Genomic DNA, 245176 nt, shown 5'->3' on the forward strand with positions numbered 1-245176 from the left:
AAAGTATAAGAAATACAAAAAATAGAATTAGTTTTAATAATAATAATAGTAATAAAACAAACATATTTACACAATAAACACCCTTATATAATATACACAGATATACAGATGAGTAAGGCTTTTTTTAACATACTACACTATGACTTATGTCGACATACTATACTATGACTTTTTTATCACTTTTTTGACATACTATACTATGACTTTTTCATAATTTTTTTGACATACTATACTATGACTTTTTCATCATTTTTTTTGACATACTATACTATGACTTTTTTATCACTTTTTTTGACATACTATAGTATGACTTATTTCAACATAATATACTGTGACTGTTTTATCGCTTTTTTCGACCTACTACGACTTTTAGACATACTATACAATGACTTCATCATCACTGTTTTCAACATACTATACTATTAACTTTTTATCACTGTTTTTGTCATACTATGACTTTTTTTCGAAATACTATACTATACTTTACTGTGGCTATACTGTGGCTTTTTATAACGTTTTTTCGACATACTATACTATTACTTTTTTTTATCACTTTTTCAGATGAGACAAGATAAGACAGACTTTGTTAATCCCACACTGGGGAAATTCCTTTGCTACAGCAGCTCAAAAGAAAAAATTACACACATCAGAGTAACACAAATACACATTAAGTAGACATAGGGGAAAACATATGCATAAAGTATAAGAAATACAAAAAATAGAATTAGTTCTAATAATAATAATAGTAATAAAACAAACATATTTACACAATAAACACCCTTATATAATATACACAGATATACAGATGAATAAGGCTTTTTTCAACATACTACACTATGACTTATGTCGACATACCATACTATGACTTTTTTATCACTTTTTTGACATACTATACTATGACTTTTATATCACTTTTTTTTGACATACTATAGTATGACTTATTTCAACATAATATACTGTGACTGTTTTATCACTTTTTCTGACTTACTATGACTTTTAGACATACTATACAATGACTTCATCATCACTGTTTTCAACATACTATACTATTAACTTTTTATCACTGTTTTCGTCATACTATGACTTTTTTTCGAAATACTATACTATACTATACTATACTGTGGCTATACTGTGGCATTTTATAACGTTTTTCGACATACTATACTATGACTTTTTTATTACTTTTTTTCTATCACTTTTCAGATGAGAGGGGAGGAGGTGTTGCCCATGATTGATGCCAGCCTGGCTAACATCCTCCTCTCCCCCACCTCCACTATGGTGTCCAGAGGGCAGACCAGAACAGAGCTAACCCTCTTCACCAGTTTGTTGAGTCTTTTCCTGTCCCTCTCTGTGCTCCCAGCTCCCCAGCAGTCTACTGCATAAAAGACTGCAGACACAACCAGAGTCCTAAAATGTTTTTAAAAGAGTCCTGCACACACCAAAGGACCTCAGCCTCCTCAGCAGGTGGAGACGGCTTTGGCCCTTTTTGTACAGGACGTCTGTGTTTTTGCACCAGTCCAGTTTATTTTAGAGGTGAACACCCATATATTTGTATATCTTCCACCATCTCAATGTTGACACCGTGGAGATTTTTTTATCACTTTTTTTGACATACTATACTATGACTTTTTTCGACATACTATACTATGACCTGTTTATCACTTTTTTCAAAAAAATATATTTTACTATGATGTTTTTATGATTTTTTGACATACTATACTATGGCTTTTCTATGATTTTTCGACATACTACACTGGGACCTTTTTATGATTTTTACTATGACTTTATATTGACGTTTTTGACATTCTATACCATGACTTTTTTCGACAAACAATACTATGACTTATTTATTACTTTTTTCGACTTATTATACTATGACTTTTTTTTATTATACTATTTTATTATACTATGACTTTTTTATTATACTATGACTTTTTTTTGTTATACTATGACTTTTTTCAACATACTATACCATGACTTTTTTTTTCGAAATACTTTACTATGACGTTTCTATGATTTTTCGACATACAATACTGTGACTTTTTTCGACTCTTTTTGAAATAATATACTATGATGTTTTCGTGACTTTTTCAAAAACTATATACTATGACGTTTTCATGATTTTTTTGACATTATATGTCATTTAACCAAAGCGACTTACAATTCCTATATATGTCAGAGGTTGCACGCCTCTATCCTCATGAGACCGTCCTGATCTCGAGCTCCAGTTTTCCTCTCGCAGATCAGTCTGGCATCTTGAGGCAGAGAAAATTTGGAGCCGTTAGCCAAACGACCGGGCCAATCAGCGTTGGTTTTGAGGTGGGTTAGGTGGTGATAGACCGATGGTTTATCCAATCAGCTAACCAGTATTTTCAGACAGCGGTAGCCCTAATTCTGTTAGCCGCTTGCTAATGCTTTTTTTCTCTTGGATCCTTCTTTTGGAATATGGTCCGGGAACCTGAAAGGGTGTCTTTTATTCCTAAATTCTCGTTACACAAACGGCAAATCTCCTTTACCGAAATGTTGCTTGCATGCTGAGCTAACGAGCTATGCTTTGCCTGCAGCAGCAGGGGCGGGCTTGTGGTTGTATTTTCATACGCTTCGCGGATCTGATTGGTTGATTTGGCCCGTCTATCACCAACATAGGTGATAGACAGATGGTTCATCCAATCAGCTAACCAGTATTTCCGCCCCTTCCCAAAAGTTCTCCAACGGAAAGTTCCCAGATGGATATGCCGAGCAAATGTGAAGCAATCCATCTGGCGGAGTCAGGTTAGCACGCCTCTGGAACAACTAGGGATTAAGTGTCTTGCTCAAGGACACATTGGTTGATGTATCACAGTGGGAATTGAACCCAGGTCTCCGGCATCAAAGACATGTGTCATATCCACTGCGCTTTCACCGCCATCCCCACCCCACATACAGGGCTGGACTGGCCATCTGGCATACCGGGCATTTTCCCGGTGGGCCGACGCACTTTTGGGCCGAATCGCCAATATAAATAGGCCTTTTTTTATTTTTTGGGCCGGGCCGGCCCCTAAAGAATTCACAGCGGCCCATTGGTTAATTTTCTTTATTGGCACTGGCCTGACCCAATCAAATCCAGGGACCCCCTTTCCGCACTCCGGGCTGCAAATTTACGAATCCCACTATGGCCACGCATCCCGGCCCTGACACACAAGCTGTAACAGTTATGCTGGAAATTTAGCATTCACGTTAAAATGGACAAACAACCACTAAAGTGCAAGGGAGGTGCAGAGAAATTACAGGAGAAAAAGATTAAGAATCTACAGGCGGATTCCTCAAAAATTTCGGACATGTTTGGGGCTGTAGTAGCTGCTTCAACATCAGCATTACCTGAAGCCGAGGAGAGAGAAGAGAGAGAAACAGCATCATGACAGGGAAGAAGCCGCGAGGAGGAGGCGACAGGGCCATGGGAGCGAGTGAGGAAAAGATAGGCTAGAGGACGATGTGGTAAGGAGTAGGCAAATTAACAGGGACTCTCAGGAAGGGAGGGAGGCTGTGTATGTGTGTGTGTATGTGTGTGTGTATGTGTGTGTGTGTGTGTGTGTGTGTGACGACAACAAGCAGTTTGTCTGTAACATTAAAGTTAGTGGCTGTCAGGTAATCTAACTGTTTAAGCTTACATTGAAAATGCTAGCGGTTAGCCTGTTGGGTAGCTGAAAAGTCTGTGTGATCTATAAAATCAGTGTTGATACAAGCATCAGTGTTCCTTGAATGGCTTAATTAGATTATCTTGTATTGGTGCTCCTTTCCAGGGCATATACTACTCTCAGATTTTTTCTAGCTTTTGGGAAGGGTTATGGTATTTAGCAGACACTTTTGTCCAAAGCGACAAAATATGAATCTTACAATAGTTAAAATTAAATTTAAAGTTGCTAAGCCAATATTAAGCAAAATAGTAATAATAACAATAATGACAATACAATATCAAATATCAATAATAAAAATATATATAAAAATACCATAAATATACAAATCATAACTCTAAGAATGAATGAATTATTTAAGTGTAAGATCAACAGATAAATCTTGACACCCCTCTTGAAGGATCCAAAACTATCACATGAACGCTGAACACTAGGCAACTCATATCATAGAATGCAGGCATACTTTAAGAGGACTGTCTGCAGGGAATGTGTCTGACCAATCACGGTGGGTGTTGGCCGCCTGGGCCAAAAATGCCAGGGCCAATTTTTTGTCCTAGTCCAGCCCTGCCCACTACTATATATAGCTTGAGACCCCCTAAAAATCGCCTATCTACCATACTATGACTTTTTTTGACATACTATACTAAGACTTTTTTCGAAATAAAATTCTATGACGTGTTTACTTACTATACTAAGATGTTTTTGTGACGTTTTTTGAAATGCTATACCATGCCTTTTTTATTTAAATAATTTTTTGGGCAAGCAGTAGACAGAAAGAGGGGGAAGACATGCAGCAAATGGCTGCAGGTCAGACTTGAACTCCAAGCCACTGTGTCAAGGACTGAGCCTCTGCATATGACCGCCTGCTCTACCAGGTGAGCTACCCTGGCACCCATACTATGCCTTTTCAATTACTTTTTGTGACATACTATACCATGATTTTTTTTTTCCGACACACTATGACTGTTTTATGACTTTTACGACATTTTGACTTATTTGGACATACTATGCTATGACTTTTTTATGTTTTTTTTCGACATTCTATACTATGACTTTTTTATGATTGTTTTTGACCTACTATACTATGACTTTACTTTTTTGACGTACTATACTATGATTTTTTTTGACATACTATATTATGAATTCTTTTACTTTTTTGACATAATATACTAAGGGCCCTGTCTTGCACCCAGCTCAACGCAGCGCAAAGCCCGACGCAAATGTCAATTTTCCGTCCAGCGCCTGCGTCGTTTAAATAGCAAATGCACCTGTGCCCATCTTTGCACCCATGGGAGTGCTGGTCTTACAGGGTGGTGTGTTAAGGCGTATTGCTATCTTGAGGCAGCGGGAAGTGATTGCGCCATTGATCAACAAAAACCTGGTCTAAAGTCAATAGTGCAGCATTTCATTGTTATTTTAACAGCAAATTAGTAAAATGTGCCTAGGCTTATGCACAGCGTGCATACACTATGTATGCTTGTTAAACACACACACACACACACAGGGAAGCGCAGCTGCACACAAACATGAAAAAGATTACAAATAAAAATATTACGGTGCAAATCTGCCATCATAATAGCAATGCGCCAAGATACAAACACACCTGGCTTTTAAAAGGAATGGGAGATGACACTCTGATTGGTTTATTGCATGTTACACCCAAACACACCTATGAATTAATGAAGACACTAAGTACAACCCTTTTGAACCATGCGCCCAGCGCACGGATGCTTTGTTCCGCCATCAAAGTAGCAAAAGTGGATTTTGACGCGCCATAAACGCACCTGCGCCATGCGCTTCACACCGTGCGTTTAAATTGTTAAAATAGGGCCCTAAGACTTTTTTTTAGACATTTTGTACTATGAGTTTTTCAACTTACTTTACTGACTTTTTTGAAATAATATACTATGATGTTTTTCTGACTTTTTCCGACATACTATAGTATTACATTTTATGACTTTTTTCGACATACTATACTGTGACTTTTTTTTGACATAATATACTATGGCGTTTTCGTGACTTTTCTCGAAAATTATATACTATGACGTTTTCATGATTTTTTGACATACTATACTGTGTGTTTATACCGGGGGTATAAGGGTCTAAAATTGCCAATGTACTATACTATGACTTTTTTCGACATACTACATTATGACTTTTTTGACTTTTTTCGACATACTATACTAAGATGTTTTTTGACATGCTATAACTATGACTTTTTTCGACACACTATATGACTTTGACTATGACTTTACTTTTTTCAACATACTTTACTATAATTTTTTTTCCGACATACTCTGTTTTTTTTATTTTTTTTTCGACATACTATACTATGACTTTTGTATCATTCTGCCAAATATTATACCATGACTTTTTGACTTTTTCCGACATACTATACTATCACTTTTTTCGAAATATTATACTATGACGTATTTGTGACTTTTTCGACACACTATACTAAGATGTTTTTGTGACTTTTTTTGACATACTATACAATGACTTTTTTTCAAGATAATATACTATGCTTTTTTATGACTTTTTGACATACTACACTATACTAAGACGATATATCAGGCTTGGGCTTTGAATTAAGAACACACTCTGCACCTCTGGTTGCTGCTCTCAGCTCACGAGCTAACATAAGCTAACTGAACTCTACCTGCATCAAACAGCAGACACGTAGAGACATGTATAATATAAAGAGCCAGATATCAGTGCACCCTTGAGCTGCAGTGTTTTTGACCACCAAAAACACATTCACATTACACAGAATCATTTGATCCAATGCTGATTAAAAAAAAGAAAGAGCATCCGGGTTAAGTAAACGGACATATTTTATTTCTTATTTGGATACAGATGAACTGAGAAAAAGAAAAGAGAAAAAAAGCGTGTTTGAATGGTTCTACTGGTCCAGGTCCAGAATCTTTGGAGGTTCTTCAGGTTCTGCTGTCTCAAACCCCTGACTGGCATCCTGTAGGAAAGAGAGAAAATGGTCGAACCAGAAACCAACAAGATGTGAAGGGATACTTTTGCTCGTAAAGTGAACATTAATGGCCGTTCCCAGATTCATCCCCTCAGGGTGTTTAAAGATTGTAAATTAAAAAGGAGGTCAGGAGAACAGATAATGGTCTGTTCGTTGTGATGCTTTTTACCTTTGACGTTTATAGTTTCATAGAGAGTTTATGGCCTTTGTAACATGAAAAAGTATATCTATGGTTTACCTCAAAATCATTGTGACAAAAGATAAAATATTTTCTGCTGTAATAACTTCCCAGAGTTGTAAAATCCTGTCTCATAGTATCAACAGTTTGTGTGAAGAATCATTATGACATATTATTATCGCTAGCCCTATGGAAAAAAGTCACACTAAAAGATATCTGTTTCTTATTGTTGTATATTAAGTATAGCGCACTTTGTAACAAATAACAGTGTACAATAAATAGCAGTGTACTTCAGTACCTACAGAACTGAGTATAATGTATTGGGTTTACTTTCATCGGACAGAAGTTTGGTAAAGTGTAAACACTGATGGAAAGTGTCTGTAACTCTAAACCTGCTTGTTGTCACATTAAACTGCAGTTCATTGTTTATTGCTTCATGTTCCTCTGAACAGAAACTCAGTACTGCAGTCACAGCAGTGCTGTGAGTTTAGCTGTGTTAGCTGTTAGCTCTATTAGTACGCCTCCAAAACGCAAATATTTCTCTGGTGCTGCAAAAAGAAAAAGGAAGTAAAACGAAGACAGACGGCAGAAGTCTGAGTTTAAGTATTTATCATGATGCCATTGCAAATGAAGAAACTGATTGGAATTTAGATATTTTTTTTTTTTAGCAATTCACAGGTAAATATTTGCAAGATCTGTTTAGAAGCACTTAAAGGCATACGTATACACATAAGAGACTGGATTCTCAGTGGTTCAGTTTATGAAACAGTGAGCAGCTCAGACTCTCCTACTGATGTATCTGTTTCAGGGATGCACCGAATCCAGGATTCGGCTTCAGATTCAGCCGAATATATTATTTTTGATGGAATTATGTTTCTGCCGAATTTCTTTCCACCGAACGCCACTGTTGATTATGGAAAGGTGTTTACGTAGGTGGACCGTTCAATGCAGAAGGCTGTGAGAAAGTGAAAATGGAACTCGTGAGCAGAAAAAGTGTTGGCAGTACTTTCAGTTAAAAGAAGGCGATTCCAGTCAAGCTACATGTTCAATTTGCAATGCAGATTTGTCTCTTGGTGGCAAGGAATGAATCTACAGACAGCAGCCAAAATGCAGCAACTTCAGGTACGGCAAAGGAAGGACAGCCACAGCTAAAGATTTAAAAAAAAAAATTCTGTAATAAATTCGGTATTCGGTTTCGGCAGAATCTTAACCAGTGGATTCAGTATTTGGCCGAACCCAATAATTCGGTGCATCCCTAATCTGTTTGGTCAGCCTCTGATTGGTCAACTCACCCCAAATGGCTCGCTGAAGGCTCTGGAGCCGCTGTACAGAGGGTTGGGGATGGAGACCAGCGTGGGCTTCGTTCTGCCGCCCGCCGCACTGTCCTCATCCTCATTCTGTCATAAAGGAAACACATAATTACCATTGTTTTTTGGCTGGTGAGTGAAGCAGGGATTAGAGAAACCTGATTTCCGCTACTGGTTTTCTACTGGAGAACACAGATTTTTTGGTCATGTACATGTAACCAGCTTCTTAGTCTGCCCTATAATAAAGCTAGTAATCTTCCTCTTTATTACTATTTGAATTTCATTCATTATCATGAATATTTAATGCTCAAATTCAGCCTATTATGAATATCTACGTTCTGTCCATTAGAGGGATTTCATACATTAGCCTCGAAGGGGCAACTATGTCATGGTGCATTGCATTTCTGGTACGCGCATTTGTTTACATTCATTTTCAACAGCTAGCATTTTATATATATATATATATATATATATATATATATATATATATATATATATATATATATATATATATATGTATATATATGTTTTATTGATTTTGAACAAGGTTAATACCAAATTCCCACCCACCCACCCTCTCCCCTACAGGGTTACAAAACGTACAATACCACCTTTCCATAGACAACATCTTTGTATCAATTATTATAAACAATCAATAAGTAAAATAAATGAACACAATATATGTATATAACAGAAAAACAACAAAGAAAGAAAGGGAGAAAAAAAAGGTAAATAATCTGTTAAAACTACTCCAAGATCGGAGTCCCAGGCTTCTTTTAAGTGTTCAGTGGGGTACGGGCTGATAATGTCGATGAGATCATCAATCCAAGAGATAAATCCTTTACTGATTAGTTTCAACACAAGGATATTATAAATATGTGATTGGATGGGTTTATCTGGGAATGAACCAAATGTCTTTTTTTGTAAAGCTCCTGACCTGCAAATAACGGGAAAAAAATGGTTCTTAGGCAAGTCATAAAGTTCAGATAACTGGGACAAACTTGCAAATGTACCTTCTATGTATAAATTCTGAATTTCTCTAATCCCTTTGTTGAACCATAGCAAGAATGCAGGGTCCATGCAGGAGGGGGGGAAACATGATTAGACCTCATAGGGGATAGGATAGAGGTTCCTTGCAGTCCAAAGTGTTTCCTAAATTGAGCCCATATGCGTATTGAGTGGTTAACTATGATGTTTGAACTCAAGTTTTTGCTAAGAAGGGGCAGAGTTGCACAGACCACAGAGCCCAGATCGTGTCGGCATGCACCCAGTCAGCCTTTTCAGCGATTGGTTTGTCTTCAAACCAGTGGAGTAGTTTCTGAATATTGCATGACCAGTAGTAAAAAAGGACGTTAGGCAAAGCCAGGCCTCCTGAGTGTTTCAACCTTTGAAACTGAGTCTTGTAAATTCGACTAGGTTTGTTCCCCCATATGAAAGGTATGATAATTCCATCAAGGGTTTTAAAAAAAGATTTTTTAATGAGGATTGGGATGTTTTAAAAAAGATGTTTTAATGAGGATTGGGATGTTTTAAAAAAAGATATAGAAACTTTGGCAATATAACCATTTTAATCAAATTAACACGCCCCACCAAGGACAATGGTAAAGAAGCCCAGTGATTCATATCCTGTTTACACAGATGCAGGAGGGAAGGGCTATTGCTTCATGGTTCAGAGGAAAAAGCTTGCTCTTTTGCAAATTTAGCTTAAACCCCGAAATGAGCCAAATTGGCTTAAAATATTCAAAATGCAGGGGAGTGATTGAGCTGGCTCAGAAACCTATAATAAGAAATCGTCCGCATAAAGAGAGACCTTGAAATCTTGTCCAGAGCGACGAATGCCTCTAAAATCCCCACAGAGGCACGGTGCCCACACAAGGGGTTCAATCACTAGGGCAAACAGGAGGGGGGAAGCCTAGGGGGAGGTAGTCAGGTCGGGTACCATTAGAGATCACAGCTGCAAGGAGGGAGGAGTAGGTCCTTATCGTTTTTTGCCAGCAAAGAGATTGACGCCTGTCTTAGGGTCACAGGGAGGATGCCTGTGGTGAGGGCTTCTTTATACGTTGCTTGAAGGGTGGGTGCCAGATGAGAGGAAAACCTTTTATAAAAAGTTATTGTAAAACCATCTGGGCCTGGTTATTTGTTATTCTGCATGGATTTAATAGCTGCAACCATTTCGGGAACTGTGATATCTGCGGCCAGCATAGAGTTTTGTTTCTTGGGGACAGTGTGCATTTTTAAACCATCAAAAAAAGCATGTCAGGGGTCGAGGTCTTCGTTACACTCTGATGTGTACGAACGGTTTGAGTAAAATTGAAAAAAAGCCTTATTTATGTCATCATGGTCTGTCAATATTTCACCTGAGTGTGATTGAATCTTGATAATTGAGTGGTTGGCAGCAGTATGGTGTGCCTGCAGAGCCAGTAGCTTATCTGCTTCATCTCCGAACTCATAGACATTATGCCTGGTTTTCAAGATAAGACATGTTGCATTGTCTGTGGACAAGAGATTGAATTTGGTTTGTAGCCGCTCCTTGTAGAGATCTGGAATCGGTGACTGAGCATGTTTCATATCAATAGCTAAGATCTGTCTAGAGATACTATCTAATTTTGAATGTTTTTCTTTTTTAATAGTGGAAGAGTAAGCTATTATGTGACCTCAAAGGTATGCTTTAAGTGTCTTCCACAATGTAACATATGAAATCTCTGGGGAAGTATTTGTCTCTAAAAAAAGTTGTATTTGGGCTGAAATGAACTCTATGAATTTATCATCTGACAGCAGAAGAGGGTTAATGCCGCGTTCTATTTACCTCGGAACTCAGATGCTGCAACTGGGAATGACGTCATACCCGAGTTGAATGCGTTGTATTTAAAAGTCGGATTTTCATTGTTTTCATTAGCTCTAGCCCGGTTAGCTATTGTCAGCAACCAGTTGATAACAAAGAATTACACAATTTTTTGTGCATGCAAAGAGCGTAACAACATGTCCAAAGATAGAAGTTGGACATGCCTGTGTGAACGACTGATTTAGTGACACAAATGAGACAGAAGTGCTTATAAGTTTATGTTACTGCAGCTTTCACAACTGTTGATACAGGGGGCAGCCATGTTGGATTTTGAACTCGGGCTACTGTAAGGTTGTACGAGTTCCGAGCTCGTAAATACGAGGTCAGGGGGCGTGTTTCCGACATTGACCTCGTAAAAAATGAGTTCCGAGGTAAATAGAACGCAGCATAAGTCTCCATGTTCTATTTAATGGGGGGCGATTTGGAACGTCTACCTCAAATAGAAAAGCACTGTGGTCAGATATAACAATGCTGTCATAACACCAGGATCTCACCTTAGGCAACAGTCTATGATCCAGTAGAAAATAACCAAACTGGGTATACATATGATGTACATGGGAGAAACAGGAGTAACCTCTAGTGTGAGGGAACTTAAATCTCCAAACATCTGAAAGGCCATACTGAATCATGAAGTCATGCACAGTCCCAGCCGCTCTAGTAAGATTCTGGGGGGTGGTTGATAACCTATCCTACCCATCCTATCCACCTAGTACTAGGTTGAAGTCACCTCCCAATTTGGCCACTGCCAAAAATAATTTTTTTAAAACATGACTGTCATTGCAGTTAAGGGCATACAAATTCACCAAAATTACAGGGTTGTCGAAGAGCTCTCCAACAACAATAATATATCACCCATTAGGGTCACTAATCACCTCTTGGGATTGATCATATTTCCACCTTGCCTTGTGTGTCTAAGATTCTGGAAAAACTTCTCAACAAACAACTAACCAAACATCTTAATCTGAATGGTATCATCTCCGGGGCACAGACTGGCTTTCGATCTGGGTATGGTTGTGTTACAACTACCACAAAGGTACTCAATGACATTACATCTGCATTAGATACCAAACAACACTGCACTGCTATATTCATTGACCTTGCCAAAGCTTTCGACTCCGTGGACCATAATACACTCATTCACAAACTTAGCAGCATTGGTGTCACTTCATTGGTTTTGTTTTCCAATTATCTCTCTGACTGGGTGCAACGTGTAAGATTTGAAAACCTTTTCTCCCATTCTCTCTCAGTTACCAGGGGTGTCCCCAAGGCTCAATACTTGGCCCTACACTTTTCTCAATATACATTAACAACATTCCTCAGGAAGCTGGCAATTCACTCATTCACTTATATGCTGATGATACAATTCTTTATGCCTCTGGTCCTTCCCTTGATACTGTTCAAACTACTACAGCAGTCTTTTTCCTAACTCAAACTCACTCTCAATACCTCCAAAACTAAAGTCATGTGGTTTTACCATAAGGGTACTACGCCTTCTTCCGCCCTTAACATTACCACCTGCAAGGGGGCTATTCTAGAACAAGTCATACACAACTTGCATATAAATACTTGGGCATCTGTTTGGAAACTTCACTTTCTTTCTCCATCCACATATCAAAATTGCAATCTTTGAAAAAGGCCAAACTCGGTTTCCTTTACAAAAATCTCTCAACTTCTGCCAAACTCACTCTCATTCAAATGACAATTCTACCCATGTTAGATTGTGGTGAAACAATACATACAGGATACAGGGTTGCTTGCAAGATACAGGGTTGCTTGCAAGACCACTCTATCAAAACTCGACACTCTTTACCACTCCACTATCAGGTTTGCCACAAATGCCCCCTTCAATGCACACCACTACACCTTATATTCATATGTCAACTGGCACTCCCTTCACATTCGCTGTAAGATTCACTGGTTCACTTTCATTTACAAGACCCTTCTCGGCTGATCACTTCCTTACTTAGGTCACCTGCTAAAGCCAAAGTCTGTCACATACAATACCCGGTCCTCACTTCATCTTCGTCTCGCATCTTTTCAATATGCTGATGCTCGCGACTGGAATGCTCTGCAAAAAATTCTCAAACTTGACAAACTAATTTCCATTTCATCCTTCAAAACCATCATATGATCCTTGTTCACGGACATATGCAGTTGCTTCTCTAAATAATTATTTTTCCAGCTAAAAATTTGAATGGTTTCTCCCGCTCTTACTTATGTACCCATGTACCTGTGCACTTATCTCGTTATAAAAGAGTTTACTGTTGTCTGTGTAGTATTTCAAATTGTATTTTATGTAATTTCTAATTTATTTTCTAGCCCTCCTTCCCTTTCCCTAAGTGGCTTTGCCACTTGTCAGGCCACCATAGTAAATAAGAACCTGTTCTTAATGACTTGCCTGTAAAAATAAAGGTGGGAAAAAAACAACAAATTGAAAGGGGATTGCTTTGCTTATTAATATGGCTGTCCCTCTAGCTTTGTTATTAAATTTGGAATGATAGACCTGTCCAAGCCAGTTTTTGCCTGAGGCTGGTGATGTTATCAGTACAAAGGTGGGTTTCTTGTAGGAACACCACGTCCACCTTAAGTTGTTGCAAATGAGATAAAACCCATTGTCTTTTGACTTTGTTAACCCCTTTGACATTCCACGATACAAATTTAGCAGGATTATCAATCACCATGAGCTGCCATAATAGTCTAGGAAAAGAGTGTAAGGAAGATTTTTTAGTAGCCTGCTGTGGTCCATTTACACGGTAGAGAACGGGCGTGTTGAGTGAATGAAACAATAAAACACACACACACACACACACACACAAAATAATAATAATAATAATTGGCAAGTTAGCAGAACATACACATTGTAAACAGTAAACCCTATCCGTTGTTTCTTTACCATACACTTTGTGCCTAACCTTACTCAGCACTTTGAACTCCGTCTTACAAGAAGGACAAAAAAGTAAAGTAGTATATATATATATATATATATATATATATATATATATATGTATGTATATATATATGCTGAGGTCCTCTGACTTCAGCTTTAGTTGTTCGTTTTCTTTGACAAGGCTGCTGATTCCAGCGTAGTTATTCTCCCCTTGAAGTCGTTTCAATGGCTTAAATTGTCTGGTCAGGTCTGGCAATGGCTGCATGGTTGGAAGCAATTTGTGTTGTTAAATTAGTGATAATCCGCTCTTCCATGCCGGTTGCTATATCGCAATCTTGCCCGTCTTCACGATGGTCCTTGCTCCCATGCTGGAGTTTTTTACCTCTGTTTCCAAACAATGTCGAGCTGGATGTTACATGATTCTGGTTAGAAAGTGATTGGTGACAGAGCTCTCCCGGTTTGCTGCCTACACCATTGTTCGCCTAACCGGAACTCCCTACAACTAGCATTTTTAATTATTTTAAATTAAAAATACTATTGAAAAAATGCGTAATAAATAAATAAATAAATAACAGTTTCACATTCAAACCCTATTTAGTCTGAGTCTGAGTTTTAACCTGCTGTGTGTGTGTGTGTGTGTGTGTCTCACCCTGAAGTAGTGGAAGCGGAAGGCGTCGTTCTTGTGTGTAAAGACATAGTAGCCAAGTGCAGCCAACACACACGCCAGCAACACTGACACCAAGATGGCCGACACTGTACCGCTTGCGTGGGCGTGGCCTCGGGAAGCATGATGGGAGATCTGGAGATGACAGATTATGACAAACACACACAAGAATTACTACATATATGATGGCATCACATTAAACCTTTAATCCTCAACATTGGATGTCTGCTCGCACACACACACACACACACACACACACACACACACACACACACACACACACACACACACACACACACACACACACTGTCCAGCTCTAATTACAATGGCAAAATCAACACTTTGCTGCGCTGTCGCCATGGAGACATGACTCTCTGTTCCAGGTTTTTATGACTTTCTTAATGATGTTCTACACTATAATATTTTTATGGCATACTATACTGTATGACTCTTTTTCTGTCGCCATGAAGACATGACTCAGTTTTATTTCCCCAGCCAAGAGGAAGATGAAAAGTCAACCAATTAAAATTAATAATTAAAGGGATACTTCACCGATTAGCATTAAGCTTTGTATCAGTAGAAACCCGGTACTATTTTCGAATGACTGTGCTTCCCTCTCTCATGTCCCCCTCAGATGAGAGATCTCTGTATTGTGTGTCATCTGAGGCATTTTTACCCAGAGGCTATGGACTACAGCCAGTAGTAAGAGCTAGTTCCGCACATTTTCAACCCGCCCATAGGGGGTGGAACCTCACTCCCAGAATTTCCAAAAAGTCTCAGCCATCTTGAAGCTTAGCTAACAGGCTATTGCTCTGTGGAGAAAGCTGAGTAATTAATTCATAGTAGTAGGCTAACAACGATGGCGGGAGGTAGTTTTGAATATGATATGGCAGAAGGGGATTTTGAAGATCTGGTGCGCAAATCCGATGCTCCTGGCTACCTGTCGCAATACTGAAAACAATGCTGATCTTTGATATCAGTGTACTTTTATGTTTTGATGTATTCACAATCTACGCTGCAGCTGAGTTGGACAGGAAAATTGCAACCCAATCAATATCCTTCTATTTCATACTGATTCCACTTGAGCAGTAAAAAAAAAAAAAATAGCTTTTGCTCTCCTAAGCTCTACTCTTTCCAACCTTCTTTTGTCACACGGCAGGAAGAAATCTTTTGTCTATCCATCTTGGAGCCAAACACTGCTGGCGTGCAGACAAGATTAGAACGAAAGAATGTGTATTCCTGTAGCTTGAAAATAATTGACACCCACATGGTAGGATCTTGTTTGTGACCGGAAGTAACCTCAAAACACATGGATTTGGAAATAACGCCTTCTTTTGGGGGACGACAGACCAATGGAGAGAGTTTTCATCCAAGGAACCGCCTCTATGGAGCTAAATCGGGGCCAAATGTTTTGTTCATTCGAAAAAAATATATATAGTTGAAAAAATAAAGCTTGAAATTGAAAATTTAAGTTTTGGTCAAAACATGGAAAAAATAAAACCATGTATTTGAACTAAAAAATAAGTGTACCAATTTTTCTTTCAGTTTGAATAAAATATAGATTCAATTCTGGAATTATTTTGAATAAATTATAAATTTTCATTTTTCACTTTTATATTTGTTTTCAGTTCCACATTTCATGTTTTCAGATTCAAAAGTTATTTTTTTTACGGCTTCAAATCTTTTTTTACGGCTTCAAATCTTTTTTTTTTTTTTTGTTTCAGATCTGTTTTTCACTTTCAGATATTTTTTTTTCGGTTTGAGACTTTTGGCCCTGATTTGGCGTGGGGGCGTGGCTTCAACTCAGAGGGGCGTGGCATTATGAGTGACAGCCTATCAAAGAAGGCAGAAGACTCCTCTGTCATGTTGCCTTCAGGAAATGGTGTTACTGTGAGAACTATGACTGAATGCTTTCTATCCACTATATACATGTGATTTTTACTTAAACTGATGCCAGTGACAAAGTTCCATTTAAAAAAATGTTTTGGACAACAAATGGTACCAATTACATTATAAGAGCAATAAACTGTGCCAGATTGTGCAGTTCAGCAGGAACAATGACTTCTCCCACTTCCATGTATGACTTAGAGCACCACAGTATTCACTGGCACCAGCCCACAGGTAGGACATGTGAAAGATATTAGCCTTTGTGAATAGATACTTTGGGACATTATCCCGCAGTGGCATTTTTTTTTTGTGATTAACACATAAAAGGAAAATAGGTGGACAGCTGGACAAAGCTGGCAATCAAGCATCGCTAGCACTAAAGTTAGCATTAACTAACGTTAGCTTCACACTAGCTGGTGTTTTTACACTAATTTCAGTGTCCAGCTCAAGTTTTTTTTTTTTACTTTAACGTGTATTGGTCTTTGTTAACCTCGGTTTGTCAGAATGACCATAACTTGACACTGGCTGCAGTGAAGAAGGTCTCCTTTTATAGAGTAGACAAATATGACTTTACATTAATGCTGTAGCCTGATAAATTACGTTTTACACTATAACGTTACATGTAACAGCATGACAGTTATGCCTTACAAAATATGCCAAGTGGGCAAACTTTGAAGGCTTCTACCACAACCTAACTTAAGTATCAGAATACACTAACTTGTCTTTTTGTATTTGTATGTCTTACGGTCTGTTTTCTGGACCATGTGTGTCCGTAATAAAAGCTTTGATTGATTGATTGATTAACAAAGCGGACCAGGACAAGTTATGTTGTTTAAACTAACCATGAAAAGGTAACACTAGCAATGTTAGTTATCTATAATGTTTTACATTTATAAGGCTGTACGGCTGCAGGCAGCCACTGTCGAGTTATGGTCATTCTGACAAACAGAGGTTAACAAAGACCACTAAACGTTAAAGTCAAAAAACTTGAGCTGGACACTAAAATTGGTTTAAAAACACCAGCTAGTGTGAAGCTAACGTTAGTTAATGCTAACTTTTGTGCTAGCGATGCTTCATTTCCAGCTGTCCACCTATTTTCCCTTTATGTGTTAATGACAAAAAAAAAATGCCACTGCGGGATAATGTCCCAAAGTATCTATTCAAAAAGGCTAATATCTTTCACATGTCTTACCTGTGGGCTGCGCCAGCAGGTTGCCTTAAGCGGAGCGGACGCTATGCTGACTGCCGAGTGAATACTGTGGTGCTACATTCAATGTCATACATGGAAGTGGGAGAAGTCATTGTTCCTGCCGAACTGCACAATCAGTTTATTGCTCTTATAGTGTAATTGGTACCATGTGTTGTCCAATACAATTTTTAAATGGAACTTTGTCACTTGCATCAGTTTATTAAGTAAACATCACATGTATATAGTGGATAGAAAGCATTCAGTCATAGTTCTCACAGTAACACCATTTCCTGAAGTCAACATGACAGAGGAGTCTTCTGCCTTCGTTGTTAGGCTGTCACTCATAATACCACGCCCCTCTGAGTTGAAGCCACGCCCCCCACGCAAAATCAGGGCCAAAAGTCTGAAACCGAAAAAAAATTATCTGAAAGTGAAAAACAGATCTGAAAACAAAAAAAAAAGATTCAAAACCGAAAAAAAAAAAAGATTTGAAGGCGTAAAAAATAAGTTTTGAATCTGAAAACATGAAATGTGGAACTGAAAACAAATATTAAAGTGAAAAATGAAAATTTATAATTTATTCAAAATAATTCCAGAATTTAATCTATATTTTATTCAAACTGAAAGAAAAATTGGTACACTTATTTTAAGTTTGAATACATGGTTTTATTTTTTCCAAGTTTTGACCAAAACTTAAATTTTCAATTTCAAGCTTTATTTTTTCAACTATATATATTTTTTTCAAATGAACAAAACATTTGGCCCCGATTTAGCTCCATACGCCTCCAACTTCAAGGGAATATATTGGTGAAACTTAGAAATGTTTGGCACTGTAAAATGTGAATCGACAAGGGAGAAGCATCTTTCCAGTCCGCTGCAGCGTAAAACTTGTTTTTGTCATGCCATTTTCTTATTAAATCTTTTTGTTAATCTTCATTGGACAAAGTCTCTCTTTCCTCAAAACTCAAAGAAAACGCAACAACGGCCATGTTATTCAGTCTGCCCGGCCACACCGGCCCATGCGCTGCAGTGATCGCTGTCTCCTCTATTTCTTCCGCGAGCTGCGAGCGAATGTGTCAAGCCAGGCCGGTAATCACATACAGGAAAGCCACAGTGCATCTGGGTACTTTACAAAATAAAACAAATTCAAAATGAAACACAGGTTTATCGTGATTTTGGCTGTCTTAACTTCTCAGCTGTTTCTACAGCGAGAAGTTAAGGCACAAAGAGAGAGATTCAGACGCAAAGACACACACTCACCGGGAGAGAGAGAGAGAGAGAGAGAGAGAGAGAGAGAGAGAGAGAGAGAGAAAGAGAGAGAGAGAGACTTTCTTTAGAGAGGAGAGGAGAAGGATTGCTTTGTCCCTTATTTAGGCCGGATGTCCGTTTCCTTCTGCTTTCTTTGTGTTTGCATTCTAAACTCCGGTGGATTTCTGAGGACTATGGTTAACTGCTCCTCAGATCTCTACAGGGTAAATCCAGACAGCTAGCTAGACTATCTGTCCAATCTGAGTTTTCTGTTGCCCGACTAAAACAACTTTTGAACATACACATGTTCCACCAAAACAAGTTCCTTCCCGAGGCTATTTTTGCTAAAGACTTCTCCAGATCTGGCTTCTAGCCTTATAATAGTAAAAGTGCCCAGAAAAAGCAGCATCTTTTGTTAATACAATAGTAGTAACAACTGGAAGAGATGTGTCAACTGAACTTCCAGCATTGTAAAGAACCAACCAACAAAAAAAAACAACAAGAGTGCATAGTTTCCTCTAGAATTTTTCCAGCGGCGTTACTACGGTATCACATGTTTAAAACAATAAATTATTAATCAATAGTATTTGAAAGTACCATAGCTATAAAAGAACAACACACATAGACCACACAGCACACATAGACCACACAGCTTGCCGGCCTGTAGCATGCATATAAAGACACAGCATAATGCTTACCAGTGCTTACTTATCCTGCAGCTGCACTTTTCCAGACACCATGGCAATTTTATTTTTATTAATTTAAAACACCTTTCAACCCCCGTCAAAACCTTTTGAACATGACGGCAAAACAACAGAACTGGAAAATCCTCCTAGAAAGAGTCGCTATACTTCATCACAGTCATCCCTGGCTGCAACGGATGATACAGATTGAGACAGCAGGTGCGGAGCACAGATGCAAAGACCCGGAAACACTGACCAATCAGAACTAACTGTTTTTTTTTTTTGGGGAAGCAGTTTAAAGAGACAGGCTCTCCAACAGAGCCATGGGCGGTAAGAGAAAAATAAAGTGTTTTTTTTTTTTACATTAAAGCATGTTAACAGGTTGTAGTAGATACACAAAATACAACCTGAAAATTAGCATAATGGGCCCTTTAACCGGCTGACACTTGAGGCTGTTGCTTTCAAGACTTGACTTCTTTTGGGAGAGCAGGGAAAAGTCTTTTAATTTTTTCTCATCCTAGGTTTAAATTTAATTTCAGCTTTCTTGGGAGATTTAATGTAAAAAATAATTATTGAATTAACCATCCTGGACTCAACATGGTCAGAAAGGTTTTGTTTGGAATTCCCAAATGGTCAGGCTCCTTTTACAAACTTCTCCAGATTGAGAAGTGAGAATCTTTTGACATTGAGCTGGTGTTTTTGTGATGCTGGGAGTATATTTTGACATTGTGTTGTTTTTGCCTGACTGAAGGCTGTTGTTGAGTGCTGTCATAACCTGACGACACTCAAAGGAGGAGACCATAAAACAGCAGCTTTCAGGCCTGTTTCTGGTTAATTCTCAAGGCTCCATGTTGTCTCTACTCTGACACTTGGGAATGTGCTCTAAATAAAAATAAATATCTTATTATTTGGGAATCATGTGAAGCGTTTGTTTCAATCTGCAGTTTAATTCCTTCATTCTCATCTTTCCACAGACTTTAGACACGTTTATATAGATTCATTTGATACCAAAAAGCTCAGCAATGTGCCATATGTTAAACATTTTTAAATAATTTGTTTCCTCGAATTAATTAAATTGTGGCTTTAAATAAATAAATGTGTCTCTCAAGTGATTTAACTGTAACCATCAAGAGTTTTGCAACTTTGATGTCGAATTTGAACGACAAACTGGATTAAATGTGTCTTCACTGATTTCACAGTGAAACAACCATTTTATACTATAAAGTTGGTTTCAATGATGTCAAAGAAAACACTTGTTCAAAGAGTAACCAAAAAACTTAATTTACCACTTGTATAGAATGAATTCTAAATGCAAAAACTCACATGGAAATGACTATTCTTGGACTGTACTAATGCACAGCAGAGTAATAAGTAATTTAATTATTTAAAGTCTGGGTAAAGCAAAATTAGTGACTTCTTTCTCAACACATTATACATGTTAGAAAACACTACAACATGAAAATACTGTAAACTGTGAAGTACTCAATTGTGGAGTTAAACTTATTCACCATTTCTGTGTCCAAGATTTTTTTGGGCGGCCTGAAATCATGGTTCGAACCCTTACTATATAACAACAATGTTAGAGAGTATCAGTGTCGTTTGTGTGCCCCTTGACTACTACTACTACTGATGTGCTAGCAAACTAATACAGCTGCAACGAGAGTGTCGATGGGCAGCAGCCCATGGGTGTTGCTCCTTCTTTGGCTCAGTGCCTTCAGAGAATACTGCTTAGTTTTTCACGATTTTGGAACCTAATATTATATACTTAGCGATATTTTTTAATCATTCAGATTTGGCTGGGTGGTTAATAACACATTTTCCTGTGGTGTGACAGACTTAGAACACATTTATGTTGGATTTACCAGGACTGCCATATAGTGTGTTTGCACTATGCTGAACCTCTTTTATTTCTCTCTCCACTGTGACATCGCAGCAGGATGTCACCACGTGACCTGTGATATAATGTGACGGTCTCCACCTTCAGCTGTGTCAACATCACTGTTACGTATCCAAATACTTCTGATACAGAACTATAAAGATGTTTTCAGGAAAAATGTGGGTGTACTAAGCCAATAGAAATAAACGGGTGGGCGCGAGTAGACGCCAATTCGTAATTTATGTAGTCGACTAAAAAACAAATTACTTTACTTTTACTATTTGATAACAGCAAACTTTACTGTCTAGGTTCAAAACCTAAAGCACATTCACATCTAAATTTGTTAAACTGACTCCGTCCATAGTCAGTACGTGGAGGGGACAAGGAGGAGTGGAAATAAGGTGACCACTGAACGTTATTTTGGGGAATAAAATAGTCTTCATCATCTTCTTGTGTCCCACATCTTAAATATTGATCAAAGTTGTGATGTTGAATCGTGACGCGGCTGATTGAATCTTCATTTCCTGAAAACTGTGCAAAGAAATTAAACAGCCATCTGCTCCCTGCCCACAGCTGTATCTGTCGCCTAGCAACAACAGACAGAACATTCTATCTAGGAAGCGCTGCAGACCAGAGAGGGAACGGTGGTAAATGCTAGAACGCATTCGCAGACTGACTATAACGAGTATAGAGCTCAACAGTAAGCGCCCACTTTTTTAACGGCTCTGGTTCTGGGAGTTTTTTTCCCCATTCAATATCTCCATTGACGTTTCAGAAAATGCTTATATAAAGAGTTTTAAGCCTGGAACCAAGCCAACCAGCTCCAAGATGAATCGTGACCATAAAACATTAGATTCGGCGCAAAATAAAATTTTGAAAACGGCAAAGAAAGCAAAGGTACAAGACCGTGTACATAAACTATCATAAACTTCAATGGTAGAAGCTTGCTCTAGCTGTTTGTAAACATTTCCATGGAAAACAGTGAATTCCACCAATCAGAGATGTCGCTGTTACGCTTAGGATTGTGGGTAGTGTAGTATTTCTCCATAAGATCGCGAATAAAACATGCTTTTCTTAATACAAGGTTGATTTCATACGGACTTCTAGCTTTTGTTTAACAACCTCTGAGCTTGTGGTCAATCTACCTTGGACAGTTTAGACATTATGGCTGATTATCAAAATCATTATTGAGAAAATGAATGGGATTTTTACTTCCAGAACCACACTGTTGATCTCTATAGCAGCACTTTCTACCGTTACAAATCACCAATAAAAGCTTCTCAACCAAAAACAACACTACTGGTAATGTTCCGGAAGCAGTGTGATCCGAAATTGGGGAGAAATTAACATTGGCAACCAAGTTAACAGGTTTTCCTGACGTTAACATGTAGCTAGATGTAGCAGTGGAATGAAACCAAAAACTATGTTCCATGTTCCAACAGGAATGCGAAATTATTAACAACATCGGAAACCAAGAGAGCATGTAAAATATAAACACTGCAGTAGCGTCTGATGGCTGACGTTGAAGCCCAAGTGTTGATGCCTGCACAGTATACTTGTTAGTGGTGGGCGGATCGATCCAAATATCAATAATATCGATACCAACGTTGGTATTGATATTGATCAATACCAGTGTAGTGAGATCAATAGTTTTAGTTTCTCCTGCAGTTTCCGCTGCAGTTTCATCAGCGAAGCGACATTGCTGTCTGTGTTTGTGTAAGTGCCGCTGCTTTCAAGTGCCGCTCCTGTCACACATGCTGTCACAGCGCAGATCAGACACACTTTGCTCCTCCTCCCCGCTCTTGTGATTTGATTTTGTACAGTCACGTGACTCAGCAGCGCCAGGGAAACAAGCAAGCAAGTATCCAGGCCCGGCAGCGGCCAGCAGCACACACACACACACACAAGCAGGACAGAGACGGAGCAGAAGAATGGCAGAGAGGAAGAGAAGTGCCGTGTGGCTAGATTTTCAGGCCAAAAACGGCAAGCTGTAACATTTGTAAAAAGGCTGTAAAATACAGTGGGAACACAACAAATGTATACAAGCATATGACAATTCTGTCCTGGGTTTTAACTTATTAATAATCCAAAGGAAAATTCACAAAACCACTTAAAGGTCATGAAAATTCATTCAAATTTAGCAATTTAATGATCATCCACCTTAATTACTAAAAAGTATCGGTATCATAGCCGTATCAGCGATACTGGCCCTGCATTTACTTGGTATCGGATCGATACAAACATTTTCAGTATTGCACACCACTAATGCTCGTGTTGACGTTGACACGTGTATTGGGTGCAATCTAGCATCAACCGCGAATGGTCTTCACTGCTCCTCCTGGAGGCTGCGCTTAGAACTGCTGTCACGTCTAGTCCCTGTGTCAAGTTTCTGTATTTAAGAGGTTTTCCATTTCCTGTTTTATTTTGGTAGTTTCTCTGTTCTTCCATATCATGTCTTGTTTTACTTCCTGCCTTGTGTTTTCTTGCCTTTGTGATTGTCTGCCCCACCCTGAAAACCAACAGAAAACATGAAACTAACTAAATACAGAAACTTGACACAGGGACTAGACGTGACAGTAGCATGCATTTGGGTCCTACAATTCTCTGGCTCCCCGTGACAGAATGACCTCACCTATCATGGACCCAGTAGAGAGTGAGAAGCCCAGCTTACATGTAGCTTTCCAGAGTCCCAGCTGACGTTCAGTTTTCCAGAGTCCCAGCTGACGTGCAGCCTTCCAGAACCCCAGCTGACGTGCAGCCTTCCAGTGCCTTAGCAGTCGTGCAGCGGACCGGAGACCTCGTTGCCGTGCAGCAGACCGGAGCCCTTGTTGCCGTGCAGCGAACCGGAACCCTTGTTGCCATGCAGCGGACCAGAGTTTCTCCCAGAGTCTTCGATGACCGTTCTCCCAGAGTCTTTGCCGTTGTCCGTCGTCCCAGAGACTTTGTCATTGTCCTGCAAACCAGAGACTGTCCTCAGTGTTCAGTCGGCGGCCTGGCTGACTCCTGCCCCCTGTGTCCTGTATGCGGCTCGGCCGATTCCTGCCCTCCGTGTCCTGTCGCCGGCTCGTCCGACTCCAGCTCCCTGTGTTCAGTCGGCGGCTGCCGTTACTGGTACTGTTCCAGTTATCTTGTTGCCAGACTCACCGACTCCTGATCCTGTTGCCTCGTTTCCTGTCACTGTTCCAGTTACCTTGTTTGTGGACCCTTGGCCTGGCTCCAGCACAGCGGATGCTTGGCCTGGCTCCAGCACAGCTGATCTTTCGCCTGTCCAGCCTCCTGTGACACCAGCCTGCGCGGCCTCCAGAAGGTGTCAGCCTTCGCCATGCTGCTCGGCCTCCAGAGGGTGTGCGCATTTTCCGTCCTGCTCGGCCTCCAGAGGGAGTCAGCCTTTGCTGACGGAGTCGTCGCTGGCATCCAGAGGGGTTCCGCCTTCGCTGTCCTGCTCGGCCTCCAGAGGGGCTCCTCTTTCACCTTCGCCGCCGGCCGCCAGAGGGGTTTCGCCTTCGCCACCGGCCTCCAGAGAGTCTTCGCCGTCCCGCTCGGTCGCCAGAGGGTTTGCGTCTTCGTCGCTGCATGCAGCCCCCGGTCCCCGGTACCTGAGCCTAGCTGCCAGCAGCCCCTGATTCCCCGAGCCCTGCTGTTCTCAGTTCCCGAGCCCGCTGTCGCCTGTGTCCTCCCTTTGTCCTTCCAGGGTTGACTTTTATTCGTCCCTCCCCCCGCCCTCCCTGGGCTGTTTGCCCTATTCTATGGACTTTATTTTAGGGCCTTGTGGGAGGGGTACTGTCACGTCTAGTCCCTGTGTCAAGTTTCTGTGTTTAGTTGGTTTCATGTTTTCTGTTGATTTTCCATTTCCTGTTTTATTTTGGTAGTTTCTCTGTTCTTCCATGTCTTGTCTTGATTTACTTCCTGCCTTGTGTTTTCCAGCCTTTGTGATTGTCTGCCCCACCCTGATTTGTTTCACCTTTTCTTGTGTGCTTGTGTCACCTGTCTCTTGTTTCCTCATTACCTCTTGTATTTATTCTCTGTGTTTTCTTTGTCTGTTGTGAGGTCATTGTGTGTATTTCTGTGTTGGATTCTGTGTGATAGTCTTCCTGTTTTGTTTCAGTGTTCCTGTTTTGTGATTCCTTTTTTTTGACTGCTACCATATTTTGGATTACCTAGCCTGCTGTTTTCTGGACACCTTGTGTTTGTATGGATTTTCGTTTATTAAATCTTCAAGCTCACTACATTGCCTTGCTGTCTCTGCATTTAGGTCCTACAATTCTCTGGCTCCCTGTGACAGCAGTTCATGATACAGCAAAAATTTCTTCTCATTGTTCTGTTTTGTCTTCAGAACAAAATTTGGGTCCACTCCCAGAGAGCAGGAAGGTTATAGCAGGACTAAATTAGTTTTCTGTTTAAGATGAATGTTCAGAGTCAGAGCAGGAACATAAGAATTAAACTAAAATCTTAGCAGCAACTCAACTACTGAAGGTTAAACATAAAGAGTTTTTTCTAAATAATGCCTTCCCTCTAGTCACATGCATTACAACATGATCACTGTTCATGACTCTGTTCCTGTAATTTTATTTCTCTAATTTGACTAACTATTAACAGGGCATTTCTGCTGACAAGCATGCATGCTAAGTTAATTTCACTGTTTTCTAACGTGTCATTTTTACTTACATATTTTCATGTCTATGTCGCTTTTGTTTATCTGTGTATATTTGTGTATATGTAGATTTTTGTGTTAGCACCTTGGGTCATGAAAATTTTTTCAATTCAATTTACTTTAATTTATAATCTATAGAGCCTTTGTTTTTTTAAAAAGGAAATTCCAATGGTGTAAAACACAAATGTATTTTTATTGAGTCTCAACTGTTGGAGTTTTCTTAACCTTTGTAATTTTAAGTTTTGGCACTGTGGCTGACATCATTTGGGAGATGTAAACACAAAAGTGTTAGGTCATTCAGTTATCTGTGAGCTACACCTTGAGTCCAGTTTTATTTATTCCCTCATTTTGGTGAATCTGCACCATTAAAAAATCTGTAATGCATTAGCTACTACCAGATGACATGATTGTTCAGAATAAAAGGAAGAAGATTATCTAATAGTCAACAGCTCTGGGTTAAACCATCACTCACCGGTGCAGGGGGCGCTGTCAGCGGGGCCTCAATGACGTGGATGATCCCATTTACAGCAGGAATGTCCCACTCCAACAGCAGCAGCTGGTTCACCAGCTTAGAACTCTGAGGAGATACCATTAAAAAGAATAACAAAGACACAAAATTAATAAATTAATGTTAAAGGAGAACTCAGGCCGAATTTTACCTGAATCTTGATCGCTAGATGTCTCTGAGTACTGTCGATAGGAAAAAAAATGACCAAAAATCGGAGCTAGCAAACTGGAGTTGCTGCAGCTAATGGCCAGAGCTCCCAGTTAGCTAAAGTTCCAGTTGTGGGGGCATGTTCTAAAGAGTGCATTTGTGCATATTAACAGATACAAAATGCATATAAAATTTCTGTGCTTTAAGTTGACCTCATTAAAGTCTCCTGCGATTATATGAACACCGTCGGGGTGGGCCCGCTGCTGTTCGTTTATGGTGTTCAGCAGGAGAGAGAGCGCCGTGTTTACATTGCTGTCGGGTGGAATATACACAGCAGTGACGATCCAGTCCTGTCCCAGTGGAGCAGAGTGCAACCTGCTAGCTAAGGGTGACCATATTTTGATTTCCAAAAAAGAGGACACTCGGCCCGGCCTCGAGACACAAATTCAGACTGGCTTAATTAACGGTTAATGAACATTCTTTATTATGCCTCAATGGTGCAAAAATAACTTCTGTAATAAAATCTGTAACAACCTGTAACAAAATAATATCTCTCTTTTAAAATAAATAATATGAAATAATGTTCTAAATATGACCTCTTCTGTGTTAGAAAATCCAGCTTCAACAAAATATCTCTTAATACCTTTTCAATGTAATAAGATAAATAATAAAGACACTGAAACATATGTGCCAGCTTTGTACACAGTGCACTGCGCCTCCCACTTGTCCGGTCCCAACCGGGACGGTACGTGGGACTTTTTTTTTGTGCAGTTCAACTGTTAAGCTGCACTAAATCTTGTTTTATGGTTGTACGCAGGCTCCACGCAGAGCTTTTGCCGTAGCCTGATGTTAATACTTGTGCGCTGGTGTGTGTGTCGAGCCGGCATGTCTGTGTGTGTGGGGAGTGGGTGATAGAGCGGGGGAGAATTAAGTGAGAGAGTGACGGCAAGCGAGTACGACTCTAGAGTCATAGTGAGAGAAACAAAGTGTCTCCCCTGTGTTTTCAGACCACGGTGGGAAATCTTTAGGAGGAAACACTTCGGCATTTTGTGTGCAATGCTGCTCCGCTGTCTGCTCTGGTCCCTGTGTATGTGCACGTTGCAGAGCCGCCCACAAAGCAGCACCTTGGGAACGTACCTTGTGTGCAAAGCGCCAGTCAATTTAAGTACACGCTTAATGGTCCCATGAAAAACAGTGAAAACCAGACATTTTCATGAATTTATAAACCCCCCTTGACGCCCCGGACAGTACGTAAAAAGTGGACATGTCCAGGCAAAAGAGGACGTTTGGTCACCCTATGCTAGCTGCATGCTAGCATCGGTATCCCTGGGTGAAGCCAGGTTTCAGTGATAATCAAAACACAGCAGTCTCGAACATAGCGATTTCCAGCAAGTTGTAATTCCAAGTTGTCCATTTTATGCACCAGGTATCTGGCATTGGAGAGATACAGGCTTGGTAGAAGTGGCTTGTGTGGTTGTTTTCTTAGCTTTAGCATAACACCGGACCTGCAGACCCGCTTCTGCTTCCTCTCCCTCCTCCGTCTGCGCCGTCTCTTAGACCCGACAACAATCCACGGAGAGCCCAGCAGTATCGTTATGTTGTCTGGGATGTTGTGCATATAATGATGGATCTGGCGTTGGTGAGTAGCAGTTTGCTAGCACCGATTTTGGTCGTTTTTCCTATCGACAGTACTCGGTGACATTCAGCAATCAAGATTCAGGTAAAAATCGTCCGGAGTTCTCCTTTAATAAACATCTTGGATCATTTACTTTTATTGTTGTTTTTTCATGGACCTGAGCAGTGTGTGTATGTGTGCGTTTCTGACCTCATTGTTGCCGTGGGTAACAGTCAGGTTGAACCCAAGCCTGGACATGATGACTTCCTGGTGTCTTAGATCCTTGAATGGTAGTCTGCTGTGATTGGTTGAGATGTGATACTCAAGATCTCTATCAGACAGAGTCTAAAGATATACACACAAGCATGCATGCACGCACACCCACGCGCAAACATGCACACACACACACACACACACACACACACACACACACACACACACACACAGAAGAAACAGATTTGATATCATTAACAGTTTGGTCAGTTGGAACCTGCTGGTATTCTGATTGAACTAATTCACTTCTAAAGGTTACAAACTTAATTAGGAACTATTAAGTAAAGGCTAATATGTGTGTTTGTGTTGATGTGTGTATGTGTATTTCTCAAAAATCCAAGCATAGTTGACACATTCTTGAACATAAAAACATGTTCTTTGTTTTTAGCTTAAATTTCATTTGAAAATAATAAAAACAGTTAATTTCAACACCTACTGTAACTTTACCTTAAAGGCTAATACAGGGCTGGCGAACCTGTGGCTCTTGAGCCGTATGCGGCTCTTTGACGGCTCCTTTGAGGCTCTTACTGTGTGGCTGGGGGCTGTGTTATTGGTGGATTCTTTTTTTTACTTTTTGAAACATTTCAGATAAGTTAAAAAAAAAAAAAGCATTCGAATGCATCTGCCAATACATTTGCCAATTATTTTAAAATAAAAAATAATGCAGCAGAGTTTTTTTATGGACAGATTCTGCAACCTGAGGAAAAAAAGCAGCCACAGATCACCTTCCTCATTAACCCTTTCACTGCTGATTGTCTGAAAGCCCCCCTAGTGACAAACGAGTGAAAGAGTGGCCACAACCAAGTACAACCAGACCTAAAAAGGATTGTGGATAACAAAGACTGTCAGGTTTCCCACTGAGTCAATCTAAGTAAGAAAAAAAAAACTACGAAAACTGCTATGTATTATGACTGTCATTAGATCTGGAAGTCACTGTTGCTGTTGTAATGTGGATGTGCATGTGTGGCTTTTTGGTATGGTGCGTGTTTTTTTGTGGCTCTTTATGCTGAACTGGTTGGCCACCCCTGGGCTAATATATGTATTAACTAAATGTGAAATATACTATATGTATTATCAAATAAATTAATGATTTACACATTTTTAGGCAGGTAAAATAAAGCAATTTCTGTTGTTACTGCCGTTCCTTATGACTGATCCAACATGATGTGTGGAGTTCCTCAGGGCTCTTCCCTTGGGCCTCTTTTTACTTTTAGATGTTTCCATTAGTCAACATCCTTGTAATTAGTACTTAGTTTTGGTAATTTGTAATGCATTTAGTAATTAATAAGTAATTATTGAAGGGTACATCACCTGGTTTGAGGCAAAGCCGGCGTTGTGAGGAACAAACAGCGTGACCTCAGACTTCCTGTGAGACATAAATTCAACAAGCTGTTTGCCCTCTGAGGACCGGCCGCTATAGTCCAACAACAACTACAGAGAGAGAGGACAGTGAAGTTATTTAGATTTACACTCGAAACTTAAAATTCACCCAATCCTGTCGAAACTTAAAACTCACCCAATCATTCTGTGATGCATGCTTATATTTAGAAAATCCTAAAACTGTAATACCAGACAAATACATCAAATTCAATTGTGCATTTAGGTGATTATTTGATTGAGGTCCACAGAACATAACTGGATCAAAGATAGACCACAGAGGTGGATAAGAGGTTGTGGACCTTGTCCGGTCAGGTAATCTGGTTTTTGGGAGTCCAGGGGCCTCATGTATAGGCACTGCATACACACAAAAAAGGGCTTGTGAAAAAAACAGCAACTTTCTGAGCTTAAATTGGGATTTATTACAAAAGAACTAGTCAACCAAACCAAACAGTTGACGAATGAGCCACTGATGGTGAAATGAAACAGCTGGTTGGCTAATGCAACCACAGGGCTGTACTCCAGTTATGAACACACTGTATGTCATTATAAAATCAGTAGATCAGTCACTTGATCTTGTAAACTCAAAAAAAAACCTGCCTCATTAATAAGCAACTCAGAGCCTTTCAAAAATTTACGAGAGCCTCTCTGTTCTTCGCTGATAAAAAGATCGCAGAATTGTAAGAATTGTTTGATGTTCTGGAGATGACATTGTGAATCCATAACATAATGTGTTTAAAATTCAAAGTGATATAAAAAAAAGCTTTAGTTTTAATAACCAGAATTATCTATTTACTGTCAAACTCACCTTGTAAAAGATGGAGAAGTTGCTGTATGTTGCGAGGACACTAGTCAGGACACCGTTACAGAAGTCTCCGTTTCCAATGTAATTTGCGGGACACACACACGAAACATCTGCACACACAAACAAACACACACACACAATTACACACACTCAGTTTTGAGGTCTGAAGTCTTGAGCTCAACCCTCAATCCATCAGACTGGATCAATCCATTCTGGAGAATTTCTTCTACAGTGGAATAAACTGTAATTGATAGTAGACTTACTGATTCACAAAAATGTAATTTAATGATCTGTTGTTGAAGCGTATTGCAGCACAGGGGCCCACATATTTTAAATAATTAGATCAGTCAGTTAGCCAGTAGACAGAAACTTAGTCAACAACAATTCTGACATGGATTCATAATTTAATAATTCAAGTAGTTTATAAAGCCAAAACACCAAATATTCTGTGTGTTTCCAACTTCTTAAATGTAAGGATTTTCACATTTTTCTTTTCTTTTTTTTATAATTCAATTCTGATTAAACATTTTAGTTTTTGGTTTAGTACTTATTTTCATGTTTTTCTTAATGTCAGACATTGAAAGTTTGTCTCCATCAACTGGAGCCATGATAGAAATAAGTCCAGAACTTTATTTATAGATATGCTGTATTTTATGCCTCATTATGCTGCATATAATATTACTAACAATGAATGCGTTAGTTGAAGAATATGTGACAGAATGAATAATTAAAATAATTGTTAGTTGCAGCCCTGGATTATAAAGCCAATATAAACAGCCTGTTTGAGACTTAGCGTTAAGCTGAATCCACAGGGATCTCTGTGATGCTGCAGCAGACTAAACAACAAATTAAAGCAACATAGGCTGTTCAGGATCTGAAATCTACAGTGATAAGAACAACAGACCTGCTTCTGCCTGAACCTATAGACTGTGCTGCTGTAGTACCTTTGAGCCTGTAGCAGTAGGCGTCGTACTTGCTGCTCTGGTCCACAGGTTCTTTGTAGATAACCAGGCCTACGTGGTTGTCTCCACACTTGACCGAGGGGAAGCGGGTCGGGTATCCCACCTTCCCCCCCTCCATCCAGCCGGCCACACACAGATGCATCCCCAGCTGTTGGGACCAGAGAAGAACGATGACAGCAGGATAAATGGTTGATCACAAGTACCAGCATGCACTGCTGAAATATAAAACTTTTCAAATAACTAGAAGAGGTTATAATGTGTGGATTCATCCGTCTGGTGTTGTGGCGGTTCTATAACTGGTAAAATCAGACAGTGTAGGTAACTACGGCATCTACCCCTTGCTTCAAGCAAAACTCTGGCTTCATTTAAGGAAAAATAATTTTTCTCTGTCTTTTTTAAGAGGGAAAAGATTGATTCTCCCTCTAAATCCACTGTTCACACTGCCGCCATCTGGACATAGATAAAGGACTCTGAGGTGTAGAAGGACTCGCTTTGGCAGAAGTGTTATACCTTCTGCCATATCGCTGCTGAACAATCTATCTTGCTGACCTTGTATAGATCTGTTGTTTTTGTTGTTAATGTACTTTTTCTATGTATCTATACTATTATGTAGTGTATATTACCCATGTGCATGTAGCAGACTGTGAAACCAATTTCCACCACGGGGCAATCAATCTATCTATCTATCTATCTATCTATCTATCTATCTATACTCATGTATTAATAAGTTAATGGTTCAATAACAGCTGAACATTTAGTAACATTTGCTAAAAACGACTAAAGGGAAGTATTAAAGAATTGAAGGTGGTGCATGTTGCTCTCACTCACACAGCTTTTTAGTAGAGAGTAGCTGCACAATGGTCTTCATCTCAAACCTTTTTTTCTTTTATATATATGTTTGTGTACAGTGTTCGAACTATACCGTGGCCTTCGGGGGAGCCCTTTTTTTTCACGGGGGAGGGGGGGGTTTGTACGCTTGCGACTTACAATGACTTACAAAGATACATAAGAGCTACAAGTGTATGCACAGGATTTTTTATATTATATTATACTGTAGCGTTACGCCTCTGCCGCACGGCTGGCTAGGTAGCTGAATGACGAGGAGACAGTGGCCGTAGTTTAACTGGATGGACCGGGCTTTATATCCCTCGAACACAGGCTAATAACAGGTTTGGAAGAGTGCCCAAAAACAACAACAAAAGAGCTGCTGGCCCCGACTACCTCGTTAGCTTCCTGCCTCTCGTAGCACTTCCCCCTACCTTCCCGCCTCCTCACCAACTAGACCAATCAGCTGAACTAGGGCAACATCTTCCCCCAATGAACAACCCCCGAATCTCTCCCATATTAGTCCTGCAGGGTCGCTACACTGCCCCCCCCCCCCCCCGCTAATTCCTTGTCCCCAAGGAAGCTCAAAGTCTTGAAAGCGACCCGGCAATCTCTGTTCACTCTGCGACCTCCTAACTCCCTGATCCTCCGGGAGAGGTCTAGGAGCGGTAGAGGCATTTCTTGGCACTTCAGCTCCAAGCGGTGTCACCACCTCTCCTCGAAGAGCATCCCGCTGCCGTATTGGTGGGCCCCTTCTGCGGAACGGTGATCCTACACTTGCCCCGGTCTGTGTCACTGGGAAAGCCGGCTGTTGGGTCCCTCTGTACGGTGCCATCCTATCCCGGTGTAGAACTACTGTGCGTCCTCTTGGAGCCAGTTTGACGCGGTACACAACCTGGCCCACCCTTTGGACCACGTAGCAGGGACCAATCCATGTGCTGTCCAACTTAGGGCAGCGGCCCTTAACTCTCTTGGGTCCATACACCCAGGCAAGATCCCCAGCCTGGAAGTCCTGTCCTTTGAAGTGCACGTCGTAGCCTCGTTTTTGACGGACCCTGGCCTGCTGCGATTGGTGCCTGGCGAAGTTGTGGGCCGTCTCCAATCGGTCCTGTAACTGCCTGGCATATTCTGGCCCTGCTGAGGAATCGGGTGCATCTGGTGGCCATCCATAGGCCAGCTCCATCGGCGTTCTCAGCTCTCTGCCGAGCATCAACAATGCAGGAGTACATCCGGTGGATTCTTGGACAGCGCTGCGGCACGCCATGAAGATGAGGGGTATCTGCAGATCCCAATCACTCTGGTCCGGGGCAGTGGAAAGGGCCAGCTGGGCACTCAAGGTCTGCATGAACCGCTCCACTAATCCGTCACTTTGTGGGTGCAGCGGTGTAGTCCTCGTCTTCCGGATGCCAAGCTGGCTACACATTGTGGTGAACACCTGTGCTTCGAAGTTCCGCCCTTGGTCTGAGTGGAGCTGGTGTTCCGAAGCGGCTGAACATTCCTTGTACCAAGGCCTCAGCCACGGTTGTCGCCTCCTGGTCAGGAAGGGGGTATGCTTCGGGCCACTTCGTAAAGTAGTCAATGGCGACTAGCACATATCGGTTCCCTCTACTAGTACGGGGGAGTGGCCCCAGCACATTAACGGCTCTGTCCATGGGTGCCCTTACCCGGTGCTGCTGTGAGGGTGCACGGGACTGACCTTGGGGGCCTTTACGGGCAGTACAGGCATCGCATCGACGGCAGTAGTCTTCCACATCCCTCCTACTCTGGCCCCAATAGAAGGTCTGTCTCAGCCGTCTTAAGGTCTTTGTCACCCCAAAATGACCAACTCCGGGGCTACCATGATGTGCTTTAAGCACTTCCTCGTGGAGGTTTTTGGGTACAACCACTTGCCATTGTGGTTCTCCAGTGGCTGGCACACGCCAGCATCTCTTCAGGACTCCCTCATGCAGCTCCACTCCAGGCCATTGAGACCAGAGCCCTCTGACGGTGGCGGACTAGCCAACCACATCTTCCCAGGGTGGTCGGATGTAAGCATCCAGCCACCCCATGACCAGATTGAGGTCAGGGTCCTCGAGTTGCAATTCCCTCCACCTCTTCACATTATCGGGTAACAGCGCCCGACAGATCACCCTTCCAGCGTTCTGGCTTGCTGCTTCACGTTCTTCGGCACGGTCACAGTCGTGACAGCCTGGAGCGCACGGTCGGCGGGAGAGACTGTCTGCATTGGTGTGACTTTCCCCAGCTCTGTGCTGAATAGTAAACTGAAAGGCCTGGAGTTGTTCGATCCATCTGGCTACTTGTCCTTCTAGCTCTTTGAAGGACATGAGCCACTTCAAGGCAGCGTGGTCAGTGCGGATAGTGAATGGCAGGCCACAGAGGATATGCTTGAAATGGCCCACAGCATCGATCACTGCCAAGAGTTCCCTGCGAGTGACGCAGTAGTTCCTCTCTGGCTTATCAAGGGAGCGACTGTGGTAAGCAACAACACGCTCGCCCTTTGGGGTCAGCTGCGACAGTACGGCGCCAAGACCTGTGTTGCTGGCATCCGTGTCGAGGATAAACGGCAGCTCAGGGTTGGGTGCAACCAGCACCGGGTCCTTGCATAAGACCTGTTTTAGCTGGTGGAAGGCAGCTTCCTGGTCATGTCCCCACTCATAGGGAACATTTTTGCGCAGTAAGTTGAACATGGGCGCAGCCACCGTAGAGAATCCAGCCACAAACCGTCTGTAGTAGGAAGCCAATCCCAAGAAGGATCTCAGTTGCTGGACATCAGTGCGGGTGGGCCAATCCCGGACAGCTGCTACCTTGTCTGGTTCTGTCATGATCCCAGCTTCACTTACTTTATGACCCAAGAAGGATACCTCCCGCCGCAGGAAGCAACACTTCCTGGGATGAAGCAACACTTCCTGGGATGAAGCTTCAGGCCTGCAATCTTGATCCGCTCCAGTACTTCTCTCAGGTTCTCAAGTGCTGAGTCAAAACTGGGCCCATGGACACGGAGATCATCGAGGTAGACTAGGCAGCGCTCGGGGGGGACACCCACAAGGACCTTTTCCATCAGCCTCTCAAATGTTGCGGGGGCGTTGCACAGTCCGAACGGCATGGTGGTGAACTGCCACAGGCCCCGCCCCATGGTAAAGGCGGTCTTGGCTTTGTCTTCTGGAGCCATAGCCACCTGCCAATATCCACTCAGGAGGTCCAATGAGGAAAACCAGGCTGAGCAAGCCACATAGTCGAGGGACTCATCTATCCGCGGCAGTGGATAAGAGTCTTTCACTGTCTTGTCGTTTAATGGTCGGAAGTCGACACAAAACCTCCACTTTCCATCCTTCCTAGGAGCCATAACGACAGATGACACCCATGGACTTTCGTCCATCAGCAATGTAGCTAGGGGTGAAAGGGGGCGTGGCTTAAACATAGGGGGTGGGCCAAACAATCACCAATGAATAAGGCAGTCTCTGCTGAGTTCAATGACACCTCATTTGTCATATAAGGCGCATTTCATGTTGCCAGCAGGGGGCGCTATGACCAAAATTGAATTTTAGCCTGTAGGTGTCCTCAGGCCTGGACCCTCAATCGTGAGAAATTTTGGTGAGATACGACAAAGTACACTCAAAATAGCCGCCACGCCCACACCGTCTGACGAAAAGTTTTTCTTTTAATAACTTTTCATCGTTAAGGTGTTGGGATGGTACCGACCAAGTTTGAGGTCCATCGGATGAAATCTCTAGGAGGAGTTTGTTAAAGTATAGCACCTTGACTTTTAGGCCTACTTCCTGTTGCCACCAGGGGGCGCTATGACTTTAAGTAAATATTGGCCTTTATTTGTCCTCAGGGTTGGACTCTTATGAATCCTGAAAAGTTTCGAGCCAGTTGGACAACGTACACTCGAGTTACACCCACTTCCTGTTTCGGCGGCGAAACGCACAAAATGGCCGCCCCGCCACGGCCACGCCCTATGACGAAAAGTTTTTCTTTTAACAACTTTTCATCTTAACTTCTTAAGATGGTACAGACCGAGTTTGAAGTTGATCGGATGAAATCTCTAGGAGGAGTTTGTCAAAGTACGACATGTGGAAATGGCCAAAATCACACTAATTTCGAACATTTAATTCAAAATGGCGGACTTCCTGTTGGGTTTAGGGTATGGCTCTAATGAAGTTTGTTGTACATCTTGACATGTTACATATGTGTACCAAGTTTCGTGAGTCTACGTTAAACGCACTGCAGGGGCTCAATTTTCTTAACTTTCTAGGGGGCGCTAGCGAGCCATTTTTGTGTGCCTATTCCCGAAACCCTTAAAATACGTAAATTTTCACCAGACTTGATGCGACCGCCAAATTTGGTGAGTTTTTGAATATAAGCCCCTCAAAAAGCCAATTCATTTGACGGGAAAATAATAATAATTCCTTCAGTTTCAATAGGGCCTTCGCCGCTGTCGGCGCTCGGGCCCTAATTAAACTGCCTTGTTTTCTTTTTGCAATGGCTATATGATACTTACTGCAGAATGAATTTCAAGGACTTTGCGCGCCGATTAATGGCTTCCAACGTTTATATTTTTCTTACGAATCTTTGAGTTAACATTTACTGACATGTTAAATTTGCACTGCAGCGCTGCCACGCCTTGATGCTCATGACACGAATAGTTATCTGAAGTGAATTAGGTTCAAATCACCGTCATGCATGAATGAATGATATTTTTGCAATTGTACACATTATAATCCACGATGTTCACATTACACAAAACTGAAATTGCACATCAAAGTGACACATTGTCAATATTTTTAGAGACCCCTCAAAATTTCACAAATTACGTTTTCAGGGGAGCCCATGTCTCATTAAGGGGAGCCGAGCTCCCGCTAGCTCCCCCGTAGTTTGCACCCTGTTTGTGTATACATGATGTGTATTAATTGGTCTGTGTCTCTATGGAAGCCCCTTCAGTAGGTAGGTTTACCTGCTGTGCATCTCCCAGCTGTTTAAAGTTGGCCAGCACAGCGCCCTCGGCCTGGCAGGCAGCTTCGGCCTGACTGAAGTTCATCTTGTACTTCCCGTCTGGAGAGCGCAGGTGGAACACTCCGGCTGTGTTGGCTGAACCACAATAACAATGTTACCTTTACCTTACCCTCAGACAGCTCATTGCAACTATTTAATCTCTACAGGTGAAAATAAAATGCAATGTATTTATTTTAGGCTAAAAAATCTACTGAAATTAAAAAAAATGAAATGGACTAAAATGGATTCTACCACAGCCAAATAAAAACCTGGTCTCTCATTGGATGTCAGTTTTTTATTAAAAACATAGAGACTTTGACAAACAAAACTGCTGTATGTGTCAATTCGTGAATTCAGTATAACCAACACACCCTGATCAATGAGCACCAGGTAAAAAACAGCTCTGAGTATTAACAAACTCATGGCCTTAACAAGCTCCATGTTTAACGATCCCACGGCCCGCCAGCAACCCGGCTGACATATGGCGCTTTTCCATTACATGGTACCTACTCGCCTCGACTCTACTCGCCTTTTTTGGTTTTCCATTACGAAAAAAAGTACCTGGTACCTGCTAACAGGTACTTTTTTTAGTACCTCCTCAGTAGAGGTTACAAGCGAACTGAGGCGAGCCGAGAAGGTGACGTGAAACCCTGCAGGCTACAGATTGGTCGGGAAAGAATCACTGATCACCGCATTGCTAGCGACAGACGGCATTTTTAAATAGTTTAGCCAGCGGTGTTTTTTGCTGCTGGAGGCTTCACGCAGAGCTTTCTCCGTAGCATATACAAGTGGCCTGATGTTTATACTTGTGCGCTGGTGTGTGTGTGTGTGTGTGTGTAGCTGGTGAGCGAGGGAGAAGTGAGAGAGTGCCGGCGATTGCCGTGTGTGTGTGGGGAGCTGGTGAGCGAGGGAGAAGTGAGAGAGTGACGGCGATTAGCTCCGCAGCGAGTAGTGACTCTAGCGTCATATAGTGAGAGAAACAAAGTGTCTCCCCTGTTCTGTCTGACCACGGTGGGAAATCTGGAGCAGGAAAAGTTAACTATCTTGTTGATTTCATGTTGTTTACGGAGAAGGAGAACCAGGGGCCTGTTTCACAAAACCAAGATAAGGGATTAAGCCGGGATTTCCTGGTTATCCTGGATGAATTTAGCCTTGACTCTGTTTCACGAAAGCAGAGGCACATAAATCACCATGGAGATTATAAATTTGTCATTGTTACTGTTATATTGCTGTATGAAGACTGCTGTTCATATTGTTGTAAGAAGTTTGATGAATATATGGCAGTTGTTGAGATAATTAGAAAAGGCTGATCAAATTTCAAATGAATTTTAAATGAAGTCTGTTACTAAGGGCAATACATACAATGCTGTACATTTCTATAGTTCCCCAATGCACCTTAAATTATTTTAGTGTATCATTTCTTTTTTTATTCTTTAACAATAAGGATCATGTTTGTTCTGCTTCCATGTGCATTGTATTTGGCATTCTTAGCACACAATTTGTGTTGTCCAGTAAACTGGGACTATAATTTGGGAGGATTGTACAATTTTAAGAACATATCCTAACTGTACAATCCTCCCAAATTATAGACTTAGTTCACTGGATCAGTAACTATCTAGTGATGTAAGCAACTGTACGTTCATGTAACAGTAACAGGGAGAGGACACCTTAATGGTTTTTGACCTTATATTTTGCCTGGGGGGAAATAACTGATGAATATACTCTGTTCCATTCATGTTTATAGTGTGCATGGAATTTATCACTTTATTATCTTTATAGTTTCTAGATTTTACAGTTCAATTTCTTCAGTGTCTTTATTTTCTGTCCATATATACCAGGGAGCAAGGCATATAATATGTAGAGAAGGAAACTCGTCCTCTATAAAAAATAAAAAAAACGCGAAAAAAAGCGTGACAGATAATAGCGGACAGACTAAATGATAGTCTAAAAATATACATTTATGAACTACTGCTCTTAAATGAAACCATTCAATGTGTCACTTGTCATTTGCAAAAACGAACACCTGTACACTTTGCATTAAAAGCGAGTAGTGGAAGTTAATATGACTTAGGAAATTAATATTTTAGCCAGTGAGAGAGAGGGAGGAACAGAGTGAAAGAGATATTTACGCTTCATATTCTAGCGTTATAGAAAATGGATCTTCATGGTAAATTTCCTGAGTAACATTATCTTCTGCTTACTTTTAAGGAAAAGCGTACAATTGTTAATTTGTGCAAATGATTAGTAGCCTAATCATTGAATGGTAGGATTATGACAGTTTCCATTCAGAGCAGTGGTGAGTTAATGTATATATTTAGGCTGCTTACGCATTCAGTCGGTCCGTGATCGTCTGCTACGCTTTCACTCACTGTTTCAGTACAGCGGTGTTATTTTCTTTTTATTCACATAATGTGTTTCACGTCATCATACTTCCACAAGAAGCTGCTGCTCACTCTGTATAAAGTAGCCTATGTACAATGCATATTCTCCATTTTGGCATCAGTAAATCTGTGATCGACCTCGCGGTCTTTTGAGGAAATCCGTGGACGCGCATCTATCTGAATTAGTTCAGCCTGGCTCGACCTAGTCTCTCCTCCTCAGCCTAGCTTGGCCTTCGTGAAACGCACCAAGCCAGGATGCACAGATTAGACTAGGTCAAGCCTCGCTTTATCAGTTATCCTGGATTTAGATATTCTGCTTTTGTGAAACAGGCCCCTGGAAATGAGTCAGGGGAAATGCAACGCTACCAAGCCACGCCCACGGCAGTCGCTATGACGACCAGCCACGCTGAGGCGATACTAAAATCTGCAATGGAAAAGGGACGCACAGTGCGCCGAGTCGAGGCGAGGCGAGTAGGTACCATGTAAAATGGAAAAACGCCAATACTGTCTCTTTCTGAGGCTGTAGTAGGCTCTGTTTTAAAGCTAGAAAGATATCATATGATATTGGTATGTGACCACATTACACAGAACAGCACATCACGTAACAATACAAACCCCAAGCACCCAGACGCTCACACTCACTCACCTATACCCTAACCATAACATTGGCAGCCATATACAAACAGCCATGCATCCACAGACAATACATTACTACAACACAACTGACTCAGTGGTTACATGTTTGGTTTTCTTTCAGCCAATATTTCATCATTCTATTAAATGTTTTCAGTTCAGTTTGTGTTTTTATTTCAGTTGGTAAATTATTCCAAAAATGGGTCCCTATCACTGAAAAACATGACTGTCCGAAAGTGGTTTTGCGCTCCATTGCTATGCAGTTGCCACCCACTGCTCCCCTAGTGGCCACTCTCCTTGTATTGTTTTTTGTCACAAAAGGACAGAGTACGGCTGGAGCTAGATTATTTGCGCATTTGAAAGTCAGTTTAAGAAAAAAAAACGTAATAAAGCTATCAAAATTTAAAAGCTTGTATTTCTGTACTATCAAACAGTGGTGCCACATTGTTGGTTTCCGATCCATTATTTCCAGTGCCTGTTTGTATAATGATATGATGGGTTTGACTGTTGTCTGGAAAGCTTGGCCCCATACAGTAACACAGTAGGATAAGTGAGAGAGTATCATGGCATGAAAAAACAATAAAGCTGCCTTGTGTATGGTATAGGTATGTAATGCCTTATCATTCTAAAACAGTTCAGGTTTGTCCGGACAGTCTTACAGAGTTTGTTAATGTGTTTATTGAATTTGAGTTGGGAATCCAGAGTAATACCCAGAAATTTAAATTCCTCAACTTCCTCTATGGCCTCTTGGTCTATTTTGATAGTACACCTGGCTTTCCCTCTTATAGAGAAGCACATAGCTACAGTCTTTCTGATGTTGAGCGTCAGATGGCTATCTTTAAGCCACTGGGATATACCCTCCATTTCCTTGGTCAGGGTGTCTGCTACTGCACTTGGTGTCCTAGCTGATGCATAAATTACTGTATTGTCAGCATACATTTGACAGTTAGCTGACTGACAGCATGTTGGTAAATCATTTATATATAAACTAAAGAGCAGAGATGGAGCCCTGTGGGATACCCATTGTGGATTGTAGTGGCGTTAGAGTTCAGTTTTTATTTTAACACGTTGCTCTCTATGCTCCAGATATGATGCAAACCAACCGATAGCATGTTCAGAGAAGTTGAAGGTGGTGAGTTTATTCAAGAGTATATTGTGGTTCACGGTGTCAAAGGCCTTTTTTAGGTCTATAAACACAGCTCCCACAACACTACCCTTGTCCAACTTACTCTTGATGTTCTCGGTAAGGTAGCAGTTAGCCATTTCTGTAGAGTACCCTTGTCCAAATCCAAACTGTTTAGAGTGATAATATTTTCTAAAATTTTGGAAAGAGCAGGCAATATTGAAATTGGCCTATAATTGACTGCTTGGTCCTTTGCACCAGCCTTGAAAATTGGAGTAATGATGGGTTGTTTCCAACTTTGTGGGAATTTACCCATTCTTATGGAAAGGTTTACCAGGTGGGTTACCGGTTTAACCAGGGCAGAACAGTGAGTTCTAATGAAGGCAGTGTCCAGCCCAAACACATCCTTTGCCTTAGACTTATTTAGTTTATTAATTATTTTATGTACTTTATCCTGACTGACCTCCTTAATTTGGAAAAGCTTTGATGGCTCATACTTTGTGGTCTGTGATAGGGTTGCTGGTTCAAAATTCTCAACAAACTCCTATACTTCTTCCTTACTTCTAATTCTGTTATTGTTTTTTGTTGACTAGCCTTGAGTTTAGTAAGGCTGTTGAGGTGCTTCCAAAGGGATGCGCTGTTTCCTTCGGATTCCTCAATCAGTTGCATAAAATAGGCTGTCTTTACCTTACGCAGTTTTCTAACTACTGCATTTCTCAATCCTTTAAAGATGAGGAGATCTGTATTTGTTTTAGAGAGCAGCGATTTTTTCAATGCATAGTCTCTTTTTTTCATTAGCTGACGAGTGTCATTATTCAGCCATGGTAGGGAGACTTTTCGTTGCGTACCTTTAAATGTCTTTGTGTATTTCCCAATCAGGTTTGTGAGGTTTTTTGTCAGGGAGTTACAACAATTTTCTAAATCATTTGATTGCAAAACGTTATTCCAGTCTAAATTATTTAGATCATTTTCAACTTATGTCAGCTTATTTTTGGGGATACCCGGGTTCCCTGGTTTACTTTCGTTCGCGAATTTTGGTAAACGCTGTTGTGACCATGGCTGTTTTTAGGACAGCCATGGTCATATTATGATCAGAGAGCCCCGTTAGTAGATTATACGTTCTAATGATTTGCTGGGGTCTGTTAGTGACTATCAGATCTATCATAGTTTTACTTGTTCACGTAATCCTTGTTGGGCCCTTCATCATCTGCTGAAAACTGTGTTTTGACAGCAGCCTCTTTAAGTTTTTTCTACGTTTTTTCTCTAGCCAGTTAATATTAAAATCATCAAAAAAGATGGATTCGGTGCGACTATTTACATATTTAAAAAGTTTATCTAGGTTATCATAAAATGAACATGAAACATCATGGGATGGTGGATTATACAGCACTACAATGTTAAAATTCATCTTAGGAGATAATACAACATTCAAAGCCAAACATTCTAATGGTGTATCCAATTTGATTTCATTACAATTCAGAGTGTCTCTAATATAGAATAGTACTCCCCCGCCACCTTTGTCAGATGTTCTGTCCTTTCTGGGACAAGTGTAACCGGCGACATCAATCAGGCTGGTCGGGATGTTACTGTGCAGCCATGTTTCGCTCAACACCAAAAAGTCTAAATTAGTCAGTTAGCAGATGTTGAATCTGATGACATTTTGGCAATATACTCCGAATGTTCAAGTGTCCACCCAGAATGCCTTTAGGTTTAGACATAGGCTCCCATATTACCCTTGCGTGATTTACAGTCTGAAAAAATCTGAATTCTTGTTGTTTTCTTACTGATTGGATACCGTTGTTACCGTATGGAATTTCTGTTGCCTCAGCGAAGACGTCGAATGGTATTCTATCTCTGTTTTAATGTTCATTTTGTCTGTTTATGTCATGCAATTTTCTCATTGAAAAGCACTTTGTGCTGCATTTCTTATATAAAAGGTGCTATACAAATATTATTTAAAAAATGTATTATTATTATTACTGCCTTTTTACAAATCATAATAGAATAATAAAAATATCTGCAGACTCATTTCAATTGAGGCTTGGCAAAGCTGCATGAGTTAGTGATCTGTATGGTGATTGATTGGTTATCGCTACGGGTTTATAATATCTTGCAAAAACAGCATTTTTCTCATGCGTTTACAGATGTTCGGAAAAAGAAATCACACAAACTGAGCAGTACAACAATCTAAGTAAATATTAACTGACATTAGTTATATGAGTTTTACCAGATGTACATTGCTGCCACCTTAAATGTATTTTCTTGCACCAAATTAATAACTGCAATGCATTGTGGGTGAAATCCACCTCACTTCCTCAGCCCTCCGAGGGTCAATCTCAGCAAGTTCATTTCAGATTTTCAGACAATTGAAACACTTAAGATAAGTTGATAACCATGAAGTGCTCACCATCCAATAGGCAAAAATGCAATTCTTACAGAAATCTCCAAATGTCAAAGGTTTGTGATACCAAATCACAGCATGGCATTTTCTATGGTGTTCCTCAAGGTCTTGGTGTCTTAATGTGGTATTTCGGGGGTATTTTTGACATTTTTTAATCAAAAACTCAATTAAACTCAAGTGGTCAAAAATGTGTGAAACACTCAATAGAATCAACCCCAAAATTGCTGCAACCATTTATGAGACATTAGTGAGAATGTGAATAACCATCATGTACTTCCATCATACATGTAATGTTCTAAGCCCTTAGACATTTATTTTTGTTTCTGATTTATGACTAGAACACAGTGCTGCCACTCAAATGAATCTTCAGGTCCCCAGCTTTCAGATGATTTACACCACTTATATGTGGCATATACTGTTGACCTTTGATTTGCCTCTGAACATCCCCTGTCCCCCACCCCTCTAAAGAAAGGGGGCGGAATACTAAACCCTAAAGAGCCATGGCCTTAACGAGCTCAGGGCCTTAACGAGCTCAGGGCCTTAACGAGCTCATGGCCCTAATGAGCTCTGGGCGCTGCCTGCTGTATTCCAGCTGAGTGCTTGTTGATGTTTGTTTACCAATCCCAGAAAAAAAAAACTATTCAAACCTAGACCTATAATAAACAATGTTCTATGTAACATCACCATGGGAACATGAACGCCAGAAAAAGGTCAGCTGCTGTAGAATCAACAGTTACCATAGTAACTTGGAGTAGGACTGTGGAGTCAACATGGCTCCTGATCAGCAGAGGCAATACATCACATGATCACACTACAGCACATGGTTCATTTCAGCTGTGTCACCATGGTAACTCAAGAGATCTGGTGTTACAGGATGGATATTATGGACACAATCTACCTCTTACTGATTGGTTACCAGGGTAGAAGAAGTCATGTTGGATGTGTTACTATGGCAATAAAAGGCAGCACATATGTGTTACCGTGGTAATAACTATTGTAATAACAGTCAGTCCAGCTGTGTTACCATGGTAATAACCATTGTAATAACAGTCAGTACAGATGTGTTACAATGGTAATAACCACTGTAATAACAGTTAGTCCAGCTGGGTTACCATGGCAATAATAATTGTAATAACAGCCAGTCCAGATGTGTTACTATGGTAATAATCATTATAATAAAAGTCAGTCCAAATGTGTTACCATAGTAATAATCATTGTTAAAAAAAAGTCAATCCAGATGTGTTACCAGGGTAATAATCATTATAATAACAGTCAGTTCAGATGTGTTACCATGGTAATAATCATTATAATAACAGTCAGTTCAGATGTGTTACCATGGTAATGCAGGTCCTTGCAGATGGCCACAGGGTCGCAGTCTCCGTTGTCTTCCAGGCAGCGGTCAACAGGGGGCACAACCTTCTCCAGACACTGGACTCCATTACCCAAGTACCCCGGCAGGCACTCGCACTGACGCTCGTTCTGGAGGAAACAAATTACTGAGTGCTCAGATTAAAATCAGGTTATGTGTTTATATATGGTTGGTCAGTGAATCTGTTTCTCTTGAACTAGTTTTATAAACCAGTATTGATATACTTTATGCGTATTTTAAGATATTATGTCATATAAGACATATTAAGAAACGTGTTTGGGCTTCTTTAGTTTAATTTTTGGCCTGCCACACTGAAACTTTCTCTGTCCTGGATCTTGCCAAACAAAAACAAAACAAAAAAAACAAAACGTCTTCATTCTTAATCCTGATAACATTAAACACAGTGATGAAAAAAAACAAGATTTTGAAGAAAAAAGATAAACAAAGGTTTTTACTCACCGGACCAGTGAACTTGCAGGTGGCAAAGTCACTGCAGCCACCATTCTGCTCTTCAATACACCTGGAATCCAAACAGACAGCAGCCTCATGTCACAGCTCTTACAGCGAATTACCCCATTTTAACGAAGGACTTTGAATGTTGAATATAAAATCGCCTTAAGAAGAAGATAAAAATATGGAAGCGAAACAGGTATATATACTGTAATTCAGAGAAAATGATTGGCCACACCCACCGGTTGATGGGCTCACAGGAGTAGCCGTCTCCTTGGTAACCGCTGTGACAGCTGCAGTTGACGAGCAGTCCCGTCTGGTTACAGTCTGCGTTCTGGTGACAGCCACCATTGTACTCGGAGCAGAGGTCTGGAGCTGCAGAGAGTTTCATAAAAGTTTCGTCTGATTATATTTCACTGAAATTGTACCCCCACCCCCTCCCCATAGCTTTCATGTGACAAATAAAATGAAATGATTGATTGATATTTGTTATTTGCATATCCCTCCCATCATGTGCAGTATATTAACAGCATACAGCAGCATGGGACAGATTTCTTTGCAACCATTTTTCTTAAAATGTCATAACTTGTTACATAATTGTTGACTTAATCTTCAATATATGTACAATATACAGAATAACGATAGCACTGATACTTTACTAACATTAGGTTGCATATGTTTGGGAACCTGATAGCTGATGTTAGCAATGAAATAGTACCAAAATAACGTAAAACTATTATTACACTTGAAGGAACACTCACGGACAAAGTCATACTTCTTGGAATAATACGGCGACCGTAGGAGTTAAAATGCGCTCAGAATGGGAGGGACTAGAAAGTAATATTCAGTTGGTTGTCATATACAATTTCATCGCTAGATGGGAGAAATTCTTACACAATGTAGCTTTAAGCCTTGAACCTGTTGGGTTGCAGCTGAAAGACTTGGGCTAAAATTGTCATAGAGAATACATCTCAGCAACACATTCATTTAATGTAATATACAGTCAGATCTACTCGTGCCCTAGATGGGGCAGTCATATTAAAAGACTATTAACTTACACATTCACACAGACAGACATTTTTTGCCAGATGTCCTTCTTGCAATTGGCAGCTGCAACTGTGTTGCTTTTAGCCTGGATTATGTGTTTAAAAAAAATGCTGCTTTGCATCAGGAAAACATGGGTAGACTTACCACCGTTGTGTGACTGCTTAGCCAGATTGCGCTTGTAAGGGTTAGTGAAGCCAGATAACGAAAGATATCCTGGGTATGTTGAACTTGCCTGTTAGTACAGGCCTCTGAAGTAACCAAGCCTCCCCCATAACACCCACATCATCAAGTCAGGAACATTACCTCAAACCACCTGACCATGTGTTTCACTGCTACAGACAAGACTGAAGGCAAAATTCCCCAAAATAAGCAGGAAGTGAAGCTGGCATCCAGGGTAGAAAATAAAATAATTTTTCATGGGGCAATTTTGGGTGATTTTTGCCCCTGATGTTTAAAAATTAGGTAGGTAGGCATTTACATACCCAATCACAAACCCACTCAAATTAAGCTGTAAGTCAAAACTGTAACTCCATATATTTTTTGTTTATCTGAATGAGAAAGAAGTCGTTTATTTGAGCCACAGTAGGGTCAGGGTGATCTGACATCCTGTAGCAGGTCTTCAGCCAAGAATTTAGAAGTATTCATTGTTATCAAGTGTTGAAGGTCAGAGTTTTATACTCTGTCAGTTTCTCTTTCTTTTATGGCTGCAAAGACATGTGTAATCTGTCATTAAAGGGGTGATAGAATGCAAAACCGATTTTACCCTGTCATAGTTGAATAACGACAGTTCGGTGGGTAAATAGGACATACATAGAAGCTCAAAATCCCATTGACACCCCTTTACTATGAAAATCTCATATTTTGAAACTGCCGCTGAAAACGGGCGAATCTCAACAAATCTGGAAGCTTACGTAAGCATCTCAAGACCTGTACCTTTGGCACGCCCATGGGTGTATTAAGAGAACGGTCACACCCCAACATTTACATAGGTTACACAACTGACCTGAGATCAGCTAGTCTTCTGAATCTAGGTCACGCAGATCTCTGCTATTCCATTACAAAATTCACTTCTGAAACTTTTTTATGCAAGAAATCAACCATGTAAAGCTCAAATATGGGCCGTTTTATTTAAAGTGATGGTTAATTGCAAATTTTGTCCGACTGTGTGTCGGAGTAGAGCGGCCGGTGCTGCCTGGGTTGCTACATCGCCACTCTGCCCGTCCTCCTTCACAGACCCTGGCCTGCTGTGAGCTCGATTGAGCTCTGTCACGGCCAGGAGCCCGCTGCTCAATACCCGCGCAAACTCACCCTTTTCTGGGTGACTGGACTACCTAACGCCGCTGCCCTGACAGAGCTCCAGGGCCTGCAGCTCGCCATTCTCCCTCCCCTGTTCCTGCTAAATGGTCGGCCAGTGAGTGACTGAGAGTGCGGTCAGCGAGCTTCTTACGCCTGCAATCTCTTACCGCAGGTTCCAGTTAATGGATATGTGTGTTGAGTTATATAAACAAACAATCGGGGAAATAAACTCCTCTTGTCTGCGAGTCTCATTGATAGAGCCGCGGTGAGCTGGAGTCCATCAATGAGAGCTAGCTAGCCTCCTCCTAACACCTCTGACATTCACAAAAGTGCATTCAATTGAAATCCAAAATTGGAAAAGTGTTAGCTAAGCTTTGTAAGACCTTGTGGAACCTGTAATATACATGCCGTGACGAAATTCAAACTGTAAATATACTATAATTATGCCGAAAGTGTAGCTAGCTAGCTGCAATTGTTTCCCATTGTATTGAATGGGACATATAGCTAGCTAGCTGCTCGTCCTAACAAGACGCCTCGTGTTCATAAAAATGCCTTAAAATCTAATCAGACACAACAGTTAGCTTTATAAGACATTGGGGTAGATGTTATATAAGTGGTGTGACGAAATTCAAACCGTAAATATATTATAGTTATGCCGGCAGCCAGCCGCGGAGCCCCGGTAGTGCAGTATCCACAAAGGGTGACTTTGCCCTGGGTATGGAGCCCAGCAGGCTGCCGCTTTCTCGTCAGACTTTGTGGAGCTCCTAAAGTCCGACACGTCTTACCAAATTTGCAATTAGCCATACATTTTCGTAAAATGGCCCATATTTGAGCTTTATATAGTTGATTTCTCGCATAAAAAAGTCTCAGAAGTGAATTTGGTAACAAAACATTGCAGTGTCTGTATTACGAGATTCTGTCGCGTCTCTAATGTGTGTGTATTGGGGATTCGCTCAACCAATCAGCGCGCGTGCGTCTCTAATGTGTGTGTACACTCACGTGGCTCTGGACTGCAGAAGGTGCCGTTCCCTTGAAACCCAGATTGACACTGACAACCAACACCTGGCACACAGTCGGCTTGAGCATGGCACCCCCGGCATTCCTCTGGGATGGAGCCTGGACAGCAAACGGATAGATAATTCATCAAAGAAGGAAGTTAATAAGGTAAATGGGGCTTTAAAACTGTAAAATGATTTTAGCAACATGTCTGTATGACAACAAGTAACAACTAGAAAGCATTAAGAGAGCACAAATATCCACCAAGGCTGTACATCCTCTAAACTAAACTAGCAATAACACCTTGTGGTTTTATGCCTCCACCAACCGGTCAAATTGCAGTTTACATCCATGTCTGTCCACACCCACAGTCTTATTTTATAAGTGCAGACAATAATCAAAGTAGTACTCTCTCAATAATCAAAGTGCAAACAGAACTGACTGAACTATTTTTTTCTTTGAGTATGATACACTGCTCAGCCTAAGATATGGTCACATTTTACAGTGATTATGTTCTAAAGCACAAATAAATAAACATCAAACACTCAACAGATGATTTTGTGGAGACAGATGCTCTTTTCTCCTCCATTGTATTTCATTCACTGCAGCAGTCAACAAGGAAGTAGCTACTCTAGTATCAATTTATGACAATTTTAAGACGAGGGGATAACATTTGTCTTTGTTTAATATCATTAAAAGTAAAGTTAGACTTTGCTGATCCGGACTCATTTGAAAAAAGACAGTGAATAAGAGGGAGATTTGCGCAAGCAAGCAGCAACACTGAACGGCAGACTGCAGACCTGTGTCTTGGGCGAGCAAGAGGGAGAGTGGCGGGACCCTCTAACATTCTGACACTGGGTTTTACAGCAGCTTTTTTCCAACTGCAACTCCGCTACCACTCTGGAAAAGTTAACTCGGAGTCAACTTTGGAGAATGAGCAGGTGGGGAGGGATCTTCCATGCTAATTTTGAGGTCAAAGCCAGACTCTGTCATGCTGGCTGCGACTCTGCACTTGTTAACTGATATCGCAAGACAACTTTTCACCTTGACAAGAAACGTCACGTTTTAAGTGTATTTGTTGGTGAAATGGGAGTTATCGCTACATTGACATGTATACCAGTGAATAAGTTCCAGTGAGAAACATGCTGGTTTTACTTGGAGACAATTATTACAGAGCACAGAGTACTGATAAAGAGCTCCGTCACATGGTGCAACAACAATCTGAAGCTCATTAGCATCAAAACCACAGCTTGTGGTGGACTACCAGAGGAACAGGGTAGATAAGTTGTAGCCATTATAGGAGACAATGCTTCAAATATGGATGTTGCTGCAAAGAAGCTACAAATTCTAAAACATGAATGCTTCACACACATCTTCAACCCTAAATATTGTAAAGAAGATCTAAACCAGGGGTCAGCAACCTTTTTAATATGAAGTGCCATTTTAAAATGTTCTTGTTCATCAGTGTGCCATATCAGCTTTAAGCCTGCCGTCATCTTCCAAGCCTGCTCAGGGAGTGTTATTTTTTTCCTTTGTGCTGCATTCTGTTCAGATTGGAACACAAAAAACACTCTTGCACACGTATAGCTAGTGTGCCATTGGTTGAGCTACCGCTTGCCAATGGTTGCTGACCCCTGATCTAAACAAAGTTTCAAGATTAGTGTCACCAATTCAGTATTTTACCAAATGTCTCCCCTTCTGTTCCTGAGTGATGGCGTTATATAATGGCCAGAACATTATGATGTCACAATGACGTGCAGTGCCAAAAATTGCAGGTCCTTGAATGGCCACTTGAGGCTGGCTCTAAAAATTATTCAATCTCCATAGACCCCGTTGTTAAAATGGTCAATTTTACAGCAGAAATAATGTTTATAGTCTGGTGCAAAAATGGTTGTCAAATGGGAAAGAGAGATCTGTCATAACTCTGCCCACTTTAGGGGCAGAAGTAGCTCAAGGGGCAGGGACAACTGCCCCTCACTCCCTCACTCTGACATCTCTCCATTAATGCATGTATCAGGTCCTGTTTTTGCATGTATGTATGTATTTCAGGCCTGTATGTAAAGTGTAACAATGGCAACAACAACAACAATAGAGTGTAGATGTAATTTCCCCTTGGGGATTATTAGCAGTATGTCTTTCTTATTAGGTGTGAATTGTTGTGTGGGGGATCTGAAGGAAAAAAGTAGAAAGGGATTGACTCCTTTCTTTCAATGAACTTTGTACTAATGAATGTCCTAAATTTCTCTTTTTTTACAGAGAGGATTCACAGCTGCCAGGGCCCATTGAATTGGGCCTGGGTATCGTCAATATTCCGATTCACAAGGTCCTGAATTGTTTTTTATTGCTGATTCAATTTTATTTTCAATTCGATATCACTTAGGTTAGTGACATTTCAGTTACAAAACCAATATAGGTGGGATATGAAAGATATTCTACAATTCTACAAGGTTCCCTCTAACCTGCTGCATTCTTAAAAGTATCAATGTTTACATTCAGAACTGACCCCAAAGCAGTTACATTAATTTACTTTTTATATAACATGAACACACAATAAAGTGCAGCTCTACAGACTCTACAGTGATTATTGAGTGAAATTTCTTTCAGATATCTTGAGGTGACAGAGAAACCCCTTTGAAAATGGCCATGCCAGTTTTTCTTTGGAGAGTTATTTAACCCCCTTGCCGACAAGCTAGCATTACATAGTTTTCTACCAATGGAATTCCTTAGGTCGTATAGTTTCATATGAGACAGAGAAAGATCAATTCTTGGATTTTATGAATAGATTCTGGATCATTTAAATGAAAATTGATAAAAAAATAAATAAAAAAACAGCCCTACAGTGAACCACATGTAGTGTAGCTCTCCTGTAGCCACCACCTCCTTCTCTTCCTGCCACCAGTAATATGTGTAAAAGGGAAGCCAGCATGGACTACATGCACACAGACACTAGAGGCTGACACTCTGTTGCTTCTTAAATGCCAGCATGCTATTTGAAATCACACACTGGAGCAACAACCCGTTCTCACTCCAAACTCGTAAAATACGTACGCTTGGGCAGTGGCTGTCAGCGTCAGATACGACGCAAAAAGCACCCTTGAGCGTGTGTGTAGAACACACCGGGGAGAGCAGCAGCTACACGGCGCTTGAAGATGACGTAGCGTAACGGTAGCGAGTAGTATGAAAGCCCGGAAATCTGCATAGGGAGGTTGGTTGGGGTAGTGGATGGGTCAAACAACACGGGACTTTCACCCAGGAGACCGGGGTTCGTGTCCCACGTGTCATGTTTCCTGAACCCAATTGTCCCGTTCTTCTTTTCCTAAACCCAACCGTCCCGTTCTTGTCCCACATGTCATGGAATCAAAAGTGACGCCAATAGTCCCAACCAAGCACGTTTAAATAAAGCCCTTTTAGATATGACGCTAAAGGAGACTTTCAGCATCAATAACAACGCCAAAGGCACCTGACCAAGCATCCGTATTTTACGCGATGGGGGTGAGAATGTGTTGCAACGGAGCAACATAATGCCGACATTGTTTGGTTCTGTGTGTTGGCTGCTAAACAGATACCACAGACAAGTTATGGTAAAACTCAACAGTATCATTGATTATTTATCTCTTCCATCACAGATCATGCCACGGGACAGATACAGAACAATATCTTGAAACTTCGTCTTAGCGACCCTAATGAGCTGTCCATAATGACAGAAAAAACAAACTCTTCCGATTAAAACCCCTGACGGACACTATCAAAAATGCATGCAGGTCATTTTATTATCTCCATAGAGACCTGGCTGTGGAAGAAAGGAAAAAAAATCAGAAAGAGGATCTATAAAATGGATCCAGGATGGCCCCATATGTGAAATGGATGGACACGAGTGAAGTATTAGTCTGCACCCCACAGCACACTCTTGTAAAACTGTGCAGAGGACGTTGAAACAATGAGATGGCTCATTCTACACAAGGAATTCTCTCAGTCCCAGCAAACAAACCCATGACACACAGAGCTTTCATTGAGGAAACTGACTGCTGAGATAGTCTGTGGCAAGCCTCTACGCACAGCTCCTGCCTGCGCACCTGCAGGTCATCATCCTGCACATATCGCTGATGTCCATACAGAAGGCCCCAGAGAGAGAGCCACCATGGTTCACAGAAGGTGTAAACATTGCCAAAGCCAGGACCAGGTGATGTTGCCAGCACAGCATGGCAGTTGAAATAATTAGTTTTACATTATGTAAATACAGTATTGTAAATAGTGTTTTTTCTATGTTTTTTCTATATATTCAGTAGTAAATATTTGGTTTGAAAAAAAGTGTTATAATGCTCTTTTTTATTTGCACACATCCCATGAGGCTTGATATGTAGTATGCAGTCATTATTCATTTTCATTTTATCTTAGTCCTTCTATTGTAAAAGTAGAGTGACAGACATCACTTCTACATAAAAAAACATATTACAAAATTTCATTATAGACATTTATTATACATGTATCTACTATTTTATTCATACTAGTGGTGTGCCAGTTCAAATCGCGCCTGTTCAAAACTGGCTAATTGCTTGGGCTCCAGTTTTGTTGCTTGCAGCTTTCTCGAGAACCGCTCAACCAAACAACTACACCACTAGGGATGTCACAATACCAGAAATTTAGTAGTCGATACCAATACAGGTGAAATCACATGATTGTCAATACCCAATTTGATACCATGGTAAAAACAAAATAAATCCCATGTACTACTTGTATTTCAGAATAAGTATAAACAATAACAAGAATAACTTTGGTTCCTAAAAAAAGGGAAAGACCCAGGAGACTGTAAAAATTACCACCCAATTTCCCTAATGCAGTTACATGCAGATTATTTAAAAAAAATCTTGGCAAATAGATTAAATAAGGTTATTACTTCTCTAATTCATCCTGGTCAGGTTGGGTTTATTCACGGGCGTAGCTCGTCAGATAATATCAGGCATCTCATTAATATTGCATGGTCTGTAGCTGATAGACAATCCCCAATAGCTGCTATTTCTTGATTCTTTGATGCCGAAAAGGCATTTGATATGGCTGAATAGGGCTATATTTTCAAAATTTTGGAAATGTATGGGTTTGGCAGCATTTTTATAAGTGGACTAAGTTGTTGTATAAGCACCCAGAGGCTACGGTGCAAACTAACGGGTTAATTTCTGAATATTTTCCTCTTGGAAGCGGAACAAGACAGGGCTCACCACTTTCTCCTTTGTTGTTTTGTTTAGCCATAAGGGGGAAGACTAACTTTCCAGGTGTTATGGTAGGAGGTGTAGTGCACAAACTTATGCTTTATGCAGATGGTATATTACTTTTTGTGTCCGAACCTAGCAGATCAATACCCTATCTACCCGGCATCATTGACTCTTTCTTGAAATTTTCAGGTTATAGGGTAAATTCCAAGTCAGAAGCGTTACCTTTAACAGCTCAGTACCCCGTAACAGCCTTCCAATCAGGTGCATTTCAGTGGCCAAAGCAGGGTATCGTATATCTGGGTATCTTATTCCCTCCACAGTTAAAAGACCTTGTTAAAGTTATATGGATATATGGATCCATTATTCAATAAAATCTCTTGATGTGATGTTAATAGCAGGGAAGGTCAATGTTATAAAAATGGTTTGTGATCCCAAGCTGAATTACCTGATCCAGTCTCTTCCTCTGGGAGTCCCCCTGTCATATTTTAAATGGTTTGACAGGATAAAAAAAAGAAAAAGAAAAATGCTAAATTTTAATAAATTACCAAGACCGATTGATAGAGAAGGTTTGGCTCTACCAAAGATGTTGTATTATTACCATGGGTGTTACTGCCTTTGACTCTTTTCCTGCTTCCATCGTTAGCTACATGGTTGCTAGATATACCAAACTTACTTTTCTTCACTTTCCTGGAGCACGGGCGGATAGCTGAAAGGAACATCGCGACTGTTGAAAAAAGGCGCTACGCTTTTCCGTGTCTATTTATTCGCTAAGAGGAAATTCAACAAAAAGCCATTTGCCAATATTAATTATCAAACAAAAGCCAGACACTATATAGTATTAAGTTGCTGTGAGTTGTAGCCTACATTCACCACTTCTAACCAGAGGCAGAATATAAAGTAATTTTGGAGATTATTCCTTCACAGCGCTGTGCAATGCAAGAAAATCTCAGAGCTGAACCGGGCAGACACACCACTTTTCATCAGACTTACCCCGGGTTAATTAAGTAAACTGCTAACTAATAACATTACTGTCGCCAAAATACCCCGCGAATCAAATCCCCTACTTCACCGTTAACCGTCAAGCCACTAAACCTGTATGGAAATGTTAAATTCGTTAAAGATCCGAAACGAAACAACACTCTCTCTCTCTCTCTCTCTCTCTCTCTCCGCGCACACACACACACACACACACACACACACACACACACACACACACACACACACACACACACACACACACACACACACTCCGGTTGTGGTGGTTGATTAACGCAGATATATGCTGATTAGCTCTCATTACGGGCAGGGTGGGTAATCAGATATTAGTCCATGAGGCTAATATCTGATTACTCCATGTTTTTTTGATATGATATTTTGTGATTACATTCTGAATCTGCAATGTTCTCTGTCAGGTAAATCAGTAAGTTAGTAGTAGACTATACAGGGGAGTTGCATTTGAAGTGGTTCGGGGTCTTTCTGTAAGTAATTTTGGGTTACAATTTGGTTTTGATGAATTCTACAAGCAACAATACCACCGTTCCAGACAGGCCCATTTTGAACGGGCACTGCAATAGTGCTTTTAAGAAACGGCAGATTTTTGGTCAAAACGACAAACCCAAATTAAAAGGGGTACAGCTCCCACATACTTTGACACTCAGGGGTGTGCCTGGTGTCATTGGAAAGGAAACACTCAAGTTTCTTTTACAAGTGTCAGGATGATTCTAGGCCTTACTGACACAGAGTTACAGAGGCTGGAATGCAGGTTTTTATTTCCGTCCAAGTCATTCATCTGTAAAATCTGACTAAAATACACTGCTGTAAACACATCTGGTGAGATACAGACAACACAAGGCCATAGCCACATGTGTCAGCTTACTACTGAAAACGAAGTCAAAAGACTCAGAAATTGATTTTATATGAATTTGTTTCTACAGATATGTCTGTGCATTTTTGTTTTGTGCCACCTATATTTTCTTCTATTCCGCCTAAGAGATTTTGATAAAAAAGGGCAAACAAACTGCACTGGCAAGGTTTTTATATAGAAATATAAAAACACACACATGAATGATAAAATAAACTATTTACATAGTGGACCACAGATGCAAATTAGTTGTATAGCTAACACTGGTACAGGGTACAGTGTCACACAAACGTCTTGAAATTAGATAACTCACCAAAGTCGCTCTCTGTAATTAACGTGTGCGTAATCCAACTCAAAAGATGTTTTCTGCAAGGGCGCATGTGTTACACACAGGCTATAAAGGTTCTATACATGGCTATACCAGGGCACAACCTAACTTGATGGCACATTATCATATATCGTTGGAATCGTCTCTTATCGGCTAAAGAGGTAGAGGTAACCATGAAATTGTTACTGTCAATCGAAACAAGGGTGGTCCAAATTGAATGCAGAGATATCTTTTGCTTCTAAGATGTCTGTTTCTGTCCTCCGGGAACCTATTGGCTCATGAGAGGTGTTGTTTGATTCGTAAGACTTTGCAGAACAAATGTAACGTTCCAAGTCTCGCATGAGAAGTGAGAGTCAAAAAGATGTCCAGTAGTGAGCTATTGTTTACAGTTTTTATGTTGTAATTCGGTCAGAAACTTCAAGATTGTGAGACGAACAAGCTAGTTTTGGATAAACTGGCTTGGATATTACATTTGCTTGGACTCTTGGGGATTTATGAAAAAAATTTTTTGGACAATTTCACCGAGGTCGATAAAGGGAAGAATGTGCAGGTATGTAAGCACACTTGAATCGGCGCTGTCCTTTTCAGTGTTATCGCAACTAGATTACCATTTTCTAACTGCTATAAATTATGTTATGCTTTTTGTGTGGGCTTAATGGAATCCTGAGAGTCTAAGCTTTCAACCGATGTGCTGCATGGCCGTATATTTTGAAGATTTAATGCTTCAAAGTTATAATGAAGTTTATGCAGCTTATATTTTTAGCTGGAAGTGTGCCGTCCACGGCACAGTGATCCCTGTGAGGCACCTGGCCCACTGGTCACTTCCTCCTGAGAGAGCCCCACCCTGGTTTTGTGTTGAGCAATCTGTTCTTGCCCCATTATCGCCCTTGCAATTCCTGCCTGTTAAGCTGTATGGTGAGGAAAAAACACATCCGATAATATCCCACTTAAATGTCGTTTGGACCAAAGTGGCCCGGCTGTTTGAACTGGATCCATATCTGAATACTTCATCAAGTGTTTGGCAAAATCCAAAGTTATGTATATGTATTGTATAGATCTCCCCTTTTTTGGAATGATTGGTTGGAAAAGGGAATTGTCACACTGGGGGATCTGTACCTTCCTTGGCATTTATTTGGAATCCCTAGGTCTCAATTTTTTTGATATTTGCAACTTCTGTGGGGATTTTTGGATGCAGTTCTTCAGCCCCGAAGGCACTAGAATGTTTAGATAAGGGCAGATTTGTTCATGTTTCGAGTTGTATGTTTTGTATTTTGATAAAAGAATAATAAAAAAAAATGTTAATCACAACAACAACAACAAAAATACATACAATAATACCAGACATATCCTTTAAACATCCTTTAACATCCTGGACTCCCATACATTTATTGCATTAATTAAACACGAATGGATTGCATTCAGGTCACATTCAGGATGGAAACTCACCTAAATCGATCTGGCAGTAATCACCCTCCCAGCCCGGTTTACAGACACACTGTCCAGAACCTTCAATGCCTTCATCACACCTTCCCTGCACCCCACAACTGCAGACTGTAAGAGAGAAAAAACATGACTCAACCTCCATTGGTGTAACATAAGTGCATGCTATTATGAGGGGCCCTTAAATGTTTATTAAGCACGACTGCTTGCTCGGTTTGCAAGTGTGCTCAGTTTGTAAGTCTTGGCAGATTTTGCGCTTAAAATAACACGCATACCACATATTGCATCATCTCGTCACATGATCAAATAAAGACTTGACATTGGGCAACATCAACATACAAACATCATTGTATATCTGTATATGACAAAATACCTACAAAAATAATAAATTATTCCTTTAATTGAATAGTTTGTGCTGTTTATAGTTTGCATAGTGTATGTAAAATAAGCATATCATTTTGTATCATATCTCCGAGGTGGTGATCTGAATAATAATCTCACAATAGAGTTGTGAATTTCAGGGTTTCAGGCAGCAACAACAGTCTGGTTAACCTTCTCCTCAGACAACGTTAGGTGAGGGACAGTTGGAGCTCTTTGATGCTTTGATCGACATGAACCCTTCTTGGTTGAAACATCAGAACGCAACATGAACAACTGTGTTGTGCGGAAGAATTCTGTGAAAGTCTAAGATAGAAGCCTGTGTACATAAAACATGAAGGAGGGAAGTTTACTACAACCCCACAACTTCAGTCACATACCTTCATATTCGTGTGCTCCGCTAACAATGAGCTGAAACCTGATTTTAGCAGTTTAAATCAGTTCACTTTCTCATTCTGGATCAGTTTGGGATTAATTCAGTAACCACGGCGACAGGTTCTGTTCCTCACTGCAACAACAAAGCATTTTAAAACCACCACAGCTCTGATTTACACCTCTGACTTGCTTCTTCTGCTGTGTTGATGAACCTTTAGGAGATCATTGAATGAGAACTTTGAAACAGAAACAGCGGATGATCAGCAGCTGTTTGATATTCTTTAACCCAGTCGGCTGGGTGACTCTTAGCGAAGACGGCTGGCAGGGTTGTCCTGAGCTGGAAACACACCCTGCTTTGTGATGGTGAGTGTGGAGCGTTGCTATGGCGACAGACTGCAGGAGAGCTGATAGGGGAGAGATGGCGGTGCGTCTGCTAACCAGATTATTATTATTTTTGGGTGGGTGGGTGGAGGTGAGGGTGAGGGAATAAAAACGCATTATTTGAGGATAAAGAAAAGTTCTCATGCCCATTGTGGTCCTGTAGCTGTATTCATAATTGTGCATTAAGGAGTGACACCGAAAGGTAGGGCGGCTACGTGCGTAGGCTCAGTTCCTACACTGTAGCTAAGGCTCGCCTCCTCAAAAATGTAACTGCACATTGAGGCTACAAGATAAAAAGAACTGTGATTGGTCAACTCATCTAGCTTTGTGTTTCAGAGATTGTTGGTAGTGAAAACAACATAAAACAAGCTATAACAGGTAATCTACTAGCCTGACACGCCAGATGGTTGGTTAACACAGAACCATCTGAGAAGCCTTCATTGGAAACTGTTTAAGGGCAGGATCCTTCAAAAGAAATACCTGGCAGGTGATTGAATGAACCATCTGTCTATCATGCCGCCACTGTTGTTTTGAACAGTCGCGCCGCCACACACACCTAAGCCGCACCCGTAGCTGCCAGTAGCTCCTTACCGGATGCTGATTGATGCAGTTAGCTGGTTGTTAGGACACATACGCATTACTTGAAGCCTGACTAGATGGATTTTTGCGTGATCTTGTGATATTGTGAGAATCCAGCTGCCGTTCAAGTTATCTACTTCTTTTTAGCGACACACATCTGACAAAGCAATTTCCATTGCAAACCTACATGCCGTAATCGTCACTATGACTGCACAGCAGTAGTCTCATATTTAATAATGTAGTTGAAATCTGAGTTACCTGAGAGTAACTCTAGTTGTGTAAATATGTGTTTAGTGATGACACAATCTGCTGCCGAGGATATTTGTCATTTCAACCGGTGAAAGTAATGGAAAGTAAAAGTGAGAAGCTGCTATGTGAATATTTTAAACATAGGTCTTTGCTAATAAAAAAAGAGCAAGGAGATATACAGGCCAGAGATGGGGACTCAAGTTTGAGGCTTAGACTCGAGTCGCACTTAAGTCGCACACACAGTGACTTCAGACTTGACTTGAGACTCGTCCTCAAAAGCCACTCGGACTCAAGGTGCGGGACTTCATTTTTAGGAAACGTTTTTTAGGAGCTGAATGTTATTCCCCTCCCTTCGTAACCTATAACCTACCTATGTAACATCTAATACGTAACATATTTGTTTGTTTGTTTGCCAAACTTTTGTATTTGATTTACATAACCATTTACGTCCCACTGGCTGCAATGTTTGAATTCCTTATATATAGCTATGCAGTGTTCTAAGCAGCCTGGATGGAACGCAGCAGGTGATACAACACTCATTATAACCACCAGATTTGAGACTTGACTTGGACTCTAGCTCAGATTGTGAGCATCTCTGATACAGGCCAAGGTAATTTGAGTTTTATTTATCAACCTTTCAAAAGCTAAAGCTAACATGATGCTAAAAACATATATATATCTATATATATATATATATATATATATATATATATATATATATATATATATATATATATATATATATATATATATATATATATATATATATATATATATATATATATATATATATATATATATATATATATATATATATATATATATATATATATATATACAGTGCCCTCCACAATTATTGGCACCCCTGTTTAAGATGGGGTCATGGACTTCTAAAAATTCTCCTTTTTTTTAAGCAACATAGAACCCAAATGCAAAAAAAGAGAAAAAAAAACTTGAAATCATGTGTCCCACAATTATTGGCACCCCTAACAATTCCGCTGAAAAATGTAATTGATTTTTTTTTAAATATATTTTTCTGTAGTTGCTAAAGTTGGTCAGGGTATCTAGGAACTTTTAAATAGTAATTCATGACTTCCTGTTTCCCTGGGGTATAAATATGACGTGACACAGAGTCCTAATTCTCTTACCCATTTGTCAACATGGCGAAGACAAGAGAACACACAATTCAAGTTAGGCAGATGTGTGTCAACCTTCATAAGTCAGGCAATGGCTACAAGAAAATAGCCACTCGCCTTAACTTGCCCGTATCTACAGTCAGAGGAATCATTAAGAAGTTTAAAACAACGGGAACAGTGACAAACAAGGCTGGAAGAGGTCCCAAGTTCATCTTGCCACAACGCACAGTGAGGAGGATGGTAAGAGAAGTAAAAAAAAGTCCTAAGCTCACTGTCACAGAATTGCATCAAAGAGAGGCATCTTGGGGTCACGAAGTCTCCAAAACAACCATCAGACGCTCTCTACATGCCAACAAGCTGTTTGGGAGGCATGCAAGGAAAAAGCCTTTTCTCACTAACACTCACAAACGTAAACGTTTGGAGTTTGCTAAGCGGCACTGGGACTTCAACTGGGATCGTGTGCTTTGGTCAGATGGGACTAAGATTGAGCTTTTTGGCAACAAACACTCTAAGTGGGTCTGGCGTAAAACAAAAGATGAGTATGCCGAAAAGCACCTCATGCCCACCGTGAAGTATGGTGGAGGATCTGTGATGCTTTGGGGCTGTTTCTCTTCCAAAGGCCCTGGGAACCTTGTTAGGGTGCATGGCATTATGAATGCTTTGAACTACCAGGACATTTTAAATAAAAACCTGATGGCCTCTGCCAGAAAGCTGAATATGGGTCGTCACTGGGTCTTTCAGCAGGATAATGATCCTAAACATGTGGCAAAATCTACACGAAAATGGTTCAGCAGTCACAAACTCAAGGTCCTCCCATGGCCATCTCAGTCCCCAGACCTCAACCCAATCGAAAACCTGTGGGGTGAGCTAAAGAGGAGAGTGCATGAGAGAGGACCCAGGACTCTGGATGATCTAGAAAGATTGTGCAAAGAAGAATGGTCAAAGATCCCTCTCTCTGTGTGCTCCAATCTTGTGAAATGTTATAGAAGGAGATTAAGTGCTGTCTTGTTGGCAAAAGGGGGTTGTACAAAGTATTAACATCAGGGGTGCCAATAATTGTAGGACACATGATTTCAAGTTTTTTTTTTCTAAATGTGTGATTTTTTTTTACCACCAAAGTAATGTTGGATTTTTCTCTTTTTTTTGCATTTGGGTTCTATGTTGTTTAAAAAAAAGGAGAATTTTTAGAAGTCCATGACCCCATCTTAAACAGGGGTGCCAATAATTGTGGAGGGCACTGTATATATATTCATATCTTATGATATTCTACTGTGAAAACTGTCCATAAAAAATGAAAGGAAGATCTCACAAAGTCTTGATATAGTTTGGGTTCAAAAACAGTGTCTGTGTTCCAAATCACATACCTTTTCGATTTACTTTTACTATGTACTACAGCTGCCTTTAAAAGTGTAGACTGTTGCATACAGTATGCATACAACTGTGACATAATTACATAACATTGTGCCTTAAACTTTGCCCCCTCTTGCTCATATACACTGCAAAAAGTGACCGGATGCAGTAGGACATAGTATTTTTGGCATACTGTATTTGATATACTAAATATTTTTCTCGCATACGAAATAGTATGGTAGTATGGGTATTTGAACGCAGAGGCCGTTTTAGTTTTGGTTGAGTTTTGTGTTTCCTGGTTTTGGTCTACCTGTGCAGTTGGGGCCGTAGTGGTTGGTGGTACAATGTTCGCAGGCTGTTCCTCTGAAACCTTCATGGCACCTACATCTTCCTGAACCACGCATCCCATCGTCACAGTCACCATGGTTACCACAAGGGGCTTCTAGCCCACCTGGACAAACTAAAACACACAGAAGAGGTGGAATCAAAAAATGGATAGAGGACAAACAAAAGAAAGCATATAAAACATTTTTAAAAATATTCCAATTATGGTCTTACAAAAACCATTAAAAAAAATACAGCAGAAAAAAAATATATATGCTTGTCATATATATATTGGATCACAAACGCCTGCAAAAAGATAAAATACTCCATCAAAACAATTCATTTAAGTATAGAACTATAGATGCACAGAATAAACAAAACAAATATAAAAATAAGTTTACTAATATGATGAGGATATGTAAGACTGAATAAACTGAAAGGGCAATTGGTGGGTGCAGATTTCCGCCAGGGCATGGTCTGTTTCACAATGTTAATTTAGTGTGAATTTTCCCAGTTGGGAACTAATTTTTACGATTATTCCGACACCACGTGAATGCAGCACAAACGGCCTATGTCTTATAATGTTCACAAAGTGAAAAATAATTTGTGTATCTGCCCCGTGTTTCGGATCTGCTCCAAAATGTAATGGGTTCTTCCCTGGCCCATGCTACATACGTCCATCAAGTTTTATGAAAATCGGGCCACAAGTTTTGCTGTAATCTTGCTGACAAACAAACAAACCAACAAAAAAAACGGAACAAACACATAACCTCTTTGGCCGAACACAGCATTAAAGGCATATGTATTTTGTTGAAAAGCATTATTACAAACGGATCTAGAAACTCAAACTACTCTCAGTATTTTATTGCTAACGATAACACCAAAAATAAGATGGATGATGTAATTAGTGGTTTTAATACATTTGTGTGTTGACCAAAAGTGGCAAAAGCATTGTTGTGAATCTGTTACATTCCATTCTGTGAAAACTCTGAAAAAAGCCCCTCTCATCTATTTCAATCATCATCCTTTCATTAATTGTCACCCTCAGGACTCTTAACATTTGCAGCTCCACAAATTGTAAGGCTCTAAGAATAGCTCTAGGGGGCAATATTTTCTCCAGACCTCTCTGGGGAGGATGAGATGAATGTCTGACCAGAGGAGCATCTTCCCTATTTGCCTTTCTTACCTTGACAGTCTCGGCCGTAGTGGTTTTTGCAGCACTTTTGGACCCAGGAAGGAAACTGACAAACTCTCTTACAGCCCAGCCGCCCCCCAAGATCATCCAGGTCAAGGAAAGATGGATAGCGGCGGCCATACCTGAAGGACCTAAATTGCGAACATTGCTCTGTGTTTCCCTGGAAGAAGGCAAGACTGAAATTTATCTCGACATAGGTTAGGTATTGTACAAGCTGCTAATGTTCAGAATTTTGAGCAGATCTTACCGTGTCTTGGTGTCTGAAGGGGCAGGATGGAGGGAAGAGGCAGCGTCCACAGCGCCCCTGAGACATTTTAAGACAGAAAGCTTTAGTCCAGCTACCAAAAAAAGTAGGAAGGCTGACATCAATGTAATAACCATGGCAGTGTGGTATCGGCATTTGCAGTAGTGGTGGTGAAACAGTGGTATTAGTAACAATAGTTACTGGGGTAGCTGTATTAAGGCCCAGTCATATCCATGTGGCTTCATGAAATGTTTTGTTCTAGAGGCTTGGTGACTAGAGCTGCAAAGACCAACTAATTAATTAATTAGTTACAATTAATTGCCAACTATTTCGATAATCAATTAATCGGTTTGAGTCAAAAATTCTCAGATTCCAGTTTCTTAAATCCAAGTATTTTCTAGTTTGTTTACTCCTCTATGACATTTAACTAAATATCTTTGAGTTGTGGACAAAACAAGACATCATATTAGGCTTTGGGAAACACTGATCAGCATTTTATCCCATTTCCTGGCATTTTATAAACTAAACAATAAATTGATTAATCGAGAAAATAATCGACAGAATAATCAACAATGAAAATAATCGTTAGTTGCAGCCCTATTGTAGCCGTAAGGGACACCTTGCAGAGATAGTTGGTGACAGCTAATATGCTAGCGCTAGAGTCACAATTAAAATAAAGCGATGGCTTCCTTTTTGGACTCTCTGGCTCTTTGTTCCCCCAAAGGTTAGCAATGGCAAGACAGCATGCTCTCGATCAACAGCACGAAGATTTAAAGAGATTTTCTTCATCCCCGAGAGAAATCTACTGATCACAGTATTTCCATTGAATTGATTTAAGTTACAATGAGCAGTAAGTGCTAATACTATCAGTAGTATCACTAGTTTGTAGCCACTCTAGCGGCACATTATGTATCAACTTGCTTTTGTTTTGTCACAATGTCATCTGACATTTGAATGTGTCTTAGCTTTGGTTTTGTGATCATTCCATCCAAAGAATTCAAAAATATGCGCTGATATATATCCAAATGTGTTTATAAGGATAATCTTAACAGACTATCCAACCAAAACGGAGGTAAAAATAGTTTTAACAGTAATTATTTAATTTCAACATTAGCATTTATGTTGTGAGTTTTAAAGCAGTATTAAAAGTAATAGTATTAGCACTACTCACGTGAGTGGTTCTGTTCTCCATGCTGTCGCAGAGTGCTCCCAGGCCAGGTGGTTCCAGTAACTGGTCGATGCCATAGGCCACACCTTCTTTGAAGTCCAGGTAGCGCTCCACTATCCGGGCTGCGTTCTCATTAATCAATACAGCACCCTGAACACACACAGACACACAATCAATAACATTTTAAAAACAGTCAACATACAGCCACAGACCTAGAACAGAATAAAATAAAATAGAACACATATTGGGTGCTGTCTCACGTAACATAGGCTAGGAATGAGAAAAGAAATAAAGTAAAGAAAATAAGGCCCTCTGTAATGACAGACATGCAGACATAAAACAGCCAGCTGCCAGGTGTAGATGCCAACATGGCTCCTTTTTTTGGTTTGTGTGTGTGTGTGTGTGTGTGTGTGTGTGTGTGTGTGTGTGTGTGTGTGTGTGTGTGTGTGTGTGTGTGTGTGTGTGTGTGTGTGTTTTCTCACCACCAGCGTCTTGTCACAGCTGTACTTGATGGTTGATCCATGCATGGTGCGAAAGGACGAGTATTTATCCGGTTGACTGACACCCATCACCTAGACACAAAATCACAGTGATCTGTTTCTAGAGCTACAACAGACAGACAGTCAGTCAGACCCTTCTTCCTGCTTTTGAAGAAGCCTACAGTTTCGGATTTGGATGGATTTTGGATATTATATTATTATTTTGGATATGTATTCATGTTCATGCCACGACTGTGGTGACCCTATGAGCTTTCCTCAGCTCCAGTGCTGGTAAGCAGGGAAGCAGTGGGCAGAAGCATTGTTGTGAAGCTGTTACATTCAAATTCTGTTAAAACTCTAAACCAAGCCTCTCTCATCTGTTTCAATTGGTATCGGTATCATACATTTTTGATGTTGAAGTTTTCCTCCCTGAAGATTTATCTACGTGAACCTACCTTGAACCAATCCTCCTCTCCTCTGGTGCCCCTTTCTTATCTATCTACTCTCACGTCATCAAAGTGAATGGAGCGATTGTTACAAAATTTATATATTCTTGTGTGTCTCATTAAACCTTTAGAACATTGTAAACTGAACCCTACTTCGTGTCACTTTGTTCTCCGAGAGCGTAACTGCTTTCAGAGTAAACTCACAGAGGTCAAGCCAGTAGATGACAGAATACGAACCACAAAACAATCGTGATCGGATTCTTTCGTAACAATGTTGAATCTGTATTTAACATGTCTGGTCACTATGCACTTTATTAGTTTATTTGTATTTATTTGGTCATTATGTCGCTATTTATTCTCTCTGCATTTTTTATTTATTTTTCAGATGTTATTGATGCTGGGCTTTGTACATTGGAAATGTGAATGTTGGACACTAGTGATTGGTCACTAGTTGTTGGTCTTCTAGCCCACTGGTATTTAGGACATCTTACTTACTGTATGTCTATGTTTGTTCATGCATTGTTTGCCTTGCTGAAAAACCGTGGAAAGTTGAAAGTTGATATATAATGTGCACTAACACTGATCACAGATGTAGAGCTCAACAATTAATTGTTTAATGTCAATCATATGGCAATTAACCAGCAACTATTTTGATATCTGATTAATCATTTGAGTCATTTTTCAAGCAAAACGGCTGAAGATTTGCGGCTTTCTTCATCTTAGAACTTTAAGACAGATATTGTCAATAGAAGAATTTTTGTGTTTTGAACTGCTTGTTTGGCAGGAAAAAAGACATTTGAAGACGTCATCAATGGTTTTGTGTAGCTGTGATCAACATTTTAACTATTTTCTTATATTTTATAGACAAAACAATTAATTGAGAAAATAAATGATAAATCCAACACGACAGAGGTGCATATTTTCCTTCTGGGCTGCAATGAACTTCTCATCCTTTAGGGGCCCAATTAGAAGAGTTACGTTTGATTATCAAAGAAGCAAACTTTGTTATTGAGCCAGTCATCCTCCTAATGCCTTTCTCCTCCTCCTCTTCCTACCTTGGAATTGCGTATGATGTGAGCCTTCACCAAGGCAGCCACTTGGTCTCGGTGATCGGGGCTGGAGAGCCAGTGCTGTCTTTCAGCTGGCAGGGAGTTGAGGGCCTTGTCAGTGGGCCAGAACATGGTGAACGGCTGGTGGATGGACATCTGGAGCACAGGAAGTAACCCTGCATCCTGAACAAAGAGTAAAGATTACGGTCAGTAGTACTCACACTCACAGTATAAATTGTGTGTTCTCAGATAAAAAAGTTGAAGAGTGTAGTAGAAAGAGAAGTTGGCATCAGAAAGTAGTTGTAGAAGGATAAATAGTGATAGAAAGATGTGAAGAAGGAAAAAAAGTAGGTGTAATAAGAGGATAGAGATAGATGTAGATGTGTAATTGCTGGAAGGACAAATTAAAGAGGAGGTGGATTCCAGAGTGAGAAGGAAGAGGCAGCATGGGAGATATGGCTGTAGGAATAGAAATAAAACCAGGAGGTGCAGCGTTTTAGTTGTTTTTACCTCCACGAGTTTGTAGAAGCGGCTGTAGCCATAAAACTTCGCTGCTGACGTAAAGTTCATCTAAACAGAGAGAGAGAGAGAAATAGTTCACACTGCCTGTCCGTCAATTTTGATTGATTATCAATTATATATTAATTTAAAGCAAACTCCGCAAACCATGTTAGACAGGAGGACTGGTTTATCCTGCAGCCTGTAGGGCATCAACAGCGTGTCAATGTGGTGAATGACTCCGTTAGATGTGCCGTAATCACTCTTCACGATCCTCGATCTGTTGTTGATCCAGACTGAACCCTGCAGGGAGAGAGACAGGTGTGGAGAGATGCACAAAGCACATTAATCAACATTTCTGTAAATGCGCCAGTGTTAGCCAGTCAGCTAATTTTCAACTGTAGTCCTTGTTACCCAGCACGCATGTCTTTATGGTGGGAGGAAACCAGAGTACCTGGAGGAAACCCATGCAAACACAGGGAGAACACGCAAACTCACAGAAGAAAGGCACACACAGAAAGGCCCAGAACAACCTGGATTCGAACCCAGAAACTTCTTGCTGTGAGGCATAAGTGCTAACAACTGAGCCACCATGCTGCCTTAGGCAGCAGGTAGTAGAAACAAAGATATGTAGAAACAAAGATGAGGAGAGCGGAAAGGTGGATTGTGAGACATCTGAAGACATAGAGACCAAAAAAACTGCGTTTTCTATTGCGGGGTGCAAATGTTCTACCAAAACAAGTTCCTCTCAGAGAATACTTTGCTGAGCCGCTGTCACTGCATCCAGAACTTGCCGCCGCACAAGAGCAAGAAGATAGGTGTGGTCCGGGTAACGTTGCCGGAAGTAGGGGGGTAGAAAACAGGGAAGGGACCCCCCCACTTTACGCCCCTGGCCCAATTTGGCATTGCGCCATGTGTGATGCCATTGCAAGATGGTCTCTAGTTGAAGTTGAATTTAGCTGCTGTCCTCCACAAATGAACAAGTGTGTGCGTGTGTGTGTGTTACCCGCTGCAGGCCGAAGTGCAGTGTGTGTTACCTGCTGCAGGCTGAAGTGAAGTGTGTGTCCCGACGTTGAAACAGCAAGCTTGGTGGTTTTGAGGTCACTTAAGGTCAAAGTCTCACAGGAAACGATGTGGTAACGAACCAGGTCATTAAGACGGCCGAACTGTTTCCATTTCTCGAACTACACACACACACACACGCACGTACGCACACGCGCACACACGCATACATGCACACACACACACACACACACACACACACAAACAGCGAGACACCAGTCAACGATGTATATATATATGTATATGTATATATACAGTATATATTATTAATTAATATTGTGATTTAGCTTTTAAATGACTGTATAGCTTTTTTTCTAGGTAAGACAGTAAATTTTAAAGATAAACAAAAAATGAAAATAAGATTGGTAATATTCTTATTGTAGCATTATATAATATACAAACAGCAGGTGTTATACACACAGAAGAGGAGTCGTTGTTGGTTTCCTCTACAGGTGAAAAGGCAGTAAACGGTCCCTCACCATAAAGACCACGAGAGCCTGACATCTGAGAAAAACGCAAAGAAAACAAAGTGAACTCCTGTAATGATGGTTCAGGTGCCTGTATTGTGAAGCAAGTTCATACAGGGGATGCAGTCACTGCATATACTTATATATTATATATATTTTATTTGAATTTCTTCTTTTTTGGCAATGACAATTTTAACCAAATAAAGACACAAAGTTAGATAAAAGAGATAAAAGGAGATATATAGTTATTTTTTGGCAAAAAAATATTTTAATTTCAGTTGGACATCACCATCAGTTTACATTTTGGGATCGCTTTAGTCCAATCAATAAGAAGCCCAACACACAGAGCAGCAGGAGCTCTGATTTGCCAGCTGTTGTGCCTTGCAACCATGTATATTACAAACCATGTATGTGTTTACTAAGCAGCATCAAATTAATAACTGGAGGTAAAGTTTTATTTACTTACAGATAACATTCGACTGAAGACGATGTTCTCTGATTGTCGTAACAGCTCCTGTAAGACAGATGGACAACACAACTTCCTGTGAGGGGGGAGGCAGTGGGATGTTAGAGGTCAGGGGGAAGTCAGAGGTCATGTGACTCACATTGTAGGTGTTTCCCCGGCAATCGAAGCCATCGCCCACGTGGCCTCTGAGGCAGGAGCAGTTCCTCTGACCCTGACCCATATACTCACAGCGAGCATGCTTACTGCAGCCGCCATTGTTCTGCACACATACACAAAAAATATATTTTTAATTGATGATAAATGCCCTGCAACCATATTAATTTTTTATAAAATCATAGATTAGATTTTTTAATTAGTTGAGTCATCAATTAGTGTGTTTGCAACAAACGTGTGTAATGGTACGGCAGGTAATATATTCCCGAGATGTCTTTTTCTTCCCCGTATGGCTCCTTGAATTGAGTCAACTAATTGGACAGCTGTACAGCTAACCAGGCTTAGCGGTTATATTAGCAAGTAGCCTAAAGCTAATGTTATCTATCCAAAACTCCATAAATCACCTTGGTACTGTATTGATTGTCATCAAAGTGGTCTTATAACTTTTAGGACATCTTAATGAAAAGTCCAACTAGTTTCACTTCACTTGAGGTCAAGAGAATTATTCATGACACTGTTATAAAAGCATTTGAAACTGTAATCAAACTTTATGACGTCTTTATGAAGTCCAAATTGTTTCACTTTACTTTAGGTCAAGGAAAATATTCATGATACAATTATAATGGTGACATGAAAGCCAATGTATAATCCAACCACTTGTAATGTAATGTAATGTTGATAATAAGGCCTGCTATGACATACTTATGACAGGTTATGTTGTCTAATGAATAATGGCAAGTTGTACTAATAAAGACATTAATAGGTTATTTTGTCTTGCTTAATGTCAAGTTGTCATAAGAGAAACATCTCAAACAATACTAGCTTTGCATTAAAATTGTCATAATCCGAATCCGAATAACATTTAATGACAACAGTCGTAAACATTCACAAGACATCTTAAGGTTCATGCCCGGTGTCATGTCATGGTTATGACGGTGTCATGTCAGGCCCATGCACACCCCTTCAAATAAAGTGTTACCATATATTTTGATTACCCGGAGGAAATACGGTTTGGAGATTTGCTTAGAGTTCAACATCCTGATAAGGAGAATAAGGCAAATGACGACACATTGACTTACATTTCTGCATGGGTTGACAGGGTAACAGAACCGCCCTGATCCTTGAAAGCCCATAGGACACCTGCAGGCTGTCTGGAGACAACAACAGAGCAAACAGAGAGAACATTCAATCACTTCATCCATCTCTTTCTTGCCACCCGCTGAGCTCTGCCAATCAACAAATCATATAATAATTTCTCAACAAATCAAAATCACTTTTGTTATACTGTTAACACAGTACTGTTGTTTCTAGAGCTGTCATTAAATATTCTAAATACTTATTTTAATTGTAAAAAAAAAACAGACCAACGAAGAAATTGTTTAAAAAAAAAAAAAAAAGGCAGCACTACTGCGGCTGTCTGCCTCTCGCATTCTCGCGTGGGCCTGGGCCGCTGCTCCCTAAAAATTCAGCGGTGTAATCCGCGTCATGTGCTGCTTCTTGTACGCTTCTGAGAGAGAGAGGGAAAGAGGACTACTGTGTTTAAATTTGACATTATATAGGACATTATTTTATCAATTTACTCTCTAATTCTCTTCATATTCTCTAAATTGTTTTAAAATACATGCTAAAATAAATGTGCCTATACAAGTAGTTATGTCTACCGTTGGTTTACCCTCTTATGGATATAATGCGCAAAGATAGATTTTCAAAAAATAGACAAACCTATGTGTTTGTATGTGTTTTTTTAGAATGTCATTGCTTGCCAATTTTGAGAGCACTGGTTGTTTCTGGTAGGAGGTTAATGACAACAGCTGTGCTGTATTATCAGCTATATCGACTTAAAATGTGTGATTCCTGAAAAAGTTAGAGTCATCCTCTTAACTTCCCTACCTCACAGTGGACCATGACTTGGCAGCTAAACACACAGCAGGTTACCCGTTCAGTGTCCGTCTGCTCTCTGTGGTCACCTATACTGTGTTTAAATGCAGCTAAATTTAAGTTAAAGTTCTCATTTACATGTTTTTTCTCATGTCATTTAATTGTGGTCCATAAAACACTACATTATATCCAGCAGTTATTCCCAAGCTGCTGCACTGCAGTAATAAAATCCTTATTTTATAATCACAATGTTGCCTGACAAAATAATAAATATAAATATTGGTCAATGACAGCTCTGCTGTGTGTTCGGCTGTACAGACATTAAAATGAACGACCACGGAGAAAGTTAGAGGCAAAAATCTTCCTTAACTTTACTGCCACACAGACCCCAGCCCTAATAGGGCAGCTAACATTAGTGTAGAGGTACTATGATTTGGTAAATTGAACTTCATAACCAACATTAATGGTGGCCAAAAGTATAAAACAAATACTTTAAAGAACCACCCAGATTCTATTTGGTCCTCACTAAAATGAGACACCCCTGAAACCTCCCCTGATCTAAGTCTTAGGTACAGTGATGGCTCAGTGTTGGGTCAGGTCTAACATTATGCGCCATTAAAATCTGATATTTTAGTGCAATACAGTGTTGTCTTACAATGTTGGGGCCTGTTCTGATGCACTCTGCTGACTTATGGCAGCCTCCATTGTTGACCAGACAGCCGTCAATCTCTGTGAACATATGACATGTAAATCAGACAGTTGGCAGTGCATAATAACTGGACTGGACCAACACAATAGCTGTTCCTATGGATCAAAAAATGTTGCGATGTAACTCAACATTTATTGCAAACGCAGAAGTAGTTCTGAAAAACACATTCCCACTGTGAGCCTTTGGGGGCCTCCATATTTAGAAATATTCTAAGGCTATGAATTTACAAAATTTCTGATAATTTAAGACTTTGCCAGGTCAGGTCAAGAGGTTCAGGTTAGGAAATGTGGGGTCAGGGGTCAGAACTACATACCCAGGCAGATGACCCCGTCTCCAGTGTACCCCTCACTACATGTACAGGTCCTCTCTCCTGCTGAGACCTTCATGCAGACGGCAAATTCTGAACATCCACCGTTAGACATGCGGCACAAATCCAGCTCTGAGACACAGAGAAAACATTTTTGATCAGATTTGACATTTGTACAGAATATGTGTGTGAGTGTGTGTGTGTGTGTGTGTGTGTGTGTGTGTGTGTGTGTGTGTGTGTGTCTTTACCTTGACAGTAAGTTCCATTGCCTTCATATCCAGCAACACACACACAGGCAGGAGCTGAACCCTTGGGTCCTGTAATACAGCTGCAGCAGAGGAAAAACTCTTGTCTTACATTTCTTTGACCATTTTTAAAGCACATGTCACAAATCTAGTGACTTCTTGGGCAGACTTTAGCTGCTATCCCTTGTAGAAAGTCCATAACACAGCATACAATGAATGAGCTGTTAATGTGCATACTTCTGCTCCTAACAATTTGACCTGGGAGTTCCTTCTTCTTTTTTGATTGTTAATTTGGTTAAGTTTTAGTTGGACTGTTTCACCTGGCTAAGACATAAGACAGCCTTCGTATACTTTTTTTTCAAACTTTTAATCTCATGTTACTGCAATTATTGTGCAGCAATGCATTAGCTATTGTCATGTTTCTAATATCTGTCCCAAAATATCAGAAACACCTTTCAATACAATGAATTCAGTACAAAACCACCACCTATTACAACCTCAATAAAAATCATGAAGTAGAATTATCACCTTTCAGACAGTGTCAACCAAAACTAAACACTTATAAGCTTCATAAAAGTAGAATTTATGGCTGAACTGTTGTAATTGCATTAGATTGTACAGGAGTACCTATAAAAAGTGGCCAGTGAGTGTAATTGGCAGACACTGTCCTCAAGTCATTATTTTTGTTAAACATTCATCAATTTGCTTTTCCTGTCTGTACAACGCATGACGGTAGTTAGTAACTATCATGACTTAATTTTACGTTGCAGTTTTTGTGGGATAAATAATGCAGGTCCAATAATAAAGGGTTTAATAATTCTCACGAGACATTTGGCAGAGACATCACTACAAAATAGTGAACATGCTATAAGAGTAAACAAATACAGTAAATAAATTCACAGCTTCTCCAAACCCAGTGGTCCTTGATCCGGTCATACACACACACACACACACACACACACACACACACACACACAAAACCAGCTGTTAACGCAACAACAGGACTTACTTGGCGTTTTCGGCACACACAGCTCCACAAGCGTCGTCCTTGATCTCTATAACACGCACACACACAAAAAGATTTCAGGCGATAACCAGTTAGAAAAGTGTGGTGGTTCCAATTTCACTGTGTGTGTGTGTGTGTGTGTGTGTGTGTGTGTGTGTGTGTGTGTGTGCCTTACCTATAGAGCAGGAAACTCCTTTCCATCCTTTATAACATATACACCTGCCACTTCCTGCCAGACCGTCCTCACACTTCCCGTGGGCACACACACACTCTGCAACACACACAGTATACACAGGTTAAATGACTCATATCCTCTTAGGCGTCTTAGCATCATCGGTTAGCATCATAGTTTTGGTAGCATTGATTATTAGTGTTGATTGTTTGTAAGCCTCACGAGATTCATCAGTTTGTTGGTCTTGATGCGTTAAAGCCCTAAAACAACAGGCTGTGCTAACTGTTGCGAGGCAACAGTCGCTGCTAGTTTTCTTATGTCCGTTCGGTGTTTCAGGCCCTTTAGCATCAAGCCGCCAATTACGAGCGGTACGTGACCCTAGGGGTATCTGAGAAACATGTTCCCAATGTGTGACCACTAGTGTACTCGACAGTTAAACTGGAATACATTGTTGGGTTAACAAAGATTAAAGCATTGAACAACCAACAAAGCCTGTAGCCTACCATCAAAACGTGGGATATCTAATAAAAAATGTGTTTACAACGTCGGGGGAAAGATTTAATTAGAGATTATCTTGGGGATTATCTGGGGGGGGGGTCCACAGGTGGGACTGGCAAATTAGCCCATAGCTAGCATGATGCCTTCTATTTTTTAGATCTAGATAAGTTTACCGGTACTTATCTGAACTAACGACATGATCACTGTCACTAGATATAAAGAAAACATTGACTCCCCGGTAATATCAAAAACTGCCCTTTAACACTATTTGGAGACATTTTTATTATATACATATCTTGAGTGCTATATTTACTGTTTAATCAACAGTGGTGGTTAACCTGCAACATGGGCTTAAAGTAAAGCCCCGTTGTGACTGTGTGTGTGTGTGTGTGTGTGTGTGTGTGTGTGTGTGTGTGTGTGTGTGTAGCGTGCGTGCGTGTTGTTCCTCACTGGAGGAGCAGTTGTTTCCGTATCGTCCTGGCTCACAGTCCTCACACGCGGTGCCGTGAAATCCCTCAAAGCAACGGCACTCCCCGTTTCCATAGTTACCGTCCTGACACTCTCCGTGATTGTAGCACCAGCTGCCAACGTCTCCGGGGCATTTGAAGCACTCGTGGCCATAGTAACCTGGGCAACAGGAATGATCCTGCAGGACAGACAATCATTATCATTATCATTATCATTATTATCATTATTATTATTAGTAGTAGTAGTAGTAGTAAGCCCTACTACGATATGGAATCTCTAACATTGATCACTACATCTGTTTGGTAAAGTGATGTTTTTTTTGGCATCCTTTGGAATGGTCCTACCCAGAAAATTACTTACTTACATTACAATATTTTGTATAATATATAATGCCACTTTACATTCATTCAGTACTTTTTGCACATTGTCTGTTGTTTGCCTATTGTTTGTTTTTATTGTGGAAAAACTGCTGCTGTAACAAGTGAATTTCCCCATTGTTTGATAAATAAAGTATTATCTAATCTAATCTAATCAAAACAAACTAACAATAAGGATGTCAATTTAATAATTATATATATATATATAATAAAATATTTTAAATATAATTTTTTTAAAGATTAAATCAATACAAAAATTTACTAAAACTAAATTAGTATTTTTTTTAAAGATAATAAAATAATTATCTAAAATGAATTAATATCAAATATTTTTAAAGACCATACGGATAACTTCAACAAATCTACAATACAATCACATTAGAATTATCATACTGACAAAAGATTATATTTATATTCAAAAAACGTTGAACTTCATCGTAATATTCAGTTTGGTATGAAGAATCGGCTGCGGTTTGAGTGGTAACAGTAATACTAGTGTGGTGTCAGCTACTATTAGCTGGTGACCCTAACACCAGCTAATGTTTCAGGTATTAGTATAGTAGTAGTATTTGCAGTCATTAGAGCAATAATATTCCTACTTCTGATACTAGTGTAAGTACTAGTAGCAAGACTGTAGTCAAGAATATTTAAGGCCAATTGGACTAAGTCAAGACAAGATTCTAAAACAGGGTTGGGACTGAGTGAAAACAGAGACTATAATTGCCTATACATTTGAATTAAAACTCCAAATTCAAAGCCAGTTCTCAATACCCAACCTACAGCACTAAGTAGTACTGGTATTAGTTATAGCAGTAGAAATACTGTGCTAGTAGTAGTGTCAGCATACCATGGTTAACCGAAGACATTTGATGACACAGCCTGGCATTTTCTTCCTCCTGGATCCGATTCGCTTACTGTATTTACAGTTGGATCGCATGTTGGCTGGAAACTGTTTCAGGATCTGCAATAGAAGATATTAGAAACACAGTAGACACCTAACATCGAGGTCCCTTTTGGAGGCTGTAGATTGTATTTCTGCATAAAGCTGCACAGGTGTTCATGTTATTGTGTCCACCCCCTGTGGACTGTAACAGTTTTCTTACTGGTTTGTAGTTGAATAAGCATCGAGGTGGTCCTATACAGTCTGAACACCTTCCCTGGAGACAAGAGACAGACAGAGAGAGAAGGACAGAGGGGTTGGAATAACTGGCATCTGTCCATCTTCACAATAAACTCCTCAGAACCACATCTGTATCTGCTGCAAAACGTTTCTCCACTGTCAAGTTAATGATTTTGTCTACAAGATCAATAAAGGTCCCATGACATGGTGCTTTTTGGATGCTTTTATATAGGCCTCAGTGGTCCCCTAATACTGTATCTGAAGTCTCTTTCCCGAAATTCAGCCTTGGTGCAGAATTACAGCCACTATGTCCCACAATGAGCTTTCCTTAGGATGTGCCATTTCTGTGTCTGTAGCTATTGAGAAGGAGAGAGAGGGGGTGGGGGGCAAGGTGGAGGGTGGGGGTGTGGCCTTGACCAACTGCCACTTTGCTCATTTGAAAGCCATGATGCCTCTCTCTCATGGGTGGGCCAAATTCTCTGGGCGGGCAAAGCAGAGAAAGGGGAGGTAACCTTGCTCCTTATGACCTCATTAAGTGCTTGTGTTTTGTTTTCTAATAGAGTCCGGATCGGGCCGAATTTTTCTGTCCGAGGCCGGCCCGCGTCCGACAGAGCCGTGACCGAACCCGGCCCGAGCCCGACAGGTATTAAGAAATTTGTGTCCGAGCCCGGTCCTAGCCCGACAAGGTTAAAATCTAATTTTTTTTCCTCATACTAATGACACATGTAGGCTACGTTTGTTTGTGTGGAAAGCTCGCTTTTATTAAGCAGCTGTAGGAAGGCATCCGGAAATGTCAACAGATGAGCGCATCAGCGCACACGGGGAAACAAGCGCACGTTAATAAGCTGTTGCCTTATCGCGCTGATGTGACCGAGCCCGACTCGACCCCGACCATAATTTCTAAATATCTGTCCGAACCCAGCCCGGCCCGTCGGGACCCGTCGGCCTCGGGTCGGGTATCCATGCCTTATTTTCTAACATTAGAGTGTTTTAAACTTTCTAGTGGCAGCAATAAAGCCAGTGATATTTCCCGTTTACTGCACGGGATTCAAACGTTGAATCTGTCTTAACTATTTTGCCGTCCTGTGACTCCCACTGCCGCAGCCTAAACGCACTACCCCCATTTAAATGGGAAAACGTGCGCTTTTGCCGGACCGCCTGACAGCCTGACTGGATGAAAAGCTTCTGATTTGCTGAAACTGACCATATGTTCCAGTAGAACTACATGAAGCCGGTCATTTAAAAAAAATCTGGCTCCTCTGGCACCACCTACAGCCTGTAGTGCGATTTGCAAAAATCCACAGCTCCCTGTTAAGATGTACCAATCAGGGCCGGGGGTCTAACTGCATGTCAATCACTGCTCATGCACACACATTCATTCTCCCTTGTGGGGGGAGGGGCTTAGGAGACCGTTTTTTGGGCTTTAGCAGAAAGAGGGGAGGGACTGAGAAGTTGTTGATGTTCAAATTTTTTGGCTAAATCCTGGATCATCACAATCCTAGCTACAGCACCATTAAATCCCTGCAGCCATCTGAAAGTACCAGAACACATATGTCAATAAATCTGCAGCCTCTGATTTTTGATGAGCAGAGTGCCATTACGCACGGCCGTTAACTATGTTTACCTTTATTATATCACATTAAAATGACACCAGGTTGCTTCCAAAAGACCACACACATCAGAGTGTTGTAACTCGGTATTCTGCCTGTTTATGTAGGGAGACTTCAGATTACCGGGTTAACATTTAATGTTTAATTCTTGAAATGCATTATGGTGCAAACCCTTCTGTCACATGAGATACAATAAAAATTTAAACTGAAATAGCATCTGACTGATGCGGTCATATAAAAACGTCTTCACCGATATTTTTTGCCTATTTCTATCGTCATTGTACAAAATAACTGCTAGAAAACCCACCAACAGCCTCTGGCAAAAAAATAAAAAATTATGTTGTGAAGCTCTGCAGCATCCACAACAACATGATGTCCTGGAGATAGCCATTTCTTTATTTGTCGCGTCTTGTCGGTATACTTCACTGTCATTCGCTCAGTTGGTTTGCACTGCTGCACATAGAACCAAAATAGAAGGTTCATTCTTCAATTTAACCACCCATCCATCCATTTATTCAGCCGTCCATCAGTCTGTCCGTCCATCCACCCATCGTCTGTCTATCATTCTATCCATCCATCTTGTCACTGATCCATTATTTCATCCATCTAGATTTCTTTCCATTCATTAATTTGCCGATACACCATTCCATCCATCCATCACTCCCTCCATCCTTACGTTGACCTGCAGGGTGACAGGTTGGCTGCATCTGTTGCGGTGGACTTTGAGGACCTGAGGGAGGACTATGATGACACCATTCTGCGTCTCGATGAAACTGCCGTCAAGAGGAACGCCGTTCACAACTGTCTGGAGGACGAGAAACAAATAAGACTCTTCACTCCGCCTGACTGGTTAAAGATTTACACATTATTAGAAGACCATACTGTTGCATGGCACATAAACTATGAATTTTGAAACGTCACAAAAATGCTTGTCGTCTTTCATATCATCCCATTGGTTTTTAGATTAATTTCCTTTTTCCCAATCAGTCCCAGTTCATATCTTTAAAAAAGGAACTTGCAGAGACTTAAAACTTGTTGCATGGAAATAGTCCATCACAGTCTAGGAAGCTTAACGATTCAGTCCATGTTTTAGCATCATCACCTGATACTGCAGCTGTTAGCAGGAACTCTCTTATGTGGAGCGTTCATCAAAGAACTGACAGTCATCTGCTTAAAGGATTTTATTGACAGTCACTGTTGTCAATCAAATCAAACTCAGAAGACAAATGATAAAATATAATTTAATATAAAATATAGGTAATACTAATGTACTAATGTACTTGTTTCTTGTATTCATGTTGCTGTTCTGCAGCTGAATCTCAGACCTCATGTAAATTTGACCATACATTCATTTGTCTACATGTTGAATGTGATGGATTATTTCTGTGCCTTTTAATTTTTATAGAAATGTATGGCTGCCTGGAAGGAAAATCGATCTAAAACCTGACAGGAATGCCAAAGCAGCAGTATGTTTCTTAAATAACAGACAAGTCTTCAATGTTCAGAGGCCTGTACTACGAAGCAAGTTCAATATATCCAGGATAGCTTTTTGTTATCTGGCTTCACTAACCCTGTTAACCGCAATCATGCTAAGTGGTCACACAATTGCCATGTTCACATAAAAGGGGCGGTTTTTGCAGCATATGACCAATCACAAACATGGACTAGTCCACTGGCAGAGGAGCGAAGAGCAAACTACAATTTTAGACAATTACGAAGAACACATAAACTAGGCTAAAGGCAACACAGTTGGAGCTGCCAAATGCAGGAAGGACATCTGGCAAACATTTGCCGATTGTTTGAATGTGTAAGTTAATAAGAATAAGTGGGAAGGAGGACCACAATGGAAATAAGTTATCCTTTATTATAAAAAAAACGTCAATCAATATCTATTTGTCGCAGTGACCAGTCAATTTTTTTTTTTTGATGCGTCAAATAAATGAAATCAAATGGGCTTATAACTGCCCCATCTAGGGCACAAGTAGATCTGACTATAACTTCAAATGAATGTGTTGCTTAGATGTATTCTTATGGTGTGTATGACAATTTTAGCCTTAGTCTCTCAGCAAAAAAAAAAAGAAAAATATAAAACATAATTCAAAGCTGTTAAGTACTGTAGGCTTACTTTCATATATTATAAGTAAAACAAGTACATGGCTTTGGTTCTTTTGTCTATGTTGAAGGATGATATTGGTATACAAAAGCACACACAGCATACATAAAAGTACCTGTAGCAAAGTAATGCAAGGCAATGCATTCAGTCTGAAAACCTACCGGTATATCTCTTATATAATTGGTCATATTGGTCAGTAGGGTCGCACAATATGAGGAAAAAATGCTATAACGTTTAATGTCAACGATATTACTTGTGATAAATAAACATATATTAAAATGTAGTCAGTACTGCCTTTCTGCTGCTTTTAGCATTCTGCTAAAATACAACAAATTGCTTATTGAATAAAAAAAAAAACTGAAAGGAAATTATTTCCAACATTAGTTTGTTGAACAAACTGAACATTGAGATGAACACAAAAGGCAGCATTAAAAAAGATTATTTACATTTTAAAGGGCTGTTTCTTTACTGTACTCTCTTTCAATTTACTTAAAAAAATCCCTGAGTGTCTTTCGTGATGTGTTTACTGAGCATGTTTATATTGCAATGACGATAAAAAAAAACTATTTATTATGCAGCCCTAGGAGATGATGCTTGTATAAGCGGTGATCTGTTATCTTGAACATAACCTGCTCCGGAGCAGCATAAGTTACCATGGTGATGTACCCTGGTAAGAAGTGAACTAGAAGTCATAACTCTGAAAACCCAGGTTTACCCTAAAGTTACCTTAGCTAATCCCAAATCCTGCTTCGTATTACAGGCCTGTGGTGTGAGACCATTTCTGGAAGGTTGACTGTGAAGCTTGTGTTGGTCCAGAGTTTGTTACCTGGTTGTTGTCATTTAAGTGGAACTGGACTTGGTAGTCGCTGCCCAGCAGTGTGCTTTTCAGCATGCCGTCAGACAGGTGGTCAGGGAAGAGCAGCTCATTGAGAATCACATGGTACTTAAACACATCAGAGTCCTGGACAAATACAAAGATACACAAACTGAGAGAGTAAGTGAGGTAAAGAATAATTCTGGTTTATGGACGCCCACAGCTCTGATACAGTATGTATTCTGTTGTTGTGCTGATTGGCAGCTGTTTCCCCAGTTGGAAAAACAAGTGCACAATCAGAGCTTTTTAGGCAGAATTAAGAAAGAGGACATCTTCATCATGTGCCAGATATTCAAATCTTCATTTGAAGAACTCAATGTTCGCTTCGAATGGAGAAAAAATCAGTACAGTCCTAACAAATTTCTTCCTTCTGGTTTCTGATCATTTTCTCAACAAAGAAAAAAAAGGACATGTAATTTACAAAGCAAATATTTTTGTGTTACTTTGATCATAGTGGAGGGTTTGCAGGACAGCACTGGCTCATATCACCTGGACCTACCAGTAGGGAGGAGTTAGTCCTGCTGAGGTGCTGCCGGATGGCATCATCTGTTGGCAGAAGGAGGGTGAAATCAACCACACCCAGATCCTCTGACAGATTGTACATCTGTGAAAAAAACACACACATATATTAAAACGTAATATATAAAGTAATAATGAGTTCAGACAGATAAACAGATGGACAGTTGTCTTACCAGACCGTACTGTCTGAACAGAGTGAAGGTGGAAGAGGAGTTCAGGAAGGCCATCAGGGTGGGGGGTTCAGGGGGGAGGTCTGAGCGGGATGGAGCCAGAATCTGACCAAACCCAAATCAACAAACAAACAAACACAGACAGACAGACAGACAGACAGACAGACATACAGGTTTTCAGTTCATTAAATATTTTATTAAGGACTTGCTGGGGGATTTTGTATCTCGGTGGCAAATTGAAATTGTTTAATGATGTGGTACAGCAATTTGGAATCCATAGGTCTCAATTCTTCAGATATTTGGGGATTTTTGGATCCGTTACTTCAGCCCCACAGGCATCAGAATGTTTAAATAAGGTGTTGATGAACTATGGAAAAGGTCATGGTCCTGTGATAAGGTCCAGGAATTTTGGACCGGGATACATGATAACCTTTGTCGGATTTCAGGGACCCATGCAGGTTCCATTCACTCCCAAGGGTAAGGGAGGTGTGTGTGGAGGTGAAGAGTCCTTTGCTCCATATCACTCTGTATTCTCCAGAGACTTGTTCACAGAGCCACTTTTGAGTATTCCAACAAAGTTCCTGAACAATTTTATGAAATCCCTCTAAAAATGATACCAAATGACACATAGTGGTGTTTCATTGGGCCTTTAAGGATAATTTTATCCGTCTGGTCAGTTTGCCATGATATTTTCTCTGGATGTTTATGGCCCCTAGAGGATGAAGAAGAATAACCATTGTGTTGTTTGCCCTACTGAGCCTTCTGGTTGCTAAGACTCTTACCTGGTCTATGATGTGGATGTAGCCATTGACTGCAGGCAGGTTGTGGGTGAGGATGAAGGCGTTTCCTATTTGGATCACCTGAAACGAAATAGCAACAGTTAAATATATGTGTGTGTGTGTGTGTGTGTGTGTGTGTGTGTGTGTGTGTGTGTGTGTGTGTGTGTGTGTGTGTGTGTGTGTGTGTGTGTGTGTGTGTGTGTGTGTGTGTGTGTGTGTGTGTGTGTGTGTGTGAACAAGGCCCAGAAATGTCAGGTGTAATAGTAATGTTGTTTTTGTTTTTTAGTGTACCAAACACTCGCAAACTGTGTGTAACTAATGTCTGATCTGCTGATACACCATCTACACCTGGGACTGAGCCCTGGGATCAGGAGTGAACTAACTAACCTCAGCTCTTACTGGGCCTGGACAGGCCTGTGAAATCTTAAAGTGATGCAAATGGATGCTTAGTGACAGAAGGCTCAATTTACAATCTTCAGGAGCTCACCATAACCTGATAGCTGCTAAAACTTCCACATTCTGGAGACATGAACTGTATCAACTAACACACACTGGAGATCCTAAAACCAAGAACAAAGGGATTGATTTTTGAACCAAAAACTTCTCCACAGTCACGGAGAGAGAGAAGACAGCTGAGCCGTGATGCGGCCCAAACAAATCAAACAAATCTCCACTCCCATATGGACGAGTATGTACTCATGAATTGTTGCAGACAGCGTGCAGATGACACAAAGAATGACTCGGACAGCCTAATTTGTACCTGCCCTTCAGAGGTGGAGCATTTTTCACACAGAACTGATGTTGCATGAGTCTTAAATCCACACACATTAAATCACAATTACCCCATTCTTACCCCACTGCTGTTGCTGATTTTCCAGGAGGTGGGGGGGTTCAAGGTGGGCAGCCTGCTCCCCACCAGTCTATCCAAATCTTCTACAGAGTAGATCCCCTGCAGGAAGTGGGCCCTGCAACCAGGAACAGCAAAAAGGAAAGATTACGACTCATTTCACTAAACACAAACTCACAACATGCTCCTGGGAGACTGGAGATGTGGCTTCAAGCCAGATGGATCTGCGTTCCATCAAGTGACAGATGGGTCAAAATGTCCAGTGAATAGTGGTTGCCCTACTTCCTGGTGGATCCAGTTCAAGCATGATTAGCATCAACATACAACAAACAGCAGGCTTCCTGAGCAGTAAATTAGTACTAAATTTATCTACTGTATTTTCCGTTATTGTCAATAAATCTCTTTAAAAGACCAAAACCAACACAAACTCAAATTTCTTGTTATGTTCTAGCGTTCAAGAGTGAAGTGAGCGAAGTGTGTGTGTGTGTGTGTGTGTGTGTGTGTGTGTGTGTGTGTGTGTGTGTGTTGTGTGTCACATGTCAACAGTGTGTGAGGTGACTGACCGCAGGAAGTGAGGCAGGTGGTGCCGGCTGCTCCAGAATAAGTCCTGAGCTGAACTCATGTTCCTCATAGCTTCTCGGGACGGAACCAACACTGTGAGGTTTCCACTCAGGTCCTCAGAGTGGTGTCTGTACTTCTGACAACACAAAAACACACACACAAAAACAACTTATGTTATCTTTACTGTTGAGCAGGGCCGGTTTTAGCCTCCTACATTAGGATGGGCTGCTAGAAATTGGAGCAGTTTGAGCTTGTTAAATTAAAGAATAAATAACTTGGGTGAGTTTCCAACAGGCCTCTGTATGCCAGCAGTGAACTTTACATCATGAGACTGCAGGGTACTCTGATATCTGTTTCTCAAAACTCATAAGGGAAGTTCAATGGACAATGACAGTGACTTTATCCCGACAGAATATTTAGCCCAGGCCCCTCTAGATATAACAACCCTGGAAGCTGGATTTTGCATAAAACTGAAATACCGTATTCCAGGACATCGGGGAATAATAAATGACACCTCTGGATAAGGAAAGGATGTTCTCCACTTTTCCTCCGCCCTCTATTCACACACTCACACTCAGACATACAATTGATACTAGACACAGGACACACAGATGACAATCAGCTGATTTTCTGCAAAGGGACGAGGAGAGAGAGAGAGAGAAAGAGAGAAGGGGGTGTAATGATTCAACTGGGAGATTGGCAGTGCAATCAGGCTGCATAGACCACGAATAGTGGTCACAAGTACATATTTTCTGGGTTTTGTTTTGGTAGTTGTGGTGTTTGGTGTATGTTCATTATTTGCTTTTACCTGGCTGTCATTTCACAAACGTCTCCATGCTTTGCTAGCAGTGCACTACAATGCATCATTTATTTATATTTAGCCTCGCCGCGCCCCCCCTGTTAGAACTCCAGGCCTCCCCTAGGGGGCTGGGCTTCCCAGTTTGGGAACCACCGATCTACAGAATGATACTATGCAATGTTGAGTTATGATTAAATGTGAGGTATCATAGTGTTGGGAAAGTTTTGTCACATTTGCGCATAAGGTATAAAATGTAATACTCCTTATATAAGGATATATAAGGAGACTAACTTAATAAATAAGTTAGTCTCAGGAGATCATCTGAGAAGCCATCATTGGAAACTGTCAAAAAATACTTGCCAGGTGATTGGATGAACCACATGTCTATTGCGTAAGCCATTGTTGTTTTGAACGAACTGTTGCGGCTGATACACACACCTAAACTATGCCCGTAGCTGACAGTAAGTCCACACCGGACGCTAATTGGTTCAGTCCGCTGCTGTTCAGACACAGACGCATTACTTGAAGCCTGACAAGATAGATTTTCATGTTAAATGTGATCCTGCGATTCTTGCGTAATCTAGTAATATTGCGAGAATCCAGCTGCCCTGTAAGGTAACAAGTCTTCCCAAGAATTAGAGAAGAAGCAGCTGACCAACAAGGTTGCATCTCCTCCTCCAGTGGGCCCATTATAATCAACTGATGCTGCTACATTGACCATGGAAGCTGCGCTGCTCATCTCTATTACATAGGGAGTGAACACAGAGGGATGGACAGGTCTTCTTTAGAGTTCTGTCTATTTGTGCCTGAACAACACAAGAAAAGGGGGTGGGCAGTGGCCAAAATTGGAGGCTGCCGGGCAAGACGCATATTAGGGTCGGCTGAGCCCAACCCTGCCCCTAGCCACTGTTGGCCTTATTGTTATTTGTTTAAACCAGCCATATTGCTGTTTCAGAACTACTAAGTTTAAACTAAGTTTAAATGTACTGTAGCTTAGTTTGAACGTAGTGTGGTAGTTACACTAGAACTTAAAGTAAAGTGAAAACAGGATGCATCATACAGGTTGTTTTTTTTTTGAGTGTGGTTCTTACACACCTGAATCAGTCGGTGGAAACTGTACAGCTTTGGGTTCATGTCCAGCTCCTACAAACATACATGCACACACATTATGTTATTATGCTATCAGCTTCTCATTTGTCACTTTCACCTGATAAAATGGCAAACAGCTGCAGGTCATATAAAATGTTGCTTGTGTAAAATATGATGTGCCAAAGTCAGGAAACAGCTGATTCCAATGTGTCAGATACATAGTTAATCCACATTTTATATCTGCTGCTGCTATGTAGATATGAGTAATGGATCAGACTTGGGTTATGCCTGTATAATACTGGTCCTGAAAACTTACCTCCAGCAACGATGCGTAGCAGATGGTTCCGTCTCCAGCGTAACCGTCAGGACAGGTACAGGTGTGAGTTCCACCCTTCACAGAGCGCTCACACTTTGCCTGACAGAGTGTGCAGCAGATAGGGATCATGGGACATGAATCTAACCTACTTAGACAGCACTAATTACACAACAATTACCAATTCTCTGTTCTCATATTTTTATAAATTAGTTGTCACTAGTAGTAGTAGTAACTACAAATAAACATGTTGCACATCAAAGTCTTCAGATGAAGAAAAATCTCAACTTTAATCTCCAGAAGTCTGAAAATGACCTTTAAAAAAACTTAAAAGCAACATGTATTCTCCAGAAACAATGTCCTAGTTACTCCACAGACATTACAGTAATTGTAAGAGTTGATAACTATTACCAACCAAAAACTGTCTATCTCCACACAGATTTATACAGGACTTTTTCAGCTGTAACTTTTGGGGCTTTGAGCACCACCAACCATTTATCACCATTAAGATGGAGGCAAAAGTCTCAGCAGCAGAGATCATACATTGTATGTTTATGAATGTTTGTACTCAGAGATAAGAATTTGAAATAAAAATGTAAAAATTGAAGCTTATTTGAAAGTTTTTCTTCTTCTTCTTCGTGTGTGTGTGTGTGTGTGTGTGTGTGTGTGTGGGGGGGGGGGTTTACCAGGTCATGGCAGCCTCCATTCTTCTGGAGGCAGGGGTTAATGAGGTCACACATGATACCGTCCCCCATGTAACCTGTCTTACAAACACACTCACTCTGCAGACACACAGACAAGTCAGACACACACACATAAATGAACGCTCAGGCAGCTGATTATTAACTAGTTACACTACAAGATGATGAGAATAAAAGAGAATAGACTTGGACTGGGGGTAGCGTAGTGACACACATCTTCCTAAGTTGATGTGGATGGTTACATTTGTTAATATATAAGTGTGAGATAGAAGAGTTTAAACATCCTAGAGTCTCCAAAAGTACAAGAGAGCCAGAGCCTTCAGCTACAATGCTCCTCTCCTGTGGCACCAGCTCCCAGTTTCGGTTCAGGAGGCAGACACCATCTCCACATTTAAGAATAAGCTTAAAACTCTCCTCTTTGATAAAGCTTATAGCTGGGGCTGGCTCAGGTTTGCCTTGGACCAGCCCTTAGCTATGCTGCTATAGGCTTTGACTGCCGGGGGACTTCCTATGACACACTGAGCTCCTCTTTCCTCCTCTCTCTCTCCCTCTCCATCTGGGTACCATCATGTCACATTAATGCATGCTACTAACGTAGCTTCTTCCCCGGAGTCCTTATGCTTTTTTGCCTTTCCTTGGATTGCGGTGGCACCTGGATCATGGATGCAGCTGCTGCCGTGGTCCTGCTCGATGCCCTGATATGCCCTGCACTGTTACTACTATTGTTATTATTAGTCAAAGTTCTATTATCATTACTATTACTATAATTGCCACTATTCATCATGTCATTTTATTATACCCACTATTATAATTTTATAGTTAGATATTATTATAGTTATAGTATCTGTGCATCTCGCTCTCGCTCTCTCTCTCTCTCTCTTTCTCTCTCTCTCTCTCTCTCTCTCTAAATTATAGTGTGGTCTAGACTAGAGATGGCCCAATACCAATTTTTGCTTCCCGATACCGATTCTGATACGTGAACTTGTGTATCGGCCGATACCGAGTACCAATCCGATACCAGTATGTCATATATTTTATTATGTTTTAACAATTGTATGCTACTATCCCTGTATGGATGTGATATTATTTCTATCTTTGTTGTCGGTCTGGCTCAAGTTAAACTCTTTGTGAAACATGAACAAACACAAACAATGAATGCCACAGAACTTTCTTTTATTTTCCAGTTTGACTGTCAGTTATAACGGAAAAAGAACATAAATAAACTACTTTAACGTAGATTTTCTTTAGGGCTTTATTATGTGGTATCGGATCGGTGCATAAACTCCAGTACTTTCCGATAACGATACCAGCGTTTTAGGCAGTATCGGAGCCGATACCGATACTGGTATGTACTGGTATCGGTATCGGACCATCTCTAGTCTAGACCTACTCTATCTGTAAAGTGTCCTGAGATAACTTCTGTTATGATTTGAAACTATATAAAAAATGTTATTGAATCAAAAATGCTTTAGAAAACACTGACAGTATCAGTTAACCTTTAGTAAGACAAGGACTTTTTTTAGTACATTACTAGCTGTTTAGTTGAATGAATATTAACTAATGCTTAATGTCCTTTGTTAATTGTTAGTGACTGACCTGTCCAGGTCCAATGTGGTTACAGTCGGCGTTGGCGCTGCAGCCTCCTCGATTCTCCAGCTGACAGTTGTTGATCTCAACACACACTCTCCCGTCACCTGTCCAACCCTCAAAACACACACACGACGCGTTACCTGGACCCACATATGCACACTCTGCCTGTTGAGAGGAAGAGAGAGAAAGGATGTTATAAAGGCAGAGAGACAGGTAGTCTTCAGTTTTATAATGTCCTAAGTTTAAATATTATTAAACAACCCACCACAGAAACTAGCAGTTTATTAATATTATATATTTGCTATAAGGGGATGAATTCATCCAGGCAGTTTATTTTGACTATTTTTGAAAGCAGGGCTTTGGCCTTTTGATTTTTCTCACCCCATATAGTAGTAGTGTTTTATTTCATTTGTCCCCTGTGAGATTTATTGTAAAAACTACCGTGAATTCGCAATAGCTGCAACCATGCACACACGCACTTACACACACACATACACACACACACACAAATGTTTGTGGACCGAGAGACATTTTATTCAAAACCCCACCCAAACTACACACCACCTATCCAGTTACCAGACACCCAATTTATTCTTCTAAAAAAAGATCAGGTTGTTAATATAGATATAATCTGTGTGCCTAGAACATTTTTTCCCAGACCACAGAAAAGGGAATTGAACTATCAAACTATCTCTGAAATAAAGGAGATCACAGAGCATCAAGCCTCTGAGACATGACCAACAAATTCCAAAGCCTTTTTCACCAAACTCCTACAGAGAGAAGAGTTCACAAAATGGCCAGAGGGAGGTGCTGCAGAAATGTGTTTCACACCTTCAAGAACTCCGATTCATCCCATTGGTTCAGCGGGACCCTAAACACAGCATGGGGTCCAAGCTATAAACTTTCCAAGACACCTCTCTTAGTTCTTGTAGTAGTATATAGGTTTATTAATTGAAGAATTATCATTTGACAATTAATGATTTTGAAGCTAAATAAATTCTATTATACTTTAAATAGCAGTTGTTTATGATTATTGGGGTATTTGTTGAAATTACTGCTACAGGTTGGTGCTCGAATTCACCCTTCTTTTGTTCCTTCAAAGATACCAGAGAAATTAATCCAATTAATTCAGATCTGTATTTTAAAGGGAACACCACCAATGAGATTGTTTCACAGCTCAGTTATTGGTCCCTGATTCCAGGGTGGTGCCCCGTTTTGATTGATTGTCAATTTGGTAAAGTTATTAATACATATATCCATAACTTTATTAATATTGACAAAACATCTTTGATAATTTGCCAATAATTAAATCTGTACCCATACCAATTCCCAACACTGTGGTATCAAAAGAGGTATCGTGTATCGTATTTTTTCATACTAGCATTGTATCGAAGTTTAAAATTCTGGTATCATGACAACCTAATTATTATACATCTATGCGTTTCATCTGATTTGGTTGGAAAAAACAATAGAGGCGAATTTGTTAATGAACTGCATACTTGAAAAATGTTCTGTGTTTTCTGTTATATTACCATGCTCCTATATTTCTTTGTGTGCTCATTTACGTGAATTAAGATTCAACATGACAATTACCTTTAGTCTTTGTTGTTATTTTATAACATCTCATAAACAAAACAATATGTGCTAACCCACAAGCCCGATTGGGCAAGTGAAAAAAAAACATAAAGTTGAACCCTGGGGAGGTTTAAATAGTAATTTTCTATCTACACACACACAAGCAGTGAGTCTTACGTTGGTGTCGCAGCCTCCTCGGTTGTTTTTCAGGCAGGGGTTGATGGGAGAACAGGAGTGACCATCACCTTCATATCCATCCCTACACAAACACCTGGTGGAGCACACACAAACATAGATTTTTGATGAACAAACTCAGCAGCTGTTGAAGTAACAGGAGAGTGGCTGGTGATGATCACCTGTGAACCCCTGCTGCAGGAACCACTGAAGAATGGCCTCCCTGATTACACATCAGAGAGGAAAAAGCTGCAGTGGTCCAGGTGGGAGATCATCTTGATGTTGTACAGTAGAAATCTACAAAAGCTACCTCTGCCATGTGTGGTAAGAACGACAGGGTCACACCCAGCTTTCTCGCTGTCCAATCTGACTTCACCCCAGTGTTCTCATGGTGATGGACAGGTCTCTCTGGGAGCATCTTTTCCCATAAAAATAAGTGGTGACTCGACCTGCACTCTGAGATATCTGCCTGGCAGGAAGTGAAGCCTACACCTTTAGGTGCTTTAAGACCACTAGCAGTTTATTGTTTATGTCTGTTAAGGCCCTGACATACCAAGCAGACGGCCAAGAACTAGTGGCAAAAAAGGCTGACTGTGGTATCGCCACCCTACGTCCCCCAACGTCGACCTACGTCACCCTATGTCCCCCGCATCGCGTGGTGCTTTAAGCTAAATGCCAACATGCTCACAATAATGCTGGTATGTTGATATTTAGTATGTATGCTGAATGTGCCAACTGGCACAACAACCAACAACAACCAAAGGATTGAATAAACAGATATTAAAAAACTAAAGACCAAAATGTGTTTTTGTTGACTAAAACTAACATTAATAAAATTACTAAAATGTGACTCAAACTAATACACACTTTTTTATTAAAAGATTAACAATAGAGACCATCTTGTCATGGGATCACACCAGCCGCGACGCGAAATAGGTTAAAGGTAAATACGGAGATAAAACGAACACTGGCAGTTGTAGTAATAGTAGTATCTTACATAGTTTGCAGTCCTGTGTGTGTACAGTATGCGTGGATGTGACAGTGTTCCTGCAATCCGTCAGAGTTGCAGGGCGTGGCCGTCTTGTCACAGTTTTCTCCGGAGTATCCCTCCGTGCAGGATCCTCGCCGACACACACCACCGCTGCCTGGACGGTTATCACACACACCGTGCACGCAGCGACACTCTGAAGAACCACAAACACACACCGTGTGATCATTTCAGGTTAGTCAGTGTGTACCATGTGATAATTTCAGGTTAGTCAGTGTGTATTAGTGGAATAATGTCACACCATGCAAAACACAGCACCACCATCATTAGGACAACATTTTAGTTAGTTATTAACCATATAACCAAAAACTAATGGCATTCCCATCCGCCTCAGCTGTACGGTACTTTGCGTTTAGTGCTTATTGGCAAATGTTAGCATGCTAACACGCTATAGTAAGATGGTGAACATGCTAACATGCCTATAAGCTATCATTGTGAGCATGTTAGCATTTAGCTCAAAGCACTGCTGTGCCTAAGTGCAGATACAACAAGTCATTAGCATGGCTCTAGACTTTTAGTCCGTGCCCAAAATCACTCCCTATTTACTAGTGCACTATGTTTACTGTCCCCTATTTTATTTGAGTGTCTACATTCTGAGTTTGTAAATGTATCCTCTGCAGTATATAGTGCCCTCAAATATACAGTATACAATGGAACAAATAAAGTAGTGTCCATGGCATGGGCAATGCAATGCTCTGCATTTTATAGATGGGACAATTACCGTTGTGAGACTCTACATCTGCAAGTGACAAGACACAAAACAATAATGATTAACAGGTGTCTGAAATCTCCATCTGTCACTCCCTATAGAGTTAACTACTGAGTGTCTATTATATAGGAAGTAGCGAATGAAGAGAAATACAACGATAACGTTCACAAATGTGAACGTTAAAGTGTTAAGTTGCTCTCCAAATGCGGAGGAGCGGTAACCTTCATCACAGTTGTCTCCATGCTTGGATGGATCCGCGCAGATGTGACAGGCGACACCCCTGAGGCCTGGCAGACAGCTGCACGAGCCGTTGCCGTGGATACCGTCAAAACACTGCATGTGGTAAACAAAATAAAATTGCAAAAAATGTACACATCAGCTGACATATGCTCTAGTGAGAGTTGTTGTTGTTTTTTCGCTCACCGTTCCTTTGTCGTAGCAGGGATGCTGGAATCCTCCAATACAGGGTTTACAGTCCGGACCATAGAAACCTTTACAACACTGTGCTACCTGTTAAACAATCAAACACACACACACACACACATACACACACACACACTTCAAAGATAAGGACTATTTCACCATTTGATCACTGGGATCTGCACAGTAAAACCATCAACTCTGTGTCAGTAGGGTCTTGACTAAGAACCCTACTAATGCAGGTCTTTGTTTGAGTTAATTCTATCTTCAAATAGACCATGTGAGTTTTTTTTAGGTTTTTGACATTAGAATTCAAAGACACATGCCTGACACTCAAAAATAATTCTTGACAAATGATTTCAAAAAAATGAATGCCTTAACGCTCCCTTCTGTTGTTTTGTATTGGGAATGTAGAGATGTGAACTACTTTTAGAAATTACTGTGTTGCTTTCCCTCTAGTTGTTGTAAGCAAAGACCAAAACAATGGACTGAAAAACATCTCAAAGCTCGGTAGAGAGTGATAAAAATCTGTGGTTTCATTATTACAAGTGACCCTATTCACATACAAGTAGTCATTTTGTTCTTTTTTTTTGTGATAGAAAAATATTGTTTATAGCCAAATTGTCATCTAATTGTTTTTTCATCCTAGATTTCAATGAGATTCTAGTGACATTTCAACAAGGGGATTGGTAGGTGGTCACTAAAGGATTAATTTTGTATTTCTCTGTTTCTATGTAACTATCATATTTGCCCGAATATAAACTGTGTTTTCTTTCCTGGAAATATGTATAAAAAAGTAGGAGCGGTCTTATATTCGGGGTCTAGACTTATAAATGTCAATATACATTCACAACAGATGGTGCCAAATAACAAGCCTCCAGGCAGCGAGGTTGACGTTCTGTGATAGGAGCCAGTGGAACCAGAGCATGGGAGTGAACTGAGGCACAGGCCCCATACTTCAGTTCCAACGAGAGAGTAGTAACCAAGCTCGACCCACACACAATAGGCAATCTGTTTAGGTCTGAACCTGACCCGAGCCCGACACAGTTAATGTAAACTGAAGCACAGAATTTGAGTTATGCTGTCTAGAGTGCGGCTCAGGACGCATTCACCTGTCCCTGTCCATATGTCTGTCTGGGACGCTGCTGAAGCTGTGCAACGGCTGGCAGAAATCACTATATTTTCACTAAAACTAACTTGAACATGGTTGTGTTTTTCAAAATTCTGAACTGTATTTTTCTCCATTTTAACACCAATCTAAGGTAACAAGAAGAGAGTGTAAAACAAAAATGTCCAGCTCTACCTGGTTCTACCACACAGTGAACACCTTGTCATGTGAAGGCACCATTTGTAGTAAATACATCTGAAATCTAGATGAATGAAGCTAAAAATAAAACTCACCTTTCTAGTGGCGTTGCAGAATTTGGCGCAGCCTGTACTGAGTGTCGGCCTGAGGGGGGACGTGACGTATTCGCAGCCGATCTGATGACTGTCCTGGAGACAGACACACAGATTTGTTTGCTTTCTGTTCTCGTCCATATCACCCACCAGGTGTCATTGGTTAGAAAAGTATTGTGGAAAAATCTGTGCCGAAAATGCTGAACTGAACGCATGATTTAGCTGAACTTTTAAAGCAAGACTTCTGGAATATGGATCTGGCAATCAGAACAAAAGCAGGGAAATAATATGTAATTCCTTCAAAAGAAGAATGTAATACAGTATTTAATTTTCAGAAAATAATCTAAATTCCCATATTCTGTACTGTTGCACAATTCCTTTTTGATTGCTAGAGCTGTCAGTGTCTAATTTATACTCTGTTCTGATTGGCTGGCTGTCACTCTGAGAGGCCAGGTGTTAACAGTATTTTATTTTTCTGACACCAATTATAATCTGTGCTTTCATTCAGTGGATATAAATAATAAAATACATCAAAGGTCACATCACAAGTGTTATTGTTTACATGAACACAACTTTACTGAAAGCTCATCCATATATTTTTTTACCTTACAGTTAATTAATCTCTGCTCATGGATTGTCAAACTGACTTGCGATGTATCAATCCGTTTGCACAGACTTCCACATCAATATTTTATTTTCTACTGTATGGCCCCCTCTGGGGGCTCTGTAGAAAAGAACAGAATAGAATAGAAATGTTGCCGTGATAATGATGTGTTCATACCATTTCAGTGGTTCCATCAGGACATTCGGTCTCATAGAGGTAACTGCAGTGAACACATGGACTCTGAAAACACACAAAAAGAAATTAAAACGTTTACTGTTAGCATTACTGTTAGCATTGCTGTTAGCTTTAAGCTTCTATCGGCCTGTTTATTCTCTCTGTGTGATTGATTGTAAATCTGGTGATACTGATTAGTCTAATTTGTCTAAGACAACTATTGCTTTCACTGCTGACATGTTAAAGTAGTCAGTTAGACGTACCTGGTAGATGGATTAGAGTTACAACCCTTGACAGATGTGCACACTTTTTAAAAGCCCATTTTTATTTGGTTTATAATGGGTTTTTTTGTCCATCCAACACATGAATTGTATTAAATATTTTTTCTGTTATGTCTGAAATGATTGCAAGCTGTGTCTAGACAACAGTCAACACTTCGGTAACAGTGTGACATACTTATGAGTAATTAGTTAGACTATGGTGCTGGTAAAGGAGTTCAGTCCCTCAAAGCCTCCCGTTATGTTGCGTGGCTGAGCAAGAAGCAAAATAAACAGTGTTTTTTCCTAAGAAGTGCCACTAGTATTCTGTTTATTAGTACAAGTTTAGGTGAAACCAAAATCCAGCCTTACATCATGAAAAGTTATATCCACCAATTTGTTTTTGAATGGTGTCACATTAAAGTCCCAGTGTGTAACGTTTTTAGTTGTTCATTATCAAAATCTGTGTTGCCCGTTCACAAACTTGTCCATTTTCATGAATATTTACCTCCACCATCAATTCCAAGTATTCCTATTGGCTTGAAATTTTACATTTAAATTTGCATTAATTGGGGTAGACGCTCCATATTCATGCGCCATCTTGAAATACGTTAGCCGGTAAGGGACATACAGGACATACTGCTCCACCTTTTGCGTTTTCGCTGTCACATGATAAACTCACAGGTGCTGCTAATGCTGCTAATGGGTATCGTAGCATCCCGGCCCCGGCAAGTTTGAAGAAGGAAACATGGTGGACCACACGTATTCAAAATGCATGTTCTAATTGGAGGAGAGGGGGCAGAGGCATTAGAATGAAGCCGATCATTTTTCAGCAGGTGAAAACGGCAAAATGGTGGAAAAATTATCACAAGCACCCTAATACCATTTCATCAAATGAAATTTAGCTGAACTAGGCAAAACAAAGCCTAATCTGTGTGTGTAAAACTTAATAAATAAAAAATGTAAACGTTAGTCACTGTGAGCTAGTTAGCTATATGTTGGACAGATTTTAGTCTCTCATTGCCAGACCTTCCTCCACAGCGCAGCAAAGGAGGGTCTGGCTAGCCCACACAGCATTCTGAGATGGGAGGAAAACGTGCTCTGGTTTATCAGCATTTCTTCAAACCAATCACAATCGTCTTGGGAGGCGCTAAGTGCCAGGTGGAGCAACGGTGCCTCTGCAAAATAGCCTCAGGAAGGAACTTGTTTTGGTGGAACGTGTACATTCAAAAGTTGTTTTAGTTGTGCAACAGAAAACTCAGATTTGACAGATAGTCTAGCTGGCTGTCTGGATTTACCCTGCAGAGATCTGAGGAGCAGTTAACCATAGTTCTCATAAATCCTCATAAAATGCCTCATAAAATGCCAACACAAAGAAAGCGGAAGGTAACAGACATCCGGTCCAAAATTAGGGACATTTGGCGGATTTTCCGGTGGTACCTGAACAATCCCGGAAATGAAACGTCGTCGATAAAGACTAGACAAATCTTAATATTGGCCTGTTAACTCTGCAGCTCTCACTGAGTTTGATTCAGAGTCTGTGTGTGTTACAGTTTGTTTGTTGTCAGAGTTTGATTTGACTCTCTGCCTCCCGCTGCTCACCACGGTGATCTTGCTCTCGATGACATCACAGCGATGAGGCAGGATGGGGAGGATGGATGGCGGGTACAGAAGCCCCTCAATCATATGGATGATCCCATTGGACGCCACAATGTTGGTGCTCGCCAGACGGACGCCCTTCTCGCCCAGAAGGATCTCACCCTGGAATGAGAAGAAGGGGGGGCTTAGTGTTAATGGAAACTGCTAATGTTTCAGTAAATTAGTCAGGAAACAAGTCACATTATGAGAGACCCTGTGAAGAACCAATCAGGGACACTTACATCATTGGACACAGTGATGGTGACAATCTGATTGGCCATCGTCTGAATCTGAGAGAGAGTAGCCAACTCGTCGACTGTCAGCTACAGACAGAAAAAATAATCATCAACAAAAACTTTCATGTTGGACAGAAAAAACTATATTTTTAGTAGCAGAACTAAAAATGTAAAGTTTGTCCTGATGGCATTAAAGGAAAGTTCATGGGGGCATTACGTCTAAAGGGTTTATGCTCTGAAGAGCAGGAACGTAATCAGGAAATAGGACAATTTGCCTACAAAAAATAATACGTGTAGATTATGAGATATCTTGCTCTGGACCAACGGGTTGGACAGAAAAGCATTTCTTTCTATGCCTTCTTTACAAGCAGAGTAAAAAAGACAAAAAGAAAAGAAAGAAGTTGGAAGGGAAAACTGATGGATGGATAAGTTGATGGAGGGAGTGTGTGTGTGTGTGTGTGTGTGTCTTACCACAGCCCGGGAGAAAACATGGTGTCTGAGGAGTTCCTGAAGTTTATGTTTGGCCTTGTAAAAAAGAGCAGAATATCATTAAAAAATTCTGATAATCCTCACATAAGCATAATGATAGCTTAAAAAATGCTAACAATTGGTAGCTGGGGTGGTTGCTGACATTATGATTATGTTTGGAAATTACTAAGCTTTTTTTTTTTTTTTTTTTAAAGAAAACTAAATATTGGTGAGCCATTTCTTGAGATTTACATCTTCAATAGGAACCAATGGTTTTGGGGTTGAGAGGCACAGACAGCATCAGGAAGTTAAAGAGTTAACGGTTTTTATCTTCTTTATCATTTAAAGTGACCTGTATGTTATCTGCACTAATTACAAATACACTAAACAAATGATGAGATAAGTACTATGTACACCTACGTCATTAAGCATGTACAAGATGCTGCCGTCTCTGGATTTGTCCACAGCCTGGTTGGTGGGGACGAACACAGTCAGGGGCCCTGGACCATGCAAGGGGGGTGGTGACCCACAGTTCTACAAACACACACACACACACACACACATACACACACACACACATCGTCTCTGATCAGAGCCGAGGGTTAAGTAATAATTCCTATTAAGTAGCCTACTGGTTCCAACTTGTCTGGCAGTTGACTGTTTGCTAAGCACTGCCTCCCCTTAGTTACTACATACAGTGCTTATACAGTGCATTAAAGCGCCCATATTATGCTCATTTTCAGGTTCATAATTGTATAGGTTTACATGGTTTAATTTTCAAAAAACACCATATTTTTGTTGTACTGCACAGCTCTCTCACTGCTGCAGATCCTCTTTTCACCTTGTGTTCAGGTCTCTGTTTTAGCTACAGAGTGAGACATCTTTTCTTCTGTACTATCTTTGATTGCACTCGCACATGCGCAGTTGCGCAGTAGCTCAGATTGTAGATCATGTCAGCTAGCTCCATAGACAGTAAAAGAAAGGCTGTTTCTCCAACTTCAGTCAGTTATAAGGCGGGATTCGCTGGGAGACTTCTAAACGAGGATGCACATGTAAGTAGTTCTTTTGTAGATTATGGGGAATTTGTGTGTGTGGTAGCAGTGCTTTGCCATTGAGAACGAGGTTGAGGTTAGCCAGCTCGTTTCGGCTAGTGACGTAGAAAGCCGTGCAGATTTTGACCAGCTCACCCAGAGACTGAAGGCAGGACACATTCAGAAACCCGTATCTCACTCAAAACAGCATGGATGAATTTTTTTTCAAAGTTTGTATGCATGTGGAAGCATCAGAGACACAAAATAATACCCCAAATCCCAGAAAAGGTGACACTTTAAAAAAGAGCACTTTAATTAAGTATTCCGACCCCTTCACTTTTTTCACATTTTATAATGTTGCAGTCATTTATGTCATTTATGTTAGGCATGTTAACGTTAGCAGATGAACTAATTCCTTGCACGTTTGCACTTACGCTATTATGTTTCTGTTTTGTTTTTTTAAAGATATGAACTTCAAAATGCTTTAAATGCTGCCTATCTCCGTTACTACACCGTGCAGCCTGCTTCAACATGTGAAGAAGTTGAAAGACTGATGGACCAGCTGTGACTAGTTGTGCTTGCTAAGCTATGACTTGACAATCACTGTTCAGGAGAGGAGAATCAGGACTGCTTCATCTTACTGATCAATAACATTCAACTGATTTCTTCTCATGTGGGGATAAAACCAAACATCTGTATGTTATTGGCCAGAACTAAATACTCACATCAACCAGAGACAGGAAGCGGTTGTATTTTTCATCCTTAGTCAGAATCTCTCCGATAGTCTTATCAGCAAACTGGGCACAAGAAGAAGATAATCAAATGATTTTTTAATAACCCTAATGCAGTTAGCAGGGAATCCTCTGGTATACATTTAACTGGACATACAAATAACATGTTTAGGTTTTCCACCTCATTGGGTAATTTCTTTTAAAGATGTGAATATTAAAAACTGTGTTATACAAGTAGCAAACTCCTTGAAGGAATAACTTATGTGTAAGTTGTGTGTGTCAAGATTGAGAGAGAGAGAGAGAGACAGAGAGAGAGAGAGAGAGAGAGAGAGAGAGAGAGAGAAGTTAGCAGTAACATTACAGCTGTAAATGTAGCAGTGCAGTGTGTGTACAGTTTAGGCTATTTCTCGGTGAATAAATGCTACAGTACAGCTTCTCCAGACCTAAGCAGAGTTCCAGTGTCTTGCTTGCCACCTGCTGATTAAAGTGACGGGTGTTAGCCCCCAAGTTAGCGACAACTCTAGCTCACTTAAGGCACCTTGTTAACCTCAGTGTGGAGGTTTTGGTAAAGTGACCCTTTAACTCACCTGCTCATCACGAAGAGGCCTATCAGAAAGTGTGTTTGTAATTGGCCGGTCAATGATGTGGATGATCCCATTGGCTGCTGGCAGGTCTTCCTGGATGACGGTGTACAGTCTGCTGGGGTTGTCCATCAGGATGAACATCTACATCAACCAGACAGAGATAAGCAGTGTGTTTATGTGTACTTAAGTGACCTGGTTATTGAGACTTTCTGCAATTATCTGATTTCTTAAACATTGGAAAATAAGAAATAAGTATTGAGTCCCGACTATAGGCCTAGATGTATTTTCATTTCAACATAACCGATTTGAGAGGTATTTTTATCACAGTCCATTAGATATGTAGATCCGTCCTCATATCACTAACATCCACCATCGTGGACAGGCTTTAACATCCCAGCAGATTCTTTGTGTCCATTACGTTTTTTGCAAACGGCAGTTTTCTTTATAACTGTGACTCGCTCTGAAACGTTTTTTAAGCATTTTTGTAGTGTTCCCTGGACACAAACCAGTGAGAGCCATTAAAAAGAAATAAATGATTATACATTATAGTTCTGTTAATGATCATGGTGCTGCAGCATCAGAATGGGATTAGTATAGTTTACTTTTTCGCCCACAGGATTGCACCTGAATGAAATTATAATACAATTCCAGTTTTCACCAGTAATATTTACTGTGATTAAAAATTCACACAATTCTCCAGTGGTCCTCTGACTTTCTTTGTTTTAACATGGTATATATTCTATAATGTGTGTAACATAGATGGGGGAGGAAACAATACTTTGACCAATGGCTATCATCCTTTTGGAACCAAGCCAACAAGGGCATCCCTAATTCTTTCCAGATGTTTCCAGAGAAGTGTCCAGCGAATGTAGGCTAAAGTTCATACGAGTTTCTTTGTTACCAAAAACTTAAGACAAAGTTTATAAAAGGTCCGTTATAAGTCCAGATGCTACACCTTCTACCTGGAACGGACCCCAGGGCTCTGCAGACTGACAGTCGCCAGAGGCTCTGTTTTACCAAAAGACAAATATTACTACAAACAAATCGTGAAAAATTATTTAAAATAAACATATTTTAGTGTAAAAGCTTTTGTGTGTCATCCTCACAGGAAGCGCCAAGATTTTCACTGACTAAAGATGGGTCCTGTGTTGTATTGTGTTTTGTGCGTTTTTGTTGTTGTTGTTGTTGTTGTTGTTGTGTTTGGCGTGGACCCCAGGAAGAATAGCTGCTGCTTTCGGCTAAAGCTAATGGGGATCCTAATAAATGAAATAAATAAAATGAAATAAACCAACTTTTTTTAATGAACGCTTTTGTTCCCCAACAACAGGGACCCACCATCAGAAGAAGCAAACCAGAAAAATGCTTGGGGCCCCCCAGAAAAAGAGGCCCCCAATGGCCACACATATTGGCACGTTTTGCAAGGAGAACTATAAACCCCTTTAAACAATAAACCCATGAAGGCCCTATACTATACTAAACTATACAGTGCACCACCCGCTGCCCCTAAACCCCCCTAAATGGGCCCCCTTTTAGCTGCTAGAAGGGGGCCCACTTAGGGGGTTTCTAGCTGGGGTTTTTTTTTCAGTCAGGAGAAAAGGCTTGACAAAGCTCCACCCCTCCCTGACTCAACACAGACAATCAGGAAACAGCTTATCATTTTGTGTTCCTGAGAGGAGACGCACACTGAGACAGACAGGCGGACAGTAATATTAATATCTTAGCACCAAAAGTATCATGTCCACTGAGAGCTAACAGCTGCAGGTGGGAACACTGGGAACATTGGAATTACTGGTAAACTGAATACTTGCACTTCAACCTGCTACTAATTCCATATATTTGCCTGGGCGAGGCACAACTCAAAGTGAAAGTAAAATTCTAGACTGACTAACGTTCCAATCTGCTTGCTGTTTTCAGCTTCACTCTGAGACAAAATGTCTTCCAGACCAGAGGAGGATCTTTCCTGTCCTGTCTGCCATGACATCTTCAAAAACCCTGTTGTTCTGTCATGTAGCCACAGCTTCTGTAGAGATTGTCTGCAGAAATGGTGGAGGGGGAAACAAATACATGAGTGTCCATGCTGTAAGAGAAGATCCTCAAAGAGCGATCCGCCTCGCAATCTTGCATTAAAGAACCTGTATGAGACCTTCCTTTTGAAGAAAGAAAGAAAGAGAGGTTCAGCAGGGTCTGAGACTCTCTGCAGTCAGCACTCTGAGAAACTCAAACTCTTCTGTCTGGACCATCAGCAGCCAGTGTGTGTCATCTGCAGAGATTCAAAAACTCACCATAACCACAGATTCAGACCCATCGATGAAGCTGCACAGGATCACAAAGAAGAGCTCCAGAAATCCCTGAAGCCCTTACGGGAGAAACTGAAGCTCTTTAAAGAAGTTAAAGGAAACTGTGATCAAACAGCAGAGTACATTAAGGTCCAGGCCGGAGACACAGAGAAGCAGATTAGGGAGCAGTTTAAGAAGCTTCACCAGTTTCTACAAGAGGAAGAGGAGGCCAGGATCTGTGCTCTGAGGGAGGAAGAGGAGCAGAAGAGTCAGAGGATGAAGGAAGAGATTGAGGCTCTGAGCAGAGAGATAGCAGCTCTTTCAGACACAGTCAGAGCCACAGAGGAGAGGCTGAGAGCTGAAGACGTCTCTTTCCTGCAGAACTACAAGGCTGCAGTGGAGAGAGTCCAGCAGCGGCCCCTGTTGGATGATCCACAGCTGATCTCAGGAGCTCTGATAGACGTGGCCAAACATCTGGGCAACCTGAGCTTCAACATCTGGAACAAGATGGAGGAGAGGGTCTCCTACACTCCTGTGATTCTGGATCCTAACACTGCTGACCCAGAACTTGTCGTGTCTGGAGATCTGACCAGTGTGAGATCTGGAGAGCGACGAGGGCTTCCAAAAAACCCGGAGAGGATCAAATTCTCCTGCTCCGTCCTGGGCTCGGAAGGCTTTAACTCAGGGACTCACAGCTGGAGCGTGGAGGTTGGAGACAACAAGGACTGGGAACTGGGCATGTTGGGCGAGTTCATCGAGATGAACGGATGCCCTCAGTCTGGATTGTGGAGAATTTTGTTCTCTAACGGTAAATTCACAGCGTTCTCCACGTCAGATCCAGAGGAAGAGCTGCCGGTGAAGAAGCAGCTCCGGAGGATCAGCGTTCATCTCGACTTTGACAAAGGAAAGCTGTCTTTCTTTAATCTTGATACTAACACACACTTACACACCTTCACACACACTTTTACTGGCACCCTGTTTCCGTACATTTACACTGAGAATCCCCTTCCACTGAAGATTTTATCAGTGAAGGTGAATCACAGTTAGAGATAATATGATAGGGTGACCAATATGACAATATGTACCGTGAGACGAAGTCCGTCAACTGTCACAGATTTTCTTTTTTGACCAAGGTGTCTTTTATTAATATCTCTGGTTGTATTAGGTCACTGGGTACACTGTTGCATATTAGGGCAATGTTGGATTTAAAGGGTTATTGGATCAATGTGATGAAGCTCATTGATTTTATTTTCACAAGATGTGTGCTTGTTTGTCACGGCACATATTACTAAGCTTATACAAATACTAGGATGGCAGGATATACAGTATAGGGAATGGTGTGCTATGACTTTTGGTAGCAATGTGACATATCATTTTTGCAAAAATCACAAAGAAATTATTATATGTATGTATTATAATTATTATATTATAATTATTATACATAGTTTTGATGCCTTCAGTGAGAATCTACAATGTAAATAGTCATGAAAATAAAGAAAACGCATTGAATGAGAAGGTGTGTCCAAACTTTTGGCCTGTACTGTAAGTGTTGTATTTTCCTGGTTTTAAAGGCTGCATTACAGTAAAGTGATGTACTTTTCTGAACTTACCAGACTGTTGTAGCTGTTCTATTATTTGCCTTTATCCACTTAGACATTATATCTACATTACTGATGATTATTTATCTAAAATCTAAGTGTGAAGATATTTTGTTAAAGCACCAATTGTCAACCCTAGAATATCGCCGCAATATCAATATTTAGGTATTTGATCAAGAATATCGTGATATCTGATTTTCTCCATATCGCCCAGCCCTACCCCCAGGTTATATTTACATATGATGAGTTAATCAGAGGAATATACAGTACGTCTCTTTTCTTGTCTCGCAGCAATTATTGGCATTATTGCAGCATTGTTGGATTATGAGTGAATGCAGAGCTTCATCCTGTCTGTTTCTCTGTGTCTGTGTCAAGTTAAGGTTTTGCGTCAGCATGAGACACAAAGGGCAAATGGTGGTTGGAAAATTAGAACGCTGTTTTTGGCTGGGGGTTACACATCCACGTGGGGTCCAAAGGCTCTTTGTTGACGTTCAGAAGTGTCCCGACCATGGCCACATATGTGATGATTGAGAGGGATTACTTTTGTATTAGTCTATACATCGTTTTTGAGGAAAGCACTGTATATGATACCGTTAAATAAATAATGTAAATGGGAAATTTGTATTTGAATGGAAATGTTCTATTCATATATACTCTTTAAATCATTAAAACATGTTTTTCAAACAAAGTCCTTTTTTATGTTTTCCAAAATAAGACAAACTGTGAATGTTTTAATTTTAGAACTTAAAATACTGTCTTACACTTGTGAAATGATGGGGTTAGTGGTTTTGTGCTATACAAATACAATTGACTTCAACAAAATTATGAATCTGACCAATTTTTCTTTGGATTATGCTGATTATGGGACCAATAAAATGAAGTTAAAAAATAACCGTTTTCATTGATTGTGTGTTGTGTCCTTGTGATCATCTTCAACTATCTAGGCAGTTTGAACATGTATACTGTACCTCATGATGACTTTTCCATCATCAGGATCACTGGAAACTTTCTTTCATCTACAGTTTGCCTGCGCTGACTGCTAAACATTCATACTACGGTTTTAACTTTTTAAGAGGCAGGTCAAAGACAAGAAGCATTTGCAGTCACATCAGTACATTAAAACTAAACAATGTCCTCTGAACTCCAAACTTCAAATCATTGTCAATTTTTACATTATATACTGTATGTGAGGAAGAAACAGTTTCAGTTTTATGTCATTAAGTTATCTAGTTCAAAGAGTTGTGTTACCTTGTTGTCTTTGCTCCTCAACGTGGCTCCTCCGTACAGGTTGAAGTCACGTCCCTCCAAATCCTTGTAGAGGTACTGACCCAGGATCAGGTGGTTTTTACACACCAGCTCCTCATTTACGCCCTGTAGAGACAGTGTAGTTGAGTAGATCAATACACTGGAATCTATTTATTGCTCATTTTCTACCTTCTAGTTGCTGCACTCTCTCTTTTCCAAAATATATAAAGCTCAAATGTTTTAAAGTCTCAAAACTGGGAGATTAAACAAAGCTGCAAACTGTGAATGAAGGGAACTCCAAACGAAGTCCAACTGATGCAACAACAAAATACATTTCACTTGGCATTTCACTCACAGTAAAAAGAGACATAAAAGTCCCAAATTATTCTGAGCTACAGCTGAGATTTAATCTGGGATCAAAGGGTGTTTTGGGTCTTTTAACTTTGTGCCTTGCCCAGAACTAATCAGGCACCCGAGATCACTCCATATCCACGTGGAGCCTCTCTCAGCAGCCTCTGGTGTGGTCCTGATGTGGTCAGTAGCTTTGTCTGGTTTTGTATACATATGGTCTCGCTTTCCTTTTATAGGCACTGCATGAATTAATTTTTTTGCATCAGTTTTCCTTGTTTTTCATTTTATTGTTCTTTGTGTGTTAGTGTGCGTGTGTGTGTGTGTGCGTGTGAATAGATCGAGATGGGAAAAGGCGCAAAAACTTTGTTATCATCTGACATTCTTTGTTTTACCTGCTGACACTTTTTCATTATGTTTTATGCTTCCAGAGGCCTAGGTACAAATCTAGCTAAATTTTTGGGTCGACATTATAGAACATTCAGACAGACAGACAGACAGACAGACAGACAGACAGACAGACGACCTACAGTCAGAGGGGTTTTCAGCAGGGGGATGAAAGCCGTGAATGGTCCATTGTGACTCAGCAGCAGTGAACAGCCTTTCTCTGAAAACACACACATATACCAAAGGTCAAAGGTCGTAGAGTAGAGGCAAGTAGAAGTAGTCCTATTTTACAAATAATGTTAAAGACATAATTCTGTGGTGTCACTGTTTTTTCAATGAATACAGTTTTGGTTGCAATTGTGCTTTCATAAATATAATCCAGAAAGACAAATTATAATTTGGTTTTTAATCATATTACCAAGTATAACAAACATTTTTTACAGTGTATTTGTGGTTATTTTACCAAACATAGCAACGGCTCCGGTCAGATTTTCTCTCTGGCTTCCACTCCTGTCCAGCTCTATCAGCCGCTCCATCAGGTTACCATAGCAACGCCATCCGTCACCAATCCGACCCGCATCACACACACACCTGAGAGAGAGGGGGAAACTAATGACACTACAACAATAACAACATTCAGACAAACTGACAAAAAGCTAAAGATAGACTAACAGTGTCTAACATTGGCTAGTCTTGAGTCGGAATTGCATTTTCAAGATAACTGCCTGACATCCGGCATGTGTGCCATATATTTTGGATTTTGGTTATAGATCTGGTTACAGGTATATGTCTAATTCTAGAGAGCAACAGAGAGAAAGAGAGAAGCCTTGTTGGAGAGCAAGAGAGAAAGACAAAGAAAAACAAAGAAACTGGCTCTGGGTCTATTTCTGGTTGTAGTCCTTGTCTAGTTCTAGTCTTGTGTCTAGATCTGGATCTAGCTCTAATTCTAGAGAGCAAAAGACAGACAAAGTGTTTGTGTGTCTGACCTGGCCTGTCCATCCAGTTTAGTTTGACAGTCAGCTGTGGGGTCACAGGTGTCTGCTGAGCAGGCAGAGACCAGCTGACAACCAAACTCAGCGTTGCCACCTACAGGGGACAGGCCATGCATACACTCGCAGCTGGACTGCGAGACAAACAGACAGAGAAAGATTCAAGATTTAGCTCTGGTTTCGATTCTGGACTTAAAGGTGCAATATGTAATATATTTAGTGTATTTAATCAAAGAAATCACCACAATGTGTCATCAGATATTAAGGAAACATGCTAAGCTGAAATACTATGTTTTGTGACAACAATGCTTTAGCCAGTATTTTCTCTTTTTGAAATTTCCATTCCGTGACGGAATGTCTGTTTGTGTTTTGGCCTGTGTGTTGGTATCAACTGCCTATTTTGACAGCCGGATTGCCAGATATAGCCTACCTGTAAAAACACAAAGTAGTACAGCCATGGAAGCAGCAAACAAACGATCAGGATCAATGGATTCATTCTACCCGCCCAAAAAAAATTAAACTTGCCATCTTTCTAAACTGTTGCATAACCAGAGACAAGGTAAAACACGGGTAAATATTGGAGATGCATTTAAAAGATGGAGACAGCTTAGAGCCTAAAAGGACAATGAGTTGACTAATTTCCTCCTAAACAGGTAAGCATTGAGCTTCATTCATTTGTATTACGGCTAATGTAAGGATAGTAATTTTCATTAATTTCAACATTCACGTGCTCGCATTAAATTATATAGAGTACTCAAGTTAGTTGTTAGCAAAAAAAAATTAGACACAGCCGGTGAAGTGATCCTGACTGGTGCTAACGCGGCCATGCTAATACACGCTAACTGCTAATGTAGGATCCATGACATATGCCAGAAACCGCAAGTTTGACTTCTTCATAATGGAAACATGCCATTTAACTTTGGCAAAACACCCCGCAGCCTGAATTGTTGGATTGGGACACAGTGTTCTCTACAGGTCGTTTTGCGATGTATGAAACATTATGTTACGTTATTGTGGCTAACGTTACCATCGCCAGCTTCAAGGTTATGATATGTTGGACAGCAAGATGATTCCCACTTTCTTACAAACTGGCATGCAACCATAATGTGTAATGTACTGACTGTACAGTATATAGACAAGCTGCGTAATGGGTCAGGAAGTAGTAGTACCGACAATCTCCCCCCTGCCAAAATTGTTCCCCTGCTTCTGTTCAGCAGGAGTAGCTGACAGACAGTGACTGTGCCCTGGGTACAGACGACCGTGAGGTGGTGGTCTTTTTAGGGGATGTTGCAGTGATGTTAAAACGAGAAAAGGTGGTTGTCAGTCGGGCACAAAGCTCGGCAAGGTTGCGGCCTTTTTAGCGGCCGTTGCTGTTACGGTTAGTCAATAAAAGCTGACTGTCAGCCGGGTACAGAGCTCCGGGAGAGCACGGGCTTTTATAACCGTCAACATAGCAGCATCTAGCAACTCCGCTGCACTGTGGAGTAATGTCTGGCAATGCAAAACTAGCATCAAGCTAAAATTGACATTGTGTGACGTTGGGTTTAGCATTCTCAACCTGGCAACTCCCAATAACTTGGCTGGGGAGGAGAGGCTGGGGGAGACGATTCTTTTCAGTATTTTGAATTTGGACTCCAGCAGCCATTTCATACGCTAGCTGTCATTATTACATATTGGACCTTTAATATTGGCTTGTTTATACTTGTTCTGATATCAACTCTCTGTGTCGATTCTCTCCTGGTTCTAGTCAAGAAAGTCTTGTTCCCGACCTGCTTCTGGAGGCGTCCTAACCTTGTTGGGTCCTTTGAAGACACAGATGGTGGAGTTGATGGGACACCCTCCGTTGTTCACGGAGCAAGGGTTTTTGGGTATGCAGATCTTGCCATCGCCCTCGTAGTCCGGCTTACAGGCGCAGCTGACCTTTGACCCCTGTGAGGAGCACTGGGCGTTGACGTCACAGTCCCTTGTTGAGCAAATACCTGAACAGGAAAACAAAGATCTAATTAAATTCAAACTAGCCTCTACATTTATGAAATCTCAAAACGAAAAATTCCTGCTTCTAGGTAAACAGGCAGTGAGAGAAAGGAATTTGTTCTGGGTCAAGGTCATAGGAGCGAAGAGAGAAACCTTTTTCTAGTTGTAGTTCTGCTTTGGTGCTGATCTAGATCTACTGTATTTCTAGAGATAATTGGTGAATGTAACATACATGAAATACAGAATCCTGTTTCCACAAGACAAAAATATAAAGACAATCTCTCAGAACTTTGGAGACACCATCAAAAGTTGACAGATATCAAATATTGATGAATCACAGTTTTTTGTAAAGTTTGCCCTGAGCATGGAGCCAGAGGAAAGGTCAAGATGCTATCTACAGCAAACGAGTTAGCACGCTGTATGGTGGCCATTTTAGGACAGCCTAGACTCAGCTTGCTAATATCAGCTCTATACTCTCAGACTTAGCTCAACTTTCATCAGGCTAAGAAGAACTTTATTAGTATACTATACTAGTTACTATGTTAGCAGCCTCAGCTCTGCTTTGAGCTGACTGCTAATATTAGCATGCTAACACAAACTGGACTGATGGACCAACAGACCAAAAAACCCACAGCTTAAACTATAAGTTATGATCCAATAAAACAGAAAAATCTGAGATCACAGTTGAGTTGTGTGTTTACTTGCGCATTTGCCCTGTGGCGTCCTTCTGTATCCGGGCAAACATTCGCAGTCGGCAGCATCTCCTTCTCCTTTACAGTATGAGTAGGGGCTGCAGTTGCTGCACCTGGTACTCACTGCCAAAGGCCCAGACACAACAGCAGCTCATTTAACATCATACAGACAGTCATAACAAACTGAAACTGCAATATGTGTCAAAATGCAGCAAAAACAATTTAAATAGTTCCAGGGTTATTTTATTTCTGTCTTAAACCATTTTATTTTGTTTAATATTATTAAACAAAAATTATTTATTTTTTTAAAAGGATACCCAGTCTGACTGAGTATTCGTGGATGGTATAATCTGTTTTATCCTAATGACATGCAGTAATGTGGGCTGATATATCTTTAAATTGTTTATGTTATTATTTAATACAGGATAATCCAGCAAGTCATGGTCTTACCTTGGTCACAGCGCTTCCCTGTGTACGGTGGCTGACACAAACACTGTCCATCACCTTCTGGACCTTGATTACACACTCCATGGACACAGTCACACTCTGTATGGACACACAGACAGAGTAGAGTATAGAGTAACAAACTGTGGGACATTCTTAACACAACAAGTTGGGTGTTTTTGACTGACGCTGTCCTATATGACCACTTTTTTTTCGAGAGAGAGGCAAGATGTGAGAGAGCCTACCTTTATCACACTTTTCTCCAAAGATGTTTTCATTCTTACACTCCTGACAGGCAAAGCCCGAGAAGCCGTCCTAAAGAAAAAATACGATTTACAATTATTATTTTTGCAATATTAATACCAAGACATCAACAACCTAAATGAGATTTTTTTTAAATAAACACACCAAAAAAACATCCATGAGCAGAGGTCATTATTGTCTATGGTTAGTTAAGGGCACTGTCCCCTATAAATGCTATATATCTGAAGTCTTCGACAAACAGGTAGGATAGTCACAGTCATACAGAATACTGACATCACAGACGCAGGTCCCGTTGCCAAGGTCTCCATCCAGGCAGGTTCCATGGAAGTTACAGGTCTTTCCTGACCAGCTGGGGCAGGCTACAGGGGACAGACAGACAGACAGACAGACAGACAGACAGACAGGTGAAGAGATTAGATTAGGTGATTAGTAATGAATGCTACTCAATGTTTTTGTGATTCCAATTTGCTTCTGTTTAAGGCAAGCAATCTTGCAGGTTTATGTATCACGGTCACATGATTGTCATTTGTCCTATTGATTGGTTAGAGAGGGCCAGGAGGAGAAAGGAGGAGGAGGAGGAGGATGGGAAACACCTGCAAGGAAGTGATGTAGATATAGCAAGAAAGCTGTTTGTTGAGAGTGTCTTTTATTGGACTATGGTGCTTACAGTATTATAACTAGTTACTTTTGTCATGTTAATCTTTCATTGGTAACACCTGAACAGTAATGTCACTCTTTGCCTCACTTTTCACTGTGAGTCACAGTAGTTGTAGTGCTGTATTTCTATGGCTAACACACTGACTTGTAATAAACAAGCTATACATCGTCTTCTTTCAGAAACTGGTCGTTAACAAGTTAACCCTCTATTTACAAAAAGAAGTTAACTTCTCTTCATACACACACAACTGACCGCACAACTAACGTTACTTCTTTCTACCTGTGACAGGAGATTAGAGCTGTGCTGTGAAGCGTCAATGAAAGGACCAATCAGAACTACAGAAAAAGCAAACAGTCCCGCCTTAACTATAATAAAGTAGCCTAACCCTTAAAGGGAATAATATGGTGATTGTTGTCTCGATTAACCGATATAATGTCAGAAAATAGAGAAAGATGTTTTTCAAATGTACTCAAATATATTGTTTTGTCTGACCAACAGTCTAAAACCCAAATGTGTGTGTGTGTGTGTGTGTGTGTGTGTGTGTGTGTGTGTGTGTGTGTGTGTGTGTGTGTGTGTGTGTGTGTGTGTGCGTGCGTGCGTGTGTGTGTGTGTGTGTCTTACAGAGACAAAGGGGTCCCCAGGACTGTGGGCAGCATCGTGGCTGCATGAACCCCTTCACACAGATGTGCTGACATCCATCCAGCACCATCTCCCTGCCACCGATCTCCACCACGTAACTGCAGAACACAGTGAACATGAGGCGTAGGAACTGCTTCATTCACACAACATTACTACTAATAATACATTCATGACACATTTATGAAGCTAATGTTCGTGTGTGTATTTGTAAACAATCCTGCACCGATTTGGAGAACTGTGGTTATGTAACCTGGTGTGTACCTGCAGTTGGTCGTCCCAACATTGCTGAAGCCATGGGGGCAGCTGCTGGTGGAGACAGCAGCACAGGAAGTGCAGGAGGTGTGCACCTCCATCCTCTGTGAGATATCACACCGACCAGGAGCAGCAGTCTAAGGGAGCAGTGGAGACCATTCTATTACAATCCGATGCCACTTATTCTCAACACCTCTTCTTCTGACACCAGACAGTAGTGTATGTATCAGCACAGCCCTGTTTTTAAATAACCAACACTTTCTACTCAAACTTCCACTGATACTGTTAGTAGCAGCAGTGGTAACACTGAAGGTGAAAATACCAATGTGGTGGCAGCAGCATTATTAGTGAATGAATGAAAACTTTTCTTCTCATGTCATGAGCTTACAAGATACTAACAATACATACATAGATAAAAGAAAACACAAGCACGCTAAAATAAGATACACCTTTATTGATCCCCAGCAGGGAAATGTGATTCTAAATCCATATGTGTATTCAAACAAATGCTGAAGTTGACGCTCATATGTCATGTCGAACAGACTGAAAGACATTTTCAGGAAACTTAAATCTAAGTCGTAGCAGCAACAATAGCAGCAGCAGTAGTAGTACTCAAGTCATTTTGTTGATAAAACCAGTGATTAAGAGTGTTCTATTACCTTCACCAAGGAGGTTATGTTTGTTTGTCAGCAGGATTACATGGCCCTTACTTGGCATGGGCCAAGGAAGAACCCATTACATTTTGGAGTAGCTCCGAATTACAGGGCGTGTACGCAAATTGTTTTTCACTTTAGTTAACATTGCGAGATAGGGCGAATATGCTGCATTTATGTGGTGTCGGAGTAATTGGGAAAATTCACACTGCACTAACATTGTGAGATTGGGCATGCCTTGGCGGAGTCCTGCGTGAGTGCTCCTCTAGTTTTCGTATAAATCAGATTATTATTATTATTGATGCGTAATAATAATGTGTTTATGTGTAAGCGGTATTTAAAAGTAGCAGCTGGTTAGGAGGAGTTAATTGTAACCACTTTGTATACTGTTGGGTAGTTCTATAAAAAAAAAAAATCTATAAAAAATCATTATCTTTTATTTCTTGATTAAATGTGTTCCATGTAAATTTTAACCTGTAAAGTAATTAGAAACTGAAGGTGTAAAACAAAAAGTTTCCCTCTGAAGTGTAAAGTGGAAGTATAAGTACATCAAAACTGCACGCAAGTAAGGTACTTGAGTAAATTTACTCACCACTGGATAAAACAAATTTAAAGACAATGCATGTTTACCAAAGTGTTTTAGTAGTGTGGCACACAGACAGTGAATGATGGACAGACTGGGAATGTACTATAGCAGCCATGCCAGTCTTACTGGGATATGGACATGTGTCTGATTCACACCTCAAATCAAACTCATCGGCGGACCAAACCTAAAACCTGATGGTGTCATCTGTTGGAATATTGATACGCTACTTATCTCAGATTTACAGATACTTTTACTTCTACCCAGAACCAATTATATACAACAAGAATTCTGTTATATTGTGTATTTTCTCTTTAAAAAAGGAAGAGGATACTGTGTGTCCTGAACGGTGTTTTGTGTTTTAAGCCCCCGATGTCGTCTTCCAGGCAGCGCTGCCTTGAAGGCACTAGGATTAGGCAATGGTTAGGGTTAGGGTTAGGGTTAAGGTTAGGTGTCTTGAAGTCGACAGTCGCAGCGCTGCCTTGAAGTCGACGTTGGGTACTTAAAACACCATTGAGCGTCCTGAACTGAAAGGGAAGAATATCAGCATTAAGTTTTGTTCAGTTTAGGAACACCTGCCCACTACTCAGCTCGGCCAGCAATCTGCTGCTTAATGAAGGACTGAGAGGCTGACTCTAGGTCAGATCTGTACAATGTCAATTAAGAGGCAGCATTATTGCCATATAAAATGAATCAAACTGAAAATGTCTCAACTAGGACGACAACATGATGCAGTAAAACACCATTTTCACTCTGATGTCTGTGGTCTGTGGCTTAATCAGCTCAGGACAGATGTCATCTCAATAAGGCTGAACAACAGTTGTTTGACTGATCCCTCTCTACACCTGACTAGAAATACACACTGGGTTGTCACTGATCGTTGGTTCGGAATTTCAAATTTGAAAAACAAATTGCTACTTTTCTGGAGATGTCAATTTTCTCATCAGTATCTGAATAAATCTGCAGCGAGGAATAGACCATGCAGCAACAACACCGAGTTTTAATGGTTGTTAACAGCCAATGATTAAACCACAGTATGCAACTGCCTCATCTGATTAGTTAGGTTTTGGCTCAGACTTGGGAAGTTAGTTTGAATTTTTAGAGGAACACTCAATTTCCTCAATTTTACACCACAAAGTCAGGTTGCTTGGTTAACCTCAGCCTGTGAAAACAGTGTATTCTGTGGCTCTGGAGGAGCTTTGTCAAGTTTTATAAAATAACCCTGATGACGTCACAGTGATGTCATCAGGGTTATCTCAGCTTGAAAACAAAAAACATTCTTTACATGTGGAGTTTGAAAAGGGTCTAATGCGGAGACACTAGTGAGTTGAAGCGTTACAGATTAAGCAGCCATGCAACATTACAGTTACTGGAAGAAATCAAAGATGACATAGAATCTCCGACTCAGCGTTCACATTCCATTCCAGCAGTTGTTAAACTCCTCGGTACATTACAAATATTGGCATCAGGATCATTTCAAACATAGTCATAGCATCGGCAGTGGGAATATCGCAGTCTGTACTCAGCCGTATCATAGTACTTAACGCTTTGCTACAGCGCAATTTACGGTATAGTGGGCGGAGAAAGGTGCTGATTACCCGATGAACTGCAGGTTTGGTAAATACGACGTAAGCTGAAGTATCACAGCGTGCGCTTTCTGCGGGTTGGCCATGGTTGCTGATAACGCTACATTTGCAAATGTACGTACATCTGGCCATCTGAATTTAGTGATCCCCTGACGTTTCCTCTAGCACCACCAGCAGGTCAAAGTTTTCACTTATTCATGTTTGACATCTACTTGATGGATTGGCACAATATTTTGTACATATGTTCATGGTTTCCAGAGGATGAATCCTACTAACTTTAGTGATCCCCTGACCATTCATCTTCAGCGCAGAGAGCAGGTTGATGCATTTGGTTTTGAGTGAAATATTTTGACAACTATTGGATACATTTGCCATGAAATTTGGTTCAGACCATAGAAATAGAATGAGAGTAGAACGGGCATTGAACTGTTTGCTGTGGTCAGTTCAAGAGATTGTTGTTAGTTGTTATGGTGACAACGTACGTCAGCGGGGGACGTAAAGTGTGTCACAGTCACCTCGGTGACTCCACGATTTTCCACAAGTTGGTTTATACTAATGTTTATGTGAAAGTTATCCTGCTACAACGGTCACAGTTCTTTGCAATGGAATTGTAACACATAAAAATGGACGCCGCTCTGATCACCCTGCTATGCTGATTTGGATGGGAATGCTTGTTCTAATTTCATTCTATTTCTATGGTACAGATATTCAAGAGGATACATTCTAAATTCTTTGGTGATTGACTTTTTTTTCCCTTGATTTTTTTTGCCCAAAACTGTGGTTTATGACCAAAAACGTTACCATCAACTTCAGCTGTACTTTGTGTTTTGTGCTAATTAGAAAATGTTAGCAGGCTGAACTAAGATGATGACGAACCATGTCAATATCAGCTGCTCGGCATGTTAGCGTTGTCACTGTGAGCATGTGAGCATGTCCAATTATAATTTAAAGCTCTAAAGCGATTAAACAGGTGAAACATTATGTCAGTGTAATAGAGTAGGAGGTGTGTTACCTGTTCTTGCAGTGAAGTTTGCAGGCAGAGCAGCAGCAGAAGAAGCAGCAGCATGGCTCCAAGTGTCACATCCAGGGAGGGAAAGAATAAATCCACCAACCCAGCGTCCTCCCCAGTCAGTAGAAAAAGTAGGGAATGTTTTTTTAGGCAGTGTTGGATCTTGACATCAGTTTTTTCCTCTCACATCGATTCTAAACCTCAAACACAACCTGCTCTACAAACTACAGGAAAAAACACCCAGATAACAACATCCTCTGTGCAGGAAAAAGAAAACAATTCGAAAACAAAAGACCTCTGATTAAACAATAATAGATATATGGAAACTGAAAGCAACCTGCTGATGAGAGACGCACAAACTGGAAATATAGGTCTAAGGTCTACTCATAAAATATAAAAAAGTAAAAACTACTGTACAGGGTGGATCCAGGCAGTGTTGGGAATTATCAGCAGTAGTTTTTGCTCATTAACAATCACCGTTCTATAGGAACTAACAAACAAATTACAAAAACAAATGAACTCTCAGCTATGTGTCCGGCGAGGCAGAGAGCAGCCACAGAGGCTGGAGCAACTGCTGGCGTCACGTCTTTTCCTCTCTAATCTAGGAAGAGAAAGAAGAAAAAAAAAAAAAACAGAAACTGGCAAAGTAGGAACCTCCCCAGCACAGGTCATCTCCTCCTACTACTCCCCTAGTAGTACCACCAGCACTACTAGCAGTAGCAGTGTACTAGCACTATTACTACAGTCCAGTTTTTTATAGTCACAATAGCAATAGTAACAGCAGAATACTGTAGCAGCAAAAGTACAAATGTAGTAACACACAACACTCCCTTCTCACCCTCTCTGGGCTCTATGGACTACAGTACCTACAGAAGTACTCAGATACTTTACTTAAGTACTGTAAAAGTAGAAATACCATAGTCTAAAAATAATCCATTACAGGTAAAAGTCCTAAATTCAAAAAATATAGTATTCACTATGCAGAATGGCTCAAAGACATGTAAGAGCAGTTTAATGTTGTAGTTTGTCAATGTGAAGCCAATTTTAGATACTTTGAATACTACTGTGTAGATTTGTAGTATAGTTCTGAATCATATCATACTGTATAGAACTAGGTGTCAAATAAACGTAGTGGAGTAAAAAGTACAATATTTTCTTCGGAAATGTATTGGATTATAAGTAGGCCTATAGAGTAGCCCAAATGGAAATGCAACAGCCCTGCTAATATTGTCTTCCACCCCACTGTGGTTAGAGACTGAATAACTAAATTCTCAAAACTTGACAGTAGCCTACCACAAACTACATCCTGCAAAATGATCATGAAGTTGAACTGACAACTCTCATGACAGTTTAAAAAAAACTGAACACTTAACCCCTAATGAAAGTATGATTTTTTTGCAGGACTGTTGTATTATAGACCAATGCAGGTTGAAAGTATCATGCATGTACAAGAGCATTCTACTGCTTATTTAGCCTTTAGCTTCTTTAATTTCTGCTTATAAAATAATAATTCCAACATTGACATTTTTTGGCCTTTGGCTTCTTTAACCTCTGCTAAGCTAGCATGCTACATTCAACTTAAGCACCAAGAAAAATAGTAAGATAAAATAATAATTCCAACATTGACATTTTTCGGCCTTTGGCTTCTTTAACATCTGCTAAGCTAGCCTGCTACATTCAACTTAAGCACCAAGAAAAATAGTAAGATAAAATAATAATTCCAACATTGACATTTTTCGGCCTTTGATTGCTTTAACCTCTGCTAAGCTAGCATGCTACATTCAACTTAAGCACCAAGAAAAATAGTAAGATAAAATAATAATTCCAACATTGACATTTTTCAGCCTTTAGCTGCTTTAGCCTCTGCTAAGCTAGCATGCTACATTCAAAAGCCCAGAGAAAAATAGTAAGATAAAATAACAATTCAAACATTGACATTTTTCGGCCTTTAGCTTCTTTAACCTCTGCTAAGCTAGCATGCTACATTCAACTTTAGCAAAGAGAAAAACAATAAGATAAAATAATAATTCAAACACTGAAATTGATAATAAAAAATATGTATTTTACTCAACGCGGGAAAAGTGGTTCTTAGATGTGCGTTTCTGTTAGCCATTCCAGTGAGCCAACAGTGACCTGGCTAATATATTAGTTAGAACTTTTTTTGTCAAAATGTCAAATGCTGTGAGAAAGAGATAACAGCCGTACAATGGTGGGAGGATTAAAACATTTAAAAGTAACACAAAAGTAGCCTACTACACAATGTGAAGGTCCTGCCTTCAATATTTTTTATACTAAAGTAACAGAAGTAGGTAACCTATCATTAAGGCAGTAAAGCAGTGTTGTACTCCAGTCTGACTACATAAACAACCTCAAAATTGTATCTTTGTACAGTACATGAGTAGAAGTACTTAGTTATTTCCCACCTTTGCAGCAGAAGTTACAGTAGACTTACAGTATTTCCTTTTGGTGTATTGCAATAAATAAAGTTTATTGCAAAAACAAAAGGACACAAAATGGCATTGCAGAAAGTTCAGTTAAAAATATGATCCTTGAGCTGCCAGCGGAACAACAGTCATAGATAACACACAGAACTCTGGTTTATCACTTTTCACTATCACTGTTTTGAGAATTACTACATAAATAAAGATTGGTATATTTTTGTAAAATTTAAACTTTTTACGGGCCAGGATGTGTCTTGGGCTTATTCTAGAAGTATTGAATCAGATTTATTCAAAAATGGCTTTGCATTACTTATAACGCTGGATTCAAGCTATTATTGCTAGATTATTGCATGTTTTATTTTTACAAAATCTTTTGTGATTTGCCTTTTTAATTTGTAGTCTCCTACTGCACCCCATGTTATCTGAGGACAGGAAGTGTTGCCTGTGATATTGGGTGATTCAAATCAACATTGATACATTGATAGATAAATCTACTAAATAATTGTATCAGCAGGTCATATTATAATCATCTAACAATGAGGTCTGTCTGAGAAAAAAGAAAGAGAGATTGTGAGAAATCCTCTCTCTTCCTCACAGGAAGTTTTGGGCGGATTTCCCCTCTTGGTCGTCCCAGCGGAGAGGTGCAATTTGGGCGGATTTCCTCGTCAGCTGACACAACTCCTCGTCTGCTTCTCAGAATGAAAAGGAACAAATGTGAAAGCAGAGTTTCTTTTCCTGTTTTAATTTAGTTTGACTCTACGAAGAGACGACAGATGCAGCGAGGTGAGTCTGACCAGAGAGAGAGTCAAAGGTCAAACTGAAAGCAGACAGAACAATAGCAGGAAGCAGGCAGACAATAAATTGCTTCAGCTGCTCCCTTGCTCACAGGTGGGAGAGTTTAACCTGCAACCTTCCAGACAAAGTCTTATATTAATTTTTGATGATTGCGACCATCTTGTGTATCTGCTGTGAAACAGTTCCATCAAAAATAATCATCAACAGTGCATCCCATTCTTGTGATGCAAATTTTGAAAGCAAAGCAAATTTCTTTGAGCAAAGAAAGGGTTTTTGCAGTTTGTGTTTACCCGCCCCAGACAGCCAATTTGAACCAACTTTATAGACACTATAGCTAGCTCGCAACGGATGCACTGACTGGACTGTATTTTGGTGATGCAGTTCCTTCTGAACTCACCAAGAACTCAAGTTCTGTTATTATCAGCCAATTTCTCTCAGTCACGTCTTTGCCACAATTTATCTAGTTGTCTAGTCATGTCAGCAGTAGTCTATATCCTTGACGTTCCATTTCTGGGATTTCACTCATTTAGGCCGGATATCCGTTGCCTTGGGCTTCCTTTGAGTTGGCATTTTAAACTCTGGTGGATTTATGAGGGCCATGGTTAACGGCTCCTCAGACCCCTGCAGGGTAAATCCAGACAGCTAGCTAGACTATCTGTCCAATCTGAGTTTTCTGTTGCACGACTAAAACAACTTTTAACCGTACTTATGTTCCAAGGCTATTTTGCAGCGGCACTGCTGCTTTTCTCCAGTGCTTACCGCCCAAGATGATTGTGATTGGTTTAAAGAAATGCCAATTAACCAGAGCATGTTTTCCTCCTATCTCCGAATGCTATGTGGAGTAGCAAGACTCTCCTCCAGCGCACTTTGGAGGAGGGTCTGGCAAAGCCAGACTATGTCTGCAGTGACTTTCTTTTCAATCATTCTGCCTTTAAAATTTGCTTCACATTAATTCTGGACACACCTTTAGGAAAGATACTGCTACTTAAAATCAGACTAGAAGATAAAATACCTAAATAAAATCTAAATAAATCTCTATAAGATGTAATTTAATTATAAATGATGATACTGAACCCAATCTTAAATGAGTGCGAACATTTTTAAGTCTTAACAATTTGCTATTTAAAGAGAAATTTGAGGGGAATTATGTCCTACAGAATTATGACCCTAACAAGAATTATCCTTCTCTGAAGATACACGTAAACATCTCTGCAAACCTATGCAGTGAAGGGTGTTATGGGTAACTGTAGGTCGCAGGAGGAGACAACATTTCTGTATTTATTGTAGTTAGGTATTATTTTTTTGATATAACAACCCTTGTGCATGTTTGCCTAAATGCAGCTAATTAGCAGCAAATGCTAAGTACAGCGGATGCTGCTGAGAATGTCTTTATTTTTTCAAATTAAAGCTTTGCTGCTTATAAAGGTGTTCGAAGAAAAGTTGAGGGATCAACAAAAATATTACAATTTACTTTGAGGGCGACATCAATGTATAGTTGTCAAAATATTTCAACCAGAACCAAAAGTGTCTGGAGATTTCTTAAGTCATTAGGATTCATCATCTGGGAACCATGAATGCCTGTACAAAATGTAATGGTCATTCTTTTAATAATTGATGACATCAGTCTAGACCAGCATTGCCAGTCACAGAGCCATGCCGCTAAAAAATCAAAACCTAGTACCAAGTGTCATGTAATGATAAGTTGGTACAGTTTCTTACTCACAAAAATTATATCACTTGTTGATGTTTGTGTTGTGTCCATAGATTGAGATAATATCTGTCCCTGTATGCTGCTGATTGTGTATTACTCTGGATTTATTTTGTTTTGACTATTTTTATGTCATATTTTGTCTATGACACCTCAAGCCGGCCTGATTAAATACAAGACAAGCACATTAAAACATTGTAAAACATTGTGTGAAGGACACCATGATATTTTTTATCTTTGAGTGTTGCATAATGGCACCAGCAAACACACACACACACACACACACACACACACACACACACACACCGTCAGTGCTGACTCCTGAGAAAAGTGAAACAAACATGAATCAAGGAGTAAAGAGAGAGGGATACAGGCCCGAGCCAGAGGTTGTGGATGTGTCTCGGCCCATGTCCCGGTGACCGTCTCAACCTCAACAAACTTCTCCAATCAGCACTCTGAGCAGGAAGACAGTCGAACAGACAAGAAAAAACATGAAAGATAAGAGGAAGTGAGAAAGGATTTACTATCAGTGTCACATCCTTCTGGTGTTCCCTGTTGTCTATCTGCTGTTTATCAAAGGAGACTTTAACTGGAGTCATGAGAAAATACCTACAACACCTCACAGTACCATGAAAACATACTTTAGTGTTCAACTTAACCGGATTAACAGTGGTTTTTAAACGATGTGGTGACCAACCACGGTGAAAATTGTGCTTTCACAGAATTATTTGAACTGGTAAATAAACCTGACTGACATATATGGTGCTAAACTGAGCTAATATGAACTAAATTGCTGCTAAACAGGACTGTTAGCTAATCTGAAACAAACGTTTTAGCAGCTAAACTGAACTGTAAAATAACCTAAATTAAAAATCTACTTCTAAACTGGATCATTAGCTAACCTGAACCAAACTGTCAATTTAGCTGTCAATTTAAACTTTAGTTTACCTGACCTGCTAGCTAGCCTAATCTGAACCAAACTGGTGTTAGCTTAACTGAACCCAATAACTTAAAAACTGTTAGCCAACATGTGTCAAACTGTTGTAATGTTAGCCATGAAACTGGACTGTTGGCTAATCTGTGCCAAACTGTTATAGCTGTTAAACTGGACCGTCAGCTAACCTGTGAAAAACTGTTATAGTCGTTTAACTGGACCATAAACTTACCTTTATCTGTTATAGTTGATAAACTGAACCGTTAACTAACCAGAACTGCTTTTGCATACCTGCTAAACCAAACTATAAGCAAAACTGAATCAAAACAATTGCTACTAAACTGAATTATTAGCCTGAACCAGACAGTTCTGGCTGCTAAACTGAAACCATTAGCTAACCTGAAAAAAACTGGGTGGTCACCATGCATAGATAGGTCACCATGGATGTGTTGTAGTTCAATGGTCATTTTCGGGTTGGGTACAACCTTTCTGACTCCTGACCTCAAGTTGTTGTAGCCTACCTACCAGTAACCTTATATGGAGGCCTTATACACAGCACGGAGATAATGTCATGTAATACTATAGGCCGGAAGCCAGGTCCACTCCTCAGGATGTTTTTTGCTACCTTTTTTCACTATTATTTCCTATTATCTTATACCTTGGGCCATCACAAGTTGATAACGACCACCCCCAACTCAGCCCCGTTTGGTCTCAGGGGCCAAAAAAATACCCTTTTTGGGAAAAGCTTTTGGCGGAATGCTGTAATTCTGAATATTAAGGTACTGCAGCTACATAAATGGTCATATAATCCTAATATTTCGCATGGTGTATCCTGACACATAGGGGAAACTAGCAGAAAATGATTCTGGGGATTGCTGCCTTTTTGCTGTCAAATATCAACCTCAACATACCCCAAAAGACAAAAAAATGTCCGTCCGTGCGACAAATTGTCAGCAAAAGTGATAATTTTCAAGCATTTTATTATAGATATCACTGCCTCAAATGTACATAGAAAACTTCCCTAGTTTATAAGCTTCAATTTAAGTCCAACATGACCTTTCTAGCTAGAGGATTACAGCAAGTATAACCAAAGTTCTCCACTGTATCTTAAATCGGAGAAAACATAACTTTCAAGCATTACCATTCCATATGGGATTAAGCATATTTTTTGCATATGAACAATATGCAAAAAAATATATATACATACACAGTAGAGGCCAAAAGTTTGGACACACCTCATTCAATGCATTTCCTTTATTTTCATGACTATTTACATTGTAGATTCTCACTGAAGAATCTCGGCCACTTGTCATTTCCCACGTGGCTTCTACAAACTCTCCTTTAGCATGGGCAGTCAGGATATGAAGTTGGCTCGTTTCATAATTACTGGTTATTCTACAGGTCCCAGACCCTGAGTTTGACTTAAATCAATCTAGAAGTAGAGTGGGTGCCTTAAATGTAGAAAAATATAGGACACCAATCTCCCAATAGAATCAAAATCTTTCCATAACCAGAAAAATAGATCAACTTACCTTCAAATTGTCTTTGCTGAATAACTTCAAGATGACATGAAGGGTTAGGGTGTTGGTTGGTTAGTGCATTGATGTAGTCTACTCACTTAAAAATGTGCAATGATACGCAACAACATATTTTTGTGACAGAACTTTCACTTCAGATATTTGTGTTCACAAATACGGGGTCGAGTAATGTGACAGCAAACAAAACTAACACTGCAGAACATGCATAGAGACTTTTCTCGTCTTTCACTGACCTGCTCCTCACTGAGTGCAGTGCGTAGTGTGTGCGTAGCGACCAGGCCCCAATCCTCCGCCTACACTAACGCCAGTATCCTCCCATCACCACATTTAAGACAAATATAAGTAGCCTATTTTATTTTGTCCCGCTTTGGGGTCAACTTTTGTGATCCAGGCTCAGGTCCCTGATGTGAAAGCCCTCTTACTGCTTTATATTCCATCATATTTTTTTAATATCATCTGTGTTTTTCTTCTCATAGGATAAATAAAGGTATTCCCACCATAAATTGATGCATACAAGTGTATCACTTCAATTCAATTTTATTTATAGTATCAAATCATAACATAGGTTATCTCGAGACACTTTACAGATAATAGGTCTAGACCACACTTTATAATTTACAAAGCCCCAACAATTCCAACAATTACAGTAATTCCCTCAAGAGCAAGCAGTGCGACAGTGGCGAGGAAAAACTCCCTCTTGGGAAGAAACCTCGGACAGACCCAGGCTCTTGGTAGGCGGTGTCTGACGGGCCGGTTGGGGTGTGATGAACAGTGGCAATAGTAGTCACATTAATAATGGAACAGTGACTGGACGTAGCAGGAAGCTGCAGGGTTCAGCAGGAAGCAGCATGACATTGCAGGGCACCGCTGAGCTCAGCAGGGAGTGCAGCAGGACCACGGCGACAGCTGGAACCAAGATCTTGGTGCCAACGTTCTCCAAGGAAATATACTGGGTAAAAAAACATAAGGACTCCGGGGAGTAAACTCCCCAGAAGCTAGGATTAGTAACAAGCATTTCTGGGACGGGATACACACAAATAGCAATAGTAATAGTAATAGAAAGGGAGAGGAGAGAGCAGCTCAGTGTGTCAAAGGAAGGAAGGAAGTCCCCCGGTAGTCTAGAACTATAACAGCGTAACTATAACAGCGTAACTATAACAGCGTAACTAAGAGAGACAGGTCATAAGGAGAGGTAGCTTTTTCGGGCTTAGAACTGTCCCCCTGCCGGATCGAGCTTGGCTGGCCTGCCTCCCTCTCCTTTGTTATGTATTATTAATCTAACAATTATGAAGAGAAGCAGGTGGGCCAGTTAGGTGAACACTGCAACTCCTCACTCCCTAACTATAAGCTTTATCAAATAGAAGAGTTTTAAGTTCATTCTTGAAAGCGATTACAGTTTCTGCCCCCCGAACCCAGACTGGGAGCTGGTTCAACAGGAGAGGAGCCTGGTAACTGAAGGCTCTTGCTCCCATTCTACTTTTAGAGACTCTAGGTACCACCAGTAACTCTGCATTCTGGGAGCGCAGTGCTCTAGTGGGACAATAAAGTATTAGGAGCTCTTCTAGATATGATGGTGCTAGACCATTTAGAGCTTTGTAGGTCAGGAGAAGGATTTTAAACTCAATCCTGGATTCAACAGGAAGCCAGTGCAGAGAAGCTAATACAGTAGAAATATGATCTCTTTTCTTAGTTCTTGTGAGAACACGCGCTGCAGCATTCTGGATCACCTGGAGAGTCTTAAGGGACTTATTTGAGCAACCTGACAGTAGGGAATTACAATAGTCCAGCCTGGACGTAACAAATGCATGGACTAGTTTTTCAGTGTCGTTTTGAGACAGGATATTCCTAATTTTGGCAATGTTACAAAGATGAAAAAAGGCTGTTCTTGAGGTTTTAGATTGGCATTAAAGGATATATCCTGATCAAAAATAACTCCTAAATTTCTGACAGTAGTGCTGGAGGCCAGGGCAATACCATCCAGAGCAGCTATGTCTTTAGATAATGAGGTTCTGAGGTGTTTAGGTCCCAGTTCAATAACTTCAGTTTTGTTAGGGTTTAACATCAGAAAATTATAGGTCATCCAGGATTTTATATCTTTAATGCACGCTTGAAATTTAGCTAGCTGACTGGTTTCGTCTGGTTTGATTGACAAGTATAATTGGGTGGCATCCGCATAACAGTGAAAGTTAATTGAGTGTTTCCTAATAATATTGCCCATATCAGAATGCAGGATATTAGTCTTTGGTGGACAGTAGTGTAGTGGGTTAGTGTGTTTATGGGTGTAACCTGGTTACCATTGTTTTATCTTACACCCTGACCCCAGTCCACCTAGGGGCTTAATAGTATTCACTTGTAAGGTAATTCACATCATATAGTATAGCAGTACATAAGTCAAATCTCAACTCTTGTTTAAGATATTGTTCATGTGCGAAAAATATGCTTAATCCCATAAGGAATGGTAATGCTTCAAAGTTATGTTTTCTCCGATTTAAGGTACAGTGGAGAACTTTGGTTATACCAGCTGTAATCCTCTAGCTAGAAAGGTCAACTTGGACAGAAATTGAAGCTTATACATTTGGGAAGGTTTTCATGTACATTTGAGGCAGTGATATCTATAATAAAATGCTTGAAAATTATCACTTTTGATGACAATTTGTCAGGCGGACAGACATCTTTTTGTCTTTTGGGGTATGTTGAGGTTGATATTTGACAGCAAAAGGCAGCAATCCCCAGAATCTTTTTCTGCTAGTTTCCCCTATGTGTCAGGATACACCATGCAAAATATTAGGGTTATATGACCATGTATGTAGTTGCAGTACCTTAATATTCACAATTACATCATTCCGCCAAAAGCTTTTCCCAAAAAGGGTATTTTTTGGCCCCTGAGACCAAACGGGGCCGAGTTGGGGGTGGTCGTTATCAACTTGTGATGGCCCAAGGTATAAGATAATAGGAAATAATAGTGAAAAAAGGTAGCAAAAAACATCCTGAGGAGTGGACCTGGCTCCCGGCCTACTAGTGTAAGGTATCTTAACATTAAAGCACTCACTTAAGTGCATCATTGGCCTTACACCTAGCTTCTACACTTCTAAATTTGTAATGTAAATAAACAGAAAGAACCAATAGCTGAATTTTCCAACAAATTGAATGGAAATATATTTAGAAGTAGTAGTTGATAGATAAGCTGCTAACAAACTAATTAAACTTGGCAGATGATCTCCAGAGTAGTTTCCCAGCCTGATGTCATGTCATCTTGGCACACTCACTGTCACTTTGTTATATTTTGATCTAATTTCTCCATGTAATTAAGTTTCAAAAAACATAATTTAGTTTATTTATTACAGTTTGGTTTTCATATGAGAGCAGAGCCTGGAATTCTTTCCTATTGGTCATTTGACCTAATGGAACCCAGAGAATACCAATCACAGGTCAGGTCGCCAGTTTTGCTGATCACATTTCCTAGTACAGTATCTCTGCCCTCGGCCTGTTTAAGTGTCCCTAAAAAGGAAATCAGCTCAATTTCATGACCAGCAGCCTCGACAGACAGGAAATAGAGGAAGTTAAACAAGTTGAAAGGTGGCGGGGCATTTCGTGCTGCTGAACCACCAAGTCATCAAAACCTCACTGAGAATCGAGAGCGATGAACTGCTGACAGGAACTTTTGGTCAATTCTTTTTTTTTTTTTTTTTGACCTAAATGTAGTTTAATAAGAGAATATGTTGAAACACTGAACTGAATGTAAAATTCTCAGAAGTTTCAAACTCCGAAATCCAGAGAATCATTTCAAAGATATTAGTGTCTTCAATGATATTTATCCAGAGAATCATTTCAAAGATATTAGTGTCTTCAACGGTATTTACGGCCCTGCAGGACACAAAAGGTTCTCCGTAAAGTCTTTAAGGGTTTATAGGGAATGCTATTCACACAAAATATCTTAACCGTAAATCCTTAATAATCTGCATCAACTCATATCTCAAGTGATGTGGTGGCTCACTCGGGAACCTAATGTTACACGTGTGAAGTTACCCCAAGTCTGAAGAGTCAGTAGCCAAATATTCTGACAGGATCTGGTCCCATTGCAGTCCTCTAAATTGTCGGCCCATATTGAGCGTAAACCTAAAACCTGTCTCATATAGTAAAATAGTTCTTTCTTCAAGAGAGTGGAAGCTGTTCACAAACCATCTGTTGATGAATGTTAGACCCTCAGTGGACATCTCTAATTGAGGATTCACTTTGCAGCGTTGCTCTGATTATTTGTTTTTCTTTGGTTTTATTACAATTTAGTTAAGTTGATCATTTCGATCAGTTATAACATTTTACTCACAAAGGTAATAGCAGGTATGTGGGAACATGGTGTCACCACTAAAAAAAAAGGTTTGATGCAAAGAAACACGAGCAGTCAGACGATGAGTTTGGAAACAAAGTCAAATTATTGACCCGATACTCAAAATGGACTTCATGGATTGTATTTCATGCTACAGAACTACTGCAATCTTGTAATGGGTAACGAAAAACACCAAGTGACCGGAGGACCTGTGGTCGGGGTAAATGTTTTTTTTTTTTTTTTTTTAATCATTTTTACCTGCACTTTAATGTTTTAATCGTTTTCTAACTGCTCTTTCATGTGAAGCACTTTGAATTGCCCTGTTGCTGAAATGTGCTATACAAATAAAGCTGCCTTGCCTTGCCCCAACTCTCAGTTCATTATAATCAGGGCTTAAAATTGTTCCGTTTGCCTCTGGCTTTTATTGAATACAGTTTGGGACTATTCATTTATGTCTTGCACAGCACTTTAGCTACACTGTAATTTGTATTCTGTTCTAGCTCATTTTTATATTTTACTTTTTAAATTGTATTCTATTTATTTCTTTTTACATTGTCTTAGGTTTCTTTTCTTTTGCCTTTTATGTCTTACGTGAAGCACTTTTAATTGCTTGAACATGCGTCATTTTAATGCAGGGCTGTTTTCAGTCTGCTAAACGCCTGCCAACATTTTCCTGAGTTTTAAGGCTTATTAGAAGCCAAACGCTGCCCAGTGGTTTATAACACTAGGAGACAGGATTTAGCAACTCTGAAAAGTTGTCACGACTGCAATCATTTCATTTTTCATTACGACAATCACAAGGTAAACAGTAGAAGGCTGAACAAAGCAAGGCAGATCACGGTAATGATGATCTATTATTGATGATCACTGCATTTCTATAAAGAAATCTCTTGAAACCTAATATGCATTGAAATGGGGAATAAACTTACACCATTGGCCCCTTTTTTAACTTGTTGTATGACACAGAATTTTTGGATTTAATAATACATATTAAAATAGATCTTTGCAGTGACTGTGTCCATTATAGCACCCCAACAGAAACATGGAGTGATTTGCATCTTGTCAGGCAGACTGGTTTTCTGGTTTAATTGCTGCATCAGCTGAAATGTGTGCAGACTGCGGTTAGATCCTGCTGATCTTCAAGGATTCAAACCGCTGTCGCTACACCAAACAGGATTCTTACAGTGCATGTAGAGTTTTCATTTTCACTTTAATTCAGTGGCATTCCCCTTTAACAAGACAAAAAACAACGCAAAAATTGGTGAAATGTGGCAGGGTCCAACTCTGTCTGGCTTCCCATTTGTCGATAATAATGCATGGAAAACATAACATACAATTAAAGAAAACAAAAAAAATATAAAAAATAATACTCAATGATAATACTAAATATGACATTTAAGAGTTATTTTTGGAAATATCAGGATATTTGTGTTTAGTACAAAATCTGCTTCAGAATGGAAAACATCTGTCTGTCCCAAAAACATTATATTAATTTATTTTTAATAAAAAGCTTCAATATACAGTCCAATAATACTGCTTAATCAATTACAATGTGCAAGGAATAAAATGTTCAAAGAGCAGATTGTGCCAAGCAGCTGCGCGCGTGTGTGTGTGTGTGTGTGTGTGTGTGTGTGTGTGTGTGTGTGTGTGTGTGTGTGTGTGTATATGTGTTTCTTAAAACAAAAGTCCGAAACATTCGGATATCCTCTTGTCACCTCACCCAGAGCCAGACTGTAAATGTAAAAAATTGTTTTGGTTTTAAGAGCAACTTAACATAAATAACAACATGTAAATCAGACAGCTTTGGAGTAGTTAGGCTAAGGCTAAGCTAGGCTAACACGTCCTGGATTTACATTTGCACTGGACACACTGAGATGAAACTGATGTAAATCTTTTCATCTGACTCTGGAGAGGACAGATAACAGGAGGATCTACCAGAAATGACAAACTGTTCCTTTAAGGTAATGTTGATTGAAATGTGGTTTAACTCTTGTGGACCGTCTGCAGCGCTCCCTGTTGTGCAACACCCGTCCGTCCGTCCGTCTGTCTGTCTGCAAAGTCATCCAACAAATCTGTGACTCTGCTCCATGTGAGACACTTTACAAGAAGGTAAAGTGTGCCTGAAACTCCCAGTATTTAGGCTTTGTGTGAGGTCACAGATCTGTAATGGCAGTCTGGTATCTGTTGAGTCCGACTAACACTCAGTGTTTCTTTCTGTAGCTGACACCAAACGGTGTTTGAGCGAAGCCACTTCCCTTTCAATCAAAGTACGACACAAGGCTCCATTATGCTTCAAACTAAGTGCTTGTTTGATCGTCTGAAACCACCTCCCAATCCAACAATCGCCAGTAGACCAACTAGACAAACTACTCTGTTTAAAGCATATTAAGACCTTTAAACAGCTAACCAAGCCCTGAATCTGTGTGCATATACGGTCATACGATGACTCCACCTGCCAATCAGCTCCCAACGACCAACTAGGTGATGAACGCTCATCGATCTGTCCTGGCGTCCACCAATCAGCCCGTGAGCTCCACGGGAAGCTCCCGGCTGCACAGCGCCTCCCACTGGCGAGCGAGGAGCGAGATCAGACGCTCTCTGCTGTCCGCTCCGGGGACAAAGACGCACCACTGCACCTCGCCCTCCGCACCACTGCTGGCTCCGCCCCCTCTGGGCGGGGCCTCCTCCCCCGCGGCGGCGAAGTGGTCCATGGTGAGGTGGCAGAGCAGGTCGGGACCGGGCAGGTCATCGAACACAAGGGTCAGAGCCTGAGGGTACGTCTGGTACCCCAGCAGGACCCGGTCAAGGTCCCGGATCCTCCGAGCCTCTCGCAGCTGGTACCGCTCCCTGTAGGAGGACATCAGGATGACTATTACCATACTGTCATTATGACCCTTTTTACACTGTTGTTTGATAAATTGTTATTATGAAAATATCAATTAAAACGTGGTGCGTTTTCATTTTCAAGTTTATTATTAGGGATGCCGGCTGATCAAGACATTTTTAATGGATTTGTATCAGCTGTTTGAAGCTCAGTCGATGGTTTGGATTGTAACTCAGTTAAAAACACTGCTCCTCGTAAACAACATAGCGAGTCAGTAAACTGGAGAGCAACCCAAACAAACCGCAAGCAGCAGTTTCAGTTAATGATCGCCACGCTAACAGAGAGTGACGCAGCAGATCTGCTCTGCCTCTGGGCTGATGAATCTGTCGCGGCTTCAGTTTCAGCAAACATTTCTTCTCATGTGGGTCTCAGACGTGCTACGCTTTGTTAAAAACTGCATTTAGAATTTCAAATGTTCCGTTTTACTGGGGGAATAAAAATAGACCATGTTAAATCTGGTTCATATTTTCCTACCGTTATAGATCCATAATGTCAAATCTTATACAGCCGTCCGTATCTGATGATCAGTGATTAAAACAGGTCAGGGGATGGCCGTTTCCCTGGTTGGAAAAAAACAGCGAGCAAATCGGAGCTTTGTTGCCAGGATTAAGAAAGATTAAAAATCTTGTGGCGGTGCCAGAATAAGGTCCCAAAAATGGACACAGATGTAGAGGTTGTTATAAGTCCTCTTACAGAATTAACAGCTCTTAAATCGACACGTTTTTTTAGATCAACAAAAGATATGCTCCAAGCTAATGAAAATGATGTCAACGGGGACAGATACATCAGTCACTGCTGATTGGTTAAATAATCCCCCTCCCAAACAGAAACCAGCTAACATGAACACGATGTCAGACTGAATAATGAAGTGAAATGAAATTAGTTCCGATTATCAGAATAATATAACACTAGCTGGTTTTATTTCTTTTCTTTCTTGCTTCCTGCTCCTTCTAACAAGGCCGGATTTGATGCTCTGCCTCTCTGTGTTTAGGCTTCAGTGAATACTGATCTTAGCTTTTTATTTTCCCCCCATGTTCCCTGTGACTGAAGAACCATCTACGTCACACACACACACACACACACACACACACACACACACACACACACACACACACACACACACACACACACACACACACACACACACACACACACACACACACACACACACACACACACACACACACACACACACACCTTCAGTCAGTCAGTGTTTCCTCTTTTCCTGCAGCAGACGAGTACAAACACTAGGAGACGTTTTTTTTTTTTTTAGCTTTCTGCAAAATACCCAACTGTGCAGCGTTCAGATTTTGTTGTTTAAAGTTTGTCGGCCCTGCCTCCCGAACCTGAAGCCGTCACTGTAAACAAAGAAGTAGTTTCACTCTCTCGACACTTCCGGCTTCTGGACTGGTTGCAGTTCCACCAGAGTTCCATATAGGGGGCGCTCACAGGCCAGTGCAGAATGAATGGGACTCTATGGAGCTATACCCCTCAAAATCCACTTTTCTCAGGATGTAATTTTTTGTCTAGTAATTTGAATGTTGCATTCGAAAGGGGAGGCTAAGAAAATACACACTGCTGGGTGTTATATTTTTTTAAAGTGGCTTTTTGTTCTAAAAAGTACGGAGCGAGAGATACTATCTCGAGGCCTCAAGATACTATCTCAGAAAGAGGTTTACTAATGTTTTAAAGACCAAGCCGAAATATTCACTCTGACATTCTGGTTCCGCTTCGGATGCCGTCAAGCAAGATCTCCGATCGTAATCAGTCTTTCACTGACCAATCAGCATTCATTAGCAGAATGCTAGCGTGTTACGGGCAACAACGACTCACCCTGTAAGAAATCGAAAGGACATAAGTACTCGTTCATTCAACTTTCGACCTATAATCCATGTTGAACTTGCAAAAACTACAATCAAATCTGAGATTTCTCAAATACAAATTTTGCCATCTAGCTCCATAGAGTCCCATTCATTTTGCACTCGCCTGTGATCACCTAGTGGAACTGCAACCAAATTCGGTACAATGGGGCTGAATAGGGAGTAGAAAGACTTTCCGTAGACCGGCTTTGCTGTGAATAATTCAGCTCCTAAGTGACTCCCCTGGATAAAGATAGGCAAAGGTTTTGAAATGTTGTGGTACAGGGAGGGTCAGGACTTCCTGTGTGCTCACCTGGAGGGAGGTTCTTTGGCGAAGTCGGGCAGAGGGTAGCTGACGTAGTCCTCGTCCAATAGGAAAACGTCAGTGCTGGTCAGGATCAAAGTCCTGGGCTGGAGTACAGGACACGAGCTGGAGCCAGAAACAGAGGAAGAGTGGCCTGAGAGAGTGGAGCCTTGGCTGGGCAGGCTGCTGGGGATCTGGACCTGGAGAAAAGGGTAATAATTATTCTATAAGTGAGTTTAAAATAACGATCCTGAACAGAAGCAAATACAAAGTACCAGTAAAGTCAGTTACATGGATTTTTTCGCTACTTGGGAGCAATGGAAAAAAGTTGTGAACAGATCACTGACATCATTATTACAATATACATTACACAACATTAGCATTTATTTGGGGACATGTTTGTGTCCACCTAGTGAATTTAAGTATATTTAAATATTGGCTCTCTTTTGGATCTGGTTTAATTTCTTCTAACTCCTGAAAATGACGCTATGAGATCAGTGAGAGTGAACCAAAACAGTAAAGTTACAGGCTGGAAGATACAAAACATTGAGCTAAAAGACACTATACAGCTCTGTAGGGCTGAGGGGAGCTGTAGAGTCAGGTAATGGCAGTCGTGCTCCATTGCCTATATTAAAATATCAATTATAGACGCTTTAGTCTGGCTCAATGGATGTACTGTACATTGCAGGGATAAAGCCTGACATCCGGCGAGTCTCCTTCCTCTCTTCCAGCTTACACTACCCAGGACGGTTGTGATTGGTTTAGAGAAATAGTAAAAGCTAGAGCATTTTGTCACTTATTCCAGAATAGACAGGTGGTGTAGCCAGACCATACTCCATCACTACCACAGCACTGTGGAGATAAGTCCGGCAATGAGAAACTCTAGATGCTTAAAATGAATAGTTCAACATTTTGAGAAATATGCTCATATGCTCTGTTCAAATTTGAAAAATACACCTACCAATGTCTCTAAGCTCATCATCATCTTGTGTGTTTAATGCACATACAATAAAAAAAAAAAAATCAAATTTGTGTTTCCAGGGGGGAGTTACAGTATGTACTACAAATTTGAGGTACCTGCACTTTGAGTCTTTTCTTTTCATGCCACTCTACTTCTACTCCACTACATTACAGAGAGAGATATTGTACTTTTTACTCCACTACATTACAAGTCGAGATTTTCGCACACAGAACACTTTTTTTTCTTCAATTTTACACAATTTGTTTTTATTATAAATTACTAAACTACCCAACAATATATAGGCCTACAAGTACACGTAGCCGATTTTACACTTAGTTGATTGACAGAGCGGTTTTGATCGTTTCTAGTTTCTAAAATGTGAAGATGTTTCTGCATAACTTTTACTTTTAATACTTTACTTTTAGTAAATTTTCCTGATGATATTTACAAACAGTACTTTTACAGTGTGGTATTAGTACTTTTACTCAAGTAAAGGATTTGAATAATTCTTCCACCACTGATTGTGCCTGTACAGAGGCCAAAACTAAAATCTATCGATCATCAACCTGCCTTGTAGCCGGAGACAATGCAGAGAAGCACTGGGCCGATGGATACACTGTTACTTGTCTAGAACAGTTAACTCCCCCTAAAAACACAAATTACAAAAAAGGAACAAGTTACTCACCTGGAAGACCAGCAGGTACAGCAGGACGTTGAAGGAGCGTGAGGGCGCTGACGCTGCGCTGGCCGGAGTCTTCCTCTCTGCCACGATGAAGGTGAGGTCTCCCATCTCCTCCTCACTGGGATAAATAAACTTCACCCTGCTGCTGTGGACCAGCTCGTAGTTCTGCATCTTACCTGCAGGGGGAGACATAATCACATCTGTCACCATCTTCAGTTTAACAACAGGTCAGCAAATGAAGATTACTTTTCCTCACTCTAACAAGTCAGAAAATGTGTTCAAATTGTTCACAGATATAATTAGGGGTGTATGATTTCCATTCAACAAATCCATATCAAGACAAAAACATCAATGGTTTTTCTTTTTTGATAGAAAACAGTACATTTAGTAAATAGATAAATATTCAAGTGGAAATTGGCCATGTTCTAATTTGTACAAAAGGAGGGCTACTACAGGGCTGAACAACAATGATTACAAAGAGAGAGAGAGAGAGAGAGAGAGAGAGAGAGAGAGAGAGAGAGAGAGATAGATAGATAAGCCCCATCAAACGTCAAGTCTAAGCAAAAAAAAAACTGTCTTTCTATGATAAACATCTCCACTGTAATCATGTATCTATTCACCTACCAGTCAAACCAACTGTATATTTTCCCAAAGTATAGTTACTCATTTCCCAGGTAAGGCAGAAGAAGCTTCCCACATTTCAACATAAGGACATTATGAGATCATGAATATTTCCCTCTGGTTTAAACCTTTACTAGTCGCCTCAGCCATGTCTCCTTTAATTCCCTATCTATCTATCTATCTATCTATCTATCTATCTATCTATCTATCTATCTATCTATCTATAGAGAGAGAGAGAGAGAGAGAGAGAGAGAGAGAGAGAGAGAGAGAGAGAGAGATCTCCCAGTTTGACCTTTAGGAGTTAACAATCTGTGTGACGGGTTTTGGAGGACAAGTCAAAAGCGTCTCTTGGCGTCTTTTTAGCAGAAGTTTGTCACAATAAAAAGCTCAAAGAGATAAAGTATGGAAAAATACCAAGTCAGAGAAATTAATTCTGACCCCTTCTAAGAGCCTGGAAGGAGAGAGTGCAAGTATTGTACATGACTGATAAACAGCTTGGACAAACATGTGGGAGTTATGTTACAAAGTGTTCCAGGTTTCACTTTTTACAACAGAAAAGAACTTCCAAGGATGATGAATACCTCACTCTTGGACAATATGTATCTTGGATAAAATAATGAGAAACAAAACAGGAGAAGAAATGAGGAAAAAAAACAGGACCAATCCATTAATAGACTGAAAAGAAACCGCTGCATCCACAGGTTAAATAGTCCAGTGACCACTGGACTATTGAAATTGGATCACACGCTACAGTGTTTGTAGAGTATTTTCATTTTAACGGATTTCTGAATATTTTCATTTAAATATGAACAATGATAAACATGACCTGTGATGTTTTATTCAAAGTGTTTCTTAGCATCCAAAAATCTTGGAAACAGAGGAAGTGGTCTTATATATCGTGCCCAAAATATCTGAACCTGTTCCTTCTGTAATCTCCTTCCCTCTATCACAGTTGTTCCCATTACGGATTTGTATGCAGTCAGGCGACAGATATTTTAGAGGAAAGCGTGTTGAATGGATGATCGGCAACAGGTTGTTCAGATTTGGATTCAGATTTGATGTACAAAACAGATATTATATTTCTTCTGAGTGTCCCAGCGGGGTTACCCATGTTTGTGTTGGTGAACTGGGAGTAGAAGTCCTGATCTGACGGCTCTGGAGGAGGAAGCTGCTGCTGCAGACTGAGGGCCGACATGAGCTCCTGAAGGAAGAAGCCCGTCCCATAACTGTCCCTGCTGAGACAGCACACGATGTGATCCGCTGAACGACCTGCACGCAGACCATAGACTGTTATGACGCAGACACAGACACACAGAGACAGAGAGAGACAAAGACAGAGACAGAGAGAGAGAGAGAGAGAGAGAAAGAGAGAGAGAGAGAGAGAGAGAGTCCATAGGTAGATGATTTCGGTTAACATACATGAAAGAATCAATTCATTCTCACAATTTGCCATCATAGCTAACCGAAAAAGGAATAGGCTGAAGCCAAGGCTTATTTTTGCCTATCCTATATTCCCCAAAGAATAACCCAGAAATCCATCAAAACTAAATGAAACTAAATACTTGAGTATTACAATCCTAGTAATTTTACATTTTAATCCAATCACTTCATAAAACCTTAATTATTTTAGATAGATGGTAATAGGGTGACAGAGTAGAATCAGCATTAAGAAGCAGTTTGATATAAATGTGGAAGAGCTCTGCAAACACTGGAGACAAGGAGTGTGTACATCATCCACTGACCTACGACTCTGAAGTATTGGTCGAACAGTCCCACGTTGACAGACAGCAGATCAGACAGTCTGATGGACAGACAGCAGCACAGACACATGTCCGGATCTCCAGAGTCCAATATATCTAACACTGAGACAGATAGAAATAGATAGATGGAAGGAGATACAAAGAGGGATTTAACAGACACACTGATGTTCACTACACACCAGAAAGCATGACATGAAAGTTAAAGAGCAACTGCTGCCTGCTGTTCTTCAATCAGGTCGGCTGACCCTCGACAGAAAAGCCAGTGGAAATGATCAGTCGCGTCCCCGAGGTCCAAAAAGTGCCACAGAACACACCAAAAAGACGAGACGAGACGTGATACATCTCTATAACAGCAGGCGGCGCTAATCTGTAATGTTGCCCAAGAAATGAAAACCGGGAGCTGATTGGACGAATGCGTCAAATGGGTTTGTTTTCTCTGGAAATTCAAAGCCAGACTGTCATGGCGGCCGTTCAGAATACGATCTGAAATTGTACTAAAATAGTTCACTGAAATGTGTTTCTGAAAACAATTTAAGCGAGAAATAGGCCATGCAGTTGCTGAATCTGTCTTCATTTCAGCTCATCAAATGTCAGTTTAAAAGATTTTCGTCAGATTTTGAGAGACTGCCTTGTCATGTCAGGTCAGCCAAAATGACCGCTGATCAAAGTAAGTGGAAAATAATATTACAAACATATGCGCATATATACTTCACTGCGTTTGGTAACTATCTACAAGTGTTGGAAAAAACAATCCAAAAATATGACAGACAGCTGTGGGTTCAACTGATTTATACAGCTGAGACTTTTAGTACACGGTAGTACATGTTGTACTAGCAGTACAACATGTACTACCATGTACATGTAGTACATGTTACTAATACTAAGATTTGTGATTTTGGGCTAAATAAAGAAAATGTACTCTACTACTAGTAACAGAATTAGCAACATAGTAGTAGGGGCAATTGCTTCAGGAGTAGGTATAACTAACTATATTGTACAATGCTGAACGCAGTAGTAGTAGTAGTAATAAGAAATTAAAAGTACGAGTAGCAGTGAAAACAGGAGAGACAGTAGTAGTAGTAGTTCTCTGTGCATCAGAAAACTGCAGCATGGTTAAGAAATACAATATTTCTCTCCAAAAGAAGTACTTCAAAATTACACTTGCAGAACTTGAGTAAATAATAATAATAATAATAATAATAATAATAATAATAATAGGCAGCGCTGTAGACTCGACTTGGACTTGGTTCAAAAGAAGTAAAATCAGCTGTGCTTTAGGAATGTAGCAATGGCAGCAGGAGCAGTAGTATTAACATAAAATTGAATTTTATGATTGTAAATGTAATCTTTTCTTACTCTGACTGAACCAGTCAAGTCATTTAATCATACCTGAGTGATGGCCAAGTGTGGAGGCGGAGTCTTCCAACAGGAAGTAGATTGTATCAGTGGAGAGCAGCAGACAGCAGGTGAGCTCAGACTCTGGAGACTTGTAGAGAACCACAGACAGCCACAAGACCTGTCTCACCTCCTCCACCTCAGACTGACACAAAAAAAGGAAACAAGTGGAGTTGGAATTTAAACAAAGGCGGCACAAAATGTGTCTTTTCCTGACGTTAAAAGTGATCTACGCAGTGGGAGAACAGTCGTTCTTCAAGCTCAGACAGAAAAAGAACCAACTGGGTTTCATCACTGGTCAGAAATCTTCTAAATAGATTGGACTTGAGTCATCTGACTGACAATTTCCTTCTGAAGAAGGCATCTACAGGCTTGTGCCTAGCAAACATTACAGTGACAATAAAAGATTGTGTCTGTCTGTCTGTCTGTCTGTCTGTGTGTGTGCGTGCGTGTCCTACCACTGCTATATATCTGTGGAAGTAGGTCAGCAGCTGCTGTTCTCCAAGCCCAGCCAGAAGCTTCAGTCCTGGGGAGAGACCTGGGGTGAGGTGGGGGGACGGCTGGTTCTCCTCCACCTGGAGGCGGGAGGAGTCCCAGCTGAGGAGGAGGAGGAGGAGGAGGAGGAGGAGGAGGAGGGAGAGAGAGACGTAAGGAAAATATCAACCACAGAAAGAAGTCATCTCTAAGGATCACTACAGAGTTGCTGTGGGAAAAGAATCTGACACACTGCGCTCCCCGACGTTTGCTAATTGATGTAGAAAAAAATAGACCTTGCAATGCCCCCTGAGGCATAATTATAAGAAAATGGGTCATGTCCTTTTATTTCCCTAAACTTAGATCAGCAGCCAAGTCTAGGATTTTGTTGTTGATGCACAGCCACTGATGTCCTTGTTAGAGAAGCCTATGTGATCCTACTCCTACTATTATTTATTCTTGCAATAGATGTGCCCATTCAACGTGAAAAAACTGATGCCTAGAAAAAGCAGCTTTGTCAGCTGCACAACGGTCCCAGGGGCCGCGGTCTCATGGCAGTTCGTGAAATTGTCACGTTATTTTTAATCTATTGATTCGTGTACAAGAACAAATTTTTCTTGTTTTTTTTTGTGGGGGCCAGCACGAAACGGGAACCATCTATACGGAGGTTGGGTTTAGGAAAAGATGAACAGGGAAAGGACGTGCAACAATAACGGGACGGTTGTGATTAGGAACACGACGACGGGGAAACAAAACGCCACACGCGGGCTACGATCCTCGGTTTCCGGGGTGAAAGTCCTGTGTTGTTTGACCCATCAACCACCCCAACCAACCTCCTTACACCGATTTTCGTCGCCGTAGTCGTGCTGTGATCACAAAATATGCTTCCCATTGAAATACATTAGTTTACATTTTCGTGCTGGCCACCATAAAAAAAAAAAAAAAACATACCAAATTCACAAATATGTAGGATATGTGCTCACTCAGGAGCACGGTAGAGACACAATGGTGTGAACGAAATACTTAGAGCTGTCCACTTGTGATTGGATCATTCAGGACGGATTTTAAAACCAGATAAGAGCAGGGCCAAAGTGTGGCCTTAATCAAAGTATAAGTGTGAGTATAAGTGCAGGCACAACAAGAAGAATTACATGGAGAGAGAGAGTAATCTATGTTGAACTTAACAGAAGAGCTTCAGAAGTCTACCTGCTGGTGCTGTGTGATTTCCTTGTACTGGTACAACAGCACTGGTCTGTGGATCTGTGATGGCCTGAGAACACAACAACAACAACAACAACACGTCAAACAAACCAGCAAGGGTCAAACTAAATGAAACCATCAGCTGAAATAAGACCTGAGGAAAATTCCCTTCTTGGTCTGAGTGCATAAGCAGGTAGTCGGGTCTTCACCTTGCTGTGGACAGGGCCTGCAGGGCTGGGGCAGGACGATCATCTTCAGCCCCTCCAGAGAGGCTCTCCGCTGGCTCAGCTCCCCCAGGAAGGAGCTCCTGTTCTGGGCCAGAGGGAAGAGCAGCAGTAGCCTCTGACCGCCCAGCAGCAGCTCCACAGTGTGACTCCTCCTGGATAAACAACGTGGTGGTTAACATACAGATAATAACAATACTTAAGAGCAAAGAAACTAAAGAATAGAGCAAACAATAAGAAGAATATATATATATACAGTGGGGGAAATAAGTATTTGACCCCTTGCTGATTTTGCAGGTTTGCCCACTTACAAAGAATGCAAAAATCTACAATTTTAATCATATGTACATTCTAACAGTGAAAGACAGAATCCCAAAGAAAATTCCAGAAAATCACATCATATGAATTTATTAAAATTGATAACCATCTGATGAGGAAAAACAAGTATTTGACCCCCTGGACAAACAGCATGTTAATATTTTGTAGAAAAGCCATTATTGGCCAGCACAGATGTCAAACGGTTTTTATAGTTGGTGACAAGGTTTGTGCACATTTCGGCAGGGATGTTGGCCCACTCCTCCCTGCAGACAGCCTCCAAATCATTCAGGTTCCGAGGTTGTCGCCTGGCAACTCGAATTTTAAGCTCCCTCCAAAGATTTTCAATCGATTCAGGTCTGGAGACTGGCTAGGCCACTCCAGAACCTTGATGTGCTTCTTCTTCAGCCACTCTTTTGTTGCTTTGGCGGTGTGCTTAGGGTCGTTGTCGTGCTGAAACACCCATCCTCGACCCATCTTCAGCTCTCTCACTGAGGGAAGGAGATGTCGGTCCAGAATACGATGGAGTTGTCCCGTCCCCTTGGCTGAAAAGCACCCCCAAAGCATGATGTTGCCACCACCATGCTTGACGGTGGGGATGGTGTTCTTTGGGTTGTACTCGGTGTGCTTTGCCCTCCAAACACGACGAGTTGAGTTGAGGCCAAAAAGTTCTATTTTGGTCTCATCTGACCACATCACCTTCTTCCAGGCCTCTTCTGAGTCGTCCAGGTGGTGAATGGCGAACTTCATGCGGGCCTGTACATGTTTCTTCTTGAGCAGGGGGACCTTGCGTGCGCTGCAGGATTTCAATCCATGACGGCGTAGTGTGTTACCAACCGTTTCTTTTGTAACTGTGGTCCCAGCTGCCTTCAGTTGATTCATCAGTTCCCCCTTGTGGTTTTGGGATGATTCCTCACCGTTCGCATGATCAGGGACACCCCACGAGGCAAGATCTTGTGTGGAGGCCCAGACCGAGGAGGTTTGGCGGTGGTGTGGTGCTTCTTCCATTTCCTGATAATTGCACCGACAGTTGATCTTTTCTCTCAAGTTGCTTTCCGATTCTCTTGTAGCCCATCCCAGCCTTGTGCAGATCAACAATCTTGTCCCTGATGTCCGTAGAAAGCTCTTTGGTCTTGCCCATGGTGGTGATGTTGGATGCTGGTTGTTTGGGTGTTGACAGGTGTCTTTTATACAGGTAACGAGGTGAGGCAGGTGTATTTGATGTAGATAATTGGTTCGGATTGGGGCTGTGTCTTAAAGAAAGACTAACTGGCTTGTAGGAGCCAGAATACTTGCCGTTTGTCCAGGGGGTCAAATACTTGTTTTTCCTCATCAGATGGTTATCAATTTTAATAAATTCATATGATGTGATTTTCTGGAATTTTCTTTGGGATTCTGTCTTTCACTGTTAGAATGTACATATGATTAAAATTGTAGATTTTTGCATTCTTTGTATGTGGGCAAACCTGCAAAATCAGCAAGGGGTCAAATACTTATTTCCCCCACTGTGTGTATATATATATATATATATATATATATATATATATATATATATATATAAAATCAATTTTAGCATTTTAGTCTGTTTTACAAAGAAATTCGTCTTTGTGTGCCACGGGAATAATTTTCCTCTCATGAGCATAACGTGCAAAAATAGATATTTGAATAGTTCAAAGTAGTTTCATTTTATCAATAAGTAAACCTAATCGAGTATAACAAAATGTTATTCACTGATTAAATAAATGTGCATGTTAATGATACACTAATAAACTCAGCACTGAATGGAAACTGTAAATGGTAAAGCAAAAGACAAATTAACTGTGAAATACAATAGGATTTTCAATTCATTTTAATTCAGTTCAGTTCGCTTATTAATGATTCAGTTAAATCAGATAAATATCAAAAGCACCTGCAAAAGCACTCATCAGAATGTATTCTGGGAATTTCTATATTTCCTTATTCCACAAGTAAGCAAAAAAAAGAGAAATACATAAATCTCACTATTTATCAATAAATATACCAACACTACTTACTTGGCTAGCCCAAACCCTGGCAAACAGAGATAAATATATTGATGCTATTCAGTTTTTTAGTCCATTTTCCTGCAGACACACATAGTACTTTCAAATCGACAGACAAACAAGTACGGAACTTCATACCAGAGTGTGCGCCAGTAATTATCTGTTTGGCAAAAACACACAAAAACAAGGTTACAGTCTATTAGGGCTGGGTACCGATTTCAATCATTTTAAGGCACCGACCAATTTGTCTCCTTAGTATCGAATATCAAAAAATGCCTCATTATTCAATACATAAGGAGTAAATCTCATCAGCGTCAGAGAGCCAGTCAGCATGCAGTATGCTTCTACCAAGATCTAATAATGCTGCTGATTGGCTGGCTAACGTAATATTACACGCCGTAGAGACACGAAGGAAAAACTCTACGTTACACACAGAGACAGCTCATGTAGTAGGAGCTGAAAAATGCATTAAAAAAAAGTGTAATGCTGTAATTTCATTTTGTTAAAATGGATTTTATAAAAAGTGATAGGAAGTGGTATTGAAGTTTTGAACTTTTTTAAGGTTTTTTTTTTGGGGCATTTTGGGCCTTTATTTATATAGGACAACTGAAGACATGAAAGGGGAGAGAGAGGGGGGAACGACACGTAGCAAAGGGCCACAGGTCGGAGGCAAAAAACCCTACACATGTGCGCCTGCTCCACCAGGTGAGCTACCCAGGCGCCCTGGTATCGAACGATACCCAGCCCTGCAATCTATAGAGTTAAACATCCATTCATCCAATCCAAGCCTCTGTACCTGTGGTTGTGTTTTGGGTCGGGGCAGGAGGTGTTGCAGGTTCTGTCCCCGACCTGAGAAGCTCTCTCTCTGGGGTGAAGCATCACGGAGCCGAGGGGCACACGGACCAGCCTGCACCATGAGGAGGAGGGATGACGGTCAGCCGGCCTCCTCTCTCTTTCTGCCAGCTCTCTGAAGTCCATCTTCAGCACCCAGAGGTGTCGGTGGGTGAGAAAGAGGAGAGAGAGGAGGCTGGGGTCCTCCCTCTTGGAGAAGATGTCTGACAGGAGCGGGTGGGTGTCCGGGGCATAGGAGGAAGAGGAGGAGGAGGAAGAGGAGGGAAGGAGGAAAGCAGGATAGCCTCCCTGGGCTCCCTGACTCTCCTCCAGCTCCCAGGAGTTGATGAGTGAGCGGGGGAAGAGTTGAGGAGTGTTGGGGTGCTCCGGGTCAGTCTGAGACTTCGCTGCCTGGAGAAACAAATGACAAGGTTTTTGTTTTCCCAAGTGCTGACATAATGACAGACAGACTACCTGACGATACCTGTGTCCTTTGTGTTGAGGCATCTTATACATGTTTCTACATAATACTACAGCAGAAAGTAAACTATAAGGGAATGTCCCACTCTGGCCACCTTTAAGAGCCAAGTAAAGGTGTGGCTTAGAGTTAACCAATCGTGCAACCACCTCTAACTGTATGCTGTACCGTATTAGCCCAGTAGAGCATACTAACGAATTGTGTCTCCGATTTAACACTTACTAATGAATTGTCTTTCTTCCGGTTTCTCCCTGTCCTTTTTATTGTAACTTCAACCTGCCTAATGGCTACAATCTGGCATTTTTATATGTACTGCTGTACATGTTCATCAAATGTGCATTGTCCTGAAATAATAAATAAATAAAATAAAAAATAAAAAATAAAATATAGCTCTGGTTGACCCAATAACAGACTAAACTATGTCAAATGACTTGTTCAATAGGTTGGATCTTATTACGTTTAATTGTGTTGTTACATGCCAGACAAAGCGCCTGTTTGCATGTGTTCTCTCTCTTGTTGTTCTTCCTCTTGCTCACTCGGTTTTCTCTCCAGGTGATTGAGATGATTGCATTCCACCTGTGTTTGGAGTTGGCCAATCAGCATTCGAGGTGCCAGTCAATAAAAGGAGGACTCCTGAGAAGGGGGATTAGGCTCGTTCGAGATGAGTCAGATCTGCGCAGAATCGATCACCGGCGATCGCCGCCCAATGCATGCCGGTTAGATTTGTGTCCGACTTGAACCCAACTTTCTCTGACATCACGCACACGTGGGCAACCATAACCTCATGAGATCAAGGCGGCCGCAGTTCTGAGACGCAGGCAGTGCAGTTGCTTTTCACCGACTGCAAGACCCAGGCAGACCCAGGGCATGCTGGGAAACGCCGGCCTCTCAGCTGATCTAACAGCTGATTGGTTCAGAATCGACTCAACATGATGACGTTTTATATGAACTTTTTATTGATTTGGAGGGATTTTAACTGCCATTTGTCTGATATAAAGGCTTATTCTGTACAGAACACCTGTTGTGTGACTGATAGTTATGTTTAGAAGTCAGAGAGACTAACTCCGTTCGGATTACGGATCATCTACAGTGTAAATCAGCAACAGATCACACGTAGAGCATTTTGACAGCAACTCTGCCATAATAAAAACAACCGGAGACTGTGTAGGAGCTGATATATGGGTCTGACAACATTTTATTAAAATCGGAATCAGACCACAGTGTTTCGTTCACTTCCTCTTCAGCCTGAAGGCTGCTGGAATCGGATGGAAACTGTGCGACTTGACAGTGGATTTTTGTCACCGCCCCTGGCTGCTCCCGCCTGCTCTCGTCCACTTTACAGGCGAGACGAAGTTACTCTCGAACGAGCCTAGTCTCTCTTGCTCTGCTCTGCTGGCTGGTTGCTAGTCTTCCTGTCCTCCATCCATCTTCGTCCGCTTATCCGGTGTCGGGTCGCGGGGGGAGCAGCTCCAGCAGGGGACCCCAAACTTCCCTTTCCCGAGCCACATTAACCAGCTCCGACTGGGGGATCCCGAGGCGTTCCCAGGCCAGGTTGGAGATATAATCCCTCCACCTAGTCCTGGGTCTTCCCCGAGGCCTCATCCCAGCTGGACGTGCCTGGAACACCTCCGTAGGGAGGCGCCCAGGGGGCATCCTTACCAGATGCCCGAACCATCTGGTAATGGTAATGGTAATAAAGTCCGATTTAGAGGTGCTGATCCTCATCCCAACCGCTTCACACTCGGTTGCGAACCGATCCAGTGAGTGCTGAAGGTCGCAGGCCGATGATGCCATCAGGACCACATCATCTGCAAAGAGCAGCGATGAGATCCCCAGCCCACCAAACTGCAACCCCTCCCCACCCCGACTACGCCTCGATATCCTGTCCATAAATATTACAAACAGGATTGGTGACAAAGCGCAGCCCTGGCGGAGGCCAACCCTCACCTGAAACGAGTCCGACTTACTACCGAGAACCCGGACACAGCTCTCACTTTGGTCATACAGAGATTGGATGGCCCTGAGTAGAGACCCCTCACCCCATACTCCCGCAGCACCTCCCACAGTATCTCCCGGGGACCCGGTCATACGCCTTCTCCAAATCCACAAAACACATGTAGACCGGTTGGGCATACTCCCAGGCTCCCTCCAGGATCCTTGCGAGAGTGAAGAGCTGGTCCGTTGTTCCACGACCAGGACGGAATCCGCATTGTTCCTCCTCAACCCGAGGTTCGACTATCGGCCGAACCCTCCTTTCCAGCACCTTGGAGTAGACTTTACCAGGGAGGCTGAGAAGTGTGATACCCCTATAATTGGCACACACCCTCTGGTCCCCCTTTTTAAAAAGGGGAACCACCACCCCAGTCTGCCACTCCTTTGGCACCGTCCCAGACTTCCACGCAATGTTGAAGAGGCGTGTCAACCAGGACAGCCCCTCCACACCCAGAGCCTTGAGCATTTCTGGACGGATCTCATCAATCCCCGGGGCTTTGCCACTGTGTAGTTGTTTGACTACATCAATGACTTCCGCCTGGGAAATCGACGACAATCCCCCGTTATCCTCCAGCTCTGCCTCTAACATAGAGGGCGTATTAGTCGGATTCAGGAGTTCCTCAAAGTGCTCCTTCCACCGCCCTATTACCTCCTCAGTTGAGGTCAACAGTGTCCCATCCTTACTGTACACAGCTTGGATGGTTCCCCGCTTCCCCCTCCTGAGGTGGCGAACAGTTTTCCAGAAGCACTTTGGTGCCGACCGAAAGTCCTTCTCCATATCTTCTCCAAACTTCTCCCACACCCGCTGCTTTCCTGTCCTTTAAGCTTTAAACTGTAGAGTTTTGTGAGGTGGAGGAGCTTAGGTAAGTTGGGGTACCCTGTAGATTTTGCACGTAGTCCATCTTTGTATAGATACACCTGGTTTAGCGGTTGTTGCCGCCTGTGTAATGTTCTCTTTATCTTTTTTAGAGAAGTAGGTTAGGTTTGACTTGTTTTGTTTGTAGAGCTAGTGGTGGTGAGCTAAGCCTAGTTTTGTTATATTCATTTCATTTGTTTGGCACAATCTCCAGGTCCCATCTTCCACCATCCTGTTGTGAGCTATTTCCATGTTTGGAATAAAAACCAAATATTTCACTCTCTGTCACACTTTACTGATTGTCGTGTTACTGTCCCCGAATCCATCAATGGGGTCGTAACATGTGTCAATTGTATGTCTTTACTCGTGACATGTCAAGTATGCAAATTAACTTTCAAAGTACTGAACCACACTGCTCTCTACTGGAAGAAAGTTGTAATATTTCATATTTTATTTAATTTGATTTTAACACTTAAGCTAAGGAGATATGTATTTGAAAAAGAATGTCCTTTTCAAATGTATGGACTTTAAGTAGCTCGTGTACTGCTCTCTGACCTGGATCAGCACTGTCAGCTCGCTCCTGATCTGCCGGAGCTCCTCTGCCTCGAAGAAGATGTACCAGCGGGTCGGGCCGGCTCGGCGACCAAAGGCCAGGCAGGAGTCGGGGAGCTCGGCTTGAGAGGAGAGCAGGAGCTGGGAGTACGGCAGCAGGAGGTCTACCTGCAGGCTGGACAGCACCTCCTCCACAGTTGGCCTCTGCTCCTGGTCTGAGAACCGGAAAACACATGGCTCTTAATATTTCAAAATCATTTCTGCACCTGCAAACATCTCTACCACGTGTTATGTCATTTAGGGCCCTATCTTGCACTCAGCGCAATTGCCTTTGTACACTGACGCATGTATCATTCCTATTTTGCACCTGACGCACAGCGGACGCACGTCGGTAAATTAGGGAATGTATTTGCGCTCCCGGAGGCAGTTCAGCGAAAAGAGGACGCAAACGTTCCCTGGTGCTATTTTGCAGTTTCAGAAAACAATTCCGCCACTAACCAGGAAAAACCTGGTCTAAAGTCAGTGGCTCTAGTCTAGTCAGTGGCGCATTATTCAGATGCTATTTTAGGGGCGCATGCTTTGCCATAATGTAGCGTGTGTAGGGGCGTCGGACTGGGTGTAAAACCAATACTGATTACCAGGGCCCAAGGGGAGAGAGGGCCCTTGAAAAGTCTGGAATATATTTTATTTCACCTGGATATTTTCATTTCCTAATTAAATTTCATAATGCATGTCCGATGAAATGTAAAGTTAGTGTATTGGCTGAATAACTTTGTTGATTGACTGACTACATTTTGTATACAAAAAAAGACTATCTAAGGTCTCCCCCACCCCTTGCTAATGCGCCACATGGTTTAGTCCATCTGCATGCATTTTGTTTATGTTAGCTAGTTCAGTTGAGCATCTGGTGGAGCGCAAACTTCTGCTGTAGAAATGTCTTTCTCAAAGAAAGCCAAATCAGGCTACCAAAAAGAAAGGAAAGACAGGAGGAGGAGGAGAGAAAACGAAAGGAGGGGAAACAATTGGTAACTGACTTCTTTTCAAAAAAAGGAGAGCACAAACTAGAAAACGAAATCCATGGTGCTAAACTGCTTGAATATCTCCGTGACTGTTATTGCTAAAAACGGACTGAGACAACCCATATAAAGAGCAGAACGTACACTTTCAAATGATAATTTGGTTATACATGTAATCTGAGCTAGAGGCTAAATAAATAAAGTACACTAACAATGCTGTTTGCATATAACACACCTAATTTAAACCAGCCTAATTTAAAACATGTTTAATTTTAAATGAATAGGCTATAATGTCTATAATTAGCAATAATAGGCTAATCAGTGTCATAGGTAGCTTGGTAGCTCATTGGTAGATACATATCATGTCAACATTATAGTTATGTCAGATTTAGTAGAAGCAGATGTTAACATTGTGAAACACATGGCCCTCAGTTTCAGAAACTGTCACAGGGGAGCAACAGACCCCTCATCATCCTCTTTGGATTTGAGACAAGGGAAGCTTATATCAAAATTAAAGCAAACCATGTTTAGCCATTTTGACTGAAAGGTGTTAAGTAACACTAACATCTTAGTGTGTTTTATTATATTAGGTTATAATGAGGATAAGAGGTTAATATCAAATGTATCCTTCATAGAGAAAGATGATAGAGAAGATGTGATTGAGGATGATGGGAGTGAAGACAGCAGGGAGCTCTGAGCACAGTGTGGAAATGAGAGACGAGGAACTGGAAAGTAGGCAGAGCAATGTAGACCAGTTTTTACCAGAGGATCCAGGACTATGGCCAGATAAATTAACAGATGATCAGAGAGACACCATAGTACGCAGGCTGGCAAGTAAAGGTACAGAGAAAACCAACAAAATGTAGTAGTAACCACAGTAAAGTAGGCTAGAGAATGTTGAGAAAGGAGGTTTGAAATGTGTGCCATCAGGCTACTCTACGCATTACAGTTAATAGTTATTACCCTATAAACATCTAGGCCTACAGATTCATGTGTACAGAGGCCCGATTATTATTTTATTTTTTTGGGAGGGGAGAGGGGGGTGAGTTGAGGAACATGGGGGCCCATCAGGACTTCCTATGCATAGGGCCGAGGGTCTTGTGCTACGCCCCTGAGCGTGTGCACAACGCGCATACACTTTGCTGGTGCGTTTGGAGGCCCACGCTCCATGTCTGCAGCAATCCTCTCCAGACTTGAGGAGATGCGCCCGAGAAGCCGCAGCAACATCGCCACCCGGCCAAGACGGGCATTTATTACTTTGCCGCATCTCGGACAGCTCCCGCTGGCGTGCGCCAGGCAAATCCACCGTCTTAATAGTAATCCACCATGGAACAAGCGCTCCTGCTCTTAAAGGGAACGTGAGATGACGCTCCGATTGGTTATTTTCACGTTACGCCCAAACCACACCTAGCTACTTCAGACCAACCCATTTTAGATTTGCGTCGGGCGCAAGACTCATTTATCCTGCCGGTATAATAGCGCCCGAGATCCGCCCACAAAGCTACTTACGTTTCACGTTTGATACTTGCGTTTCAGATCGTTAAAATAGGGCCCTTACTATATATTAGGGCTGCAACATTGTTTTTTGTTTCATTCAATCATTTTTTTCTAGATTTACAGATTCCTCAAGAAAGGGGAGGAAGAAAAGACTTTGGAAGTATGATTTAAACACACAGTGGAAAAAGAAGTGTCCCTGGATTAATGGTTAGTTATTGCTTGGTTAATAATCCTGCTACATTAGGGAGGCCTCAGATGAACTCTGATTAATTCATTGAATCCACGATGGGTAGCAAAACACAATTCATTCAAACAAAAATAAAAAACGAGCAGAAATTTGTTTGTATACAGACAACTGAGGCGGATTGTGTGCTTACCTGCGTCCTGATTGGTCCATGTGAACTCATCGGATAAGTACAGAAGGCCCAACAGCCGGTCCGTCAGCACCAGGCACGCCTCCTTCTGCTCCACCTCCTCCTTCACCTGAAGACAGTAGCACCACAGAACCCTGCTGACCTGCACCTCCTCTTCCTCCTCCTCTTCACACAGCTCTCCCTGGTGGCCCATGGGCTCCTCTGCAGGAGGAACAGCCAGCGACGTGGTGGAGGAGGAGCAGACCGACTCCTCAACAGAGTCATCCAGACCCATTTCGAAATATCCGTCCCTGGAGCCTGGACTGGAATAATGAGCGTAAAGCAGTGGATGAATCCAGAATCGTGCTTCTGTAGGTATTTTGTCACTGGAGTATTTATACATAGACATTAGGGCTGCACAATATGAGGAAAATATGCTTTGTTGAATATTGCGATATAACTATATTACTTGCGATACTTAGTTCTGCACTTCTGCTGCTTTCAATATTCTGCTGAAATACAACAAACTGCTTGTTGAATTTAAAACAAAAAGGAAATTATTTCCAACATTCTTTTATTAAACATTGAATTAAATATAAAAAGGCACTACTAAAAAATGACATTTTACATGTTACTTTTTAAAGTGTAGTTTTCTACTGATATTTTCTTTTAACTAACACAAAAAGTCTTTGGCAATATGTACCAGCCTTTCGCGATATGGGTATTGCGATAGGACGATAAAAAAAACAACTGGAAACGATCCAAAACAGTTCTGTCAACCAACTACGTGTTTAATGGTCCAATCATTACCGCTTTACTCGTAGGACGTTATATTGTTGGGTAGTTTAATTTATAAGAAAACATCGTATTTTATAAACTACATGTGTTTTTGTGTGGAAAAATCTTAAACGTGTAAAGTAACTGGTAACTACAGCTGTCAGATGAGTGTAGTACAAAAAGTACAATATCTCTCTCTGAAATGTAGCGGAGTAGAAGTAGAAAGTGGCATGAAAAGAAAAGACTCAAGTAAAGTACAAGTACCTCAAATTAGTACTTGAGTACAGTACTTGAGTAAATGTACTTAGTTCCATGCCACCACTGGAAACCAGCAGGAACTCCTGGAAGTCCCAGAAATCCCGGAAACCATTGGGAGTCCCAGAAACCAGTGAGAGAAGGCTGCTGATTAAATTACCTGGGACTTCCCACCTCAGTGCCCTCTACATGGGTCTGAATCTCTCTGGATTCAGACCTCTTCTCTTCCTCCCTCTCTTCCTCCTTCTCTTCTTCTTCTTCCTCCTCCTCCTCCTCCTCCTCCCTCTTCTGCTCCTTCAGGGTGGAGCTGAGGAGCTGGGAGAGCTGGGTAATGAAGTCTTCGTTGAAGGAGGAGAGGGAGAGCAGGTGAGAAGGGAGTAGAGGACTGCAGGCCTTGCTGCAGGAGAAGCAAGTGGTTCCAACTGGTCTGGAGGAGGAAGAGCAGCAGACACAACTGGAGGAGAGAGAGAGAGAGAGAGAGAGAGAGAGAGAGAGAGAGAGAGAGAGAGAGAGAGAGAGAGAGAGAGATGGAGATTTTTTTATATTCTCATCATTCACTTACTGTTCACTCACTTCCATTGTCCTATTAGCTCTTTTCACTTTCACCATCACCCCTGTCGTTATTTAACAACATCATAATCTTTAATGTCCCTAATAGTCACTCTTTCGTTTTACTGTTGTAGGTCAATAAAGCCTAATTAAAAAAACTAAAAACAGCATTTGACATTTAAGAGGAGCAGCAGTTGGACACATACGAAACTACACCTGCCTCCATCTTGACTTCCTGCAGCTCCTGTTAGCAGGAGAGAGGCCTGAACGACAGCACAGTATCGCCTGACTTATATTAATAAAGTGACAACAGCAGCGGCAGGAGCTTTACTGCAATATTAATAGTACCGTGTAGTAACCGTTTCAATCTTTGCAGAAGTCGTGGCAGTAACTGTAGATATACAGCTGTTTGCTGTACATTTTCAAATATTTGCCAGAGCCTTTATTAACCTCAACAGAGAAAGAGCTTCATATAAACAAGACTTATATCAGAGGCAGGCCTTGATTTTTAAGAAGCATATTCAAACACACTAATAAGAATCCTCCCTGTTTTCTGATCCTCTCCTTTTTTTATTTGCAAACCCAACACTTCCTTTTTGTCTTGATAAATTCAGTAAAATGATGAGTCGTCGAATACAACAGAGTCGTCGCATACTCACCACTCTGCTGCTCTCACTTTAACTTTTTACCACAAATACTTTCTCAAGATTTTCCAACACCTCTACTTGGCCTCTTTCTTTTAAAAGCTACCGTCGATAGATAGATACTTTATTCATCCCAACGGAATTTTAGGCATCCAGTAGCTTAGACAACCATAACACAACAAACAAATACACACATAATATCTCACATACATAAAAATCACTCACAGAAATGTAAAGAGTTAAAAGGTGCTAAGGTAGACTGTGTGCAATGGTGATAGTGCAAAAGAGAACAGTGTAGGGATTGATCAGTGCAATAGCTTATTATTAAATATTAACTAGGACTATGAAAAGACAAGAATATAAACCTAATAGAATTAGAATTGCTTGACAGAAAAATAATATACATTAAGAACAATATATAACAGGGAATAAGTTATGAGATGTAGATGGTATGACCAGAGTCCAGATTGTACTCATCATGTTGAAACTTTACACTTCCTGCACAGGTGTTTCACATTAAAAGCTTGGCTCAAAAAGTCAAGTTATATTATAATTAACGTGTAGTAAATTATGGTATTTGATACTGACCAGACAGTATTTGTAGTATTAGTAGTAGTAGTAGCAGCAGTAGTAATAGTGCTTGTAGGAGCTCCACAGAGTGTGTGTTCAGACAGACTGGCAGACGGTTGTTGTACCTGCAGACAGACACACAAAGCAACATTAGAGCCCAGCTGAAACAAACGCAAATATCTAAACATTGTTCACAATGAATGCTTTGACATTTTTATATCAAGACGTATTGTTCAATGTTCACTGTCACACTCCTAATATAAATGATTAGTTCCATTTGTTGTCACATGTCACGCCTTCTTTACATAACATCAGATCGCTGAACAGTCAAACTGCCTCTCTCTAATGATAATCTATTGGTTGTCATGGGAACAGACACCTCGCCTCCCTCCGGTGTTTCAGGTGTGTGTCTGACCTGGGCGGGGTCAGCAGACAGGAGGTGTGTGTTGGTGTTAAAGCTTGCGGGGGGAAGGGCAGCGTTCACAGGAGGAACAGCGGGGGGAAGTGCAGCTTCTTCTCTGCTCGTCACATCTGAAACAGGAAACCAAAGAGATGAGTGAGGTGAGGAGCACGAGGAGCTCTGCAAAGTCTGACTGATGTCACACTGTTATGGCCTGATATTTTGGAGCTGATTCGGTCATTTTGTGCCACAACTTGACATCTTTACATATGACTATTTCTGTGCCGAATCAATTCTGGTGAGGGATGTGTGGATGGCTCCAGCTTCTCAAGTATGAATATGTGATGCTTGTTCTTGACGTTAGACAATTGGCAAAAAATGCCAAACTTTCCCTAGTATCAGCTTTTCAAATATGAGGACTTGATACTTTTCTTTGTTTTATGTGATGGTAAACTGAATATTTGGACAAAACAAGACATTTGAAGACAAAAATAAAATCGCAGGCTCGAAAGAAATGGTGATGGGCACATGCACTGGACAAATAAAAGGTCATGAATGTGAAATCTAAAAATATTAGATGCGACCCTACAACAACCATGGCTGCTCTAAGTTTAGTTTAAAACATGTTAATGTGTACTTAGTTCTGACAGAAATTTGTTTTCATGCAGTTTGACTGAATCAGATACAAATTTAAAATGTCATAAAAAACAAACAAGCATTAATGCCACCTAACAGTTAAACCCTGTTTCACTCATAAATAAAATATTGACAGATTGCAGTCTGGGGGGAAGGGGGTTAGTTTTCTAATTTTATTTAGTTATTTATTTATATTTATTTCCCTTCCTTGTCTTTGATGGTATACTGTAAAAATAATAATTACTGTAATAACAATTTTGTAAACTTGATTTTTGAAATGAAGCTTCAAAATAAAAAATATTTGAAACAAATAAAATACTGACATGCATTTGGTTCTTATGGTTAGATTTAGACATTCACACAGTATCTAGCCTGTACTAAAGGAGGTTAGTGAGAACTAGCAGCGTGTCACACAACCTCCAGCCAAACATTAGTGAATATAATCAGTCACTGTTTAGTTATTCTCCAGCTGCTTGTACATCCATCCATCCATCTATCCATCTCAGTCTGTGTGGAAAGTCTAACTCCCCAGAAATAAAATGTAGGTAGTTTAGTCAAATATTGCCTTTTTCATAAAGGTTTTCTAATGCAATGCTTGCATATATGCCCAAAAATATACATGCAAACATGGCTACTGTCACTTTGAAGATGACGCCCCCAACAGAGCTCTGATTGGCTTGGTTGTTTTTCCAAACAGCCGATACGGACAGAAGTCTGGAACCAACTATTCTAATGATTTGGGGGTGTAAATAGAATTACAGCTACATTATATATAAGAGTTAAAGAGGCTGGTGCAAACTTTGTGATGGATGAATGTCAACTTAGTGACCACTTACAGTGCTGCTCATGAGTATTGGAACCCCTGCTACAGTTGACTTAAAAAAAAAAAAAAAAAAAAAAAAAAACATCTTTTGGAAATTGATCTTAATGCCTTAAATGACAAAAATAGGAAAAATACAACCTTTGAGAACACCAATTAAGCCTAAATAAAGAGATTGGGATGGGGCACTTTCCATAAGCTCATCTCTCAATGCAAATCAAACCAGCTATTAGGCTAACTGAAATAAAAACATGCCAATCTCCAGGTATGGTGAAGGGTATGTGATGATGTGGGGCTACTTTTAATTCCAAAGGCCAAGGGAACTTTATCAGGATGCATAGTGTCCTGGATCCATGAAATAACTGGCCTTTAAAAATAAAAATCTGCCTGCCTCTATGGGAATTTAACATAGGGGGTGTACTCACTTATGCCCCCTGTATTTTAAAAGGAAGAACATTTATTTATTTATGATACATTATGCATTTATGATACACATTATTTATGATATTCATTCACGAAGAAAATTGGTGTTCTCAAAGGTTGGATGTATGTTATAAGGCAGAGTTTGAACTTAGAACAGCCTCAGCAAGAAGCAACAATTTCCAAAGAGAGAAACAAAGTTTTTCTCTCAGTCTGAGCAGGAAGCAAAGCATCTACAACAGGAAATATAAAGCTGAGGAGATCTGGTTTAAAACAAGACACTGTAGCAGGAGTGACAGCAGCAGCTTAGCTTCATGGGCTACAGAGACATTTTACCGACTAAAAAACTGGAAGATTATTTGACAGTCAGCTGCTGTTTTTGGAAAACGCCAGTTTCATATTCCATACAAAAAGCAGAGGACCATAATCATCCATCTAGCCGCAGCCTTAAGGCAGAAATATATTTTTTTAAATGCCCACCCCCCCAACCCCTCCATCAGCCATGCACAGCTTGATGCATACATGATTACCTTGGCTGGGGCAGGCAGCCTGCTGGACCGGACAGGAAGAGGAGGAGGAGGTAGAGGAGGAGGAGAAGGTGACAGCAGGAGGAGAGACAGCAGATGAGCAGCAGGAGGAAGAGGAGGGGGGAGAGGAAGAGGAGAGGTGAGGAGGTGCAGCAGCAGACAGCCTGGTCTCCTCACTGATCTGACGAGAGGACAGAGAGGAGGAAGCCTTCAGAGAGCAGCATCACCTACAGCATTAACCAGTTCACATACCAAAACCTGCCACCAGCAGCAACACCATCAGCAGCAGAGGAACACTCTTCACACTGGTTTTTAGCCTTCGATAAAGAGACAGGCCTGCTCTTTTTATGTGGAAACAAAAAAACTAAGAAAACAAATTGCAGTAGTGTAACACCAAACTGTGAAGTTCAAGAGCTAAATCTGTGTGCCCAAAGTGTAAATGTAACCTTCAGATTTTGTAGTTTGAATCTGTGAAAAACCTGCAATCAACATTGAGCTTTTTTTGAACATGTTGACAACATTTGTGGTCAACAGTTTCCTTCAGCAGAAGGTTTGTGTTCAGAGACAGTATTACACAAGAAAGAATGACAGCAACCACTTTCTGTGTGGGCGTCCTGTCTTCAGCATGAAGGCACTTTTAGTTTCAAACATTCTGATTGAGGTCGACGCAGCGGGCCTGGGTTTGAGTCCGACCTGCAGCCCTTTGCTGCATGTCATTCTCCCCTTTCATTTCTTCAGCTGTCCTGTCAATAAAAGGCCTAAACATGGCCCAACATGCAGCTTAAACGTTGGATTCAGGTTATTTAGTATGTATGAGAGTTGAAAAACTTTTTCAGATCAAGTCCTAGCATGCTCAGTAATGATCCTTTGCTAAGCCTATTTTTGTTACAAAAGCAAGAGTATTTAAGCCTCTAAATATGGCTATGTTTATGACTTTCTTTTTTTTTAACTTCTCTGGCGTGTACGCATGCAATTCATGAATAATAAATGAAAGCCTGAATGATTCGGATTTGTCTTTGTAGCCTGGTTCCAGAGCTCTGAATGGCCACCCACATCTCAGAGATGTTCAAATACGTTGGGTTGACCGCTGTTTCCGCTGTTGGAAAAACAACCCAGCCAATCTTTAAACTAAACTTAACATGTTTTTGTTTTTTTCGGAATGTTAGACTCCCAAACAGGAAGTTGTCTTGTTTTTTTTTTGGACACCTTGACCATAAAACTTACACACTTGCAAACAGTTGGCCAAAATATATCTTCTGATGTTCTCATAGCAAAAAAGTTTAAAAACAAAAAAAAGGTTCCACAAAATATGTTCTACACATTAACAGAAAATGCACAACTGCAGACACTGCATACACGGTTCAGCTCACAAACTTCACAGATCAGTTTCATTTTGGTGCATTTTTTTGTTTCCAAATAAGATTACAACCTCACACACCTAATCATGCTTACATGTTCAGCTTTATTGGCTGTTTTTGTCTTATAGCTTAACTCTGCTGCTGATGTGCACACTCTTCAGGATGTAGAGATTTATTAGTTATTAGTTATTACCTTCATTATTAATCACGTATAACTGTGGTGGGGATCTCTGCTTGGTCTATAATCAGGTTAGAATTATAAAACCACTGCAGAAGGTTTCTGTGTTAATTCATTTGGAAACTAGGATTGCAGTTTTTACAGATTACACGACTGACAAAGATGTAACATTCAACAGTGTTTTGAGTTCAAGACTGACTCATGAGAGTTCAAAAGGTCAAAGTCTCAGGAGTCAAATCAGTGCACAACGTAGGATTATTTCCTCAGATACTGATAATGTTGAAATATGATATTCAGTGCTGCTGAGAAAAGTAAACAGTTTAAGCCTAGTTTAAAGCTATAGTGCGTAGTTTCTGTCTCCCCCGTGAGGAATTCTAAATAATACACTGTCGGAGCATCCACATGACGCAAGCCTTCGGTGATCGCGCACCACCCTCACCCCTCCTCCACGCAGTTGCTAGTCTCGCATTGCCAGACCTACCTCCAAAGCGCTACGGAGGAGGGTCTGGTTAGTCCACACAGCATTACAGGATAGGAGAAAAAACGGCTCTGGTTTATTGGCATTGCTTTAAACCAATGACAATCGTCTTGGGCGGAGCTATGGATTTGGCGAAGGCTTGAATACAACGGACGTTGCGCACTATAGCTTTAAAGCTCTGCTATCTCACAGTCCTAAAAGAGATTCAAAAATGACTTATTTACATGTGACATACATGAAACATTCATTTTCTAAACTCTGTTCCCCTAATCCAACATTTCTAAACTACTTATTCATCTTTCAAGTGCAAACTGTATGTCAATACAACTGACATAAATACTGACAATTTTACCATACAAGCTGGTGGGATACTGCCTCCTGCTGGAGGATTCAGTGCGACAGAACGTACCTTCTTGTCGCCGCTGCTCATCCTGTCTTTGACTTCTTTGGCTTTCTGAATGGCTTTCAACACTTCCACTGTGTCCAGCTCCTTCTCGGTCGTCACGTTACCGTCCAGACAAACCTGAAGACGCAGAGAGAAGACAGTTTTATATTAATCATTAATATTATCAATAATATTAATAGCAATAGCTGAAGTAGCATAAACAAACAGTGGCAGCAGTAATATTAATACACGAGTAGTACTACCAGTAGCAGTAGGAGCAGATTCTAGCAGTGTAGAGGGTGAGGGTTGTTTATACCTGCGCAGTGGTAATATTAGCAGTACAAGCATCAGTAGTCTCGCTATGACAGACTGGTCTGGCGAGCCCACACAGCATTCCAGGATGGTAGAAAAACGTGCTCTGGTTTATTTCATTAAACCAATCACAATCATCATGGGCGGCGCTAAGCACCGGGAAAAGCCGCAGTGCCGCTGCTAAATAGCCTCGGGAAGGAACTCGTTTTGGTGGAACATGTACGTTCAAAGGTTGTTTTAGTCGGGCAACAGAAAACTGGACAGATAGTGTAGCTAGCTGTCTGGATTTACCCTGCAGAGATCTGAGGAGCAGTTAACCATAGTCCTCAGAAATCCACCGGCGTTTAAAATGCCAACACAAACCAAACGGAAGGTAACGGACATCTGGCTGAAAAGAGTAACATCCGGCGGAATAGCCAACGGCAATGGAGCAATCCCGGAAGTGGAACGTTGTGGATATAGACTAAAGCAACAGTAACAGTACAGCTAGAAAAAAACCAAAGGGTTCGATTCCGACCTGCTGCCCTTTGCTGCGTGTCATCCCCCATCACTCTCCCCCTTTCATGTCTATGTGTTGAGAGATACTTGTTTTTTTGTGCTGTCTTTCTGTATTTTGGTTTGTGTGTTGTCTTTGTAACTCTGCAGAATGGACAGAGTCCAAAACAAATCCTTATCCACTTTCAAACATAAAGGGAAAACCCCCCCCAAAAAAATATATAATTATATAATATATTTATTATTATATAATATAATAATAAAAAAAAACAAAAACAAAAAAAACAACAGTGTAGTGGTTTTGGTGGTGTACCTCTGCTGCACGGTCTCCAAACTGGGCCAGGACTTTGGTTCTGTAGTCTGGGATGATGCACATGGGATTACTGGACAGGTTGAGTTTCTCCAGACAGGGCAGAAGGCCGATGTTCCTGATCTCCTCCAACTGAGAACAAACACGCAAGCCACAAAAAAACAAAAACAAAAAAAAAAAAAAAAAAAAAAATAGTCAATCTCCACTGACTCCCTCGTTAAATTTTCCCATGAGCTATGGTTGGGCGCTTTTCCACACAGTGTGTGTTGTAGAGTTGACAGTAAATGAGAAAAGAATAAGATGAGGGACACTTGATCCACTTGATCCATCTGGTCGTTTCAGTAATTTAAGTATTTATGCATTTCCTTCTTTTTTTATATAGCATATTTAATACCTTTTGTGAGTGATCATTTTAATTTCTTTTAATGCAAAAACTATCCAGGACATTTATCTTTTGCACTCTTACAATTATAAAAAGAAAGATTTTCTGTGTACGTTCATGTCACTTTGACCACCGGAGCATCAGGACGTCCACACTGGGATTACCTGGGCCAGCCGGTTGTGGCTGAGGTCCAGGTTGACCAGAGAGTAGAGCTTGGTGAGGCCGGTCAGTTGGTCCAGCTGGTTGCCAGCCAGGCTCAGGGTTTTGATGTTGCCCAGACGGGTGTGAGCAGCTTCCAGGACCCGCAGACTGTTATAGGACAGATCCACGTGGACCAGATTGTACAGGTGCTGCAAACACAGGACAGTGACCTCAGTGCTACTGTTAATAACAAACTACACATCTGTAGGGCTGTCTAACTGTAGCTGTTAGGACCAGCGGCGGAGGGTAATGCCTCTTTCACACCAATTCAATTCAATTTTATTTATAGTATCAAATCATAACAAGAGTTATCTCAAGACACTTTACAGATGGAGTAGGTCTAGACCACACTCTATAATTTACAAAGCCGCACCAATTACAGTAATTCACCAATGGCCTGGGTCGGTCCAGAATTATCTGACTCCTGTTCAACCCTTCTTTTGTCAAATCGAATCAAGCCAGTCAACACGGGTTGATCCCTGGTCAGGACAATTCAGATACGACCTGGGACATAAACCACGGTAGCGATGCATACAAAATTACCTCACGTGTTGTAAGGGTATAAGTGTGATCCTAGGTATGAGTGTGAAGTCAACACTAACTGTGTTGCAACTAGTTAGTTTCACATTAAACTCGGCAGTTTAACGTGTGTTCATGGGCTTCATTACGCTGTCACATACCTGGAGGTTTTCCACTGTGGACAGCTGGTTGTGGCTCAGATCCAGAAACTCCACCTTCGGGATCAGTTTCTACAAAAGAGAAATACTCAGATATTAAACAAGAACACAAATGGATGACCTGAAAACAACTGCTTTGTATTTTACAGAAGATAACTTAAATTCATATTACTGTATACATCTTACGGAGTTTCAGCTGACTTGATTCATAACATTTTCCAAATATATTCAGTAAGTTTTACAAATATGATATCATTATTTAACCATTATTTTTAAAACAGCTTTTCCAAGCTTGGAAAATTTATTTTGTTGGCTTTTGCATATTAGACAGAAGTTGGTTTACGCATTAGTGACGTGCCTAATCAAGTTTGATCAGGATACGTTTGAAACTTAGATTTCACGCACAGACATTCTCTACTGACAAACTTTGCACAGATGCAAGTCAATAAAGTCCAGATCAGACATTTTAGGGGACATAAACATAAAAACATGTTTGAGTGGAGGGGTACTTTGAACCATTTTACAGACTGAAGTTCACACTTTGTTTAGGTTTGGTGGGCCTGTCTCACCACTGAGCTGTCGATGGTGCTGATGCCGTTGTGGCTCATGTCCAGTGTGGTCAGGTTTCTCCACAAGGGGATGACGGCGGTTACGGGACAGCCGGACTCGCCCCCCTCGGCCTCCCACTGTGAGAACTCGCTCGCCTCTGGGACAAGGATTGACTGGAGGATGCCAGAAATAACACACGCATCAGTACACAACATGCAAGACTGGCTAAACACAACAGAGAAGGATCTAATCTAAACCGCACCATCATAGTTTCTGTGGAGTGGTGGATACTTAGAGTTTCCAGACTGGACCTCAGAAACGACAGACCTCCAATCTGCTGAGAGCTGCACTCACTGATCTGAGGACAGAGAGAGAGAGAGAGAGAGAGAGAGAGAGGTTATTATCCATATTTTGGCAGGTTTTAAATTAATTTTTGAAAAGTTCAGTTTGTTCCCATCAGTACTGTTATAGGAACATACTCACGAGAACATGACATGATTACATAATTAATTGTAGAGGTTACCAAACTGCAAGCTGAACAGGTATAAATTCTTGTTTGTGCCACTTTCAATCAAACACTGAATAATATAGGTGATAAGAGAGATAAGGTGTGTGTGTGTGTGTGTGTGTGTGTGTGTGTGTGTGTGTGTGTGTGTGTGTGTGTGTGTGTGTGTGTGTGTGTGTGTGTGTGTGTGTGTGTGGGGGGGGGGGCTTGAATGTGCTAAGTTTTAGTATAATCTTGGCAGTACTTAACATTATGGTTAGCGAACAATGTGCTATATCTGGTAGGGCACTGTTGCAATATTTAACTGTAGCTGATTGCATTTGTATTGGACAATTGTGTGTTTATGTGCGATGTGTCACCATTTTAGTTTTTTCTCGACCACCCAAGACAAATTTCTCTTAAGGAGACAATAAAGGCTTGTCTTATTTTACTTCTATACAATACCTCAGACACATCATGGCATTTCATTGCAGCTGAGCACCTTAGCTGGCAGCATTTGTGTTATCGTGATGAAATGAATTTGTCTCCTCTGTTAGTGTTTTCGAGAGGGGAGTGACATGCAACACTGCAACAGCAGTTGACCTTTAGGTTGGTAGCCTGCTAGCTCCGGGAATTTATGTTTACAACTCTACTCATGCTATTTCCTATCATATTAGCTGTAATGCACCATACAATTTTATTTAACCCTGCAGTGTCTAATGAAATGTGCTACTAACTGGTGTGACCAGGCAGTAACCTGGGACCATAGTTTGGTGTAAATGGGTTTACACCGTTGAGTCTACATGCGTACAGAGAAGAGTATTTCCAGGAGAGACGGACAGGGACACAGACAGACAGTTACCTCTATCTGCAGCAGTGATTTGAAAACAGACAGGTCGAAGGGGAGACTGCTTTCCTGGATGTTGCTGGTCCCTACTGGGCCTCTGCTACCAGACATCTGACCAACAGAGACAGAACCAGTGAGAACATTCACCACATCTGCTCCTGAAAGGGAAGTCAGGGCCAACGATGGGGATTTGAATTAAATAAAGAGGTGTGGGACCTTCAGGTATCGCAGCCTGCAGGTGAAGTCGAGGATGTGTCCCAGGTCGGTCTTGGCGTCTCCGTTACAGCAGGTTGGTTTGGCCAGACGTAGCTGCTGGGAGACGGAGTAAAGCTGCAAAGGCTGCAGAGAAAACACCTCGCCGGCCTGCAGCAACTGCTCACCTACCCCACACACACACACACACACACACACACACACACACACACACACACACACACACACACACACACACACACACACACACACACACACACACACACACACACACACACACACACACACACACACACACACACACACACACACACACACACACACACACACACACACACACACACACACACGTTGGTCTGACACTGCGCACTGTACAAGTTTTTATCAGTTTCATCAAGTTATATTTGGTTATATAACATCAACTGTAGTTGGCCAACGAGAGATGAAACTAACAATTATTGTGAGGAAACTGGATGGATGCAGCAGCTGAGAGTCGCACGATTCAGCTGCAACAGATCATAAACTATTAAAACTGCTATTTAAGTTTTTAAGGTTCTATGCAACCGAAAAACAAAAAATTCCAGTGGATTCAGGAGAAGCCCCTCTCAGTTACACAATGGTACAGAGAAACATTTAATGTTTTTCCAATAGAACATCTTAGCGCTATTTCAAAAGGTTAACAACAATGTTTTTTATAATGTACGGCAAACCCTTCTCGACTACCTTCCTAGTGATATCGCTGATCTATTGCTGAAAGGGCACCTTGCCTTCACAAACAAGTCAAAGATTGTTTGGCTTCTGTGGCCGGGTTAGCTCAGTTGGTAGAGCAGGCGCAGATATATAGAGGTGTATACTTCGACGCAGTAGGTCCAGGGTTCGAGTCCGACCTGAGATGATTTCCTGCTTGTCATCCCCCTCCCTCTCCCCTTTTAGATCTATCTGTTCTTTACATTAAAGGCTGAAATGCCCCAAAAGAAATCTTAAAAATAAAAAATAAAAGATTGTTTGGCTTCTTCTTCTATTGACAGGTCTCTAATGCAAATGGTATATGTGTGTGATGTGATCCCGATGTGTGTTGATGTAACATGTGCAATGTACATTGTTTCTCTTTTGTAATTTGGTAAGATCTGAGCTGTCTTTGTTTGTTAATGTAAAAATTAATAAAACATTATTGAAAAAAGTGTCTAACATGGAGAAAAATATTAAACTTAACAGACTGCTGTTTCACATCATGTCACTGTGCAATAAAGAGTCAACTCAGATTTTATGATTGTGGATTAAATTTGACTAAAATCTGCCACTTTTACATCTTCAATTAATTTGTATTGTCTCTGATTAATAAAGTACAAAAGATTCAGAGTGTCAGAGCATTCTGGATTACTGCTCTTTATCTCTTAAACGGTGTTTTATAACAGTTATAAGTTATAACTAGAGGGAGAAAGCCTACACAGATTGGAAACACACCACTCCACTGAAGGAGTTTCATTAATTGTTAACACAGATGTAGCAACTCTAAAGGAGAGGAGAGAGTTCAAAGATCAGAAAGGAAGCCAACCTTTATGGAACAACTCCTCAGCCAGAGCTGCTGTGATGCCGTTGATCTCCTGAAAGAGACAAAGAGTTTGTGAAAAAACTGGATTCACTTCAAACAAACAGTTAAGCTTGTAGACTGTGGAGTTAAATAATCATATCTCTTCACTGCTCAGCAGACAGCTGGTCATAGTTTCAACTCAACTGATGTTCAATGTTGCCTTTCTTTAAAAAGGTTTTTTACCAAACATTAACAAATCAAACCTCTAACTGTGACTGGTTAAGAATTATCAGGATAATTTTAGCTTTATAACATCATGCTAGCCTGGATTAGTTCAACAGTATTTTAAGAACAGGGCCCAGAGTAACACCTGCAGCAGTAATTCAGCAAATTAAGAAACAACAATGTAAGTGTTTTCTAACTTGTCTGTAACAATCGCGTGTTGATCACCCTTTTCACGAGTTTTTTTTAAATCGGCTGTTTACTCTGCACACAACACTGGTCGGTTGTTGTATGGATCATCATATGATCACAGTCACGGACATCACAAAGCCTTAAACTACTGCTAACCCCGGCCTGAAGCAGCGCTTCTCAACCTGGGACAAGACAATTAACTAGATAGCAGAGCCCTGCTATGCCATGAACTACTACAACTACTATTTCTAGTCACTGTTCCATCATCTTTATTGTGACTGTTATTGCCACTGTTCATCACACCCCCAACCGGTACCGTCAGACACCGCGTACCAAGAGCCTGGGTCTGGCCGAGGTTTCTCCCTAAAAGGAAGTTTTTCCTCACCACTGTCGCACTAAATGCTTGCTCTTGGGGGAATTCCTGGAATTGTTGGGTCCTTGTATATTATAGAGTGTGGTCTAGACCTACTCTATCTGTAAAGTGCCTTGAGATAACTCTTGTTATGATTTGATACTATAAATAAAATTTAAATGTTGCGTTAATCTGTCAATTATAAAAAAAAAAAGAAATGTCTGAAAACAGTGAAACAATAATCACAATTCTCCACAGCTTCATGTGGCTCTTTTTCTCAGACCAACAGTCCACAACCCAAACATTACTTTACAATTATATATACAGTGGGGCAAAAAAGTATTTAGTCAGCCACCAATTGTGCAAGTTCTCCACTTAAAAAGATGAGAGAGGCCTGTAATTTTCATCATAGGTACACTTCAACTATGAGAGACAAAATGAGAAAAATAAATCCAGACAATCACATTGTAGGATTTTTAATGAATTTATTTGCAAATTATGGTGGAAAATAAGTATTTGGTCAATAACAAAAGTTCATCTCAATACTTTGTTATATACCCTTTGTTGGCAATGACAGAGGTCAAACATTTTCTGTAAGTCTTAATAAGGTTCTCACACAATGTTGCTGGTATTTTGGCCCATTCCTCCATGCAGATCTTCTCTAGAGCAGTGATATTTTGGGGCTGTCACTGGGCAACACGGACTTTCAACTCCCTCCAAAGATTTTCTATGGGGTTGAGATCTGGAGACTGGCTAGGCCACTCCAGGACCTTGAAATGCTTCTTACGAAGCCACTCCTTTGTTGCCCGGGCGATGTGTTTGGGATCATTGTCATGCTGAAAGACCCAGACCCCAGCCAAAAAGTTCTATTTTGGTTTCATCTAACCATATGACATTCTCCCAATCCTCTTCTGGATCATCCAAATGATCTCTAGCAAACTTCAGACGGGCCTGGACATGTACTGGCTTAAGCAGGGGGACACGTCTGGCACTGCAGGATTTGAGTCTCTGGCGGCGTAGTGTGTTACTGATGGTAGCCTTTGTTACTTGGTCCCAGCTTTCTGCAGGTCATTCACTAGGTCCCCCCGTGTGGTTCTGGGATTTTTGCTCACCGTTCATGTGATCATTTTGACCCCACGGGGAGAGATCTTGCATGGAGCCCCAGATTGAGGACCAGATTATCAGTGGTCTTGTATGTCTTCCATTTTCTAATAATTGCTCCCACAGCTGATTTCTTCACACCAAGCTGCTTACCTATTGCAGATTCAGTCTTCCCAGCCTGGTGCAGGTCTACAATTTTGTTTCTGGTGTCCTTTGACAGCTCTTTGGTCTCTTTTGCTCTTGGCCATAGTGGAGTTTGGAGTGTGACTGTTTGAGGTTGTGGACAGGTGTCTTTTATACTGATAACAAGTTCAAACAGCTGCCATTAATACAGGTAACAAGTGGAGGACAGAGGAGCCTCTTAAAGAAGAAGTTACAGGTCTGTGAGAGCCAGAAATCTTGCTTGTTTGTAGGTGACCAAATACTTATTTTACCAATTAATTCATTAAAAATCCTACAATGTGATTTTCTGGATTTTTTTTTTTTCATAGTTGAAGTGTACCTATGATGAAAATTACAGGCCTCTCATCTTTTTAAGCAGGAGAACTTGCACAATTGGTGGCTGACTAAATACTTTTTTGCCCCACTGTAAAAACAGAGAAAAGCTGCAAATCCTTCCGTTGGACAAGCAGCAACCAGTGAATGGTTGGCATCATTAAGAATTAACTAGTAACTTTAGATAGCCTTAGTCTTATATGATTTAACGGGAGTTAGGAGACAGCGTTGAGATTTATAATAACATGTAACTTTATGTATGGATCATAGCATAGTATTAAGGTTGTTAATACATATAACATTTGGGCTCTGGGTAATCAGGTATTTTATCTGCTGAACCATAACATTTATGACAAATCAACCAGATTTTATTGACAAAACACATCATGGCTACACATCTGTATCATCTTTTAGTTTGATTTGTTTAACATGTAAATGGTTCTTTCTTTCTAAATTATCTGTTAATGTTGTCGTCATTGTTATCAATAAATAGTTCATAAAGCTTTGTTTGACTAGTTTATTACTGAACCCAGCCATCACCGCCGTGCCGTCACATCCTGCGCCACCCTCCACCACAAGTAAATTCTCAACCTGTGGGAAACACTGTATAGGCCTATTTCACACTTCCTGCTTCCAGAACGCGGAGTTAGGGAATCAGAACTTCCGGTCAACAGTCCCTTTCTCCATAAGGATTTAGATTATCAGCCATAATGTCTAAACCACCCGAGGTAGACGGACCACGAGCTACGTGGTTGTGAAATGAAAGTTTCTGCTCCTGTAGAAGCTAGAAGTCTGTATGAAGTCCACCTTGTTTTAAGAAAAACATGTTTTAGCTGCGATCTTATGGAGAAAAACTACACTACCAACAATCCTTAACGTAACAGCAACGTCTCTGATTGGTCCAACTCACTGTTACCATAGAAACGTTTACTGTACCCGCAAAACAGCGAACGGCTAGAGCGAGCTTCTACCATTGAAGTCTATGATAGTTTCTGTACACTGTCTTGTACCTTTTGCCTTTTTCAAAATGTTTTTTACTTTGAGTTTGTTCATTTACAATCCGAACCGTCGCAGGGGACTTTAGGCAGGTTGCGGAGAGACTTGGTCCAGCAGTGTCTATCGGGCTCCGCCATTGTAAAAAGCTAACCGGAAGAGCCGTATCCCTACTCACAGACGTTCTTCCGGTCTTCAATTGTTGCGTGACATAGGCCTATTGTACTTTCTACTTTTGTACTGTTGTGTCAACAGTTTAGGGATGGAAATTTCCTGCTTCAACATTACAATGCCCCTGTGCACAAAGCCAACTCCATAAAGAAATGGTTTCCCCAGTTGGGTGTGGAAGAACTTGGGATGAACTGGAACGCTGACTGTGAGCCAGACCTGATCACTCAACATCAGTGTTGGACCAAATTTAGGCTATACTCTTGTGGCTTAAGGGGAGCAGATCCCTGGAGCCAGGCTATTGCAGCATATTAATGCCTATAGTTTAAAATGTCACATGTTCAATTGTAAAATATAGCTGCAGTGGTCACAAGTCCACATACTTTTGGCCATGAAGCGTACCTGCTGGTTGCAGTATCTGAGCGTATACACAGCTACATCTTATATTTTCCTCTTTATATGATTGAAGTATCAGCTGGCTGAGTGCTATCAGGTGTAGTACTAGAAGTCTGAGGAACCTGAGCAGGTTACTGTACATGTGCAGAGGTTGTAGGAACCTCGGGTGTACTCACATAGAGGTGAAAGTGCAGGAAACATGCGAGCGGAGTCGGGGTGGCCTGTGGGAACTGCAGCAGCAGCGTCTGCAGATAGAGTTCCAGTTCTTTCTGCCGCCGCTCCACCAGACTCTTTGAATTCTTGCCCAGCATCTTCTTTGGAGGAAGCAGCCGTCTGTCCACCTTCTTCTCCGCCGTCAGCTGAAGGGAAACACACAGGATAAAACATTCCGTTATTAAGCAAAAATGTCAAATATTGCCGATGTGAAGATTTGCTGCTTTTCTTGGTTTTATACAACTGTAAACTGTATTTCTCTGGGATCCGGACCGTTGATCAGACAAAACAAACCATTTGAAGACCTTAAAGGTGCCCTGCCACACATATTTCATTACTTTGTGGTAATGTCTGAAGTTCTACCATGGACTCTGTAACATTTTTTTTTGAAAAAAATGCCTTGGTTACCATGTTTCAAGCCAGCGTGGTATAGAAAGCTTACAGGAAGACTCAGCTCGATTTCTGCCAGTTCTCATTAATATTCAACAAGCGAAGTTGTTTGAATCTGATTGGCTAACAGCTAACCAATGAGAGCCTGGCTGTCAGAATCCTTTACCCAGCCCAACTGGGCGAGCTCATGAATAGTAATGAGCTCAGGCAATATGATGTCAGACTGACCAGCTTTTGTTATTGGCCTGATTTCTCTGCTTATTTCTTTTCAGTGGCTAGAGGCGACAGAGGAGGTAGCAGTTCATGTTCACATTCACAACATAACACAAACACATATGGACCTAACATATTTAAAAAAATGCAAGTAAAAACGGTGTTGTATGGCAGGGCACCTTTAAACTCTAGAACATTGTGATGGAAATTTTTACCATTGTATACGCTATTTTTTTTATAATAAAACTAATTAATTGCAGACCTAGTCTGGTTGGTTCTCTCTCCATTTTCTGGACATAAGTATAAACACAGTGAGGATTGCTATCAATCACAGTCAACATTGAGTCAGTAACATTTTCTGATCAAAGTTGTGCAATAATGCCCTTGCATGTGGTAAATCTAGGACTTAATTCATTATGGTTATTACTGAGTGGGGATGCACAGTATATCTATATATAACCGCTGTGGGGTGTGGTTCCTTTAGGATTCCGAGTATAGGTATAATAAGTATAATGCCACACAGGTGAGTAAATTAACGTATCAGCTGCTTGTTATCAAATGCAAGATAAAGGATGTCAGTAAAAATGCCCATTCTTATGGTAACTACAAACAGTTTGCAAAGGTCGTACTGACAGTTGGAAAATATAATCAACAAAGGTTTTCTGTTGTCTTTACATTTTTCCAATTGCAAGTTAGTTATTGGCCCTCAAATTCAATTATGTGCATCTCTAATAATTATATAGAATTATAATAATTACATATGGTTTCTTTGAACATTCCCTCAGTAAGAAACATTACTTCATGCATCACAGCACCAGACTGAATTCAAAACAAAAACCCATTTGTTCTGCTGTTGAAAGCAATCCTGCCTATCACAAAGCAGATGAATCTCTGCTGACCTACCTTCTCGTGAAGGTCGTGGAAATCACTGTAGCGGTGCTTCACAGTCCATCTGTGCTCTCCATCCGACACCTCGATGATATAGACCTGAACCAGCACAGCAGGACACAGTGATTACAACCTGTCTGAATTAAAGACCCGCTTACTGAGCTGCATGGATTCTTCAATAATGAAATACCGAATACCATATTTTAACCATCTCCTCCTAAATGCAACCACCTGCTAAGGTGAACTTAGTTTCATACTTAGGTCATGTGATAACAGTTGAACCATCTCTATGCAGCTCCATGTGCTAAAAACTCAACAACAGTTCCAGGAAGCAGACATTGAGCTAATGGCTAAGGTCAGCGGTGAACCTTCAAGTTCACCTCATAATTCAAGTTATTTATTGTAATATGCACAACATTGCACAGAAGCAGTCGCTGGCAATTAAAATCTTAGATCTTGGGCTCCATTCAACAATGCTTAAAAAAATAGGTCTAAAATGTTTTGACTCTGTCAATTAGAAAGTCGAAATCTTGACTCCTCTGGTAATTAACGAAAGTCATAATTTTGAATTCCCTAGAAATTATTATACCTAACTGAATTGTTTTTTGTCTTTTCCTGGACGAAAGTTGCTTCCATGAAAATGTGTTTAAATGTAAAGGAAAGAAAAGAAAATTAGACAATATTAATAATCTGTTTTTATTTGTATATAACACTCAAAGCTCTAAAAAAGTAAGGTTTTGACTTGTGATTTGAACATGGACAGTTTGTTGCAGTCGCGTTTGTGTTTGGGGAGAGAGTTCCCCAAACTCTATAGGTTACAGAGTTGTTATCTCGATATTGTGAATGCCATCGTGCCTGCCAATGATGTTGCTGTTCCGTACTACTGTTTTTGACCTAAAAAAAAATATCTACTAAAATATAAGTGTCAAAAGATAAATAATGGGACGGATAAACCCTTATTTTTGTAGTCTATTGGTGAACCATTCATCAATGGGGGTGAACAATCACGTAACAGTGCGAGCGTTACAAAACACATATACATGAAATATCATATTTTATGAGAAATAAAAATCTGCATTGTGCGGTCAGGTCTGTCACCTTTGTGAACACTCTGTGACAGCTCAATTAGCAGCACGGCAGACGAGTATTTTTTTTTTTCCCCAGGAGGGCGAAAGCAGGTCCCGGTCCCGCCCTCCTCTGCCTTTGATTGGTTTACCCTGGCCAATACCACTCCTCTTGCCTAAACCTACAAATCGAACAGGGTAGGGAAGCGAGTGCTAGCCAATCAGAGGGAGAGTAGGGCGGTTCATGCCCTCGCAATCCTAGGAAAACCAAAAATGGTATAACGGCAGTTAGCAGTTAGCTTGTCAGTTTTGTCGTTGTTTTTAGTCCAGTCGTAGGAACATAAAGACCTAACGACTGACCAAAAACGTAAAATAAGAACAGTTTATTTATTGCACTGATGGAGCAATTTCTTCAACATTTACTCACTGTCACTTTGACAGACCTGAAGCTAAGGGTAGCTACGAGCTAGCTTAGCTAACTGTCGCTAGGCTAGAGGTACGAGGACGTAGCTTACGGTGTAGTTTTCCACCAGCTCCGACCCAACAACACACACTTTCCTCTCCGAAACCTCCTCTGGATACGGGGCGGACTCCATCTTGAAATCGAGCTGAAACAAATGTTGTCGGTTATTAAGCAATACAACTCTTAATTAAATCGGCTTCGGAGGATACCCAGCTTTTCTTCTGTTAGCCGCCTCCTGACGCCATGTTTGTTGTGATGCCGAACGAAGCAGCGGACTGCTTTCTTCTTCTTCTTCTTTTTCTTCTTTTTCTTCTTCTTCTTCTTCTTCTTTGAAATTTTACGGCAGCCGGCATCCAATACGTTGCATTGCTGCCATCTACGGAACTAGCACCTTAATGCACTATATCCGATGATACAGTCCAGTGTCTATTACAAATTTGAAAAAACAGCGTTTTCCCCTCCCGCTTGATCCTAATTCTAAAATACTTTTCAGAGACACTTCTTCCAAGCCAATTTCTTGCAATTTTCTGAGTAGATCTTGTCTTTGACGGTCATAATTTCTACAAGAAATCAAAAAATGTTGCACTGTCTCCAGATCCTGACATGAACACAAACCACTCTGGTGCTTACCTAAAATAAATAAATTGCTGTTCAGAAACGTGTGACCGATCCTCATTCTAGAAATAATAACCTCGTCCCTACGTCTACCCTCCCTTCTTGTACAAACATTAACTGAAGCTTAACTTATCATCGTTCCACGATCTCTGTCCGATGATAGAAACATGTCTCATCTTTCAAATATTTATCGTGAGCATTAGGATTTTGTTTATTAAAAGCAGCTTAGTAACAGTGGTGGCAGTGGTAGAATAGATACAGTCTGAGGTAACAAACTTAATATATCTATGTGTGAGGAGTGGTGTTGTGACTAATTAACCAAATGGCCAACAAATGTAGGCTACAAATCCGTTTCAGTAACTGGGAGCATTCAAGACGGTCTCTTAAAAAAAACACGATTTATTAAAAATAAAGATTAAAGTAAGATCATATTTTACCAACATGAGAGTCAGCTGAACCAAGGCAGTTGTGGAATCACTCCGATATTTTATTAAAGTAAAAGTAGCAATACCACAGTTAGTAGAAATATTCTGTTGCAAATTCTTTCTACAAAATAGTTTGAAATAGTAAAGCCAAGCTTTAATGTATATTTGTGTAACTATGTGAACTCTTACATTAAGATGATATCCTATGCTGGCTAGGATGGCACACATCAGTAAATCTATTAATTTCTTTTTTTACATTTTAAGCAACACTAGTTGTAAGAATTTAATTATAGCAAATGAGTTTCTTCTAATCAACATTTTGCTGGATAGCAGGAAACTATGGAATGCCATTTTATTCAATATTAAATAAATACATAAATAAATGAATAAATAAATAAATATGCTTTTGAAATACATCATGAAATAAATAAATGAGGCAATAAATACATAAATAATTAAATGTAAATATTCATATAAAATGAATCCGTCAAATAAATATATTAAAAGGTTTTACTTTTAATATTTCATGGTACTTTTATTACATAAGTCCACGTTTATTTATTTCAAGAGACTTTTTTTTCATAAATCCACATTTATTTATTTCCGTGGACTTTTATTTCCTAATACCACATTTATTTATTTCCCTCTCTATTTATTTCCAGTTCTTATATGCAAATCAGGGGGCGTGGCTCTCGCTCACTTTCAGAACAGAGCCGTGGGCACCACGACCGAGTGCACCACGACCGCAGCAGTGGTGCTCTGTACCCAGCACACAGTCACCTATTCTGGGGTAACTGAACCACCAACTAGCGCTGACCTGACGGAGCAACACGACCAGCAGTTTGCGGCGCTCTGTACCCACTGCGGGTTGACACAACATTAGCTGTGGCGTTGTTAAGTGAGCTAGCGGGCAAACGACTGCTCTAATTCACATTAAACTGAACATTTCCATTGATGGTGAAGTGAGACAAGGTGAATGGGACTATTTATGTGGACGTTTCTGTATGTATTGTTTATTTTATATAGCATTGTGTTTACAGGTGTATCAACTGCAGCGGCTGTGCAAGAAGGAAACGAGATGAATGAGGACAGAAACGTCCACATAAATAGTTGGTGTGGTGCTCCATCAGTTGAGCGATAGTTGGTGGTCTAGTTACCCCAGTATAGGTGACTGTGAGCTGGGTACAGAGCCCCGCGAGATGTCGTCGTGGTGCTCCGTCAGGTCAGCGCTAGTTTGTGGTTCAGTTACCCCCAGAATAGGTGACTGTGCACTGGGTACAGAGCACCGCTGCTGCGGTCATGGTGCACTGGGTCGTGGTGCCAGCGGCTCTGTTCTGAATGTGAGAGAGAGCCACGGCACCTGATTTGCATATAAGAACTGGAAATAAATAGAGAGGAAAATAAATAAATGTGGCATTAGGAAATAAAAGTCCACGGAAATAAATTAATGTGGATTTATGAAATAAAAGTCTCTTGAAATAAATAAACGTGGACTTATGAAATAAAAGTACCATGAAATAATTAAAAGTAAAACCTTTTAATATATTTATTTAACTAACTGATTAATTTTTATATGAATATTTACATTTATTTAATTATGTATTTTTGCCTCATTTGTTTATTTCATGATGTATTTCAAAGGCATATTTATTTATTCATGTATTTGTATGTATTCATTTATTTATGTATTTATTCATTTATTTAATATTGAATAAAACGGCATTCCATAGAAAACAACACTAACCCCCTCCTTCTGCTTCAAACTGTTATGTGTAGTTTACATCACAGCCACTTGAGGTCACTAGTGCAGCTGCCAACCTATATACTACATATGTTGTGTCAATGACCTACATACTGTAGAAGTGAACTGAATTGTAACAACAGAAATAGTTGTGCTCATAGTAGCTCTAGGAAGCAGACAGTATTATCAGGTTTGATGGTCTCCCTAGGGAGTATTCTTTGTTATGTGATTTAGGTGACATTGAAGACAAAGTTCATGTTTAATTGCTTCTATATTGATTAAGGGGCTGTATTTTTTTTAGTAAATGTCCTTTATTTTTGATTAATGATTAAATTAGACTAACTGTAGGCTGTACTCAGACACAGCAGTACTTTGAGCTAAATGCTAAGGTCAGCATGGTAACATGCACACAATGACAATGCTAACATGCTGATGTTTAGCAGGTATAATGATCACCATGTTCACCATCTTAGTTTACCATGTTAGCATGCTGACATTTGCCTATTAGCATTAAACACAAAGTGTAGCTCAGGCTAAGAACGTCATTAGTTTAGCAGGAATTGGCTACCAAAGCCCCAAATAAAAACGTTTGACCTGATGATGGCGCAGGATGCAAAGTAAAGGGACCACAAAGCTGCTACAATTCATGCTAAGTGAGACGTGAGTGTCTGAACCAAATTTCATATCGTCAGTCCATCGAATAGTTGTTATGGTTTTTCACAAAAATGAAAAATGTGAATTTCACGGTGGCACTAGATGAAAAAACGGGATTAAAGTCAGTAGGGTGCAATTGTCTGAGGACCATCAATCGATTTTATATTAATGCACCCCGTATTCGTTTAAATATTTTAGTCTTGACCAAAGTGGAAGACACACTGAAAAGACAAACTGCCGAGCCATGTTGGTAGCATGGCTTTAAACTTGAGTCGTGTTTTAGTAAGGGAACCTTTCTTTTTTGTGGCAGATTATGAAAGACAAAGTTCTTTGTTTGCTTTAATGTTGTATTTAAGAACGTGTTAACCACTGTAACAGTAGTTTCAGTGTTTTACAAGTCCATGTGGGTGGGCCACTTGTATGTGCATGACACAATAACTAGCCACTGTTACTAATATTACAGTAACTTACACTGTCCTCATGCCCCAGTGCTGCTGGTTGTTGTGTTGTGCTGGGTTGTACGTGCAGTACAGCGTTTCTGTTGTCAGAGGGGCGGGCAATAACAGCGGCAGCTGTGGATCAGATTTCAGCTGCTAAAACTGAAGCGGAGGGAACCATCTTGCTGGCAGGGGGTATCCTAATTCTTATCACCACGACAACACAACTTCAGGCACCTGCAGGCCGACATATAGATTATAAAAATGTTATACACATACGTAGGTGAAGGCAATATTTTATAGACATCTGTCATATTACAATGTTATTAATCGGCAGTAGACAACCCTGCTAACCCTGACACCCCCCCCTCCTTCTGTTAAACCTGTGAATGGATCCTTCCAGCTCTTTATCCAGGCTCGGAGAGGAGGGCAGAGCCACAGTCTGTGCTGGTCAGAGCTGAGTACACTGCACTTGCGGGCCTTAAACTGAGAAAAAATAGCTTTAAATCAACAGGAGTACGCTTCAAACCCCTTAAACAGCTCATTGCAGTTCACTAATCAGAGCTGTAAGAAGCTAATTTGACTTTCAGAGAGGTTAAGAATAGAGATTAGAGAGACCGAGGAGGGCGTGACAGTGAGCCAGCCGAACAGGCAAGCTGCTGCTGCAAGGGGGAGGAAGAGCAGGCGATGCATCAGCCAAAGCCAGAGGTCAAGAAAAAACGCGAAATAATAGTGAAAAGGTAGACTGAGAGAGGGGGGTCGTTTGTGACCTGAGCCAGAAAAAAACAGACACCAGCCTCTCTTTGTTGTGTGAGCCACCGAGCAGGGATGTGAAGCAGAGCACCAGGGAGGAAGGGAGGCGACTGCAAGAAAGACAAGAAAATGCTCTCAGAGATGATGTGCAGGAGGAGCTGGCAGCAGCAGGATGGGAAAGAGGCTGCACAGAGGGACCCTTCCATTCGTAGGAAACACGGCTGGTCCAAGAGCTGCAGGGGGCGCCTGCAGGGCCGGAGGACAGGAAGGGGAGGGTGGCCAAAAGGGCGCAATAACCACCACCACCACCCTCAACGTCATCATTACCCTCAGCCACAACACTTCCAGAGGCCAGTGATGTCCCTCCGGCCCGTTAACGTCAAAGGAAACAGAGCAAGGGGGATGCGGGCCCCGAAGAACACCAACCAGTTTCTAATGCACGAGAAGTACCAGATGCTGCACATGCGCTCCGACTCCGTGGGGAGCGACAGCGGCAGCTGCTCCGACAGCGAGGTGGAGCTCACAGACATGGACTCATACCTGGGCGTCCTGGAGAATGCAAGAGGAGCCCTCTTGGACAGTCCCAACCCACACGGCTCAACGGCGCCACCAGGACAGATTCTGGTACTGCACGACGACAGTCTGCGTCTGCAGGATGACAGTCTGCGTCTGCCGGAGGACAGTCTGCGCCTGCAGGAGGACAGCATGCAATATTTCCCCTCTGAAGATGACCTGATGCAGAGCCAGAATTTCATGCAGAGGGACTTTGTTGAGTTCTGTGACATCCTGACACCCTGAAGGCAAACTTTTTGTTCCCAGCAGTGTGAAACTCAAACCTCAGACTGAACGGGGTCAGGTTTGTTCTGCTTCATGTTCACAGGAAGTAAAATAAAATATCCATCCTATCAAAGTCATTTAGCCTTAAAATATTATGTTATTTTCCACCAGAAGAAACTTTTCAAAACATATTTTTTTAAAGTGTCATTTTCTTCATAAGATACCCCATGCAGGTTATGCCTTAGTTCATCTTTTTTTCAAGATGCTGTGTGAGTGAAATTATCTCATTAAGATGGGATATTTTTTACAGTTCATGTTTGGTCATGTAAAATGTGTCCCGGGTGCTGTAAAGTGCTGCCTTTCTGTTGTTGTTGCTGCACACAAAGGGAGATGGGTTGGGTGGTGGGAGTGAGCCCACTAGGCCAATCGGCATTGAGCTGGCTGGATTAGGCTTCAGACGATTGGCTGAAGCAGACTGTCATTAACAAAGCTTTTTATTGTACAGAATAAAAATAAACACAAATAAATATCTCATTGATGTAACATGGGCTAATTGTCTTTGTGGATATATGAGTTTGAATGAATTTTTTTTTTTACAAAAGTAATCAGGGCCAAGATATTAGCTCTGATTGAATAATGCACATATAAACCATGTACAAATAAATAGCCAGTGTTGCGCATATGCATTAAACAACAGGTCACATGGCAATATGTAAGAGGAGCAGCAAGAAAAAGACACGAGCAGTAGAGAAAAACACATTAAAGAAATATAGCATTAAAAATATAAGTGCAGAAATAAGCATTTAAGCACTTTTTAGGTTGTACTAGACACTATAACATAGACTTGATTTTATTCTGCCACAAACCAACACACACAGACAAAGATTAAATTGAAGCATAACACAAGATTAAAACACTAACCGTTTCAGGTTAATATAACTTTCCATTAACCCAAAATCATGGTATCAACTTAGACTGCTAAAGTCTGAATGATATGCATATTTAATTACCATGGGTATTACTCATACAAATAGTAAAACTAAGACATTAAATTCATATGCAAATTTCTACTTCCATTTCCTTTAATAAAAAGTGTTTACATCTGGTTTTAAAAAACTCGTAATGCACTCCTAGTGTCTCAAACATAACTGCCATTAAAGAAACGGGTTTTTTTCTATTCAGAAATGTTAGACGGCCATTAAAGTAGCATGGAGGGAGAAACACTGTGTTCCTGCATGGAGAGCAGTTGAAGTGGATTACATAATGTGACGTGGGCTGGTCACACTGTTATTATTATACATCCATGGGTCACACCCACTTAAGATGGGCAGGGAGGAAACATAAGACTCTTTGTGTTAGTGTGTCAAACTAATAATGGTAACAGGTCAAAGTGTGAGGAACAGGCAGGGCATAGATGTTCCTCACTCTGATTTATAACATCTGCGATTTTAAGTACAAAAGCATTTCTCCCACAAGGAAAGATAAGTCAACCATGTGCTTCCATCCTTTTATATATAGCATTTATATATATATATGCAATATATATACAGTATGAGCAGCAACCTCTCCTAACTCCTCATCCAGTCCTGAAAAAGAAGCTCTCCGTGTGCCTCTTGTTGTCCGATCATTATTGGCGTCTAGGCCTAGTGCTTAAATGATTTTGGAAAAACAGATAATAGCTTATAAATCTCATAAATATAAAGTTTTGGAGGGAATACAAATTGCATTCACAAATAATTACAGTGAATATGCAGTGCACGCACCTAGCATTTCCTTGTCTTCTCATACGTTTTCAGCACACTGCAGAGTCTATATCTTTTTTTTTAAACTATATATTTATCTTTATTGTTCTTGGTGTGGATGGCCATTTATGCTAATAAAATCCTATGTGTCACCAGAGTGAGAACAAACATATGTGGTAAGAAGTGACGTCATGCCAACAGCAGGTCCAACCTGCTCAGGTTGACCTTTGACCTGTAGATCAGCTTATCAGTTCAGTTGGAATGGTTGAAATACATAGACAGTATATAGAATGGAGCAACAGATCCCGTTGCTCTGGACGGAGACCAGTGAAGGATATTAGAAGCTCTTTTCCGGTGATGGCTGAGCGTTACTGCGCAGCCTCCAACTTAGCTCAAAGACCTAGATGTGACGTGAGCAACCTCTCTGAAAGTTGTAAGTCTTCTGGTAGCTGTGCCAAGAGAAATCTCAATCATTCCCAATCTTGCAGAGACTGGCGTAGGTAAGGAGATAACATGGGCACAGGCTAATTATTGCTAACTAAAATGCTAGTTAACATTAGTAATTAAACCTAAACAGTTCATGTAAGTCGAAACTGCCTGCAAGCTTCTCCTGTACTATACGGTAATTCCTCTACTATGCGACAGTCGCTTGGTTATGACACAATCGTTTGCCTATTTTTACAAAAGCGTCTGCTACGGAGCCATAACGTGAGGTACAGGGTAATGGAGCCTTTTATACATTGTTGTGTTTCTTTAGAAATAAACAATGGAAAAATAGAGTCTTTAAACACTTCAGATGTAAAGTTATTCGCTGTCAAAGTGCCAGTGCGCCATAGGAGGTTTCGAGTTCTGAAGCGAAGCTTACCCCCTTGAAATCAGGCCCCCAGGAAGTGTGCCAGGCTTTAAAGCTAGTTAGACATAGTGGCCAAACGGTGGAATTACAACTTCCGTATCCGTCACGTGATGCTCTCTGGCCCAAGAAATATTTTTGCCAAAGACTTACATCGCGAAAGAGACGTCTGTAAATCAGTGGATACTTTTTTTTTAAATTAAGTAATTTAATCCTCATACAAGTTAGCAAAGCTTTTAACTGGAATAGTCGGCTTGGCAGGCGGAAGTCTCTAGTGCGCCTGCTCTATGGGCTGCACTATGCGAAAACAATGCCGATGCCGATCATCCGGGTAATTATAGACACAGTAATTGAACCTTTTTGGCTTCATGCGCCACTGAGTAACTCTCATAGGAATGAATGGGGCTCTGCCTTGAATGCTGTATCCAGTTATTATACATCCATGGGTGAAATCCATACTGAGGTTACGATAAGAGCACACAGTCACACTAACCTACAGTGTTTGCACAGTTGTTGTTATCTTATCAAACAAAGTGTTCAGCGCCTTGCCGTGGTAGGTCACTGTTGTTTGATCTCTGTTGTCTATACTGCATCGACTGCAGCTCCTGTTTCCACTTTTTTAGCTGTTGTCATCTGAAATAAGTGAGGGTGCACTAGTAGCTACATACAGCACAGGCAATTCAAAAAGGTGTAGGTGTTACGGTCCCGAGCATGGTTCCAGATGAACGGATTATGCTGAAGTTTGCTGAACTGTGTCATTTATCATTCAAATTTTTTTCTTCAAAATATTCCAATCACGTAACTGTCGACAAAACACAATAGAGTGTAATGTTATGTTTGAAATGTAGTCACTCAGTTTGGTCTTGTGCACCTGTGTAAAACCCACCGTCTCGACAGGCCCTGCATCCTGATTAGTTATTGAAAATAAATTAAGCTTTTTTTGTCGATCTCTGGTAGGGCCCGGCATACTAGCATCATGGCTAAATTCTAGCACCTTGGTTAACACAATGGATACACAGATGGGTCAGTTAAGTGACACTCCCACCTGCACAACCCAGCACTAATCGCCGCAACGTCTACTTTGTTGTGAATGCAGCTTAAAGTGGTGTGTGTGTGTGTGTGTGTGTCAGATTACAGAAAGTACATCAGTCCTCTGTAAACATTTCCTCAGCTAACTGAGCAAATGCTAATCTACTGACACTCAAACACATTTGTATGTTCATACCAGGACCCTCTTTGACATTTCCTTACCCACATTTTTATATGAACCTAATTCCAACTTTATTGCTAAAAAACAAGGCTTAACCCCCAAACAGCGGAAAAAAAGTCCTCACTTTCCAAAATTGTCTTAACTTTTAGGATCTAAAACCTTAGTGGTCCTCACAAAGATGCACTCAAGCACAAACACAAACACAAACACACACATGCACACACACACACACACACACACCACGGCTTGCACACACATTCACAAACATGCACACACACTCTCAAGTGAATTGTTGGTGAAGGGGCAGCCGTCCAACAACAAGTTCAGACAGTTATAGAATGAACGACGGTTAGAAAGATCACTGACACACCCACACGCACGCACGCACACACACACAAACTCACTCATACACTCACACACACACACACACACACACACACACACACCTACACACACACACACACACACACACAATCCTTTACCAGTTACTGAAATCCATGTTGTAGGTTTAGATAACGTTTATTATTTCAGGTGTGAATGATTACATTCTGTCTTTTATAATCCTAAATCATGTCACTGTGTGTGTGTGTCCACATATCATTTATTTCTGTGCACCAGCATCTTTTTAAGTTCCCAATAAGGATAGAGCGTATGCGGCCTAGAGAAAAAAGCGCTGCACCCAGTGTCTTTTTTCAGAGCGCTTCTAGTCTCTGAACTTTTCATTAAGGGGCTGGTGTCATCGCTGTCGCTCTTTTTTAGGCAAATATTACAACAAAAACTCAAAAGCCCATTTGTGGGAGCAGATCAGCCGGACACTGAATGTACCATAGCTAGTGAGAGCTTATATCACCGTAGAGTTGTAAGCTGATGTTATCAATTGCACCTTTAAGTTAGCTATATAGCCAACATTGTCAATGTAGAAACAAAACCAACATGCAGCCAGCTCTTTTTTTATGAAGCACGGTTATTATATAACAGATTTATTACAGAAAAAAAACATAGTCTTATATCCTTCACGTTCACTTCACGTGGGATTGCTCCGGTACTGCAGGAAATTCAGCCGGATGCATGTATTTTCTGTTTCCTTCCGCTTTCTTTGTGTTGGAATTTTAAATTTGGTTGATTTATGAGGACTATGGTTAACTGCTCCTCAGATCTCTGCAGGGTAAATCCAGACACCTAGCTAGGAGATCTGAGTTTTCTCTCACACGACTATTTTTCAGCGGCTCTGTGTGGAGTTTAACACCGCCCATGATGATTCTGATTGGTTTAAAGAAATGCCATTTTCTTCCCATCCTCGAATACTATGTGGAGTAGCCAGACCCTCCCTCAGGACACTTTGGAGGAGGGTCTGGCAAAGCGAGACTATGGAAAACACATTAGGAAACACTATACTGTGGGGAAACTTTGACTTTGACATAAGACTGGCCTGACTCAGGTCCTGGGTCAGGTCTTGATGACTGGTAACCATGAAGTAGACTCATGAAGACCTCAGACGCTGTCTGGAATAGCTACTAATCAGCTGAATTAAATCTGGTTCACATGACAGGATGAAAACAAGTCGTTTTAGATGTTCTGGGGCTGTTTCCTCACAGGTCACATGGCATGAAAGATTTCCAGAAAACAAAAATAGTAGTGATAAAAAAATGACAGAATTATCGTCACGTTTCACAACATCTGCAGTGAAACCACATTAAAAGGGAAAATACTGAGTTGCGTGTTTCCACCAGAACTCTTAACCAATCAGAGCATAACTTTATTTGGTGTTGTGGTTCTGCATTGGGCCTACAACCAAAAACCTAAGTGTGTGTGTGTGTGTGTGTGTGTGTGTGTGTGTGTGTGTGTGTGTGTGTGTGTGGGGGGGGGGGGAGGGAGGTGTGTATTAGGAATAGATGAAGTGCAGGAGGGAGGAGGAGTGGATGGAGTTGGATGCTAAACTCAGTTTGGAGTGGAAAAGTACAGCTGTCTGCTCCGGAGGCGGAGACTTCTCTGTTGAGTACACAAGCCAGCCAATCAGAGCACAGAAAAACACATTGATTGACAGCGGTGCCCAGCAGTGTTACCAACCAGCAGTGAGGCTCCATTTCTGAACTCTGTCTTCATATAAAGTTTAGTTCTGTGCTTTTGACGAGAAGCTTAAGTCATAAAGATTGTACACGGAAGTGAAACCGTATTTAATGTGAAAAAAAAAAAGATTTCCGGAACAGACTGAACTGATCTGTGAAGATGTTAAAGCAACTTTACCAAAACAGTTAAAACGTTTAATACAGCATTTACATAGTTTTTTTTTACAGATGAGTTATGAAGGAATGTTTTATGTGCATCAATTAAAGGCACAAAAAAGCAACTGAAAGTGATTGACTAAACCTCCACCTCCCACCCCCAATTATCCAATTGTAGCTTAGCAACTGTAACTACGGCAGCCAAGCTTTGGCATTCTCCACATGTTGAAATGGTGTGCATGGAGCTGCAGTAACTGAGTACATTTACTCAAGCGCTGTAATTAAGTAAAATTTTCAAGTACTTGGACTACAGCTGACTAGCAGCGGTTAAGTTTTCACGTCTAAATTACATTTTGACTGGTTCAAATGTTAATTTAAGATATCTGTTAAAGCATTTCCGATACGTGGGCGGGATATCATTTAAGTACCACAAAGCCATTGGTCGACTTTAAAATAAACATATTCATTTTGGATATTATTATATTCATATTAGCTTCAGATATGTACTTATGTCATTGAAGATATCTACAATGACATTTTGAGTAGTGGAAGTTTATTTTTTCATATCTAAAATTAAGTCTGAGTAGTTATAAAAGAAATTGTAGATATCTCAATTGTAACTTGTACGAATATCATTTTCACTAGTTACATATCTGAAATGCAGTTTATGCCAGCAATCTTCTTTTTTACATGTGCAGTCTGTGAGGCTGACCTGTGTGAATGTGTGATGTGTTTGCTGTTGCTCCACTGACCTGACAGCTTTAACTGCACGCACGCGCACAAGCGCACGCGCACGCGCACACACACACACACACACTTAGAGGAGCTCAATTCAAGGAGAGAGACAGGGGGTTGATATCCTTTCAGCAATGTGGTGAATGTTTCACTGGACTGACAATCCCTTCAAGGCACAAACGCACGCACACGCACACGCGCACACACACACACACACACACACACACACACACACACACACACACACACACACACACACACACACACACACACACACACACACACACACACACACACACACACACACAGATTCCACTGGCTGTGTATGATCAGCTTGGATCGAGAGAGCAGCAGGGCAAGAGACATGGACTCAGTAGATGTGAGATTCCTGTCAGAGTGATATAAAGATTATTTTGTGGATGCATCAAAAGACTATGAAATGAAATCATGAGTACATGGTGTTAAAGTCAAAGTTTAGTTGTAAATACTTTGTGATTTTGTAGAGTCACACATTTATGACTGAATCATGAGTCCAAGTCATATGACGTCTGTCCACAACTCTGGCATCTAGGATGAAAAATACAAAATAAAAATAATATATATATATATATATATATATATATATATATATATATATATATATTTTATAATAATAATAATAATAAAAATAATAATAATAATAAAAATAGAATAATATATAACAATATACAGTGGGGAAAACAAGTATTTGATACACTGCCGATTTTGCAGGTTTTCCTACTTACAAAGCATGTAGAGGTCTGTAATTTTTATCATAGGTACTCTTCAACTGTGAGAGACAGAATCTAAAACAAAAATCCAGAAAATCACATTTTTAAATAATTAATTTGCATTTTATTGCATGACATAAGTATTTGATCACCTACCAACCAGTAAGAATTCCGGCTCTCACAGACCTGTTAGTTTTTCTTTAAGAAGCCCTCCTTTTCTCCACTCATTACCTGTATTAACTGCACCTGTTTGAACTCGTTACCTGTATAAAAGACACCTGTCCACACACTCAATCAAACAGACTCCAACCTCTCCACGATGGCCAAGACCAGAGAGCTGTGTAAGGACATCAGGGTTAAAATTGTAGACCTGCACAACAATAACAGAACAATAGGCAAGCAGCTTGTTGAGAAGGCCACAACTGTTGGCGCAATTATTAGAAAATGGAAGAAGTTCAAGATTAAGGTGAATCTCCCTCGGTCTGGGGCACCATGCAAGATCTCACCTCGTGGGGCATCAATGATCATGAGGAAGGTGAGGGATCAGCCCAGAACTACACGGCAGGACCTGGTCAAAGACCTGAAGAGAGCTGGGACCACAGACTCAAAGAAAACCATTAGTAACACACTACGCCGTCATGGATTAAAATCCTGCAGCGCACGCAAGGTCCCCCTGCTCAAGCCAGCGCATGTCCAGGCCCATCTGAAGTTTGCCAATGACCATCTGGATGATCCAGAGGAGGAATGGGAGAAGGTCATGTGGTCTGATGAGGCAAAACTAGAGCTTTTTGGTCTAAACTCCACTCGCCGTGTTTGGAGGAAGAAGAAGGATGAGTACAACCCCAAGAACAACATCCCAATCGTGAACCATGGCGCTGGAAACAACATTCTTTGGGGATGCTTTTCTGCAAAGGGGACCGGACGACTGCACCGTATTGAGGGGAGGATGGATGGGGCCATGTATCGCGAGATCTTGGCCAACAACCTGCTTCCCTCATTGAAGATGGGTCGTGGCTGGGTCTTCCAGCATGACAACGACCCGAAACACACAGCCAGGGCAACAAAGGAGTGGCTCCGTAAGAAGCATCTCAAGGTCCTGGAGTGGCCTAGCCAGTCTCCAGACCTGAACCCAATAGAAAATCTTTGGAGGGAGCTGAAAGTCCATCTTGCCCAGCGACAGCCCCGAAACCTGAAGGATCTGGAGAAGGTCTGTATGGAGGAGTGGGCCAAAATCCCTGCTGCAGTGTGTGCAAACCTGGTCAAGAACTACAGGAAACGTATGATCTCTGTAATTGCAAACAAAGGTTTCTGTACCAAATATGAAGTTCTGCTTTTGTGATTTATCAAATACTTATGTCATGCAATAAGATGCAAATGAATTACTTAAAAATCATACAATGTGATTTTCTGGATTTTTGTTTTAGATTCCGTCACTCACAGTTGAAGAGTACCTATGATAAAAAATATAGACTTCTACATGCTTTGTAAGTGGGGAAAACCTGCAAAATCGGCAGTGTATCAAATATCCTACTTGTTCTCCCCACTGTATATCGGAAGAGAAGCACACAAATAGAATAGAGATACTACATACAAAAGCACCATAAATAGTTGCCATGAAAATGCAAAAAAAAACCAACACCTATTATCAAAAATTTGGTAAATTCAATACATAAAGACAGATGTCATTGGAGACATCTGAGGAATTTGTGTGTTGGGTAAAGTGTCTTGTGTCTGCAGGTCAGAGCAGTGCTGAAATTTAACTAAGTAAATTTACTCTCAAGTACAGCACTTAAAGGCAGGGTTGGTAATGTTGAAAAGCTAGATTGCAAAGTAGCATCTCCTCGGGGCTCTTTTCCCTCATCAAAACTACTTCATGTCCTATTCAACCGCAGCAGCAGCAACTTTTGCTGAGTTTTCTCCTCTACTCTCCAGGGGGACTTGCAGTAACTCCGGCGGCGACGCCGCGCACTGAGCTCATACACGGGAGGGGTAGAATACGCGCAGCGGGGCAATGAGGCGTTTCATTGGTTCTTTCCAAGTGGACTATGAGGCAGTGATTGCTGGGAGCAGGATTACAGCAGTTACAGATTTCAGATGTTTTTCGCTCCTTTTTTATAACCCATAAGTTATTTATTGCTCACGGGACGTAAAGACCATTTCAAACAATATATAAAAAAGTGTATATTGGAAATAGGTAGCAACCCTGCCTTTAAGCACCCCGCAGTACATAAAGTAATTAAAATAGCGCTTAATTCTATGCTTATACAGAATTTGGGGGATGGTCAGCCCTCAAGAAGAGATGGGAAAGAGATGTGAGTATTACACTGGATGATGACTGGGACAGAATTTTTAGAAATATGTGTGTTTTTTCTGTCACGCGACGTGCGGATGGAAATCATGTACTATCTACTATATAAGCACTTTAAAAAAGAGCTACTACATACAAATAAACATGAATGAATAGTAACTCCAAAAGTGCTGAAACACCAACAATCATAGTTGTCACTTGAGAAATTTAAGGAATTCAAGATGTTTCTGTCTGCAGACGGCCCAGTTAGAAGAATGTAAATGAAGTGAATGAACAGCACTTGTAGCAGCCAAACAAATGTGTGTGAAGTCAAGACAGTAGTGCTGTCAGTAGTGAAGGAAGCAGTCAATGATAAATAATAAAATAAAGTAACATTTGCATCACATCTCATGAGCTTCACGTGTTTTACATATGAAAGCTTATCATAAAGTAAGCAGTTAGTAACTCCAGGTGGCAGATACATGTGTAGTTAACAGTACTACAGTAAATGTGTTCACTTCATTTCAAGCTATGATGAAAGTGTGTCAGACGCACAACACATCAACAACAAAACCGTTGGTGTGTAGCACACGTCAGACACATACTGTATGTGTGTGTGTGCTGAGGATACACACCAGGAAGTGAAACCGGAAACATCAGCGTCTGATTGGCTGGCCGGGACACACAGACCTGCCTAGTTTGGGTTAGGTAACAGCACAGTGACGCTGAACCCGTCCGTTAAACACAAGCCTTCTTTCTTTTCCTTCCTGTCTTCACCCTCCAATGAACAAAAATGCAGCCGTATGTTCACTCTGATTCAGGAGCGGCTCTCCTGGCTGCAAAAGTCTCACTAAAACTAAAATTCTGGTTTTTGGAGAGAATTTTGTTGGAGGAATTCTTGATTAGAAGTGACACAAATCAGCTTATTCTGAGGCTCCATTGTTGGATGGCTGGATAGAGAGCACGTTACACCCCCCCAAAGACAAGACTTAACATGCAACAAAACACTGTAAAGTCATTCCTCTGACGTAGTTCGGTTTGGAGGTGCTTAATTAGGGTTTCTGTTCTCTTTTTCACTCGACAGATAAAAGTACAGAGCTAATATTCTCTTTTTCCTCCTCCGTGTATGATGTTACTCACATGTTTCAGTGGGAAATTAAACAATTTGCAAGGACTGTCTGGATCTGACCCCGTGTGTTGAGGTGGAAAAACTCACAGATACCCTGATAAAGAAACACCTGACTGACACACACACACGCACACACGCGCACACACACACACACACACACAATCCCTTAACTAAACATAAACCTGTTTCTTATCATAACTCTTTAACAGTCTGAATCCTCAAACAGCCCTTTGAAGAAGGGACAAAATGTCATCATCTTCCAATTTACCAAAACTTTTCTCATTTTCCAAAAAAGTCCCCACTTAAAAAAAAAAAAAAAAAAAAAAAGAGAAAGTCCTCAGTTTCTAACTTATTTCAGAAATGTCCTCAGTCTAAACAGTTCAACCATGGATGTATTATATTAACCAGTTTAAACTCAAACTGGTCCTCACGAAGAACAGAAGAACAAAGGGCAGAGAGAGAGAGAGAAGGAAAGAAAGAGAGAGAGAGGGAGAGGGTTACTTGTTAGTTCCTGGTTTTATCTTTAGAGTTTGTTCATGTAAAGGTTAAAGTTTACTGCAGATATCTTCCTCAGCAGTTTTTATATGAAGCTGAATTCAGAATTCTTCAAATAAAACTGCCAAAACTCAAACCGTTAAAGTTAAAATGATTCGACTTTTTAAATGACAATGGAGTCACATTGTGAGATACTTGAATCATTCTTAAATTGAAGTCTGTTTATATTTAACTCCCAACAGGAGAGCAGTGGTGCAGTTCAACAGAGTGGAGAAGGGACTCCGACACCCCCTTCTGGTGGAAACCGCCACAGAGGAGCAACCACAGGCCTCGTTTCCTGACGTTTAAACACCATCTGATCAGAAATCAGTGCAAGGCTGTCAGTATTAGAAAATAAACAGAATATCGCTTTTAGGGAAATTAATGAAACAGAAGAAAAACATGTCCGTTTGAATTAAAAGGACGAATTCAACATGACTGAAGCTGCAGATTCACATTTTTAAATCGTATTTTAGATGAAGCCAGATCACTTCAGACCGTCCATACCTTCAGTGATCTGAAATCTTTATAGGTACAAATAAATAATATTCTCTTAATTTTCCTAAGGACTCGGTCTAACGATACCAGAATATATCGAGACACATCAACAAACACAGATGCAATGGTCATCAGAAACAGCCGTTTTATTACAATGTTAATGTAATGTTCATTATAAACTCACACTGTGCAGCCAAACATAGTTCAAACTGACAGAACTTTATTTTAAATTCTTGTAGAGATCTCAAAGTTTCCACGCATGTGATGCAGCAGGCGTGTAGAATATTTCTATTTGAGGGAAAGGTGTCCTGGGTTTGAATATTTCACTCAAGTGTTAACATCAAACAGCTTCAGTAAAGAGTTGGAACATCATCATGATACACAATTTACAGTATATAATACTGTCAGACTGCATTTCAACCATTAACCTACTTAAGGTGGAACTTAAGGGAAACTGGGTGTTAAGGAGTGAACAGTCTGACAACCCATCCAGATGGTGAGATATCCGTCAGCAGGCCAGAACGCACCCCATCACGAGCTTTGGGTGTAGGACGATACAGATTACTGATTCTATACTAGGGCTGCAAAATGAATCGCTATTGGACTAGTGCAATATTCAAATTGGGGAGGGGGGGCACAATATTTGTTAAAGGCAAACAATGTATCAACCCATTCTGAATGTAAGTATTGTGGTGCTGCAGAGATGTCCTAGCCTACCAATCGTATCCTACAGACTAAAGAAAACATCTTTGTTTGGTACAGATCCTCGCAAAAAAACAAAAATAAAAATAAAAGATCACACTATAATATTTTTCAATGAAAATGAATGATACCAAAAGTATCGCAGTATCAGAAAATAAATCGCAATTAGATATTTTCCTCATATCGTGCATGGGTTTATTTAATAAGCTCACTGTGTGGAAGTGACTGGGATCATTCTTTTACAGTTTGTGTAAAGGAGCTGACACACTAGGCAGACAGCAAAGCCCTAGTGGTGATGATGTGGTGTTGCCTGTGTTTTGGCCAAAAAGTTGCACTGGACACCGCAAAGAATACAACCGACGGCCAACTAGCACATCCGTTCTGCGCCTGCGTGAGAGGAAATAACTCTCCATGCCAGCAGGCGGCGTTCATTCAAAAAGGGGAACCAGATATACAAACCGTTCGTATGATACATACAATGAATCAATCAATCAGCAAATCAATCAATCAGCAAATCAATCAATCAGCAGCGGCAGCCCAGAGCCCACTACGGTCTCTCTGATTCACTCCCCGCCGGGACGACAGCGGATAACTCAAACATTGCTTTCCTAGCTTTGTAAAACAAAATGCAAGAAACAAATACAGCTATAAATGTACTGATTTGTTATTTATTATTGAAATAATAAATTGTGCATGGTGCACCAGCAACTTGGTGAACAATCGTCAAAATTAACAGGAATTACAATTTTAGTGTAAACCTTTTAAATGCAGCAACAGATTCATCAAAACTTTAACAGGAATTTAAATTCCAGTATATCATTAATATAGAATATAAACATAGAATTGAATAGATCAGCCCCATTGTCACCGGCACCAATCGAGCTATTTGAGTCAGTATCGGCATGATATCAGTATCGGATCCGTGCATCCCTATTGGCAATTTTACATATTGTCTAATATCAGAAGTCAATTCTTCATTAAAGTTAATGGTTCCGCCTTTTCTGACCACTGTAAAAAAAAAAAAAAAAAATTATATATATATATATATATATATATATATATATATATATATATATATATATATATATATATATATATATATATAATAATAATAATAATAATAATAATAATTAAAATAATAAACTCAGTTTAATGAGTCACTTTTAAGTTGTTAAGACTTCTTCTGATGTCAGATCCTTACCTAAAATATTTTTTTGGGACAGAGGAGGAAAACAAAACTTAAATAGCAATTACATTCAGTAATATTTGATGATGATGATGATGACAATATGCATCAGTGGAGAGTATTCCTCACGCTCACATTAGGTAATTAGTCAGTCAACAAAATACGTTTTCAAATCCATCTCTGGTGCAGCCTGTGAGAGAACAGAAAACACCCCTCTTCTTTTATGTCGTTACTCACTTTTCAACTCGGCGCTGTTCTCCAGCAGCGATGGACCAGCTGACAGATATCACAGAGCATCGTGGCTCGTTCTGAAAATGTCCCGTCATGTCTGAATAAAGCCGTAATGAACGTTTAACTGTCTGATTGACAAAAAGCGGTTGCTTCAACAGATAGTCCATGAAGCCAGGTCTAAAAACCGGCTTTATCGTATCAGTCCACTCTCCTGTTCTTTGTCTTCCCCCTCTGCATCCCTCTTCTTCTTCTCCTCCTCCTCCTTCTCCTCCTGTCTCATCCTCTCCTGCTCTTTCTCCAGCTCCTGCTGTTCTTTGATGTCTGCCTCCTTCAGTTTCACCTCCACGTCCTCAGGAATCTCCACCTCCAACAGGTTCTCCATCCCCTGCTCCGGCTCGTCTCCTATCAGCACCTGGAGGGAGACCGAGGGTCCACTACATGACGTATGCGTACAGTTGCCAGTTTATTAGGTACACCTAGTTAAAGCAGTCTAATCCAACAGCCCTGCTTTAAACTTTTTCCGTGAGGTGTTGATTGAGATCATCTTTGGAGTAAGTAGTTTAGGTTACCATTTTCTGTTGAGCAACTAATCCATTAAAAAAGGTGGAGACTTGGAGATTTGAACTCAACACCCGAACAAATACCCCCCTCCCGTCAGTACTCAGAACACATTAACCCTAACCCTCCCTTTCTCTTTATACATCCATGGCCGTTTTACTGTCCTGGGCACGAGCACCAACGGAATAGTGTTGTGTGTTTATTTCAGGAACCATGTTGTTTGAGCACATCGTACATCTTGGCAAGAGAAAGTAAACAAATGTAATCATTAATGGTTTTAAATCTGGCTGTCTAAAATGTGCTATGCTGTACGGAAATCTGGTAATGAAATTTTACAAGATTCTGAGGCTTTTTCTGACATACTTTCAGGGCTCCCATGTGGTATGAGTATATGGTGTTGTTACGGACCTCTTACACTTGACTCTGAAACATTTTATTCACCCATTATTGCTATTTGTTCTCTTCTCTTCCTTATGTATCTATTGTAATTGCCATATTTGTTCTTACGTTCACCCGCATTCAATCTTTCATTTAGCTACGGTGTGTGTAGTCTCGCATTGCCTGAACTCAGACAGCGCCGTGGAGTAAGGTCTGGCTACATCACAGATATATTCTGGGATATAGGAATCGCTTTGTTTGCATTTGTTGAAACCATTCGCAGTAGTCTTGGGAGGCGTTAAGCTCAGGACGCGACGGTGGCTCTGCAAAATAGTCTCAGGAAGGAACTGGTCTGTTCTGGTTGATTGGGGGTTGATCAAGCTGCTCATGTGAGTCCTTCATTCATTCATTCATTCATTCATTCATTCATTAACAAAACTGATCATGGTTTCATCCTTCTGTTTACTGTGTGTGTATTAAACAAAAAAAAAAAAGGGTGTGTTTCTGTTTTCAGTTTGCAGTCAAGAACCAGCACCAGAAAATACTCAATGTGTGATCAATGCACTTGTGCACTTGGTCTGTTTCCTGTATTAGATTGACAGGAGCACAACATGAGCATATTATTGGATTTATTAATTTGTGTTTTATTTAACTTTTTTCAAGACACAAAGAACACATTTTTTATATACATTTAAATTTTATAGTCCAAAATATGATTTGATTGTTTAAGTGGAAGGTAGCTTGAAATACAAATTTCCAGTTTTGTTGCCCAACCGTTAACAGTAAAAGCACAAAGACTGGTTACTGTACGTGGCAGTTAAAAACCTTGACGATTTGTTTAATGATTCCATCTTGCCTACCTCGACCAGTTTCTCACAGGCTGCTGTGACGTGGACGTCCTTCTCCCAGCGGTGGAACTCTCTCATGATGTAATAAACGTTCTTCTCTTTCAGTGTGTTCCGGCCGGCTCCGGTGGCTGTCAGCTGCAAAAGAGGGAAACGGTAAAGAGCTGAACATGAAAACATGAGTGTGTGTGTGTGTGTGTGTGTGTGTGTGTGTGTGTGTGTGTGTGTGTGTGTGTGTGTGTGTGTGTGTGTGTGTGTGTGTGTGTGTGTGTGTTGTGTCATACCAGTAAAAGTGTTTCCAGCAGCATCTTTCTGATGTCGGGGTCTTCTTCCCTCTTCTTGTCCTCGGGGAGGTACTGCAGGTCCACAGGGAGACCTGAACATCACATCAACTTCTGTTAGAACCAGCGGGTCTCAATACTTTCTGACTTCCCTACCCACTAAGCCCCAAGCCCATTGGTTCTTCCTGAAGATATAAATCTCTATAAAGATTCTCACACACACACACACACACACACAAGTCGAAAAAAAAATAAAGTTTTAGTGGTTTCCTAAAGCAGCTGGCCACTGTAGTTTCTAACAAATGTTACTCAAACAGGAGGAAATAGTGCATTTATTGGGGGACTATTTTCAGCAGTGGATTAATCCACATTTGGTGCTCTAGTTAGTATTTCCAACAGCAGTACAGTGTATGTAGGGTTGAGTCAAAATAACATACACTGTGTTTGTTGGTGTTAATGAAAGTCAGTCAGTGCAGTGTGGCTCACTGATGTTTTATTACCATTTCTTTGGACAACAATGAAGCTCTATAGCACAGAGTAATAGATCAGGCTTTGATAGACACATGATATTAGTTAGTGGATCAATTCATTGTTGCTTTTGGTCTACACATGGCATTTGTTGGCATAAATAAATACAGACAATATACCTTATCTTTTTTTTTTTCAAAGATTTTTTTTGGGGGGGGTTTTCCGCCTTTAATTGATAGGACAGCTAGACGAGAAAGGGGAGAGAGAGGGGGAAGACGAGCAGGAAATCGTCTCAGGTCGGACTCGAACCCAGGACCTCTGCGTTGAGGCATAACTCCTCATTTCCACCGGTTGCGGAACGGCTTCGCTGCGGCACGGCTCCGTGGTCCTCCGTCCGTCAATACCCACCAGGTCCGGATTTGTTGCGGAACGGCTGCGGCCATGACCGACAGCTGAAGTCACGAGGACCCACGAGATCTGGCGAATTCAGGTAGAATAGAACCACAAAACCAATAACAGTTCGTTTCCATCCAGAGGAGTAGAGGGGAAACAACTCTGTGCTGTGTTTTCAAGCTGTAGTGCAGGGAAATATGATCCGGATGTTTTATTTTGTTTCTGTGCTTGACTTCCTGTCCCGCACAATCTGAATTGCGCTGAATTGCTGCGGAGCTCTCCGTCGTCTGGCAAAAATAGAAGCTCTGCATTTCTGCTCCGGAGGGCTGCGGACCGCCGGAGCTGGGACGGAGTCAGAACGGAGCTGCTCTTCAGTCAGTGGAAATACACACGTTGACTTTAATGGAAACCTAACGACTCCGCCGCCATTCCGGAGCGGAGCCGCAGACGTTCTGCAACCGGTGGAAATTAGGAGTAAGCCTCTAAGTATATGTGTGCCTGCTCTACCCACTGAGCCAACCCGGCCACAATATACCTTATCTTTTAAGGTAAGATACACTGAATTGACTAAAACAGTTTAGTAATTAGAAACACACACTCACCCTCATTTTCTTCCTCAGTCAGCTCTTCTGGACCGGCCAGTGGCAGCAGGAGGAAGGGCAGGATGTCCACAGCGTCGCTTAGCAACCACTCATGATGGGCTGGACAGATTGAGCAGAGGTTTGAAATCAGAGGACTTGAAGTACTGTTGCACTACAACAGAGATGCTTACGAGTCTCGGAGCTAGAGTCCAAGTCAAGTCTCAAGTCTTTAGTTGTATGAAGTTTTTAAAGCCGGAGCTTATGATGAACCGCACATCAGCTGCCGGTGCGGCCGACATGTTTGTTGTCCTCTCTCACGTGTGGCCGCGCGCAGCAGATACGTTAGATATCACGTAAGTAGCTTATAAGCAGGGAGGGGAATAACATTCAGCTCATCAGACGTTTCCTAAAAATAAAGATTGTTCACAAGTCCCGCACCTCAAGTCCGAGTGGCTTTTGAGGACGAGTCTCAAGTCAAGTCTGAAGTCACTGTGTGTGCGACTTAAGTGTGACTCAAGTCCAAGTCTCAAACTTGAGTCCCCATCTCTGGAGTTCATTTTCGCTGTTTTTATATCAGATAGCTATCAGAGCTGCCCAATTCGCATGAAGTGACCTAAAGTAAATAAGGTCTCTGTGTGTCTTACCGTGGTCAAAGCAACAGTTGCGCAGGGTCCCTATGACTCCACCCCTCCTCACCGCTGATGCCTGGTACTGAGTGAAGGGAAGCAACCTCTGGATTACACACCTGCCACACACACACACACACACACACAAAGAATATAAGGGGTGTAATGGCATGTGTTTTGGTCCTCAAGCTGCTTTCTTCGATTCAGTGTGTCCTATGGACCAAATATTATCACTGATAAGACATACACTCGCATTGAAGCAGCACGTTAGCAGATTAGCTTCAGTCTTCAGTCTGTGTCTGCACATGATGCATTCAGGCACTGTACTTAGTGTTGGTCACCTGCGTTGTGGCAGAGCAAGGGGCCCAACAGATAAAGAAAGAAAACATATATATTATATATATATATATATATATATATATATATATATATATATATATATATATATATATATATATATATATATATATATAAAAACACAAAAGAAATACCAGCGCTCATAACAGCTTCAGAATGTGATACAAGATTTTGTATCTCATTTGTTATTATTATTAAATTGATGAATTTCATCACTTGCAAAAAAAAACAAAAACATGATATCGGCAAAAACGACATTTTTAAAACATTCTGTTGTCGTGTGAGCGGCCCCTAAAAGGCTTTCAAGTTACACTTGCTTAGCATCCCAAATGACAAATCTGATAAATGTTTTGCTCGCTGGGAGAAGCAGTGGGGGCTGGGGAACTCCATACTCCATACATTAGCTTCTCAAGCCCTGTAAGCTAGTTTAGCTGGCTGAAGGCTTGCTATCCTTGACGGTGACGTTTGCCCGGTAGAATGGAGAAATTGACACGAGGTTGAGCGCTAACTTCGTTCTACAGCAGCCACTCTGACAAGGCTGCATGCAGCCTCGTAAGCGCCGGCATCGGCCGATGCAGATGATCTCAAATGGCATTAATCGGCCTGAAAAATCGGTCACTAGTCACTATCCTCCCTTTCCTAAGTTTTGACTGGAGAATAGTGATGGAAATCCCCACATCTTGCAAACTGCTGCAAAAAAAGGGTTCGATATCAGTATTGAAAAATTCCAAAAACTGGTAGACGCAGATATTCCCTCTGTCTGACCATCGGTTCTTATCCTGCTGTGTAATCAGTCACCTGTCCTTGTCCATAATGTAGTTTCTGGCCTCAGGCAGCTGTGTCAGGTTGGACAGCAGAGGACTCAGGTAGTTGAAATTAGCCTTCTTGTTGTAACCTTCAGTGCAGAAGATCTCCACCAGCTGAGCCAGACCAACCTCCTCCTGGAGGACCTGAAACAGCAAAGCAAACACTTCATCTCCCATGATCCGGCCCCGCTCTGATGACCCGATAGGTTCTGTGGCCCTGTATGGGATCAGCAGCTCACTGAAATGTGGTGCAGTCAAGCTGGGACGCTGGGACCCACCTGGAACACGGTCTTGCAGGTCTTCACATGGCGGGTCAGGTTGGACAGGATGGTGCAGATCTGATCAGAGAACAGGTACTCTGGATCCAGAACCCTTTTCAACAACACCGGAAGAACCTTAACATCGGCCAGCAAAACCTGGGTGAGACACAACCAAGAACACGTCTAACATGTTTGTCTTCAAAGAATGAAACCAACACTGAATCCACAACATCTCTGAGGGCTGAACGGTTTCTTTTTGTTGGGTTGTATTTGTCAAATGTCCCTCAGCACTTCCACGGGACAGTTGAGTTATTTATTACTAATTCATTAATAAGAGTCACATTAGACCGGATTCTGCTGATCAATCAAGACTGATCACCTGGTGCAGAGTCTCATCAGCGGACAGGTTGATGAAGATGTGGTAACAGTCCTTCACGATGGCAATAGAGGGGTCAGACGTCAGAGCAAACAGGGCCACAAGTAAGTCCGATTTAGAGCGGAGGAAGCGGCAGCCATCCCTGAAAATAAGAAAGAGAGAGAGAGAGAGAGAGTTACTGGAAATCTGCTGGTCGGAAATCACAGACCTAAAACAGCTTCATCGTTTTATCTACTCGGGGTGTTCCTGCTTTCATTGAGATTTGACTTTTTCATATGTAGCGTGAATGACAACAGGATGATGTTGTTCTTTTCTTCAACTCACTCAGAACTCAATTCTGGTAAGACTCAAGATGATGGTGATGAAAATCTAAGAACAGGAAGTCCACTTTACAACCCCCTGAACTCTATCACACATTTTCCTTCAGACATTCCTTTGTTCTCTCTTGTCACCCGTGGGCCCATGTGAGCTCGAACTTAGTCCGATCCCGGAGTTTGAATGAAGCGCTGAAGAAGCTTGCAAAGACTTTGACAAACTGCTCCAGTACAACCAAGAAAGACCATCCTGCCCGGGCCTTGTGTTCCGACTCGCCAAAAGTCGGCGGTGAAGAAACATTGCCGGTCGACGTGCCATCACCTCTCCAGTTACCACCTGGTGGTGGCCCGAGGCTTCACTTGTTGCTGCAGAGAGACAGACACAGAAACAGCACAGCGGAGCCTCTCAGAGGGAACGCGCCAGCAGAGGAAAGGGAGTTTCTCAGGTCCCTCAGGACCGCCTCAGCAGCACCCCATCGTCATCTCGGGCAGTGCAGGGTTGGTGCTCTCTGGGTTTTGTAGGGAAGATTTAGGGAAATTAGGATCCCTTTTAGTAAAGTCTCCCTTCTTAAATCTCAGCTGCTGCGTCTAGTTTTATCCATCTTGCCAAATACCTTGTTTACTGGTTGTTGTTCACGTGTTAATCAGTTCAATTTCATCCATTTCATTCTCTCATTCATGTATGCATTGCATACAGTAGGTTTATTTAGTAGTGTGTATTCTTAGTAGTTAAAAAAATTCGTCATTTATAAAAGTACTTGGTTACATGTTTTTTGTGGGTTTAAAGGCTCTGACACAGCAACCCGACGGCCAACCGTCGGCAGAAAAGGCAGTCAGACTGATCATTCAGCTCCCGGCTCCCCAAGTTGGCCCAAAAAGTGCCTCGGAACACACAGAAGCGACGCCAACTTCAGCATACGTTCTGCATGTACGTCTCCATAACAGCAGGCGGCGCTAATCTGTATTGTCGCCCAAAACATTTTAACCTGAAATGATGGAACATCTCTCTAGACCATTGTTTTTATCAGTGTTGATAGTAGTCAAGTAGGATTGTTGTTGTCATTACTCGCTGAATGGAAGAAAATACGATGGCTAGTAATAAGAAGATACTGGCGTTGGCAGCTCCGGTTTAGCTAGCACACCACCAATCAGATTGGTCATTGAGTTTGACTGCCCACTGGCACTGGTTTTTGCCGCGTTCACTTTCTAGTTGAAAATACTTCCACACTGCTGACATCTTAGCCATGTTAATGAGTAATGCCAAGTTACTTGCGTGTTTACGTTCTGCCGCAAATTGTGCTCAGCTGACGTAAATGATGGAGTAAGGTGATCGGGGTGACTGCCGATTCCCGATCGGTTAAAAAATGCCCATATCGATACTATGCAATGGGGATCGGGACATCCCTAGACAGAGTTATGGACTTGTAACAAACCTTCAGATTATTAGACTAAATCAAGTTGTGGTCTAACAGTTTTTCTCTTTGACCAAGAGTGGTGCCCCATTCTTATTTCTTAAAATATTTTTTAAACAACTGTTGCTGATAGCCACAGTAAAGTACAGGCATTCTACGATAAAAACAATACATTAATTATCAGACCATTTATACAATTATGACATGGTCAGCAGCTCATAAGATCCTACATGTCAAGTCTCACATTTTACCTGACTAAAACCTACATTGTAGTGCCTTTGATTGTCATTTGTGATGTGAAAACACACATCTGTAATGTGCTTCCTGCTCATAGTTTAGTAATGAAATCCTAACACACTGTGGAGCAACTCTCCGGTCAGCCAGAGTGTTTATCACAGTGGACGGCAGTGGACGAGGGGGGCACCATCAGTGTCGGCTTCAGAATTAGTTTAGCATTTGTATCGGAGCGGTGAGCAGAAACCGATCACATTATAATCAAAAGCTGCATTATTGATGCTATCATCATCATCATCATCATTATCATCATCATCATCATCATCATCATCATCCTCCTCTTACCTGTGGCCAGACATCCCCAGGATGTAGCCTGTGGTGTGACCTTTGACATCAGGACGTGTATCGGGGGTTAGGAAGGAGAGCAGCTCTGCAGCCTCAGAATCACTCAACATCTTCTAACAGTATCTGACAGACGGCAATAAAAAAATACAATCAGCCATCAGCTTAAACAACACAGTACAGTCTGCATTTATTACTTTAGTACAAGTATAGAAGTTGCTTGTAACATCAAATGTACAGTATCAAAAGTAAAAGTACTTATTCTGCAAAAAAAATGGCTTCTGTGACTTGACACGTGATCTATTATTGAGGTGAAGCTAGTTTTAACTACAGTTACTGAAATGAAAGATTAGATTAGATTAGAGGCAGGGGAAATATCTCTTTTGGTGGAATTGCTAACAACTCATCTGCCAGAAGTCCCAACTAGAACTTTTTTTTTTTTTTTTTTTTTTGTGAGGGGTCACAAGCCAAATCGTTTGGGAACACCTTTTTCATCTTTAACAATGTGTTGTATTGTCATCGTTGACTCCAGCTGTCAGATAAATGTAGTGGAGACTTCATTCTTATGATTGTTGTGAGACTTTATAACACAAGTTTACAGTCGGTGTTATAATGTATTATGCAGGTAGAGAATCTATATTAAATGTTTATTATTATTAAAATATATATATCATATACTTTTGCACACCCTGTCCAAACCGTACAGCCCCATCTTCCCCTTTCTATAACACTTACATTGCACATATAATGGGCATTGTTTACTTTAGCATATGGTACGTCAGAATCAGAAAAGGATTTAAGTAAGTCAAGTAAGTAACACTTACAATAAATTTGCCTTGGTTGTTGGTGCATACATAAACATATTATAAGCATTAATATGAAACAAAAAAAAAAAAAAAAAAAAAAACAAACATGTACAAATAGTTTAACAACGTTTGCTGCCATGTTGGATGCATACAGCGTTAGCTACAGCAGCTGAAGTTAAAATTACTATTTGACATTCTTTTCAGACATGAGGTCTAAGTTTCCACAGTTTGACAAAAAGTAATGGCTGAACTCTTGAACGCTGAGTGACATGCAAGGTTCTGTTTTTCAGAAAATTGCCACCTGACAGGGAAAGAGCGTAACGTACTTTGGCAATAAACCGTTTTCTGATTCTGATATAAAATGATAGAACTTTAACGAGCTAGCTATATGACCTGTCCAGTTTTCATATCGCAGTTTTATCTCGTTTATATTCCTCTACATACATTAGACAACATGCGTATACTCACAGTGCGGATACATGTGGACACCACAGAGAAAAACACCTCGTTTTTTTCCGGGTTATCTTCCTCCTTCTCTCTTTTTCCAGGAGTTTAAAAGGTACAAAATGGACGCTACTGCCCTCTAGTGTTCGCTCCATGTGGCGCTCTCCGGGTTGACATCCACAGCCGGATCTCGTAGTAGCTGGATAATATCCCAAACTTTACTTTAAGGACATGTTGTGCTTTATGTGACAGAAACTAAGATAATGGGAATTCTATCAATGTTATTTTAATTTTGAGTCTCATAATGCATAATGTCTGTCTCATTACAAAATGTCCATATACATTTGCCTTTAGGCTACTGTTAACTTTTTATTACTACTGTAGAGCCTACGTATTTATTATTATATATTGCATTATTTACTGACGCCTCTTGTTTTTGCACAATCCCCTTTGTATCACAGCAAATTTCTCCGTTGTGGGACTAAGCAAGGATTAATATCATAGGCGTAGATTTCGGTGGGGACGGTGGGTACGCGTCGCCAAAACATTTCGTCATGAGTAATTTGTACCCACCACTTTTTTTTAAAACCTCGAGCTCAATTTAGTTAAAAAAAAATAAAGTTCATAACACATAGGCCTATAATTCGTGAGCGACAGATAACCAACAAATCCACAAAAAGCTCTATCCCCCCCACAGGACAGGCACAGACACAGCCGCTCTGCTAAGGACCTTACAGGACATATGAGAACCGTGGGGAGTCAACCCACAGCCGCTCCGCCGCCCTGCTGAAAATGTGAAGCAGAAACGCTTAATGTCAGATAACGTCCATAATAATAGGACTTTCGGTTAGATTTTTTGACAGTTATCAGTGGTTATGATGAGAAATATGAGAGAGAAATTTGGTGATCATTGATTGTTGTTTAGGTTGTCCTGCTACATTCTACCACGTTAAGCTTTTTCCTTATAGGCTCTAATGAAGCAGAAACGCTTATCAGATAACGTCCATAATAATAGGACTTTTCCAGTTTAACGAGAGAGAGAGGAGCAAGAGTGATTAGGAGCATATTCAGCCAGAGGACATTATTTCTTCAGCTTCTTCTTGAGTTGTCACCCCGGTTGGAGGTGGGGCTGGCAGCAGGTGAATTGGTCATGCTATTAACGTCATCGCTACAAGTAAAACCGAAATGAATTAAACTGCCTTGTTTTCTTTTTACCATGGCTATATGACGCTTACTGCATAATGGATTTCAAGGACTTTGCGTGCCGATTAATGGCCTCCAATGTTTATATTTTTTCTGCGAATCTTTAAATTAACATGTCCTAAACATGAGTTGAATTTGCAGCGCCGCCACGCCTTGATGCTTGCGTAGTTCGCACCCTGCATTAAACCACGTTAAGCGTTTTAGAATGCCTGTCTAATGGTTTTTGAAAACTTAAGGCTTCTTCTTAAAACGTGTCGGAGGTGGGCTTTACACCAATCACAACCGTTGAGGCGGGCTTTACGCGACGAGGATAGCGCAGCGACAGCGAGCAGCTTTTTGTTTACATTCAACATGACGGCTCAACTTCTCCGCCGTGTGTGGCCCATACCCGCTCGCGGTGTGAAGCGCGTGTCCGCGCTATTCTTAGACATTTGGGAACCTCGTGAATTAACCTGCAACATGTCAGCTGTTCTGATATGTTGCAGGAAATTCTTCAGCGTGTGTGCAGAAGATAACAAGTTTGCAATATGCAACACCTGCAAGGAGAAAGTATTGTGTTGAGGGACGACACCAAAAACCAAAATCACATTTTTTTAGTTGGATATTGGATGTGAAAAGCGTCACCCGGACCGTTGGTCTGAGTGGTTGAAGGACTATCCAATTGCGTCCAGAGGCATTTGAGTGGAGTCCGTTGGTGACGTTGGAAATGAACTGTCAATGAAGCTTTCCCAGACCCTTCTCAGTTGTAACTGAGAAGGGTCTGGTGTCAACCACCTATTGTAGTGGGTATACTGTATATATATATATATATATATTGGCCTATATGGGCCAGAATCTGCCTTTAATGACTTTAATGACGCTTTAATGAACCAATTTATGGTGGAAATAGGCTACCTTTATTTAGCCTATGCGAAGAAAAAGAACACAGATGACAATAACAAAATACATTCAAAATATAATGGAAAGTATGTTGGTGTTATTGGGCATTTTTAAAAGGTGCAATATGTAATATTGTATGTAATACTGGCAGCTAGCGGTTAAAATAGTTACTGCACTACCAATTCAAAATACTGGAGAGTTGTCTCCCCCGCCCCCTCCTGCCCAGACTCGAAGTTCACGGGGGTTGCCAGGCTGAGACCGCAGCATTCACAACAATGTAGCTGGACGCTTTTCTCACATAGCCAGACATTACTCCACAGCACAGCAGAGTAGCTAACGTTAGATGCTAGTCTCACATAGACAGACATTACTCCACAGCACAGAGGAGTAGCTAACGTTAGATGCTAGTCTCACATAGCCAGACATTACTCCACAGCACAGCGGAGTAGCTAACGTTAGATGCTAGTCTCACATAGCCAGACATTACTCCACAGCACAGCGGAGTAGCTAACGTTAGATGCTGGCTATATTGACAGTCATAAAAGCCCGTGCTCACGCGGAGCTCTGTAACCAACCGACAGACACACTTTTTCGGCTTAAAATTACAGTATGAACCGCTAAAAACACAACAACCTCACTGTCCTCTCCACATGCCAGTCAGGCACACTTCCTCGGCTTAGAATTACAATACGAAATGCTAAAAATACAACTACCTTGCTGACGGAACACACTTCATTGGCTTAGAATTACAGCAACAATCGCTAAACACACTGCAAACTCACAGTCCTCTCTTTCCAATTTACAGCCCCCCTCTCGTGGCTTAAAATAACTCACCGTTGTCGGCTGCAGCCGCTGAAGAGGCTACACGCTGTAAACAGCCATGGGCTGCTTGCCTGGTCCTCCCGGTAACGTTAACAGTTAGCAGGGTTAGCATGGCGGCGTTAGCCAGGACCAGTCGGGATCACTTTACTGGCTATGTCTCAATTGTTTTTGCGAGTAACCAACTCGGGTACTCTAGCTATATAATTCAATGTGAGTACACAAATGTTGAAATGACAAAAAATGCCCATCCCTAGTAGCTGTGATAAATTAGCCTGAAGCTAATGCTTACCTGTTCAGGAGAAAATAAGCCAACTCTGCGTCCTTTTGGGATTCAAGCTGTCTCCATCTTTCAAACACATCTCCAATATTTACCAGGGGGTTGTTACGTCTCTGGTCACGCAACTGTTAGAAACATGCTGTTTTCTTTTTTTTATGTCATGTAGAATCTATCTCCGTTGATCCTGTTCGTTTGTTTGCTGCTTTCATGGCTGTACTACCGTTACAGCTGTAGCGCGCTGGGTTTACGTTTTTACAGGTATATCTGGCAACCCGGCCTGCCTGTCAAACTGGGCCGTTGATAACAACACACAGATCAAAACATAAACATAAATTCCGTCACGGAATGTAAATTTCAAAAAGAAAAAATACTGACATTAGCATTGTTGTCAGAAATGATAGTATTTCAGTTTAACATGTTTCCTTAATATCTGATGAGGCATTGGTGTCATTTTTGGATTTATTACAGTACAAATATTACATATTGGACCTTTAAGTGGGTATATGGAAATCCTGGTGCTTTCTCAGTGGGTATACTGCATATATACCTGGGTATCACGTAGACTACATCAGTGCTAATAGAGGATCTAACTCAACCAAGCGGCAACTTTCAGGCCTGAAAAGTAAAGCCAGTGGAAGCGCCTTAAAGGTCCCATGGCATTAAAAAATTTCACTTTATGAGGTTTTTTAACATTAATATGAGTTCCTCCAGCCTGTCTATGGTCCCCCAGTGGCTAGAAATGGTGATAGGTGTAAACCGAGCCCTGGGTATCCTGCTCTGCCTTTGAGAAAAGGAAAGCTCAGATGAGCCTTTTTGGAATCTGCTTGTTATGAGGTCATAACAAGCAAGGTTACCTCACCTTTCTCTGCTTTGCCCGCCCAGAGAATTTGGCCAACCCATGAGAGAGAGACATCATGGCTTTCAAACGAGAAAAGTGGCAGTTGGTCAAGGCCACACCCCCACCGTCCACCTTGCCCCTCCCACTCTCCTAATTAAAATAGCTTCAGACACCGAAATGGCACATACTAAGGAAAGCTCACTGTGGGACTGGCTCTAGTGGCTGTAATTCTGCACCAAGGCTGAATTTCAGGAAAGAGACTTCAGATACAGTATTAGGGGACCACTAAGGTCTATATAAAAGAGACTTAAGATACAGTATTAGGGGACCACTAAGGTCTATATAAAAGAGACTTAAGATACAGTATTAGGGGAACACTAAGGTCTATATAAAAGCATCCAAAGAGCACCATGTCATGGGACCTTTAACCCTTGTGTTGTCTTCCCGTCAACCTTGAAAAAAACTTTTTTCGACATTTTTGACGTTGCTATTGTTTGTTTTTTCTATGCAAAATTGCGGTAACATCTTGCCTACCAAAAGGTAGCTAGCTAGCGCTAGCATAATTTAGGGGAACATCTTCAGATTTTTTATCAGCTTTGTGTACTGCCATATAGGCTACAGATGAACAGCATGAGGTCCCGTTTACCCACTGGCAAAACTCTAATGGATTGTGGCCGGTTAGCTCAGTTGTTAGAGCGGGCGCACATGTGCAGAATTTTAAACCTCAACGCAAAAGGTCCAGGGTTTGAGTCACAGTCTGACCTGTGATGGTTTTTCTGCATGTCTTCCCTCCCCCTCTCATATCTCAGCTGTCCTATCAAATAAAGACAGGAATACCCCCCCCCCCCCCAAAAAAAAAAATCTGAATGACTCGCATCAGCTAGTTGTAAATAAGCATTTAGCTTAGCACAGCGCCAGTGAAACCATACACAACACTGGTTTAGCTGCATCATCTTCCCCAGCTCCGCCCTTTTGTCCAAATATGGTCACTTCTGGCTCCAAAATACGAAGATGGCGACAGCCAAAATGCCAACTCCCTGGCTTCCAAATGGCAATCCACAAACCAATGGTTGACGTCACTGATGCCACGTCTGAATATTTTTACAGTCTATGATGCATTGCTAAATTTGAAATACTATATTTTCACATTGCCAGACCTATCTCCACAGTGCTACAAGACATTCACATAGTGTAGTCCCATCAGCAACAGCTCCCATTCACTCCAAATGTTGCATTGAAATGCTGATATTGCATATAGAGGTTCACAAATGTGGCCTGCACTCCAGTACAGTGTTCACCTTCTGATTAAAAAAGGTACAGTTCAACCATTACTGATTGAGTAGTTCAGACAACATTGGGGCCCCTTTTCCTCTCAAACAACCATCAAATGCTGCGGTTTGTTTCTTTTATTAAATCTTTTTATTTATTAAAGTCAACTTTCCAAGGTCCAGCACAGCATTTTAACATTTCACACATACTAAAAACAAAATATTTCAACAATATAGCTGTGGAAAAGACCCGAACCCAGTGTCGGTGTACTTGTGATTGTGTCTACAGTCTTCAGACATGCATTTCAGAGAAGTGTTCCTACATGCAGATCCGAGGCTGCTGGGTCAAACACCTTCCCGGGCTCATCGAAAAGATTAAAAAAGGTCAGACACAGTGAAGCATGTAGACTGAAGAATGTTGCTCATCCCTCTTTTCAAAACCCTGAAACATTTTTATTTTTCTCAACACACTATTCTTGTCCCACACATTTCAACAGTACTTCAGTATCTTTGCAAAAAAATGACAAAAAAAAAAAAAAAAAAAAAAAAAAAAATCAGCACTTTGATTCAAAAACATTTCACTAAATATGCGTAGTTTGGAGAGAATGAAGAAAAGAAAGAGGACAACCTCAGTCTGAATTGTAAACGGATACAAATGTTCATGAAGTCGTCCACCACGTGCTGAAGGGTATCCCAGTCCATATGATCTGCCTGGAGCCAGGTGTTCACTTCCAGAACTACAAATCCCACTCCAAGTCAGATGAAGAACTTTGTGTGAAGCGTTTCTGTGACTCCGCATTTTTCTGGTAATTCTGGGTTGCCACAGTATCGTAGTACTAATGACTTTTTTTTGGTGCTGAATGTAGTGTATTTGCATCAAAGTCTAGATCTCTGCACGGTGACAAGACTCTAATGTTCGAGACCGAGAAAGGCGTCAGAAGGCACTGTGGAGTTTGACTGGTAGACAAGAGATCAGCCTCTCTCTGTTGGCTCAGGGCGGGGCAATTCCATCGTCATCATCAATCATCATCATCATCTTCACCGTCCTCTTCTTCACTCAGCCTTGTCTTTCCTCTTGGCTGTGAACGGGACTTTGCTGGCGACGGTCGAGCCCACCGTTGAGACACCGCCAGCCACGGCAGACACCCCGCCCTTCACCAGCCCCACCCCCATCGAGGGCACTGTGGTCACGGCTGATTTGGTGATCTCCAGGCTCTTGCCGCCCACCCAGGCCACCCCACCCACCGCGGCGCCCACCACTCCCTTGGTGACGTTGAAGAGGCCACCGGTCACCCGCCACATCATGCCAGGGGGCGCCACCACATGGTCCTTACCAGAATCTGAAAACAAATCAAAACCTACATGAAGCATCAATATACAGTTTTCTACTACCATGGACTCCTGCCGTGTAAAAAAAACAAACAAAAAAAACAAACACCTGTACTGTAACTGTTTATAGAGAACCATGTTGCTTCGTTTGTCCAACTATCCAATTACTGCATACAATGATAGATTAGTAGACTTTCTGGTTCCTGTGGGCATGTAGAGCTACAGTGGTCAGGGAAATAAATAAAAAAAACATCAAAACCAATGCTGTATTCTTGTATACTCTAATAGAGCCCATTTAAAAAAGGTTAAGACGCTTTTCTATATCTTTTTTGTTGTCCACAAATCCCATGAAAAGACCCAATTCAACAATGTGTTAATTCGTCTCTCAATACTTTGACTTCTGACGGTCAAAAAAAAACTGATCACAAATTGATGAGGAGGAAAAGATAAAATATCAATAAGCTTTCCACTGCATTTGTGATATTTGAGAGTTGGATTAAGACAGATTGTCTGCCTATCTGGGATGCCGAGAGGTCTGCTGGTTCTGAGGACAGTGACATCAATCCAAGCCGGTGTGGACTGAACATTAGTAAGTCTTGTGTTGCCGATGTCTCACATCTGGTGTAAACTCAGGGTAAGGCTTTTGGAAATGGCATCCCACCCAACGGTAACAAAGTGTCCCCCAGCTCACTGCTTATGTTGTGAGATCAAAGTATGATGTGCTGAATTTAACAAGACTCTTGCCAGACACTGGCTGCTCCGTGAGGCTGTATTAGGCACGGCGGTGTTTGAGCTAAATGCTAATACCAGGATGCTAACACACTCACAATGACAGCGCTAACATGTTGATGTTCAGCCGGTATAATGTTTCCCCTGCTCAACCATCTTAGCAGGGATGCACCGAATATTCGGCAACCGAAAATTTTCGAATACTTTTATCACCAAAACAATATGGCCGAAATGTTGTGATGACGCAAACAGAAACCGCGTCCTGCACGTGCGTCAGTACCCGATCCGTTCCACCTGCAAAGCGTCTCCTAAGCAAAGAGGTTGAGACGGACCACGGAGTGAAAACAATGAAAAGTACGCTCTTAGAGTCTGTCAGCCAGAGGTGTCAATTCCAGGTCCAGAAAGTAAAAGTCCTGCCATGTGTTTATTCCACCAATGAACTCAGCCAGCTGATTTCACTAATTAGCAGCTGATTTCACTAATTAGTAGTGAAATCAGCTGGCTGAGTTCATTGGTGGAATAAACACATGGCAGGACTTTTACTTTCTGGATCTGGAATTGACACCTCTGCTGTCAGCACACGTTTCAGTGAGATCTATTCGGATCCTCTGCACTTCATCGCGACTGTACTTGATCCGCGTTATAAAGACCATTACTTGGATGCGGAATTAAAGCATGGCGCACGAGAAATGATCCAGGCCGCGATGGATGCGGAGTACCCGCGTGGAGACGGAGCAGCGCCCAGCGCAGGAGGAGATCAGAGCGCAGAACAAAAGACTCGTCTCTCTGCACCAGATGAGGGGCATGCACCCTCGTTGTCTGATATGTTCAGTGAAATCCTGCAAGAAAGTGTCTCAAATAATAATAATAATAATAATAATAATAATAATAATAATAATAATAATAAGCTATTCTGTTCTTAGGAGTTGCAGTAATCAAGCCGGGGACGATATAAAACCATGAATGGTCATCTCACGTTCACGTTTCAAAACCACGGCTCTAAGTTTAGCAATGTTTCTCAGTTGAAAGAAACATGTGCGGGTTGATTTGATACGTTGGTCAAGAAACATATTATGATCAAATATAACACAGCGATTTCTGAGTTTGGAATGCACAGCTGAAGAAAGGGAACCCCAAAAGCTGAATAACCTTTGAGGATGTAGTATCCGGAGCAACAATAAGGACTTCGGTCTTATCTTCATTAAGCTGCAAGAAATTGTATACTGTACGTGACCATCAGATTGTAGCCATATTTCTGCTAGATATGTTTTTAATTAAACTTAAATATTAATTTATACAATTGCAATGTCTTGATTTTAGTAAAGTTAGTACACAGTCATAGCCATAAATGCAATGGTACTAATAATTGGCATAATTTCTTTCGGTGTTTCGGTTTTCGGTCTTGGTTTCCTCTTTTTCGGTTGTCGGTTTCAGCCAAGAATTTTCATTTCGGTGCATCCCTACATCTTAGTATAATGTGTTAACATCTATTTATGTACAGCTGAAGTTTTTTAGCAGGTATTTGGAAATAAACCAAAGTAATGGACACAATAAATATTTTACATGATGGCGGTAGATGAAAAGTAAAGGAAGTATAGTAAATGTTACATTTTTACATTGTTTGGAACCATATAAATGATATATCTACAAATATTTGTTTGCCGATCCATCTAGATCTTAATGGTGAAATACTTCACTGGATAAGTGAAAACTTTGACCTGCTGGTGACACTAGAGGGTATTGCCAAAGAATTAGGAAATATCCACTTGGGACCATATTTCAGTCCAGACCAGCTGAGATGAGATTTTGACATTTGTGGTGTTGCTGGAGTTATAATATTGCCATGGTTTGATCTCTACAATTTACCTGGTGGGTAAACTGTTATCAGAACTGATACTGAAAACAGAATTATCCTTCATCTATTAACAACAGTGATGTTTACTGAGAGCAGCAGCAGGTAATTTAACTGGTGCAAAGTCTCTCAGCGTCTGGACGACAATAGCAGGTTGGAGCTTTTACACAAACAGACGTACTCCCCTGACAAGCAAACAGTTTCTGAAATAGCAGCGGGCAACACGTAAGCATAGATTGCACCATATTCCCTGCTGATGTCTTAGCATTTAGCCACAGCCAGGGGAGCTTGCTGCTTACCCTCTGTAGGTTGGCTGTCGACGGTTTCAGCTTCATCCGGGGCCAAACTGGTCCCAGGCTGGGGCTCCACATTAACGCTGTTCACATTCTGGAAAACACAGGAAAACCTCAGACTCTTTACTCTAAATACACCCACCTTCAATATATATTTTTAATGGCATTCCTTTGCTAGGCAACAGACTGGACCCTTAACTTAACGTTAACTTCCTGTCAACTGATGTCCTTCACTTAATAATTTAATAATTTATTTGATATAGCACCTTTAACTGACAGTCACAAAGTGCTTCACACAATAAACATTGGTTAAAAATATAGTAGGATCCAAAACAGAAAATAAACAAGCAAAAACAAATACAATACCAATGAAGGTAAAAGATTAAAAGACTAAAAAACCCAAATTACAAACATGAGACAAAAGCGAGTTGAAACAAGTGTGTCTTCAGCTGCTTTCTAAAAGCGTCAACAGAGACTGCAGAACGTAAGTTAATAGGAAGGGCGTTCCACCGAGTCGGAGCTACCACTTCAAAATGAACGGTCACCTTTAGTTTTCAAACGAGTGTGTGGGGCCACCAGTAATCCCTGGTTAGAAGACCTGAGGGACCGGTTAGTAGTGTATGGATGGAGTAGGTCAGAGATATAAAACAGGTGCCTGACCATGCAATGCTTTATATGTCAGAACGATAACTTTTAAGTTGGATCCTGAACTTGATCGGAAGCCAATGTTACAAGGATAAAACAGGAGTGATGTGTGACATCCTGCTGGACCTGGTCAACAGCCTTGCAGCAGAGTTCTGGACCAGTTGTAGATGGTCCTGGGAAGACTTGCTAAGACAGGTGAAAACGGAGTTGCAGTAATCAAGCCGGGGAGGATAGAAAACCATGAATGATCATCTCATGTTCACGTTTCGAAACCACGGCTCTAAGTTTAGCAATGTTTCTCAGTTGAAAGAAACATGTGCGGGTTAGTGTTTTGATACGTTTGTCAAGAAACATTATGATCAAACACCGCGATTTTGGAATGCATAGCTGAAGAAAGGGACCCCCAAAAGCTGAATAACCTTTGAGGCTGTAGTAACCGGAGCAACAATAAGGACTTCGGTCTTATCCTCATTAAGCTGCAAGAAATTGTACGCCATCCTTTCCTTAATGGAAGACAAACATTTGAGCAGTACAGACACTTTGTTAGTCTCTTCCGGATTAAAAGAAACAAACATACAGCTGATGTCGTCAGCATAGAATTGATTAACGGATATCTCCAAATTGCCTAATTATGTGGCCTAGAGGAAGCATAGACAACGTAAATAAAAATCGGACCTAACACTAAGCCCTGAGGTACCCCACAAGAAAGGGCAGCAGTTTCAGAGAAATAGGGACACAGAAAAACTTCTATCTGAAAGATCGGAAGAGAACCAGTCCAGGGTGCTCCCAGAGATACCGACCCAGTGCTTAAGTCTTTCAAGCGAGATGGCGTGATCCACAGTATCGAAAGCTGCGCTAAGGTCCAGCAGCACCAAAACAGAACATTTACCCGCATCAGAAGACATCATTAAATCACTGGACACTCGAAGGAGAGCGGTTTCTGTAGAGTGTTTGACGGAAGCCAGATTGAAATTTGTCTAGAATGTTGTGTGTGGCCAAGACAGCAGAGAGCAGGTTGGCAACAACTTTTAAAAAAAATTTTGAAATAAAAAAAAAGGCATCTTGGAGATAAGCCTATAGTTTGCAGGAGTTGGTGGCTTTAGATTGGTTTTCTTTAATAGCGGCTGAACAACTGCGTGTTTAAAATACGATGGGACACAACCAGTTTGCAGAGAGCTGTTGATTATAGTCATTCTGCGCATGTAAATGTATTTATTTCAACTGAATTACAGATTCAAAATCTCTGTCTAGCCGTCTGGAGTCAGAGTCGCATTTAAAGATGTAATTATCTGGCTTACTTATTATCACACTCTAAAGAGGATGTTGAAATGTGGGACCTTTGTTTATTTCAACCCTATTTGATTTAAACTGTTGTGTAAATATGTATGTGTGGGTGCATTATGCATTTTCTTAAATAATATTTACTTGATTTTTCTCTTCTTAAAATCACTGATGATGGAATGATTTTACAGTGTGGCATTTTGCTTATATTTGGTTTAATAAAATATAAATTAGAGAACGTAAAATAAAAAAAGGTTTAACAGGTGGCAGCCACACTGAACATGAGCAGGAGATTCACCCGACTGGTGGCCAGGTCACCATGTAACCCCTTTGACTTGTGACCCTTCAAAATAAGCCTACCTCTTATTAAAAGTGAGAAACTGCAACTAAACTAGGACTCCTTGATTAGTAAAGGACACATAGATGCCTTAAAATCAGTATATATTTTTAAAAATAGAAATACTATTTCCTATAATATGAATCTAATGCAAACCATCACCCCACTGCCCTTTTTCCGTTTCTCTTGTGACCCACAAAAAGGGGCCCAGATCCCAAAAGGTTGAGAAGCAGTGCTGCGCTTTTTCTGATAAATGCTGCCACTGTTGGGTGTGGAAGCCAAATCTAATGTTAAAAAAAGACAAACAAAAAAAACAAAATTGGAGTTTTTTTTAAATGGGGGATTTGACATCAAGAGTTTGAGTAGTAACATTTGCAGCAAGCTGCGAAGCTTCAGCGTAACGCTGTTGGATAGAAATATACACTTTTCAGAGGTGAAGAGGCGAAGGGGATACAATAATAAAATAAGCTCTTATCATATTCAAATTCGATATCATCACTCATGTAGCTAGCTTGCTGCTGAAAATACTACAGTTCATTCGTCGTAGCTACTGCTCACACGCCGTTAAAAAAAAACTACACTCACACGCAGTTTAACAACATATTGCCACATATTTTAACATTAAAAGGAGTCCTTACCTTCACCATTGTTCGCAGCGCTTCTCCCACAAACACACCTGACAGAGAAACTTGGGACAAGAGCAGCTTCTGTTTCAGCTTTCCGAACCAAACTCTGTTTCAAATTAATGTATTTTCTGTCTCTCTGTGTGTGAAACCTGCTGCTCTGACTGTTTTTGGCCCCTTCTTCGCGTTGTTCACGCCTTTATCGCGTTAATCTGCTGCTTTCTAACTTCTCCTCACACACACACACACAGTTAACAGGCTGAGCTACGCAGCTCTCTTTTCACCCTGCTGGTTCTGCCGACGTGGCGCCTTCACCACACACACACACACACACACACACACACACACACACACACACACACACACACACACACACACACACACACACACACACACACACACACACACACACACACACACACACACACACCACTACGCACTAGACTTCCGTTAAGCCCCTTCAAATTAAAACACTTCTCAGTGATGAGGTGGACTATAGCTCTTGCAGTGTTTTATGTGTGTGTCAGGGGGGAGGAAGTATTCTGATACATTACTTAAGTACAAGTAGCAATACCACAGTATAGAAATACAAGTAAAAATAGAATAAATATGATAATAATGTGTATAATCTAATAGCTCTATTAGAAGTATGAGAACATTAATATAGCAGTAAACAAATATTTGCTGTAAATGTGTAGTGTAGGCTATGTGTAAACATAGTGGTTTAATGGTGCCCAGAGCAGAGACTTAGTCACACTCCCTCTGTGTGTGCTGTAATCCAAGCTTCTCTATTCTTTGTTTTGGTAGCCCCATAATTGTGGGGCTTGTAAAGGGCTACAACAAATACATTGGATGCAAGTGATACAAAATGCCTTGGGGAGTTGTTTGGTACTCTCTCTTTAATCTTTTTGAAGACAGTGTAATGGGGAGTGACAGATATTTGGTTAAAAAAGTTAGTAACAAGTAAAAAGGCTACCACAAGGTAAGCTACTGGGGAAAGTATCACCTCTGACAAAGAAGCAATGGCTAATATTTGTTGAAGACATATTCTTAATGTAAAAACTGACACATATCTTGAGACAACAAGAATATTTTGCCATTAAAGATCTAAATGGGGAACTGTGGGGCAAACCAAACTTCCAAACAAATTTAGTGTGTTTAAGAACATGTCCTTATTTTTGTAATCATATATCTATTAATAGCTAGTGTTTGATTCCACAGTTAAATATACCACTCTGAGTGTTTTTAATAATCTTTGTAGTTTACTTCAAGCTAATTTATATTGGGCCTTTATTGTGAAGACAGGAAGTCGTTTTAAGGTGGTTGGCGATAAAGCCTAAAGCGCCAGCTCCGGATCCAGCTCCGGATCCTGCATCACAAGCAGCTGACTGTGTGTGTGTGTGTGTGTGTGTGTGTGTGTGTGTGTGTGTGTGTGTGTGTGTGTGTGTGTGTGTGTGTGTGTGTGTGTGTGTGTGTGTAGGCTACTGCCTCTGTGTGGCATTACTGGTAATTTTCTGATATTTGATATATGATGTAGATTCACGCACGCACACACACACACACACACACACACACACACACACACACACACACACACACACACACACACACATGCATTTACACCCAGGCCTGTATAAAGTCACATGTAGATTAAAGACATAAAGTTAAAGATAGTGTATAGATAACAGTCAAGGGTCAAGTGCTGCATGGTGATGTTGGCAGTAACTTTCACACACTCATATCATAATAGAATAGAAAAGAATACAATACAATGAACACATCACCTGTACCACACAAATATCATGGATAGATTAACCTGTTAGGAAGCCCCACAGTAAAATATGCTGTGGAGGCAGTCAAACATCTTTTTGTTGAAGTCAATATTAATTTATCAAAATCAGAGGGAAAAGGCATAGTGTGGAGAAAATAAGGCTAACTTAACAGTGGCAACAGCGCTGGGATAACGCAATAAAAGGGAGTCATTTACACTCATTCCAAAAAGGAGTAGGGTCTATGTTAAGAAGTAAAACAGAAAGAGCAAGTAACAAAAAGAAGGCTGAATTGGACATAGTAACCTAAACAGCACACACACATAGGGAAGCATCCAACTGTTTTTTTTGTGATCGTTAGGAGGTACCAGAAACTGTAGATGTGCTTGTTAGTTGCATGAAATATATGTCAGAGAGAAAGAACATGATGGAAGAAATGAAACGATTAGGGATAACAGGTGCAGGAGTAAATACATACTGGATTGTGGTCAAAGTGGACAAGGCAGAAGATGCCTGGTCAGCTTAATAAGAACAGGACTGATGAAGAAAATCTGACTGGACACTGTAGGAGTTTACTAACTCCAGAAGGTGGCAGTAGTGCAACATTAAGGACGCAAGCTGCCGTTAAAAGCCAAAGAAGAAGAAGACGAGGGAAGTCCTTTAATTTGGTTCAGGCATATTCTACGACGCATTGTTTGGGGTCCTCACTAGTGGCTCGGCGGCAGACGATGCAGAAGTACAATTTAAAATAGAAATATTCTGTGAAATCAAGTCGTTAAGGAAATTTGGGTCCTCAGTTGTCCAATAATGAATCTAGAACTGCTCGGTAATGAACATTTTTTTTGTCTCGTGTTTACAATGAACCTGACTTTTCGTACATCGGTAACGCTATGTAACGTTACTTGTTATGGTTAGCATTGTATTAGCCTAGCTAGTAACAAGTTAACATCAACCGAAAAGAGTCAAATAAAAATACATGTAGTAATAGAATCACACTGCTAACTTGTGTTAAACGTTAAATGTGTTCCTAAAGCATTTGAGTCTATATGTAAACGTTGGTTATAATAATGGAAGCAGACATAGAGCTAACGCTAGCCTCGATGTCTCTAACGTTATTTGAATTAAATGTGGCTGCTTGAATCCTGATCCTACAATAAAGTAGCAGAAAAATGAAACACTCAAGTAATGTACAAGTATGTCCAAATTGTACTTAAGTACAGTACTTGAGTAAATGTACATAGTTACTTTCCACCACTGCCTGCCTTAGCCCACTAAAAACAAACAATCATACGTTAGCCTACTTCCAATACCAAAGTCTTATCCTGTTGAGAAAGAGCCTTAATCAGAGAGCAGTTGATCCTGAGACAATGCTAAAACTTCTGTTTTATTAGAGTAGAATGATTTAGAGTTGAATATACTGAAAGTTGTTTTATGCTGTTTTTAACACACTTCCCTACTGTAATAATCCTCATATTCAAAATGATCTTACTTAAAATCCAACTTCTTACATTCTGGTCTGATAATTGTTTGCTCTGTAATGTTTGATAATACCCATTGCTCTAAGTTGTTTTCCTTATTCCCTGCTATTTCATCTTGACCTGGTAAAAACAACGGACAAAGCCAGAAATCTTTGTTTTGTCATGGACTGGAGCCACATTATGACAATTACAAAAACAAACTGCAGGTCCACTGCAACTCTGTTCTTTTATATCAAGAATGAAGGCTTTTCCGTTTGATGCTACATGTTCTCTTGTAAATTGGCTGCCTCACCCTTTTTGTTGATGAATTCTTTCACGTAAAAATTGGGTAAATGTTTTTTTCTCTTGTAAATATCCATACAGTTCTTTCTTATGAATAACTGGCTCAGACTTTGGATAAAACTTCAAGATTTCTCTCACTTTACTCATGGATAATTTCCTGCTTCTTACTGGTGAATATTCAATTTAATTGTTTAAAGTTTCCAGTTTTGGTCTTGGATATACTCAGGCTTATTTCTTTATGTATTTGTAATGAATATCTGATTTTAATCTCCAATAAATAAAAGTTACCTCTGTTAGAATAATTGACTCGACTGCTATTCCAAGGCCCAAGTACTCTGCAATACCACGCCGAATATCTAGCCTATGGTTATTAGAATAAATTTGTAGACAGTTGTGTTTCTGAGCCAGTTGGCACTTTAGTACATACTGTACGTCCTGTGTGAATGTTACTTTGTTCTTTTTTAAATGTTTCTCATCACTCTCTTGTTGATATTCCTCTCCTAGAATCGTTCGGGCAGAACTATCCAGAGGTAAGCCATCAGCTCGGAATGTGCACATGAGTGTGGTAGAAACCCTGGTTAATATTTGTGCACTGAATTCATCCCAACACTAAAACACATGGAGGTTTATCTTTTGATTTAGGGAACAGTCATATGTGAAGCTTACTCCTGGACGACGCAAACTCTCTGGCTGTGTTTCATTGTGTGTTGTTAGGAGGCAGATGGCACTCTGGACTGTATCAGTATGGCCCTCACCTGCACCTTCAACCGCTGGGGCACCCTGCTGGCCGTGGGCTGCAATGACGGCCGCATCGTCATCTGGGACTTCCTCACACGGGGTATCGCCAAAATCATCAGTGCACACATCCACCCAGTCTGCTCTTTATGGTGAGACACGTCACACATACACGTTCATCTTTTACCTGCCTCGCCTGCTCCATCTTAGTGAGGTAATGAGTGTATAATCACCTGAAACTAAGAATCATTGTGTTTTCGTTAGCTTAGAATGAGCCCTTCATACCTACATAGACGGAGGATCCCCTTCCACGGGGCCTGCCATATTGCACTGCCATGTTTCTACAGTAGCCCAGAACAGACACACCAAATTCTGGCTCTAGAGAGGGCCTTTCACATGTTCAATATTACCTGAAGGCCTCGATCCTAAGCGGGATGGATAATCATATAATAAGCTAGGTCCAGACTAGTCTAATTATAGCCAGACAGATTATTTTAAGAAGATGGAGGAATGAAGGGGTGACGTCAATTCAAGAGTGGGCTTGTGAGATAGCTAGAGTGGTAGCTTTTGAATTTTTTTTCTTCATATAAACGGTTTGCCAGATTGAATGTCTACACTAGGAAACGGGGAAAATACCTGAAGCTTTCTGGAGGGAATAAGAAGCCATGTGCTGTGGAGGGATCTATACTATGTGCTTAGTGTTTTGTCACACATATACATATGTTTATTTTGGTTTACAGCTGTTTAGTTGTTATTTCTTTATTGTATTGAATAATTATGGTTGTTATGTTAGTTTGTCTTAATTTTTCTTTGAGTAAGTGGTGATGACAAAGGGGGCGTTCGGGGGGAGGGGGATGTGTTCATGTTGTAAATGAGGTGTTTAGTATGTTGTTTTAACAAAAAATAAAAATTGTTAATCATAAAAAAATAGGCCACTGTAGGTTCCACTACACACTTGGAAATGGAGGAGTGAGGGAAGGGGTATTCAGTTGGCTGTAATCTGTAACCTCAGCACCCGATGCCACTAAACACATATCATTTAAAGAACGCTATTTATTTGTGTGTGTGCAGCTGGAGCCGAGACGGCCACAAGCTGGTGAGCGCGTCCACAGACAACATTGTCTCGCAGTGGGACGTCCTGACTGGAGACTGTGACCAGAGGTTCCGCTTCCCCTCACCCATCCTGAAACTGCAATGCCACCCCAGAGACATGTGAGTGACCTGATAGCCTCTGTGTGTACATGTTACATCTGATGTGTTCTGAGGTTCGACTGTTGGTCAGATACACTGAATAGCGCACAAATCACATGATTCTGCCAGTTTAATTTGCCTTTGATCAGTCCTCAGTTAAGTTTATATACTTTGCTATGTTTTTTTGTTTTTTTTTAACGTACAATAAATTATGTTTATGTTTTAGGGACAAGGTGCTGGTGTGTCCCATGAAGTCAGCCCCGGTCCTGCTGACTCTGTCAGACTCCAAACATGTTGTCCTGCCGGTGGACGACGACTCCGACCTGAATGTTGTGGCGGCCTTTGACAGGCGGGGGGAGTACATCTACACTGGCAATGCCAAAGGAAAGGTCAGACACAACCTTATTCACAGTGCACCTTTCAATCACATCACTGCATTTCAAGACAGCACAAGTAAATATGAATTTTGGGGGGGAAGCTCAGCGCCTAGAGTTGTACTTGCAGAATTAGAAAGTTTCCAGTGGTAAAATCTCAAAAGACACTAGCAGATATCTGTGTAATTTAGCAGCCCACCACATAGACTGCACCACTTTTCACCTGAATTGTTGTACTGTACATCAGATGAAATAACAAATCAGTTCTATCATGTCTCCCGCTGTCTGCTGTTTCAGATTCTGGTGTTGAACACAAACACTCAGGAGCTGGTGGCTTCCTTCAGAGTGACAACTGGCACCAGCAACACCACTGCCATCAAATCAATTGAATTTGCACGCAAGGGCAGGTGAGAGTCAACAGGGGGTCTTTGGGTATCTAGACCTGGACAGATAAACATAATCTACACATTTAACATTAGGCCCTAGTCCAGGCTCTAGTCTCTCTGTTCTGTGATACAGTCCAAATGACTCCATGTTGATTGTAGAACAGATCCATATTACTGTATGTACACCTGATTCGCAGAAAAAAAGCAACTTACTTTATAGGTTCAGTTGGTAACTTTTATAAAAATAAGTTTTTGTCATATTTGTTGAAAATGTCACTTTATCCTGACAGTCAGACATTAGGCATATAATCTGGGAAAACAAATCAGCTTGGTTTGCCTCTCCCTAGTGCTCCTAATGGCATTTCCAAGATTCCACCGCGCCCAAAAGAAAAAACAACCAATCAGAGCCGCGGAGTCTCTAAGCAGTGTAATTGACTGCTCGTGAACTGTGTACTACAGTACAAGGCAGTGCTGATCCAACATGAATCACAGTTCTGTTACTGCATTGCATGTGTAAAAATAACAGAGTGAAAAAAATGTAATTTCCCCTCGGGGATCAATGAAGTATGTCTTGTTTTTTGTCCACCTGCCCGGTTTTCTGCACAGTTGCTTTCTCATAAACACCGCAGACCGGATCATCAGGGTTTATGACGGCAGGGAGATACTGACCTGTGGCCGAGACGGCGAACCTGAACCAATGCAGAAACTACAGGACCTGGTGAACAGGTATGTCAGTATTTGCTGGGAAAGTGTCTTTTCCTCTGATCTCTGTTTGTTCATTCGCCCCACCTGTGTTTTCTGTATTCAGGACTCCGTGGAAGCGCTGCTGTTTCTCCGGCGATGGCGAGTACATTGTGGCCGGTTCAGCCAGGCAGCACGCCCTCTACATCTGGGAGAAGAGCATCGGCAACCTGGTGAAGATCCTTCATGGAACTAGAGGAGAGCTGCTGCTTGATGTCGCTGTAAGGATGTTTTTGGCTTAGTAGAACACTGTCTAGAGATTTAACATTGACACTTCTGTCTATGTATTTTCAGTTAGGGGTGGACGATATGGCAAAAATATATCACGATTTTCTTAAGGCAGGATCACAATCCACGATCTTATCACCATTGTTTTTAATGTTGTTTTTTTGTTTGTATTTTATTAGTGTTCAGAATCTCACATACACATATTTAAATTGTTCAGATTCTATGACAAACCTCATACTTATTTTTTTACTTATTTAAGTGTAGAGGTTAAGAGATGAGATATACAAATGAACCAACAAAAATAACACCATAATAACAAAACTATAAATAAAACAGGGAGACATCTTTTTCAATATTTAATGTTGGGTTTTAAGACTATTTTGTTAAGTTACTGAACAGTACAACCAAACTAATGTCCCTATTTAAAAAATAAAGCCCTACAAGGTTAACAAATCACCACACCAAATTCTGTTCTCAAGTTTAACACTTTAAAGTTACTTTAAATATCCATCAGTTGCTTTCTAAATATGTATCATTACTCTTCGAGTTCCACATAAAACTACTCTTTGCATTTGCATAAATTAGATATACCACACAGCACTTATTTAAAAGGAAACTACGTCCCTTTTAAAGCCGGTTTGCCTGTTATTTCCTTCTTTCAAAACAGTGGTGAAGAACAGCATGGGCAAATGCCAGGAGATGACTTCTCAGTCAAACAAATTATGACTGGTGTGTTAACCGCATGCTAAATTAATCAGAGCACACAAGGCCAAATTGCCTCCTAAGTTACCTAAGATGACCAGCTGCTGACAAACAACGTAGCGTTTAAAAGGCTATTTTTTAACCAGTCCAGCTCAGTGCTCACTCCACATAAAACGCACCTGCGCTACATTAGATCGCTTCCAGCTAACTTCATGGAAAACAATAAGGGCAAAGCACCATCACCGACCTGTTTTAACCGAATATTCCATGGTGAAGCTCAGCTAAAAGATACTGTGTTGTTTACAATTAGATCATTTACCCATCTCACCTTGACCTCTCTCCAGTGGCATCCAGTCCGTCCGATTATTGCCTCCATCTCCAGTGGAGTGGTGTCCATCTGGGCTCAGAACCAAGTGGTAAGTAGACCGGGACGGTAAAGACTGGATGTACATTAATAAACTATTTCATTGTCAAACTCTCATGTTTCTGATACATCCATCAATATTATGGTAAAAAAAAAAACAGTGTCATGGTGTGATCATAATTGGTTTGTCTGCAGGAAAACTGGAGCGCTTTTGCTCCAGACTTTAAAGAGCTGGACGAGAATGTGGAGTACGAGGAGCGAGAGTCCGAATTCGACATTGAGGATGAAGATAAGAGTGAACCCGAGCAGACAGGTAGATCTCTCTCTCTCTCACTCACTCACTCACTCACTCACTCACTCACTCACTCACACACACACACACACACACACACACACACAAACACACACTACAATACAGTTTGACTGACAAGGTTTTTCCCGGCTTACAGAGGGCCTGTGGTAGTTCTCATTTCTGCAGTTCTGACTTTGGTTGTAAATCCTGTTCAAACAGGGTGGAGTTTGGTGTTTTTACAACAAGCTGATCATTTGCAGAATTCACAATTTACAGGACACAACACTGGTAAAAAGAAAAAGAAAGATGTTCAAATACTGAAAATAATGATGGTATGTAGGGTAGGGCAATATGATGGTATATATTATGCAGAGGTAGAAATGTGTCCACCAGTAGTACTAGTAGGATTCACATGTGATGTCGTGATTCCATGCCATCTCGCGAATCCATAGGAGGAAAGTGAAGTTGCGAAAACCGAGCAGGAGGTGACATCCCAACAGTTTGAAAATATTGTTCTCATTTGTATGAGAAACTCAGAAAAAATAAGTATAAAATCTTTGAAATTTTTTTCTGGTTTTACTGGTTCTCTCTGGATGCCTCAGACACTAAACTTGTGCTTGTGTTACAGGTGCAGATGCTGCAGAGGATGAAGAGGTGGATGTCACCACTGTTGACCCCATAGTTGCTTTTTGCAGCAGGTGAAAAATAACAATACAGCTTACTACATCAGTGCAAAGAACATGCCCTCCATGATCTGATCAATGTCACCCTGATCTCATCCCTGAACCATCAAAACCTTTTAGTCTTAAATATCATAGCTAAAGAATCTAGCCTAGTGCTAGTTCAGCACCATAGAGAGACCGATTGTCTTACAGTCTGTGTGAATAATGTAACTACTGACAGTCCGTGTTTGTGTGTCCTGTAGTGATGAGGAGCTGGAGGACTATAAGGCCCTGCTTTACCTGCCAATCGCCCCTGAGGTCGAAGATCCAGAGGAAAACCCCTTTGGCCCCCCGCCAGACGCTGCGGTCCAGACTGCTGCCCCAGAGGACGCGTTGACCGGCGGCGACAAGAAGCAGCGGCAGCCTTCATCTGAAGGAGGCCCGGCCAAGAAGAAGGCTCGCACCACCACCATCGAACTGCAGGGGGTCCCTAGTGACGGTGAGAGACTGGAACACAACAAACAAATCCTGTATAAGAAGCAATATCAGGGTCAGATTTATGTATTGGGTACATTTTCAGATACTGGCCCGGGCCTTCATTTTCCTCAATTGCAGTAAAATTAGAAACTGCCTTGTATAAGAGACAGGCCTTTATTTATAATTTCCTCTGTTTTTGATCATATTTTATTAAAAGGCCTCCCTGTCGGTCAATTGGTCCACCACTTCGATCCAGACTAAAATATCTCCACAATTATTGCCATGCCATTTTGAACAGACATTTATGGTCCCCAGAGGAAGACTCCTAAGGACTTTTCCTCTGGCGCCACCATCACATTTAAGTTTTTCCCTTATCAAGTGAAATATTTCAACATGTACTACGTAGATGGATTGGCACAACATTTGGTACAGACGCTCATGTTCCCCTCAAGATGAATTGTAAAACGTTGGTGAGCCCTTAACTTCTGTCATATGTGTAAGTAGCAGTTACTTACTCCAAGCCTCAAAAGAATTAACGATGGCAACATTTTGATCAGATCAGATCAAAAGATACTGTAGATCCATGGAGGATTGAAACTGTGTCCAATACCAAATGCCTGCAAAACGATGAGGAATGACATTCCCATCAACTTCAGCTGTACTTTGTGTTAAATTAGTACTGATGAGTAAATATTTGAACGAAAGAAAATGGCAAAGAGGAACCGCATCCAGTAAATGAAAACAGTATCAGTGTTAAAAAGAAAAACTGATAGCAGAGCGGTGAGTATGACATGATTCTGATGTTGTACTGAAGAAATTAGTGCTGTGGAAAAGGTACATTACGATGAATTTACAGCGTAAGCCGATTTCTGTACAGAAAAATGCCGAAAAGTATCATCATTTGATTATGTTGGTTTTTTGTTTTATTGTGAAAAGCTGAACTTTGACCCTGATTCCTTCTCCTCAGAGGTGCACCCTCTACTAGGAGTGAAGGGAGATGGCAAGTCCAAGAAGAAGACAGCTGGCCGGCCCAAAGGCTCCAAAGGTAAAGACAAAGACTTCCCCTTCAGACCCAAGCCCTACAGGGGCGAACGGCCCTCCTTCCCCATGGAGGCCCTGGGCAGCTCTGGCCCAGGAGGAGGAGGAGGAGGAGGAGGAGGAGGAGGAGGAGGAGGAGGAGGGATGAAGGGCAGGGCAGAGGGGGGCCTGGCCACAGGTAAGCATGCCATCGCCCCTGCTGCTGCTCAGTCTGGGAGCTCTGCTAGTCATGCAGCCCTGCTAGTCTGACTGATACCTCACCAGCCTGGCCTGTCTCCAAGGCAACACCCCCACCCTTCCCTCCCCTCGTACTGCTTCCACCCAACACAAAACCCCACCCCACCCCACCCCATCCACCCACCCAACCAACCACACAGCTCACTGAAAATTGTTAGAAAGCCACAGTCTGGAGGTCAAAACCCAGAATCTGCATCGTGTATCAGACCAGTGTTTCCTTCAATAAGATCTGGTCCAGTTATTATTAATTCAGACTGTAACTGGAGTTCATCTGTCAGAGAAACATCTTTTACTGTAATGTTACGGAGGGAAAGTTACTCTGTTGTTCATACATTTCTCTCACTTTTTAATTAGGCAATTATAAAACACAAAGTATGCCTTTTAAACCCATTTCAACATGCACATTAGCATGGTTATAGGGAACAGTGATATGGCCTTAAAATACCTGTATATTTCAAGAAATGTTTACGATAATATTTATCAGATATATTGTTATGCAGCCATAGTATAAATTGTTGTTCATATTAAATACTGGTTTTGGTTCTTGCCATCATGTTTAAGGTAAAGTAATGATGAATACAATTATTCTTTATCTTACAATCTACAAGATAAATGTTATGTTTATTTGAGGTAGAAGTCCTGCAGTAGCTTGTTCCAAGAAATTATGATTTAGGGTTGAATACTGAAATCTCCTCTCATATTCTGTGAAAATTACCTTTTGTAAACCCATTTATATTTAGCATGTGTGGGCAATTGTTTATGTACTGAAGGCTACCGTGTGTACTGAAACAAAGACACCTCAGATTTAGTGCTAAATAATAGTTATGTAATCACAATGATAAAACTAGGCCAACCTTTCAGCTACAGATGTTTCTTCTATTTACTTTTCATGCTGAAATGCTAGTTTACGGTTCAGCTTTTTGGCTAAATGTTCTTTTAAACAGAAACTCTGCAGGCTTTTCAACAAGTGCCTTAATCAGAAAAGTAGAAATTTCTGATTCATTATTCACATAAGAGCCGAACAGCGTTTGTCCTCCTCTTACAGTCGGAGGTAGATCCACGGTAGATGCATTTATATTGACTCCTCTTGTACCCCTCCCAGACTGTGGCTTTGACTGTATAACCTCTGCTAACCACAGCCTCACTCTGACTAATTCGCCGTCAACTGAACTTTGGTGAAGTTGGACTGTAGTTGGCAGATGGGTGTGGCAAACGGTGGGATGGTGCAGCTTGTTTCCCCTGCAGGCTACCTGGCTAGTCTACATCTACTTCCTGCTTGGCCTTTGACCCTCCTGCTCCCACTCCCAACTCGGGCTTGTCATGTGACATAAACGTGTGTCTGTAGCAGCGCTGCTCAGGTCCTGTCTTTTCTGTTTCTGTGTGTCGAGAGATGTGAGGCGACCGTGTGCGTCTATGTTGTCGTTATCGGTCACTGAACTCATCCTACTTTGAAATTTCATTTAAAAATACCCATCAGCTGCATTAACCATGCAGTTGTACAGTATACTGTATATGTCAAGTATAAACAGTACGTCAAGTATAAGAGATTAATAGGCCATTATGTTTAGGACTACATTATTAAAAATAAGACCAAGTAACGACAGCACACAACGAACAAATACACGTAAATTAATTGTATAATCGTATTGCAGACGTTTTGTACTCAAACATTACAGCACAGTAGAAACAATTAGGAATAATTATTAAAAGAAAAGTATTTTCAGCAGAGTGGTAAGTATGGCATGACCCTGTTGTACTGATGGAATTAGAGCTGTGGAAAGGTACATTTTACTGAATTAATCATGTGAGACATTAGAATACAGGTAATTCCACCCTTCTTCCAGTGTTTTTACCTGGCCTTTAATACCTATCGGTATTTATCGGTTTGTCTTGGCTATTATTTGAGATTTGACTTTATTTGTGAATTTGCAGTAGTTAATCTAAGGAGAATAGTGTGTGAACCATGTCTTGTTGCCCATGATTTGTCTGTCTGACAGTATCTGTGTTCCTCTGCAGGGAGTCTGGTCTCGCAGTCGTACAAACAACATGACATTGGAGGGATGGACTGATCATTGCTGTGTACAGTTGTAAAGGAGCCACCAACAGGTTTAAACAAAGAGACACAGAGTCTGACGTCCTATGCAGACTGTGAGCAGCAGCCTGTTTGATGTGCAGATTGTTTCCTCTCCCAACCAGAGCAAAGCGTCACAGGAAAACTCCTCAGCCCCGATCTCTGGACAGGAGCCGACAAATAAGAGCACGAAGCAGCCGTCACAGTAGAGATCACATGTCCTCTGTCTCTGTAGGATTCGTCATGTTTAAAACACCTGTGTCCTGATACTGTGTATGTGTGTGTCTTTGGGTGTGCGTGCGTGGGTGTCGTCTTTCTTGTTGTTTTTATACGTATTAAAACATTTTTGATTTATAAATAACTAGCTGCTGTGTGGTTCTGTGTGCATTCTGTGCAAGACTTAATTTGGCTGTAAATGATAGATATATAATAATAATAATAATAATAACTTTATGCAGGACACAAATGGAAAGTCCATAGCAGTGGCATAGGCAGAAAAATAGTATTTTGGGCCGGCCAGTACAAAAGTGAGTGGGCCATTTTCAAAAAGACATAGATTAGCAAAAAGGACAAACTAAAAAAAATAGCTACAATTTCACCTTCCAATATATACTGCATTAACGGCAATAGCAGTACTGTCTACAACATGTTCAACCAACAAAGCTCAGTCTAAAAAGTTTGTACACAACAAAATAGACAACAAAAACCTGTCGATTTTAACCTATTCAGGCTCAAATATATTTGCGCTGGCAGAACCAGCAGCATTGGGTCTGCACAGCACTGTTTAACCAAATCAACCATTTTATGGCACGAAGTGGCAACAAAACATGAACCCAAATAGCAGAGAAGGCATTTACATACTGCATGACATAAAATAGCCTACATCAGACAGAAATCGCACACGTAACATATCCTTTGTGCATTCATAACAGCATTGTTGCTTCAGGACTAAAAACTACGTCACTCACAGATAAGTAATCTTCTTATTTAATGTGGGCACAAACGCGTTTCAGCTAGGAGCCATCATCAGTGTTCACGATTTCTTACTAAATAGGAAGGTTACTTAAATAACGCAGAAGACACAAACACTAGTTCTGTTACTATTTCTTTTTTTTTTTTTACATACATTTGAATATTTTTCATAACAGAACATATTTTGATCAAACTTGGCTGGACGGGCCCTGGCCCATTACGCACCTGGTCCATAGTACATTAAAAATGACAATACTTACAAACATATAGCAATAAATATACAGTACAATTAAAACAGTAACAAGGAAAGGTGACAAAATACCACCCTAACGAAGTCCGTTACCAACAAAAAATGGTTCAGTGGTAAGAATATACTGTTCCAACCTGTTGACAAGAATTCTCTCCAACATTTTAGATACAATGCTAGATATGGCTATAGGTCTAATTGTCCATGCTGTTTATATTGCCAGCTTTGTCTTTGATGACACTGCACTAATAATGCAGATAAGATAGTTTCAGGCAGTGTCCCATGAAATAAGAAACCTGTCATACCAGCTTTGTCTTTGATGACGGGCATTAATAATAATAAAGATAAGATATTTTCAGGCAGAGTCCCATGAAATAAGAAACCTGTCATACAAATAGCAAACAGAGGAACAAGTTTCTTGCTTGCATATTTTAGATGTTCAGCAGTTATTTTATCAGCGCCACACACTTTATTGTCATCTAATCCCAATACTGCAGATTGTACCTCTTCTGAATTAATAACCACATTTCATTATTAACAACCCATAATGTTGCCGCCACATCTGGCGGATTACATCTGAGCCACTGACTCCCTCAATATTTGAGGGTAAAGACATTTTACTACTGTTCATGGCTCTGACCTCTTTCCAGAAGTCATTATAACTTCTGTTATGCAACTTAGATGCCAAAGAGTCAGACCTCATCGAGTTCTCATTCCTTTTTATAAATCTAATTGCATATTTAAAATTTGCATTTGCCCGTTTCTTCTCTTCAAACTAAAAGGCTATCTGTCTATCTCTACCGGACTCTATCCAGGCTTTAAATGCACACCGAGCTTTGGCATGAAGTTCTGCTACATGCTCGTTCCAACCAGGCTTGATGCTATATGCCATATGCTGAGGTTTATAGAAATACTGGCAATGTTAATTGATTCCAAAATTGATTCATATAAAACACATAAGTCTTAGAATTTGATTACTGACTTACTGCATGTGTTTGTGTGCATACAAGAAAATATAGAAACTTACTGCTAAAATATCCTGTTATGTCATCATATTTCCAGGTATATGGATTCTCTTTACTTAAACACACGCAGCTTTGGCATGAAGTTCTGCTACATGCTCGTTCCAACCAGGCTTGATGCTATATGCCATACGCTGAGGTTTATAGAAATGCCTACTGGCAATGTTAAGTTATTCCACAATTGATTCATATAAAACACATAAATCTTTACTATGTTTTGAATTCTTACAATTAATATCACAACATCTTATGCATGGGCGTCAGTTTGGTTTGAAATGTGCTGGGGACAGAGACGCATTTGGAAGTGCATTTCCAGAAGTGCTGGGTACAATGATATTCATGTTTTTTTTCTCTTTTGCGCAGGTCATGTTTTGAAAGACGCTGTCCTGTAGATTACTAATGTAAATTATTAAAAATGTATTCAAAAATGTGTTGATGTCCGACACATTTTAAGAAGAAGAAGCCTTAAGTTTTCAACCATTAGGCAGGCATTCTAAAACGCTTAACGTGGTTTAATGCAGGGTGCGAACTACGCAAGCATCAAGGCGTGGCGGTGCTGCGGTGCAAATTCAACTCATGTTTAGGACATGTTAATTTAAAGATTCGCAGAAAAAATATAAACATTGGAGGCCATTAATCGGCACGCAAAGTCCTTGAAATCCATTCTGCAGTAAGCGTCATATAGCCATGGTAAAAAGAAAACAAGGCAGTTTAATTCATTTCGGTTTTACTAAGAAATAGTGTAGCGATGACGTTAATTGCACGACCAATTCACCTGCTGCCAGCCCCACCTCCAACCGGGGTGACAACTCAAGAATAAACTGAAGAAATAATGTCCTCTCTGGCTGAAGATGCTCCTAATCCCTCTTGTTCATCTCTCTCCCGTTAAATTGAAAAAGTCCTATTATTATGGACGTTATCTGATAAGCGTTTCTGCTTCATTAGAGCCTATAAGGAAAAAGCTTAACGTGGTTGAATGTAGCAGGACTACCTAAACAACGATCAATGATCACCAAATTTCTCTCTCATATTGCTCATCATAACCACTGATAACTGTCAAAAAATCTAACCGAAAGTCCTATTATTATGGACGTTATCTGACATTAAGCGTTTCTGCTTCACATTTTCAGCAGGGCGGCGGAGCGGCTGTGGGTTGACTCCCCACGGTTCTCATATGTCCTATAAGGTCCGCAGCAGAGCGGCTGTGTCTGTGCCTGTCCTGTGGGGGGGGGGGATAGAGCTTTTTGTGGATTTGTTGGTATCTGTCGATCACGAATTATAGGCCTATGTTTTATGAACTTTATTTTTTTTAACCAAATTGAGTTCGAGGTTTTAAAAAAAAGTGGTGGGTACAAAATGACTCATGACGAAATGTGGTGGGGACGCGTACCCACCGTCCCCACCGAAATCGACGCCTATGATCTTATGGCATCTTTGGGCAGTGCAATGTTTCCCAGCAACCCATCAGTCTTAATATGATACTTCAGGAAATCTTCCATGGTTAATTTAGTCCAGTCTAATCTTCCTGAGTTAATGCTATTATCCACAGTAGATCAAATTGGTAGCTTCTTAACATTTAGAGACAGAGAAAACGGTATATGATCGGCAATGGCAAAATCATAATGAATCTCCATAGCATCCAAAGAAGCATGTGCATCAGTTGTACATACAGTGATCTAACCACAAGGTAGTATGCCATGCCTCGCTGATGTAAGTATAAGTATTATTAGGCAAAAGCACCTTGCTTGACTGTATTAAACCAGTGTCAGTGCAAAAAATGCATTAGGTGATTAGCAAACAGAGAGTTTGCATCAGAAATGTCAGCATGCATGTCTCCTACAACAAAAATACAGGTTGAGGCATTGTCTTGAATAAAAGAGCCAACTCTGACGCACTGCAACACACACTAAAACAGGCAATGTTGTCACAACAGAACTGTCATGGAAAATGCAGCCTCACTGTTAACAGTTTAAAACACTACTAGAACGCTTTTTTGCCATTGACCAACTATACAAACATCAGTCAGATGCCCAAATATCATGCTTAAATGTAGGACAGACACTTTAATATTTTTTATCTTAAGTTATCATATCTTATCTGTATATATAGGCCTATGTATAGTTAAACTTGACATATTTCCATTCCTATATTTGATTAATACTGTTGAAATGTTATGTTTAAGTTACACTTTTACTTAATTGTATGTACATTTTTGTTTTTTTATTTCACAAATGCTTTGGCAATGTAAACGTCTGTTTCCCATGCCTGTAAAGCCCCTTTGAATTAAATATATGGTTATTGTCCACCAATTGGACTTTTATTTTGAAGTCTCAATCGGATTTTGTCAACCGGGGCGGGGCAGAAGAAGTCAGTCGGTTTCTTTGGTACTTCATTGCTAGCAGCCAGTAGTGCCAGTCAGAGTACTTGTATGTTGCCGTGCCGTCGTTTCTATCAGACCGTTAACGGGTGCTCAGTTTGTCATCGTTGGTGTGATGGAACTGGACAAAATGGACGAGAACGACTGGAAGTATCATGGAGAGGGGAACAAGAGCCTGGTGGTCTCACACGTACAGGTGAGCAGGCTACGCTAACATAAAGCTAACGTTAGTCCAAGTTCGGCTAAAGCAGGAGCGGTGTACATTTAGCTTTAAAAAGTACACCCACCGCTCGCTTCACACTTCTCTAACGTTAAATGGGCTCCAGCTCGGTGTTGCTGTTGATGGAAACTTTATAGAAGTTATGTGAAACATCTGTTTATAACTGAAGGGTGACGCATCAGGATTTTATGTAGTTATCATCGTTAGCCTGTGTGTGCTAGCTTAGCCTATCCGACAACTAAGAGTTTAGCTAAATCAGTCCAAAGATTGTTGCACAGTGACAACAACTCCTAAAAACACCACTAATTAGTAGAAATTACATACAGCTTTATGTCCAGTCAAAGTGAATGACTGACTGGGTGGTGTTGGGTCATAACATGTAAAATTCTAAACGGGCTGCTGGGAAGCTAATGTAGCTACATGCAGCTTCCCAGGTTTCTCATCTAGCTGCTGGTTGGAGTAAACTCTTTACTAGCTAGTCTATTGCCTAACAGAAGCTGCCTGTGATGCACACCGCTAGACTTTTGAGTTCACTTCCATGCATGTTAATCCGGTGCTAGCAGACGCTGGACTGACCTGGGCAGGGTGGTGAGTACACTGACTGTCGGGAGCTGTGGTGTCATTTCCCCGAGACTTGGCTGGATCCTGAAGTGCCGTGTCATTTAACTGGGTGACTCTTTCTGTGTGGCGATCTGATGGCCACAGTCTGCTTTATGGTTAATCATGCAGTAGTAAGTAGCTGATGGGATACCATTTCAGTGTAATTGTATGCTGCAGGATTTCACGTGACAAATACTGATTGATTGACATATCCCTGTTTGACAGTGGGAAAGTCACATTTAAGTGACCGATTTGCTCATGTCGGTATTGAGCAATCGGGGACATGTTATGAGGGTAGGACATCAGAGCAGCGGTGTTGTAACCATAGATATCTGTGGTTGTAAAGTTAATCAGCTCATTAACAATCAAGCTTTCTTGTTTTGATTGTTTACGTTTACTTAAAGGTCCCGTATTGTAAAAAAGTGAGATTTCTTTTTTTGCCCAATTTGGAAACTGTGCCTTTTAAACCTGTCAACATGTCCGTACAGTTGTGATGTCACAACTAGGGCAACTACTGGCTTTGACTCCAGTACACTTTTTCCTGCTTCCAACGTTAGTTGCTGGATATACCAAACTCACTTTTCTTCACTTTCCAGGAGCACGAGCTATCCGCAAACAGGGACATCGCAACTGTTGTGTAAATTTGCCTCTAATTTTCACATTACATTAGATTACATGTCATTTAGCTGACTCTTTTATCCAAAGCGACTTCCAATTGCTATATATGTCAGAGGTAACACACCTCTGGAGCAACTAGGGGATAAGTGTCTTGCTCAGGGACACCTTGGTTGATGTATCACAGTGACGTGTGTGTCATATCCACTGCGCCAAATAATTCACCAATCACCAATAATTTATTACGTTACTACCGCCATTTAAAAAAAGCGAATCATACGCCTATTACCAGGGTACATGTAACGTTACGCCTATAACGTAGGCTATATCTCCCTTACAAAAAACGATTAGGCCTACTACAATTGCAATAAAGTACTCAACGGGGGAAAACACATCGACCCAACACCACATACTTTGATGTATTTAACTTTCCCCTAGGGCCTTAGCCTGTGTAAACCCTGACGAACCTCCGGCAAATTTGAGATTTGCTCTGCAGGTCAGTCTGGCGAAGAGCCCATTCAAACCCATTTCCAATGTCCTCAAAATTGAGGCACCAATCACAACCGCTGAGGCGGGCTTAACACCAATCACAACCGCTGAGGCGGGCTTTACGCGACGACGGCAGCGCAGCGACGGCGAGCAGCTTATTGTTTACATTCAACATGACGGCTACCGAAGCCGTGCTTCACCATGACCAGGGACCGGCAGGTCAGTCTGACATATGCCGATTTTATACCGGTCAATGCTATAATTAACTGACAACATAAGTTATACGAGTTACAGTTCAAGGACGCACGCACACACGGACAGAGACACAGTCTCTTTTTTCTTTCTCTCAACTTCTCTGCCGTGTGTGGTGTGAAGCGCGTGTCCGCGCTATTCTTGCACATGTAGGGAGCCTCGTGAATTAACCTGCAACATATCAGCTGTTTGGAAATTCTTCAGCGTGTGTGCAGAAGATAACAAGTTAGCAATATGCAACACCTGCAAGGAGAAAGTAGGGCGTGGAGGGACCACACCAAAAACCAAAATCACATTTATTTTGTTGGATGTGAAAAGCGTCACCCGTATCGTTGGTCTGATTGGTTGAAGGACTATCCAATGAGCCCAGAGGCATTTGAGTGGCGTCCGTTGGTGACGCCCCTTTGGAAATGAACTGTCAATGAACCTTTCCCAGACCCACTCTCAGTTACAGCTGAGAAGGGTCTGGTGTTAACCAGGCTACTAGGGCCTAGGTTGACTAGAGACATAAAAAAATAAAATAAAAAGAATAGTTGACGATGCTCTGTACAGCGTCGGGTTCAATGGCTTTGACTGTTTTGCGTTACATGATTACTAGATATAACGTTAACAGCCAAACTTTTCTTTGCATCCCCGGCGCAACAGCGGATTGCTTACATGGACCTCGCACGAGTAAACTTTGTTGATATCATTCAATGTCGTTGACAAAAAAGACAACACTACAATGTTTTCTCTGTACACACAATCAAAGCTCTGTTTCTGGTGGTTGATTAATAACGCAGATATGCGCTGATTAGCTCTCATAACGGGCCGGTTCGGGTAGTGCACTGCCATGAGTCCATAATAATAATAATAATAATAATAATAATACATTTAATTTATAATGCACTTTTCATCAGAGATCTCTCAAAGTGCTACAGGTTAGAAACAAAAAAGATAAGCAGTTTAAAATACAAGAATATAAATAAAAACATAAAAACCTCCTAAAAGGGACCAAAAGCTTTGCTGAAAAAGAAATGTCTTAAGGCCTTTTTATGGGTTCTTTGGGGTCCTTCTGTAAGTCATGAGGCAACTGTCCGATTACTCCACATTTTAATTGTGATATTTTGTGATTAAATTCTGAATCTGCCACGTCCTGTCAGGTATGTCTTCCTCTGATGTAGACGTAGCCTACACTGTAAGTCAGTAGTAGGCTGTACAGTGGAGTTGCATATTAAGTGGTTTGGGGTCGTTCTGTAAGTCATTTTTGGGTACAATTTGGTTTTGGAGAATTCAACAACCAGCAATACCATGTGCCAAGCAATCGGCCTGTTCCAAACTGGCACATTTTCAACGGGCACTGTACTTTTATTTTAATTAGTATAAAAATGATTTTGGTCCATATTGGCCAGCCCCTTGTAACAAATAGGCCTACACTATAAAGGAGTAGAAAGTGCGGCTACACTGGCGTTAGTTATTCCCCGGCTGCAGTGACGGTGCATGGACTCCGAGAGCGCAGATGCGGAAGACCCCGAAACGTTGACCACGGGAGGGCTGCTTAGAGAGACAGGCGCAGTTTTTGATACTTGATGCAACAGATACATTGCAGTTGGTAGCAAAAACATGTTGTGCTCTAGGCACAAGGGAATAGTTTGAGTGAATATTTTGTTTGTGACTGCAGGCATTTGTCATATAGATTGATATACATATTCTTATCAATAATGCTACACTGATTATTAGAGCCCAACCGACATATGAAATGTTTGAGACCAATACCGTTTTAGAGGGGAATGGGTTAGTGACATTTTTCTTTACATAAGCAGGTGCAGGACAAATACCCAATACAGGGGAAGTATCACTGTTGACCGAAGCGTAGCAGGAAATAAGAAGATATAATTACATGTAAAGATACATCCCTTTCTTCAAAATAATTTAATTCAAAGTCTGACTAAAACAAGTTCACCCCTAGAAGTCTAAATTAAGTTGGTTTTCACCACTGAACATTTGACTGATTGGACAAGTTCGAGCTGTAAGGAAAAATTCTCACTGCAAGTATCCGCCCCAAAAATACACAAAACACTTAAAATAAGTCTCAGAATTTGATTACTGACTTACTGCATGTGAATTTGGATTTTACAATAACCATCTTACAGTGCACATAAACACACCGGCTTCCTGCATAACCTGATTTTTCAGGTTTTTTTTTTTTTTTTCTGATTTTTGTGCATACAAGAAAATGTAGAAACTTACTGCTAAAATATCCTGTTATGTCATCCTATTTCCAGGTATATCGATGCTCTTTACTTAAACACACCCAGCTTTGGCATGAAGTTCTGCTACATGCTCGTTCAAATCAGGCTGACAAGAATAGTCACTGTTGTGTATTATTAAAAAAACAAAACAAGTTAATATAGTGAATGTTCTGTAGACTATCAGAGACCATTGTCCCAACTCTGGACTTGCTGGTCCTGTTGCACTGTGGGGAAAGTATATCCGTATTTTAACCCACCTCAGGAATCTCTTGGAGATGTTCCTGGATTGACCCTGCTCAGTAGTTCAGGTGTGAGTCCACATTCTGGCCTGTGTTTAAATGAGGCTCCATTGATCCTAACTGAGCTTTTATTTTGTACTTGCAGCTTTCCAGAGTTCTACGCCTGCTCAAGTATCCAGCCGAGGACTCTGAAAATCCACCACAGGTAAATATGAGTCTGTGTGTGTGTGTGTGTGTGTGTGTGTCAGGTGTTTTCTGAAGTGCTCTCTCTCATAGAAAGACAGGATGAGTGGGGAAAAGTGAGTGTGTCTGTCTGTCTCGCTGTGTGCCTGATCGCGTGTCCAAATACACAAGGAGCAGTTGTTGTCAGCTGCGATGACAAATGGAGTCACCATTCCTACATGAGCCTAGCCTTGCTGACACCAGACCCTTCTCAGTTGGAACTGAGAAGGGTCCGGGAAAGCTTCATTGACAGTTCATTTCCAGAGGGGCGTCACCAACGGACGCCACTCCAATGCCTCTGGACGCAATTGGATAGTCCTTCAACCACTCAGACCAACGATCCGGGTGACGCTTTTCACATCCAATATCCAACTAAAAAAAAATTGATTCTGGTTTTTGGTGTTGTGCCTCCCAAGGGGGTAAGCTTCGCTTCAGAACGCGAAACCTCCGATGGCGCCATTTTGTTGCTACAAAGCGATCACTTCTTGTTAGCATTACACTGACCGCCATTTTTTTTTTACGTCACTTGAGTGCGAATAACTTTACATCTGAAGCGTTTAAAGACTCTATTTGTCCATTGTTTATTTCTAAAGAAACACGACAATGTATAAAAGGCTCCATTACCTTGTACCTCACTTTATAGCTCTGTAGCAGACGTTTTTGTAAAAATAGGCTAACGATTGTGTCATAACCAAGTGACTTACTGTCGCACAGTAGAGGAATTACCGTATAGTACAGGAGAAGCTCGCAGGCAGTTTCGACTTACATTAGCTGTTTAGGTTTAATTACTAACTAACATGTCTCCTTACATATACCTACCCTCTCAGTCTCTGTAAGATTGGGAATGATTGAGATTTCTCTTATCACAGCTACCAGAAGACTTACAACTTTCAGACACGTTGCTCACGTCACATTTACGTTGTCTCTGTCAGTTGGAGGCTGCGCAGTAAAGCAAGAGATCACCGGAAAAGTGCTTCTAATAGCCTTCACTGGTCTCCGTCCAGAGCAACGGGGTCTATTGGTCCATTGTATAATGTCTATGAGTGGAACAGGTAGAGGAATCAAGTGAGTTTCCCAGAGAGTTCAGAACGCCCTGCCACCATCCGCGGCGCTACCATTGGTCATTTTAGGTTCGGGCCCGCCCATTTTGACCCATCTAGCAGTTCATCCAATAAGCAGCCTGAGGAAAGCTTTGAGTGAAAGCTTCTCAGCCAATCAGCGGCTTCTACCCGCCTGCCCACAGGCTGCGTCGTCACCAGCAAGTGATCCAATGAAATGAATGACGTTTGTGCGCAAGCTTTTTAAGCAAGCTCAATGAGACAGACACAGAGTGTAGCTATTAGCTAGCTAATATGAAACGCAAAGCGAAGCAAAGCAGCTTGTTTTCATCTAAATTCAGCAAGAAACACTCCAAGGAGCAGGAGGAGGACATTTTAAAAAATTGTGCGTTCTTTTTGTCTTGTATTTTTTTTTTTTTTATTTATTTTTTGTTCTTTTTGTCTTGTAATCGCGACTAGTAGCTCGAGTGTGACGTCAAATCCATGTCGGAAAACGAGTAACCGCGGGGTTGTTGCGTTCTTTTTGTCACACAATACTACGAGTCGGAGAAAAGATGGATTTTTGTAACATTTTTAGTAACATTTAGGATTCTATTCACCCAGTTATTGACATATTACACAGTTTGATACATGAACATTACGTTTTGATTAACATTAACGTTAGGCTACTGCTCTGCTTTCTGTTCAAGACTCTGCTTAAAGCCGTTGTTGTCATATAGCAACCGAGCGTCTCTAGCCAATTTCAGCTGCACAAGCTACAAAATAACTAATCAGGCGGTATTTAACTCCTAATAAGACTGTAGCAACATGCCTATAGGTAGCAGTATACAGTGCTATGTGTACCACTTCTTCATTTGGTTACAACAATGACAAAAGTGCTTAAAATTGTAGAAAACCACAATGTTTACTACGTGTGATGCACGACGTAGCCATCTTTGAAAGTGAACTCGGGGTCCTCTGAGTTCAGACGAGTTGTATATACGACCTCGGTGGCGTTCTTTTTGCAACTTCCGGTTCGTAACTCCGGAAAACAACTCGTAAATAGACTTCGGTGGACAAAAAGAACGCACCATTAGTAACGCGGTTACAAGTGACTATTTACCATCCTGCTCGGCCGCCCTCTCCCCATCAAGTCCTCCCGTAGCCACACCGTCACACCAGCAAGGCAAGTATTGTCTTAACGTTATTAGTGTCTGGCTGTCTGAATGAAGGGGGAACCTGAATACATTTTGGCTTATTTTAATTGGCCCGTCCAGTTTTCTGGAGGCCCACCTACAATCAAAATCCTGGCGCCGCTAGTGCCTGCCACGCACAAGCTGAGTGAGTGCGGATTTCAAGTTGCTGTTTGTGACTTTGCCTGAGATTGAGTGACAAGTGTACTCTGTGTACTCGCCCTGTTGTTTATCTGGTTGCCATGACTTGGAGAGTGATGACTTCCTGTCACTGTTCCAGTTGAGGGGAGAGAGAGCGGATGACAGTTGGCTTGAGTTCAGTAGAGCACACGGCTCTGTAGAGTCGTGGAATTATGACTATATACTACAGTATACAATGTAGTATATAAAGTCATAATTCCATAATAATAATAATAATAATAATAATAATAATAATAATAATTTACATAGGAACAGGAAACCCTGTTGTGTGTCTGCCCTATTTCTGATACTGTGGCGGCAGAAATCAACATAGAGGAAACACTGGGTAGCTATTATTATTATTATTATTATTATTATTATTATTATTATTATTATTATAGTTACATGTTGAATCGGCTGCAGGGCTACTCTGACAGTTTTATATTTTTATAAAGATACCCATTTTAGGCCTACCAATAATACTTTTATAACAGTACCCATAATAATTTGGAATATTTTTAGTTTTTTTCTTTCCTTTTTATTTTTACTGCACAACCTCCCGGGCTCCATTGTGAAAACCTTTGGCCTAGGCTATTTCTTATTATATTGTATCTAGACAATTGATAGTATTAATTATTACACACACACACACACACACACACACACACACACACACACACACACACACACACACACACACACACACACACACACACACACACACACACACACACACACACACACACACACAGACATACTGAATTAATAAAAATAAAAATTATTTGTACGAATTTATGTAGGGCTGCTCCCTCTTAGTGGATTAGTCGACTAATCAGTGGTTTTGGTCTTAGTCAACTTAGATCTCTTTAGTCCATTAGTCATGTTTGATGCTTTTTCATGCTGAATGACTGACTTATTTCCAAGAAACGTACGAGCACATCTCTGGTAAACACAAGAATTAAGGGTTGACATTTACATAAGAGATATCACCGTGAAACCTACCTTGATTACTTTCATTAAGGCAATTTTTTGTTGTATTACACGTTTTCTGAAATGTTGTGTTTAAATATGCAAAGGAGGCGTTATCTTATTCAATATATGCATCATTTTGCAGGACTCTTTGCAGAGAAACTCAGATTTACAGATCTGTCGATTAAATCAACTAATCGATTAGTCAATACAATTGAATGAGTGTTAGTCGACTAAGAATTTCTTCAATCGAACACAGGCCTACATTTGTCATTTATCAGATCAGACTCCGTCCCCACCCAAACCCCTGCCGCCAAAATCTCACTCTGAACTCTGTTCAAAACTTGAGAGCCCTGTAAATTATGTTATTAATCAGGTCTACGGAGCCCTGTGCGGGTGATTGTTTGTCTAACCATGGAAACATTTGTCAGTGAGCACAACCGCAAAACACTTTTTGAATCGGGGAAAGAATCGTAGATTGTGGGAGAGGTCTGGAACAATGCTAAGAGTGAACAGAGTCCTTTTGTTGTAATCACATGTTGGTGTTTAGTGTAAACGGATAACTGAGATGACTTTGAAGGGGCAAATAAGTCAATGCTCTGTCAACATGACACCGCTTAATGTTAATGTTGACAGAGATTAGATGTCAAGTCTCAGAACCGGTTATAACTTGCCTGTCTGTCTTTGTGTTTGTCCTCCAGACAGTGGAGCAGGCTTTTAGGCAGATCCAGAACATTGTTGACTTCAGCTCCAACGTGATGAGCAGCCTGCTGGGAGAGAAGTTCATCCACAGTGGGGTAAGACACTACTGTGTTCACAAAGTATACTGTCATCCAGTATGTGTTTTTTTTATTTTATTTTTTTTAAATCTGTTTAGTCTCTATCTAAATTGTATCTTACGTAACATCAAAAGCTTGCTCCACTGGTTTAACATTACACTCCTAGAACATTGTTAAACACACAACGGACAAAAAGGGTAAACATCTATGGTCAAAATGTGGAGCCTACATTACTCACAATGCAATTTGACCACTGACGGTGCAGTCAGAGATTCAGATGGGTTATGCTAGTACCGGCTAATGTGGAGTTTCCCTTAAAGCTAAAACAAATAAGACCAGTAAGACAAAATGAAAACCCCAGACAAATACAATACAATACAGGGCAAGTCTTGGTCACTGCTCAGTAACCGTGAAGCCTGTGGCAGTTTTACCCCCCACTGTCTAAAATCTGGGGACGTTTGTTGCACTTTTCAAAAATAGCAACCGTGCATAAGTAAGTTTTGTAAGCTTAATGTGAATCCCTATTGGAATGTATTCCTAGCAGCAGAAATTTACAAAAACAAAGGAGGGTTTTAGCACATGAAAAACACTCCCGGGGTTACATGGTGCCTACATTTAAAAACACTGTTAAAATTCACTATCAAAGCTGGCTCTGTGCATGATCACACCCAAAGTAAACTGATGATTAGGACCACCACCCAGTAGATCACAGCGCTTTACAGTAGAAAACCAAAACCCAGACTCAGCAGCAGAGACAGACGTGCGGACATGTTCTCTTCACAAACTGGACTTAATGTGACTGTCTTCGTTTTCTCTACAGGAAGTGGTCAAACTGCCGTTAGAGTTTGTGCGACAGTTGTCAATCAAAGTTCAACATCAAAGACCAGGTAAAACTGTTTTTAAAAATAAGTTCTGTGGGAAAACTAGTATTGAAATCTGTTAAAGGAACAGTTTGACACGTTGGGGAATATGTTTACGCTTATTTGTTTTCTTGCAGAGGGTTATAGAAGAGTAGTGAAAATGTTGTGTCTGTGTGTTTGTCAGCCTGGCGCTGTGAGAAGGTGATGGACATCTACAGCGGCTGTGCACTCTGTCTACCCAACCTGACAGCTCCAGCCCTCCACCAGCCAGCACACACTCCTCCACTCTGTATCGAGATCAAGGTACACACACACTCGCGCATTTCTTTTTAAGGAATACAACTGCTCCCCAGCTTTTAAATTGAATAGTGATTAAGGCTGAGCAATTTTATCGATTCTGCGATATAAGTCGATATTTTTTCCCCCAAGAAAGTATCGATTTTTATACCGCGAGTATCGATACATAAGTCCCATTCAAATCCCCCGTGTTTATCCCCGTTTACGTTGCAGGAAGAGCGATTTGGTCAGCCAGACGCTAGTGTCGCTGTAGAGCAGCCAACGTCAACTGGCGGCCCTCCACCAAAGCTTTTAGTCTGGCCCCCAGAATAATCATGAATTCACAAAATGTCAAGAGAAAAAAAGCGTTCTGTTATTTATCATTTCAAGCATTTAGAGCAAAAACCCAGCCCCCTGTATTTACATCTCTATTGAAATGCCAGGATTCTGTAGCCTACAGCGATGCCCGAGCTCCACACACACAGCTGAGCAGAGATGTGTGTGCGTTAAAACACACACACAGCATGAGCCGAGATGTGTGTGCGTTAAAAGTTAAAACACGCAGCGCCTGACTGGGAACGATACAGTGTTACCAACTGCCGCTGGGGCAGATGAACTCACGCTGTCTCTTTTCTGTTAATAGGCTACAATTAAACCTTCGTGAGTAGAAAGCCAATATTTATCAATGCACTCACCTGTGTAGACCGGCATAAACATGTAGAAAGCGATATTTCAATCTGCTCAGTCCACATACTACAATAATGTTTCCATAATCACAGACTTTAACCATCACTCCTCAGTGAACTGCCTCCTAGTCTGAGATCTTTTTCTAGTTAAAGAGCCAGTTATCATTATGGAGTTTCCATGTTTTTTAGGAGTTTGCTCACACTAATACATGTTAAAAAATAGTAGCATTAATTCAGTAAGAAAGTGAAAATTTCGAACAAGAATAGGCGTATTAGGTATAAATTTATTTTATTTTCTTTATTTGAAAGTCCGGCCGCCAGAGTCCTTAGAAAAATTCTGAAAAAAATTTAGCTGATGATCCCTGCTGTAGACTCTGTCCAGTCAGAGACATATATTGTGTAATTGATGTTTTCAGTTCAATTAATTAAATCCAAGTAAATGGAACACTCACAAGATGTCACCAAAATCACTCGGTCCCCTTTAAATCTTTCAGAAAATGATGTAAGTGTATCGAAATATATCGAATCGTATCGTTGGCTGAATATTATGATATATATCGTATCGTGAGCTGAATATCGTGTATCGTATCGTGAGATTAGTGTATCGCTACAGCCCTAATAGTGATACTGCTCATGTTTTAGGAAAGAAAACATGTATTCCTAATAAAGAAGTGCACACAAGCAGCCACAGTTTTCAGAAATTCTTTGCCTGTGAATCACTCTCATAAAGGCCAAACAACAAATCACATGAGTATGACTGAGTGTGTGTGTGTGTGTGTGTTACTTAGCTGCTGTTCTTGTGTGTCTTGTGTTTTTAGCCTAAATGTGGCTTCCTGCCATCCTCTAAACACGTCAGCAAAGACATCAAGACCAAAGTGTGCCGCTTCTGCATGCACCAACACTACAAGGTAACTACAACCACAGTACAGTAAAACAGTACACCAGGGATACCATGGTGAGGACATTTCTTTCTTCTTCACTGGTTAATAAACTTAGGACAACACTAATGTTATCGATTACACCACAAAAGCACTGGCTCTCCGGTCAAGATTTTGCTGTGCTGCCCATTTGAGACAGGGGGTGGAAGCGCTGCAGAGTACTGCCCACTCCCCTTCGGCGCCTATGTTAACCATAGACTGTTTATAAATATAAATATGTTTTGAGGTTTTCTCTCCAGTTAAACTTTCATTCATATCATATCAATAATTTAAGCTTATAAACCTAATGGACCTTTTTAGTATTTGGTCAAGTAGCTCGTGAAAACCAAGGTGTGCCAGACTTAGTAGCTACAGCTGCTGTGTGATGTGATACATATTTAATCAATATTTAGGTAAATATATGTATCGGATTGGACTCAGTATTCCCAAGGGACTCTGGGCCAAAAGAATGTGATCAGTACAAGTACAGAACAGCTATAGTACAACTTAAGAACACCAAACGTTTTGTGTCTATTACTGCGGTCTCATCTTTGACATTTCGTCCGTAATCACTTTGTCTTCTCTCTCTGTCTCTCCAGGTGGCCAGTGGAAAGTGGAAGAGACGCAGTCTGTACTGTCCTCTCGACCTGTTCTCAGGGTGAGATTACTGCAGCAACCGTTACAATCAACACTACTGCCTTTACTATGTGTGCAACTCATATTACCAGTTATACTGCAGTAATGTATTTAACAATACTGTATATGTATATTAAGGTCAGTTCTGCAACAAATCCTACCACTACACTGCAGATTCAGCTTCTTATAATAAAGCTGCTTCACTGTTCTGCAGCTGAACGTGACTTGCTCGGTTTATTTCTTGTGTTTTTCAGAAACCGACAGAGAATGCACTTTGCCATCAGACACCTGATAGAAGAACCTCAAAACAACTTAAAAATCTTCAAGGTGAGACACAACCCCAGCCACACCTGTCTGAAAAATGCAGAACTGTTTAATCACAACTTCAGACTTGATCAGCAACACAGTCAATCAAATACATCTACTGCTTTTAAAGAATAGGTTCTAAAAGGCACACACGCACTGAAAGCGTTCATTGACGCGCCTCAGTTGATGCTTTTATGGTGCACCGCACCGTAGATTTGAGCACCAACACCAAAGAACCAGCAGTATCTTAGAAAAGATTACAATTTAGGACAGTGTTTCCACTAGAAAAAAAATTGGCGCCGGTTTCATTTTACCGGTCAAATGGGAAAAGTTCCGGTCAAATATTTTCATATATTATGAAAAAATATATATTCATTTATCGGCCATTATAAATGCTGATACTGATAAGTTTGGAAAATGCCTAATATCGGCCCGCCGATATATCACTAATCTAATAATTACATAGCATATTACAGTAACTCCTTCCAAACATGTAGTGCGGCTGCAGAAAAAGCAGCTTTGGTTGCGCTGTGTCCTCATTTTGACACTCATTCAGTGTGTTTGGGCCTTAATCATCAACACTACGCCACAAGAGAAAAATCCAGTATTAAAAAAAAAAAAAAAAAAAAAAAATCACAGTGCAGCAGGGTGTCGGTGCACCTCCAAAACTTGTGACCCTTGACTAAGACAAACTTCTCTAAACTTTATCTCTACTTGAGATCTCTCAAGTTGCTGCAAATGTAATCTTTGATCTTCTTATTCAGCCTTTTTTACTCTGAACCAAAGGGGTGTGTTTGTTCGTGTGTGTGTTCGTGTTCTCAGGGCGGTCAGTGTATCTACAGCAGTAAGGAGGGCAGTGACGACGCGATGGACCTGACCTCTCTGCTGCATCATCTCCGACCATACTTCCAGCATGGAAACAAAAGGATCAACAGTCACGTGACCAGCAAAGCAGTCCTTAACGACTTCATCCAGGTAAAACCAACAAATATTATGGGGGTTTATTCCTTTTAATTCAAAGTATAAATATATTGGTGAGGTACAGCTGAGCAATAAACTAAAAATGTAGCAACTTTTAAGAGTCCCCAACGGAACAAATTCTCGTCATGTCTCTGTCGGAACAAAACCGAAAACCAGGAGTATTTTCCAGATGTGAAACTGCTCAGTCAGTTGGAGATGTGAGAAGAGAAACTCACAGCAGGTGTCAGTGTTAGATTGAAGTTGCATACTTGCGTATAAAACTAATCTCTCATTTTAAAAACACTAGATTGAAGTTAGATACTTACAAGCTGTATTGACTAAGGCTAGTGTACCTTTTTTACTTTTTCATGTTAAAAAAATGTAGATATTATTAATTGCTGGTAGTCTGCAGTTATTGATCGGATATGAAGGTTTAACTGGGAGATTCTGACTCTTCAATCGGACGTGAGACAAACAGCCCACGATAGTACCGCCGTTTGGAGTGGGCTCTCTATAGCAGTTTTTCCATTACATGGTACCTGCTCGACTCGCCTTGACGCGCTGTGCGTCCGTTTTACATTGCAGATTTTACTACTGCCTCAGCGTGGCTGGTCGTCATAGCGACTGCCATGGGCTCGGCTTTGTAGCATTGCATTTCCCCAGACTCATTTCCTGGTTCTCCTTCTCCGTAAACAACATGAAATCAAAGAGATAGTTAACTTCTTCCGCTCCAGATTTCCCACCGTGGTCAGAAAGAACAAGGGAGACACTTAGTTTCTCTCACTATATGACGCTAGAGTCACTACTCGCTGCGGAGCTAATCGCCGTCACTCTCTCACTTATCCCTCACTCACCAGCTCCCCGCACACACAAGCGCACAATTATAAACATCAGGCCACTTGTGTGCGGAGAAAGCTGGAGGCAGCAAAAAAACCACCACTGGCTAAACTATTTAAAATGCCGTCTGTCGCTAGCAATTCAGTGATCAGTGGCGATTCTTTCCGACCAATCTGTAGCCTGCAGGGTTTCACGACACCTTTTCGGCTTGCCTCAGCTCGCTTGGAACCTCGACTGAGGAGGTACTAAAAAAAGTACCTGTTAGCAGGTACCAGGGACTTTTTTTCGTAATAGAAAACCAAAAAAGGCGAGTAGAGCAGGTACCATGTAATGGAAAAACGCCATTTGTCGAACTAACAATCTTTGGCTGAGTGAAGACGCCGGCTGAAGAGAGGACCCGGAGCACGTTTCATTGACTGTGTCTGTCTTCAGACACACACTGTGGTAAAGCCTCACAGGCAAGTATCTCTCTATAGGTCCTGGTGAACGCCCTGCTGAGTGGTGGCGGAGGAGATGGAGGGGTGGTGACAGACAGACAAGGAGGAGGACGGAGCTTCTGTGAAGCAAGTGTGTTCAACAAGGAGAGGATTCGCCATGGTCTGTTTTCTGTGTTTCTTTCGTGTTCAGTGATTCCACTAAACTGTTGTTTTTAAAAGCTCCACTCAGTCACAGCTGAAGGGCAAATCTGGAAGCTCACAAAGTTGTTCAATTTACTAAACGCACAATATGCAGACTGTAAAATCAAACACTACTAGCACTAGTTTATTTATTGTCCTTATTTAAGCTCCAGCTTCTACAATGTTCATCTTGGATTTTTGTTAGCTTTTTCTTTTCCTGGTGTGAATTGTAACTAGTTCTGTAGACCAGTGTAACAGATGTGTGTGCAGCCTGCCTGTCTTTCCTCTCTTACAAAGGTTTTTCTTGTGCAGCAGCCTCCCTCGGAAATGTTTGTGGTTTGAAAGAAGCACTTGTGTCTTTTCAACACAACATTTTGCTTGTAACTGATGCTGATTGTGATTATTTGTGAAACTGAAAACCTC

General features: G+C 40.9%; 8 protein-coding genes across 19 annotated transcripts in view; 4 read left to right on the forward strand and 4 right to left on the reverse strand.

Moving 5' to 3' along the window:
* Window positions 1–6487: 6487 nt before the first annotated feature.
* On the reverse strand, window positions 6488–122958 carry stab1 (stabilin 1). 6 transcript variants are annotated; one of them, XM_028574839.1, is made up of 74 exons: window positions 121768–121908; window positions 121601–121672; window positions 120806–120889; window positions 115494–118720; window positions 111669–111796; window positions 111390–111505; window positions 110384–110469; window positions 110092–110161; window positions 109853–109948; window positions 109412–109525; window positions 108528–108715; window positions 106734–106870; window positions 106211–106338; window positions 105891–105967; window positions 105016–105138; window positions 99897–100034; window positions 99304–99375; window positions 97968–98081; window positions 97551–97604; window positions 97086–97166; window positions 96808–96966; window positions 94952–95014; window positions 94174–94266; window positions 92776–92862; window positions 92574–92685; window positions 92365–92382; window positions 91593–91779; window positions 90599–90692; window positions 88853–89011; window positions 87242–87337; window positions 86559–86657; window positions 86249–86296; window positions 84357–84490; window positions 83800–83911; window positions 82950–83027; window positions 82171–82272; window positions 81978–82082; window positions 81431–81565; window positions 79168–79296; window positions 76865–76918; window positions 76609–76722; window positions 75367–75562; window positions 74422–74517; window positions 74250–74295; window positions 73244–73323; window positions 73002–73127; window positions 72635–72708; window positions 71181–71252; window positions 70088–70207; window positions 69949–69996; window positions 69436–69519; window positions 68991–69137; window positions 68122–68256; window positions 67966–68025; window positions 67462–67638; window positions 65964–66053; window positions 65485–65631; window positions 64317–64373; window positions 64061–64229; window positions 62861–63010; window positions 58109–58213; window positions 49270–49386; window positions 46170–46302; window positions 45937–45997; window positions 45443–45587; window positions 37533–37666; window positions 31736–31901; window positions 30795–30901; window positions 29921–30040; window positions 28547–28681; window positions 26539–26643; window positions 14518–14667; window positions 8125–8229; window positions 6488–6642 (listed from the first exon to the last, which is right to left on the reverse strand). In XM_028574839.1, the coding sequence occupies exons 4-74, from the start codon at window positions 115545–115547 to the stop codon at window positions 6574–6576; spliced, it is 7680 nt and encodes a 2559-aa protein (XP_028430640.1). In that variant the 5' UTR covers window positions 115548–118720; window positions 120806–120889; window positions 121601–121672; window positions 121768–121908; the 3' UTR covers window positions 6488–6573. The 6 variants fall into 6 exon arrangements, with proteins under 6 accessions (XP_028430640.1, XP_028430641.1, XP_028430638.1 ...); XM_028574840.1 differs by lacking the exons at window positions 121601–121672; window positions 121768–121908 and adding an exon at window positions 122901–122958; XM_028574837.1 differs by having other exon boundaries at window positions 121601–121908.
* LOC114553600 (nuclear factor 7, ovary-like) lies at window positions 101567–103552 on the forward strand. Its single transcript, XM_028574843.1, has 2 exons — window positions 101567–101684; window positions 101808–103552. Exon 2 carries the CDS (start codon window positions 101825–101827, stop codon window positions 103214–103216), a length of 1392 nt encoding a protein of 463 aa, XP_028430644.1. The 5' UTR covers window positions 101567–101684; window positions 101808–101824; the 3' UTR covers window positions 103217–103552.
* A 5463-nt stretch (window positions 122959–128421) lies between the features above and the next one.
* nisch (nischarin) lies at window positions 128422–170957 on the reverse strand. 3 transcript variants are annotated; one of them, XM_028575117.1, is made up of 28 exons: window positions 170706–170957; window positions 169142–169225; window positions 167599–167781; window positions 163528–163576; window positions 161976–162139; window positions 161775–161870; window positions 160691–160786; window positions 160449–160601; window positions 159883–159951; window positions 159166–159351; window positions 158623–158751; window positions 157527–157640; window positions 155107–155284; window positions 152716–152831; window positions 152319–152425; window positions 150698–150991; window positions 149530–149828; window positions 146643–146854; window positions 142727–143172; window positions 139580–139749; window positions 139377–139440; window positions 138155–138293; window positions 137691–137841; window positions 136284–136403; window positions 135649–135810; window positions 133924–134096; window positions 132287–132477; window positions 128422–130077 (listed from the first exon to the last, which is right to left on the reverse strand). In XM_028575117.1, exons 1-28 carry the CDS (start codon window positions 170784–170786, stop codon window positions 129750–129752), a joined length of 4554 nt encoding a protein of 1517 aa, XP_028430918.1. In that variant the 5' UTR covers window positions 170787–170957; the 3' UTR covers window positions 128422–129749. The 3 variants fall into 3 exon arrangements, with proteins under 3 accessions (XP_028430918.1, XP_028430917.1, XP_028430919.1); XM_028575116.1 differs by having other exon boundaries at window positions 135649–135828; XM_028575118.1 differs by lacking the exon at window positions 128422–130077 and adding an exon at window positions 132120–132216 and having other exon boundaries at window positions 135649–135828.
* A 3993-nt stretch (window positions 170958–174950) lies between these two features.
* On the forward strand, window positions 174951–176603 carry LOC114553775 (uncharacterized). The gene has a single exon (XM_028575119.1). The coding sequence runs from the start codon at window positions 175408–175410 to the stop codon at window positions 176074–176076; it is 669 nt and encodes a 222-aa protein (XP_028430920.1). The 5' UTR covers window positions 174951–175407; the 3' UTR covers window positions 176077–176603.
* Window positions 176604–189929: 13326 nt separating this feature from the next.
* hgh1 (HGH1 cochaperone) lies at window positions 189930–202840 on the reverse strand. Of its 3 annotated transcripts, none has more exons than XM_028575985.1 (10): window positions 202805–202840; window positions 198365–198487; window positions 196063–196201; window positions 195702–195839; window positions 195416–195567; window positions 194279–194379; window positions 193656–193754; window positions 192196–192287; window positions 191927–192049; window positions 189930–190542 (listed from the first exon to the last, which is right to left on the reverse strand). In XM_028575985.1, exons 2-10 carry the CDS (start codon window positions 198472–198474, stop codon window positions 190321–190323), a joined length of 1176 nt encoding a protein of 391 aa, XP_028431786.1. In that variant the 5' UTR covers window positions 198475–198487; window positions 202805–202840; the 3' UTR covers window positions 189930–190320. The 3 variants fall into 3 exon arrangements, with proteins under 3 accessions (XP_028431786.1, XP_028431788.1, XP_028431785.1); XM_028575987.1 differs by lacking the exon at window positions 202805–202840 and adding an exon at window positions 202528–202568; XM_028575984.1 differs by lacking the exon at window positions 202805–202840 and adding an exon at window positions 199636–199852.
* A 2478-nt stretch (window positions 202841–205318) lies between these two features.
* Window positions 205319–212319, reverse strand: zgc:153675 (transmembrane protein 263). Its single transcript, XM_028575930.1, has 3 exons — window positions 212003–212319; window positions 209108–209195; window positions 205319–206238 (listed from the first exon to the last, which is right to left on the reverse strand). Exons 1-3 carry the CDS (start codon window positions 212009–212011, stop codon window positions 205952–205954), a joined length of 384 nt encoding a protein of 127 aa, XP_028431731.1. The 5' UTR covers window positions 212012–212319; the 3' UTR covers window positions 205319–205951.
* Window positions 212320–214411: 2092 nt separating this feature from the next.
* On the forward strand, window positions 214412–225375 carry rbbp5 (retinoblastoma binding protein 5). 2 transcript variants are annotated; one of them, XM_028576593.1, is made up of 15 exons: window positions 214414–214582; window positions 215598–215686; window positions 216021–216046; window positions 216231–216403; window positions 217323–217463; window positions 217669–217831; window positions 218114–218223; window positions 218809–218928; window positions 219011–219164; window positions 220218–220289; window positions 220433–220550; window positions 221158–221227; window positions 221455–221690; window positions 222636–222713; window positions 224960–225375. In XM_028576593.1, the coding sequence occupies exons 2-15, from the start codon at window positions 215662–215664 to the stop codon at window positions 225010–225012; spliced, it is 1539 nt and encodes a 512-aa protein (XP_028432394.1). In that variant the 5' UTR covers window positions 214414–214582; window positions 215598–215661; the 3' UTR covers window positions 225013–225375. The 2 variants fall into 2 exon arrangements, with proteins under 2 accessions (XP_028432395.1, XP_028432394.1); XM_028576594.1 differs by lacking the exon at window positions 215598–215686 and having other exon boundaries at window positions 214412–214582.
* A 4247-nt stretch (window positions 225376–229622) lies between these two features.
* The window catches only part of ippk (inositol 1,3,4,5,6-pentakisphosphate 2-kinase), a 21830-nt gene continuing 6276 nt past the window's right edge, over window positions 229623–245176 (forward strand). Inside the window, exons 1-10 of one of the 2 annotated variants that reach the window (XM_028576202.1) lie at window positions 229623–229828; window positions 234424–234483; window positions 238581–238676; window positions 239479–239545; window positions 239703–239821; window positions 241299–241388; window positions 241997–242055; window positions 242288–242360; window positions 243162–243314; window positions 244613–244733. In XM_028576202.1, coding sequence (XP_028432003.1) covers window positions 229748–229828; window positions 234424–234483; window positions 238581–238676; window positions 239479–239545; window positions 239703–239821; window positions 241299–241388; window positions 241997–242055; window positions 242288–242360; window positions 243162–243314; window positions 244613–244733 — 919 coding nt within the window. In that variant the 5' untranslated portion in view covers window positions 229623–229747. Of the gene's footprint in view, window positions 229829–231740; window positions 231776–234423; window positions 234484–238580; window positions 238677–239478; window positions 239546–239702; window positions 239822–241298; window positions 241389–241996; window positions 242056–242287; window positions 242361–243161; window positions 243315–244612; window positions 244734–245176 lie in introns of those variants that run through there. The other variant, XM_028576203.1, reaches the window with a different exon arrangement.

Source organism: Perca flavescens, chromosome 4, assembly GCF_004354835.1.
Source record: "Perca flavescens isolate YP-PL-M2 chromosome 4, PFLA_1.0, whole genome shotgun sequence".
Lineage (NCBI taxonomy): Eukaryota > Metazoa > Chordata > Actinopteri > Perciformes > Percidae > Perca > Perca flavescens.

Excerpts from the sequence above, each read along its gene's own strand:
- nisch (XM_028575116.1), bottom strand. The coding sequence starts at position 170,786 with ATGGAGTCCGCCCCGTATCCAGAGGAGGTTTCGGAGAGGAAAGTGTGT. Across the intron at positions 167,782-169,141 it reads TCCACGACCTTCACGAGAAG|CTGACGGCGGAGAAGAAGGT; the intron begins GTAGGTCAGCAG and ends GTTTCCCTTCAG. Across the intron at positions 146,855-149,529 it reads ATGGACCAATCAGGACGCAG|ACCAGGAGCAGAGGCCAACT; the intron begins GTAAGCACACAA and ends TCCGGTTCTCAG.
- zgc:153675 (XM_028575930.1), bottom strand. Across the intron at positions 206,239-209,107 it reads CGACAGCCAACCTACAGAGG|ATTCTGGTAAGGACCATGTG; the intron begins GTAAGCAGCAAG and ends ATTTGTTTTCAG.
- rbbp5 (XM_028576593.1), top strand. The coding sequence starts at position 215,662 with ATGGATAATTTCCTGCTTCTTACTG. Across the intron at positions 216,404-217,322 it reads CACCCAGTCTGCTCTTTATG|CTGGAGCCGAGACGGCCACA; the intron begins GTGAGACACGTC and ends GTGTGTGTGCAG. Across the intron at positions 218,929-219,010 it reads CTACAGGACCTGGTGAACAG|GACTCCGTGGAAGCGCTGCT; the intron begins GTATGTCAGTAT and ends TTCTGTATTCAG.
- hgh1 (XM_028575985.1), bottom strand. The coding sequence starts at position 198,474 with ATGTTGAGTGATTCTGAGGCTGCAGAGCTGCTCTCCTTCCTAACCCCC. Across the intron at positions 195,840-196,062 it reads CTGATGAGACTCTGCACCAG|GTTTTGCTGGCCGATGTTAA; the intron begins GTGATCAGTCTT and ends TGTCTCACCCAG. Across the intron at positions 190,543-191,926 it reads CCTGTGAGAAACTGGTCGAG|GTGCTGATAGGAGACGAGCC; the intron begins GTAGGCAAGATG and ends GTCTCCCTCCAG.
- stab1 (XM_028574840.1), bottom strand. The coding sequence starts at position 115,547 with ATGCTGCTGCTTCTTCTGCTGCTGCTCTGCCTGCAAACTTCACTGCAA. Across the intron at positions 92,863-94,173 it reads TCTGCAACGCCACTAGAAAG|GTAGCACAGTGTTGTAAAGG; the intron begins GTGAGTTTTATT and ends ATTGTTTAACAG. Across the intron at positions 69,138-69,435 it reads CCAACAACGACTCCTCTTCT|TTCGAGAAATGGAAACAGTT; the intron begins GTGTGTATAACA and ends GTGTGTGTGTAG.
- LOC114553600 (XM_028574843.1), top strand. The coding sequence starts at position 101,825 with ATGTCTTCCAGACCAGAGGAGGATCTTTCCTGTCCTGTCTGCCATGAC.
- LOC114553775 (XM_028575119.1), top strand. The coding sequence starts at position 175,408 with ATGCTCTCAGAGATGATGTGCAGGAGGAGCTGGCAGCAGCAGGATGGG.